The sequence below is a fragment of the Orbicella franksi genome, chromosome 15 (assembly GCF_964199315.1).
Source record: "Orbicella franksi chromosome 15, jaOrbFran1.1, whole genome shotgun sequence".
In the NCBI taxonomy this organism is placed as follows: Eukaryota; Metazoa; Cnidaria; class Anthozoa; order Scleractinia; family Merulinidae; genus Orbicella; species Orbicella franksi.
The window spans coordinates 17,253,952-17,538,325 of NC_138159.1; the positions used below are offsets into that span (position 1 = coordinate 17,253,952).

General features: G+C 39.6%; 20 protein-coding genes and 3 long non-coding RNA genes across 29 annotated transcripts in view; 14 read left to right on the forward strand and 9 right to left on the reverse strand.

Annotated features, from left to right (window-relative positions):
• The first annotated feature begins 13,140 nt into the window (after positions 1–13,140).
• On the forward strand, positions 13,141–22,852 carry LOC145469114 (uncharacterized). The gene is made up of 3 exons (XM_081452791.1): positions 13,141–14,161; positions 16,230–16,759; positions 18,187–22,852. Exons 2-3 carry the CDS (start codon positions 16,265–16,267, stop codon positions 19,531–19,533), a joined length of 1,842 nt encoding a protein of 613 aa, XP_081308917.1. The 5' UTR covers positions 13,141–14,161; positions 16,230–16,264; the 3' UTR covers positions 19,534–22,852.
• Positions 22,853–24,629: 1,777 nt separating this feature from the next.
• Positions 24,630–27,613, forward strand: LOC145469139 (signal recognition particle subunit SRP54-like). Its single transcript, XM_081452817.1, has 3 exons — positions 24,630–24,759; positions 25,364–25,459; positions 26,113–27,613. The coding sequence occupies exons 1-3, from the start codon at positions 24,720–24,722 to the stop codon at positions 26,190–26,192; spliced, it is 216 nt and encodes a 71-aa protein (XP_081308943.1). The 5' UTR covers positions 24,630–24,719; the 3' UTR covers positions 26,193–27,613.
• Positions 27,614–31,781: 4,168 nt separating this feature from the next.
• On the forward strand, positions 31,782–37,589 carry LOC145469135 (large ribosomal subunit protein uL5-like). Its single transcript, XM_081452812.1, has 5 exons — positions 31,782–31,853; positions 33,087–33,240; positions 34,491–34,597; positions 36,595–36,837; positions 37,455–37,589. The coding sequence occupies exons 1-5, from the start codon at positions 31,797–31,799 to the stop codon at positions 37,491–37,493; spliced, it is 600 nt and encodes a 199-aa protein (XP_081308938.1). The 5' UTR covers positions 31,782–31,796; the 3' UTR covers positions 37,494–37,589.
• A 7,561-nt stretch (positions 37,590–45,150) lies between these two features.
• On the forward strand, positions 45,151–59,049 carry LOC145470743 (uncharacterized). Of its 2 annotated transcripts, XM_081454569.1 has the most exons (13): positions 45,151–45,921; positions 46,053–46,103; positions 50,801–51,028; positions 51,112–51,212; positions 52,036–52,115; positions 52,232–52,329; positions 53,052–53,142; positions 54,140–54,203; positions 54,860–54,992; positions 55,452–55,552; positions 55,884–57,176; positions 57,645–57,761; positions 57,892–59,049. In XM_081454569.1, the coding sequence occupies exons 1-13, from the start codon at positions 45,810–45,812 to the stop codon at positions 58,090–58,092; spliced, it is 2,670 nt and encodes an 889-aa protein (XP_081310695.1). In that variant the 5' UTR covers positions 45,151–45,809; the 3' UTR covers positions 58,093–59,049. The 2 variants fall into 2 exon arrangements, with proteins under 2 accessions (XP_081310695.1, XP_081310696.1); XM_081454570.1 differs by lacking the exons at positions 45,151–45,921; positions 46,053–46,103 and adding an exon at positions 46,113–48,561.
• A 2,226-nt stretch (positions 59,050–61,275) lies between these two features.
• Positions 61,276–67,311, reverse strand: LOC145470744 (pre-mRNA-splicing factor CWC25 homolog). The gene is made up of 10 exons (XM_081454571.1): positions 67,215–67,311; positions 66,937–67,109; positions 66,115–66,238; positions 64,651–65,207; positions 63,764–63,838; positions 63,103–63,360; positions 62,847–62,903; positions 62,196–62,238; positions 61,921–61,985; positions 61,276–61,804 (listed from the first exon to the last, which is right to left on the reverse strand). Exons 1-10 carry the CDS (start codon positions 67,230–67,232, stop codon positions 61,684–61,686), a joined length of 1,491 nt encoding a protein of 496 aa, XP_081310697.1. The 5' UTR covers positions 67,233–67,311; the 3' UTR covers positions 61,276–61,683.
• Positions 67,312–67,362: 51 nt separating this feature from the next.
• LOC145470742 (uncharacterized) lies at positions 67,363–85,284 on the forward strand. The gene is made up of 19 exons (XM_081454568.1): positions 67,363–67,695; positions 69,362–69,425; positions 70,468–70,542; positions 71,122–71,171; positions 71,251–71,313; positions 71,824–71,877; positions 72,220–72,290; positions 72,716–72,755; positions 73,445–73,604; positions 73,965–74,026; positions 74,607–74,781; positions 75,343–75,540; positions 75,700–75,930; positions 77,337–77,469; positions 78,195–78,398; positions 78,917–78,968; positions 79,389–79,618; positions 80,962–82,004; positions 82,788–85,284. Exons 1-19 carry the CDS (start codon positions 67,678–67,680, stop codon positions 82,820–82,822), a joined length of 2,958 nt encoding a protein of 985 aa, XP_081310694.1. The 5' UTR covers positions 67,363–67,677; the 3' UTR covers positions 82,823–85,284.
• Positions 85,285–85,806: 522 nt separating this feature from the next.
• On the reverse strand, positions 85,807–87,924 carry LOC145470332 (uncharacterized). The gene has a single exon (XM_081454173.1). It carries the CDS (start codon positions 87,543–87,545, stop codon positions 86,265–86,267), a length of 1,281 nt encoding a protein of 426 aa, XP_081310299.1. The 5' UTR covers positions 87,546–87,924; the 3' UTR covers positions 85,807–86,264.
• Positions 87,925–89,757: 1,833 nt separating this feature from the next.
• On the reverse strand, positions 89,758–92,037 carry LOC145470166 (uncharacterized). Its single transcript, XM_081453998.1, has one exon. The coding sequence runs from the start codon at positions 91,832–91,834 to the stop codon at positions 90,893–90,895; it is 942 nt and encodes a 313-aa protein (XP_081310124.1). The 5' UTR covers positions 91,835–92,037; the 3' UTR covers positions 89,758–90,892.
• A 3,459-nt stretch (positions 92,038–95,496) lies between these two features.
• LOC145469132 (dynein axonemal assembly factor 19-like) lies at positions 95,497–98,383 on the forward strand. The gene is made up of 2 exons (XM_081452811.1): positions 95,497–96,004; positions 96,740–98,383. Exons 1-2 carry the CDS (start codon positions 95,809–95,811, stop codon positions 97,258–97,260), a joined length of 717 nt encoding a protein of 238 aa, XP_081308937.1. The 5' UTR covers positions 95,497–95,808; the 3' UTR covers positions 97,261–98,383.
• Positions 98,384–98,611: 228 nt separating this feature from the next.
• Positions 98,612–105,934, reverse strand: LOC145469118 (uncharacterized). Its single transcript, XM_081452796.1, has 3 exons — positions 105,275–105,934; positions 101,742–102,461; positions 98,612–100,698 (listed from the first exon to the last, which is right to left on the reverse strand). The coding sequence occupies exons 1-3, from the start codon at positions 105,765–105,767 to the stop codon at positions 100,442–100,444; spliced, it is 1,470 nt and encodes a 489-aa protein (XP_081308922.1). The 5' UTR covers positions 105,768–105,934; the 3' UTR covers positions 98,612–100,441.
• Positions 105,935–107,680: 1,746 nt separating this feature from the next.
• On the forward strand, positions 107,681–109,780 carry LOC145469125 (xaa-Arg dipeptidase-like). Of its 2 annotated transcripts, XM_081452804.1 has the most exons (3): positions 107,681–108,082; positions 108,509–109,397; positions 109,718–109,780. In XM_081452804.1, the coding sequence occupies exons 1-2, from the start codon at positions 107,755–107,757 to the stop codon at positions 109,387–109,389; spliced, it is 1,209 nt and encodes a 402-aa protein (XP_081308930.1). In that variant the 5' UTR covers positions 107,681–107,754; the 3' UTR covers positions 109,390–109,397; positions 109,718–109,780. The 2 variants fall into 2 exon arrangements, with proteins under 2 accessions (XP_081308930.1, XP_081308929.1); XM_081452803.1 differs by having other exon boundaries at positions 108,509–109,747.
• Positions 109,781–109,903: 123 nt separating this feature from the next.
• Positions 109,904–121,404, reverse strand: LOC145469122 (kynurenine 3-monooxygenase-like). Its single transcript, XM_081452801.1, has 18 exons — positions 121,330–121,404; positions 118,298–118,367; positions 117,716–117,813; positions 117,216–117,305; positions 116,972–117,020; positions 116,758–116,845; positions 116,555–116,656; positions 115,640–115,712; positions 115,109–115,180; positions 114,286–114,348; positions 113,997–114,055; positions 113,816–113,873; positions 113,177–113,266; positions 112,301–112,358; positions 112,049–112,131; positions 111,248–111,349; positions 110,960–111,019; positions 109,904–110,247 (listed from the first exon to the last, which is right to left on the reverse strand). Exons 1-18 carry the CDS (start codon positions 121,402–121,404, stop codon positions 110,149–110,151), a joined length of 1,389 nt encoding a protein of 462 aa, XP_081308927.1. The 3' UTR covers positions 109,904–110,148.
• Positions 121,405–121,424: 20 nt separating this feature from the next.
• Positions 121,425–138,560, forward strand: LOC145469124 (kynurenine 3-monooxygenase-like). The gene is made up of 17 exons (XM_081452802.1): positions 121,425–121,518; positions 124,008–124,077; positions 124,612–124,709; positions 126,516–126,605; positions 127,160–127,211; positions 128,932–129,019; positions 130,298–130,393; positions 130,915–131,059; positions 132,150–132,212; positions 132,332–132,390; positions 133,009–133,066; positions 133,933–134,022; positions 135,149–135,206; positions 135,618–135,700; positions 136,374–136,475; positions 137,907–137,966; positions 138,471–138,560. The coding sequence occupies exons 1-17, from the start codon at positions 121,453–121,455 to the stop codon at positions 138,558–138,560; spliced, it is 1,368 nt and encodes a 455-aa protein (XP_081308928.1). The 5' UTR covers positions 121,425–121,452.
• A 2,458-nt stretch (positions 138,561–141,018) lies between these two features.
• LOC145469120 (atrial natriuretic peptide receptor 3-like) lies at positions 141,019–147,478 on the forward strand. Of its 2 annotated transcripts, XM_081452799.1 has the most exons (6): positions 141,019–141,739; positions 143,684–143,985; positions 144,433–144,568; positions 145,712–145,843; positions 146,999–147,087; positions 147,400–147,478. In XM_081452799.1, exons 1-5 carry the CDS (start codon positions 141,019–141,021, stop codon positions 147,061–147,063), a joined length of 1,356 nt encoding a protein of 451 aa, XP_081308925.1. In that variant the 3' UTR covers positions 147,064–147,087; positions 147,400–147,478. The 2 variants fall into 2 exon arrangements, with proteins under 2 accessions (XP_081308925.1, XP_081308924.1); XM_081452798.1 differs by lacking the exons at positions 146,999–147,087; positions 147,400–147,478 and having other exon boundaries at positions 145,712–146,991.
• On the forward strand, positions 147,342–151,854 carry LOC145469131 (atrial natriuretic peptide receptor 2-like). Its single transcript, XM_081452810.1, has 5 exons — positions 147,342–147,481; positions 148,180–148,336; positions 149,322–149,441; positions 150,164–150,241; positions 151,319–151,854. The coding sequence occupies exons 1-5, from the start codon at positions 147,342–147,344 to the stop codon at positions 151,646–151,648; spliced, it is 825 nt and encodes a 274-aa protein (XP_081308936.1). The 3' UTR covers positions 151,649–151,854.
• LOC145469127 (atrial natriuretic peptide receptor 1-like) lies at positions 151,356–186,459 on the forward strand. The gene is made up of 9 exons (XM_081452806.1): positions 151,356–151,422; positions 170,234–170,305; positions 170,848–171,013; positions 171,871–172,023; positions 183,129–183,300; positions 183,864–184,004; positions 184,583–184,706; positions 185,064–185,132; positions 186,197–186,459. The coding sequence occupies exons 2-9, from the start codon at positions 170,285–170,287 to the stop codon at positions 186,377–186,379; spliced, it is 1,029 nt and encodes a 342-aa protein (XP_081308932.1). The 5' UTR covers positions 151,356–151,422; positions 170,234–170,284; the 3' UTR covers positions 186,380–186,459.
• LOC145469267 (uncharacterized) lies at positions 154,913–233,834 on the reverse strand. The gene is made up of 7 exons (XM_081452949.1): positions 233,810–233,834; positions 232,796–233,679; positions 230,749–232,675; positions 223,301–223,906; positions 222,771–223,186; positions 156,955–160,977; positions 154,913–156,594 (listed from the first exon to the last, which is right to left on the reverse strand). Exons 1-7 carry the CDS (start codon positions 233,832–233,834, stop codon positions 155,077–155,079), a joined length of 9,399 nt encoding a protein of 3,132 aa, XP_081309075.1. The 3' UTR covers positions 154,913–155,076.
• Positions 173,418–176,819, forward strand: LOC145469143 (uncharacterized). The gene is made up of 3 exons (XR_014042285.1): positions 173,418–173,902; positions 174,849–174,907; positions 176,208–176,819. It is a non-coding gene; the product is annotated as an uncharacterized LOC145469143 (long non-coding RNA).
• Positions 176,821–181,500, reverse strand: LOC145469141 (uncharacterized). Its single transcript, XR_014042283.1, has 3 exons — positions 181,391–181,500; positions 180,910–180,994; positions 176,821–178,119 (listed from the first exon to the last, which is right to left on the reverse strand). It is a non-coding gene; the product is annotated as an uncharacterized LOC145469141 (long non-coding RNA).
• Positions 192,255–193,283, reverse strand: LOC145469142 (uncharacterized). The gene is made up of 3 exons (XR_014042284.1): positions 193,194–193,283; positions 192,706–192,759; positions 192,255–192,360 (listed from the first exon to the last, which is right to left on the reverse strand). It is a non-coding gene; the product is annotated as an uncharacterized LOC145469142 (long non-coding RNA).
• On the forward strand, positions 196,058–199,501 carry LOC145469136 (retinal guanylyl cyclase 1-like). Its single transcript, XM_081452813.1, has 5 exons — positions 196,058–196,176; positions 196,673–196,796; positions 197,152–197,220; positions 198,499–198,673; positions 199,226–199,501. The coding sequence occupies exons 1-5, from the start codon at positions 196,058–196,060 to the stop codon at positions 199,387–199,389; spliced, it is 651 nt and encodes a 216-aa protein (XP_081308939.1). The 3' UTR covers positions 199,390–199,501.
• Positions 233,835–264,133: 30,299 nt separating the features above from the next.
• On the forward strand, positions 264,134–269,927 carry LOC145469130 (retinal guanylyl cyclase 1-like). Its single transcript, XM_081452809.1, has 8 exons — positions 264,134–264,688; positions 265,253–265,393; positions 265,972–266,095; positions 266,429–266,497; positions 267,525–267,699; positions 268,609–268,707; positions 268,920–269,011; positions 269,669–269,927. The coding sequence occupies exons 1-8, from the start codon at positions 264,606–264,608 to the stop codon at positions 269,792–269,794; spliced, it is 909 nt and encodes a 302-aa protein (XP_081308935.1). The 5' UTR covers positions 264,134–264,605; the 3' UTR covers positions 269,795–269,927.
• A 2-nt stretch (positions 269,928–269,929) lies between these two features.
• Positions 269,930–284,374, reverse strand: part of LOC145469110 (1-phosphatidylinositol 3-phosphate 5-kinase-like) — a 42,069-nt gene continuing 27,624 nt past the window's right edge. Inside the window, exons 25-40 of one of the 4 annotated variants that reach the window (XM_081452772.1) lie at positions 283,933–283,989; positions 283,394–283,450; positions 282,628–282,675; positions 281,831–281,921; positions 281,068–281,163; positions 280,246–280,338; positions 279,408–279,517; positions 277,737–278,009; positions 277,309–277,374; positions 276,850–276,946; positions 275,767–275,846; positions 275,188–275,291; positions 274,503–274,631; positions 273,248–273,338; positions 272,525–272,686; positions 269,930–271,855 (exon numbers count right to left, since the gene is read on the reverse strand). In XM_081452772.1, coding sequence (XP_081308898.1) covers positions 271,662–271,855; positions 272,525–272,686; positions 273,248–273,338; positions 274,503–274,631; positions 275,188–275,291; positions 275,767–275,846; positions 276,850–276,946; positions 277,309–277,374; positions 277,737–278,009; positions 279,408–279,517; positions 280,246–280,338; positions 281,068–281,163; positions 281,831–281,921; positions 282,628–282,675; positions 283,394–283,450; positions 283,933–283,989 — 1,748 coding nt within the window. In that variant the 3' untranslated portion in view covers positions 269,930–271,661. Of the gene's footprint in view, positions 271,856–272,524; positions 272,687–273,247; positions 273,339–274,502; positions 274,632–275,187; positions 275,292–275,766; positions 275,847–276,849; positions 276,947–277,308; positions 277,375–277,736; positions 278,010–279,407; positions 279,518–280,245; positions 280,339–281,067; positions 281,164–281,830; positions 281,922–282,627; positions 282,679–283,393; positions 283,451–283,932; positions 283,990–284,374 lie in introns of all 4 variants that reach the window. The other 3 variants (XM_081452771.1, XM_081452774.1, XM_081452773.1) reach the window with 3 other exon arrangements.

Sequence of the window (284,374 nt, forward strand, 5' to 3'; positions counted from 1 at the left end):
TCAAAATTTAATGGATACATTTAAACCCATAAGTAATGAAGCTGGTTACGATATTGTAGAAGCAAGTTACGACAAAATAATACCAGTTTCTGAATTGACAGACGATAATCAAAAGCTTGTGATTTTTGGTGATTTTGTTTGTGAGAAAAATCAGAAACCATTGATTGATTATTTCATAAGATGTCGACATAAGAATTGTAGTGTTATTTATTTGAGTTAAAGATACTATAAAACACCGAAAGACATTTGTTTAAACTGCTCACATTTTTGTGTATATGAATTCCCTATTTCAAATGAAAAATCACTCATATGCCGTCAAAACAATACTCCGAAAGAACTGTATGAAAAAGCAACTAATGACCCATATAGCTTCATATATATAGACAAACCACGGAAATTCATTAAGAAAAATTTCAATGAATCAATAATGTAATTGCGTTCGTAGAACGCAGTCCTAATGCAGACTTGAGTCGAGTTTCATGGGACGGTGGACCTTCGTCCGAAGTTGCGACACCGATTTGGCCGCCCCGCCGCAGGGGCGAAACGAATGACATCATCGCCAAACCATGTGCTGTACATTTCTTTCGAGTACGAGTCTTTGTTTCGTTCAAGTGCGGGTTTTTGTGGACATTTACACTGTAATTTGGAAGCTGTAAGTATTCAATTGTGCTCTCAGCGTTGGATTTAGGTGAATTTAAACTCCTCGACGGTGGCATTTATCGAAATCTGATGGAATTGTCCTTGTTTAATTATTTGTTTTGAAACGAACACGACTTTGAAGCGGCTTGGCTTTCCGGATGTTAACCGTGGGAAAAGCTATATTTTGATTGCATTAGTTGATTATTTCCAGTCGCGACTGACACGTAGATAGCTCAGTCCTTATCCGGTTGAATATTGTTTGGAATCGGTGGAAAAGTACTCTGAACGCAAGATCCATAAGAGTGAGCCTGAACCAAGGAACGGCAAATTATTTAAATACTGTCCACCTTATTCATCAGGGGAACATGATACGCGAATTAGTCGCACGGAGTTTGTTTACGCTGACGATAAACGAGCACACGATTGCAAATGTTTGCTTACATTTGTGCTTCCAGTTTTTACAAATTAGCTTTTACGTTCAAACATTATCAGTTAATGTGAGAATATTTAGCACGAAATTTGAAGGCTATAAATGTAAATATTTTCGTTCTATTAAACTTGTGAGTCTACGGAAACTTGCGCTGTCACGCAACGTGTCAACAAATGGTGGACTTTGACACTATGATAAATCTGTCTGTATAAAAACCCCGGTTGTCTATGAAAAACGTTGATTTTAGCAATAGACAGAGGTTAAAAGTCAGCCAGTGAAATCATTTATATATATTTAATTAAGTGACGGCGTCGAACGCACTCTCATAATCTTTGATTACTTCTAGTCATATTATATAAATGTCTTATTCTAACGGAATTTTAGGCTTTGATGGTGAATCGACTTCAGCTAAAGGTTTAAAAGGAGACCCTGGAATACCTGGTATAGGTTTTAAGCTTAAGGCGCACCCAACGGATCGTTTCGGTAAATTATCTGTTCGGAAGGCCTTTAATCTTCTTTGATTTTCTTAAGAGAATTGTCACCTCGAACTTTCCTGATATGAGAAATTTAATGACTGTTGTTTTGGGATTATTAAAAATGTCGTTTTGAGTACTGAAAAAAGGTCAACTATCATTTTCGGAAAGGCGATAAGACCTAAGGTTTTCGGGAAATGGACAAAAAAGCCCTAATAAATTCGAGAATATTCAAGTTCCCCTAGAATTACCGAACAGATAAATTTTTTAGCGCAACCTAAAGTTAACCTACAGAGCTTTAAAAGTACTCCAGATAGCCTAAAACAGCGTTTAAAAGCATTCGAGAGAAAACGGTCGTTGGGTGCCCCTGAAGCTTACTCAAAGTGGTGATTATGATTTGGATAACAAAAGAATTTATAATCTTGACACTCCAGATGATCACAAAATAGATGATGATTACAACACTAAGGTTAAAGATCTCACGAGTGCTGTTAATAAAGGGTATTTGAATGATAAATTCCTCAAGAAAACTGCAAGTGGAAATTTCAACATGTGGAAGTTTCAACATGTATAAACTCCCCAAGGGTGAGTATACTTTGGTGATCGAATTTTTGAGTTGTTTTTTTGTAAAAAAAAATACCTCTTAGTCGGCGCGTCGGGTATGTTATGGACGGGTCAATGCGTGAGTGAGTGAGTGAGTGAGTGAGTGAGTGAGTGAGTGAGTGAGTGAGTGGGAGATGTATGTATGTCACACCAATCAGATTGGATCTACTATGAACAGCCAATCAAATTTCTTGTTGTAAAGGTAAATGGTACGTGAGAAACACAAGGTATGTATAAACACAAGGACTTTGGTAATTGAAAAATGAAGAGTGACGTGTATGTTGCCGGTTTGTGATTTTTAGTCCGGTTTGGAGGGGAGTGTGACAGTTACATACGTAAATTGGGTTGTTTTAGAGTGCATAATTTTCAGTGTAATGGTGGCTAGTTATGAACGAGATGAGTCTTGAGTTTTGAAGCAGTTCATGAGTTAGTAGTAGGCAAATGGCACGAGATATTTTTATTTTTAATTACAAAGGGTAACTTGATACTTTTGTTTTTCACAAGGAGTTAATTCAATTAGAGGTCACGAATCGTCGGTTCTAGTTTTTAGGACATGTTTTAGAGGAGACGAGACTATTTAGATTTGAAGCAGTTCTAACGTTTACAATAGTAAGTGCAGGTAACGATTGTTTTGTTCTTATTGCATGCAAATATAACAAGATATTTTTATTTTTTAGTTACAATGGGTAATTTGACACTCTTGTTTTTCACAAGGTAGTAAATTCAATTAGAGCTGACGAATCGTCGCGACTTGTTCCCACGAGATGTTTGCTATTTTTAGTCACAAATGGTAACTCGACACTTTTGTTTTTCATATGGGAGTAAATTCAATTAGAGCTTACATGTTATCGGCTATTGTTCCCAGGATATTAAACAAAAAAGAAGCTTTCCTTTCTAGAGTGTTTTTACGTCTCTACAGAAGCAGTTTAATATTTTTATTTGATGGGCATTTTATGGCATTCTTTTCAGTCCGATATTTTTAAAGGTAAAAAGTATGAAAACTGTTCAAATGTTCTTTGAAGACTGTGTGGCACCAAGTTAAAGTGCAATTTAATTAAATCAGACTTTCAACGTGTCAGAGAGGTTTTTTCCTCTTTCTTTAAATTTTCGATGAAGTAGTGTTGTTGCGTTGTGTTGTGTAAAAAGGGTAATCTTACTACTCGTATAAAATGCGAAAAGTTCTCTTAACTTGAGTATTTTTGAGCAAAAATTCCCCCTGGGGGCTGGAAGGGCTCCCGAGGGGGTACTCCCAGAAAAATTGGTTGGGGGTGTGCGGTCCGCTTCCCAAAACCCTTACTCTGTTTATGACCAACATCTGCAATATTCCTTACCCTATTTATGACCTGACCAAAAATTCGAAACCCTATTTACGACCTGACCCTCAAATCAAAACCCTGTTAAATTACCGTAAACATATAAATTTGTGAAGGGCTTTTGTTGATTTTCTTTTCCATAATGATGAAAAAGTGGTTCCTTCTTAAAGCATACCCATATCAAGGCTAGAGTGCAAAAACCGTACCCTATTTATGATCAAAACGGCTGAAAAACCATACCCTTCGGGGCCGCACAGACCTATATAGCCCATATAAGGGAGTCCCCCCCCCCCGGGGGAAGGGCTACGTGATCGGTGAGTGAGGGAGTTATGCATGCGCGTGTGTCAGACCAATCACAGTGTGGGTTGTATCAAAGAACGAATAAAATTGCCTGTTAGAAAATAGGATGGTATCTACATTAATCTGGAGACGTGTCACATTACTGTAGTTTGTTCAGTCAAACATTTTATGGCTTACTATTTAGTTATCTTACCATGACCGATGTAACATCGTATGTACATCATAAACTCCCAGTTTCTTTCTTGCTGTACATCGCAACCAAAAAAACTTGTCAAATCAACCAAATCATTACTGTAAACAGTTCCATGAATGCTCCTATAGTTCACAAAAAAATAGCTCTTGTACGCCTTGCGTGCCTATGTTTTCCACCAGCTATGGATTGGGTGACATTGTCCGTTGTTTCCGATTCACTGAATATTAGTCAAAAATCAACCAAACTGTTTTCAAAATACAGTCGATCTATCATTCACACGCATAAGTGGGATACTCCACCCGAACGTATCTACGTTGACATGAGATGTCAGGGCATTGCAAGCAGTCCCGCCCAGGGACGCGGCCATTTAATTCTTTATGGAATTGTGGGAAGACAGAATGATATTGACTCTGCTGTTTATGATAATCCATATGATTTCAAGAACAATAAAATGACCTTCCACACAGACATTGAATTCGAACATGGTATTGATGTGAAAAATATTAAGATCGGAGGTGTTTTGGAAGGTACTGATGATGATAATGCCTCCCAAAGCGTCGGCGGGGACTGACTCAGAACGATTGTGTTAGGGCTGCACCAGAACCCCCCTTAGACATGTGTGTGAGCACCGTAGAATGAAAGTGCCCCAAAATTATTTACTATTGAAGAAATATGTTATATTATAAAAGAATGGCTGCATCAAGGTTTTCATCTGACGCGTTGTAGATGTTCTACGGACCGATCTCGCACGAGGAGAACCAAAGACTTAGGCCTCCTATCAGACCCAGGAGGGAGTTTGATTTCAGAATAGTTAGGAACAATTTCAATGAATGGCTTCGTGTTTGGAAAATGACCGTTCCAGGGGGCTATGGATACAAAGCCGACCTCCTGAGATTTGCTCAAAACACGAAAAACAGATTTATAGATGTGTGTGAATATGAATTTAGAGGACCGAGGAGCATCAAAACACAATTCGGGCTTATTGTAAAGTTTTCAATGACACGAAACGAAGAAACACAACAAATGGAACATTATTTTAATCGGATGCAGTCTGTAATCATTAACCGAAACAATATAGAAACATTAGATGACGTATTCAACCGCTTTATTGATAGAGTGAGAGGCGAGATAGAGGCATGGTCACAAAGAGGATCAGGCTGGGTGTTGGAAAGAATTTTGGAAGCATTTATTAACGTCACAAAATATCAGCCATTTCGGAGAGGAAGCTGCATGCCTCTACCAGAAAAGCTGCAAAACAAGAAAGCGATTATATACGTACAAAACAGAGATAACCAATGCCTAAGATGGGCTCTTCGTGCAGCTCTATTTCCACCACAACGAGGTGTAAAAGTTACAAGAACCAGAAGCTATCCGGCAGAAGACGTTCTTGATTTTACGGGTATTGACTCCCCGGCACCGGTTTCACAGATAAATAAACTCGAGAAACAAAACTCAAATCTCGCTATAAACGTGTTTAGCTGGGAAAAAGGCCAAGTTATCGTTCACAGAATCAGTGAATAAGCCGGCACCATCCCGCGGATAAACCTGATGCTGACGCACGACAAAGAAAAAATCGCACTACAGCTATGTGAAAAGGCTGACAGCCCTCTTGTATGACCGAAACCGACATAACGAGAGCAAACATTTCTGTGAACGCTGTTTGCATGGCTACCAAAGAAAAGAACTGCTAGAAAGGCACAAACCCGAATGCAAAGGGCTGTTGAAAGAACGGAGCTGCCGAAAGAGGGAGAGAACAAGGTGTCTTTCGAAGGCTACCACAAGCAGATGAAGGCGCCGTTTGTGATATAAGCCGACTTCGAGTGTCTGCTGAAAAAGATCCAAGGCTGTGAACCGCCAGGAGGAAGCTATACCTTAAAACGGAAAAGCACGAGCCCCGTGGGTTTGCTTACACAATCGTCAGAAGTGATGGCGAAACGTTCGGCCCCTGTGTTTACAGAGGGGGAGAAGCCGCCTATGTGTTTCTTAGCGACATATTGCAAAAAGAAAAATGGTTACGAGAGCTGATGGCTGACAAAAAGCCGCTAGTGATGATGCACGAAAATTGGCAAAAACACATAGCCGCGGCCGACTGCCACATCTGCAACAAAAGTCTAGTCAAAGATCTTTTCTTGGACTCAATGCCGGTACACGACAACGACACAGGCAGATACTGCGGCCAAAGCCACAGAAAATGCTACTACGAGGCCATGAAAAAAAATAACTTCATTGGCCCACAAAGGCAAAGGGAAGATGAAATAGACCAACGGATTGCAAAAAACCAGGAGACATGCCTGTTCTGCGCAGAGTCTTTGCTGGTAAAAAACCACAAAGACTCGGTGAAAGACCACTGCCACATAACAGCAAAGTACCGCGGGGCCGCGCATAATGAATGCAACTTCAAGCTCAAACTAAACCCAAAAACGGTGCCGATCCCGGTCGTATTCCATAACTTGAAAAACTACGACGGCCATCTCACAATGCAGGCAATGTCAAGAGTACAGGGCGCAATAAAATGCATCCCAATGAACACAGAAAAATACATATCATTCTCACTAGGGAATCTAAGATTCATCGACAGCATGAATTTCATGCAGAGCAGTCTGGATTCACTGGTAAAAGGCAGTGACTCTCAGAGTTTTAAAATAACAGAGAAAACGTTCAAAGACAACGTTGCTCTTGAAGAAAGGGATTTACCCATACGAACACATGGACTCTTTTGAAAGGTTCAGCGAGACAAATCCTCCTGCAAAGGAGGCGTTTTACTCAAAGCTGAATGACAAGGAAATCACAGAAGAAAAAATCAGCATGCGCAGAAAGTCTGGGAAGCGTTCGGATGCAAAACCCTCGGCGACTACCACAACCTGTACGTGGTTACAGATGTGCTGCTGCTCGCGGATGTCTTCGAAAACTTCAGGAAAGTGTGCCTGGACAAATACGGGCTGGATCCGGCGCATTACTACAGCTCGCCGGGCTTTAGCTGGGATGCACCCCTGAAAAAGACGGGCGTGGAGCTCGAGCTGCTGGCAGATCAAGACATGCACCTTTTCATCGAGAGAGGAATTAGAGGCGGCATCTCGATGGTGAGCTAGCGCTACGCGAAGGCAAACAAAGCAAGCCGAAAAACTACATAACCTACTTAGACGCGAACAACCTTTACGGCTGGGCGATGAGCCTGCCATTGCCAAAAAGCGGCTTCGAGTGGAAGCGCGCGATGCCCACAGAAGAGCAAATAATGAAGATGAAAGAAAGCTCCAAGAAAGGGTGGATACTGGAGGTAGACCTCGAGTATCCAGAAGAGCTGCATGAGGAGAACAACAGCTACCCGCTCGCGCCAGAGAAAAAGGCGATAACCCCCAAGCAGATGTCGGAATACCAAAAGCGGCTGATGGCGGAACTAAATCTAGACCCTCTAACTGGTGCTGACGTTGGAAGACAAAGAAAAGTACGTGCTCCACTACAGAAACCTGCAGTTCTACCTCAGACAGGGCATGCGCCTGAAAAAGGTGCACAGGGCGATCGAGTTCGACCAAGAGCCCTGGATGGAGCCGTACATCCTGATGAACACAGAGTTCCAGAAGCAGGCGAAAAGCGACTTCGAGACCAACTTTTACAAGCTGATGAACAACTCCGTGTTCAGCAAAACGATAGAAAACCTGAGGAACCGCGTGGATGTGAAAATCGTGCGGAGCTGGGAGACAGACAAGATACGAAAATTGGTAGCCGCCCCTTTATTTGCCGGGTATGACATCTTTGGAAACGACCTGGCAGGAATCCACCACTCCACATACACAAAAGCATGCTGGTCTTGAACAAATCCGTGTACACAGGCATGACAACCCTCGACAACAGCAAGATCTTGATGTATAACTTCTTTTATAATATTTTGAAACCCAAGTACGGCCCGAAGTGCGAGCTAATCTACACCGACACAGACAGCGTGCTCTTGGACATCCAGACGGGAGACGTGTACAAAGACATGGCACAAGACATTGGCTTGTTTGACACGAGTAACTACCCCAAAGACCACCCGCTGTACAGTGTCCAAAGCAAAAAGGTTCTGGGCAAGATGAAAGACGAGTGTGAGGTAAGGGTGATTGAGGAAACAGTTGCCACAAGACCAAAAATGTATTCAGTCATGGAACAAAAAAATATCAAGAAAGCCAAGGGCGTGAAAAAGAACTTGGTAGAAATAGAGATCAGGCACGAGAAGTACAAAGAAGCGCTCTTCGAGAAAAAGCAATTCTGGCACGGGATGAACATTCTTCGCAGCGGGGACCACAAGATATACAGCATGCGTTTGAATAAGGTTTCACTTTCACCATTTGATAAAAAGCGCTGGATTGCCGAAGACGGCGTGAACACGCTGGCATATGGGCACAAAGACATCATGAATCAGTAGGCGGAAGCTATGTGTTTGGCGGCACAACCAACAGCTCTTCACGAATAAAGCCGCGCTTAGCCCCGTCAGCCAAATAGATGACAGGCTCATTCGGTTTGGCTACAGCTCTTTGTATATTGTATTGTATTCAGTCATGGAACAAAAAAATATCAAGAAAGCCAAGGGCGTGAAAAAGAACTTGGTAGAAATAGAGATCAGGCACGAGCAGTGCAAAGAAGCGCTCTTCGAGAAAAAGCAATTCTGGCACGGGATGAACATTCTTCGCAGCGGGGACCACAAGATATACAGCATGCGTTTGAATAAGGTTTCACTTTCACCATTTGATAAAAAGCGCTGGATTGCCGAAGACGGCGTGAACACGCTGGCATATGGGCACAAAGACATCATGAATCAGTAGGCGGAAGCTATGTGTTTGGCGGCACAACCAACAGCTCTTCACGAATAAAGCCGCGCTTAGCCCCGTCAGCCAAATAGATGACAGGCTCATTCGGTTTGGCTACAGCTCTTTGTATATTGTAAACATTTAAAGACCAGATTGGGTCTGTGGCTCTTCCCCCCCCCCCCCCCCTTCAAGTTCACCGGGCTGATACAAATATCTTACATTGATAGTAGGGGGGAGCTTTTTTCTTTCAACAGGCCTGGAATACTTAGTGGAGGGTTTAGAGGTGACAGTCTTCTCTTTGATAGCGGCAGCTGGTTTTTCCCCGATAAGACTAGTCACTCATTGTTCAGAGCGGCAACAACGTCGGGAAGCCTTTTGACCCACGCAGTCGACCCCTGGCCCGCAGGTAGGAGTATTTCCACAGTATACTGATGGCCGAACAAGCGCTCGGCAAGCGTGCGGTTCAAACGCTCAACGATGGCTTGGTCTCTATGAATTTCAGTGCGTCCGCGGCGAATATAGGTTTTGTGATTTTCCATTTCTTTGGACACACTCCCCATAAACTCGCGGCCAGGGTCAACCTGCAGCATATTCGGCCAAGTCAAAGGGCTGCACTTTTAAATATACTGAAAGGCCTTCGCAACTTCAGCAGAGTCTTTCGAGGTCAGAGGCTCAGCTTCTTTATAACGGCTGGCGACGTCAACAACAGTCAGCGCGTATTTATAGACTTTGCGGCCACGCGGAAGCCTGTCGTGTCGTAAAAAAAGAAGGCCTGCTTGATGGACCGAGTTAAGCGACGAGACGTCGAATTTTTGACGGGGAGTGTAGCGTGGCGCAGGGAGATAGATCTGCCAGAGAGCTTGTTTGATTAGCCACTGCTTGGCCGTTTTTTCGGGAACTTTCGCGGCTTCTGCTAATTTTTTGATGGCAGAGATCCCTTCCCAGTAGCCCTGAGGGCTGTAGTAGACTTTGGAGAGCTTGGTGTCCATTATTTTACACCCGCGAAAGTTTAAAGAAAACGAAACGCGGCATAGCCGAGCGCGAGCGCGCTGACGCCAACAAAGAGCAACTCGCCCTGTTTCTGCAGCTCACTTGGCTGATAGAAGTCAGAGAACTGGGGTTCATTGGGAGCCGTGATTCGCTGGTCCGGGTACGCCTTGTTGTAGAGTTTGAACGCGTAATCGGTGTTCGTGAAGTTCTGCTTCGCCTGTTCTTTGATTTCTCTGTTGGTTTCGATCCAGTCAAGAAGCTTGGTGCGGTCGCGCGTGTATTTGGCTTGAGCGGCCTGATAAGCTTCAAGTATTTAGCGAGATAGTTGCCGCCAGTGAAAGCAGCGGCGTTAAGAATTGCGCCTCCGAGCATCATTGCAATGCTGGCCATTGTATAGCAACAAGCTTACTTTTTTCAATTCGTCGGAAGAATCTTCTGGTCTTCGAGATGCTGTTTCAGCGCGACGCTGCCCGCCATGACAGCGGTGAATTTACATAGCTCGTGACGTTGCTGCTGGGGTCAGCGGTCATGTTTTCTCTAACCACCTTTTTAGCAATCCAGCCGATGCCGGCGGCCAAGCCGGTCAGAGTTGCGGCATCCATGATCGTTTTAACGAGCTTGTTGTCAGACATACCTATAAGACACGTTTTTTTTTTTAATTAAAAAAATTAATCTATCGGATCCTGACAGACCATACATTCTTCTTCTTTCAAATCAGAATTGTCGCCTGAGCAATATTCAAAACAATCCTCGCACAATCGTCTTTCTTCTGAGACAGGCTCTTTCCAGGTGACGCGCTTTTCTTCGGCGAACGGCGTAGAAATGAGATGGTGGACCGTTGTGAAAACCTTTTTGTTGAAATTGAACCAAGGCACCCCTATTCCAAAAAGGGCAGCGGTGCTGATGAAAACTTGCTGGACGTCAAAGTTGGGTTTCATTGTTGTATATATTGTCTGAAAATTCAAAAATGAAATTGGTTTATTCATCACCTTCTGAAACTTCATCATACACAGCGCAATAATCGCAAAGGTTATTGTATGATGAGCATTCTTAACAACTACAAATCTTGCACATATTTGTCCCCCAACCAGCAAAAAAGTATAAGAAAGATGTTCGGCTGCATTGTTTTGCGTATATATCAAAGATGAGAAAAAAGTTTAATCTATTAGTGCGGATTCCTTTTCTTTGACGGGGTATATCATCCACAGGCTGAGGCGGCGGAGTCTCCACAGGTGGAGTCTGCGGCGTGAAAACTCTTTTTATCTCTTCGCGTTTGTAGTAGATTTCGATAATTGAAACGAAAATGCTGATGACACTCAGCCATTGTGTGGTGGTGAGAACATTTCTTGTTTCTTCGCGTGGATCAGCCACAGGTTTTGTTTCCGCTTTGTCAGTTTCAATTATGACAGTGGCTTCAGCTGCAGCTTTTTTCTGCGCCTCGCGAGCAATTCTTGTTCTCTCAGCGACAGCCTTGCCAGCAGCCACTCGTTTTGGGTTTTTTGCTGGTTTAGTGGTCGGAATTTTTGAAGTCACCTGTTGCGTTTCTTGAGTCGAAGAGTCGGTAGGCGTTTGCGTGTCTGTAGCACCCGACATTGCGCATATTTACTGAACAAAAATATTTAATTCACCAATTGCTCATCAATGCTAACCAATTGCTCAGCTTCGGCTTGCTTAGCACTGAAATCGATATGTTTCATTGTGATCAGTGCTGTATCAGCTACAGCTAGCAGCCGCCCACATCTCAACGCAAGACTTCCGACAAAGGTAGACAACTCTTTGGTAATGACGTAATCTTTTTTGAGATCATTCTGCAGAGCTTCAACGTCTTTAATCGACAATGGCTTGAGGCCATCGTGTGAAAGCTCGCCGGCGTAGTCTTCAAAGATAGAGGGTTCCCAATAGGTCTGGTGGGATGCGGGATTTGGCTTTTTTTCGCCGTGATATTTGGGATTTGAGCTGAAAACAGAGGCGGGAAGCGGGAATTACAATTACGAGCGGGAGCGGGATTTCATGTTTTTATGGGGTTGGGATGCGGGATTTGCGAGGGGAACAGAGCGGGATACGGGATTTCAATTCTTACGTGACCTCATAAATTAATTGTTATTGACCAGTGGAAAAACCACAAACTGGCAGAAACGACCCGTATAGCTGTGTCAGGTTTCAAGTAATGAATAGCAGCCGCTCTGTACCCTGTCAGGTTCTGTCAAACGTATCGTCCATTTCCATCATTTTCGATGCTTGCGTCTGTAATCTTGACATCCTGATCCTTTCTAGTTTTTCTAGTCTTTCGACCTTTTCCAAAGCGCTTGGCTTGTTTTGGCCAGGATGGCCACACCGTATGGCTGTGATAGTGATTTACCGAACGAAGTATGCGACATTACAAATTGCGTCACCATATATTAGACCCTAATACGAAAAGGATGTGCGAGCAGGAATGCCTTCATTCGGAAAGAAAAGCTCTGAGCCCAGATTTTAAGTAAAGTGAAGACGCTGAAAGCTTTGAAAGAAACTGTCAAGTGTGTTTACGGGCCATCTCTTGAATACGGGAATGAACAATCTTTTTCTTTCACTGATACGTGGACAAAAGGAAACAAAACAGTAAACCGTTTACAGAAAGAAACGTTATAATCATTTGTGCTTACTTATCTACTACCCATTGAATTCTTTTGTGATCTTGCATGCAATATCTTGTTTTAAAAAGTTTGTGTGAATAATTAAATAAATTATTAATTTAAAAAATTAATAATTAACGCAGAAACGTCCTTGAAAAGCAGGCGGGAGCGGGATTTCCAGGCAAAAAAGGGCGGGATGGTGGGATTAACAGGAAAAAATGGACGGGAAAGCGGGATCTGAGAACCCTCTTGTGGACCCTCAAGATAGCCTTCGTGGTCTTCGTCGACGGAGTGTAAAACAGCACGATCGCCGCCACATTCTCTCGGAAAGGCTTCGCGATGCTGGAGAGCTGCTGGGTCAGCACCCACACACTGATGCCGGCGTGGTGAGCGGAAAAGCCGAGCTTGACCAGCTCACCGGTCCGCCCTTTCACGTCTTTCGAGGCCGTACAGTCATCAAGGACTATAAGAGCGTTGGCGCCTTCTAAAAACATAACCACTTTCAACCAAAATTCAACCATGTGCTGCTCGCAGATGATGACAAACAACCGCGGGTCTCTCTGAGCGAAGCGGAAAAAGGTCTCATTGAAAGCGAATGTCGGGCAGATGAGCGCGACGTAATCGAATTTGCCGCAGAAAGGGCCGCAGAGCTGGTTCACGAGAAACTGCGTCTTGTCCGAGTTGGTCGGCTCCACGATTAGTGCGTTGAACGGAATATTGCGAAGGTCCATGTTTTAATATTGATTGCACAGATTCTAGCTGTCTGCCCATTATGTTGAACTGAGAGTCGGAGATCACCAAGGCCTCGCAGTTGACATTGCCCGAGCCGGTGGCGGACCGCTCGAGCTCCAGCTGGACGCCGTCTGTGGCGTTTACCAGGCGCGTGCCGCTGTCGTACATGGTCCGGTCCGCCATGGACCGCAGATCGATCAGCAGCTCGAACCTGTCCCCAGCGAGGAAAAGCTTCAGATTCAGGTGCTCGGTTTTGTTTTTTTCTTTTGTTCGACGACTCTGAAGTTGACTACGACAAAATATTAAGCGGAGACGACGATTTATTTTTTTCAGCGTAGCTAGTTGTTATATGCGAAGAAATTTAAATCGAGTTTGCGAGTACTTTAAAAGTACGATACCACTGTATTTTCAAGACGAATTCAAGAGTCATTTTCGAACGACGAGAGAAACTTGCGAGCTGTTTACCCGCGAGGTCATGCCAACAGGAAGAATACCACTTGGTAACGGATCTGTGCGAGCTGCGATCTCACCTACAAAACAAGTCTTAGCCTTCCTGTGGAGTATGGCTAACCAAGAGCCCACTCGAGCAGTGGAAGCCATGTTGACCGCATGCCAATTCAGGCCTCGGAGAAACTGGGCTCGAGCATTCCTACTTTTCGAAATATTGGGACAACGTCGCGAGGTACACACAAAATTCCGAAATGAGATTCCGGAAAATCTCCTTTCCATTCGCTCACCACCCGGAATTTCCGGAATTTTTGGTCGACTGGAAAGCGGCCCCTGCGTGCTACACGACTCTGGCACAACAGCAATTCAAACGTCGTGCTTCTGTCGCGCCAAAATAAATTAATAAATTATGTTAATATACTTTGGCGAGATTGCGTTCCCTCGGGGAGTTAGGAGGAGAATTGTAACGCGACTTCAGTAAACCCTGAATTTGATTCGACTCTGGCACGACGTCTGAATCAGAGTTGATTTCCTGCCTACTACAGTCGAACCAAATTGCGATTTAGTTCAGCAAGGCAGAAGCACGACGTCTGATCTGGGCCGAAGAGTTTCATGAAACGAGCGACTTCTCAGTGAGGCAGTGTTGAGGTAAGCTGCCAACTAATCTAATGAACGAGATTGGAGAACTTCCACTAACAATCAGTATGTGTCCATAACACTGGTACATGGCTTAAAAGCGAGTGGACTGAACGTTACAGAGGCGGAAGTATGCGACTCGCTTAACTTCCTAGCATCCACAGTACTCTCTTCAGTATTTTATTCTTAACATCTGTAACACAGCAAATTAGAGATTAGTAATGACGTTAACATTTCATAAGATTCCCTAGTCACATGTCAACCATGTTCAACTACGTTACAACAAACTCAGTCGCCACCGGTGGCAATTTGACTTAAGCGTTATGTTTAGCCTCTCGTATGAAACTAATCCATCAAATGAAAGCTTAGTTGTAGTAAGTGTATTGTAGTGAGTAGCTATTCATTGTTGTTACACCAGACAATGCAATTTCTTTTACTTATTCCCTTGCAGAACAAATATCAAACAGTTTGCATTGTTTCCAAGGGCCCAAATTTTTCAATTCTCTAAATATAGAAATCCAAAATGTTGGCCCACTTTCCCTGTTTCAGTCTCAATTGAGAACATAACTTCAAAGTTGACTCCCTTCTGATTCTTTTTTTTCTCACTTTTCTCATGCGGCTTAGGTATATGTCTGTTTGAGTGCTTGCTATATTTTGAACCTTAACCATGCTATATAAGTCATACTCCACTTTTGTAAAATACAAGAAACCTGTATAGTTTGCGTAAGTCTCTTGGTTTCTCTATGGGTTTCCTTGCCACATGTTAAATTTTCAGTTATATTAATGTATGTATAATATGTTTAATTTATACTGATGTGTTATAATTACAATGTACAACCTAGCAGTATGCAGGATGCCTGTCAAATATGAACTCAGTTAAATGACCTTGCTCTCCATGAGTTCTTGTAGCTCAGTGGATAGAGTGCCTGCCCGGTGTTTGGGAGGTCATGGGTTCGATTCCTGTCGGGGAGTCAGAATTTTTTCTTTGTCCCACGCTTGTGTCATGTTGATAAATTCACCTTTCACAATTACAAAATAGTTAAAATAACCAAATAAATAAAACAAATAGAATTACAAATTATGTAAAAATCAAATTATTAGTCAGGAGAAGTTTGAGCAGAATAGAGAGTATTATCAACTGAAGGTAGTTTTAGTAAAATCAAGTGCTAGGTCCAAGATAACTCTTAATGACCAAGGCTGATAGGAAAAATATTTTTAATTTGTTCAATGCTCTTAAGGAATATTTTATTGCAGCTGTTTATGTTTTAACAATTAGGCCCTGTTTGCACTGCACCGAAAAATTTAATTTGGTATTTGCAAAAAAACTGAAAATTTTGTAACAACGAATATTTTGTTATTGTAATAACGGCTGCACTTGAGACATGCGAATTATTTGTGTAACCACAAATGTCGATCAATCAAAATAGATACCAAGATTTTGTGACGGTGCATTTCCTTTTTTGTTGTTTCTGGTCGAGGACTGATCGCAAAGCGAAATGCCCCCGTGAAATGTTTTACTCGCCGTTCTTTGCTGTTTGCTTACCATGCAAAACCTGATTGTGGCCAGTCAACAATTACTTCAAGGATTCAGCTTTTATGGATCATGGAGACTTTAACTCAGCTTTGAAATTGTAACTTCCCTGAAGCCTTTTTCTGTAGACATTTGAGAATGGGGAGAGAGTCATTTGAAAACTTACTAATGCTACGTTCAATTACGAAATATGATGACCAGTTGAAGGGTATCTGTCAAGGAACAATAGATTTTCTTGCCCGACAAAAAATTGTAAGCCTTCAAAGCTAGTTGATGGCATCTTTGAAGTTTGGTGGCACTTGTGAAAATTTTGGTGGGTCTGAAAAATCGTTTGCACTGAAAATGGTTTGGTGTTGACAGATTTTTTTGCAAAACAAACAAAATTTTGTGTAGTGCAAACAGGCCCTAAATTACTTTGTTTAAACAATATTGTCAGTATTTTAACTGCCCAGAGGATTTGTTTTTGGTATAAGATTTAGCATATGGCTTTCACACATATTTTTCTTTGCTAATGATGGTCAATCATTTTATTCTCTTTTTCTTTTGCAGAGAAGTGCAACTACAAAGGAAAGCAGTAAGGATCAATGTATGACAGGATGGTACATGCCCACATGGCCTGTCCATTGAAGTTCACGCTTCTCTTTGTTATCAAATTCTGCATTTTTGGTGGTCTGGAATGTGCCAACAACACAGATGTTATCAGCCATTGCATTGATAACCATCCATGTATTGGTACTTATAAAGAGATTTATAATGACTTAGAGTACAACAGCTTTAACATTCGATCAGCATTGTATCCAGTAATGAGGCCTTCATCTGTACGTGTGTTTGTGAATGTGTTTGTGAATGTGTATGGACCTGATGGAACACAAAATCCTAGATCAAATGCAGTCAAATACACTTGGAGTACAAACTGCCTGTTTGTTGCATTACCTGCAGCAGTTCTGCAGGTCATGTCCCTTGGTTCAATATTAGTGGATCCTCGTACACAGCATCTAAATATAACCCTACGATCCTTTTTTTGCTGTAAAGTTTCTGAGGACAGAAGAGAAAAGATGATTAAGAATGTTATAGCTGAGGTGAGTTTAAATCTGCCAATGGATGTGAGTTTCCTTGCTTTATCTGAGAACTCTACAGTTAAGGTATAAGAACTCCTGGTTTGTATATTTGACTATAATTATGACTCAAAGAGTTTCTGAGTAAATGAATTTTTAAATGAACAGAAAAGGTCACTTAAAAGAAAAGACACATCCTTACACAGAACAATATAGAGCCTTGACAAGCCTTAAAGTGGACCTGCAGATGTTATTTCTGAAGTTTAATCCTTGTGAAATGGGGTGCACACTTGGATTAGTAGATTGGAACTTCTTTTGTGTAAATTTATTTGAAACCATTCGAAAAGACATCTCAACAATAACCAGCACACAGCATTGAATGGGCCAAAATGCAAGTGAGTACATTACTTAAATTAAAACGTTCAGCTGCTATAAATTATAACACTGCTAAAAACATAGACACCCTACACTTGCAAGAGTTATTTTTTTGGATGGGCAAGTTGAAAATGGACACTTCGTAACTGATGTTTGCATTTTTGTAAAAGAAAACTTGAGAATCTACGTTCGAAAGATTTCAGTGGAAATAAAATCAGATGGAGAACACAAAGAACAATTTATCTGAGACAAATTCAGACTCACTTATTTTATGGTTTATTGCCACTGGTGTCTGGTGCCACGCTTCCTGTAATCTCCTTCACAGCTGAGACCAAACAAGAGCCTTACTTTGGTTCCCTCGTCAGAGACAAAATCAAAATCATTCAGTTACAGCTACTTGCCTCAAAAGTATTCTTCCACATAATTTTGCAGTGACAAGCAAATCAAAACTCTAAATTTATCTCCAATAGCCTCCAACCAAAACAATTTATGGTCTCTGTACTTCAACTAAGTGACCATGTATTGGACAACAAGAAAACTATCATATTTCAATGACTTTCACGTGGGTATAACGTGGGCTCCTTATTTGGTAGTTGTCTATCTGGACTTTGCCCAGTGTGTGCGGAATAACTGAAAAAGAACTGTAATGCTGCAGACTTCAAATGCAATAGATCAGCTTTTCAACATGTGATTTGTGTGATGCAGAACATAGCAATAGATAGAGCACCTTACATGTACCACAGGCTTCCTCCGAATGTGTAGACCATTGGAATATCAGAAAAAATCACTTTGTGTGATTTTCATTTTTGAGAATATTCAAGCAGCTTTTCGACAAAACTGTTAATCCTTAAACCCCCAGAAGTGATTAACATGTAACTTCTCCCTATAATATCCATACATTATCCAGCAAACAGGTAATGAGAACACTCAAACTTATCAAGTGGTTTTTATCTTGATCTAACACCAAATTCTCATAACTAAGGAAAATGTATAGCTGTTAGAAGGGAGAAAGAGTTAACAGACTTGTGTACATTGCACTCATTATGATATTCCTATGTATGTTGTCTAATTTATAGCTTGAAGACTTGGCGGTGAGTCCAACAATACCAGATCCAAGGCTGAACACAGCTGAATGTGTCATAGAGGGTCATGAGTCAAACATACAGGATACAGGACGCAGTGGTTTTATTTATGCAATGTTAATCTGCACTTTTATTTCTGTCATACTACTTGGTCCATTACTAGCCTTCTTCATCTTGGGGTTTTTGACAAATTATGAAAATCGTTGTCTTCAGAACGCAAAGCCTATAGTTCATGCAACAGATGTCATTGCTGTTGTCATGCTGTTGATAGATTTTGTAATTATTCCCTACTATTTTAGTAAAAGTTGTGAAACAGGGCTACCTATGATATTTATTGTAGTAATAATTCTGGAGGGTCCTCTAATTATCTTAGTTATAAATTTATACAAGTACATCCAAGGTAAACTGGATAACCAAGGCACTCAGGGAGGTAATAGGGGTAACCAGGGTACTCAGGGAGGCAGCAGAGGTAACCAGGGCACTGAGGGAGGCAACGGGGGTAACCAGGGCACTGAGGGAGGCAATGGGGGTAACCAGGGTACTCAGGGAGGCAACAGGGGTAACCAGGGCTCTAAGGGAGGCTATGGAGGTAACCAGGGCACTGAGGGAGGTAACGGGAGTAACCAGGGCACTGAAGGAGGCAAAGGGGGTAAACAGGGTACTCAGGGAGGCAATAGGGATAACCAGGGTACTCAGGGAGGCAACAGAGGTAACCAGGGCACTGAGGGAGGCAACGGGGGTAAACAGGGCACTCAGGGTTGCAAACAAGCAACAAGAAAAAGGATCGTGGCAGAGGTCAGGAGATCAATCTATTTCATATGGGTACATTTAGTCCTAAACCATCTTTTCTGGCTCGTAATAGGCATAATGATAACCCCAACCTGGGGCTTAACTGTTTTACTGGTAATATGTGTATTTATCATTGTCTCTTTTTTTGTGGTGTACCGTGTTTTCAAAGTAATTCATGCCGGTGGTCAGCGTCTTCAAGCGGGTCTATTCTCTGGGGTTTGTTTTGTTGGCTTTTGTTGCGCTGTTGTTGTTCCAGTAATAGCAGGCAACTCATTCTATGGAAGGGAAACTGCAGATAGTGTCCTAAAGGTAGTGCTTTTGTATATTATCACTGGCTTGGTTCCAAAGATAATACAGTTTTATGATTCCCAATCCTCTAACGAGGGTGGAACTCCTGTGCAAAATGTCCCAACTACCCAAAATTCTTCCGCTTCCACTGCCTCTGCCTCAGGGTCCACCTGTTACAGAGAAGCTGATAATGATTTAGAGCTCCACGAAATAGAAACACAAGGAGAAGAGCGAAGCCGTTTGCTCATGAACACGTCAAGATAGACGTAGGCTTGATCACTACCGCTGCTTTTAGGGAAATGAGCCTGCCTTCCTTCCTTGGGAGGATTGAAGGCCAAACCCGAGATAACCGTGGACAGAAATCAAGGTCGGGATAGACTAAGCTTCAACTATACATGCGCATCTTACAGAAAAAGATGCTTTTCTTCCTCAGCCGTGTAATAGCTAGCTAAGTTAGCTTAGGTTAACCACTGCTACTGAGAATCATCTGAATGTTATGAATTAGGCAAACTGAAGATTTCTGAGAGCTGAAAACAAATCAGCTACGCAGAAAATATCAATTGATGTAATCTGAGCCAACTGTAAGCTACCTACAGTGGGTTAATCTTGGCCAACTGTATGATCACCTAGTCTACTCACAGTTCTGCTGTAGTGATCAGGCTGTTATGGTAAAACCTTGAATTAGTGCCAACAACATTGAATTGAAACTCGGGCATGTATGGTTATTTTTTCTTGTAAAACAGTATTTGAAAATAAATAAGAACTTGATAGGCTATGTAAGTTATGTTAGAGTTGTAAAGTACATACTGTAAGTAACAGCAGTTTTTAGAGTGATGTAAGTAAGCTACTTATTAAGTAATATGATAGTTGAACTATAGCAAATTACAACCCACCATTAATTCTCATGCGATTCTATAGCCTACTTTACATCACGTGGTGCAAAATCACCGGACAGTTATCATAGATCTGAACTGCGGTTAAAGAAATAGGTATCAGAGCGATCTTCGCAGTAATGAACACTACTTAAGCAGTCAGGGCCGTAGCTAGTAACAGACAAACCGAGGCACTTGCCTCAGTCGTTTCTTGCGTTTTCGGTGTTTATAGTCATCATTAACACCCTAAATGTACTTAGGAAGGTAATCTAACCACGGACATTGCGGCATTCATAATTTTGCGTTGACATTGCCACGGTCATTTTTTTTTCTGGCTACGGCCCTGGCAGTAGTGAATATAAGGCCTAAAAAAATTCAGGCCTGTACGGTATTCGAACCCGTATATTCACAAACGTTGACCCGTCACCTCACGGGTTTATTACGAACCAACATAATGACCAGCTCCCAGTTGGCTTGTTAGCTCAGCTGGTAGAGCACTGCACCGGTATCGCAGAGGTCATGGGTTCGAATCTCGTACAGGCCTGAATTTTTTTCAGGCCTTATATTCACTACTGTTTAAGTAGTGTTCATTTATACTGCGAAGATCGCTGTCATACTTAAAATGCAGGTTGTTTACACGGAATTGATACGTAATGGGGTTAAGTCCAACGTAGCTAAAAGCGAATTTGATTGGTAGAAGACGTCAAAGCAGGTGGGAATTGCGTGGAAAATTGGCAAATTTCTAGCATGTAGTTCCATGTGGAATTTTTGGATTATGTCGTTAAATTTAGGTTGTTTACTAGAAAATGTCATTTAATCGGAGAAAGTCCAATCAATAATGACAAGTTAACTCGTAATTATAGCGGGAAAACACCCTTCAAACACGAGATGTAATTCACGGAGAACTTTAAGAGTCAAAGAAACGGATATTCAACATGGCATTCGACGGGGAAAATAACTACAACTTGCTGATCCTTTCAACTTTAGCCAAACGAAAAACCATGCACAAGGTAAAAAGAAGATTATCGATCAAGTATGTTTTGATGCAAATGCCTTGTGCAAATTTTACCGAATTAAGCAAAACTAGCCCTTCCAAAAGAAATGATCCAGTGATAATCTAACTTGCGGCATGTGGGTTGCAAGTGAAGGAGCGGTAAACAAACCACTTTTTTAAGCTATCAAATGGTAAAAAAGTTCCCTACCTACCTTTCTAGTCCCGACAGAAAATGACGACGAGGTTCTCACGAAGTACATGGACCATTTAACTGGTCAAATGAGATCACAGTTCTTTGTGTGTTATTCTTTGTATGCGTAAATGTTGGGTTGATTCCATTGCAGCATTTTTTGACCTTAAAAATATTTGTTTTACCCAGTGCTGCGATCTTACTGGTGCGAGCTACAAACCGCAAATATTTGTTTTACTCCAATGTGGCGATCTAATTGGTGCGAGCAACACACCACTTGCACTATTTTCACTTTTTTTATTTATAATATTAAAAAATAACTCAAAAATGTACTTTAAAGCAGCCTTTGACGAAAAAATCCCTTGTGAATCAAAATTCTTTCGTAAAAAAAGAACACAGGTGCAACGAAGGGGGAAAAATAATAATACCTTGGAGCAGGAGCTCCTGCTTGGAGTCAAGACAACCTAAATTCACAGTTAGTAGCGTTAATTTCGTGTGGATAAGGGGATAAACTAAGAACTCTAAGAATAAAGCCAGGATCCGAGCCAGGATCTGAGCCCGGATACGAGCTAGGATCCGTGCTAGGATTCACCCTTCCCGGACCCTTTCCGCGCCTTTAGTTTTTCCGGCCATTTTGATCACGTGATCAGAACCCAAAATATAGAACCAACGTGTTCGCTACCGACTTGCAAGTAGAATTAAAAGCAATTCGGCTTCCCCACGTCAATTTTGACACAGGGCACAGGCACAGTGTCGAATTTGTAAAGCCCGCGAGTGTATACATTTTTTTTTTTTTATTTAGATAAATGAAAAATAGTTTCAGGCGAGTGAAAATCTTCGTTTGAATAAAAAACCATTTTATGTCAACATCCACGACCATCCAGGAACACTGAAAGTTTTTTTGATTAACTTAGTAGACTTACTAGTCAATTTCTTTTTCATAATTGTAAGGCCCGGTTCTTTCATCGCATTTCTGCCGTGTCGAATTCAATTCAATTAAGTGTGAACTTAACATTTACACCAAATGGAGGTTCAACTTCTTTATCATGTGGCAAACACGCAAGATGGAATCAATCTTCAAGCACACACCCGTCACACCTCATTTACAAAGGCAAGTGTACTTGTGGACAAACATACATTGGCGAAACAGCACGCAAGCTCAGAGATTCGTGTCAATGAACATTCAGATGTTAATAAGCAGTCAGAGCCAGCCAAGCACATCAGAAAACACCCTAACCACAAGTTCACGTGGGAAGTTTTAACCACTGGCCATTCATGGCTAAAAAGGAGAATAAAAGAAGCGTTCTACATCGCACGCTTCCGTCCAGAACTAAACGAACAAGTGCAATCACTAGACCTCACCTTGCTCCCCATGGGAACAGGTAGTACATAACTGGCGTTACCTGAACTAAAAGAACACTGAGCGTATGCAGATTGTTTCACTCTGATGATGATCAAACAGATCGAAAACGTTTAGACTCATAATTTTAACAGCTTTTTACCTTAAAGTTTTATATTTTACTTTTATCGGCGAAATGTATATAAAATGATCATAATTTTTAATATAATCGAAATAATAAAAAGTGGGATTTTTTTAAAACTTTTTTTTTTATATTCGACCTCGGTAGGTGAGTTATCGCATGAATTTCTTGTCAGAAGAAGGTAATCCATTGTCATTAGAAGTTCGCGGTTTACGAAGACTGATTGGGTAGCAGCCAGCTAACTGAATAAATTTGTTTTGATTCCTTCGATATGAATATGATTTTGGGAAAACAAATAAATATACCTACTGATAACTCATCTTTGTCATCAAAGTTTTAAGCCCTGGCCAAACGGACCAGCAAGTAGTCGAAAGTGGCCGCAAGTTGAACTTGCGTTAAGACTCGCGTTGGGTAGCCAAACGGACTCGCAAGATTCCTCGCTAGTACACGCAAACCGCACTGATAAAAATAAAAACATCTCAAGGCAGACATTCTGTATTTCATTGGCTAATAATAGGGTAATGAACGTCACTGAACATGCGTTGACTGCCGCGTTGACTTGGGTTGGGTTAGCCTGCGAAAACAGCCGTCCTTCTTTGCTCCCGGCCCAAGTGGCGCCACTCGGGCCGGTTGCGAAGAAGGACGGCTGTTTTCGCAGGCTAGGGTTGGGTGGCTAAACGGTGAAAACCTGGGGTCGACTTGCGTGCAATTGTTTTTTTTGTTTTTTTGTTTCTGCGACATGCGTGTACTAGCGAGGAATCTCTACCTAAATCAAGTCTAGGCCCCAAGGGCCGAGTAGGAGAGAAGACTGGGAACGAGCTTGTAAGAAGATTCTCCCAAATCGTAAACACTCTCTTTCCTTGGCCATCGTAGCTTTAGAAGAAACAAAACACAAACCGCGGTGATAAACATGGAACCAAAACGCGTGTTAAACAAAGTTAATTTCCTTGACGTTTCGTATGTACAACATACATCTTCAGAAGTGACCGTTAACTAGATTAAAATCGAAATTTAAACGCGAAGAAAAAAGAAAAATACTGGTATCTAATAATATGTAACAAGACTAATAGTTAATAACAAACAGATGAGTCTGCGGGAGAAAAAAAAAAAAATTACCATAATAATAATAACAATACAAAATGTTAGTAAAGAAAAAGTTTTTCACTGCCAACATTTTCATTCAAGGCTGGCTTTAAATCACGAATTAACAATGTTTCCTTAATTTTACAATGTATATCTGACCTACCAGTTGCTAAGATATCAAAATTGTCCCATTTAATATTATGACCCGTGGAAGTAACGTGATCCGCAATGGCTGAGGTGTGACCGCTTTTAGCAAGGGCCTTAAAATGTTCAGTTTTTCTATCGTGTAGTCGACGCTTTGTTTTTCCTATATAAAAATCATCACAGTCCCAGCAGCTTGCCTTGTAAACCACCTTAGACATCTGAGAACGGCTGAACCTGTCCTTGTACGGGAAAAAAGACTTAATTCGGCGGGTGTTTCGGAAATACCCCAGGGCTGTCACCATAAACCAGAGTGCGTTGCAGGCAAGCTCGCCATTGGCCAAATTTTTTTCATTACAGAAAATAATGAATTGAAATAGTGGTGAAAAATAGTGATGGCGCAGTGGTGAGAACGCTCTCTTCCCACTAATGTGTCCCTTGCTCAATTCTGGCCCAGTGCCAGCCATATGTGGGTTGAGTTTGTTGTTTGTGTTCTCCGGTTTTCCTCCTGCCACAAAAACTAACCTGTAGAAATGCAAATATTCTACTAATTCTTAGAGCTTGACAGTCCTAATGGTGCAAAGCTGTTTTCTCGCTAACCTGGTCGTTCCACACGTGTAGCACGTGGCTGTGGCGTGTCGGTCCGAGAGGTTCAAGAGCTGCTGTCACAATATACCAAGTTTGCAGCAATGGTGAAGAAGATGGGAGGAATAAAAGGACTTTTTAAAGGTATACCCTTTGTTTTTATACAGTTTTGCCATTTGTGCTTCTTGCCTTTAATAATTCGGCAGTACTGTCTGTCTGTGGTGCATATAGGTCAAATTTCTTGTTACATGTACACCAAAGTTTACTTCCTTTATGTGTCAAAAATCAATTTTCCACACTGGGAAGAAAAGCATTTAAGAACTTTTGAATCTGGGTGCTTCTTGCCCACTAAGTATACGAAATTGAAATTTAGAAGTGTTGGCTTTTGTGAAGGAAAGATAAGCTGAGAAATCTCAGAAGAAGAACTTTAAAACAAGTAGAGAACCATCCTTAAGTCCCCGGGGCAGGTGAAAGGGAAACTTGCAGATTTGCCACAGTGCCAGAAAATAACTTTTTGTCTGTCTGTCTGTCTGTCTGTCTGTGTCTGTCTGTCTGTCTGCATGGCACTAGTTTTTGATCCTGTGAATGACTGACATCCCTCCCCTGTCTGAAATGGAAACTTGAGGATTTGCCACAGTGCCAGAAAGTAACTTTCTGTCTGTCTGTCTGTCTGGCACTAGTTTTTGATCCAGTGAATGACTAATGTCCCCCCCCCCCCTCCCCCTTGTCCTGTTTTGTTGCGCTTCAGGTGGTGACATGAGCAAGAACGTGAATCCATCACAGATGGCCAAACTCAATCAACAGATGGCTAAGATGATGGACCGAAGGGTGCTTCAACAAATGGGTAAGTACACAGAGCGATCCATGACTGATTTCTCCCTACAAGTTTAATGCACTGTCAAGCAATCAGGTGATGAGAATAAACAAAACCATGAACAATGAAATATTGTCCTGATGTTTCACAAGATTCTCAGAACTGATTTTTCACAAAAACGTAAAATCCCCCTTCCGCTTGAAAATGGCCACTGCCGAATAAAAAAGGTTGTTATTCAAACTTTCACCGGCTGGCAAGTTTGAAATGCCAACAAAAAGGTGCTAATAAGCTGCTGGTGTGATTTTGTGTTCCTTGATTACCTATGAAGTTTGGAAAACGAAAAGAAAAAGAGTAAAAAGTTGCAAGTGCAGCTCTTGATTCTGATTGGCTGAAAAGTTCATAAAAACCAACTGTTTCCCTAGCCAACATAGGAAAAATAAAATCCAAATTACAGTCAAACCTCTATTAAGCAGTAACCCCCTGTTAAGCGGCCACTGTACCTGGCTATTTCCAGAGGGTGACCGCTTAATAGAGGTCTGACTGTGGTTTGTGTGGAAGGTAAGATTAGTTTAACCAGATTTGTCATGAATTCTTTTGTTGATGTATCATAATATAACTTAACTTTTCGTTGTTGCGTTGGAATGTGAAGACTGCATCGGATGACATCGTCATTATTCTTTCAGGTGGAACCCAGGGCCTGCAGTCCATGATGCGTCAGTTTCAACAAGGCGCGGCCGCTCATGCGCCCGGGGCAAGAAAATAACCAAGTTACGCAGTTACTCAAACAGCAATAATAGTATAAAAATAACAATATTTTTGAAATAAAGAAAGTTGTCATGAGCGATCGCGCCAGAGTATTCACATCATGCAACCAAGCTATTTTTAACCTACCACAGCAACACCAAAAACAACGATCCCTTGAATATTAGCGATAAAATGCTACGGTTGTTAGGAAATTCCGAAATTAGCGATCCTCTGAGAGATATGATCACAAACGCTACTTGATGTGTTAGGAAAAACGGTGGAAACAAACTACAACAAGCTGCATCAAAATGATTTAATATTTGTTTTGAGTTTCTCGTAGTCTGTTTTGAAGTATTTATAAATTCTCTTCAACGAGATTTATCCTTTTCCTCTCTCCATGTATTAAAAAAAAAAAAACACTTACATTTTATGAAATCGGTCCGCATTCTAGCTACGCGAAAGAAGGGACCCGTCCAAAGTAGCGATAGCCATAAATTGTTAATTTCTTGATTTTGCGATCATCAACCAACCGTAAGCGTTGAGAAACAAAATACGATAGACTTAGTGCATTTTATGGCTATTTTACATCTTTTGAACAAACATGAGAGACAACTTTATGGAAACCACAAATGATAAGACCATGAAATTAATTTATAAGACTACCATTTTTAGGGCACTAGATGTAGGTTAAGAAAGTTAAAAAATTTGTAAGGATTTGTGTTTTTTTTTTCTTTGCGCCACAAGTTTTGCATCGCAGAATCTTTTTCGGATCACTCCTGTTCAATGTTTCAATTCTCCACCAAACACTGAATCCAACTTTTAAAAGTCAGCGACTTGAAATTGGCAGTGCTCAATCTATGTCTGGTACTCATAAAGTGATATTCCATAATTTTTGAGTTAAAGAAGGTAACAAGATCACAAGCCGTCATTTACTACTAGCAGTTCCCATTTACTAATCGATGATGGTTTCAAGAATGGATCCTGTATTTACTTTGCGTAAGGAGATAGATTGACATTTATGTACAATGTATCATAAGATATCAAACTGAACATGAATAAAACCGTGGAAACCATATGTCTGATACTGGAATCATAGTCCAATTCTCCCGGGGAGGAGGGGGTACCCCCATATCTGGCCTGTATAGCTTATAGGTGTAGTATTGTGTAGGCTTTACTGAGAATCTTATTTTGTGCAACCGTTAACTCCTACCCGTAAAATTCCGAAAGTAACGGGGGCCGTTGCTTTCGGATTTAGCCGGCAAAAGGGGCCGCTACTTTCGGGTAGCCGTTACTCTGGGATGGTTATAAAACGTTTCCATGTTTTACACAAAGCGGACGCGTAACGCGAAAATTAAAAGTTCCGTTTATGCATGTTACCAACTATTCCCACATAAACAAAGCAGACCGTAGACTGTGTAATGGTCGTATTATATCACAGTGTTACTAATAACACTATCATTTGAACCTGCTGCTAGACAAGTACAGTTTAGAAATCATAGTTTCAAGATAGATTCAGATGAGTTCGACATAAAACCACGAATAAATAACTCTAAGTTGTTCAGTCCTGCAGTCAGGCTGATCCATCTGCATTGCGCTTGGGATCAGAGTTTCTCTGTTAGTGACTTCTTCAAAGGGCCATTACTTTTGGATGACCGTTACTTTCGGGGGGATCGTTACTTGGGAAGGTAAAAATTAATTTAACGTTTCTTTCGGGGAGCCGTTATTTTCGGGAGGGGGGGAGCGTTACTTTCGGAATTCTACTGTAATTTCTTTATTTTTCTAGGATAACTCATTACAGCTGGTTAGATTGTTGCGCGTTCTCACCTCTGGGAGTCTCAAGTCCCCGGGAGGGGAACTCCCATATAAAAATGACCGGGGTGCTCGTCGTACCTTTCAGGGGTCAAAAACGAGGTTTTGTTACCTCTTCGGGTACTTACTTCAAAAGGTCCCGAGCGGGGGCTTTGGCGTATCTTTTAGGATATAGCTGGTTTTCACATGACGTCACTAAAATTCGAACTACAAAACTATTGATCTTCCTGAGATTTTACTTAAATGATGTATAAGAGCAGCTGAAAACTAATACTCAAACAAATGGGTTTTTGGTTTTGTGATACACTACGCTTGAATTTCTAAGCTTTTACGTGACGCGGCATTTACGTGACGGCCTAGAGAGCTGTCATGATGGTTAAAAAAGTTACTTATTTCGGGGAACTTGGCTATCTGAACAGTTCATATCTTAGAAAAAGTATTATCTTAATGTTTTAGAGTTTCTCGAGGGACAAATGCACGGTTTTGTAGCAGAACTCAGTTATAGATGTTACTGTTGGTTCCCGGCCGCCATGATGGTGCCCATACGGATGGGCACCAACATGGCGTCTCCATACAAATCTCTATAAATTTGGGTAAAACATTTCTCCGCATATCTCGCATAAGAAAAATTTCTGTGACCAGAATTTTGGCGAGAGTCTTTGCATATTTACTTTCTTTCATTTCCCAGATTCTGGACTTTATCTATTGACCGGTTTTGATTTTGATTTTGATCTATTCTGAATTGCGTGACACTGAAAACCAGCAATTGAGCCGAAAACATAGGACAGGAGCAAGAGAAAATGAGAGGACAGGAGATATGTGTTATGTAAGAATTGGTACCTATTAGGGGAGGAATAAAATTAAAGCCAAGCCCACGTGCACAAAACCGGATCTTGGTGCCTCTTAGGGGTTCTTTTCAAAATTTCCGACGAGCACCCCTGTCTTTTTTACTTGGGAGTCCTCCTACCCGGCCTGAGGGGTACTTCCATATATACTTCGTACCTTTTAGGGGTTACAAAAGCGGTTTTGTTACCTCTTAGGGTGTTCAGCCTCAAAAGGTCCTCAGTAGGAGCTTTGCAGTACCTTTAAGGGTATTGAGCCGAAAAAATAACACAGGAGATAATGTGTCGTTTTAGAATTGGTACCTCTTAGGGGTGGAAAAACTTTCAAGTCACGTCCAGGATCTTGCATTGGTACCTCTTAGGGGATCTTTTCAAAATGTCTGACGAGCACCCCGGCCTCTTTATTTGGGAGTCCCCCTTGGACCTTTCCTTAACCCTTGCTCACAGCGTAGTCTCCTCCGCGGTCGTTTTTTTTTTTTTTTTGCGATATCACGCAACGGGAGCGTGGCCTGAACCACTCTCAGCGCCGCAAAAAATAAAAAGCTTCAGACCGTGGTCACACTTCTCTCAACATGTTACTACTGCCGCGAGGCCACTCTGTCACCTTCGGGAGAACAATGGCTGCCTTGAAAATAGGGTTAAATAAAATTACCATATAATGTGTACCAAGTGTTTTGGAAACCTCTAAATGCCTTTAAAATACGAAGAAAGGTCACTTGCACGAAGGTTACATAATCCGCTAAGGTCTGTTCAGGAGATCACTTATATATTACGATTTATAGGAAAATCACTGAATATTATTTACCTTCATGTTCCAGTTACACTCCGTGGGTCGGCAGAATGTTAGGGGATGACTGTTAAGTCCAGCATGCTCCTTGGGACACAGCATACGGAGGAACAAAGGACTATAAGTATGGTCTACAATGCCTGCGCTTGTTTCTACAGACCGCCACGTTCGAACCCACAAGAGATGACGTTATTATCTTCAATTTCGGTCTGCATGACATAAACTATACTGGCAACTGGTCAAGAGAATTCACCGACACCAGCTGAGTATGCTTAAAACTTAGTTAATAGTTTAATTACGTTATTTTTTTCTCACTTTTTGCCGTAATTTTCTTTTCTGTGGAAAACAAAAGATATATATTATCAAATAAATAGAATTGCATGAAAATGAAGTACGATCTCCATGATCCACAGACTAAATTTCCTCAACTAGAGGGCTTTTCAAAGGTTTTCTACTGGTTGATTTTTCCCTTCTGGTCAAGTGAAGCGAAAAAAAGCAAATCAACACGAAATGTTAACCAGTTTTGAGGGGGACATGGGGATTTGCGGTGTTGCGATGTTGATGTGTTTTTTAATGCGGTGATGCGGTGAATAAAATCTCAACTTGCGGTGTTGCGGTGATCTCAAACCCTACGGTGTGCGATGCTTGTGTTTTTCAGGCTGCGGTGTTCGGTGAAATGAAATTGTTTGCGGTGCTGGGTTTTTTTGATCTACCTTTCTCAAACCTAAATTTGACTTAAATTTAGCAAGTAAACCTCGTTAATCGATGCTAATTTATGACAAACACGTACCATTGAGGTGAATAATTTGTAAAAAAATTCAGACCATCACTTTTTAGTCAATCTTCAATATGCTTCGGCTGCCAATCCGAAGCTGTTTTCATTTATACGTAACTTGACAAGTAACTCAACCTCTGCCACCCGGAGTTCAATGTTCGGTAGACACGTGGACGAACGAGGACAGAAACAATGTGTTTATTTTGTGGAAAATTGTTGAGGTATAAAAGTATTATTTAAAATGTACATGAAAGAATCACGGCGCTAAAAATACGTGTTGCGGTGACGGTGTTTCGTTGACTTTTCTTGCGGTGATGCGGTGTTCGTTAGTTTTTTTTACGGTGTTACGGTGTTTAGAACTCCCCGATGTTCCCCTCAGTTTTTACACAGGTAAATTTGACAGTGAAAAAACAACCACCTCAGTTACAACACAGTATGCTACCCCTTTGTTTCGTTACCTGTTCAACTTCTTTATAGTTCTCTTTACACCTTGTACATGATATTCAAGACAGTTCAAATGGATCCCTTTTCCAATGGAAGATATCGAAAATGTTTTATCAACCTAAAATGCAGAAAGAAGAATGAGTTACAGTTTCCTTCGCTTTCGAATTTCTCTGCTGGGTACCATTTTGGTGTAACGGCTTATCGGATTTTTCTCATTTTTCATCTTCTATGTGATTGTTATGGTTCCTGTCAGTTCAGAGATGAGCAATATTAATGCTGAGTGTACTGTTCTATGATGCCAGCTGAACGAATCTACAAACCAGACCCGGGCACAAAAATCAGGTGAACCAGTGACTGAACCTGATGAACCAGCAAGTGAGCAAAGTGGACCAGAAGTGAGCAAAGTAAGCCAGAAAGGGAACCAAGTTTTCAAGTAATTGAATTGATTTAGAATTCGATTTCCCGTAATTGTTTTCGGCTGATGAGAGACTGGAACTGGAAATTTAAGCAAACTGAATGGTAAACAAAATTTCCGCCGTTCCGTTCCGATCGGAACGGATAAGGAGGACAAGGAAGACTACAATTTCCGAACGGATTTTCCGGAAAATTACACTGTTCCATTTGACTTTCAACCAAAATTTCCGGATTTCCTGGCTAAGTGGTAAGCATCCATTATCAAAGAGGAGACAGGCTCCCAGCACGCGTAAACGCCCCGGCCCGATCGCTTCGCTCTGTAAATTCTTCAGTTCAGTGCGCTCGTCGGCTCGCCGAATTTTTTGTCCACCTTCGACTCGCCGGGAGCTAGCCTCCCACGCAGACGCTCACGTTTGTGGAGAAGGAACGCGCGACGAGTCCTAAGAGCGACTGCTTAGCTAGGATCTAAGCAAAAAAGATTCCCCCCAGACTCAGGGAAGGGCGCTTATACGTTTTTCCGCCCTGCCCCAGGCCTTCGGTTCCGTCCGCGAAATGACGTCACCTCCCGTGATCCTTAGAGCGCCCTCTTCTACTCTGGGAAATATGGCGGTAGGTCCCGCACTTCACGTGGCCAAATAAAACTGTATTCTTTTTCCTTTCTGTAGTCATTTTTGTAACCCATTTCCCTGATATTTCTTGTCTTTGATTCTTCAAAAAAAAACCAATTTTTTTTAAAGCAGTTTACACAGCTTAGGATGTCTAAATCGTGATCTTCAAGAGAAATCGATTCCGGTTAATTTGCGATTGCTAGGCTTAATTTTCACTCTTCCACGAAGCCTGTTGCTGTTTATAGGCGCGATCTTGATCACACTCTGAGCATCTTTTTATCATAAATGCTTTTCCATTAAAACTAAAACATTATGGATGGAGAGAAAGAATGACAATTATTCACTTAAACTGGCCATTTCCTTGTCAAAATAGCGAATATTTTCAAGCTGCAACCGGCGAATTCTGTTGACGATCTGAAATATGCAAGAAGTTCTACCCATCATTGCTGATTTAGATCTTAAGATAATCGATGCACATGGCTTGAATGAGCCAAAATAAAGTGTCTATTTGCATGAAAGCGTGGAAATGTTTGTCCCTACCCTTGGTGTAATGCATTTACCGGTATTCTTAGTATGTAATGTTGTGACTTGTACATTGTAAGTGCAAAAGAAGAACTAAGGAATATAGTTAAGATTAAATTGCGATTTCAATAACTTTTAAGATTTAATTGCCATTCATTCTGTCCGTTTTTGTACTAGCACCACAAAAATACACTTAAGGTTTACAGATTGTGTTGTTGACTTGAGGTTGTTTTATGAAGAAGTAGACTTTTCTATTAAAACTGGGACATACAAAAAGTCATCCATGTATTAAAATTCAGGACAGTAGCTGCATGTAGATCATACCACATTTCTCTATTACTCTTTTGACAACTACTACTTTGTGTTTTACTAGTAAGAACATTTTTTGTCATGTGTTTATGAAATTTACAGACAGTGTTCAAGAAGGTAATACAGATAAATCTGTTTATACCTGTTTAAGTACTAGCACAGGGGTGTACGTAACTGTGTCTTATTGGGGCTTTGTTACTTGTGGACTGCAGATGGTATATATGCTGCGTGATCCAAGTACAGCAAGCCCCAGATAATGTTGAAATACCAACCCTAACAACAGGCCTAACGTCGAATAACTAACACATTGTTTAACCCTAGATCTCTGACATCTAACAAATTGAAACCACTGCTTCACTCAGACCATGTAAGGTAACAGAAGCTATTATTTGGTGTCTTTCAGTCGGGGGAGAAATCCCAGAAACAAAATGTTATGCGGGAGCTCCGCATCAGAAAGTTGTGTTTGAACATCTGTGTTGGGGAGAGTGGTGACCGACTTACAAGAGCTGCTAAAGTGCTGGAACAACTGACTGGGCAGCAACCAGTTTATTCTAAAGGTATGTTGGTTCTAATCTGGAAGCACACAATTTGGTAAGATACTGAGAGTATGTCGGCCCCTGAAAATAACCCCTCCTTCGTGGGTTTATGTGTGGTTATAGCTCTTGAAGAAGGATCACTTATCACTTCTTCCTGTTGCAGAGTTTTTGTGAAACAATTTTTTTGTCATTTAAGTATGCTTAGCGATGTACAGTACAATGTTCATTTGCAGACTATGGGACCAGTTTTGGGTTCTATATCATTATGTTCTACCTTGCGATGTTCTGGTATGAACCTACAAATTGTCAAATGCAGTTTGCTGCAAATACATGTTAAAGTCATGGTAGAGTCTGCTGAATTCTACTTGTTGGGATAAGCCTTTGTTAATATGGCAAGATATGGTGACCTAAAAATTACCGCATTGGACTCCAGATCGAGTAGTCTAGGTTCAAGCCCTGGCTGGGGTCATTGTGTTGTGTTTTGGGGCGAGACACTTTGCTATCACAGTGCCTCTCTCCACCCAGGTGTATGAATGATTACCTATGTAATTTAATACTGGGGTTAACCCTGCGATGGACTAGCATTCCATTTTATAGGCCAAGGCTGATTTGAAATTACGAGCACAATTTCTTCCTGAATTAAACAATACGAGGTCCAATTACTACTTAATCGTATCTATAACAAATTTTGGACTTTAACAATGTCTTTTGAGAGCTTCTTTTAATGATTCGTCCATAGTGCTTTTCGTAAGTTTTGAAAACTGAAGGAAACGTTGTGAAGGAAGCCATTAAAGCACAGGTAATTGACATGCGAATCACGTGCGTATCCAATTACAGACCCTGAATCCAATTGCACAATGTTCAAATTGGATACCTGTAATTGGACACTTGTGTGATCGTGTGCTGATTACGTGACAAATCGACACGTGGAGAACCCCTCAGGATTGTGAATTTTGTTATAGATATGATTATGAGCTATATCAGGTCAGTGACTTGACATCGCAGGATGTTAGGACAGCAGACACAGCTTCAGATTTGCCAATTGTGAATTTGGGTGCAGTAAATCATGAAAGATTTGTGTAGTGCAAATTCAACATAAGTTTTCAAATGTGCCTTACAAACAGATAGAAAAAAATAAAATAAAAAGTAAATAAAGTATGTTTTTCCAGTTGCCCAAAGGCAAAAGTTAGTTGCCTGTGGTGCTTCTAGAGCACAGCCCTGGAATGATAGATTGTGCATTATTGATACTCTGTTATTGCTGTCTCTCCTAGCCCGATACACTGTGCGTTCATTTGGCATCCGTCGTAATGAAAAGATTGCTGTGCATTGCACTGTGCGAGGCGCTAAAGCTGAAGAAATCCTGGAGAAGGGTTTGAAGGTAAGTGTTCACCTTCAAATGTGATCAACATTTAATTTACAATACAATATGATACAGTGTAAGAATTAAAATTTGTTGTCACTGACTAAAAAAACTTTTTGTGTGGATGTTTCAGTTAAAATGCTATAACCCTCTTCAGCATAAATGGCTTAGGAATGCAAATGAGTGCTATAAAAGAGCCGCAGAAACGTCACTTGGGATTACCAAGGGCCTTGTAGATGTCAGGAATGTAAAGGTGTTCGTTAATGGCATTCGGTTCGTGAATTGAGTGCCACGCTTCTAAAAATAATCTTTTTGACCATTGGGAACAGCGGTCAATAATCTTGATGTCTTTAGAGCAGCGACCACGTGTTGTTCTTCGGATAATTCGTGTGCGTCAGTAGAAGGGATGTTCTTTGCTCTGTTCTTTGCTCTGTAGAGAAGGGTCCTTTTCAACAGGAGTGATTTCAACAGGAGTGATCAATTGTAAAGAATACTACTTGTGTAATATGGTACAGTGAACAAAATTACACTGTACGTTATCTTCAATAATTCAAAAACTGACTTTGTTTCAATCATGACTTGTTTTTCGAATAGAGGTCTTCTACAGCTCATTAAAGTTGTAAAATTGCTAATCCCTTTTTTGCTGTTTACTGGCTAAATCTATTAATTTTTTCTAACAGTTTACTGACTAAATAGATTTTTTTTAGCTGTTTACCGACTAGAGATATACCCCATTGACACCCTCATAATCCCATTTAAGATGAATGTGAGACAAATTCCTAAGAGATGGAAAACTGTATGATTAAGGGGTCCTTCTTAACTTCCAATTCGTCATGAATTTGTCGCTATGGAATGTTTGAAAACCAGACCTCCATTGAAGACTTCTGCAAAAGTTCAAATCATGGCCATGCTTGACCAGTCATGTGACCAGAGTAGAAAAACCCTAAAACTTAAAAGTCATCTAAATCCAAAAATTTGAATTGGTGTCAACAGATTAAGAAAGTCTAGGTGTTTAATGCTACATACATGTACGTGTTTTATGAAACTCGCATTATTGTGAAAGTTATGACGTAATAAACACCCGTATTAACAGACTTTCTACAGTAGCTTTCCTCTGTTACATGTAAACAGTAATTCCTTACGTACGGCTAAGTTATTTCTGATTCATAAGAAAAATCGGAACTCTTCCTCTTTTCTTCCAAGTTTTAGGGATTTAAAATTCTAACATGCGGTTTTGGACTGGTACTCGTTATGCACACAAAATCATATTTTTTTTTTATAGTAAACATACCTTCCTATAAAATTCACCATTTAGCACTGCAAAACACGCCAAATTAACTTTCCTGTAAATATCACCTTTGGCAATCCCTTAGCAAGTGCTCTAAATCTGTAGTTAAGAAGGACTCTCCTTAAACTGAATACAATGTAGCTTATAAAGTAAAAACCCACATTTAAGAACCTACATGTTTTGAAGTATGGCAAAATAGGAACTTGTATTTTGGGGTACTTATCAGCAATTTAAGGGTAAGTAGGTTCTTATTAGGTTCTTAATTTAACTGAAGAAGATTTAGTTCTTGATAAGATTACTTGGGTTTCGTCCTCAAATATACAGTATTCATTGTCAACGTTACTGTATTATGATAAACCTAACACAACTGATTACAGGATGAATATTATGTAGTGTTGTCTCTGTAGCAAGAGGTCATAATTTAACTGTAATCCACATGTAAGAACCTGCATCATCTTGCTTGGCCAAACAGGTTCTTATATTTTTAAAATGGTAAATTTCTGCCAGCAGGTTCTTACATGAGGGTTTTTACTGTATAATGAAAGTTTTAGTCATTTTCTCATTAATTTAGTATAATGGGGTGTTGGTTATAACAAACATTTGGTATAGGCTACAACAATGGTATTTTTGTTGCCAAACTCTTTGCGCTTCAGTACTTTGTCGTCCTGCTGTGGTTCTATAGCAAGTTAAATTATACTGGGTTTATAGCATGTTCTATGATTGGCAGGTTCGTGAATACGAGCTGACAAAGGAAAACTTCTCACGCACTGGGAACTTTGGCTTTGGAATCCAAGAGCATATTGATCTTGGAATCAAATACGACCCCAGCATTGGGATTTATGGCATGGATTTCTATGTGGTGTTGGGACGTCCTGGTTTCAACGTTGCCGAACGAAAAAGGAAACGAAGCCGTGTCGGCTTTAAGCATCTGATCACGAAGGAAGAATCCATGAAGTGGTTCCAACAGAAGGTAAGGACTGGTTCTGATAAACATACGATCAAACCTATCACAAACAGGATAAGAAACAGCTTGCTTGTTTGATATTGGCAATTAAATTTGCAGGAGATTCCATGACAATGGCCTTGATTGCATGCTTGAGGCAGAGACAATATTGCACGCAATTTTCACCGCAATTTGCAGCAATGAGCACACAAAATCGCCCACTCATATATCCCTGGTTTTATGAAAGTCTGTGCGCAACAGTGGGGCATTTTCCTTCAATGTTGTGTTATGTTTCCTAAATTTGATCATTTAGTGGGCTTTAGATGAAGCTCACAGATGTCAAAAGTATCAAATACATCTGCAGTAACCTTTACAAGGGTAGCCAGTGGCAAATCCTTTTGCCTTGAAATTTAGTGATATTGTTAAATTTACTGAGACCCTTTCTCCCAAATAACAGTGTTAACAGGATCAATAGGCAGTTGGGTGGGTGAAAATCAACAGTGCATTGGGGTTTGAGGGGGTGGGGGTGCAGTGGGAAATGACAGCTGCCTCCGATGTCCCAAGACTTTGGTGAATTATAATTATTATTGTTAACTTTTGGACAGGACAGGTTTCTGAATTCTTTTGTTTATTCTTGTTTTTAGTATGATGGCATTTTGCTGTCTTCCAAGAAGAAGAAGTGATGGTGCTTTTTCCTTGTCTTTTTGTAAATTCTTTGCCTTGAAATATGCCCAATTAAATGCTGGATCAATACCACCAACATGGTGTTATTTCTGTTTTGACTTCGTTATTCTGGGCGCAGTTACTCATAAAATATATAGAATATTCCTAAGAGCAAGGCTATTTACAATAACATTACTACTTTCAATTACTATATTCGCTACGATAAAAACAGAATTAACCAGCCTTTATGAAAACCAGCCTTCATGATATATTGAAGGATAGACCTATAGATGACGTCATTAACAGTCTTTTTTGTTGTAGACTGTCAAGTAGATTTCATGTTGCCATGCGTCTATTCGGTAATAGATCACAGAAGATGTTAAAAAAAAAATGTTTAAGAACAACAAACATGTCTCCAGACCCAGATTTTCCTTGCGCAATTATATCATGGAAACTACAAAAAGCCAAAGAATGTTGCAATTAACTTAACTACGTGGAGCTACGAAACATTTAATGGTAAAGGCTCAGTTTAAATGTGTAACAAAAGCTACTAAATGAAGAAAAGAAGAGGAAAAATATTAAACCACTTCCAGATCTAAGAACGGAAAAAATTTCATGGAGAAAGTAAAAACATTTTCAGTATAAACCTAAGCTTAGCACTTCAGTTAACTTTGTTACCTTACATTTGGGTCTCGTCCTTATATCCTTTCGTGAACTTGATCTTGATGACAACCATGCGAACTGCTTCATTTGACTTGCACAAGACGAGAAATTTTCAGCAACGCTGTTATTTCGAATCTTCCCTGGAAACGTTTCTCGTTTGTCGCATTTTCAAGGCATGATAGACGAATTTAGAGGAGATTCTTCGAGGAATATATTTGAAAAACAAACTGTCTCGCCCGCTTTCAACACGTGTTTCATTCAACGAGAAAAGTGAACGCCGCGCCACAAATTTTCCCGCCTTTTCTCACGTTCCGTCATTTAAATCGAACTGAGATGTCCACATCAACCAGTCGATTGAAGAAGTTAAAAAAACAATTATTCCATTCGCACTTTAGATGATTATTTAAAAGTCTCCGGCAAACTAAAATCTTTTTATTCCCTGTGACAGGCTATTTTGCCCTCATATTGTATCCCTTCACCCCTAATGCGAGCGGTTAAACATGACGTCACAAGGTTAATAACATAGTCGGCGTTTTAGATGTCTAAACTTTAGTCAGCATGTGTCGCAACATTAACAAAAAAAGTTCCAATTATGATGCGACGTTTGTCAGCGACGAGTCCTGGTACAATACTTATCGCAGGGCTAATCGGGCGTTAAGTATTGTCGGCAATATTAAATCAATCACTGGTAGACAAAATAATGCGTATGTTACCTGTGTGCGAAACTTTGGCGTTTGACAGGTTCAGTTATGTTAACAACTTTGTTGGTTTCGCGGATAAGGTTGTAGTAAACAGAACGAAGCCATGGCTAGCAAGACGGATATGGGCTGCAAAAAAGCAAGTAGGTTTATTTTCTTATGGTTTTAATGCTGTTACCCTCCATAGCCTACTATGAAGGCTTTCAATTTTGCTTTCCTTTTGTTAATAGTGCATGATTTCTGTCATGTTAAAAAATGCCTTTTGTAACGACGAAGATTCATCAGTGACTCAAAGAACACACTGTTTGAGATTACCTAACGAAAGATGCAAAATTGTTGAATGTCATGTTTAGTTAGCACGATCAAGCTGACCCATCTAAGATCAGTTCAAGAGTTTTGATTTGCATGATCCAAACATTACTAACTGAAATAACTTGAATGAATAACAAGGTATGTGATCACCAGGCGAACGCGGAAACTAACAGATTTTACTTTTTACAACTTGTAGCGTAAAACGTAAGTGTTTTTGATGATTTCAGTGTAAGCCAACGAAGTTTCCCGAGCGAAGGTGGTTTGCAGCAAATGCACAGTGTGTTTAACGAATAATTCGGGTTTCATTTCAATCCACGTGGGGTGTAACAAAAACATTGCATAAATTCGATGCTCAGCTACACCTAACAAACTTTCCCTGTCGCTGTATTTTAACAATGCTCTTGTAGAAGAGGTTGCAAAAAACTTTTCCTGAAGTAATCGCACATCGTCAGGCATCTCTCAACACGGGTATATTTTAGCACTGGAGAAGCAGTGGTTTAGATAGATTGTCACCTTAAGACAATTCAAAAGATCAGTCACTTTAATATTGCTATGTCCAATGGTCCATTGCAATCTGAAAACAGTTTTGTCGGGAAAGGCTAGCCTGCCGATGAAACAATGTTTAACGTGAGAGGTTTTCTTAGCTCCCAGCATGTTTCGGCCGGCCTCATCATACGCTGGACATGATGTTTTAGTTAAATTAACTATGCGTCTAACCACATATGTTACTTCGAGCGTACAGAGTACAGTGTAATCAAACATGTATGCATTGATTCATTGCTCGTTTGATACAAAACATTTTGATTTAGTTAGGCACTGTGTTGCTTTCGGTGTGCTAACCATAGTTCCTTGTTACAACAGATTTTCTGTTACCGAGTGTAAGCCTGAAAGCAAAGACAAGCAACGATTATCTAGTCGGAAATATACTTAGCCCATTTCAACAAGTTTTCACGAGACCCTTCGCGGTTTTAACTAGCATTTTCGCTTCGCCGAGAATTTAAGTACTTTTAGGCCTGACTATAATAGAAATTAGTGAGGCTATATGGTATTGTGTTATTAGCTTGTTCTAAACACCGCTCGGTGAAGCTAAGGAAATCAAGCTAGAGTGACAAGTCACCACGAAGACGTCAACTCAAACACAGACTATTAAACGGTGTTGTGCAGCATAATAAACACTAACAAGTTGATAGAACTACCTTGAGCAGCATGATAAACAGTGTTCAATGCTCAATAGCTTTTATTTGAATGCATGGTCACACTCTAGGATTTTATCCACAGTATTATAAATAGTACCACATAACAGCTCAATAATGAACTTCCATTTCATGGTTACACACTAGGGTTTCATCCCTAGAAGTTAGAACCACCTTGTACAGCATATAAACAGCACCACGTGAACGAAATGCTCAGTAGCTTTTCATTTGAATGGTCACTGACACGTTAGGGTTTTATCCACAGATATAGAAGTTAGAGGTATGCACTTTCAGGTGTACAGCATAATCATGAAACAGTACCACATGAAAGTGCTGATCAGATTAATAATTTTTAACTATACCTCTTAAGGGTAGTGAGTTGTGAGTGACCAATAGCGTTTAGTCAATTCTATCGAAGCAAATAATTTAATATTTACATTACAAATTCTAATGTTGAGTCGAGAGGTTTAATTTTAACTTTCAAGGGTCTATAGGATTTATTTATAAAACAAACAACAGATAACTCAGCCAAGCATGTTGGGTGAGTAAGCATTCCTAACCATTACCTATGATGGAGTAATTTGTGATATTGAGAACTTACAACATGACAAAATACCTTGTTTTCTAGCAGAAAATCCGAAAATTGGCAATTTTCCAGTGCACTCTAGGGAAGCTATCCGGATCTCTCATGACTGAACGAAGGCTAACTTGTGTGATTTGGTTCAGTAATACATTCAACATTGATACCGAGATTAAGATGTCTAACATGCAATATATCTGTTTAATACCTTCGGATATCGAATTTATCTGACTTCTTGATGACCGTGCTAAAATTTTAATTGTCCCCAAAAGACTATCACCTACGTTTCCCTAAAATCGACAAAAATACAGTTTTTTTTTCTTTGTCGAGCTCGATCGAAATTGAAAATTATCCCAAAATGTTTTCCTATTCTTTGAAGCTACCAGTAACACTTTTTGAAGGCATATTTTTCACACACCATCCACACTACGCCCGAGTAATTTAAAAACGAAACACTCACCGGCGATTTAATTTGATCTGTGTTGGAGGAAAGCTCAGTCAGGGATATCACGTGACTATCGTGACGCAATCGTTTTCGGAAAGCTCCGTTTTCAAAATGCTTTCAGTCCACACTAAAATGAAAAGCTGGCGTTTTCAAAATTCTTTCGGTTTGACGAGCATTTTCGAAAAGCTCCGTTTTCGTGACGGATTACAGTGGACGGTAGACCTAACCGTAGAAGCAAAGCTGCGTTTTTAAATTTCTCCGGCGTAGTGAGGACGCCGCCTTATCCTTGCATACGCTTAAAATATACGAATAATAAGATATCAGATCTTCCTAAATGCTGCAAATTGCCAATCTGTAAGCGAGCTTCGTGCATTTGTAAACGATTTCGCTGAATCGGATTTTTCAGTCCACAAATGTAAGAGCTCAGATTGTAGACGAATGTCAATAAGGTAGTTATGTGCCATTATATTACACCAATTTACAAACCGGTCTGAGCCGATTGACCTCAAAACAATGCTTATCGCATGGGTGGTCGTGCGTTTCTGCAATATTAAATCACTGGCAGATACAACACGAATCAACAGTTAACCTGCAGTGCGTTGAGCTCAATAAGCCAGCTTAAATCATTAGTGTTTTAATGTTACAAGAGTTACAAGGTTTTTTAAATTATTGACTGTTATGCTGGGACGTGGATGGTTTTAACAGCAATCCATGGCTTCTGCAACGAATGAAGAGCAGGGTTGCACGAAAACAGGTATTTTTATAGTATTGAGTAGTAGCTCCAACAGCGTTTTTATACAACAAGGAAACTTTAACACTGGCAATAAAGAGCAGTGTTTCGTTTTATCAGTATGTTACTATTAGATGCTACCTCAGATTTCTGAGTTGTTTCGTGTTCTAATATGCAGTGAGAGTCTAAATAGAAAATTCTGTTTGCAATGCTACAGCTGGGGAGGGATTCTAAGCACACCGCTTTGTTATCTGTGGTAGCAATATTCAGCAAACTTGCCGCAATCTGCTCAGTGTTCGCTCAAGCTTGAGTGTAGGGTTTACACTGCACACCTGTGACATAAATAAAGAAGATGTGGTACCCTTTGATTTCACAAAAGATTGGTTAACACACTGCTCTCAAGGAGGGTTTTTAAGCATGTGCCGTTGTGTGTTGATCGAACCAATTTTTGTTGGGTCTCTTTGTGATCAGTGATATTAACACACCCTGTTTAGGGTTTCTTCTATTCGAGGGCTGTAAATATAACACTGTATCATTGCAATGTTATCATTTCTGCAAATTGAAGGTCATCTGCACTGCTGATAAGTATGGAAATGAATTTCGTTTTAGCTTATAATTCAAACATTCTGACATTTCAATGCTTCATTGACATTCACTGAAATGCGAGCGAAACCGGCTTTTAGGAGACATTGAATTGGTAAACTGCAAGAGGTGAAGATTTAAACTATGATAGTGATACCACTTTTGCCACCGGGAATGTAACTGTGGAACCCTTGTTTGTAGGCATATAATGAGTTTTAAATAAGTTTGGAAAGACAATTCATAGCAGCAACTAACAAAGAAATAACTTAGTAAATCTGTCGATGAAACATAAATACTTGCATTGTGATGTTTTCAATGCTTTCCGAGTGCCTTTCCGAATATAGATCGCCAAGTAAGCATATGCTTTAGCTAGTTATTAACCGTTATGTACTTAAGCTCAGTCTGATTTGGCAGTTCTCTACAAAGGTATAATTGTGAATTCTTTATTCAGTTCTTTAAGAGCAAAGCATTGCACGGATAACCTTGACGTGCTATTCCGCACCTGATGAGTTCATTTTAACTGGATCAAACAGAAACGTCCTGTTACGATCGTGCTAAAAACGTTCTTTGGTAATTGACGTGTCATTGCTTTCCAAATTAAGAACCGTATTAAAACGATAGAGCTGAGTTTTAAGGAGGCCAATTAAACTTTAAAGGATTTTGCCTTCAAAAGTTGATATATCAGCGAAAACCCATCAAAAACCACTGCGTGCGTTTTCAAACGAAAATTGCTCTCCCTGAGTGTCAACTGATCCCACCTGATCAAAGACGTATTGAAATCTTTTTCTTTTCTCTTTCAAACGTCGAAAATTGATTTAAGTTTCATAATTTAATTAATGGCGTGCTGAGTCATAAAACAGGTGACGTAAAAGCTCCGGGCGATTAGTATTACTTTAATTAGCGCGTGGGTAGGCACGTGACTTGTTAACTTGATTTATCTTTTTATGATAAAGGCTACCCGCAGTTGCAAACGTAGTTTCATATATAATATGCTTGATTGCATTTTTGTTTTGCCATCCTCGCCGAAACAAGAAATGCAGAGCCCAACGAATGCTGGAGCCCGACGAAAAATTAACGGACGGGTTCAGTCTCCGGGGGTGACTGAGGTCCTTGTCGTACCTTTTAGGGGTTAAAAAGCGGTTTGGTATCTCTTAGGGTGCTCAGCGTCAAAATGGCAGGAGACAGGCGATTATGTGCTGTTTTAGAACTGGTATCTCTTAGGTGTGACAAATATTTGTTACATTTCAAGCCCACAAAGCAGGATCTTGGTACCTCTTAGGGTTTCTTTCAAAATTTCCGACGAGCACCCCCGCCCTTTTTATGTGGCAGTCCCCCCCGGGGTCAGATCTAGTCAGCGCCATTGTGTTGTGTTCTTGGACAAGACAGTTTCCCTCGCAGTGTCTATTTTTTCTGAAGAGTTTTCATTTCGATGATCTATAACTTCGATCAAAGTCGAAATTCCCAAAACAAAATGAATATCGATATAATAGAGTAAGGCATACTTGAGTTTTAACGTCACTTCTGTCGATGCAATAGTAGTATGTGACCATTCAAATGAAAGCTATTGAGCAGTACTTTCATGTGGTACTGTTTATTATGCTGTACAAGTTCTAACTTTTAAAGTCTGTGGATGAAACCCTATTGTGTGACCATTCAAATGAAAGCTATTGAGCAGTATTTTCATGTGGTACTGTTTATTTTGCTGTAAAATGTTGTGCTAACTTTTAAGTGTGTGGATAATTAATGCCTCAGTGTACATCGTTGGTATACTTGTTACAATTCAAAAGAAAGCAAATGAACTTTCGTCGGCTGCTGTTTATTATGCTGTAAAATGTGGTTCTAACTTTTAAGTCTATGGATAAAACCCTAGTGTGTGACCATTCAAATGAAAGCTACTAGGCAGTATTTTAATTTTTGGACTTTATTCAGTTGAACTTAGTAATACCTACTTGCGTCGCGTTTCTGGGGCGTTTTAAAATAGTTTTAATTGGTATAAATCGTCCTTGCAATTCAGTTCCTAATTGTAGCAACATTTGCATACTGTAGTAATAATGCACTAAACTAAACTGCCCTAAACGTTCGATAACGCTAATGAGTTGGAGATGGCGAAGTAATTATGTGATACATACATATAAACGGAAAACTCGAAGATTGTTAAATTTTACTTCATTATTTCATTACTTTCTCTATTTCGAATTATTTCCCTCTCTTGAGTTTATCCAATGACAACAGTATCATAAGCAAAGAAGATTGTTTTTCAATGTTCTCAGTCTCAATGCGGATAATCTGGAAAATGTGAAGAATTTTAATTGAAAGAACATATTATTGTTTCCATGGGTGCTTGCTACGTTGTACAGCTGGCCCATCGGTGACATTGCCTTAGAAGTTATCATGTTATCTCGAGTTGTTCTCGATTTGTTGTTAATTGAAATCTTGATTAGGGTAGATAAGGAACTTATTGCCTGATACGGGTGACTATAGTGCCGTCATCGCGTGACGTCAAAGTTTTGAGGGCGAAGGTTAAGAGCCTGAATAAAAAGATACATAGACGAGACGAGAAAACTCACTATCATTTGTTTGTATACTGTTAAAGAGAGCCCGGATAACAAGAAAAGCGTTTTAAAAGAACCAAATTCCTTTGAAAAAATCTTTAAAAAAACCGTGACTTCTAGCGTCTTAAAAAACGTTATGGTTCACTTGACCCGACCGCATTGTAAAACAACAAAGCACACTATCTTAATATGCGGTCCACATTTAGTTTACCCGAGGCAATCACAAACACGATAGATCAACAAATACACGGATGTATTCTCTTTAGTAATTAACAAAAGCTTTTGTTCTTTTGTTCAAACCTGCCGAGTCGATTAACGCGCTATTCAGAATTCGGATTGTGAATTTTTTATTGAGTCAAATAACATTGGTGGATTAGAAGTGATTAGCTTTTTGATAACGCATTGAACAAAGTTACCGATCTCGTGAAAGGAACAGCCGCGACATTCTTTTGCATGAGCCGAGACACGCTACTGTATAAAAGAAACCCGTGACTAGTGGCTTGAGCAAAGTACACTAGGTCTTGTGGAACAAGCTTCAAGGGTTGCCGAGTCGAGGCCTAAATGAGCGAGCTCTAGAAGAGATGTTCTCGCAGAAAGGCTTACAGAGGCACCCGGTTAACTTGTGGAACGAGAGAGAAGTTTGGCGATGGCTAAAGCAGAAAGGTCTAGGGAAACTTTGGCGAAATTTTCATGGTAGGCAGGGATTCAGTTATGCTATTTCGTGCGCTCGCCTCGCCTCAGTAAACTTCGAACAAACAACCTAAGCAAAATATTTCAACAGCGTTGAAATATTGAACTATTTCTTTTTCTACTTCTTCTCGAAGGTAAAAAAGTTGACGGTAAAGGTTTACTTCAAATCACAAGCCAATATATTGGTGAGTATCTCTTACAATGAAAAGTTTGGCACAACTATTCACTTAAATAGATGATCCATCTTATTCAACTTAATTCTATTTTAATTCTAAAACATCACTGCCCATTTTAACAGCAGATGGTTTTGGTACTGAAGTTTCAAAACTTCAACAGGTCTATATCCGTTCAATATTGTTCGTTGTCAATCGCTGTTAAAGACCTCATACTGGCTATTAAATGATCGTTGGGAAGTCTCGTTAATTATTCATACCGCAATTTGTGTTCTTTCACAAATACCGAACGTGGGTTAATATTTTGTTTACTTGACTGATTTTCACGCGATACAAAGACAGTATATGTTATTTGTCGATCACGCTAATACTGATGTAAATAAAACAACTGTCAATTTCGTCTTATTTTGGACGAATATTTTTAGATCGTGCTCTTTCACAAATACTTGGATTAGTATTTTGTTTACTTGAATGATTTTCACGCGATACAAAGTCAGTAGATGTTATTTGTCGATCACGCAAACACTGCTGTGAATAACTTTAACGACTATCAATTTCGTCTAATTTTGGAAGAACATCTTTAGAAGTCACTTTTTTGCAATACGAACAGCGTGCCAAGTCACGCGAAGCGTATCAATGAATGTAGCATCGTACTTAAGATACATATAACGTTTTCACATGGTAAATGTTCATTTAAACGACCTGCTTTCTCTTTATAAAGCTTTCTTATGCGATATTGAGTACTTTTTCAATTAATTTCAAAAACATTTTGCGTGTGGTGTTTTGTTTATTTACATTGTCAGCTTTGGGGTCACGTAAGTTCAGTTTGAAAATATTTGGATAGAAAATTATACAAGGAAACTACGCATCATAAATGCAAACAAACGTACAGAACTTGATCACGTTACCCAAGTGACTCACGCAAGGCAGAATTAAAACACGTAGACCTTTTTTTCACAAAAACCGAACAACGGTTTCCCGCATGGCTTCAAAATGTTCTTTTTCTTGCGGTGAAACTGAAGGATTTAAAGCTACACAGAAATTTGTTCAATCGCTTTGTAAATGGTTCAGAATTAATAGTACGTGCCTCAACCAATCAGAGGAAGCAAGATCATTGTTCAACAAATCACGCGCAAAATCAAAAGAAATACGTGACTTGCATTTTCCCGCGGTTGGCGCCGGTTGCATGTTTGAGCTCTGAGCGCAGATTGGTGACTGGCGCTATTTACGCTTGTTGTGATTGGCCAGATGTGCTTACTCAGGTTTTGGTTCTAAATTCCGCTCAAATCCATGTTTTTTCACACTGATTTGCTCTCTTCTGCACTTGAAAAGCCTTGTAATAGCTTTTGTTGAGAGTTTATACAAGTTTTGATCAATTTTGTTTTACCACAATTATATTTTTGTGTTTGCCTTTAGGCGAAAACTTGATTAAACTAAGCTGCCGCTCTTAAATCCTTTAGTGTAACTATTTTTTTTATCATATTCTTTCTTAACAGTCGGCACTCAAATAAGCTGTAAATTATTCATTGATGTCCAATTAAATTTGGATTCCCTATATTAAACGCAGTTCAAACCTACCTAGTCAGGATGTAAAGAGAAATACTATCTTTATACCAATATAACTGTATTCCTTATCTCAGAAATTTTCATTTAAAGAACCCAATTAATTCCCTTTCCCCAACGCAAAAACGTCATTGTTTTCGTCATTATATGCCATTATTCAACTTCATTATTCGTGCTTCGGTCTCTTAAAATGCCGCGAAGTACGTAAGGAAATTGTTAGTGAAAAGGTCAGTACCGCTCCTTCACTCATTTAACCACTAATCCTTAATCCGGCCTCAGACGATAGCGTGATCTCGTGACTTACTAACTTCTACATGCACACACCTCACTGTTGCATGTGAGTTAGAAACAAGAACCCAGTTGAAACAATACAAGCACAGTACGTTGTCTTAAAGAAAGGAAGTGAGTTGAGCACAATCTTAAACTGAACAAACACATCTGAGAAACGTGACAGCATTTTCCATTGTTAGTTGAGCATTTGGATTAACCTGTTAGTCGCCAAAGGGGCCGCTAAACGATTTATGAAAGGTGCTTCTTCCAGTCTATCTAAATATTTGGCGCGTTGGACGGAAGCCATTAGTGTGTCTGGTGTGGTATTAAAAGGGTGCTCTGAAAACAACCCGAATTTCAAAAAGTTTAAACCCAGACGAAATTGCGACCTTTTTAAGTCGCTTACAGTGTAATTCTTACCCTGATACGAACGGTGGTCTCGTCACATTCCTTTGGAATCAAATATCTCGAAGAAAGATTAACAAGCCTCTTGAGTGCAATCTCGACCGGCGGATCGATTACAAATATTTGTACTATTTTAGCAGCGAAAGGGTCTGCGGATTCGTCACCTGTTTAACACGATCTGTTCTCGTTAAAACTATGAGTGTTTTCTTCTCTGACTGTGGAATAACGAAAGGTAGGAACTTCTGGGTTTAAAATATTGCTAAGTCTCAAGATTTTACGGTTATTTTTGAAAACGCAATTAAGTGATTTCCGCTTCAATTTCAAGATGTATTTTGTTCGCTATGACAAAACCATATCTTTCACTGTTTTTGTTTCTACTTGTCCGTTGTGTATACTAACCATTAGTTATTTTTGCCATAAAATGTCACTGGGTATAGTAATTCATCTTGCAATGATATATAATTTGCTTTCACGAATGGTAAGTTTAGTTTACTTGCCGGTCTAGTCGCAACTAGACCGAAGGATATATGATTTCAAATGATCACTGAATACAATGCGCGCGATTCCTTTGATTGTGTTAACTGCGATTTTGCCGTGCGCAAATAGTATGTACAAGCGAGGTAATGGTTTTAGACAGTAAATGGGGGAATTGTTTGTTGTAATTCTTTCCAACTCGGAAATCTCAGTTGTGCAATCATGTCACAAAGACATGGGAAATTTCATCGACTTACTGAGTGATTTGAGGACGGAGCGTCGTTGTATCGAGTTGTGTCTCAGAAAAAAAGCATTTTAAGAGTGCCTCCTCTCTCTACGAAGAGTATACTGAATATCCATGTCCTACTAAACCTCGAGCCATTTTTATTCAGGTTTATTGTTTTGTTGTAGAATAGAGCTTTTTATAGGGACTGTTTTAGAGTCGAATTCAATTGAAATGAGCAAAGCATGGATAGTAAAGAGACTGCTTCTACTATCCATGAGCAAAGTAAGCGCGGATTAAAACGACTTTTCAGAGGTAATGTAAAAGTCCACAAAGGAAAACGAACGTTTTAAAATAAAGTTACGTAAAACACAACCATTACAACCGCTGTTAACATCTTTCAAACGTTTCAGTGCAAATATAGGCTCCACGAAGTTATGTTTGAAGTTCTAATTTTGAAATAACGGAGGACAGAGGTTTAACTGTGACTTAAGAACAAACTCCGGATACTGTGTAGACATCGCGTCAGCAGTTTCTGTCAATTTGCGAAGGAGTCTTTATTTACAAATTTACGGTATCTTTTTCATAAGAGCATTAATATCGCACAGATCAGATATGTGACGCCATTATCCTACGTACAGGTCAACGTTGGTATTCCATCAAGGCTGTGCTCTTCCCCTCCCCTCCCCTCACCCCCCGGGGGAAAAGTTGTGTCGCTAGTGTTCGTTGACTGCGAAAAATTTTACTTGTATGAAGTTGAAACTGAATCGGATTTTTGTATCACTCAGGGAGTTTTGCACATTATGTTACCTCTTGCGGTAGGTTCATCCGCGAATCGACAATAACTTATTACCATGAAATGATTCTTACTTGAGACATCGATTTGTATCTGAGTTTCCGACGGGTTAGATGGGTGTTTTCCTTGGGGTAAATGCAACAGGAAAAATTCTTGCTCCCTGAACTTGCCTTACAGTTGAAGTATAAAGATATGTGTGTAACGTAACCGTGTTTTCACCAAGCTGTAGATGTCTTTATGCTTTTGAGAACTCTTTGGGCATTTTAGTAGCCTTAGCACAAACTATAGCACTTAGCAATTTACGAAAACATTTCTTGTCATCTCTAAACCTTCGTATTCTCGGTATTAGGCTGATTTAGCAAGAGAACGGAAACGTCACTTGACGACGGCGCGGGCAGTACAAGTACCCAAATATGGTCAAATCAGAACAGAATCCAGGGGTGCTTACCATTTACAGAAACCATCCGGTTGGAAATTTCAGGCAAAAACATTAAACAGTTGAATGCCACGTTGCGAGAGAAGGAATCACTATAAAGTATATCCACATCAGTTCGAGAGACTTAAAAGAGCAGAAAAATAGCATCACCACAAATCACAGTCCATATTTTCAGAAGCTTCCCAAACGGAATGGCGCAAACCATTTGATTTTCCAACTGGAATTTCCGGTTTTCCCATGTAAATGGTAAGTACCCCATGTTATTCCGCGCGCCCTGCAGTCGTCATCTGACCATATTTGGGTATTTGTACTGCGCGCGCTGTCGTCAAGTGACGTTCCCGTTCTCTTGCTAAATCAGCCTATTAGACTGCACCTACCTTGCAAGGGAGGCTCATGTGGGAAAATATCATTAAAAAAAGATTAATGTCATTTGCATTTGTGAAGACTCCTCGCATTAACCTCAATTACATGCAAGCTATAGCTAGTTCCAGTCCATAACCGAGAAATCTCTATGACCTAATTAGTACCTCGTCTGGTTTCAGATCACCTCGGTGTCTCAAACCCAACGTCACGTGACAAACTTCTTGCCGCTGTTCATGAACTGAAGTTGTTCGGTGGACCAGTACCGGATGAGAGGCAGTTTCGCCCGGGTGTCCCTGGCACAAATGACAGGGGGGCCCGTCAACGACCAAACAGAAGGTCCCTTCCTGCCAGGCCCGCTAGTATGCAAGTGCTGGTAAAAGGAATCTTACCAGACTCTACAGAGAGCGGTAACTTACTTTTGTAATCTTGACTAAACAATGCCGGTAGCAAATTTAAATTTCTAACTTTTGTCAATTTATTCTGCGTCTAGCAAATTCTCAGTCCTTGAATAGCCTGGATGTTGTGGATCGAAAAACTCCACAAGAAGTTCTTCAAGAGCAGGCTGAGGAAATGATGTCGGAAATAGAAAAGGTGAAAATACTGTACGAAAGTATATTGTAACTTGTGTAAAACCAACTAGCTTTAGGCTCATTCAAATAACGTTAACCAGGGGAGTTGTCTAGTTGGCTGCGAATATGTTTTGTATACCTTAATATTAACAAACGTTTTCTCGAAAAAAATTTTCCAGAAAACAAGAGAAGGACGCCGAATTTAATGGGTTTATCGTCCAGCAAGTTGCTCTCTTATCTAAGCTTTAAGGAGCGACGTCACGTTTGCGCATCTTGAAACGTTTAGTCTAAATTTTTCAAGTTCGTCGTTTGTAACCCGTGTCAGTTTTCTCCATCCTAACCATCCTTGTTTCTTTATGATTTATTATTACCCCTTTTGTATTTTTCTATCTTAGTAAACTATTATTCTCAGGTTTTCTTCAATTTAAAGGTTAAGTGTTGAGACGTGGGCAATACTCGCTCAACGTTCCCTACATACCTCAAGACAAAAAGTTGTTCAATTTTCCTTATATTCCACTGTGACAATCATTGCATGATTGGATTTGAAAGATATTAGAATTTTTCTGAATACTGTGTCTCACTTTTAAAACGATTGCACCGTCTATCCATCGAGTGTTCAGCATTTCCGGTTTTTCGTTATAGAATACACTTTGACACTGAATGCTCGGGAAGGGATGTCCGTGTGATTTACCCCCAAATTCTCACAAAGATCATTAAAAGAAATGTAATGCAGTCTAAGTAAGGAGAAGTAATACGTCCAACTTAGAATTGAACGTTTAAGTATACACTGCTTTCAGTTGGTCTCTGTTGTGTTATATTTACAAGGATTTTGTGTCTACGTTTAGGGCAAAGTTCTAGTGCAGACAACGATCTTAAACCCTGAAACAGAATACACAAGTATTGAAATAACAAACCAGACAACAAGGTATGCTTTATTTCTTCCACGTCGCTATTTATTATGATCAAGTATTCTATTTAGCATTGTTATTAAAACGAGGTTTCATTCTGACTGATTCTGTATTATTTCATATTTTCTTTCAGTAAGGACCTTATCAGTCTGCTTCTAGAACGGTCTGATGCGCTTTCCAAGGATCATAATCTATTTTACGTGGCAGTGGAAATTGGAATTCAAAAGAAAGGTATTCTCGATTTAGAACGGTTGAATGTGACTTACGGACTGACTGACTGACTGACTGACTGGCTGACTGGCTGACTGGCTGACTGGCTGACTGGCTGACTGGCTGACTGACTGACTGACTGGCTGGCTGGCTGACTGACTGACTGACTGACTGACTGGCTGGCTGGCTGACTGACTGACTGACTGGCTGACTGACTGACTGACTGGCTGACTGACTGACTGACTGACTGACTGACTGGCTGGCTGGCTGACTGACTGACTGACTGGCTGACTGACTGACTGACTGGCTGACTGACTGACTGGCTGACTGGCTGACTGACTGACTGACTGACTGGCTGACTGGCTGACTGACTGACTGGCTGACTGGCTGACTGACTGACTGACTGACTGACTGGCTGACTGGCTGACTGGCTGACTGGCTGACTGACTGGCTGACTGACTGGCTGACTGACTGGCTGACTGACTGGCTGACTGGCTGACTGATTGCCTGACTAGAGACTGACTGACTGACTCGAGACTGACTGACTGACTTGAGAATGACTGACTGACAGACTGGCGGACGGACGGACGGACAGACTGACCGAGTGACGGATTGATCATTTATGGATAATCGTGAATCACGCTGATCATCCAGATTTCCAAGACTTCGCTTCTCGTAACCTTCTTTTCCTTTCCATTTAACCATCTTTGGTAAACGCTAAAACTGACCATTCACCTGACTAGATTCTGGCCTGCCCATATCTCATATGATGGTACTGGCGGATGATGCCCGACCTTTGGAGATTCAGACCCGTCAAGCAACGGGAGAAGCGAAGTAAGTTGATAAAGTTAAACCGATACTCTAAGTTCTGGTCCGCCATTTTGGATTAAAACATCCTAAAGGCCCTGGGAACTTAGCTGGCAACCTGGCCTGCAATAATTGACAAACATTTATAAAACACTGCAAAAATTGGGGAGAATTACTTTTCATTTGGCCGCTCGCTCAACACAACAGACACTTTAGAGACCAGCTCTCTCATCAATTTGTACCGCACATTGAAAAGTATAACAATGCATGCCTTATCAAACAAAAAAAAATCTGAGATCGTTTTAGTGCGTGGTCAATGTTGCACTTAAGAATACTTAGGGATCCATATATAGCCGGATATAGATCTTGTCTGTCGCGGTGGTTTAGACCAGACACCATCTTTGATTTCAAAAACCGGAAAGATCCTTGCAGTGAAGTTCGTAAAAAAAAGAAACAGACCAGTTTCAAACCCCCAAATTTAAAACGTCAACTACATTGCGTGCCAGTAAAGCGTGGTATTGAAGTTAAAACATGGGGTCGTGCGGACTTGCACGATCGAGTCACGCAAGACTAATCACCTGTGACTTCCTTTGAACGCAGTCACGCAACATAACCGCTTGGCTGATTTTCTTATTCATACAAAATGAGGGTTTTTTTGCCAACTTGTTTAAGAATGCGGCAATTAACTACATCTGATTTATTTCAGTCGTGCCGATTACGTTCGTGACCACGTTTATATTGCCGCAGTTGTTGTTTCTTTTACAACTGGATTAAAAGCACGCAGTGGAACGTGGATAAGATGCAGCCAAGAGACTATGATGCGGCGGTTCAGTGATATGCGTCATATACACCGACTGGGCATAGAATAATAGCGGTATTCTTTTCGTGTTGTGTAAAAATAAGGGCAAGCCACGGGAAATTTACTAACGTTACGTGAGCCGCATTAATAAATGTTCTTGTGAACAAGTGAAGTGAAGGGAAGAGTTCGTCGAGAGTCATTAAAAGAAAATTTACATTATTTTAGGTTCCATCTAAAGATGAGGAGTGGTGGACTTCTACGTGTCCAAGCAGGAATTCTGAGTCCTGGGGTAAGTTTGTATTAAACATATGAAGTCTCTTCTGAAGGGCGACGCTAATGATTCCCGGGTATTGATCCCAGAAAGGCTCCCGTTCGATAAGAGAGTTGCGCATGAAGTCCCCAGTGTTTAACTCCGAGGCCGAGGGTCTCTTTTGTAGGGGACGTTTATGATCCCACATCACTGTTCAATAAAAATAGGGCTACAAGTCCCCAGTGTTTTGTTCTCGGTATAAAGTCCTACTTTGAAGAGGAATTTAATGATGCCACACGCCATATTACTGTTAAATGAGAGTAGGGCGAAGTCTACAATGTTTGGGGGCCTGACTTTGAACGGTCTTGGGCATAAGCGGTGGGAGTAGTCATTTACAAGAGGGCTCCTGCAATTGCTAGGGATAACCTCTGGATTCTCCTCCAGATTTTTATTATATAAAGTGCTGTGAGATCCTTACCGAATGCCCGATTTCCATTCACAACTTAAGCTCAAGAAAATGACTTGAGGTCAATGATTAGATTGTCGTTCACTCCACTCGCCTAATTACTTTAACAATGTATTGATATCATTAAGGGACTAGATTCCATATTAGACATATAACTCATGTTATTTTAAACTTGGCCAAACATGGATTCTTGTGTCCAATGTTCTTACTTCTTTTGTCTATCTCTTAGGCCACCTACAAGTGTGTGCAGATATCTCGTCAAACCAGAGCTGATGAAGTAGTAAAGATGATTTTGTCCAGTTATGGCAGTGATGAGCCGCCTGAGAAATTTGTTCTGGTAGAAAGCCTGTCAGATTCCGAAGGTAAAAGAATGTTCGAGCAAAATAGCTATGTTTTCCCCCTCGCTTTGCTTTGGAGTTTCCTAGCTCTCTTATTGGTTAGAATTTGTTACACAACATCTTCTAACCAATCAAAGTAAACATGATGTTGTTTTATAAACCAATCAGAAACGATTAACGATTACCTTATTAAACAATCACGATTCTCAATTGACTGGTCGCGCCCTTTCCCCCGCTTGTAGCCGGCGGCATGTTTTCCCGCGCTTTTTCCTTGGCACCAATACTTGTAACGTTGGCCACAAAATAAGGAGTCTCTCGCACTTACAATTACAATTGTCAGTAAACCGTTTTGGTACCGAATTAAAGCCGGTTTGGTTAATCGGTAGTTACACCCTTTAGTTTTCAGATTTCTTTACCATGTCTTTGCATGGTCGCCGGGAGTATATTAGTTAGTGAGGTCTGATTATGTGTATTCTTCTTTAGTTGGTCGTATTCTGGAAGCGGACGAGTGTCCTCTTGAAGTGCAGTCTCGATGGAAGACTGGAGATCAGGGAACGTTTACTTTGACGCAAGCAGAGTTCGAGGTAAAAATCGTTATTAATAAGCTTGATAAGGTTAACAATAAGTTTAAGGGAACTCAGTCACGGTATTTTGAGTTATTTTGGCCACGCACGTTATTTTCAAGGCGAGGGTTTAATTATCAGTGGCATGACAGGAATATCACTACTCCCTTACTCCCTCCCTCCTCTCTCCCTCCCGCTCTTCCGCCCCTCCACCCTTCCGCCCTTCCGCCCTCACGCACTCCCCTAGTGTCTTGATCAAGAACATAAAATAACTCCGCCCCCGGCTGCAGTGCCTTAACCATTGGTCCACTTCCTCTAGACCAAAGGCTAATTCTCTCATTTATGATTTCAGGGTGTTCTCCAGAGTGACGAGAAGACTCGACCAAACAGACAAGAATCTCTGAGTGATAACGAAAAGCACAACTACAATGATGATCAACAAACAAGTCCATCCACCTCAGAGACGGAAGACAAAGAAACTTTAGAGCAAGTTCGCAAGCGACGAACTTCAATTGATGCATTAGACCTACACATAGACTTAACCACTGTGAGCTCGAATCAAGTCAAACGAAAAGTATCACAGATTGACAATTTAAGACATAAGTTCCATCAGTACCACAGGAAACCCAGCGCCGCGGTTTCGAGCGATGGCGGAGATGTTGAAGGACCGAAGAAGCGTAAAGTTTCGCAGATCGATGTATTTAGAAGTAAATTTCTTGCGTATTACGGCGGGAAAACGGAAGGACCTGGTGCTCTTGATTCGTTAAGTGAAAATGTGACAACTAACGAAAGTGATAGCAAAAATAACAGGACAAAGAAATCGCCGCCGTTGCGAACCCCTTCATTTGAACATTCTGACAGCGAGGAGCTTCCTCGCTTCTCGTCTTCTCCGCCTACTTTTCTGCGCGATAATAACAACAACAAGGGCAAATCTTCACAACAAAGCATAAAAAATCAACACAAAGGAAGTGATTTAGTTCCAAAGCCATCCCAAACATCTCGCCTTAGTTTAGCTAGTGTTCTTCAACATTCCAAGCTTTTCACAGTGACTCTGAACAGGAAGCCGGGAGAAGGTTGGGGTATAGAGCTCGTTCATGTAACCAAAACAGGCTCCTCGATGAGCCAGGACGAAAGTAGCGCGAGCGAAGATGAAAAAGTAGTTTACGTCCAACACAATGGGAATGGACAGAACTCGATTATGGACACATCTTGCGCCAGAGATATCAGCAGCGAGTTGATGACGCCGTCTGGGACAAGCACGCCGCATTCTGGCAGTTCCACGGGCTCAAGCGAACACGAGATAACGGCCATTCTCGGAACAAATGCTCACTCAAGCGCTGACAACGATAAACCCAATGATGATATGCGACATATCGTACACAAAAAGAATCTTCGGAGGAAAATGGGATCTATTACGAATATTCACTTGGCCCCTGAAGGAATTCCCATTTCAACCGAAAGATCTGGCTCAGCGACGAATTTAAGACCAATTAACCCCTTGCCGCAGAGGCCCTCTTCTGCGCTTGCGCAATGGAGAAAGGAGGGAAGTCCTCAGCACCGGCCTGGGGTGCGTATAGTTGCACTGACTGAGGGAGGATTGGCGGAAAGTAGCAAAGAACTTGCTTTGGATGACTTGATTGTCGAGGTAAGGAAAATAAAACCGTGTAATTCCGAAAGCCACGATGTTCAATCCAACCTCGTGCCCAGAGTCTTCGTTCCCCTTGACCAGCAGTCTGGAAACGAAAGACCCTGGAAAGTTCTGAAGTCGGAAAAGATCGGACATCCGATTCAATTGCGCATGCCTAACTGACGAACACGTGGCTCAATCTGGTCGCTGATGTTTTACTTCCGCTCTTTTCCATTGTTTTTTAAAACCAGTCAAGATTGAGCCTGTAACGGAACTCTCGCTTTCGTTAAGCTTGCACAGTGAGGAACGCATTAGACTCCAGGGACCAGACATTTCCGTCCCCAGTGCTACTCGTTTTAAAATGTTGTCACGAAAATGGGGACGAGATTACCTCCGATCTCAATCGACAATGGGGAAGTAGGGAATGACCGTGTATCAGCACCAACTTTTAAAACAGCTAACTAAATTGATGTTATTTCTTCACAGATTAATGGACAGTTCGTGCTAAACTCTCCTCTCGAACCTGTCATCGCTGCGATGAAAGAAGCTGACACAGTGACTGTTGTGGTGGCTAGAACCCAGTCTCCTGAGCCAAAACCAGAAGTAAGTACATAGCATATCGCTAAGTGAGTGCTTTCATATTCATTACCTGCGCTTAATTTACTCTACCTGCACTTTAGTTCTAATATTTTTTAGTTAACAGTTTTTATTCTCGTGTTTTCCTACTTTGCAGGAGAAAGAGAACAAAACAGATTACAAAGATGACATCAAAGCCTTGACGCTACAGATTCAAAATCTCGTGACGAAGGTCAGCGAAATGCAGAGTGACTTGAAAAAGAAAGATGACAAAATAAAAACCCTGAAGAAAATGGTCAAGAAAAGTGGCTTGGACAGCAAGGGGAAAATTTACCAGTCTGTTCAAGTCCTTGTATAACCTTACCATTAAACTTTCACATCAATACTTCATGTGGCCTCCACTCACGAAGGAGCGAAGAGGATGAGTGAGTGATCAATACTTCATATGAAGTCTATCCCAGGCTCTTCATTACGGACCTCTGCAAAGCGCGGCCTTCGAATGACGTAAGGCCAACTCTAGCCAATCACTAAACTCTTAAACATCCTAACCAACCAATTAGAACAGCGGAAAATCAGTGCCAAATTTGCGGGGAAAAACGCATGGTTTGGTTTTCACAGCTATACCTGATTGGTCGAAACAAAAATAGGTTTACCGTGACAGACTGAGCTTCTAGGGTTAGTTCTAGGCTCTCTCTTCCTGTAGAACTGACATTCTCGCTTTATACGTGCTATATGAATACGCTCTTTCAAAGAATTTGCAAAAAACTGGTATTTAATCTAAATTTCATTTGTAATGAAATATTCAAAACGAAATAGCCCAAACACATACCAAATGGTTAGGGTGAAATAGTCAAATTTACTTTTATTCTCTCGAAATCTGACAGGGCTTATGAGGCGAGACGCTTTAGATGAGTAGGGACTGGAACGAGACATTTGGCACTCGCTCTCGTTTCGCCCCAACCTCTCCTCGTCGATACCGCCATTTTACGTTCAAACCATTGTGAGGCCCAGACCTAAGCGAAAAGGCCGGCAGCCGACAGTCTTAGAAAATTTTTTCAATAATGGAACATGGAAAGCCGTCTTCCTCTTAGTGAACACAGTAATTCAGTAATCTGCTATAGTTAACAAAGTCCAAGAAAGGACTTAAGTCAATATTAGGATCCCAATATGGATACTTTATACAAAAATTACTATACATTTCAGACAGGAAGAAAAGTTGTACAACGTTTTAAGTGTAACTGAAACCATGTTACAATGAATGTAGTTTTAAAAGATGTAAAATCGCATTATTCGCATATATATAATTGTATAGATTAATTATTTTAAAAAATATAGTGTCAGTAAGATAAATCTAAAACAAAGGAAAATTACCCATATAACATAAAACCGAGAATTTGTAAAATTAGATAAGATTGCCCATAAAGGTATATACGGTTTTTTATTAAAAACTGGATCATTGGATAATGCAGTTCAAGAGTTCTCATTGGCTTAGCTATCATGGTATACATACCTTTTACTTACCAAGTTCGAGGTCCGTACTGTAAGTTACGGCCGAGTTTTTTCTCCTTCGTTTTCCCCTTCTTCTACTGGGTGTCTGACTTTGATTTATGGTCCAAGCGCGAAGCGCGCGGTCCATAAATCGACAGGAAAAAAAACGAGGATCCGTAACTCACAGTACGAACCGAGAAGACGAGGTCAGTAAAATATTTATTATATCTCTACTGTGTGTCTGACTGGTTCGGAAACAATTTCTATTCACGCGGGAAGGCTTCAAAATTTCTGACGCACGTCAAAAACGAGTCAATTTGAAATCGTTAAGTCGTTAGCACGTTTTAATACACAATCGACTAAAAGAAAGCGTTAAACTTTTACTTGTTATAAAAGTTAGGAACACTTGGCGATAAAACACGAAACATTTTGGCTACAAAAACAGCTTTAAATTTTAGCCGGCCGCACAATAGAGCACGGCCCTCTGAATTGACCAATCACAGGGCGCGTTGTAACTGAGAGGTATAATGAATTATTACATCTTTCAGCTATCAATAACATTAGTTTACAAGCAGTCAGTGCTACCGCCCTATCCCAAAACAGTTCTGGTTTTTCTTACTTGAATGAGAAATAATAATCCCTCGCCCATTGTTCGGGTATAAACCAACAAGGGCGAAGACTATATATTGTTTGTAGCCGATACAACGCCTTTGTTCGTAGCCGATACAACGCACGCTCTGATTGGCCAATTCTAGGACATTGTTCTCCCGTAATGCTCATGGGCCGATTACGGGCCTACAAAACAGAAGCAAAAAGCCATATAATAAACAACTTATTACCCTCGAACGCTCGGTCTTCACGTAAAAACCTACTTTCCGGGGAAGACCTCACTCTCAGTAAATAAGTAGCTGAATATGTATATTAAAATAGGGGTTATCATTTTTTATTAGAAAACAGCCCTAAGAAAATACGCGCGCTGATTGGTTCAAAATCGTGTGTCTATTAAACAATTAGATTATGAGCTCGAGATTTGTATCGCGCGATTGTTGACGAGGGCGCAGCCCAAGTCAACTACACACGATAGAAGTCGAGAGCGAATAATCCTATTGTTTTAGTATAAATCTACTAGTCGTTCAAAACTTTATCTAAATCCTCTTCACAGACACTTCGAAAACGCCAAGAAGCAGCCGTCATTTTGTTAACAAGGGCACACTCCTGTGCAATACTATAGCTACTCATTATCCATCACAGAATAGATAGTGAGTAGCGTAGCCAATCAGAGAACGGCATTCGTCATAGAACTCTAGTAGATTTGTACTAAAACTCGATAGAAACAGAACTAGCACGAGAAGTTGACGCAATGATGGCGCGTGCAGAGAGAACTTATACTTTGATGATCAAAGTAAACAAGTTGTTTTCCTTTTTTTTGTTCGCGGTGTTTTCTAAAAGAAATAGAAAACATGTTCTCCGTGTTTCTATCGAGTTATAGAAACACTCGTGGAAGTTTGGGAGAACTCGAAAAGCTATGGAAACACTCGCCTGCGGCTCGTGTTCCCACAGCATTTTCCGTTCTCCCAAACTTCCACTCGTGTTTCTATTAAACAATTAGATTATGAGCTCGAGATTTCTATCGCGTGATAGCTGACGAGAGCGCAGCCCGAGTCAACTATCACGCATAGAAATCGAGAGCGAATAATTAAATTGTTTTAGTATAAATCTACTAGTCGTTCAAAACTTTCATCTAAATCCTCTTCACAGACACAAAGAAGCGGCCCCCAGCGCTCACTCCTACGCTACTCACTATCTATCACAGAATAGAACGTGAGTAGCGTAGCCAATCAGAGGACAGCATTCGTGATAGAACGCTAGTAGATTTATACTAAAACTCGGTAGAAACACGGTACGTGTTTTCTATTTCTTAAAAAGAAAAAGTAAAAACGTAACAGAAGCAAAATACGACTATTATATCATAAAAAAAGTCAGTTATTATTATACAAGAAGATCTTATGTTTCTAAACAAACATTTAAATAAGATAAATACAAAGTACAGTTTACAAGGAAAGAACCTGTTTGTTACTACTGTTTAATTTACTGGCTTGATCGTCAGTGTTCACATTTGTTGTCAACGCTGGGCCCAGTCTTGTACTCCCAGGCGGTCTACCAATCTGCTTCCAGCCCCCCGCTTGCCTCCTTCACGTGCGGCCAATTCTTAATGCCGAGCTCGGAGGACTGATTATCGACGAGAGTTGGCGCGAGTTGTTTCCAGTCCTCCAGTTTCACCGAGGTACCAGACGAGCAACACCAATAACTGCCCTCCTTTATCCAATCTGCGAAACAATTTTGTCAGTCTTCGGAACTCGGCACACCCTTTTCGTCACTCTTCGGAACTCGGCACAACCCTTTCGTCAGTCTTCGGAACTCGGCACACCCCTGTCGTCCATCTTTGGAATCGGAATCGTAGTTATTTCCCCAAAAACGACTCCAGTGCGGCGGGTGTCCGCTGTACGGAGTTGATGTTTCGTCGAATACGATCACTAACAGAGGAGGTCGCCTTCGATGAAAACGATTGAATCTTCATGTCGCTGTTGAAAACAAAAATATGTGACACAATCAGGCAGGGTTTTGGTAAACGAGAGGCGACGAAGGATAGAACGGAAATCAAGAAAAGTATGATTAGAGTTTTAGTAACTTAACGTACTTTATAAACGTGGCACTTTTATCTTTATTCAAAGCTTCGTTGGCCTCTAATCTCGCATCTTCCTCCTGAAAATCATGTAAATGTAAATAATGTAAACGTAAATCTTATATTTTTAAAAATAAACCGTTTCATTGACGAAATGATCCTTTAGCACGAGCTTATGACACTCTCCCTTACGTTACCTCTTACGTTTGCGTTAATTAATTATCGTCACATGTCACGCAAACCTCACAATTTAAGTCACTGTGTATTATTCTCAGAAAATCATTACTTACCTTGTATCGTTTGACATTCTTTCCTCGCTGCTCATCTCGCCATCTAGAAAAGGCAAGAACGAATAAATAAACTCAACCAACTCCTACACGAAGTAAAAATTGAATGAACACAATCACCAAGTTCAGTATTTGCCTAGTCCCTGACTAAACATGGCACATAGCTTTTCTTAAAGGTAGTTCTTGCCGGGTGAACAGACGTCTTTGTTCGAAAGACGTATTCAACCTCGTTTCCAGGTCCTATCTCTTTCCCACCCTGAGGAAGAGATTGGACTCTGAGAATGAGGATGAAGAGCTATCCATACTGACGACGTAGGGCTGCAGTGATCCTTTTAGCGTATGTTACTTCGCGCATTAACTAATTTTGACAGTGGTAAATGCGGGAAAATGTGTAACCAGCGCTTAAAGCGCGAGAAAACGTGTATCTGATATGAATAACCACGTGTCACAACGCAGGAAAACTTTAAACAGTCGCAACTGGAAGGGCTGAAAGTATGTTAAAAAGGCGGGAAAAGTGACGTCAACAAATCAATGGTGGGTTTTGTACGTGAGGCGCAGTAAATTTCACAGAAATGTATTCGCTCGGTTTAGATACAATATCTAATCAAACTCAGCAAATGGAAGTCAAATGAAACACGCTGAATAAAGTCTTACTTGGCATTTTCCATCATTGCTGCAAGTCTTTTCTCTTTCTCAGCGTCATCCATGTGTCTGTTACATAGATATAAAAACAAATATGGCTAGGGTTTATTTCATTCAAGACACAAAAAATAATTCCCTAGAGGAGAAGAAATGATACAGTCATCCGGGAGAAGACTTCACTGATAAAATTTGTCAAGTGTAGATTAGCTCGGAAGTACAAATGGCGTTCTTAGTCTTAGTCACTTACAAATTCAGCCAGTAAACTTACTTAGTGACCGCAGACCCCCCTTTCTGCCATGCTTTTTCTCTAACAGGAGAAGGAGATTTGCGTGACTTCCTGGGGGGTGAGTGTACAGGCGAACGACTTCTTCTTTTCCATGGAGATCGGGATCCGTGTCTCCTGTCCTTTGAAGGTGAAGACGATGAGTTATGTCTGTGTCTTCTGTCGTCCTTCTTACCACTCTCTCTCCTTGTCGTTAGTGATCTTGAACGTGATCGTCTTTGAGGCCTTCTTTTCTCAGGATACCTAAAGAAGTAGAGCATCCACAGTTGCTCAAAATACAAATTCTCACAGTCTTCCATACGGGTCACCAAGCTCCCAGACAATACAAATGAAAGCGCTTAAAATATTTTTCGGACATTTTGGATGATTTTTGGCATTTTTGGGGGAAAATATTTTGGATATTTGATGCATTTTTGCAGTTTAATTAGCAGAACTTTTCTTTGAACAACTCTTTTTATGGTCAAAAACCTAAAATTGGTGATCTCCTGGATTTTGATATTTCTAGGTTGGCCTCTCTGAGATTGGACATAGCCAAACTACCTGCCCATTGTCTTATGAAAGCCTTTGGAGTTTCATACATTTGTTACCTTCACTTAGACAACGTGAAAATATGAACATTATTTTCCTTTACATCAGTTATTCCTACCTGTGTCTACTAGTGTGATGGCTTCCATTTCTGTAATGGCTTCCTCTTCCTTCAACCTCTTCATCAACTCTACTTCTTTACAGAGTAAGAGAAACATCAAAATTATTTTTTTACCACAATTGCTACTAATCTCACAATCTGATTGGCTAATTTGCCGTTGTTGATAAGAGTCCAGACAATGCTGCTCGAGTCAATGTGTCATGCAATGCCTTTTTCAGCTCGCGCTCTGAAAAAACCATTTTCTTTTGACGTTGATATTGTCGTAAAAAAACAAAATCCAAATGTGGTTTAGCGCGGTCTGAACTCGTATCAACAATGATACGCGTCATCATTGTGGACTCATGAGGTGCAGCTGAGTGAGTCCACAACAAATTTTGACCACTGTGATGATGCATATCATTGTCCATAAGAGTACAGACCATGCTACACCACATTCGATTTCTTAAGTAGACTAAGAATTCTCTAGTAAATCCCATCTGGAACTTCTATTTGGGATTTTTGTTCACCATTTAACCAAACTTTGAACCAACCAGTTTCCCCATGAAAATGATCAACAATGTTTAACTTAGTTTCTTTCTGCAGGAACATTTTGGCATCTTGGTGGGATTAGATCACTGGAATCCCACAACAAAATGTATTGAGACCTGCAAGATAATTTAGCAAGGCACTACATCACCTTAACCTCAAACAGAGTACCCCAAGAAATAAATAAGTACTTAATTTTGTGAATAAAAATCCCTCCCTTCAAATTTAGTATTTAAGTCCTCATATATAATATTTAACGTAACTACAGCCCCACCTCTGCCTTTCCACAGATCTCTTCTTTCTCTCTATCTAGTTCAAGGCTAAAGAAAAATATGCAATAAAAGTCAAAGGGTAAAAGTTACCTCTCCATTTCTCGATGATGATTCCTTTGAGTCCCATTCATTATTTCTCCCCTTTCTTCTTCATGTCTCTTTTGCTTGTTTTCTCTTGTTCTTTCCCTTGCATCTTCTTCTGACTCACTGTCACTCCCCCTGTGCCTCCTATTCCTCCTTTTCTTGTTTTCTTTTGCCATTTTGTACATTTCCTTTTCTGAATCACCCCTTCTCTTTCTGTGACTCTCATTTCTTATTTTTCCATTTTGGTTGGCCACTTCCCTTGTCTCTTCTTCAGATTCATCACTTCTCTCCGCATGTCTCTCCTTCCTCTTTGTTTTCCCTTCTTTCTCTCTCTTACTCTTCTTTTTCTTGTCCTTTTTCTTCTTCTTTGACTTCTCCAAGTTAGCTTGAAGCATCTGTTTCAACTGCTTCATCTTCACTGGATTGTGAAGCAGTTCCTTCCTCTTCTCTTCCTCTTTCTTCTTGATGAGGAACAGAGGATCATCGCGCACCTTGGCTGCCAGGTCGTTCACAGAGTTGGCTCCAGTGTCATTCATGAAGGATGCCCCTGGCACGGTAGAGTCCTTAATAAGAATGATTTCCATTACTTGTGTTAATTTAACCAACCATTCCCTCAATGTCCCCTATTCCTACCTTTTCAGCACCTCTGCTAAACAGTATGTTCTGCTGTCCCAAGATGTGTACCAAGAATAATTATCAAGTTTAAAAGATCAATTTAACATGACAAAAGAAGTGGGAGGCACGGTAAACTTACAGTGAGCATGCTGGTCTCTAGAATAAGTTGAATGAGCAGTCCAAGTTTGAGCCCTGGACCCATTTCTTGAAAGTCTCTGTAGTTATTGGTTCCAAAAAACTGGTTTTTGTTTGCTGTGTTTACATTCAAGATTGAGATATTAATAATAGTTTTGAAATTCAAACAAATTATAAAAATGTAAGGAAACTAAACCGAATTAACTGGTTTTTGAGCTAAAACTCGCCCTACTATTCCTTATATTTTGATCTTAAAATATGGCTTTGGGTCCATAAAGTTACCAGAGATTTTTGAGAAAGGGGCCCCTGGTCAGGGTTGTTACTATAGTTTGTTTTCAGGCATGGGCATAACCTGGGACAGACAGTAAGAATCAGAAGAATCATATCCAGAGGAAGTGAAGTATGGTTAGCATGCTGCTAGTTAGCACATTGAGTGGTCTGCACCCCTAGGCGGAAAAGGGATCTATCCCTACGAGCAGATTACATGACTGCATATCCAGGGCTGTCATTAAGACCATAAACCATAACATGAGTATGCTTGATAGTCCCTTGATGTTACAAGTGTACATGCCTGTTGGTGATACAATTCACCCAAGTAACAATTCACCCAAAGTAACAAGTTTGTTACAGGTGTTAAGATCAAGGCTGTAGGTGACTCAAAAATTAATGACAGCCTCTCTAACTAACTAGTCATATAGACCTTATTGAATTTAAACCCACCTCTTCATTCTCTTGAGCCATGGGATCTACTGCTTTATCAATAGGTTTTCCCAGCAGGTACATTTCATGATCCACTTGACCTGCGGCAGCAGCATACATCCAGTCGAGCCGCTCACCTTTTTTTCTTAATGCACAAATATAAGAGAAAAAAACATAATCACAAGGCATAAACTGAGTGGCAATCCTGTTCCCAGAGGGAATTGAGAGAAGGTACTGCAGTTACTTATTAAATGAGCCCCACTATTCAATAGCTGTGACGCATACTTGAGCAAATAATCATTTTGACATCTGACATAACATGATCATAACAAGGTTTACATTTTTAACACCCTGTGTTAACACCACAGGACATCAAATCAATCAATCAATCAATCAAAAACTTTAGGTTATTGATGTGTCAAAGTTTAGAGTCATGTTGCAGCTATCGTAAGGTCTTACATGAATGGCTTGAGCCCTTTGAGAGGGCAATAGAACAAACAATAAAACAATGCCCCTAGCCCCAAAACAATGACAGCTGATGCAATGACGACCAATAGAAGTCTAAAGGTTAGCTATCCGAGGGAAAATACCTCTTTCCTAATTGGGGACACTCGATAAGTGATAGAAGCCTTCTAGCTATTAACTCATGGGAGTGCAGTTAAAAAACCCATGATCTTGAAATTATACATATCGATTAACCATCAAAACCTTAGCTTAAAAAAACGCTTAGAAAATCTAATGAAAACAAAAACAATTATTCGGATGAGTTACAATAAAGAATCCAATTTGAGAAGTTGTCGCCATGCGCCACACTCATAACTATTTCTTCCTCTCCACACTCACTTGGCTATTCCTTGCTGCACAGCATGTCTCTGCATCTCTTCCCGAGCTCTCTCTTCCTCCAATTCTTTTCGCAGCTGTTCGATTTTCTTCGACTCTGCCTCGGCTTTCTGCTCCGCTTTCCATACTTTCTCCACATTTCGTAACGTCTGTGGATGCCAGCTCTTCTTTAAATTCTGTTTGAAACAAAGCAAACAATCAAATGATTATCCAACACTTCTTATTTGTTCTTAAACTGTCTCAAAGGTGAACGTTTTTGTAAAATTTGGCGAAAATCGTACCAAATCGCCTCCCCCCATCTTCGAAATTTCGTTTACTATGCGTCAGTCACTGTTTACAGGAAGCGGAAGCATTACCTGAAGCATGCGCTGAAAGAACCGGATGTTGGAGAATTGTCGTACCCATACTCCCCGGGCTACTGCCTGATGATTTTCTTCTGTCAACAATATACACTATCTACCACTGGTGTACGATTAAAACCTCTCAGAAAGCTGTTTACAACGAAATTTGTCATCTATACGAATCCATAAATATTTCACGGACTTATTATGGTGTTTTCCTTGACGTCTTTGTTGCCATGGCGTGAAATCTGGTCGCAATTAATACTAATTTCGTAGTCTTGTTTGACCTTGGTACAACAACAAGATGCTGTTAACGATATGTTCTGTCCGTGCTCTCTTCGGCGAGCGGTAAATTGTGTATAGAGGAAAAGAATATACCCGTGGATTAATTGAAACAACAGCAATGACTTCAAGTGAAAGTGTGAGTATGATAATGAACAGCATTTTGATGCTTTTGCGAGTGATAACTTGTTCATTTCACGACGTGTCAGTTACGGTGCGTGAAATGTTGGGATATTGTAGTGCTGAGTTTCATGTGCTTGTTGTCGTGAATCACATGTGAATAAACTGTTGATTCCAATTATATCTTCACTGAGCGAGGATCTCAACTGAAGCAGAGAATTCTGAATGAAAACGACTGTCCAAATGAATCAACAGCCAGATTTTAAGCATGATTTTTTTAAACATTTGTAGCAAGCTTAATTAAGCTTATGTTGTGAGTAAGCTTAATTTCCATATCCGATCTGGATTTGTTCGATTTTTTTTCTCCAAAGACTGAATGTTTCGAAAATTACTCCGACCCGTAGAAAATTAGACATATATATTTTTTTAAGTTCTGTGTTTAATTTTAAACATGACTAACATATTCATGGTGACATTCTTTATATTGGCATGTCTGTGCTGGTAACAAAGTGTTCAGTTTAAAATTCATAAAATTCTCCTCCTCTCGGTAGAATTTGCCATAAAATCAAACATTTACACAAGATGTTCTGCATTAAATTTAGTATTTCAATACTGCCTTCAGTACCAAACCAGAAAATTTGCTATACAATGCATCACATGCCAAAAAAATTATTGTAGTCAATATATGGTTTGAAACAGAGTACATTTAATTTCCTCTCAGTCTTTTAGTGATTCGTATTTAAATCTACTTGTCAATATGGGTACATCTGGTTTCTTTGTGTTTACCTGCTTCTTTTTCAAAGTTTATTGTGTTTGCATGACATTGATTGTCTTCATCAAAATAATACTCAATTTGACACCCTTGTACATTAATGAAAATTCATATACTGTGTGACTCAAAAAGGTTTTGGGCTCTAATTTTTGCAATATCTGTATTTTCGTTTAGTTATCCTCCAAAAAAGTCTCATAAGAGAATATTTATGAACAAAAAAAACTACAAAATTTACTCCACTTGCCTAAAGACACAAACAATAACTATGAGCCTGAAATTGACTGCAGCATTTGTGATAAAGCGCACAAGGATTTACAGACATGTGTCATCCAAATATTCACAATAAAAGTAGATCAGTTACAATGTACAGCTCCAGAAAATATTCATACCCACCCCAAGGAAGGTTCACTGAAATTGCAAGGGGGGAAGCCAAAATTTATAAAGGAAAGTATAAAGCTAAACCAAAAATACCCAGGGAGGTGAGAAGGGGGGGAGGGGGGGGGGGGTTCAAACTAGAAAATGACTAAAGTTATTTGGTGATGTGAGCCCCAAATCAGACAACACAACACTGTGCTTTAATTCTATGCTACAATAATTTTACATGGCTTGCTGGACCCAGTCTTTTCAAATCCCTAAAATTACATGTAGGTTCTGCGAAAGACAAAATATCACTAAATTATCCATAAAAAAAGTCATCAATCCTTAAAATTTAGTGCTTCACAGAAGATGATGCCATACTAATTTGATTATTTTGAATAGTTGATACACAATCAGTCAGTGAGATAAAAAGATCTGAAAAATATGTCTGTACACAGCATATTGTTTTTTCTGCAAACTCATCTGACCAATAACTGTTTTTAGTACATTTAAAACAGTGCTGTTGATCATCATTTGGTTTTAAAAATTGTTTCAGGATGAAGAAAACAGTTCATGGGAAAACCTTGAGGATCATTTGGAATCTGGTTCCTCACAAAATGGTAAATATACTTAGCTTAGCTTGCCTGTTGACTCAACCCTATTTACCAAACAATACTAAGAGGTAATGAATGGTAAATGTGAGACTTTGCAAGAAGGAGAGACTTAAGCATTTTCCTTTGTGAGCCCGAGACATTTTGACTTCTTCAATTGTGAGAGTCTAAGACTTCAAAGTGTTTTAAGTGTGAGCTTGAGACATTCTGGTTCTAAGATGTTAAAATGTCATTTATTGATTTAAGCTTACAAATATAGAAAAGCAAACAAATCAGTACAGCAAGACTTTCTTAGCCTGTGAGACAGCTTTGTGAAAAAAACGATACTGCAAGACACACATAACTGCATAAAAAATGAGACTGCAAGACTCATGAAATTCAACAAAAATTTTGTGAGACACATCGTTTATGAATGACCATTTACCACCCCTTAGGGAGTTAGAACAATTTTTTAGAGGAACACTCAAATGAAACAAAGGGCTGTTTTGTCGAAAAAATTGATCATTAATTTTGGTGTGTTATTAGTAACAATTCTTTTTACCTTTGAGTTAGAACATATACATATGCTTTGTTAGAGAAAGGAAGCAGACTGTGCCATTTATTTTCCTTTAGTTTAGTGTAAGGTTTGGCAGCTGCAGGTAAAATAAAAGTGAGAGCCAAGCTAGGTTTAGCTTGCAATAAAAAAGCCTATCATTTGGGACAATCAGATACTCTCTTCTTTCCCGTTTTTGTAGGTGATTCCATTGAATAACATTTGTTCATCGTTGAACGTGATTTCTTGCATTATTAACATGCACTTGAGTGTGTGCTAATATTTAAATGAGCTGGGTACCCACACTATGTAAGGCAAAATATTAAATGGCATACATGATCTTACATTGTAAGCTATTTTGGCTGAGAACAAATTGAAATCATGAAGCAACTTAAATTTACTTCATGTGCACATAAACAGCATTGCCTCAATGCATGTTCATAAAAGTTATATCATAGAGCAGAATTTGGAATGAAAAAAGATCAATTACATGTACTTTTAATTTTAATTTGATTCTAGGTGTTTTACCAACTCCTTTACATGCTGCTGCTGTGAATGGAAACAAACCACTTCTTCAAAGATTGTTACATGAAGGTAATACTTATTTTTATATGTGCAAATAATTTTAATGAACGTCAAAAAAAAAACTACAGGAGAGTGCTGATCATGCTTTGAATGGCTTAATTGCCAGCATGGTTATTTTCAGTTGGCAAACCTGAGGATAACGATGATTTGGTGTGGTACTATATAAGTGTTATCTTCTACTGGCTGAGTAAAAGGAAAATCTTTTTCTCACACTCACGCTGGGGCCTGGAGCTAATAAAAGGTCATGTGATTTGTAAGGCAGGCAGTTGTTCTTGTTACTTTCAGCCATAGTCTGACTTCCCCACCCACCCACCCCTCAGAACTTTTAGTCTTTTTCAGCACTTCTTTAGAGATTGTGCTGTATGATTGTGCATTAGTTCTTGACTGTCTTTTTCACTTGTGACTGTGTATGCGTTATGGAGTTGTTTTGTGATTAAAGTTTAGACTTGCTGTGGTCAGCTTGACATGACTCATAGTGGTGTGTAAGAATTATAATGATTTTGTAGTATGTTTGATGGTACATGCAGTGCCAGTGATGATGTTATTGTAAGCTAACAACAGATTCTCTTTCTTTCCGTGACATCGTAGATGAGATAGGCCTGGTAAACAGAGGAGATCAGTTTGGTCGCACTCCATTGGTAAGAGTCCTAGGCTTCAAACTCCTCAGTTGTAATTGATTAATTGGAGTTGCTGATTGTCTTTTGTCTTTTGTCTCAGGTATACAGTGTTTTAGGAGACAGACTTGACTGTGCAGAGCTTCTGCTGAAAGCTGGAGCCAATGTAAGATTATAGAGAACTGTCTTGATTTAATTACATTCTTCCAGAGTAGGAAATTACTTAGACTAGGAGTAGACACTCGTTCGCTTTGTCTGTAAGCTTCAAGTTGAAAAATGTGTGATAAGAAAAATGGCTGTGCAAATCCTGGGGGCGAAAAGCATGTTTTTTCAATTTTTTTTTTTTTTTGCATCATGCTCAACGGACTTAGCAAAAGAGGGACTAATTGTAGTCTAGATATTATTCCCAGGTGTGATCACAAATCTGAAATATCACCGTAACATGAAAGTGATATTAGCAAAAAAACAGTGGTTAAAGCCCCCATTAATCACTGTAAGTGAGTTTAACACCCCTCATGTCTTACCTTGTGTACTTCTGTGTACCTGTAGCTGTATAAAATTATAAACTACAAATGAAATTAAATAATTTCTTATAATAATGAGTGGATAACTTCACGTAGTCGTAATAATTTATTATCAGGTATATTAAATTATAATAATTTATTATGTGAAACAGGTCAGTGCTTGTGATGTGGATGGTAGGACTCCTCTCCACTGGGCAACATATCAGGTATGAGATAAGTCGTGGTATTATTTTGTTTATTGTAAGTTGTAATTATCAAACCTTGGGTTTGACGCATTTGTCAGTACTGGGTATTTTGTTATGTGTTGCCTCAGAATTACTGTATTCCACCCCTCCCATGGAAGGTTTTTTTGGGGGGGGGCAGGGGTATGAACTCCGCTCCACCCCTCTGGAAATTGCAGTTTAACTTACCAACTCCCCCATCTTTGGAATTAGCATTGACCTTCTGTAACTGTTGGGTGTGTAACCGGATATTTTCTGGTGTTGCACAATAATACTGTAAATAAAATACCTGACACGATTTTGTTCTACTGTTGTTTGCTTACTCAGGGAAACCTAAAATGTGTGAAACTGCTGTTAGCAAAAGGAGCAAACTGGAAGGCAAAGGATAACAAAGGCAGGTATGTGTCATACTCGGAAAACTAAATTTGACAATGTGTTAGTAATGTTTTGATTCCTAACATTGAAACTTTTACAAGGCACACACTGATTGGATGTGACAAGTGGTTTTGTATAAGGCTTTTAAACTCAATGGGATGGGTTTGGAAGCAAATCCAGAAAAAAAAAATTATTAGTGAGAGATATACATTGGAGTAATATCAAGATGCAAACACTCACGTATCTTCTTTACATATGTTCGAAAATAAGATAGAAGTGACAATTCAGCGTGGCTTGTGAAAAAAGATCTTGTGTTCATTATGAATGTTTGTTACAAGTTTATTGTAAACATGCTGCCATGTCTTTGTTTCTTTTCTATGAATTCTTTCTTGCAGTAAAACATTTGTTGTGAATGACTTGTTTAACTATAAACATGCTTATTTTTCAGAACCCCTCTTCACTTTGCCACAAGCCATCAGTCCTCTAAGGTTTGTTTAGCTGTCCTTTTATTGATTGTTTTCTTGCTGGCTGACAGGCTTGGGCCATGGGTGTTCACATTTTCCTCTCTACATGTGAATTCCAATTTACACTGGGATTTCAGGGCAAGACTGTGCCTTTCAGTTGCCAACAAACTCTGAAGTTCAGAAGTCAACTAAGTGACATTTGCAAAATACACTTCTGTCAGTCATGATATCATTGCAAACGTCACAAATAACAAAAGCATTCACTTTTGTGAGTTCAAGAGGTCATATTTTGGGTTATGATTAATGGATTGCAATCCATTTTGTTTGTTCATTTTTTTTCCTGTTGCCAATAGGCCTTTTCTGTGTTGCCTTTTTCCTCTGTGTCTAGTAAACAAGTCTTCATGTGAAACCACTGATATGAAACTATGCTTCACTTGTATGTTCATTCTCATGTAGATAAATCTCATTTTCATTTGAAAGGTTTTGTTTGAGAACTCGCTTTAAAACAGAGGCACAAGGCACAAGCTTAACAAAGAGTTTATTTATTTAGTGGTGGTATTTTTTTTTATCAGGGGGGGGGCTTTAAAACAGTATACGGTCAAACCTTTTGCTCGTTGTTGATGAAGTGCAAGTAATTTGATGCCCTTTAATTACCACAAGCGAGTCATGAATGACACTGATAGCAACACCTTTTGTTCCATTTGGTATTACAGTGCTTGAGTATGTTATTAAAGCGAGTGCCCAAAGGTGAAGCCGATGAGCGTGATAATGACCAGATGACCCCCCTGCACTGGAGTGCGTCATATGGAAATGCTGAGCATATCAAGTTATTGCTGAAAGCTGTTAGCGCTGTCACACTAATTGACAAGCAAAGTATGTAGAGTTTTACATGTACTTTTATGAGTCCTCTTATCTGATGGGTTAGGGTACTTACAGGTGAAGTGATAACCGTAAGATGTGAATAAGGTCAAATCATCAGAGCCAAATACGAGGCTAAAACCTGTCCCCAAAAAGTCCAATAGCCACTTGTGACTCACATGCATACATTTGCCCGCGCTTCGCGTCAGATAAACGTAATTGCCTGGAGTTTTGATTGGTTCAGTGGGTTGTCTACATCCTTTGTGATTGGCTAGAGTGATTACGAGGATTTGGTTGTACAATACTCAGTTGAAAGCCTCTCTATGCTAAAAAAGTTTTGACTTACACCTGTCTTGTACTAACTTCTATTACCAGAGAGAACGCCCCTGCACTGGGCAGTTACGAATCCAGATCCAGGCGTTGTGAAACTAATTTTGGTAAATCAATTTCTTGTTTATGCATTGTACTTTTTTTACAATACTTCAAAACCGAGTTCAGGTACATTTATCTTTCACTGCTCTCTTAATCACGATGAATTGGGATAAAAGTCACAATGTAACATCCCTTTAGAAGACTTAGAAGTACCACCCGCTTGTTTCCATTTCAGTGGTGATACTGTAGGGCCAAACGTTAAAGTTAGAACCACCTTGTACACCTTGTACCACATGAAAGTACTGCTCAATAGCTTTCATATGAATGGTCACACACTAGGGTTTCAGCCACAGACTTAAAAGTTAGAACCACCTTGCACAGCATAATAAACAGTACCACGTGAAAGTACTGCTCAATAGCTTTCATTTGAATGGTCACACACTAGGGTTTCATCCACAGACTTAAAAGTTAGAACTTGTACAGCATAATAAACATGCAGTACCACATGAAAGTACTGCTCAATAGCTTTCATTTGAATGGTCACGCACTAGGGTTTCATACACAGACTTAAAAGCTAGAACCACCTTGTTCAACATTAAATACAGTGTCAAATGAAAACACTACTGTTGATTTTGTATTTTCAAGGACGCAAACTCTGATATAATCAACGAACCAGACAGTGAAGGAAGAACTGCCCTGCATCTTGCTGTAGCTCATCAGAATGAAGCCGCCGTCAAAGTGTTGCTTTCTCTTGACAAGTGCAAAGTGTCAGCACAAGATAACATGAACCGTTCTCCTCTCCACTGGGCTGCAGTTTTAGGTTTGTTAAATTTTAAACTTCGAAGTATAATTGGAAAAACCATTATTTTGGCATTCTACAAGACGGTGTGCACCTTCGTCTTTGGGCTCGCCACATCATCCCAAAGAGCGTGTGCCTCGTAAGACCCCGTCTACACTACGTCGGAGAAATTTGAAAACGGCGGTTTCACTCTGAAAACACAACAAATGTCTTCCGTCCGCACTGCGCCGGAGGAATTTGAAAACGCAACAATCACCAGGTATAAAATTACCTTTACACTGAAGGACACCTGAAAATGATAATTTCTGAGGTAGAAAAAACACCAAAGAGATAATGGTATGCCATAAAGGATCAAGGATGGTTCAGGATGCAGAAGATTGTTGCGGATTACAAACGACGAACTTGAAAAATTTAGTCTTCATTGACCACGTAACTGCCGGACTGACAGCGTTATTTTAACTTTCGTATCTTTTCTAAGGGACTTTCAATCTTGGCGAATCGTTATCTGCGAATCGTATTTCGGGCGAAGCAGTCTCAATAAATCCCTGTTAATTTATGTTCTCTTAAATTTGTGTTCTGCAGGTAACCCTCAGTTAGTGAAAATGCTGCTTGAAAAGAATGCTGACTTCACTGCGGCCGACGGCAATGGAGCGACAGCTCTGCATTACGTCGCACAAAGCAACTTTAGTGAAACAGTCGCTGTGTTCCTGTCTTTCGACAAAATTAAAGATATTCCCGATAAAGATGGGAGAACTGCTCTCATGTGGGCTGCTGGAAAAGGTTGGCGCAAACGTTCAACAAGTTGTTTTAGTTAGAAATGCTTCGGATTTCGTTAGAGAAGACGCTAGCTACTTCTGGTATAATTTCCTTTATAAACTTCCGGTATAACTACGGTCTCTCCTTAGTGGTCAATAATGGTTTATCGTTAAATTTCACCAGGAAGTGAAAATGCGCTGAAGACGATGCTGGAGCGCAACCTTGATGTACACGCTACGGACAAAACAGGGGGAACCGCCCTACATTCTGCAGCTTACTCTGGTCACGTGAACTGTGTGAAGCTGCTGATTCAATTCGGAGCCTGCGTTGATGCACTGGACATGCTTGAGCACACACCAATCTACCGCGCATGCGAGATGGGACACACTGAAGTCGTCAACAGTTTGATTCTGAGTAAGTCGAGTTTCATGACCTGAATAAAACCAGAACGACATTTGGCTTGATTTCATGTTCTTACTTGCGTTTAACCGCACGTTGTCGAGCGTCCTCCCATAGATTTTAAATCTACTCAAATCCTTCCATGGAGGGTTAACAGGTGTTGAAGAAACATTTTTTCTAAACTGGTATCCCCCAACTTGTTTCGACCATGAATATCGTTTATTCCAACCAGTTCTGTTGCATACTGTTAAATTCCGAGAGTACGTTCTCTCGCCAGTAAGCCTCCTAAAGCTTGGATGCAAAAGCCGTGAGATAATTCCTTCTTTCCCTCTTCTTCGCCCCCTGAAAATAAGCGACCTCCCTTCCGAATATAAGTCTATGGACTCGTATGAAGATTTAGCTCTTGCTTTAAAAGGAAATGTAACTGTTCCAAATATTGTATGGCTCAGTGGTTTGCAATGTCACGCCATCAAAAATAAAAGTCGTAACCATTCAATAAATTAAGTCAAGAAGCTGAGATATGAAAGATGATTGATATATAAATAATCTCACCAAGTTTTAAGTCTGTACGGTTTTCCATCCGCGCGTTATTCGGAGAAGTGTTTCACTCGAAGTTATAGAGCTTTGTATGGTGTCGCCATGTTTGTGTCCCTCCGAGGGACACAAACATCTGTCATTGAGTTTTGCCATTGAAACGAAACGTTATTACTCTAGAGCTCCGATACATTGAAATTAATACTTTGCCTAGCGCAAGAACTGTTTAGTTAGTAAAAACTTGAGCAATAACTCATCTTTTGACTTACTCGACAGCCTTATCGAGCCGCCATTTTAATGTCACGCAACGCATAAACTTGGAAATTCCGACGTGCTCCATTACATAATGAGGAACCCTGTCGGGCTTAAACGTCGCAAAACGTCAAATTATTAGAGGGTCTTGCGTCTGATGAAACTAAAACTTCACAAGGATTGGTAATTTCTTATTTTGGAAATTGATGACCTCACATGAAAACCGGCAAGTGTAATGTAGTCGTTAGAGTATGCTCAGAGACGTGTTACGACTGAAGAATTTCAAAGAGTTTTACCGTGCGGTGCTCTGTTAGCTTATGCAGCAATTTTTTCTGCATTTTTGGCCGCGTGAAACGTTTTGTTCGTTAAAAATGCGGAAATGCTTCCAATCCTACCCACGCTAGTATCCTGTATGCAGCTTAAATTCTTCGAAAGCAAACTTCCTCCCAATGACAAGCTCCCCCCCCCCCCCACCCTCCAATCATGGTTATCTTCCCCCGCAAATATACCCACGACCCACCCACCCACCATCTCTTGAACAAAAGACTTTTAACCGGAATTCATAGGTATCTATCTTAATCTTTCTTCTATGACTATCTGTAGAATAACCTTAACAAGTGAATCTTTTGTTGCAGATGGTGCCACTGTGAACTTAGAAGACCAAGATGGCCGAACACTGCTTCACTGGGCAGCTCTTGGAGGTCATGCTCCTATCTGTGTCGCTTTGATAGAGCAGGGCTTGGCAGTGGACAGCAAGGACTCTCTGGGGTGAGTAATTCTGTCTTCTGCCCTCCCCCCACGGAACAAATGATCTCCTATCCATACATAACTCAGTCATGGCGATGCTTATGATTCATGCCTCGTCCTCACTACGTAGGAGAAATTTGAAAACACAGCTTTGTTTCTATGGTTAGTCCTACCGTCCACACTAATCCGTCACGAAAACCGAGCTTTTCGAAAGCACCCTTTAAACTGGAGGAATTTGAAAACGCCGGCTTTTAGTTTTCGTGTGGACGGAAAACATTTTGAAAACGGAGCTTTTTGAAAACGATAGCGTTGCAATAAATCATGTGATTTCCCTGACCAAATTTTCCTCAAACACAAATCCAAGATTGCCGGTGGTTGTTGCGTTTTCACATTTCTCCGCCGTAATGTGGACGGAAGACATTTGATGCGTTTACAGAGTGAAAACGCTGTTTTCAAATTTCTCCAGAGTAGTGTGGACCGGGCTAACGCGAGTGATTCTGTCGCGCTTGGTCGCAGTAGTGTTAACTATTTTGTAACGGAAAGTCACGCTTACGTAGACTAGTCTGTCACGAAAGGTCGCTTTGTTGTAAGCACTTCTGTGTTGAGCAAAAGAAACCTGGCCAGGCTAGTACCCAGACTTCCAACAGTTGGGCAGGGCTAGTACCCAGACTCCCATCAACTGACCATGGCGTGTCTCAGGTAACGCTTGATGTATTGTTTATTTTTTTTTCTTTGCTCGTTTGTAGCCGTACGCCACTGCAGTGCGCTGCTCATGGTGGGTTTGTCAAGTTCATGACGGTGTTGATTGAACATGGCGCGGAGATGGATCATCAAGACAAGGACGGTATCACCGCGCTGCACTGGAGCTGTGCATCCGGGCATTTGGAGGCTGTGAAGCTGTTGATAAGGAACAGAGCCTTCCCTAACTTTACCGAATTGGACACTGATAGGTAGGTTTAGAGCGGTTATCAGTTGCGTGTTGAAAGTTAACAGGTAATTACTTTGGTTTTGGTTTAAATTGGCGGAGTAATCTAATTGGTAAGTGTTTGGTTTGGTTTTGGTCTTACGACACTCAATTTAAAACCGTTCTAAGGGCTGCAAGTAAACGTCGGCTAAGTCTTACTTTCGAACTTAGTGGCTCATTAAGCCAGCGCTTATCTCCGGTTTCTGTAGCATGAAGCGACTAGGAGTATTTCTACTCCCCCTGGATGGAATACTGGTCCATTTCAGGGTTACCTCTGCATTAAATTCGTCAGTGCCCAAGTGTCTTGCCCAAGAACACAACATAATGGCCGCCTTGGGCTGGGAACCCAGGTCACCGTGTCTTTTAAAACTTTTGTTCTTGAAATGTAATAGTTTCACTCTGGATTGTGATTTAAGATAACTCTCGGTCTCAGAGACAAAGGGAATAGCGGTGGTGAAACATAATAATAATATAGCGACCTTAGTTGATTCTATTTCATTTCAGACTGACTCCTCTTGATTACGCGATCATTGGTGACCACCAGGACGTTGCCCAGGTAACAGGGAATCTTTCTTCTTTCTTCTTCTTACAAGCATTACCTCCGTATTAGACAACGAAAGTGTATTTTTTTTCAAGATTTCCAGCTTGGGATAATGGAAGAATTATGTACATTACATGAATGTACTGTTCAGTAGCGTTCATTTAAATGGTCACACATTACGATTTACTCGTCAAACGTAGAACCAGTTGGAAGTTAATTAAAACCATCTTGTACAGCAGTAGCATATGAAAGTACTGCTCAATAGCTTTCATTTGAATGATCACACGCTAAGGATTTTTGTCGATGGACTGCTTATGTATTGTGAGTTTTGACTTAAGAAGTAATGGAGCAGTGGCTTGCCAGGAATAACAGAGGAGATGCATACATTTTTTCGGAAAATAATTGTGAGCTCTCTGAATTTGTTTTGACGTCCAGTATATGATCGAACAAGGAGCGCTGACTATTAATGGCATCCAGGACATCGCGGCCACAACCATTCAGAAGTGTTGGCGCGGTTACAACGTGCGCAAGGAATTTGAAGATCGGAAACCGTTGTTAGTAAGACACAACAGAACGTTACATGGGAAAAAACGAGCAAGTGCAGCTGAACAAAAAAGATCTCTGGACTTGCCTGGGATCCAGTCTCCACGCATTGTATCCCCCAGGTAATTTAAATTGTTTGATATAGTTCCACTACGTGTTGTTTTGAGTGTTCCGGTGCGCGTGCCTCTGCGAGGTCTTATACGTGTTCGTGTTCCAGTGCGTTTATCTGTACGTGTTCCAGTGCGATTTCCTGTGCGTGTCCCAGTTTTTCTTTTATTACGTGTTCTTCTGCGTGTTTCAGTGCGAGTTCTTGTATGTGTGTGTGTGTGTGTGTGCGTATTTCAGTGCGAGTTCTTGTGCGTGTGCGTGTTTCAGTGCGAGTTCTTGTGCGTGTGCGTGTTTCAGTGCGTGGTCTGGTGCGTGTCTGGTGCGTGTTCCAGTGCGAGTTCTTGTGCGTGTGCGTGTTTCAGTGCGAGTTCTTGTGCGTGTCCCAGTGGGTGTTTCAGTGCGTGGTCTGGTGCGTGTCTGGTGCGTGTTTCAGTGCGAGTTCTTGCGCGTGTCCCAGTACGTGTTTCAGTGCGTGGTCTGGTGCGTGTCTGGTGCGTGTTCCAGTGCGAGTTCTTGCACGTGTCCCAGTGGGTGTTTCAGTGTGTGGTGTGGTACGTGTCTGGTGCGTGTTTCAGTGCGAGTTCTTGTGCGCGTCCCAGTGGGTGTTTCAGTGCGTGGTCTGGTGTGTTTCAGTGCGAGTTCTTGCGCATGTCCCAGTGCGTGTTTCAGTGCGTGGTCTGGTGTGTGTCTGGTGCGTGTTTCAGTGCGAGTTCTTGCGCGTGTCCCAGTGGGTGTTTCAGTGCGTGTTATATTGCGCGTGCTTATACAGGATTATGTATCGAGAGGAATGGGGCAAAAAACGTTTAGGAAAGAAAACTGGAGAGAAGACGAGAGATCATCTTTCCATTTATTTTCTCAGTTTCAGCATAGTTAATAGAGGTAAATGGTTAGGAAAACCGGTAAACATCAAAGAAGCAAACAAACAGGCTAAGATTTATGTTGGAAGGTCCTTGACCCTGCATATCTTTGTGTTATGCTCAGAGACTTTATTACATAAGCGCAACGCTTCTGTTGGTTAGTTGTATGAGCAAACATAACCACCTTTGGTACCTTTTGTATCTTGCCAGGTTTTGTGCAGGGTAAACCCCCAAAACAGCAAACAAAAACATACGACAAAGAACTTTGCCAGGTTTCTTAACCATCTCCCTCTATTAACTATGACCTCGGCATTTGTACCCTATTGTTGTGACAATCTCTTTGCAATAATAGATTTCTCGCAGTACAGTTAGTTCAGTTTAGATTTGCGAAGTCGTTGCATGTAAGTGATAGGTAATTAATCACTGATCAGCCAGCTGTGTCATTCCTAGCTACATGCAGGGATTTTGTCAAACCATTGACTCTTTCCATACTTCTATAGCATCAGAGAGGAATCGCATTGTAGCGTTTACGATAGCGGAATAAGCCTTGAGGCCAGCACAACGGACGAAAATCAAGACAAACCGTGTTCAACTTCCAGTGATGAACGAAGGCGTGCGCAAAATGACAGTACTGCTGACGAAATGTTTTTGTCAGGCGACACCGCTCAGGAAAACGCAACAGAAAGACTTGTGGCTAATTTGTTACACAGTTCAAGCGAGGAACAACGTTCTTCTTCGGTAAATTCTTCTCCAAGGCAAGGATCGGAAAATAATTTTCAAAATAACTCGGACTTGATGAGGATTATTTCTTCAGTGTTATTAGAAGAAAACGTGGAACTCGAGGAAGGGTTATTATTTCATGATGATAAAAACTTCCGGAGGTATAGTGACCCAAAGAGGGATTTGCCTGAGAAGGTACCAGCGAACAAATTGCACAGCGTTACTTCGAAATCGGAAGTGGCTCGAAGGGAGCGCGAACGACTTCATTTAATACGCACGAAAGTGAACGCGGCTGTTTTGATTCAACGCTGGTACAGGAAGTGGACTTCGATAAGGCGAGAACATATTGAACGCGATTTGATGTTTTCAGAAGTGAAAAATGAACAGGAGGAACTCAATAGAGAAGTCGCTGCGCTTACAATTCAGCTGGCCTGGAGAAAACACGTGCGACTAAAGATTGAGAAGAATTCCACGAGAACTAAACATCCAAAACCAAAGAAACCGCCACAATCGACTCCTGCGTCGTGTAGACCTAAACAAAATGGCATTCACATTTACGGACGTTCCATTGAAAAAGGTCCGCCGATAGGCTATGCGAATTCTCGCTCCGCAAGCAAACGACGGCCAGGTTACATGAAGTATGAACCTTCGCCAGCCGCTATGTCTTACAACATGGCGATAGATTTGTATCACCCCATGGGATCGAGGCAAGGTAACAGCCGCGCTGCCATGGTAACTGGTAGTGCCAGAGTGAGGCCAGGAAGCATGAAGCGGACTGTGAGTGGATGGAGTCATGATGTTGGGTTTTTGACGAAAATGAATGGTAAGGTATAGTAGCTTGTTTGTCGGAAATGAAAGTTAGCCTGGCAAACGTTGAGACTAAATATGGCATAAATACGAGAAGAGAATCAATGGTGTATCCTCTTTTACAAAGTGATAAATGTGTAAACATTTTGGAAACGGGGTGGCAGTTTTTGCTACACAGCTATAAAAATGTGTGAGGGGTTAAGCATCACGTTTACGGTAAACGGCGTACGGAAAAATTACCTCTGATTTTGCGGTCTTTTCTTCTAACCATTAAACGTCTCCTACTTTTCAATGCAAATATAATTTTTTTCATTCTACTTTACAAACATCTGAAGACAGACGGCAAAAGTTTACCGCCGTTTGCCGTAAACAGTAAACGTCGTACTTTAACCTCTCGTAATGTTGTAATTTTGTTAGCTACGTCACGGTTTGCGCATTTCAAAAAGTTTAGCCTAAATCTTTCAAGTTCGTCGCTTGTAATCCGCGTTGATCTTCTCCATCCTTCACCATGCTTGTTCCTTTATGGTTTATTACTATCTCTTTGGTGTTCTTCCATATTAGTAAACTTTTATTTTCAGGTTTCTGTCAATTTCAAGGTAATTTTTTACTCAGCCAAAATACCTCAAAATACCGTGACTGAGCTCCTTTAACGCCTCGCTGAATGTTAAGTAGGTTTCAACCTCATTTCTTTCAAACTTCGCATGATAGCTGAATTGAATATGCTTTGGTTGGTTGTTTCTCTGGTGAATTTTAATATCTTGACGCATCAGGTGATAAATATAGCGATTATCTTTTCCAGGTCAGAGGACAGGAACCAGGAACCCCAGAACTTAGAAAGTTATCGTTGCAAATGCTGTTCGGTCACCGCTATTGTTTTCCTGTTTCACCTGGCTCACTGTTCAATGTACTGTAGGAGTTCGCCTTCGTGCTTGCGTTCTCATTTTGCCGATTATTATCAAAGCGACTGTTATTTTCTCGATATCGGTTTCAGCTATGACGGAGGACTTTTTTTAAAAAAACAACAACAACAAGATTGTTACATCAGTAAATTAATAGTTTTACGGTCAATCCCTAGCAAAATAAATGCCAAGGTCGTCATGACGTTGTCATTGACGTGTTTGTATGTTTGGTTTTATTCAACTTTCCCAAACTGGACCACACGGAAAAAAAGTAATGTAAAGGTTCATCAAAATAAACCATTGAATGACGTTAGTTGATTCTTGTCGTCTCTGTGTACGCATGCGCGTCTTAAGACGCCCTCGGGTCGCTTTGTGTCTTTGATTTTCCCGCACGCAATGGCCAATTTCCTCTGAGACACGCTTGCACGGAATCACGGTAGTTGTATTCATCAAAACAATATCCAGTCCAAGATGATGAATAAAACTACCATGATTTCCTGCAGTCGTGTCGTATAGAGGGAGTTCAGTGATAGCCTTCTAGGAGCATTTTGGTGTATCTGCGCTAAAGAGAAAATTTCAATTTGAACGTTAAGCCATCTCCACAGACATTGTGGGGTGGTTTGCTGTTCTGCGCGGCACTTTTGAAAATAAATGACTACGTCCATAATAGGACATTTCCGAATTTAATTTTGCCTCATTTTCATATCAAAAGTCTCAATCGAGGACTCGTTTTGAAAATGAGGCAGACGGCAGCTCGGCAATGACCTGTTGACAGTCTCGATTCTTTCAGTTATTTTTTCTGAGGTGCAAATTACTTTCAGATTGAATGCAATCACAAGATATATATTTGTTCTGTAAGGTAGAAAAACATCAAAGTAGTAATAATAAACAAAATAAACAAGATTGGTTACGAATTAGGAAGATTAAAACGAATTTAGAACGTTTAAAAATTGGCCAACAGACACACTAAAGAGAGGTCGCGATTTCTTATTGTAGCCGAAAAAAATCATGTTAGTCCTATTGATTCAGGTTAAGTTTTAAAGTTTGGCAATTCTTCTCTGTGGATCTCTGTGTCTATATCTTGTGTTAGTTTTATGTTTCGAACGAAAGAGGAGAGTCTGAGAAATGGCTAACGCTCGATACATCTTAATTCTCCTTACAATACCAGTGCATTGTTAAGGAAGCGGTAGTGAGAATGACGAAAAACATCAGCTGGAGGGAAATTGTCTTGGTGTGCCACAAGAATCACAAAACTCTTATTACACTGATTAAAGTGAAGGGGTTACTTGGAGTTGTAAGAAAAAATGTTTTCACGTCAGTGATCGCAACAGTCTATAATTCAAAGAGGGAGAACTCGTAGCTTTTACAACAACTAAAGCAGTCATGAATAAGAAAACCTTGAAAAAGCCTGAAAAATATTAAACTTTGAGGACTTGAAACTAAAATTAAAGGTGTATTTAAAAAGTCATATCGTTACCATGGTAACTTTTATAGTGTCAAGAAAGTGGACGCAACCTGTTCAGTGATGTTTCGGCGTTTGGTTGATGTCATCATTGTAGCAAGAGTTGAATAAAAAGGTAATATTGATGTAATTGAAGCTGAAGTGCTGGAAAATGCCGGAAACTGTAGACAAAAAAATGTTAAATGTTGAATGTGTATAGTGGTCGATGAACTTAGCTACAACTAGCCACCTTAAAAGAGCTCAGTCATGGTTTGCACATTTTGAAAAGTTTAGCCTAAAGTTTTCAAATTCGCCGTTTGCAATCCCTGTCAATCTTCGCCATCCTTGACCATCCTTGTTCCTTTATGGTTTATTATTATCTCTTTGATGTCTTTCTATCTTAGTAAACTATTATTTTCAGGTTTCCTTCCATTTAAAGGAGATTTTGTACGTGGCCAAAAAAAAAGACAAAACACCGTGACTAAGCTCCTTTAATTTCTGTTACTTTTCACTGGCATTTCCTGGCTCATGCATTGACCAGTTTTCATTAAGTAACAGAGCTTTTCCCAACTAGTAACCAGTTTAAAACCAGTCTCTGTAATCAATGAAAATAGACATGAACCATTAAAACAACACTATGCACACGTGTTGACTGTTGTTTATTTTCTAGCGACCTGCACACGTTGAATCAAAGCTAATTGCTGTTATAGCTGTTTTAGTCGACTAACCATCACCAAAATATACCACCTACATCATTTTCCCATTGAAATGCGTTATAAGTGATATTGCGGGCTTTGGTGGTCAAGAGGAGAAAATGAAAACGACATAAGAATACCCTACCGTCTTCTCAAAGATACCGAATTGTTTTACAGAGATTAAATTTAAAAGCGCGTTAAGTTGTAAGTCTTGGAAGAATCTCTTTTTCTTTACAATTTTCTTTGTTGGAAATTCCGAGTTTGGCCGATAAATTTAAACAGCGTGGCTGTGATTTACTTTAAAATTTGGATTGTTTAAGAGATTCCTTTGTATGGAGAACAGAACAGTGTAAATTGCTAATGGTAATTATTGTGATAAGGGAAATCAACAAAGCAAGTCAATGTAAACGGAGCCAACTCTAATTAGCGTACTTTTTTGAGTGTTTCTGGAGGGAAAAGACGAGCATCGAGTAGATGACATTTGCTTTGCACACAAGAGAGAATTACACCTGTTTTGTCGGTTTGAGCCTTTGAATGCAAGGTATAAAGTGCTATTTCGTAGTAAAAAACGTGTGTAAATTTTGCCATTGTTCGTAGCTCGTAATATTTAATTAACAGCTAGCTTGAAATTGGTTCTTATAGAGAACAAGTAGGTGATAGAACCTACACTTGCTTTAGAGATTAACTTTTTAAGAATTTTCAAGTTATTTTCAGGGGAATTGTGTGTTTGGAAAACATTTGACACTTTGCCTGACAAACTTGAACAAAGCTTTGGGGCAGATAGGCTTTTTAGAATTGGTTCAATCATCTAAGCATTGTTCTTTCGACAGCTTAAATAAATACGACAAACAAACAACGCAGGCAAATAAACAACTTACTATAAAGTTTGACACTGACCGCTGTGTATCTTTACAATGACCTTCTTGTTGCAAGTGAAACCTTTAACAAACCTTTGACCTTCGAAATTTTACCTGCTAACTTCTCGTTTTGCCTGGACTTCAATCGCAGAGTCATCGCACAGCTCACTAACTAAAGTAAATAGTAGCAACTCTCTAATTGTGATGTCTTTTATTAGCAAAATTATATTTACTTTACAATCTCAAACTGTTTATCAGCCATATACTTTTTGCCAAGTGCTGTTGACCTTTTGTACAGCTGAATGAGTTCGGTGTTCGCTGAAGAAATTAAGAAACGAACGCTTAGATTTCCGCAACAGCACGAAAAACTATGTTTATCTTATATTACACACAGGTTTCTCTATCGGGGTCGAACACAGGTTCAAACACTTCTTGTTTGCAGTAACGTAGTTTGTTTTTATCTCCGTCGCTATTTGTTACAATCATAGCTCGACCAATTGCTGAGAGCATTCGGTCAGTTTTTACCATGTCCAATACAGTCATGAAGTCGTCCGTTTCAGCGCTTAGATCGGCGCCAGCGTTTATTAAAACCAGTGCGCAACTCACATGTTCGTGAAAAACAGCATCGTGCAGTGGTGTCCAACCTAATACACTCCGAGCGTTTATATTTGCTCCTAGATCGACCAAAAGTTGAAGGCATTCGTAACTACCCTCGATCGCCGCGCGATGGAGCGGTGTGAGACCATTACACCCGACGCGATTAAAATCGACTTTTCTTGACTTAATCAGGTGACACGTTTCGACGAAATCGTCACTCTTGATCGCTACGTCCAACATAATGTCAGCTGGGAATGTAACGCGTCTTCTTAGCGCGGGGCGAGGAAACGTGCTGGTGCTTTTGCTGCTGATATTCCAAGTTGACGATCGCTTGATTGTCCGTTTTGGCGGCGGTTCTGACACGGCGCGGTTTCGGCGCAGCATGAACGGAGAACGGTTCAGCGCGGCAAACTCTTGTTTCGTCAGCGCCGTCGTCGCGCGCCTGTTGAAAGACTCTGGGGAAAGTTCATCGACTGACACGAAACCACTTGAAACGGATTCGTTCGTTTGAACAGACTCCATAGAAGTACTGTCGGATGATTTGTCCATTTCCGAGAAACCAGACTCGCTTTCGCTGCACCTGCTACTGTCAGAAACGTTAGAGAGGCTCGAAAGTCGCGAAACAGCGTCTTTTATTCCAAAAAGGTTTGCGAAGGTTCGTTTGTTCAAGAACTGAGATGAGAGTACTGGAGATTTCTTTCTTGTTGTTTTCACGTCCAATGCCTTTGCGACTGTCTGCCTGGCTTTTTCAGATAATTCTTCAAATTGTAATCTATCTTTAGCTAGTTCAGCTTTGCCTGTCCGTGACATCATTTGAACAAGCATCAAGGTCATTTCATCATCTCGACTGCAGTCTAACGGAATACTCCCGCGAGAGCACACGGAACAGGTATCTGCCCCCCGCTGAAATAACAACTCCGCCAGCAATTTGTCGCCTGTCTCCGAGGCGATATGAAGTGGAGTCCGTCCTTGTTTGTCCTTTGCATTTACGTTCAGACCTCTCTCCAGCAAAATGGACACCAAAATTAAATTGCCCTCTTGACATGCTCTATGTAAGGCCCACATCATGTGACAATCTGTATCAATGACACTATTTATCACCTTAGTCTTTCTTTTCTGTCTGTGTTTTGATCAGCTGTGACGGTTAATAATTCCGTGTACGCCTACAATCTCGCCTGAGGGAACGAAAACTCCAAAGATCATTGACTTTGCGCTCAAATGTATTTGGCTACCATGCGGGTCTAAAGACCTTATATAACCGACCGACCGGTGGATATTTTGTTTGTCAAACAAACACCAAGACTACATTGTTATGGTATTAAAGTATTGACGTAATTCCCTTGAGCAACCACTAATCAGTAGTTCACTTTAAAAGTTCCTGGCGAGATTGCATGCCGCTAAATCAAAGGCTATTGATCACGAAATGTTTGAACGCCGAATTGTTCAAACGTAGCTATCGAACAATCTTGCTTTGTCATTCTTCTCTGAATTTGTTCGCCCACTTGAAATTTGTTCGAGAATAGAGTAGAACTCCACCTTTTTATGAAAAATGAATTAAGAAGTTTGCCTTTCAGTGTACGACGTATTGTGTTAAGAAAGACAAAAGTGTACAGACAATTTCTTTTTTCATCTTCTTTCGTAAATGAACATTAACTGCTCAAGGTGACGCCAAAAGACAGACTTGTACGAAATTCTTGCGTCCAAATTGCATTAAAATTGCGAAACAAATGAGAAAAAGGTACATGTTATACATAATCGCCACTTTCATGCAAATTTGTTAAATCTTTTAAAGAAAACTTTTGTTCAACTCCACAACATGGTCATTGTAAGTTTTGTTTTAACTTGCCGACTTTCTTTCAGAGAAAACCGTGGCTTTTAAAATACTCCTTCGACATCTCTTTGAGGTTTCCGCTGTTTTCAAATCAACAGCTTTACTTGAATGAATGGCCTTCGAATCTTCCCGCGTTAACTAGTGCCATTTCCTTTCCAACCGCCTTTTCGCCCCCCTGTTCCTTTTTCAGTGCGTTTTCTTTTCACAGATATCGCCGCCTATTCTCTGGAGTCGAGATGGCGAGCTCGTGGGCCTTTTAAGCTCCACCTTTATACAAATCAAGGTACAAAAGTACACAGACGAATTTGTTCACCTTAATTGAGATGATATGTTTTAGATTTAAGCTTGATCGTGCAGTGACAAGTCAAAATTTCAAATCTCATTAAAGCCCAGAAATTTATGTCTGTTTTTGTAATTTTTTTTAAGGCGTCTTTCACTGTAACCCAGTTTCATGAAAAACGTAAACAACTGCAAATGTTATTGTCACTTTTTTTTTCAATTTTGAACCTTTGTGAGTTACATAGTTTTGCAAAGATTATGGTCACTTTTTTTCAATTTTGAACCTTTGTGAATTACATATTTTTCCAAAAACCAATTTACGCGGCATAGGTTCAAAAGACAAGGGTTGACGGGATGCTCTGGAAAATTTGATTGACAGGCCGGGATTCTGGTACCTTTCAGAGAATGCTTCTAAATTTTCTGACAATCACCTCGGCAGCTTTTCTTTTACAAGGGATTCTTCCGTGGGGTGAGGGGTGGGCGGTGGTTGTTGAGGTCCTTCTGATTACACTGACATGCAAATGTTAAAACAAGCTATCTGCTCTAATCATTTCCTGTCGATAATAACATTGTAATGCTGATAAACTTTCCAGGCTTGCGGTTTACTGTTAAGACTTAACGGCCCGGCACACTCTAATACACACTAGCAGACATGTTACAGGGACGTGAAGCAGGGACAAGCCCCTTGGCGTGGACGCAAAGGGGCTTGTGGCAGGAACAGTTCGCAAGCTGGGACACACGAAGCGGATTGAGACGTACAAATGTGTCGTGGTGGGCCGAACAGTTTGCAAGAGTTGCACACGATGCGGCATTGAAAATTGCGGTCATTTTGTCCCTACTTCATGATGCATGATGAATTTCATGCAAAATGTTGCGGGGACAAACTTTTGTCCCCGCAAAAGAACTTTCCGCAAAAACGGGCATGTCACACAAGGAAAACTGTCGCTGCAGAATGTCCACGCCCTAAGTGTGTGCGGAGAGCCGCTGTTAAAGACCGTTTACATTCTGCCTGACGACAACTTCCAAGTTACATAACAACTTATGTCAGTTTTTTGTTCGAATGCACGTGAGCACGCTTGTGTCCTTTGTTCTAGTACCATTAAAGGTATATTAAATATTAATTTGGTTCATTAGCCACTAATTGTTAATTATTTAGCACCCGATTGACAATGTCAAGCTAAGAGACCAGATAAGAAAAATGGCTTTTCAAGTAATTTCCTACTTCTTTAGGAGATTAGCAAGTTGTCTAGACAGCAAGGAAATTCACGATTCATCGTTCATATATGAAACTTTCTTTACTGTCACACAAACAAAGATTTTGCTGTAATTATACGTGCTCAGACCATTTTCGCCCATACGCATTAAGTTTCGCAAGGGTTCGTTAATTACATATCATTGGCCTAACAACAAGAAGACATTTTGTTTAGACGTAACACAAATTTCTTTTATTGTTCTAATCAAACAGACTCCTATAAATCCGTCTTTCTGTACGCCCATTCGCCTTGCATACGGCTCGCTCGCCTGAAATTTGAATCGACCAATCGGGATTCAGCAGGCCGGAAAAACTTTACTGTCCTGACGTCAATGTAAGTTAAAAGGAATAGCATTGAAATCAGGCAAATTTTCTTACTGCAGATAGCATTAAATATTCACGAAAAGGGATTTACAATTCCAAAAGCCATATCAGATTGTAAAAAGTAAAAAATATGAAACATTTTCAGTCTCCAAGCTTCCAATTTGCCGCCAAAAATGGGTCGCCAGCGTCCGGCAGCACAACTCGCTCGCAGTTCGTCGAGTGTCGCGAGATAGGGTAGTAGTTGTGTCATTTTGAACAAAATATGCTGTTCCTCGTCAAAATAAGCCCGGAATTGTCAAGTTAACTATTAGAAGAGGCCAAAGCAACTTTAGCATTGTCTTTATTTTTGTCAGCTTCGAAGAAAAAAGATATTATTCTATCGTTTGGGTAGGACAGCTCAGTTTTGACTGCCGCTCGTACTGCGGGCGCAGCAGCCGTATGCAAGGGCTTAGCGGTAGGCAGAAATTTCCTCACTGTCCCTTGATAACACAGGCTGAGCACCTCAGGTATGGGATGGAGTATGATTTGAAGGGGCGCGCGAGGAAAGAGTAGGCCTCGCGCGTTGTCTGGCGTGTTTCCAAAGTGGCCAAGCTAAAAACATATCTTCAAATTCCCTCAACTTCACGACCGTAAAGAAAGGTAAACGTTGATAGCTTCAAATTGTTCTTAGTATTTTCAGTTACTGCATTCTTAAAATAAGACACCCATTAGGTAGGTATTATCTTGATTTTAAACCAGAGTTTCTTTATCATAATTTGGATTTTGTCCAGTCTTATTCAATGCCATAGATCTGCCTACCACTAAAATCATTTCCTCGTCTTCCGCCATTTCTATTGGTTTAAGGAAGTCCTTTGTCTCTGCCTCCACGTCAGCGCCCGAGATAAGAAGAATAACCGCACAGCGGATATGCCCATGGAACACTGAGTCGTGGAGTGGAGTCCAGCCTTCAAAATCCGTCACGTCCACATTAGCGCCTCGAGAGAGAAGAAAATTGAGACAGCGGTAACTTCCATCGATGGCTGCGCGGTGAAGCAGTGTGATGCCGACTTCATCCGGGGCATTTAGATCCGGGTTCTCACTGTCAATAAGGTCGCTAAGCTCCACGGCGTCATCACGTGATATTGCTGAATGCAAGAGAGACTGATTTGAAAAGGAAACTGCTCGACTGTGAAGTCTCTGGTCTTGCTTGATCCCTTCATCTTTGTTCCAAAATTGCAGTCTTTCTAAAACACTTTGTATTGGCTCCGTCGAAGGCAAATTGATAGGGTAGCCTCGTGCGTTAGAAAATTTGGCCTCTTTCCTGTCTTTAACAGAAGAGAAGACCATAGAACCGCTTCCACTACGAGACCTATTAATGGTGCAGTCTTCAGCTGTACTCTCTAAATTTGCATTTCCAGCGCATTTGCCATCACTCAACACGCGGCCCGAACTGGAACGCAACCTGAGTCGCGAGACCGGAGGACTGTTTCTCGCCATCTTGCCTTTAATTTCCTTCCCTTCGGTTTTGTCCTTTTTAGTCTGAACCAACGAAAACGTGGCTATGTCGCCACCATTTCTTCCTCGGACGAGGAACTGTGGTGTAGGCAGTGATGTAATGCTTTCGTCTTCGCCCAAGCTTCTTGAATCAGCCACTGAATACAGTCGTTTCACTTTGATATGCTCCTTGTCCATTCTACAGTTCACTTCGCAAGTGGAGCGCTAGGCTTGCTCTTTCAGTTTGCCAATGTTCCGATTCAATTAGTTTCCATCTAAGCCCTGGCTTACACTTAAAGAAACTTGGTGGATTAAGCTTGCACAAGGTTTAGCAGTATTACCCAAGATAACGCTTCCTCCAAGCAGACGTTCTAACTTAGCAACGTTTTATCGCTTCGCCTCAGTATACAAACTTTATAAAATCATAAAAGAAAACAACCCAGAAACATAAACGCCGAAGTATTCAATAAAACAATTGTTTATCTTGAGCTGTCCAATGATAGATTGCTTATTGTTCCGTTAATTACATGGCTTTACCCTTAAGCTTTCAACAGTTGACTACTTTTTTTTTGCTATACTCGCCTCACTAAGAACGAGTTCCGAAATCCAAAGTTACGTTTCTCTTCGACACAGAAAGAAGACGTTTTTCTCTGAGGATAATTTCAAACCTGTTTCTTCACAACGGGAACATTTTCGTAAAGGGATTGGTTTAATTACTCTTGAAAATACACTCAGGACCTGGTAACCATAGAATTGTTAATTTTTTGTAATTATTTAGACGCGCATTGTTAGTTATTTGTTTGCTCAATGATCAAACATCGACCTTCAAGTGGGGTCCTCTATTCTCAGGCCGTCAAACAAGAACAGACCAGCTCAATTAATGGATTATCAACGAATCTTTGAGGAAAGAATATAATTTGGAGATCTTACTAGCCACACGAGGGTCGACCTTTCTGATCTTACTTTAAACAATATCAGCCTTTGTTCAATTGTTCAAAAGGAGTGCCCGTGACAAGAAATGACACTTGGAAACTCAATAAAACGCCGATTATTAATGTTCAAGGCACGTATCACAACTTAGCCGACAAACTGGGCAGAAAAGGCCTTTAGTTTAATAAGTCTCTTTTTCGGGTGAATTTTGACACGGACAAGACAATTTCTTTGCAAGTAAACCATACCGATGAAAGATCACATATTTGAACAGCGGAGAACTGAGATGTAAGGACATGAATGCTCGTCGCAGTTGTGAACACAACTAAGGGCCTCTTCATATGAGCCCGGTCGATCCTGGCTGGCTCGGTTTCCGAGATCTCGCCTAGCCACTCTTTTCTTCGTAAAAATTTCGATGTGTGCATATGAGAAGCCGGGCTGGCCCGGTTACCGAGATCTCGATTTTTGCGACCGAGATCTCGGTAACCGGGATGAAAATTTTTCCATATGAACACTCCAGCCCTGGTGACCGGGACGAAACATTAATTTTTGACAAAATAGCTTCGCTTTCGCAACATAGCGGCCAAAATGGCATAATTTCTGTCTTGTATACATGTAACTACACTTCTGAAGTATGCGAATATTTACCTTTATCAGTTAAACTACAAGAGTCCACAAAGCTACAATAGTCGCGAACGATACAAGTTTTATCCCAACATTATGGTTTTGTCCCTTGAATTTCATCTTGGTCGACCGAGGTGAAATTTCCCACATGAACCGGACATCAAAATTCGTCCCGGTAACCGAGCCAGCCCGGTTACCGGGATCATATAAAGAGCCCTTTAGGTAGGAGGAAACGTCCGCATTGAAAATATCAAACTTTAGGAGGGTGAAGAAAAAAACCCAAACCACATCTGGAAAATCGCCGACATTCTTTTTGAGGGTGATGTGTGAGAAAACATTTCCGATGATAGTCGCGCCGCTCCGATAATTCACGAGATAATTTACGCGCGGAGGCAAAGCAGTGTTTCTGGGTATCTCTTTTAATATTACTACGACAATAACTTTTTAGAAAATTTCAAAGATATGATTGTATTCTATAACTATTAAACTTTCAGAAAATGTTTAGGTTGATGAGGTTTTCTTTTAAAGCGCCAGCGTAAGAGCGCGATTTCCAAACACTGTCAATCCGCCTACCATGATACCTTAAGTGGCTGTGGAATTAAAGCGGAGTATAGTACATGATCATAATTATATGCACGCTTTTTCAGTCTTCCCATAATTCTACGAAGTTGTACAGTTTATGGTTCATACTTTCGTTTGGACAACGTTTTTCCAATCAGGTGTATAATCTTAATATCAATGAACTAAGAGAGATCGCGTTGACGACAAAAGTAGTTGCTATGACAATGGTTAACCAGTAATTTTGTAACTACCTTTGGACATTGCCATGGTAACTAATCTAGACATCAGGCGATGGCATTTTAGGATCCTAAGCAAATTCTTCTTTCTTGCCTCCGCCAAGATATCTTCAGCTGTTACCTCGACGAATGCTCTCGCGCAAGGACCGCCAGCGATCACCAACGTTGTATGGAGAGACGACCGAGATTACTGAACCATATCTGCTTCTTTTCCTTGTCCCGCGCTTGCTCAATTCCAGGGGGCGGAAGGAGGTTCGGAGCAAAATGCCTGACTTGGACGGCAATACCATTTACTCAATGAGATGTTCCTACGCTAGAAAGATTATCATCCAGTCTATCAATATTATCTCATGCAAGCGTTACCTGAAGATTTTCAGGCCAAGGAACCTCATTAGCAGGCGTCAAGGCCATTTTGTGTGGGTAAAGTGCACTGAGTGTTTTTTCCTCAATTTGCGAAAACGCAATCCCATGCCCACATCGGCTTAGCATCTGTATAAGTTCAACATCGTTGGCAAAGTTTTTACTGCGTACGGTAGTAGCAGTTGCTTGGGGGATTTCTGTCCTTCCCCAGTTACCCCGCATAAAATGTTTTGCGCATGCCCGAAAGAGTTGCCGACAAGGTGCAGGACGCGATCCTGGGGGTACTCCCAGGTGGGGGTGTGCGGCCCGCTTCCCAAAACCCTTACCCTATTTGTGACAAAAACCTCCGATTCTACCTACCCTTTTTATGACCTGACCAAAAATTTGATATCCTGTTTTTGACCGTTGCAGCTGGCGCAGTTGCCCTAAATATAATTTTCTAGAAAGGGCTTTTGTTGATGGTGTTATCGATAATGATTAAAAAGTAGCTTCTTCTAAAAAACATATCCAGTTCAAGACAAGAGTGCAAAAACCATACCCTATTTATGACCAAAATGACCACAATCGATACCCTATTTATGACCCTTTGGGGCCGCACATACATATATATCCCATATAAGGGAGTAGCCCCCCCCCCCCCGCCACAGGGGACTCGATGAGGATATTCTGTTGGGATTTCTGAGTTGCCAGCTAGGAGAGTGTATAGAAAAGTGTCCAGTTCTGCCAGGAGATTGACTGCGCTCTCACATAAATCAGAAGATTTCGGTGGCCATGGCACTTCACTATTATTTGAAAGAACTGCATCATAGATGGGCAGTCCTGCAACTTGCTGTATTTCCTTGATTTTAGATGGAGTTAGCCCTGTTGTCGAATTGCTGAGATAACGTTACCATCCCTTTGGCCAGTTGAACCTTTGAAAGAAGTTTTTGAATGTTTGTAAGTATTCTATTCAGCGAGGATAAAAAAATGCTCGAAAGCGGTTGTGCGTTTCTCTATGTTATTTCGAGTTTGAGCTGCACGGTTTCATTTATGTTTTCTTTTTCAAATCAATTAATTAAGTTAAGCATTTAACCAAAAATGCTTAGGAAAGCTGTTTACCGTAAAATGTAGCTAGTAATTTATTAATATTATGAATAAAGACCGCGTATTTAAAATAATTGTTCAGTTTAACGTGAGCTTCGTTTCCATGTCACAGCAATATTTTTGACAAAAAAAGAAGTCCACAAAAAATTGAAAGCTACTCTTTCACGATCGCTATCAAGTAAATTTGAAGAGAACCCGCCCTGGGCCCTAACCGGAGTGGAGAGGTTTCTATCTCCACCCGACAGTAGGACTGGAAACGAACAAACTCTTCTTTGGAACCCAGTCTCCGCGCTGATATTGGTTAGTTACTGTGTGTGCCGAACGAAAACAAGCACTTTGTCGTCAGCCACAGTCAAGTTCTCCCTTACGTTTAGAATTATGAATGACGATGAAGGAATTGACTTTCGTAAACTTGAAAAGGAGCTTGCTTTAGCTGTTGAAGCGGACGCTAAGTATGTTCGGGAGAACGACGCGAAATTTCGCGCTGTGGAACAGCGAGTAGCAAGCTATGAGGAATTTCGGGATATTGTCAGCGCGGCTCACTTGAAACCTCTGGAACGAAAAGATATCACCGGTGAGTGAAAAAAACGAACGAGAAAACTAAGTATAGAACACTGTCAAGCTATCGATCTCGCTATAAAGAACATTTGGTGGAAAAGAAGCTTTCTACTGACAACATTTATATACACCAGACTCTGTTAGCTGATTGGTTCTTGGAAAATGATTGGCCTTAATGGCAGGGTCAGGTGGCTTTCGTGATTTGGTCAAAATTCTGGAAATTTTGGTTTGAAACGGAATGAAATGAACTCGATTGTTCATATTTTTTCTGAAAGAGTCAGTTGGGATGACATTTGAATCATGGCAACTGAAGTGTTTTTCCAAAACTCAGCAAACCAACTGAAGGAGATGAGATTTGCCATTATCATTTATGATTCTGTTTTTGGTTACTTTTTTAAACTTTAGGCTAAAAATGAGATAAACGAAGAGAACAAATGGTACAGAAATTTCCATTGGTCCTTAGAAATTATTTAGCCATGAAAGGACTACTTCAAACAATAGGTTCTTTTCCAAATTTTACTTAAAATTGCTGGAAACATTAAATTCTGTCATCATGATGTTATCTGAACACAACTTTGTGGAGTAGTCCACTTGTAAGTAGCTAAAGCTTAAACTTCTTGAGGAAATGAAACTTGTGCAGCAGTGGTCCCGTTTTCCCACTGGGCCATCCAGAATCACAATTTCATTTTTATGTACTCTTTTGCAAAGTTTGACAAATTTTGATCAATTTATATTATTATTTTCTTAACAGGTGAAAAGTCTTGCAAACAACCTTGGAATCCTCATGCCCATAGTAAATCACAGACAACGTCAACAAACTCTAATTTACCACTGCTCTCTGTCTCAAAAATGCCTCAGACTACCCATGAGTTTACCAAGGTTTGGAAACGTCAGTGTAAAACAGAATTAGAAAAATATCAACTTTTGCTTGGAATTGGTGGCCAGGGACTAAGAACTATTTTCAAAGCAGAGATAAGCATGGGACATTTGGGAGAATTTCTTGTTATTCTTCACAACTGCTTGGATGAAAAAGACACAAACAAAGTTTTTGACATTCTCCAGCAACTCTCAAGAACAAATAGGTTTGACCTTTCTCTAAAGTTTCTTGGCAAGGAAGAGAAAGTTGTGGCATCAAAGCTTTTCAAACAACTGGAGGCTAATATCTGTGGATCAGAATCAGAAGACAGAGAAAGTGAAGGAGAAAGAAAAGTTAATGTGGAGTTAATTCAGGAACTGGGGAGAACTTATGGTGTGACAGGTCGACCAGACTAGCTGATTTCCTAGTCTTGTTGGGACAATGATATACTGTTTGTACACTATAGTTGAAGCATCTAGTTACTCTTTCTGGGAGGTGTGGTTGGCCTCATGGTTGGTGTGCTCACCTCTGGATTGAGTGGTCCAGGTTCAAACCCTGCCCAGGGACAGTGCCTGTCTCCACCTATGTGTACAGGTATAAATGGGTACCAGGGAATTTTATGCTGGAAGATAACCCTGGGATGGACTATCACTATCACCCCATCCAGGAGGGAGTAGAAATACCCCTAGTAACTTAATGCTGCAGAAACTGGAGATAAGTGCCATTGGCTCTTATGCAGACTTAACGCAGTAGTATGCTGTACCCTACCTTTATTCTTTCTCCAGTCTTAAATCACCTTTTAATTCAAGATCTTCATCAACAAACATTAGGTAATGCTACAGCAGTACAATACATTTATCAAATAGTGCATAGTTTTATTGTTCATTAATACCTCAATCAGAATATTTGAGTGGTTGCCCAAGGCTTGAACGCACAGTGCAACATTGCAGGCAATTTGCTTCCAAGGGCTAGTCTAAATCGTTCACGATGGAAATTGTTCGCCTTACTATTGCTGTCTTAACCAGTGGACAATAATCCACAAAATATTGCACAAAATGCTGCACCATGTGTCAGGGCCGAGGGAAAGATCAGTTTGTCATTCCCAAATGTGGTTGTGGTCTCTTATGAGTGTGTGCAAACGTATAACAGATTTGGAGTGTAATTCAAATGGGGATTTCACAGTGGTTGTCATAGGTTGAGCTGGTCACTTACAAGAGTGATTGCAAGGAGAGTTTCAACTGTATATCTTATAAACCAAGTGAAGATGCCATATTGGAAAGATAATAGCCCCAAATTTTGACAGTACATATCGAGGGGAATAAGAGCTGCAGAAAAGACCAAGGACTGATGTTGTCCCACTCACTAGTATGGTCCCAAACAAGCCTGGTTAATAAGAGATTTATTACCACATCTTGAAATGCAATAAAGAGTTCACCTATTAGAGTAGGTTGGAAAAATCTCAGAAGCCACACATCTCTTTAGAACCTGTAATTTCATTTGCCCCTTGTTTCACGCCGCTGTTGTTGTAAGAGTCAGGTTCATTGTTTCTGTTGCTTGTTCGATTGTTTTATCAGCCAATCCTGTTAAATCTTCTGAAACATGTGTTTCACTTCAGCCATTGGACGTGCAAAGCTAAAGTACTCTGAATGGCTGACATTCGTTGAAGGTCTTCTCTGACTGTCACTAGAGTTATCCCATCATCTAAAGAGGTCTCTTTCATGATGTCTTACGATGTCATTATAGAAAACAAATTCAAATACATGTAAATTACTACAGCACCTTTTAATTCACAGTTCTCCCATACCAAAATGCACAATGAATATGTAACTAAAGTTGTCTAATGTTATGACTAGTCTAACAAGTGAGAATTATTATTAACACTGTTACATGTAATTCTCATTTGTTATTACAATACATAAATGGAAACCTCTTTCTTTAGGACATTAATAACTAACAAATAACACTGAATTCTACCAAGAAAGTAAATCACAGAAATCACAATTTACAGTGACGTATGACTATATTTACATCTTAACCTGATTTTTTAAAAACCCAGCGGTTAGAATTTCTAAGTTATTTGCACATACCATTTGATAAGTCACGAGATTGAAGTGCTGGATCAGATTATTTTGCCAAGAAAGTATTCATTTTACTTAAAGCAAAATTTCCAACATGGATAATTTATTTTACATTCAAAGAATGGACATTTGCAACAACAATATTTTGTGCATTCATCTTTTATTTCCTTGCTTATGCTCCAACTTTGTCACATGCCAAAAAAAAAACACATTACTTTCTTCACTCAGAAAAGGTCACTGAAATGTTCAGTCTGAACAGAACTAGTCTTGTGTTATTTGACATGTTCATTTCAGCATCAAAGACAATGACTAGAACTGAGGACTTTGAATTTTTAACAAGAATCAGTTTTTATACAATAAAAGGAATTGACAACCACTTGTGAAAAAATAGTTTGTGGCAAGTCTGATACTGTGTTTTTATAGTGAATTTGAAAAGAGAAGGCTCTTGCTAACTTTTCATTTCTCTGAAACAGAATCCAAAAATGCTTAAATTATGAAGACGGTTCTCACAACAAAGCTCAGAGCATTAGCATTCCCTACTGAAGTTAAGTGCTGAACACTCCTCAAAATATTTCAACAGCCCTGTCAGTATTTCAGCAATAGTATTACTACATTGGCATAATAATTATTAAACATCCTAAATAACTTGGACTGCAAGAGTACTTTTCTAGGCATTGCTTACATCAATCTTGTGGGTAATTTGCTTTATCATTAATTTTTAAACTTGTTGCAAACTACTGCTTTAACTTAAGATTATGCACTCCAACCTTAAATAACTAATGTTATCCTCAGGTGGAACATTTTAAATGAATTATGTTAAATTAACTAACATGAGAAGGTAGGTAAATTAAGGGTGCTTAAATGAGGTGATAAGTCTAAATTTCTTCAACTTCTCAATCCGTCTTTCTTTGAAAAGTTGAAGAAAAAATTGATAGTAATATACTGTAGTTGAATCACTATGCATGCAATTTATATATGAAGTTGTGTAATCTCCCAAAAAGGAACCTTTATGAACAGGTTAAAAATAAAACCTTGCAAATTCCTGACACCATGGCCTGATAGTGATCAAACATTGTAAGTTTTAAAGGAGCTACCACACAGTTTGCACATCTTGAAAAGTTTGGCCTAAATTGTTCAAGTTCATTATCTGTAAACCACATCAATCTTCTCCATCCTTACTATGTGGCAAAAATACTGTTACTGAGCTCCTTCAAGGTCCCATTCATCTGACAGATGAACTATAAGTGGCAAAGTAGTCAACTCAGCCATTAGCACTGATGGAAACCAACTAGTAAAAGTCTTGTTTAACTGAATGTATAACAAGCCATAACTAGTTGTTTCTTAAAAGCAATCAAATGCCAAATGTGTTTTATATGGTCAGATGATCATTAATGAAATACAGAGAGGTGTAATTGTGTGGACAAGTTAAATATTCTGATACCCAAGTTTAAACTCTGCTAGTTCACAGAGGACTAACTTATTCATAATTTAAAGCTTGTACAGTGAGTCACTATGGGTGTTACAAGTACATCCCATTGATGAGGTAATCAGCATCATCCGTAGCAAATGGCCGTCTCTTTAACTTGCTCTTCACAATTCGGAGCCGCAGCGCCACAACAAACAAAAGTAGAATAGCTAGTACAAGGAATATGGCAAGAGGAAGGACAGCCTTGTTCTCTATTATCTTCAGTCTGTGAGTTTCAATGACAACCACATCTGAAATGTTCTTGCTCTGTATTGGGACTTCCAGCATTGGAAGCTTGCTATTTGGTGCTTCTGAAAAAACAAAACAACAAAACAGACAATACAGAGAGTTACTTTACCCATTAGTTAAAGGAGGTCAGTCATGGTATTTTGAGTTATTTTGGCCACATACAAAATTATCTTTAAATGGTAGGAAACCTCAAAATAACAGTTCAATAAGATAGAAAAACACCAAAGAGATAATGATAAACCATAAAGGAACAAGGATGGCTAAGGATGGAGAAGATTACCATGGATTAAAAAAGTGAATTTGAAAAATTGAGACTAAACTTATCAATATGCGCAAACTGTGACTGAGCTCCTTTATATTTTAATAGGAGGTTTTGGGGCAATTTGATATGGGGGCTTGTTTAAAACATGAGATGACAAAATGGCACTACAGTAAGAGTCAATGACAGTGGGATATGGGTGTCTGTAAGGGTTAACATTTACTATTATTGAGAGCAAACTGTTGTCTGACAAGTCAGTGATATTTAGGCTAACCTGAGCACTGTATAGGCTAACTGGAACGCTACATGCATTTAGGCTTACTGCAGTGCCATTTTGTGTTTTAAACAGAATCCAAATTTTTCTTTTAGAATGCTTTTTTACATGTAATAGAGATACATATACTAAAACAAGAGAAACCCTTTTGGCCATATAGACACTTGAAGGAATGGAATAAAGCCCTAGATAAGTGACTTTTGGAACATGTTGGGGTAACCAGCATTGAAATAACTTCCAGCAATTTTCACAGTTCACTCTAGTTTTAGTTATTGTCTAAAAGGAACTTGTAATTACTACTAGTTCTTTATAGACAATATTAAAGACAAGAGTAAACTGTGAAAATTGCTGGAAGTTATTTCAACGCTAGTTACCTCAAAATTTTCTAAAAGTCACTTAGGGCTTCATTCCGCGCACCCCGTCACTTAACCTACTATGGTAATTTTGTTAGAAACTGTGCTTGTGTTCATACAATTCATCTCTGATACGAAAAATGGGAATGAAGAAGAGAGAGAACAAAAAAAATAGCATAGAGTTGGGGTAAAATTTGAAAAGACTATTTTGCAGCATACCATGAATCATTGGTTTCTGTGTCGCTGGTGTCTTTGTCGTTGGCTTCTCAGTTATCTTGGGCGGTTCTGTTCTAACTGGTTGTTTCATTGTTGTCATTTTTGTTGTGGTTCTACGTTGTGTACTTGGCTTATGCCATTTCTTTGTTGTTGGTTTTACAGTTGTTTCCTTGACCTCCATCGGAATCGTATAAGGAAAATCAGGGTTGTTGTCCACAAATTGTCTCCAGTGATGAAATGTGGTTGGTTTTTTGGTGGGCATCACTTTCACGGCATGCCCAACTGGTTCTTGATGGTGATTGTTTGATGGTGTAAGTTCCTCAAGCTTTCGTTCCAGATCAGCATCTGATTTATCTAGATCTTCTTGTCTGGGCTTTGGAACTGTCTGTTTATGCGTGACTTTTTGTACATGTACCGTAATTGGTTGTTTGGTCTTAACTTGCACATATTCTGTGGACATTTCAAGATGCTCCTTAAACATTTCTTGGTAGGATGGTTTTTCAGATTCTTTAGACTTTTCTGAAAATTTTTCTTCCTCCACAGTCTTTGAAGGTTCTCCAAACTCTTTAACTGCCTTTGAATGCTCGGCATTTTCTTCTTCGTGTCTAGATTTCCAAGAACTACTTAAATCTTTGTCTTCTTGATTATGTTCCTGTTCCTTAACATGTTGTCTGAAGGATGGTTTGTCAGGTTTAACTCCAATATCTTTTTCTTCATCATCGCCTGGTAGGTATGCAAATATAGCCAAGGGTTACAATCAGTTTAATTACTTTTCTGATGCAATTGTGGCTGTGAGGCCTTCAGTGGCCTACCTCACAAAAAAGCATTCAACCTCCTCACATCAATTCTTTGAACAGAACATGGCACTGTACAGTATCTTGTCTAATGATGTCACTCAATTATGCTTCAGGCTTTATTCTATACGGTATCTTAAAGTGCACCTAACCCCCCCCCCAAATTTTTTTCACTAAAACGAATCTACTTGTTATTTGAAATAGTTCTGCGAAAAAATTTTTGGATTCCGTTAAATCCTCGATTTTCTGTGCCCCGACGAAATCTCGAAAATAGCTCCAAAACACCACCATTTTGTTTCACGACCGAGTTTGAGGAGAATGGGTCCAGCGGCTCTTATGACGTCTACCCAGGAAGGTTGGATATCTCATGTCCTCTCATTTCCTTCAGGATGGTGCAATACACATTCGAAAAGTGCACAGAAACGCTTTCCAGAGGTGCTATCGGCTGTTGCAGCAATATTCCAGATTTAAAGAAAGATATACTGTACAATTTACTGACGATGATCGGCTAATGGTGCAATAAAGACATAAACGATGGTTGATTTTGTCGAACCGAAACAAGCGAACTGAATCTGTGAGAAACATTGAAGAACTCACTGGAATTTGTTCTGCAGACTTTCGAACACTATTTTCATAAATTTTCTGCTTAAAGCTAACCAGCAATTTGTAGAAATACTACCGACAACCTATATCTTCCAATCGCGCAGTATTTATAACATAACCAGCAAAGTTGTGTAATCCGATCATGATCAAGAAGCGTTATACTGATATGTAAATAGATCGCAACTGTACGCCGCTAACCAACACTTATTTCTCTTTTGATTTAGATGAAAGTCGAAGATTAATCCTTTAGAATTACATGATAACAAAACTGTTAGACTCACAGAGTTTTTCGAAGGTTTGGAAATCAGCAGTGCGACAAAGATTCTGTGCAATAGCGTCGAAAATATGACCGCGTAACATTATCTCCGGACCGCTTAGGGAACACATCCTATTCGCTTATCTGACGAATTTCACTGCAAACTTTGAAAACAATTTACATTGGTTATTTGGAGTTACGACTTAAAACATGTGACAATGTAAAATCGGTAATTGTATGAAATGTTTCCTTCCGCCTTGCTTCCCGCAGCTTCAAAAATAAAGGTCCAAACAATACGATTTTCAATCAATCGAAGCCAATGTTTTGGAGGTCATCAAGTCTCGAAAACTGCAACACATACGTCGCTCTCATAAACATGAAGCATTCAACTGAAAGTAAAACACAAACTGGATTTAACAGAACAATCACACCTTGACAAAATACATTCTCGCTAAGGACAAATGTAAACGGGCTATAAACACATGTGGGAATCTTATGTTTAGTTGACGAAATTACCATCCAAAGCAGTCCTTGAGTTTTCTTTCCTGCTTTTCGTTTGCCTGCTCCTCCACTTCGTATCTAGATTTCCATTCCTAATATACAAGCAGCTCGTCCGCAAAGAAGTCTTCCCCTTCGTCGCTTGAAATATTGTAAATTGCCCTCAAAGCTCTAAGCAGTGAGTTCACAGTTGTCGAACATGCTTGATCAGAGTTTATTTCAGAGTCTTCTGAATTGAAACTTAACTCTGACTCCAGTGACGAAAAAGAAATGATTCTGAGACAAAACTTGGACGTTTTAGTCCCAAAATACATCAGAACGATTAGTTTGGCATTCCATTTTCTCAAGCAAATACTGAGAGTTGACTGAGGCGCTATTGTGTTTGGTTCCTGGGTAGACGTCATCAGGTACCGCCGCCCCAGACTACCTAAAATGCGGTCGTGAAACACTTCAAGCGCGACTTTGAAAGGGCATAGAAAATCGAGGATTCAACCAAATTCAAAAATTTCTTCGCCCAAATGCTTCAAATAAAGTATAGATTCGTTTTAGCGAAAAAAAATTTGGGGGTTAGGTGCACGTTAAGGTCTGGAGGTTGGTGGGGGGGGGGGGGGGGGGGCATCGTAAAAAGGTTATTTATAGTTTAGTTTTAACTATTAATTTGAAAGAGTGGCCAGCATCCTCAATATGGAGGACTTGGCTGGTAAGCAAATTTGTACTTTATATATTATATTTTATTATTCATCAGGCCTAAATAAGTTTTGTGCCAAAGCTAAATTAAATTTAAAGTTGTCCTTATGAAATTCAACTATCTTATGCAAGGCAAAAATCAGAACTTAGGAATAATGATCTCTTAGCTAACCATACTATTCAATGTTAATATTTTGCTCCTCTGAAATTCAAAATTTGATTTAAAATGATCTCTCGCCATTGTAACTTAGGAGGATTTAAAAAATTACGAAGATTGTGTAAACAACAATTTTGGAAACTTTGTCTTATTTGAATATTCGTTGACTTACATCGCCTGAAGGGTGTGTAATATGATAGTATTTTGACGAAGGATAAATCAGAGTGTGGTATATCAATTTAATTGGAACGAGGAAGTTTCCCAAAGAAATCGTTAGAAAGGAAATATGTGTTCACTTGTCACTGGTCAGAATGTCCTTTTGGAACAAACGATCGCTAAATTGTATAAGACGTTCGGTTCAAAAAGAGATTTATAGCGTTACGATATACTTGCAATGCTTGTGATCACCTTCATTGTATAAACTCAGTGGAATAGATTTTTTTTTTACCAGTTTCTTCACGCTAACATACAATATGAGGATTTAAATATATATTTAAAAAGAGAAATAAGCCTTTTGCGTTTTAATTTATACGGTTCTTACCTTCGGTAACAGACGGTTTGTATTGCGACTCCTTAGCCGAATTCCATTTTGCTTTGCCAACTTTCACTGACGGAGTCTCGTACTGATTGGTGTCTAAATGCGTCAATTCTTCATCTGGTCTGTCATAAGCTATCGTGGCGTAGTGATCGTGTTCTCCAAAATGACATTTACTTGGTTTGCCGCAGTGAAACATGTAACAAATTTTCTCTATTTGCGGGAAGAAGCCAACCGTAGAATTCTTGTATTGCATTTGCGCCAGGTCGCAGTTTTTCCGCTCGCAACACAACTTGTAACATTCTTTAGCGTCTTTAACATATGAATGTTTCAGGAACTTTGCACCGTTACTCACAGATTCCCTTGCCTTGATAATCTGTCCTTTATTCACGTGAATACTGTACGGACATGTGTATTCCTCCTCCGCGGTGGAAACGCACCAGAAGAAAGCCACTAAAATGCTGAGTAAACAGATTCGATGGAAGCCTTTCGAACGCATCTCGTGCCAGCACTGAGAAGGTTTCCTAACGCAAACAACTCAATCTTGTTTTCTTCCACAACTGGGACTTTCAGTTCCAACTGTTTTTTTTTTCCTTCTAGACTACCATAACTTGGCAATAACACAACAATATGGACGCCCGTGATAGAAAATTCGGATTTTCTACGTCATTTGAGCACCTAGTGACAGCGCATGCGTCCTTGGAATGCCGGTGTCACAGTGATATGTGTATCCCCGTGATATGTGTATCCCCGCACACATATCACTAGTGATATGTGTATCCCCTGTGGGGATACACATATCACTAGTGATATGTGTATCCCCTGTGGGGATACACAAAACACTGATACGCGCCTGGGCATTCAACGAACAAAATGGCGACTCGATTGCGAGGTTCCGACGAGCGCTGTAAAGAGTAGAAGAAACCAGAAATGAATTCGCGCCCAACGGAGCAGATTAGGATTTCTTGAGTTTGGTTGAGTTCCAACCGACTCGATTGTATATCTGACTAAAACTTCGAACAGCGGATACGCTTATCACTAATTATTTCATGGCGCAGTGATCTCAGTGTGTATCCCCTAAACACAGCCGTTAGATTGGCTATCTACCTGATCGAAGAAAATGGCCAATTATTACCGAAACGTGCTGGCTGCTTACTCGCTACGACGTTTATACCCAGGTTGAGGTTTGCGGAGTTTGCAACTCGAATATCTAAATATCTAAACTGAAATCGCGTGCAGGGGATACACATATCACTAATTATTTCATGGCGCAGTGATATGTGTATCCCCAGAAACACAACTGTTATAATATAGCGCATCAACCTTGTCAAAACTGCAGGCAATATTAGCACCCGACGTTTTTACACGGCTTGGGTTCACTGAAGTTTGAAACTCGATAATTCCACTAAACACGCGTGCACGCGTGCACGGGATAATAAGGGATACACATATCACTGATTATTTCATGAACTAGTGATATGTGTATCCCCATGGACACAGCTGTTATATTGGCTTTCTACCCAAGAAGAAAAATGCCCATAACATTTGCATTGTCAAAACTGGCTTGCTAGAAATATTCACACCCGGCATTTATTCATAGCTTGGGATTTCTGGAGTTTCACTGACCTAGGTTGTACACCGTCGCCGACCGCATGCAGGGGATACACATATCACTAATTATTACATGGCGCAGTGATATGTGTATCCCCTGAAGACAGCCGTAATCTAGGCTAACTGCCGAAGAATAAACCTCGAATATTATGAAACGTGCTAGCAATATTCGCAGTATAGAAATGTTAATACAGCTTGAGACTTAACATATCTTACAAAAAGTCGAACTGAAAAGCGGGTGCAGGGGATACACGAGTGCCACTAATCATTTTATGGCGATCGGGTCGAAGCCGTGATATGTGTTTCACTCCACGAATAATTCAGATGCAAACAAGGCGATGAACAGTGGAGAATATGCGTTACTCGCGGGGTGAGAATGCACCGCGTCGAACCGCGCAATTAATATCGTCCTAGAAATCCGGTGCCGTGAAACTCAAATTGAAATATATCTAGATCCATTTGCTGTTCAACTTTAAATTCATTATATCCTGCTCGCAGAAAACCAGTTAGGATCAAGAACACAATTCCAGCAGCAGATACGTAAACTTTTTCAACTACAAAAATTGAGATTTGTGTTTTAAGCCTGTTTGGGTTAGTCGTTCGTCCAGTAAGCGACCGGACGACGAGAGCGCTTTCAAGGAGGATATTGCTTTTTAAAGTAGAGGGGAGGGGGGTGGGGGATACACATATCACTGGTCGCCATTTTGGAGGGGATACACATATCACTAGTGATATGTGTGCGGGGATACACATATCACGGGGATACACATATCACTGTGACACCGGGAGTTGTCACTCGACCTCAGTCACTAATGGGGAACGAAGACTGGAACGAGATTGCCCCAGTCACACTCGATATCGACTGAATTTTCAAAATGTCGGCCGCACCGTGTCATCAATTAGAGACTTTCATTTCCCTTGCTTCACCCAAAATCGACGAGAAAGCAAATGATCTTCAAAAATTGAGTTTAAAGATCTGGGAGCGACCCGAGTTAGGATACGAAGAGCATTTTGCACACAGTATTCTCAGCGACTTTTTCGAGGAGCAAGGATTTGAAGTCACAAGGGAATACAATTTGCCAACAGCTTTTCGTGCGGTGTTTGGGGGAGAGAAGGCGGAACCTACAGTGGCTGTGCTCTGTGAATACGATGCATTACCTGGGATTGGTCATGGATGCGGTCATAACTTGATAGCAGTGGCAGGTAATTTTTTATTTCCTTCGATTCAGAACCAGCTCTACTCTCGGGGTTGGGGGGGGGGGGGGAGGAGGAGGAAGGGGTACTCCCTATAATAGTGTCGGTACGGGGAGGTTCCCCCAGATAGGAGTACCTTTTAAAGACCCCAGGTATATAAAAGGGTAGGGTTTTCAAAAGTTGAGGTATTTGAAAGGGTAGGAAAATCTGTAATTTTGGTACAACGTGAACGTGAACTGCATTTTAAAATAATACTTGTTTTTTGGTTAATATCTTGATGTTCTCCCCTAATGATGGTTATTAATTTCATTATAAGGGTTAAGAAAAAGCGTAATCCCCAAGCTTTTGTTGAGTCTACCTCCAGATGTTTCATCCTCAGGGATTGGTAAGTCTGGTTCATTCACTATTCCCTCACAAAAAAGTATTTATCTACAGGGGTAGGAGCAGCACTGGGGATAAAGCAAGCTATTGAGGGAGGACTCAATGCCAAGGTTGTTGCCATGGGAACCCCTGCTGAGGAAGGAGGAGGTGGGAAAATCCAGATGATCAACGGTGGTTGCTTTAAAGATGTTGATTTTTGTATAATGGTGCACCCGGCCCCATTCAATGCCTCATTTTATGTGAGCCAAGCCCTGGAAAAAGTGGAAGTGGTTTACAAAGGTCATGCAGCACATGCTGCAGCTTTCCCATGGGAAGGGCAGAATGCTCTTGATGCTGCTGTATTGGCATACAGCTCAATAAGCATGTTGAGACAACAAATGAAACCAACTTGGCGAGTTCATGGAATCATAAGTGATGGCGGAGTTAAGCCGAACATAATTCCCGAGCAGTCCAAGTTGGAGTATTGGGTGCGAACTGTTAAAAACAAAGAGTGTGCAGTCCTCAGGTCCAAGGTACACAGCTGTTTTGAAGCTGCGGCGAAAGCTACAGATTGCACAGTTGATATAAAGTGGGATCCCACCCCTCATGCACGCATGCTAACCAATAGCAAACTGGCACTTTTGTATCAGAAGTATGCAGAACAGATGGGTGTGGTGTTCCCATCGCGAGAAGAGCAGGAGAGTATTGTGGATGGTTCAACTGATATGGGAAATGTATCAATGGCGCTCCCAGGTCTTCACGCCCTTTACTGTATTGATAGTTCAGTTCCTTATCACTCGCATGCCTTCCGAGTGGCTTCAGGCACACAGTATGCCCATGATCAGACCATTATTGCCGCCAAATCTCTTTGTTTTACTGCTATCGAGGTGTTAAAGGATGCTGCTGTACTAGCTCAAGTAAAAGAAGAATTTTTACAAACAGTTCAAGATGCTTAGACTTTTAGGTAAAAAAAAATCAGCTGCAATGTTTTGGGTAAAAAACCTAAACTGAATGTTATTAGAGTAGTTACAGTACTTTTTAAGGTGTTTGACCAACAAATAGTTGGTGTCAGCTGTATTGGCTCAAGTAAAGGAAGAATTTTTACAAACAGCTCAAGATGCATACACTCTTAGGGGAAAAAAATCATCTGCAATGTTTTGGGTAAAAAACCTAAACTGAATGTCATTAGAGTAGTTACAGTACTTTTCAGGGTGTTGGACCAACAAATAGTTGGTGTCAGTTGAATTGAATCATGTTCAAAATCAAGGTTTTGGTATCTTCTAGGGGCTCTTTTCAAAATGTTTTAGACAAGCACCTTGGTCATGTTTTAAGGGAGTCTTTCCCAGGCCCTCGTCACTTCAGAACCTGTAAGTTTTGTCATTCATTTTACAAGAAAATCAAATGTTTTTAAAAACACTTTATTTCTGTGTTAGCATTACACGGACCACAAACAGAAAAAGCCTGTAAAGATACTACTCAATTATAAACACCTTTATTAACATCTGGTAAAAAAAAAATCCCTTATTTAAATATTAAATATCCCAGTGTGGGTGCAAACAAACAAATTGTCATGAGTGATTCTATCACTTTTATAAAAAAAAAATATTGTTCAATCCAGCATACTTTATAATAATTGACCATGTATGCATAATGAAAACTGGTCAGCTATTCTCTCATTAAAATTTCTTGGACATAATAAAAAGACAAAAGACTTCTCAAAAGAGTTTCACATCTCTCTTCAATACTCTCAGCAGAGTGAGGGCTCCTCCTAACCCAGCCATTAAAAATGACACAACAACAGCTCTTTTTACAACCTGAAACCACAAAAAAGTAACCTTTTTTCAGTGTCCTGTACTCAAGATCCTGTGTCTGATACATTTCACACAATGTCATTCCACTATAAATGAACATCTGAAAATGGATTGGATGTTTTCTACTACTGATACATGTTGAGTCAACAGGTTTTTCACCCTCTATCTCAGGCTCTCTCCCCTTTACCTCCACTGCTGTGGAAGACAAGAGAGGCACAGGGAAGAAAGCCAGGGAATGAGGTTGGGGACCAGCCCACATCAATGCAACCAGCCTTACACACATACCAGAAACTGTACAGTTTTCTATCTGTTTTAAATGTGTCAATGGTGCCCATCAGAGAATGGCACAATTTATGCCAATAGACCATTTTACAGGTCTGTGAAATATAACCTAGCGTCTGCATGGAATCAAGGTTTGGGTTGACCTTGTGATGCTAGTTAGCATGATACTGGAATAATTTACATTTGAAAAGTCAATTTAGTGTTTATATCATAACAAAGTCAATTGTAGCCTCCGTTCTATTCAAGGGCCTGACCAAAAAAGCACAGAACTGTAAAATGGGCTATTATTGAAGATGTGAATGTAATGGAACCGTAATAATTTCTATTCAGGACCAGAAAGAAGAGACTATATTCCAAGTAAGTATTCAACATTTAATATGTTTGTCGTGATAATGTAGCAACAAATTAAACGACTTGGAATTTGAGGGCAAACCTTTTCTTGCCACTGTGATCTTTCAATCACTGTCTTGTATGGTATCTGAGAAAATGACACCTAGGGATACAAATTTATTAAAACAAAGAACATTAAACAACCAAAATTCACAAAATTCCAATATTGTTATAAGCCCCTTACAAACAAAAAGTAAACACTCTCAAAAATAAGTGCCCCCAACTTTTAACTTTTGCCTTTTTCCATAATTAGTTTTTACTGAACATTCTTTAATTCTGTGATTACCACATACCCATCCCCTCTCCCATTAGTATACTGTAGTTAACTTACCATGGTATACAGGGGGATAAATGTCTTGGGCATGAGCCAGTGTAGGAAGTTGAACAGTTTCTTTTTCATGAGGAAAACTGGAGAGGTAACCAGGGATCTCATCTATAAGAAACAACAACAGAGCAAATTTCTTCAGACCTTGAACTTAGTCTAGTAAAAAAGGCAAAGTCTGCACATGAACCAAGTGACCCATAAAGCCAGCGCTTATCACTGGTTTCTTTAGCACGAAGTAACTAGGAGTATTTCTACTCCCCCCTGGATAGGATACTAGTCCATTGCAGAGTTACTCCCCCCCCCCCAGCAAAAAAAATAAACAATCAAGACAGTGTTTTTGTTGTGTTTGAAACATGGGGGGTTCATTGTTAAGCCAAGCGCATCCCTCTACTCATATTTTCCAAAATGTCTTTTGTGTTGTTCTTTTGCACAAACAAACTTCTTTGCGATGTCTACAGTGTTCAATGTGTCAGTAATAAACTTATGACAATGCGGGAGGCAGTTGTTTAGACGATCCTGCTTCATGATTCTTCTAAGATAGGTTTTCAGTCTTTGTAGGGCAGAAAATGTGCACTTGGAAGTCACCAATGCCACAGGTAATGCCAAATACAATCTTAACAGTTTGTGGACCTCTCCTAGCAGCTGCACTAGTGATATTTTCAGTACTGAAACTTGGGGGGGGGGGGGGGGGAGGGCTGAGCTCCCCTACAAAGTTTTGTTTGGGAGAGGGGACTACAGCCCCCCTGCCCCCTGTTACGCCACCTATTTATCATCTTGCTACTTTTAGTGAGGAATGACTTCAGTTACCACAATATAATTGTACATTGCCAAGTCGCACATTGCTTCTGCATCTTTGTTGCGTATTCTGGAGTATTCTGGTAGTGCAATGCCTGTCATGTAGAGAAACAAGATCAGAATTCTGTCATTCCAATTTCAATATTCTGAAATTTTATTTTGTTTTCTATGCCACACACAGATTATAAGTGACAAGCAACAAAGTCACCATATTGTAAAAATAACAGCATATTATCACTCAACTAAAAACAATTCTATACAAACCAAAGTCATTGTTGTGTTTCTCAAGTAGACCATCAAGAACCAGACAGTCCTCAAATGCCTGAGAAAGATAAACAAGTCACTCTTACTTGGTAGAATCCCCAGAACAAAATCGCACAAGTCTGCAATTCTCTAAAACAGCTTTCAACAACAATTTAATTTAAAGAACTGGTGTTAAGAACCCCCCACGCCCATATATTACAGTTGCGAATTTAGGACTGAGTGAAACAGAAGTCAGGGTAGAGTTGTAAACAAGAGCACCAAAGACCCCACAAGCCAAAGGTTGTGATTGATAGGTGTCAGCTCAGGCCTAATGAGTTAGCCTGCAGTGCAGGTGGTTTTGGTGGTGAGTTACGCAAAACATGGAGAATTGGGACACGTCAATTCCCTTGGCAATTTTTCCCTCACCCCACCCCCTCCACTGTTTGCCTTATCCAAGATGCAGCCTTACTACTCAATACTGGAATTTATGATATGGCTAGCTCTGTGAGTGGGCAAGATGAACTGAATCCTGTGCTGTGATTGGCTACCTGAGTGGGCAAGATGGTGCTATCTTGCCCACTTGGGATTACCCACTGTGTCCTGCAAGAAAATAGTGTTCTTTCCAATACAATAAGTCCTTTATTGACCCAGCTTGGTCAGTCAAGATAGCTGGATATTGGCCTCATTCTTTTTTTGCGTGTTTATGGACCTTGACTCTCCAGCCATCTTGACCTAACACTTGGTCAATAACCCATATATATATACAATCACTCACCCAGAATAGTCTACACTGCAGGGTACTAACGAGTAAAAGCAATACACTGTGCAATCAGCTGACTGATGAAAACTTAAACTTACTTAACCCTGATAATAGAAAGAAAGTTGAAAATTTTTTACACAATTTGTTCCTTGTCCATAGAATGGAACCATGGCATGAGCTGCATCACCGATGATCACCAGTTTGTCCAAAACATGATAGGGTTTACACTGAAAACAATATAGGAAAACAGAAGTCAGTTTAAATTATCAGTTGTTGATGACTAATGAATAAACAGAGTCAACGTTAAGCACTTAATGACTGGCCCCAAGGGAAACAATGAGTTTTGTTTCCCTGAGACCGTAAACTGAGCGAGGGCAAACAAAAGTTACTGTTTCCTGTGTCATTTGGATACCTCCCAACTCAAAGAAAGAAACTGCAAAAAAATTACTTGCTTGACACCTGCAGCTGGGACACAAATTTGCTGCAGTTTCAAGGTGCACAACCTGATCACTTGCAAGCCGAAAGTTCAAGTTGTTGTTTCCTTAGGGAGTTAGTGAGTTTTGACCCAAGACACATGACATGTTCTCCTCCAGCTATTTTATTTGGGAGGTGTAACAACATAATAATTATTTATCTAGACTTCCAAACTGCATACCACCCTTTTTTGTGTGTTTGTGGCAGTAGTCCATAAAAAATTTTGGCCCTCTGAATAGGATATAGAGAAAATTAGCACTCTATGGACCGAGACTAAAACTTAATGTCTGGTTCAATTTTACCTTAATGGATACCATAGGGCCAGTTGGATTCCTGAAAAATTCTTCCACAAGCTTTTCTCTGAAGAAAGCAAATTAAACAAACAAAACCAAAACAAAACAAGGTAAGTGCATCACTCTTGGAAATAGTCATTGAATGCAAAACTAAATTTTGTGATTCCTAAATGGGTATTATATAACTTACTCTCCCATTAAGAAAAGGAAATCTGGAAATTCTGCTTGAAAGAAGTTCAGCACATCTTCCTACAAAAAGAGAGAAACAACCAACAATCATAATATATATATAAAATAAATAAACAAGTGACATTCATTATGGGATGATATTAAAAATATTATAATAATTATTATTAAAATTATTGCATGTCTTGAGGTATGGGGCAAGTATTAGACTTAGAACTAAATAATACATAGGAAAATCAATGCTAATATTGATTTCTACTTGTCTTAATTTTTAGCATTCCGTGCTACCTTACCTTCGTTTTCAAATTGTCAAATTGGTCGAAAGGCAGAAACAAGGTACAGGTAAATGACCTATCCTTTGAGGACAAGAAAGGAGAATAATAATAATAATTATTATTAATATAATTATGGATTAAATATAATTATAACTCACAGTACTTATATGTAGCTGGGTATCTGGGGGTGAGGTTCTGATGACATCCATTCAAGGTTTGGTAGTTACCTGCCATTGCTTGACCTGAACTTCCCCGACCAACTGGCCTTTATAAGTGCCCATTAGCTGTTCTTTTATAACGTTTTTGAAGTTGAATATATGCAAGAAAAGATTTTTTCTGCTTCATTTTTTCATTCGCTAGCAGAAAACCACCCTTGAACTCAAAAGTTAGTCCTAAACTTTTAACTAGACAGTGACTCTCTACCATAGTCACTTCGCCACAATGGCAACCACCAATAAAATGCGTCACAACTGCCAAAATAACCTCTCAACAATGGCCAGTAAAATTGACGACTGATAAATGCAGTATACAAAACCCTATTTTTTATTGTAAAAGGTCACAAAACCTGATCTGTGCCATATGTCGTTGGTCTCTGTTTCTCTTTGGTTTCTGTTTTATTGATATACTTTGCTTGTGATGCAGAACAAGAAGCATTTTTTTTAAACAAAACTGTTGCCCTCACCCCCCGCCCCCCTCAAAAAAACAGGTGTCATAATACATTCCTACATTGCACCTCCCCATTACAGCTATGTCTCTACAATGGTCACCTCCCTTTTTCCCCAAGGTGGCCATTGCGGAGAGCCTTGATGGTAAATTGATTTTGTTACATGTACATACTTACCTGATTTGGTAGAGCTATTAACATGAACGTTTGTCTTGGCCATATGTGTAAATGATTCACTGCCATGGCAAACTACAAAATATTAATGATTAGAAGTAATAAAGTAAGGTTAAAAAAGGTTAAAGTCTGCATACGAGCCAAGTAGCCCATCAGGCTAGCACTTATCTCCAGTTTCTACATAGCATGAAGTGACTAGGAGTATTTCTATTCCCTGCTGAATGAGATGTTAGTCCATTGCAGAGTTACCCCCAGCATTTATTTTGCTGGTACCCATTTGTACACCTGGGTAAAGAGAGGCAATGTAAGGGTAAAGTATCTTGCCCAAGAACACAACACAGTGTCCCCAGTCAGGGCTCCAACCCGAACTGTTTAATCCAGAGTCAAGTGCACTAACCATGAGGCCACTGTACCTCTCACTTGAACGTTAAGGTTCAGTATAACAAGTTGTATGTATATTATGCATAGAAACAACTCAGTCACATTACCTTACATGCAGCTTATTCCATACATTCAAGTAAAACAAGCACAAACCTCTCCATCTGGGGTTGGAGCCAGACAAAGCTCTTTATAACCATGAGGAATATATTCTTGACTAAAATCAAACCTTCAAACAAGTAGAGATCAGTAATCAACAAATGTCGATGACTCGGAAGAAAAAAACAACCTCCCTCCTCCACCCCTATGTTCTGCCACCCAAACCCTCCTTTCTACTACTTCCTCCATGAATCTCTCTCCTCTGTCATAGGCTGCACTTGCAATCCACTTCTCTCCTCACCCCTCTTTCTCTAGGGACCTCTTACAGGCCCCTCCCTTCTGCCATTTCCCTTACCTTACCCATAAACCACCTTCTTTTGGTAATATTCTCCAAGGCAAACCTCTCAACTGCTTCTTCTCTCATCTGCTTCACTTGGGGGAACATGTATACTAAAGCCATCCGTAGTTGAGTGTCAATCAATACCCTTGATCAATACCCTCGATCAACACCTTGATTGGTACTCAATCAACATCCTGATTGATACTTGGTCAACACTCAATCAGCACTTGATCAACAGTTGGTTGATAGTCATCCAAGTGTCGACCGCTTCATATGCATCTTTCGATAATTAGTTGACAGTTGACTGAGATGTTGATGAAGTGTGGATGGAGTGTCAACCGAGTCATTGATGATGAGTCAATTGAGTATCGATCAAGTGTTGATTGGGGGTATCGATCGACACTTGACCAAGGATGTTCTTAGTGCACATGATCCCACTTGGGTCACTTGGTTCCCCTAGTTCACCTGGTTCAATCGCTTTACTTGGTTCACCCACCTTTGACAGCCTCCAACACAACTCTCCCTTTTGCAAATTACACCAATGTTCACCTTTAGTCACTTCTCCCGTACCCCTTACAACCCTATCCTGTTACAACAATTATTAATAAATGAACAGTTTTGTAGTGTGTTACCTTGGTCTTTTCATGAGTTCTCTCCTTAGAGCTGAGTAAGCTCCATCACAACCTAAGACAAGGTCAGCATCCACTTCTAACTTTTGATCATCACTTCTGTTGCTGTAAACAAAGAGTTGACAGTCGTGGATTAATAAACCTGCACAAAACCTCTTTCACAAAGTGTCTGAAAAACACCATTGACTAAACTACGCTACAATTACCATTTGAAAGTAAGATGGCCCTTCTCTAAATCAGCAGCAATTAGTTTGTGCTCAAAGTGTAAACCAACGCCAGGCAAACTTTCTGCAACTAAAGGACAGCAGCTCTCAGAGTAAAAATATTCCTCATGTTAAGAAAAAGAAAAGACCATGATTTATCCAGAGTTTAGAGAGAAAATTGTCAAAGAAAAAGATGGCACAACTAAGATTTTCTTACCAGAAAGAAGATCTTTGTTCAGTTTCTGTCTCTCAACTGATAACAGGTGCTGTACGTTAACATAAATAGGACTGATTTTAATTTTTCAAGTAAATTTTGTAATTACCAACAGTAATTTCTTCTCATTTCTAGAACTGACTAGTGCTGAATTAACTGTTTATTTAAAATAAGGTTACAAATATTTCCCCAAAATTTCAGATTTGCATAAATTTAAAGGACAATAGTACAGTCTTACTGTCTATACCTGTCCTTTTTTCCCATATGGGATGGGCGTGGTCCTTCCGCTATGAGAATGAATCATACGGGCGTGCATTGGAATGCCAAGTGAAATAACCTGTGAAGTATAATATAAACAACATGCAAAGTTTATTAATAGAGTACTTATGAATCTGGTTTACCATCACTATACATGTAAATGTGAATTACTGCTACTGACAACAAAATTTTTAGACTGCCCCTACTCAGATTTATAGTAAATCACATGCTTAATATTACTTTGTGTAGTTATTCATTTCATTTCAGGGCAATCCTTATTTATTCCTTAGTGATCTTTAAAATCCAACATTAAATAAATTAATTTGAATTGATAGCAACTGCAGCATTTCAGTAGGCAGTTGCGGCCTGTACATGTATGAAAAGACAACCTCGAATAAAAAATTATTAAACATTGGGCACGCTGCAGGATATTTTGAGGTGAAAATAGACATAAGAAGATTGTCCTTTAGAGATGCAGCAATGCTTTACCGGTCCCTCTGCCCCAACAGCTCGCAGCGATTCTATTCCCCTGACTGACAGGGCAAGATTAACACTTCTTCCTCTCTGTTCTACTTCTTTACGAGGATCTGAAGATAAATCAAAACAATAAACATACTATACATTTGTCTACAAACCTCTGGTTAAAAGAGTTAAATGTAAGTTAAGATCTCTCTATAAGTCTGAATGCTTTATCCCCAGTTTACACCATAATGTCCCTGCACATTTCCCCTTAAGGCCTCTACATGTACTTGCAGCCATTTTGACTTCTACAAAGGGGTACCTCCCATATAAAATGGGACTGCTAGGCTTGGTGCAGGAGATGGAGGTTCATGGGCTCCTAGAGAGGCATATATTTCTCATATGGGTATAATGGAATGATTATGAACTCAAAGCTATATTCATACTTCTCTTTATTTTATGGGTGAAACCCTCCCCCTTCCTGGAACTAAGACTATTCATGACATCAACAACATTGATGAAGAAATATTAATACCTATTTTACAAGAAATATTAATAACTATTTTTTATTAAACCAGTTTCAGGGAAAGGTCTATTACACTGGGAAATTACCTTTCCGAGCTTCATAAACGTCGACTTTGAATCCACGTTTTGCAAGGTAGACAGCAATTAAAGCTCCAGCCTGGAAGATTTGATTGACTTTTTATTACTTTATAGAAATTATTTGACATCAATTTCTTCACTGTTTAAAATGGGAGACAAAATTGGAAGGACTTAAAATTAAAAATAATTGTATACATGTACACTCTGATACAGACAGACTAGTAATCATTATAACCCATCAAACATTTTCACTTGCACTTTTTTGGTCTAAATGCAGCACGTGACTGAATATGCCCCCAGCTAAAACTGGGGAATATCTGTGAGTGATGTTCCCCAATTGCGTGTCACAAAAAATATCTGAAGGACAAGTCATAACTAAATAGCCTCCATTTGGCATGAGAATTGGTATGCTTGCATATTAATTTTGTCCTTGGACATCATCTGTTCCTCAAAGCTCACAGTTTTTCTCCAGAAATCCTTTCGCAAATCTGTTTGCTTCTCAGAACAGATAATGTCCACGGACAAATATCCAAGTATATTTTATGGCCAAATGGAGGCTATTGTTTATTGATCCCACACAAACATGCACAAGATTATCTGTTAATTTTTGTCCAAATCAGTTTTTAATTGAAGGGTTTCGTGCAAAAAGGGCGTATGTGACATTTTGGGTCGATTTTTATTTTTTGCAGGATCGAGCTAATTTTTGGCAGACTGACTTGTTTTGACATGAAAAGCATCGTTGCATAATTGTTTTTGTTGTTTGCGCTTCGTTTTCGAGAAATAACGCATGCAAAAAGCTCAGTTGTCCAAGAGTATCTTTTGGACATCTTTTGTTGAACGAAAAACAAAAGAAACCTTTGTTTTGCTAAATGATGAAGTCACCGATGCGTGGTATTTGCTGCTAGTTTTATTATTCCTATAATTATGCAGTTCTCCTACTGTTGCTTCGTTAGCGCAAGCAAATAAGGCGCTAAACTGGCCGGATGCGAGTTTGTTTTGTCGTGACACCGGTTCAATATGAGGTCAGTCAATTTTTTTTTTTTTGGTCTATTTCTCTACTTCTTTCAAAAATCAAAACATCTATTTAAAAAAAACCATGCTGTCACAGCTGCTAAAAGCAACCGTTTAAGTTTGCGCCGTGTCAAAATCCACCTTGGAAGGATTCGCTCCAAAAGATGCTGCTCAGAAAACTAAGTTTTCAATTGTCAAAACAAGTCAGTCTGCCAAAAATTAGCTCGATCCTGCAAAAAATAAAAATCGGCCCAAAATGTCACATACGCCCTTTTTGCATGAAACCCTTCAATTACAATAGGTGTCTACATTTTTTAAAGTTATTTAGCAGTTCATTGCAAAGTACAACTAACAGTACTCCTAATTATACTATCCTAGTCCAACTTGGAAATAATTTCAAGAATTAAAAAAAATTCCTTGGATTACTAAGGAGTTGGCCTGTAGCCTTGACCAACTTTTGCAGTACTCAAATCTAATCTTTTTCATCCCATTATTTCTAAACTGGGCAACATGTAGTCTCTGGGGGAATACTCAGGTATAATTGATGGGAAGGTCCAAATGAGGACAAATTTTCAGAACCCCAAAAGGTCCTACTAAAACAAGTCCAATGACATACCCAAAACACAACCAACAAATTATACGTCATTTTTCTCTGCATACAATCAATCGAAAGCAAAACATCAAGAGAACTTCCCTAAAACTGGATGTCTCCTTGTCATCTACCTGAAGTTTACATCTGGGCTGGACAATTATTGTAATTGAAACTGATAGAACTGTTTGTTCAGATCCCAAATTTCACGCCCAAAAAAAGGTCTGCACACCTCCCCTTCATTGTTAAAGAGTTTTAATAGCAAACCACGATGGCAACACCAATGAGAACATCACCAAACAAAAGGTTTAATGAGCAGAACAATGGTTCTGCACATGCATTTTGAATTTTTGTACATTTCTTTGCTGTACTCGGCAAAACAACAATGTAAAATGTCAAAGCCATACTTATTTTGGAGAATGTGCACCTCCATGGCAAATTTATCATATCTCCCTTAAAATTGGAATTGACTGCTGTCATTACATATTTAGCCCGAGCAAGTTTTTAGACTGATAGGAGAACTGAACAGATCCACACAGTTGCAACATTTGAGGGTAAAATATAAATACTTTTTTTACGAGGTGACGTCCTTGGCATTGCTGTCATCATTGCTAAAACTCCCTATTATATCTGAGCATAGTTAACAGAGGAGACTGGTTATGAAGCCCAGTAAACATCAAAGGAACAAACAAAGATGCCAAGATTTATGTTGGAAGGTCCATGACCATGCACAATCTTTTGTTTTGCACTCATACACTATGCATGAATTACGTAACCAACACGTTTCTATTGGTTAGTTTTTCAATACGGAGTAAACAACTATTGTGTATTGTGCACGGTCAATGCCAAAAAAGTGAGCAAAAACATAAAACAAAACTTTGTGGGGTTTCATAACCGTTCCCCTCTATTAACTATGATCCGAGCATCCCCCTTCCCCTTCCTGGACAGGTAGTCAATCTATTACATGTTAAGTACTTTTGAAACTCTTGCACATTTCAGCTTGAGTGAAATGTAATGACTTGACAAGCACAAGGCGATTTCAGCGTTTTGGCCCCGTCCACACTAGGCCAGAGAAATTTGAAAACGCAACAGTCAATGGTTATTTTGATTTATGTTTGGAGAAAACTCAGATAGAAACTCGTGCAGTGGGAAATCACACGATTATAATTAGTGAGATCGTCGTTTTCGAAAAGCTTTGTTTTGAAAATAAATTTCTTCCGCACTAAAACGCATAGCCGTCGGTTTGAAAAACGCAAAGCTCCGTTTTCGTGATGGATTAGTGTAAACGGTAGGTTTGGGTCAATTTTCGGACTGAACGCGTGCAAACAATGCAAGCTAATCACAGCTCGCAAAAGTTTGAATAAGATCTTCCATGCAAGCACGACAGTGTTATCAAGAGTAAAAATTGAATCCTTCCAAGAACTTAAACAGAAAATCTTACCAAGCCACCACCAACCACAACAACTTTCTTTGCAGTCTGTTCGTCCTGGACAACTTTTGCCGCCATGTCGGCCATTTCTATCAACTGACCGAGCAACTGAGAAGGAGAGTGAGTACGAGTAACATGGCGACAGAATCAACAGCAGATGAAGCAAGTTCCAAAAAGATTGTTATTGTTGGCGGTGGTTTGGTAATATAAATTTATTTATTATTTATCGTTTGCTTTGATTCCGAATTTTTAATTTCGTTTAGTTTCTCTTGTTGTTTTTCAGCGTTGCTTCTAATATTTCATATGTCCTAAGCCATTGTTATGTCATCCTGACCATCGTTTTAAGGTCGACTCAAAAATTTCACATAGGGACGCTGAGAAATGAAAAGAGAGTATCCTTCTTTTATTCCACATTAAGAAACTGAAATCATTTACTATTAATTAATAATTAAAGTTTTAAACTTAGCAGAAAATTATGTTAATAATTATTGCCGGGGGGATACTCCCTTATATGGGCTATATAGGTATGTGCGTCCCCAAAGGGTAGGGTTTTTCAGTCGTTTTGGTTATCAATAGGGTATCGAGTTTGGCCATTTTGGTCTCAAACAGGGTATGGTTTTAGCTCTCTAGTCTTAAATTGTGTGGATCCAGAAAATATCCATACCCCCCACGTAGGGTTTTTTCCAGTATGACCCCCCACCCCCCAGGATTTTCCATTCCAGGGGGCTTCTCGGTACTCCCCCCACCCCCTGGAATTTCCATGATTTTTCTACCTGGACCCCCCTAGCCCTTGGAAATTCTGTATCCATAAATAACAAGACTTAACTCATTAATTGTAATAAAATTTAGCTGCAGCTGTTTATAGTTACATGGTAGACGAAGACGTCCTTTTTCACAGTAGACTGCAGACGTGGCATGTTCCTTCATGTCATGTTAAAATGTTTGAACCGGTGTTTAAACTAATAAACAACTGACTTGGAAGCTCTTCACACCCAAATGGCATAGCAGCTGACTTTTTCTTCATTAAAAGATGTTTTCATACTGTCAAGAAACTCGAAACGTACATAACCCAGTTGAAGTTTTAATTTATGGATGGTCAAAACAACATCAAATTACTTTACACACATGGTAAAGTCGTCACGCAACATTTTTTTTCAAAACAGCTGTTTCTCAAATGTTGCTTTATTGTTCTGTTCACCAAAGGAATACATCAGTTAAGTCATACGCTTTGTCTCTGTAGTTTGTAAATGATAGTAAAATCATTTTATGCCTTATTTTTTTTTTAATTTGTCATACATTTCATACGGGAAACACGCATTGTTCAGTTGCTCTGTAAATGACTGAATGAAATCTCGGCTACCGCTCCAACGCTCCTTACTGTCCACGGTTACATATAGTTCAAGACAAATGGCTTTCAATCGACTTTGCTCACTTAGCAAACTATTAACTACATGGATAACGATGAAAATATGTGATAACCTAGTTATGGCAAGTCCGAAACGGGGAATAATTTTGTATGAGTATCAAACAAAATAAACAAAGAACGGCCCAAAGAATGAATCTCATTTAATTGACAGCATGATTAATGCTGGAAAAAGCATCTGAGCTGCGTTTAAGCTAAATACAGCACGGTCTTCAAAGTATAAAATATCATCATTGTCCATGTATTGCTGCACCTCTTCGTCGGCATTTTGTTCAACTTCACGTCTAACAAACATGATGCTCAGGATTCCCGTCTGTCGTACAATGTTGGAAGAAAAATGGAAAATATATGACAAAGAATTGCTTAAGAAAAGCTTATTTCAACAGATAGAACAGTTCTCTTGGTTTGGTTACCTGAATCGATTGGGAAAGTACAATTATAGTGTTCATTCAATCGCATTTCACACCCACTGGAAAGAAAACTCTTTGAGTAGCCCCCTCCCCTTTGGAAATTTACCTATGTCAGACACCCCTACCCCTTGGAATTTCCGTAACCCTCCGTGCGGGGGGCGGGGGGTGGGGTATGGATATTTTCTGGAAGCACACATTGGGAATGTTTCTTAGAAGAAGCGGATCATGTGTACTTAAGGCATCTGTCGGCCGAGTGTCAGTTGATATGTCAACTGACACTCAGCTGACATATCTACTCCCCTCTGGATGGGATGCTAGTCCATCGTAGGGTTACCCCTAGCATTAAATTTGCCGATACCCATTTATACACCTGGCTGCATGGAGAGAGGCACCGTGAGAGTTAAGTGTCTTGCCCAAGAACACAACACAATGTCCCCAGCCAGGGCTTGAACCCAGACCATTCGATGCTGAGACGAGTGCACTAACCATGAGGCCACCACGCCTCCCACAGACCATAGACCCAACTGTAGAAATAAAGCTACATTTCTCCAGGGTAGTGTGAACAGGGTCTTAGTTTACCTAGTGTTTTTTTTTTTAAATATTCTTGTTGAGTCCAAGTAAGTTATAGGCATGGATTGTGTTTTCTACAAAATATTCATACCCCTTCTGTGAGAGCTCTTTGGTATGACCTCCCACCCCTTCCTCGGTAATTCCAGTCTTTCTTCATGCTTCCTTGGGGTTTGAATCTCCCCTCTCTGTCAGGATTCCCAATGATCATTTTCTTGGGGTGGGTATGGATTTTTCCTGGAATTTTACATTGAAATATTCGCTCCTCTTCTCAATCTTGTCACATGTAGGTTGGATCATTATGTGCAGTTTTCTTTGTTAAACGAGGATTCAAAATTGATCTCTACGAAGCACGGAAAGGTAAATTTCATTTACTTGTAAAAATCAGACAATAAACTTCTAATCAATCTCACTTAAGCTCACAAAAAATTATTACCAGCACGATAAATTACTTTAGATTAAATCAATACTAGCAATAATTTCAACTCTTGCATAACTTCTATAATTCATATGATTAGTTCCTCAAAACTACAGGTGAACCTCCCACCTTCAGGAGGTTGCTTACGGGAGGTGGTCACTTGCAAGAGCCTAGAGCATCGTGGATCAAAATTTTGCCTCATTAGCATATTGTAAAGGCAGAGACTTACCCCATGTTTTAAACATTTTATTCATGTAAAAAGTCCGTTTTCCCATTAAAATATATCTATCTTTTGTACTACCCACCATGAACTTTCCTAGGCAAATTTACCACAAGAGTCATTTGCATCCTTCCGTTTGTTTTATAAACAATGAAATTGATTGGTTAATGCTCTAGCTTGCACATGATGTGAACCAGGGAAACATTCCCACTCAAAGATTTACAATAATTCCTGTATGACCATTGTGTTTTTTCAGATCCTCGTTCATTGGAGTTTGTCCGTGGTCGTAGTACCAATCTTGCACTGTCCACCAGAGGCATTGAGGCTTTAACAGAAGCTGGAGTCTTAGAATCAGTATGTTTAAATTCTTCAAAGAATTTTACTAGCTAGCACGCTACTGTATCCTGGTCTTTGTTTTAGTTCATGAGGTGTTGGAATGTCTGTCTTACTCTGTAGGCAGTATCAGAGGCTTTGTATAGTAATAGGAGAAAACTCCATGCAAGTGGAAGGGGAAATAAATAAAAGTTATTTTTTATTGTGAGGAATCATAAACCTATTATGTCTACAATAGGTTTTATAAAATATTGAAAATAATAGGTGCGCTTTCACTGGTCAATAAGCGTAGCGCATGTGTTTAGATGAGAGTATGTAAACATTGGTGACAAGAAGTAATATTGGATCATGTGTACTAACGCTATCCACGTTCGAGTATCGATCGGTACACTCCATTGATACCATCAATCGACCCTCAATCAATACTCTGTGGACACCTCGGTTGACACTCAATCGACACACCATTGACATCTCATTCGACAGTCAGTCAGCAGTCCCCTACTTTTTAATTGATGCGTATGGGTCAGTCGACACTGGGCCAACTATTCTCCTAACCCCCCCCCCCCCCCCTCATGTTTAGATGATGCTATATAAAAGTCCTCTGTTGCTTTAATATAACATATTCTCTGCGCACCATTACGGGCCTATGGTGCTATATAATGAAAAATTATTAATTATGAAATTGAAAACATGCTCTGTGTTTCTTTCAAGTTATAGAAACATGAGTGGGAGTTTGGGAGAAAGAGAAATGCTGTGGGAACACAAGCCGACAGGCAAGTGTTTCTTCAGCTTTTTCAATTTCACCCAGACTTCCACGAGTGTTTCTGTTAAACAATTAGATTATGAGCTCGAGATTTCTATCGCGTGATAGTTGACTTGGACTGTGCCCTTGTTAACTATCATGCATAGAAATCAAGAGCGAATAATCTTATATTGTTATAAATCTACTAGTCGTTCAAAAGTTTATCTAAATCCTCTTTGCTGACACTTTGGAGATGCCAAGAAGCAGCCGTCATTTTGTCTTTTGTTAACAAGGGCTCACTGCTACACTACTCAGTATCTATCACAGAATAGATAGACAGTGAGCAGCGTAGCCAATCAGAGAACGGCATTCCTGATAGAATGCTAGTAGATTTATACTAAAACTTGATAGAAACATGGAGAAATGGTGTTTTCTATTTCTTTTAGGAAATTCTATGACGATAAAAAGAAAACAACTTGATTATATTGATCATCAAAATGTATTTATCATCTTTGCCTGTGCCATCATTATGCCAACAGCTCATGCTAGTCCAGTCTGTGTTTCTATCAAGGTATAGAAACATGATTTTAAACCAATCAGACCATCATTTGGTTTTTTGTTAACAAGGGCTCACTGCTACACTAATCAGTATCTATCACAGAATAGATAGACTGTGAGTAGCGTAGCCAATCAGAGAACGGCATTCATGATAGAACGCTAGTAGATTTATACTAAAACTTGATAGAAACATGGATAAATGATGTTTTCTATTTCTTTTAGGAAATTCCACAACGATAAAAAGAAAACAACTTGATTATCTTGATCATCAAAACGTATTTATTATCTTTGCCCGCACCATCATTAAGTCAACAGCTCATGTTAGTTCTGTGTTTCTATCTAGTTATAGGAACATGATTTTAAACCAATCAGTGTGCATATTTTCTTTACTATAGGCTATTTTTTTAAAAATTAATTATAATAGTTATTATATTTATTTAATTATAAACAGGCAAGGAAGAGTAGAACTCCTGCTATGTCTAGTTTGTGAATGCAAGCAAACAACATTCAATTGGTTTTCACAACAGATTTTGCCTCTGGGCGTGGCCAAGTTTGGCCGTATGTTGCATTCCATCAGTGGGATCAGGACACCTCTTTACTATGACCAGGAAGGACCAGTAAGATTTTAGATCTAACAAGAATATTGTATGTAGTGGTATTGCATAACGCTGGCTGCAGATCCAGTGACTGGTGAAAAGCCTGCCTTAGCCTGCGAGCAGGCCCTCCTGTGCTGAGCATGTTTAAGGGGCAGTTTCTTAAAGTTTTCAAGTGATTTTAAACAAAAGACAGGGTACAAAATACTTACTCCATTCCAAAACAAAATTTTTCCTAATGTTAGTGGTGAGAGCTCTTGCCTCTTACCAATGGGCTCTGGGTCTGATTCCGGTCTGCTGCCATTTGTGGGTTAAGTTTGTTGTTGGTTCTCGCGTCGCTCCAAAGGTTTTTCTCCAGATTTTCCAGTTTTCTTCTCTCACAAAAACCAACATCTCCAAATTCCAATTCCATCAGGATAGAGGACCTGCATGAGCCATTGTGACATCTTTCCCCTTGAATTATATCATTCTATCACATATTATTTGGCATATGGTTTCCTCTTCATTGTCAGTCTCTTCTTTACTACTTTGTTTCCAATGCATACATGTTAAATTTACTTATTTCTCTTTCTTAATAGTATCCTTTGTTGGCAATGGAAAGGAGAAAAGTGAATGAAAAACTTCTTTCTGGTATGTATTTTATGGCAAAGGACTAGCCAGTTTGCAGTTTACTGCCATAAACAAAAAGCAGTGAATGCAGCTACAATAAATGATGAAACTGGTTCACAACAAAATATGACTAATATTAAACTAGGTAATGAGAATCTAAGAAAATATGGAAAACTGGTGAAGTCTAGGAAAATATTATATTAAGTGACTATCAAGTCATAACCGCTTTTAGGTTAAGAGTTTGATGTCCAAGTTTTTAAAACAAATCAGAGAGTATTATAGTATTAAGGTAAAGGTAAGTCTGCATATGAGCCAAGTGGCCCATCAGGCAAGTGCTTATTCCCCTTTTCTGTAGCATGAAGCAGCCAGGAGTATTTCTACTTCTTTGAATGGGATACAGAGCTACCCCCAGCACTAAATTCACCAGTACCCATTTATACACCTGGTTGGAGAGAGAAGCACTGTGACAGTAAAGTGTCTTGCCCAATGTGTTGAACACAATGCCCCTGGCTAGGGCTGGAGCCTGGACCATGGAGCATCCACAGTCTAATGTGCTAACGATTAGGCCACTCAGTGCCTCCCTGGTATATAGTATAATTTAAGCCATGCTTCTGTTTAAGCAAATAAACCTTTAAAGCATCTAAATTGCTTTTGACACTCAGTTGAAACTACTCTAACTAATAGCTTGATAGTATTAGTAATTACATTATTATGAATTTTTATTAATACTAAATACAGTAGAACCCCAGTAACTCGAACTCGGATAACTCAAATTCCCCACTAACTCGAAGCAAGTCCCATTTCCCTTGGATTTGACCCCACTTTTCAGTCATTTTAACTTGGTTATCTTGAACTTGGATAACTCAAATTCCCCACTAACTCGAAGCAAGTCCCATTTCCCTTGGATTTGACCCCACTTTTCAGTCATTTTGACTTGGTTATCTTGAACTCGCATAACTCAAATTCCCCACTAACTCGAAGCAAGTCCCATTTCCCTTGGATTTGACCCCACTTTTCAGTCATTTTAACTTGGTTATCTTGAACTCGGATAGCTCAAATTCCCCCACTAACTCGAAGCAAGTCCCATTTCCCTTGGATTTGACCCCACTTTTCAGTCATTTTAACTTGGTTATCTTGAACTCGGATAACTCGAATACCCCACTAACTCGAACTAAATTTTGTTTCCCTTGATAAAAATTTACCCCAATAACTTGAATTCTGGCTCATGTAACTCACCGGGGATGTCATCCCATTGGCTTTTCTTGTCATGTAATCGGTAAAAACACTCAAAACTAACACCACACCAATTATAACACCAATTATAATCTTGTAAATTCTTTTAGTTGTTTACAGTAGTAGAAATAAATAAACTGTTGTTACTGTTGTTACCACAGCAATTTGATTTTAATTAGTGCAACCAACCACTCACATATTTGACAGTCATTTCCCGATGTTATGAGTCATACTGGATGTGGTGCCTAAATTTAGCCGTCATTGTATACTGAAGTGCAGAAAAATCAGTAAACTATCAATTATTAACATGGCAAGTTGGATATTCAATCGACCCTGATAACTCGAACCCCCCGCTAACTTGAACTGTTTTTCGTTTCCTTTCAGAGTTCCAGTTACTGGGGTTCTACAGTAGTTTTTGTCTGTGTAAATTTGTAATAATTTTTCACCTTTTTTATCTGTGGTTCCTATTTCCTATTTGATAATACTTTTAAAATGACTCCTTCAATAGCTGTGGAGACCTTCTCTAATGTGAAGTTGTACTTTGAGCACAAGCTGCTATCTGCAGACCTGGAGAAAGGCCATCTTACATTCTTATGGTGAGTGAAGTTATTAGTCAAGAAATCAGTTTGGTCAAGTAGACTGTTTAATTCATGCTATGAAACTTCTTCTCAACCTCACATCTTTGAACCCATCAACATGCTCTTGACAGGTGAAAACTAGCCAGTGAATGCTTCATGATACATGTTGCTTGGATGCACCAGAAACCAACAAGATCAACTAGTTAATTGACAGATTAATTAAGAATTCTTTTGAATATTTCTTGAAGTTTTGACCCGTTGCAATATTTCTGCATTCATATTTGGTGCTTTGCCTTTAAAGTCTTCAACCATGTGGGTTGACATAGTCCTTTACATTGGGATTAGCAATAATCCCAGTCACTTTGAGCTAAAGTGATATTACTCAAAAGTGTGGCCCATGAAGTTCTTACTCACATATATGTCTTCAGGGGCCCATTTCTTGAAAGCCCCAGAAATTTTTAGGGCCTGCAAATCCATTTTTAGATAATCTGTATGTAAAAGCAGAGAGGTGTATATGCCTGAAACTCCTTGTATGAAGAGAACGTCTGTTGATATTAAGAATGATTTAATATGTAAACAAAACAGCTCTGTATAATCATAAGGTTTGAGATATTGCTATGGCTTTCCGAATGCAAAAACTTTTCGGGACCTTCGAGAAATGGGCCCCTGATCCTATGGCATAAGGCAACTAGTGGTGTATTTGTTACTCTTAGATGGGATGCTAGTCTATTGCAGAGTAACCTGCCAAGAATTTAATTTGCCATTACCAAGAATGGAACTATGAGATTAAATCATCTTAAGGCTGGAAACTGGAGCACTCAATTCAGGGTCCAGTGTGTGCTTTCCACAATCAGGCTGAAAAGAACAGAGTTAGTTACCAGCACATCAGCCATTGCAGCACTTTGGCCTGATGGCCTAATGGTTAATGAGCTTGACTACGTATCAAGCAGTTGGGGACATTGTGTTGTGTTCTTGGAAATACACAGTAATCTTACAGTGCCTCACTCCACCCAGGTGTATAGCAGTACTGGCAAATTTAATACTGGGGGTAACCCTGCAATGGATTAGCATCCCATCCAGGGGGGAGTAGAAATACTCCTAGTTGCTTCATGCTTCTGAAACTGGACATAAGCACCAGCCTAATGAGCCACTTGGCTTGTATGCAGACTTTACCTTTTTACATCACATACAAACCATGTAGCTCCAACAATATCTAGTATGGGAACATAGAGCCAGCTAATAAGATACCTTTTGCTGTGTTTATCATAAATGATTTCTTTTCATTGCTGTTGGCAGCTCTGATGGCAAAACTGTAGAAGTTGATGCTCAGTTGATTATTGGAGCTGATGGAGCTCGTTCGGCAATCAGAAATGAGATGATGAGAAGACCAAGGTACCGTTAGTTATCAAGTATCATTCCCACACAATCTGCCCACGGGGCTATGAAACTTTGATATAACCAAGTCACTAACAATCAGGTAAAAATGCAATCCAATCAGCCACTTCATAGCTCTCTAACTATCTTTAGACTCAGGGTTCCAGGTACGTTTTCAAGGCAGGGAGTCTATTAGGAATTCTGTTGGGTCAATTCCCACTGCTCCCACCAAATCATCATAAATTTGCTATTAGTTTGTTGGTTCATGCAGTTGGCCTTGTCAGGTTTTTCACCTGAGACCCCTCACTTATCTGAAACACTGAGACTACACCAGGAGCTGGTTTCAATTCTCCAATTTTGTGAAGTCCACGAAATAAGACTGATTAGCAGATACTTTTTGTTTTTCTATCAACTTTGATAAGGATGCATTTTTCAGGGTTGAAATGGGAAGGAAATTAGCATGGATGTAGCTGACTGTGTTAAAACTTTACTGAATTCTTGTTACAGAAAACTAATGCCATACTTGATTTCCATGTCAGGTTTGACTTCAGCCAAGAATATATCCCACATGGGTACAAAGAGTTTCAGCTTTTACCAACTCAAAGTGGAGAGTATGCTATTGAAGAAAATTATCTACATGTTTGGCCCAGAGACTCCTTTATGCTCATTGCGATACCAAACAAGGTATGTACTTTCAAATAAATTGTCTACATTCCCCCCGCAAGGATGGAAAATATTTTGTTTCAACAGCATTTGAGTGAGGGGGCCTATCTCAACTTAACAGAGATGAAGGGCTTACTGGTAATACAAATGGGGCCTATTTATCTGAGTCTGAAGATTCTTCAAAAATTGTCTGAAGGCCACACTAAATTTCCAAACATTTTCCAAAAATTTCCGAAGATTTCTGAAGATAACCGAAGATTGCTAAAAACTTTCAAGGAAGATCCGAAGATGTTTAGATCATACACTGGTCAACAAATTTAAGTACAGTTCAAGGGTCAAACCCAATATTATAGAAGTCATCAATATCTGAAGTCACTAGTGAAGGTATGGAAAATATGCCACTGGAGTCCCGGATGTAGTTTCGTATGAATTTTATGAGTGGTGTATTTTCCAGTAAAACACTTGTGCTGTATAATAAACTATCTTTAGTTATTCATTTCTCTTTGAGTGCAAGTGTTATCCCCAAAAGCTCAAATTAGAATAGAAAGACAGCAATGACAGTTGTCCTTAAGTTTAAGTTTAATAATTCTTTGCCACATACAGTGGAATCCCGATTTCTCAAACCCTCAGTTTTTCAAACCTCCTAATAACTCAAACCAAAAGTAGTTTGCCTCTCCTCAGTTGAACACTGTAATTTGACCCCCGATTTCTCAAACTATCTGATTTTTTTAACCAATTTCTGTTCCCTTGGAGGTTTGAAAAATCGGGATTCTACTGTACGTTTAGAAAAAAAGGAAGCATTGAATTAGTGGCGGAATAGTAGCAGGGGAAAGCCTAATTCCCATTCTACAGCCAAACTCTCCTTTCATTAAAATGTATTAAGTTAATACCTAAGTCTTCATTTAACAAATAGAGAGAAAAACGATATTTCAGGAGAATGTAAAAGAAGGAGAATTTGATAAAAAACCAGCTTGTGTCAGCGAAGGAAAAGTGATGCTCTTTTTCTCTTTAACTAATCTTCTTCAGTTAGGCAGTGAATGCTTCCTGCCTTCAAAAAATAATTTTTCATTTTTCATTTTTCATCATTTATTGTTTGCGACTTTCTTTGCAGGAGCAGTCTTTTACATGTACACTCATCATGGGTTTTGAAAATTTTGATGCTTTGGAGACAAAGGTGAGCAGCAATTTTTTTATTATCATCTTTGGTTACAAGTTAGTTAGTGTTACTATTATATAACAAGGTTGATAGAATATTTTAAATTATTCTAATACATTTTTTTTTTGTCCAAACAGGAAGATATTATGAGTTTTTTTAATGCTACTTTTCCTGATTTTGTTCAAGTTATGGGAGAGTAAGTAGTCATTCCTATTTCTTTTGTGATTATTTTGAACTTTACTGTGTCAGTTCTCATTAACTATTAGATTATTCACTCTTAGTTTCTACGAGCACAGGTGGCCCATTAGCTCCAGCTGTGAGATGATCATCTTGTGTAACAACAGTTGGGGACTGCCTGTGCAATGAGGTGATAGTTGATGCAGTCTTCAGCCTCATCAACTACCACCACATAGACATTGGGAGTGTATACTCTAGATCTGTGTTTAGTAGAATTCCAACTAAATTTCCCTCAAATAAGAATTTCCAATCATTTCTCAACGTAGTGTTTCACTTTACGCTTTAGCAAAATCATGCAGTTTTGCACATGCATTCTTTGGCTCATTGAAAAATTTTGAGTTTCTAAAGTCTTAGTGGTCTGTTTCCTTACTCAAGTGTTCTTGTTGTGATATTTCTAAATCTTCCTTGAAACATTACAAACATCAGAAAATGTTGCCATTTATGTGGAGACCTCCAGCCACTGCACACTGATGGTTGATAGTATACGAGTAGCTCAACCAATCAGATTGCAGCACTTGTATGAGTCTACTTTTAAATATTGTAATGTTGATTTTTTGGGTATTTTTATGATTTGAAGGGAAAGGATTTTGGAGGATTTCTTCAAAAATCCTGTACTACCTATGGTATCGATTAAGGTAATGTATGTTTCAACACTGAACTGTATTGTCATACCATGGAAACATATAACACCTGATGAGAATTATTAAGAACTGTATGCATATTCTTAGATTATAGCATATGACGTTTCTATTTTCAAATGTATTTGGTGTCTGGATGGTGTTAAAGTACTTTTGGAGCTAGACTGCAGGCATTACTTAAGACTTGGTTCATGCTTAGCTTGCGTATATCGAGTTATGGATGCACGCGGAAAGTTTGGAGGGCACGAAAGAAGTGTAAGAGTTGCTCGAGGCGCAGTCGCATCCATAACTAGATATACGCACAGCTTAAAGCATGAACCAATTCTTTTATAACATAGCGACAACAACTTGAGGGCTACGACATGTTTTATTTGTGATTGACTACAAAGTTTTCACAATGCACGGCGAAGGAAAACAAAGGATTCTATTGACTGGTTAAAAACACGCCACAGTCAGTTGAGCGACGGTTGAACGAAACGCTTCATCTGGTTTCTAAAATTGTCAACGAAGAATTCGCTGCTTCGAATTATATGCAATGAAAATGTAAGTAATATACTCGATTTAAATGTAGACAAACAAAGTCAAAAATAATACTCAAGTTTTAGTAAACATCTTGGCTTGGCGAAAGTCAAAGGAAGTAGGGTTTGCATCAGTTTCCGAATGATGTTCACATTGCAGAAACTTTAACAAAAGGAAGTCGCAGTTAAACTCCACGGAAATTTTGCAGCTAAAATGAAACTGCACACGTCATGTTATATACGCACGGCCGTGCTTACATAGAGATTCCTACCATGATGGCTCAATAGGAATTAGCTAGGACCTGTTTTAACCTGCTGTTTTATCTCTCTGTGTTGTATCAACAGTGTAAACCGTACCACGTGTCAAATAAAGCGCTTATTATTGGTGACGCAGCCCATGCCATGGTCCCATTCTTTGCACAAGGAATGAACAGCGTTGGTTCCTTTTTTGTAGTCTTGCATTATAGTAATACCCCGGTGGGTGGGGGGTTGGGGGGGGGGGGCACTCCCATATGAAAAGGTCGTCGATGCTCGTCGTCTCCCTGAGAGGTATAAATCAAGGCGGATTCTGGTCTCACGTAGGGTGTTCATGACGAAACGCCACTATTTTTAGCTGTCAAAGTATCTTTTAGGCTGCACTCGAAGAAATTATAATAAAAAACGCTCTAATGTCCGTTTTTAGGCTCGATTTCCGTGAGTCTCTCGAGTCCAGTCTAGTAGCGCGGGCTCCTTTCCTTAACTTTGTTGAACGGTGGCTGGTTATCAAGCCTATTCCGTTTTTTAAATGGTATCTTTTAGGGGTCAAATAAAGCTTTTAAGCCACACCCAGATTGGTCGTCTTTAGGGTTTTAATTCAAATTTTCCGACGGGCGTCCCCGACCTTTTCATATGAGAGTCCCCCCCACCCCCAGCCCCCACCCCCGGAGTAATATGCACCATTGTGGAGAGGTTTTGACCTAATTTTAGATTTACCGCTAACTTAGATACAGAAATGTATTAATGATCATTTAGCTATTGATTCATGCTTTATCATGCATCTTCCCAAGTGCATCATAACTCAGTGATGCAAAGCTTAAAGCATGAATCAATTATTTGAAAACATTTTCCATGGATGGCGTTGCGAAGTTGACTTTGCTCTCGCGATGAGTGTGCATAATTGTTTTTACAAAATAACTGAGATACTACGCCTGCGCTCATTGGTCGATAGGTGTGTTTAGATGAGAGTATGTGAACACGGTTGTGACGCTTTACATTCGCGAATATTTTTGAGAACTATTTTATAACAGTAATAGAACACTTTTTCCGTGTTTACATAGCGTCATCTAAACAGTCAGGGGTTGGGAGAATTCTCGAATGTTATGCAACCATCAACTGCGTTTCGGGTTTGCATAACTGTCAAATTCTCCCAACACTCCTCGTGTTTAGATGAGGCTCTGTAAACACGGAAAAAGTCTTGTATGGCTTAAATCATACACGTTTACGTATATTGAGTTAAATAGCGCGACTTTGCTAGCTATGTTATGATAAGTAATTTTTTTTTTTTGACAATACTCTAATTTAGGGCTTTGAAGATTGTCTGATTCTAGACAGGCTCCTGGACAAGCATGATAACAACTTCGGTAAATATCAATCAATTACTCTGGCTAGCCAATCACAAAGGACAAAGACAATCCAACGAACCAATCAAAACTCAAAGCAATTACGTGTAGCCGACGCTAAGCGCGGGAAAACTTGCATAGGCGACTCGCTATTGGTCATGGTTCCAGTTTTGATTGCTTGGGAAAATGACGCGAGTTGTTTTTAACCAATCACTAAGCGTACTTATGCCAAAGAAAGGAAATGTGATTGTTGGCAACTTGATCCTGTTTATTACGTGTTGTTCTGGATGTCGCCATCGTCATTGCTTAAAGCCGAGCATGTTTTCCAGCCAAATGGAGGCTGTTGTTCATATAATCAGTGGGGATTTTATGACCGAGATTTTCCGTTATTTAATGTCAAAACTAACAAATTCTGTGGTGTGCATTTGACAGGAGCTGTCTTAGAGGAATACTCCAGAACGAGAAACAAGGATGCTGAGGCTATCTGTGATTTATCCATGTACAATTATTTAGAGGTATTTCTTAAATCAAATTAATTTTGGTCAACTATTAGTTTTTTTTGTCATGAAATAGAAGTGAGAAACCATGTAGTAGTAGTCTTGATTCACAACATGACAGGTTGGGTGGGGGTGGGGGGGGGGGGGGGAGGCTACTTCGTTAATTGGGAGTTTAAGAAAACCACGACGGCAACGGCAACGGGAACGTCGCTAAGCAAAAGGTTTAATGAGCAGAACAATGGCTGTGCACGTGCGCTATAATTCTTGGTACATTTCTTTGTCGTCCTCTGCAAAGCAACAATTTGAAATGACCAAATTCTGCGTTGTCCAGAAAACGTGAACCACGAAGGCTAATTTTTAAAATTTTTAATTCAAATGTTTCGCCCTGCCCCAGATTCAGTGTCGTGATAGTTTTGACACTAACAAACAAAGGAAAATGACTTTAGAGTATCGCGAGATTCGTAGGTAAAATATAAAATCATTTTTGTAATCGAAGTTGTCCTCGGCGTCGCGTCCTGGCTTTTTACACTCCTTAATTTGTAAGTGGTGGTGTGGTGGTATGTTGCCGGGATTTGATGTTTAGAACCCCATAAGACTACACAACAAAATTACCCAACCTATTTCAGACCTCAGTACGAAGCAGATTCTTGTAACAATTTCATGGAACGTGCGGTATGCTTTACATTTGCAGATGAGATCACTGGTTAATTCCTTGTCTTTCTTTCTGGAGAGAAAAATATTAAGTGTTTTGCACTGGCTGATGCCTAAGACATTTATCCCCCTTCATACCATGGTAAGATATGTTTTTTATCACACTTCTTAACAGTAGGTTGTAAAATATGTTATTTTACTGTACCCAGTTTTCTTGTATACTGCCCTGATATCCAGCCTAATAATATACATGAAAAAATTACTCTATTCTGATTGGCTGAGAGCAGTGCAGTTCAAGTGTCACACCAGTGTAAAAAGTGTAACACCACTGCAAATTACACATCGTAATTCTGAATTATGATAGGAAATCGTCAAAGCCAATGATATTACGTAAAATGATGACGAAAATTTTGTGCGGAAACGTTGAAAAAAGTTTTCTCGAATGAGAAAAAAATAGCTTCAAGAAAGGTCTTCCGGCACTCCCTCCATGCAAATTTTTTCATGTTTATATTATTAATAAGTAATCATACGGTTTTTCTCGTTCAGTTTGGAATTAATTTGTACGAGTGAGTTTTTCAAAAAGCTGAAATTGCACTCGCCGAAGCGGTTCGTGCAATTTCCGCTTTTTGAAAAACTCACTCGTGCAAACTAATTCCAAATTGAACTCGAAACCGCATGATTACCTATACATATCAAGTTACTGACCTGATATCACAGGAGCTGTTACCGAAACTGGGTGAGGTAAATACCTAACCGTGTTTTTTGGTTGGCTTCAGCGGCTGTGATATTGGGTTCGTTTGGGCTTGCTAAAATGCGAACCTCAGTTCGATCAAACTTTGAAAATGTTGGATCAGTGTATGTGTAGCTTTTTCTTTCTCATCCCAATCACTGCTACACTGACACGCAACTAATCCCGGTTGAACTTATCCACTCCTCACGTGATTCAATCGGAAAAGCCAGGGAGTCCATTGACCTACGTAGACCTGTTTTATCTTTACTTTATTTAGTTTGTTTTGTTCGAGTCATTTTCGCCACTCCTTTTAGTTTCGAAATATGTGTTACGATATCCACCTTTATATAATATTTTAATTTCATTTTTATAATTTAGTAACATCTAAACCTGAAGAAGGCTGGTCTGGCCAGCCAAAATATTGTTTTAAATATGCGACGTTGTGTCAGCCTTGCAGTAGTCTTTGACTTCTCATCGTTTTACTTTTCAAGTTTGGCTGATTAGATCTCCTGTGAGATCCAACGTTCAATCAAGCAGAATCTTCGTTCACGGCTTTTGCCGTTCATTTAGTTTGTGCATGCATACGTCGTACATCACGCACGTTTGCTCACTTTAATCCTATACTGAACTGAGCCTGTCACCTCGCCACCAATATTAATCACTCGTTTAATTAATATCGGACTAATGCTGTGCCTGTAGTCCAGTGATGTTGTGCCAATGTTGTTGGTCATGTTATGTCAAAGCATGAGATCAACACTATTGTTTATGTCTCCAACATTGGAACAATATATGCCATCATTGGGCCAACACTAGTAAAGTAAACTTAAGACTTTTCTGTTTTAGGTTACATTTACGCAAATACCTTACCAGGAAGTGGTTGAGAGAACTCAATGGCAAGAAAAGGTGAGCACATTTGTTTGTTTTCAACATGAAAGAGATATACTAAGCTAGCTGGGAACAGAGACGTTTGGGAATACGAGAAAACGCTGTGGGAATATGAGCCGCAGATGAGTGTTTCCACACTTTTTTCGAGCTCTACCAAGCTTTCACGACTGTTTCTATTCAACAATTAGATTATGAGCTTGAGAAAATCGAACTAGTGCGCATGCCCTGACGCAGCATTGTTGCACGAACCTCGCCAAACGACTACAACATCATGCAACATCCACAAATGTTGCATGAAAAATTTGACCATTTTCAAATTTGAGCCAATAACACCCAACATGTTGCAACATGTCGCAACACGTCGCAACAGCGTGGCCAAACGCGCGCAACATGCTGCGCCCAACAATGTTGCGATATGTTGCGTTGACATGTTGCTATCGTTTGGCCGGGGCTTACATGTAAATAGAGGAGCGGCTTTTAGCATGCGCTTTCTTACAGGGTTTTTCTAATTTGTGTTTTCAGACGGTGCGAAATTTACTCGTGTTGTGCACACTTAGTGGTTTAGCGGGACTTGTAGTGCTCTTCAGGACTTTCAGATCGCGACTAAGCTGAAAGGAAATATTCAGTTGTAAGGAAAAATAAACATCGAAAATCAGGCCAATTAGTTCCTTTACGAAAATACTGTACAAAGCCGTCTTTGTTACAATACAACAGTAGACAAAGGTTAAGGTTAAGGATAAACGTTGTTGCCTTATGCTAGACCCCGTCCACGCTACACCGGAGGAATTTGAAAACGCAGCTTTATTTCTACGGTTAGGCCTACCGTCCACACTAATCCGTCACGAAAACGGAGCTTTTCCAAAACGCTCTTCAAACCGGAGAAATTTCAAAACGCCGGCTTTGCGTTTTAGTGTTGACGAAAAACATTTTGAAAACGGAGCTTTTTCGAAAACGATGACGTTACGATATATAATCATGTGATTTCCCTCTCCGGGTTTTCTTCAAACACAGATCCAAAATCACCGGTGATTGTTGCGTTTTCAATTTTTGCGGCGTAGTGTGGACAAAAAAACGCTTGGTGCGTTTTCAGAGCGAAAACGCCGTTTTCAAATTCCTCCGGCGTAGTTGACGGGACTTTAGTTACGTTGCAGTAAGATGATTACACTGATTACAAAATAACATATAAATTATAACATCTCATTCCTATTTAGTTTGAACAATTTAAGTTATTACACCTATGTGCATGTATATCTGGATGACCAAGAGAGGATAAAATGCGAGAGAGCTGATCTCCCATACAGGCCTCATTCCCCAAGTAATCCATCTCCAGTTATTTTTAGATATGGTAACCAGTCCTCCCGTGGATAAATTTAACACGTGCGCGTTGCGTGTGTGTTCGTGGAGAATGAAAAAGCGTGCAAACGTGTGTGGATTTTCCGCGTGTTTGAAATTCGCGAAACAGGACTGGTTATTTCTAGGCCTTCCTAGGACCTTGGAGGCCCCGACCTCAAGCCTCTGGCCCTCAAACCTCTGGTGCTCTTCAAGCCTCTTCTTTTTTGTCCGCTCATTTCGCCTATCATGCACATCGCGTAAAACGCCCGAAAACGCTGATGAAAACGAAGGCTTTTGAAAACGGTATCAAAGGTGGAGCCATTCGAAAACGCATCGTTTTGAAAACGCTTCGTTTCTAGTGTTGATCGGTGAGAACGGAAGCTTTTGAAAACGGTGCCGAAAAAAGCGTTATATACTGTCGTTTCCATCGGCGTTTTCGGACGTTTCAGTGTGGACGATGGGCGAATTTAACGTGTCAAAAAGTATGCGTTTTCATACGAAAACGCATCAATGTGGACAGTTGAAAACAAACCGAAAACGATAGTGTGGGCGAAAATATTTTACTTCGTTTTCATTGAGACGAAAACGGATACTTTTAAAAACGCGTTAGTATGGGCCTGAAGCTTGGAGTGATCACGTCTAAAAATAACTTAAGGGTGATAAGCTTAGGAATAGGGACTCTCTCACTCTTTTTGCTCTCTTGTTGGTAACATATTTTAGAAAATGTAAGCACTTAGCCTGAAACAGCTTTGAACTAGTGATACTTCACAACTATGAAATCAGTTTAGTTCTTTAGGGAAAGAGAAGACAAATGTCCTTGTTGATTATTACAAAGTTAGCGGTCGTTTCAGAAAATAAAGAATGATAATCTTGTTTTCGTTGTTATTCCCGGTTAGGAATAATGTACCAAAGGAAATATGAAGTACAAGTGATCGTTGGAACAATTTTCAGGCCAGGAGCCCGTTTCTCGAAAGGCCCGGAAACTTTTCGGGCCCGGAAAGCCATTTTTAGTTCATCTGTACCTAAAAACGGAGAGGTGTATACGCCTGAAACTTCTTGTGTGAAAAGAACCTCTGTTCATATTAAGAATACGTGAATAAAACAGCTCTGCATTCATAAGCGTCGAGATTTTGTTATGGCTTTCCGGGTGCGAAAGCTTTTTCGGGACCTTCGAGAAACGAGCCCCAGGTGATATCGAGGAACGAGTAAGCCCGCGGTATTTTATGGCCAAAGTTGCTAAGCAACATGACGTCATACTTGCGAATTGTTTGCTGGCGATGTTATCTGACAAATACATGTATAAAGAATCGAAAACTTTTCGAGTACAGTTCGCCAAAGATTTGGCAGCAACAGAGCTTACCTGTCTTTACATGGCAATGTTGACGATAACTCTTAGAGTAAAGCCGACTCGGCCTAACCTCAACAGTTTTAGTTGTATGAAACATTGTGAAGTACACTTCACCGATTTGACAGACAAACTGCTGGAAGTTACAGAGCCGCAATTTTTGACGAAAAGTGAATGTTAAGAGACAATTCTAAAGGCGTAGGGCGTGGGGTCTATGAATTCATTTTTCGAAGCCTTTCCTGTTCACAGCCAAGCCGAAAAACCATGACGTCAACGGAGTCATGGTAACGAACTAAAACCACTGAACATTGCACTCTGTGTTTTACGTTTGTGACGAAAGCAAGCACAATCTGGTGAAGTTTTCAGTACTGATGTCCTTGGTCAAAGAGAATTATGAGTTTTGGCTGTAGTAGAAAAATTCCTTTTTTATTTGTCGCTCTGGGCTTTTTAATCTGCCTTTTCGTTGCAACATCGTCTGCACACGGCCATGGCTCCCATCAGTCCAGCAATGATAAGGAAGTAAAAATCGGTGTATTGCTTCCTATGACGGGCTACTGGCCGATCGGGAAGACTTCAGCATCGGCCATAACCATTGCCGTTGATCGGATAAACGAAGATCAAACGCTCCTGCCTGGCTACAACATGACTTTTCTGTGGAACGACTCCATGTGTTTGGCCGCGGGAGGGCTGAATCAAGCGGTAGAGTTTCGAATTTCGGGGTTGGATGCTATCATCGGCGATGGCTGCGACATCATTTGTGAGCCGGCCGCGATTTTAGCCGCCTCTTGGAACTTGCCGATGGTTTCGTGGGGCTGTGAGTCGTCTAAACTCTCCGAAAAAAGCATGTACCAAACATTTGCCCGCACCATGGGGTCGTTCTCGAAAATGGGCGATCTATTCTTGTCGGTGTTTCGCTATTTCAAGTGGAAAAGCATCGGTATTTTAGCATCAACAGAAAGTATATGGCAGCTGGCTATGACGAGTTTGATGAAAGTCTTTTTAGAGAATGACATTGATATTCGGTATCTACACACGCTCAGTCCGGGTCATGTACTGGTAACAGAACGAGAAGAATTTAAAAGTACGCTGTTGCTTGCCAAAGAAACCGCACGCAGTAAGTGATAATGATGTTTGATCATATATTGTGTACCGTGCTGATATCGATATTTGACCGTGTGAAAGAAATTTAGCTAAATTTGATAACGTTGCTCGCCAAAGAAACCGCACGCAGTAAGTTATATGGATGTTAAATATATTATGTACGGTGCTGATATCGATATTTATTAACCGGTTGAAGCTTAATCATTCTACTCTACCCCGTACAAAATGTTTTGCTTTGCGACCGTTAATTGCTTTAAAAGCTCTCGCTTGATTTATTAAAATACCGCTCTCAGCAGATTTTGGTCACTTCACGTACAGGTAATGTTTTTTTTTCTTCCAACTTTCTTTTCTTTGCTTTGACAACGTGGGGCGTGGCTAAACTTTAAGTCCGTCAAGGGCGACGCTTCGTCAAAAATGAAGTTATATTTTACCAGCGAAATTTGCGATTGTCTAGATCTTTTGGTACGCCGGTGGCTCTAAAAACGTGCTTGGGCTAAATCTGGAATGACAGCGTCCGGTTCCAAATGGAAATACGAAAAATTAGCCGTCGTCGTTCGGGTTCATCAGACCACGCAGAACTTGGTCATTTCACGTTGCTGTTTTGCAGAGGACGGCAAAGAAATGTACAAAGATTTATAACGCACGTGCACGGCCATTGTTTTGCTCATTAAACCTTTTGTTTGGTGGCGTTCTCGTTGCCGTCCTCAAATGACATAATAGGGAGTTTTAGCAAACCACGACGGCGACGGCGACGGCGACGGCGACGGCGACGAGACCGTCACCAAACAGAAGGTTTAATGAGCAGAACTATGGCTGTGCACGTGCGTTACAATTCTTGGTATATTTCGTTGCCGTCTTCTGCAAAACAACAGCGTGAAATGACCAAGTTCTACGTATTTTGGAAAACGTGAACCGCAATGGGTAATTTTTCGTATATTCTTTTGGAATTAAACGCTGTCGGTGCATGTTTAGCCTAAAAGATGACAATGATGAAGAGCCAGAAATTTCAGGTAAAAGAGAATTAAAAAATTTAGGACCTCGACAGAATACTGAGCTACAGCATAAAGGTGAATAGGTGATGTTACACGAGCCGATTTTAACGCCGATTTTTAATCCATGTTACTCGAGACTTGCACGAGATTTACTCGAGACTTTTGACCCAACTCTGTTGCGGCAACGGTTGGCAACGGTATGTTAAACGAGACAACTTTAACGCAATATGCAAAATTCGGGCAACAATGTTGCAGATTTTTGAATCGCTTTCAAAAACTTCCAACGTGTTTCCGAAACGAAATGTTGCGTTAAAAGTCGCCCTGTGCCCCATGCTACACGACGTCGATTTGTAACGCAACAATGTTGCGTTAAAAAATTGGCTCATGTAACATTATCTTAAGCCGAGTACAAGAGTCACTACTTGAAAACTTAATGCAACTGTGTCACGGATTTCGGCCAAATTTAGACATAAGTACATGGCCACTAAATTGAGTGAAATACAAAAATTAACTACTTGAAGCAGTGAAGGAATAATAACACAGCAGATACAGAAAAAGTACGGATGGACAGAAATTGAAAAAGATTAAAACTGAATTGCGATGTCGGTTTTTGAAAAACTGCCGGTTAGGCTGAACAGTTCTCAAAGTTATTCTTGTTTTGTTTGCCACGTTTAACTATAATACCCGGAAGACATTTATTTGTAATGAAGCTATGTTTTGTCATTTAGATCCGTAGACTTGATTTCTTCGCTACCAATTTAGTTTCATAACGAGTTTTTGGCAAAACTTATTGAAATAGACTAAACTCAGCCGCAACACAGTCCCTCTAACCAAAGCGATTTTAACTAGACTAGGTGGTATAAGCTGTCATCACGTGTCTTCCTGTCTTCCTATTACCTCAACCGAGTGTGAAAATGTTCTTACATGAAGACTTAACCTTTCCCCTTGTGCCTTCGATCATTTAGTCTTTGTCATGCTGTGTTACAGTGGCGACATGCGCGCGCTGATGTTGAACGCGCTCGATCTGGGCATGTTGAATGGCGACTTCGCGTTTCTCACAGTGAACCTGCTGCCGTCCGCCGCCGTCGGAAATAACACGTTTATGGGAAACGACGGGCGCGACGCCGAGGCCGCCTTGGCGTTTCGTGGAATTCTGAGCGTCCACGTGCGCGAACCGACCACACCTTTATGGCAATCATTCAAACAGAAAGTGCGGGAAAAGATGAATGCGTCCCCTTTCTATATACAGCTGGATAAAAGTGAACAGGTACGTAGCACGGGGCTATTCACCCCATTTCTTAAATGTATACAATCGAACCCCCACCTGTCTACAACGGCCACTCTTTCTTGTCCCGGCGGCCGTTCACTCTTATTTGGCCTCGCTATAACCGCAACGGCGACTAAAACTCGTTTCAACTGCCATAATAACCTCTCAACAATTAACAGCCAGTTAATCAATGACTGACGAACCGCGCGTCGTTGGTCTCTGTTTCTGTTAAGTTTCTGCCTTTTCGATACATTTTGATTTATATATGTTAAAATAAGCATAGGGAAATCTCTCTATCACAAGGAATTATTCGCAAACTGAATTTATGCCAAGCTGATAGCAAAATCAATAAAGACTTGGGCTCTGATAGCAGCGTTAGAAAGAATGACATCTAAGGAGATTAATGCAAATAATTAGGAAGGAAATCTCCGTACTGTTTACCAACAGGTTGAAGTTTATGCTGGTGCTATATACGATGCCATTTATCTGTACGCTAACGCGCTCAATGAAACTCTTGCCGGCGGGAGCAGTAAACGGGACGGCCGAGCGATTGTCAAGAGAATGTTGAACAGAGAGTTTGAAGGTAAGGCAAATGAAGAGCACGCCCTACGGAGGCTGAATAAGAACACGCCCTCCACAAGTACAATTCCAGCCGGGAGTCATATGCATATGCCGTAAATTTCCGAAATTATCGACCCTCGTTACTTTCGGAATTAGCAGCCCTCGGGTCTCGTTACTTTCGGGGGGGCTGCTACTTTCAGGGAATCGTTACTTTCGGGGAGCAAAAAAACCGTTATAAAGTTGGTGCGGTTGAGTGTTTTTTTTCGCAATAAGAAACGTAAATTCGTAAAACCAGCCCTGAAAACATGAGATGAATTTCTTCGTTCTAGTTTAAATTTATGTTGCTGCGACATGCATGAGGAGCTCTTTATGTGCAGATTGTGTTTTTGGTCGACAGGAAAGCTAGTAAGCGCACTGATACGTTTATCTGCTGTATCATTATCTCTGCGCGCTGGTCGAGTTTTCACTACTTCGCGACTGTTGAACATGGCGCAGACGTTTCAATTACCATTTGAACAAGTTTCCTGTAAGTACGTTCTGGTTGCTTGAGGAAAGTTTTACGGTTTTTGCTTGAAAATAGCGCAACATGAACGGATGAAGCACGAAGTGGCATTTTGCACTTCTTGGCATAATTAAGGGATACCTTCCCTTGTGGTCGAGTGCCGTAATTATAATTATCAACTGTACTACCGGACATAACTTTCCCTTGACTATTGATTAGACATGTAAATATCCTTTTGAACCTTTGTCACGTTATTTTAGGGGTTGGGGGTTGAGGTGGGCTTGCTACTTTTTTGGGCGGGGGTCGCTACCTTCGCGGGGGGGGGGGGGTCGTTACTTTCGGAAGTTTACGGTATGTAAATTAAAGAAACTCTGTCACGGCTTTTTGAGTTATTTTGCCCACGTTCAAAATTGACTTTAAATCGAAGGAAACTTAACAATAGTAGTTTCCTAAGATAGAAAAACGCATTAGAGCTAGTAATTAACCAAAGAGGAACCATGATGGTTAAGGATGGAGAAGATTGACACGGATTACAAACAATGAACTTGAAAATTTAAGCTTAACTTTTCAAGATGAACAAACCGTGATGTAGCTCATTTAAGGTGGTGTGAATGTAGATAGAAGTGACCTGCGTTGTTATAACTAGTGTCTTTTTCTTGCTAGGAGCTTCTGGTAAGGTGCGTATAGACAGCTCCGGGGACAGAGAACCTGACTATTCACTCAAGTATTACGTGAATGGCAGCTTTCAAAACATCGCTGATTACAGTCACTCAACCGGAGGCTTCAATCTAAGAGGTAGGTACACTTACATCACAAGCTCAGTCTTCAAATTCTCCTCACTCTCAGCACACATTTCCTATAACACTCTTGAGAGAATTTGTTTTTTAGTCCAAACTGTTTTCCCCAGTCCCATAACTTATAAACTATAAGAATGAATTCTGTTGTATAGGCCATTGTACAGTTGTGTGCTTAGTTGCCTGGCCCATGAATACAAGCGAGGCTGAAGGTGACCTATCTGCTCTTCTCATTCAATCCATTGCATCCTGAGCAGGCATATACACGTACTTATTGGTCGTGCTCTTTGTACCACTTGTGACGTCGTCAATTTAAATGTCACCAGATATTCTTGGTAAGCAGACAGTAGAGCTCGGATAGATCTATTCGCACAACAGTCGGTTTTGGATATCGACGGCATTCAGACGTAGCAAATTGAAAACCAAGGTTATCGGTTTTGGTGCAAAAATGGTTTTAAAATGGCCTGTTATACCTATAATTGATCAAGGTCCCATTTCCAGGTTTTGGCTATAAATTACACCCGGTCCAACTTTTTACGGCAGCCAGACAAAAGCTTTATTTGTATTCAGCTAGAGATTAAATGAACAAAACTAAGTTAAAACAAAAACAGTACATGGCTGCCCGAAATAACCTTAATGGGCTAATAAGACTGGGCAGCCATCCTTAGTGATTTAAAGCAATTATTCATTTGGGTCAAATAAGAAGAAAGAAAATGAAGCGCAAAAGGTAGCGAGAGTAACAACGGCCGAGAGAAAGGAAAGAAAAAGGGCAAGAAAAAACATTCGGAACAGGCAATCGCATGCACCAACTTAAAATATTGTACGTTTTTGTAACTTATCTTCGGGAAATTGATCTTTTTGGTAAGAAAATAGTAGTTTTTTCACCAAAACTAAGGCCCATTTAGTGTCATGGCAGCCAAAAACTGATTTCATGGTTAAAAACGGCATTTTTCTTGTGAAACTTTCGGTTTTAAAGGGTTAAATGCGAACTCGTTAGCATTAGAACAACTTGATTCACAAAACAAAAGCAGTGAGGCCTATCAAAACAAGGTCGCCTCCAGCCTCGTTGCCATTCAAAGGCCAGGTCACTGAGCGGACAACTCTAAAATGGTCTATTTCAACCGTAGACTTCTGTTTCATCTCATTTCCTTTGCAGATGCGAGCGTCATTTGGGCCGGGGGTCGTACCAGTCCACCCTCGGACAAACCTAGAGGTGGCTGAGATAAAGAACTGTGTTTGGAGGAGGTAAAGAAAAGTGAGATTGTGGCATTCACTCCAAAAGAAACTAAATTTTCTTCCTGTCACACTTTGCTGACGATACTGAGGCAAAGTGTTGTTGAAAACCTGGAACATGCTTCTTACGCTGCCATGGCAACTCATGTTGACGCTCAATACACGTCTTTTTGCTCGCTTGTAGAACCTATAAAAACTTACACTAAGTGTTATTCATCGTTATTGAATGAACAGAATGCAAACAAAGGAAGTGTTGTGACCCACAAATGCACATCACTATGTTCATGATCATGTGTTCTGATCAGTTGTTCTTTTGCTTTCCAGCCGCACGACTCGTTAACGTGGTTATAGGGGCCTCCGCCTCTGGCATTCTTGTGTTAGCTTTCTTGTTCCTCGTAATTATCAGGTACAGTATTAAAAAGTACTCACATTAAAGCGTGATTAAAAGGGCTAGGTCAGGCTATTTTAGGTAATTTTGTTTAGTTTTGTTAATTATGAGCTCTAAACGTCAAATTGGCGGAGTAAGAGTCTTTCATTTGCAAAATCACGGCCACATAACAACTGGGAATGATTTTCCAGCTGTGTAAATGACATTTTGTTATAAACTGATATAAATTTTAAAACAGCTGGGCCGACGTTTATCAAATTTACCCCCATGCAATGCATTTTAATCCTCTCCGGTTTTGTCTATCCATGTCCCTTCTTGGCTTTCCTGTGTTTTACTTGAGATCCTCTATAGTTTTCAGCCGTTTTTCTGATGTTTTAGTTAATTCTATGACCATTTGATCCGTGCTGAAATTGCCTAAAATTGTGTGACCTAGCCCCTTTAAACATTTTATCTGGAAAGGCAGTAGCAAAATGACACATTCTTGTAAGTATGTAAGTATACAAGTAAGATGACTTACTTTACGTTGCCTAGTAACATCACATATTTTACGTTGCCTAGGAACTTTATGGTAATCTTAAACTGAGGTACATTAACGTGGAAGCTCATAATTACTTTGACATCCTGAAGACGATTTTGAGAACGAGGGTTTCATCCCTGTCACCTAATCAAATGCAAATCTGTTTGATAACTGGCCCTTTTCCGATAACTTTTTTCAGAAAACTCCGTTATGAGACGGATCTGGCTGAAAACATGACGTGGAAGATCCGGTTTGAAGATATCAAAATGAAAGAACAAGCCAGACAAGAAGAGGATAGGCCACAGCAGCAGGGAATGCTTTCTTTTAAGTTTAACTATCTGATCGGACAGAATCTGGTAGGATAAACCAACTTTATTACATCTTGTTAACGTTGCTTTTGGATTTACCTTTTAAGTAATTTTGATTTCGCTTGAGGGCTTGAACGATCGTGCAACACTAATACTTCATCCATTATCTTTTCTCACGGTAAAGGCCATTAACTTGTTTCGCTAGTTTGTCACAAGAAGAACGTTTTGCCGCGCTTGGCGCAAGTTGAACCTTATTGCCGCGCTTGGCAGCGGTTGAATGTTTTTCCGCGCTTGGCACAGGTTTAACCTTTTCCCGCGCTCGGCACAAGTTTAACGTTTTCCCGCCTTCTGCATGGGCTTAAACCTTTCCCTTGCTTGGCACAGGTTTAACTTAAACTTTCTCGCGCTTAGGATAAGTTGAACCTTGTAGCCGCGCTTGGCAGCTCTTGAACGTTTTCTCGCCCTCGGTAAAGGTTTGACATTTTTCCGCCCTTGGCACGGAGTTAAAGTTCTTCCGCGCTCGGCACAGGATTAACGTTTTCCCGCGCTTGGCACAGGTTGAACGTTTTCCCGCCGTTGGCACAGGTTAAACGTTTTCCCGCCCTTGCCAAAGGTTTAACGTTTTCCCGCCCTTGGCACGGGGTTAAAGTTTTTCCGCGCTCGGCCCAGGTTTATCGTTTTTCCGCCCTTGCCACAGGTTGAACGTTTTCCCGCCCTTGGCACAGGTTGAACGTTTTCCCGCCTTTGGTACAGGTTGAGTGTTTTCCCGCTCTTGGCACAGGTTTAATGTTTTCCCGCCTTCGACACAGGTTGAACGTTTTCCCGCCCTTGGCACAGGTTGAACGTTACAGTTTAAGCGTTTTCCCACGCCTCCGTCATATTGATTCCTAATTGCCTACTCTTGTTTCAAGCCGACCACTTTAACGCGCGTTTTCTATGTTTGCCATTGGATAGAAATGACTATTTTTGTGCTTAACCTGCACGCCTAACCCATACATATAAAGAAGATGACTGTTTCTTGTTCCTTCCCCAGTCTGCAGGGACGTCAAATGCGCTTTTTAATCCCGTACGTCGAAGCGCTGGCATATCTTCAACCGCATCAGACCATGAGCACAACTCAGAGCACGTGTCTACTAACATCGGGGAGTATCATGTAGGTGTATAGCTAGTGTTTAACTATTTTGGGCCCGTATTTGGAAGACATTGGTTCATAAGAACTTCGCTTTTTTAAACTGAATTATTTTTTAACTCCCTGCTATCTCAAAATCAAATTATTTTCCCTAAAATAAACATTTTATTCAGTTACTATCGGCTTTCTCTAACTCTTGTTATCTCGAATTTCGAACGTTTTTTAATTTCCTTTGAGGGCTCGAGATAGTGGGATTCAAGTGTAGCTTTTATGGTCCGAGCCGAAGGCGAAGTTCATAGAAAAACTTACACAACAGAAACAAAACGAATCTTTCTTTTGCAGGTTCTGTTTTTGGCGTCAAACCAGCTATCTAACTGACATTACTCAAAAAAGTTTTTCTTGAATAGAAAGCAGTTTTCATTGAGTTTGTAAAGCGTGTCAAAAAAGCCAAATGGCAATGATCTTTAGAAGCTGCAAACAAATTTTCGGAGACGTTCGCATTACAACTAGACGATCTTTGTAAATCCTTAGAAACTTGCAGCAAATAATCCGAGACTTCATACTTGTTATTTGCTATGAAATAAACGAAATAGTATTTCTCCCTTCGAGTTCAACTCGAGTTAAATATTGGAATAATAATTTCAAATCTCCGCAGGTAGCCACTGTTGATCAAGTTGTTTGCATAGTCGTTTATGTTTGCATCCAAATAAACTGGTGAATTAATCGAAAAAGCTTTTTAATTTCAGGGGCAAGAAGTGGCCATAAGCCGCCTCAGGAAAAGAAGTGTTCAGCTAACGAGAGAGGTTCTTATAGAACTCAAACAGGTAATCTCCGTAGTAACGAATTAAGATAAGCTCAAAGACGGGGGGATAAAAGGAAAATGTGGCATTTTAGAGAGCAGGGACAGCTTGAACATCGACAAAAACGGCGTTCATGAAAAGGTACTCCTAAAAGTTTAAGCCTAATTTATGCGTCGCATTTCCAACGTGTCGAGTTTAATTCAGCTAAGTGCGGCAGAAATGCGACTGTTGATTCATACGTCGCAATTAATATTGTCGGGTATGTCGGTCAGCGGAAAATGTTTTAAACGTAGAGTATTCAATATGGCGGACGAAGAGACTAAGCTACGAAGGACTTAAATTTTGCGAAAAATTGTCCGCCAAGGAGAAAGAGAAGGCTAACAATGCAGCAGTATGTGTTGCAATATTTTTAGGTTAAAACTCCAATTTGTCCTTGCAATTGTAAAGAAGTCGTCTGAGCAGATGGCATTTAGCATATCAGCAACGAGAATATCGAGCCACTGCGCTTTCCTGATGCCAGGTAGTATTGGGACGAGAATGGACAAGTTTCTTCTTTTTCTTTGGGGGGATCAAATTTACGCATGCTCAATACATTAACATAACGTATCCAATCTCGTTCCCAGAGTCTTCGTTTCCCTTGACCAGCGGTCGGAAAACGACAGCTCTGGGAGCAACCATTTCGGGCGTGCGCCATAGATGCAGACTGCGCAGTCAAACCGGATGGGTAGAATTCGGTTATTTCAAAATGGTTGCTCCCAGAGCTCTCGTTTTCCAACCGCTGGTCAAGGGGAACGAAGACTCAGGGAACGAGATTGTAACGTATCATAATGTATGTATTAGATTCGACGCGGCGGTAATTCGACGTTTGAATCGGTGTCGCATTTCTGTCGGATAACGCGACAAAACCAGTCGAACGTGCAGCAGAAATGCGGCAGCCGATTCAGTCATCGAATTTCTGTCGAATTTAATTCGTTGAATTGAATTCTACACGGCAGAAATGCTACTAACCTGGCCTTAGCAGACAAAGGCATTACCACAACGTCAATTAAAATGAGTATTAATAAAACCTTGATTATATATATAAATAATTATTTTGCAAAGGTTCGGGATCTGAGCCACGAGAATCTCAACCCTTTCATTGGAGCGTGTATCGAGTCACTACACATTCTGCTCGTTGGTCTTACTGCAAAAAGAGAAGCCTCCAGGTTTGTAATCTCTATATGTGTTCGCACAAGATTTTTACCCATTACGCAGACGCTCTTTGGGCTCGTCACGCAATCCCCCTCCGTTCGTAAGGAAGGAGGATTGCGTGACGAGCCCATAGAGCTTCTGCGTAGGAGGTTAGTTATACTTTGTTTGTCTGTTAGCAAAAACGTGTTCCTTTTATACCAGCATGTATGTCCGCATGGGTTTGATGTAGACTACGAGTAGTCCATCTTTCGCTTAGTCCGTCGTGCGGGACGCGAAAGAAAACCGCGAGAAAAAAATGGCCGCGCGAGCTCCTAGAGACCAGAAGCACGCCCACTTGATTCCACGGGGCCATTTTTCCCCGCAGTTTATTTACGGTCTCGCTCGAAGGACTAAGCGAAAGAGGGACTACACGTTGTCTAGGTTTGATACCAATACGTATCTAAGTACAAGTTAATTACTCATGAATGTTACCTTAAGGTTTTGTTACCCTTATAAGCACTTGGTTTATAACCACTTACGTTGTTTTTGTGTGTATGTTGTTCGTTTATTCGTATGCTACCCTGTGATCAGGCTCATCGCGTGGCAACTGAAAAGAGAGGAAAGATTTCTTCCTTCATACTTTTTTTCCCACGAAGAGCCTGCTCGCAGCCTACGGTCAAGAACTGAAATAATGGCCCGAAATAAGGGGTTATATTGACCAGGCATGAGATGAGATGGCAGCAGATACTGCTCAAGTTCTTGTTTGGACGTTTATATGTCGCGGTCTAGAAATACGCAAAAAAGAGCGAGGCTAACATTCAACCTGCCTGACCGAACAAGCTTGACCCAAAAGGATTTATCATACGGCATTAAGAACATTATTTTCTTGCTGGAAAGAGGTCATTCCGAGAGGATTTGTTGGTTTCCTCTTACCCGCTCAGATAGCCAGTCACAGCACAGGCGGCCCAGATGTTGAATACAATTAATACGTGACATTATGCTGTTGGCGATTGCGTTACAATTTTAGCCGTTTATAAGACAATGTATGAGAATGCTACGAAAATTACTCTAAATGCTACGTGTAGAAAATAATTTGAATAAAATGGCTTGCCTTATGTTTGCATTGCGTTATTTTGATGTCTCTGGGTTCCTGGAGGTGGTCTAGAACCATTTAAGCGAGCTTCACTTTTCAACCAGAGACATCAAAACAACACAATGCAAACATAAGGTAAGCCATTTTATTCAAATTATTTTCTACACGTAGCATTTCGAGTAATTTTCGAAGCATTCTCATACATTGTCTTATAAACGGCTAAAATTGTAACGCAATCGCCAACAGCATAATGTCACGTATTAATCGTATTCAACGTCTGGGCCGCCTGTGGTCACAGCGCAGAGGGAAAATTTAATTTTTTTTCACCATTTCCGCGCTTCAATGCAAGCGCGCGAAATGAAATATATAGCAGCTTTTCTTCACCGTATCCAGGGGGAGAATAAATGAATATGGAGGTTGTAGTCAAATGCCAGTGAAGCAAAAAAATCAACTAAGGGTAAAAAAAGTCCAACGTGGAAAACTGTTGACGCTCAGTCTAAGCAATACAATCAATCAATCAATCAAACTTTATTTAGAGAGGGTTTACACTTAATATAATACAACTAATTAACTTGTGGGCCCCTTAGCTAACTACATCAACCTGAATTTGAAGAAAAAATAAATGAAGCTAAATGAGCCGCCTGAGCGAATTCGGAAAGTTGGCGTCTTGGGTGTTCGACCTTCCATCGTCAAGGCAAAACAGCCATAATAACTGGATCTTGCTACCATAAAGGAAGGGGCAACGCTCGAAGTTTCAACTTTATATAATGTTAGTATGTAGCTAGAGCAGTTACTTAACTTTCATCAATTTTTCTCCATATGCAAGCTTCAAGTACCACTTCATTACCCTATGTATATTTGATTAACAGGTCATCGTTTTCAGTCGAACTATTTACAAAACTAACTGTTAACCTTTACTGGTAAACAGCAAATTAGATTTAAAATTCCACTGGTCTTAATCTTACGCATGGTGTTCGACAAAAGTTTAAATATGCTGTTTATACTCTTTTCATTTCTTAGGTTAACTGGGCACACTTAATGTTAGATAAAATTTCAAATTGTAGCTATCTGTAAAGCTCTTTAACCTGGTGAAAAAGGTCTGATATATGAAAATACTAACCAAACCTAGATATCCTGTATAAAGTGTGTTCAGAACTGTAACAACGACGGAGAGAATGCATGTTGTTTCTTCAAAATCCTACTTTCTTCAGGTTACCTTAACAATTACTACTGAGTGTCAGTGTGTTTTGGTTTTGTTTTCTTTTTAAGTCTCCTTGGTAAAACACTAGGTTTTTCAGTCAAGTCTCAGTCTAGTATTACAGTGGTTATTTTTCCTCGCAGAGAAGATCCAGAACAGTTGCTATCAGCATCGAAAAGTGTGATACCAAAATAACATTGCGCACTAAGGTTTTCTGGTTTAAACAGTTATTCGAGTCCAATACTCATTTCCGATTAACTCTCAAATCTTCTTTTGCTAAAAAAAAAACTGGTAACCTCTAGACAAATGATTGGATACTTGCAAGGGAAGCAACGGCTTATTCTAAAAAGTGAATATTTAACAAAACTTATGGGACAGGTTGTTCGAAAGTCGGTTTACTGTAACCCAGGTTTAAAGGTTAACCGAAGTATTCATTTTTCTTTTATAAAAATGTTTTTCACTGCTTATGTTTCGTGTACTTTGAGATTATTCAAACTCAAAACTAAAGAACAAACAATATAAACAGAAAACCTCACCGAAAAGTTAAAAAATGACATCAAAATTCTCACTAATCCAGGGTTAGCTTAATCGGGCCTCGAACAACCCGGCCCAGCGTTTTGCGCTTAATAATTCTACCGAGGCCAAAAATTAAACGTCGATTTATTTTATTTCCAACTTAGCGCTAGGACAAAACTTCTCATGCGATCACTCGCTGCCTTCCTGGTCATTCTTGCCAGCACCTGATAGAGGAAATAAACAACAGCGGAAACATGTATAACCATTTGAATTTATTTTTCTAAAATAAAAAGCAATTTCCTTAATACAAAATAGATTTATTTTTAAAGATTCGCTGGAATCCGCGCGGGCTTTGATCACCTCAATACTGGGGTGTTATCTCATTGTTTTGAAAGCTTGTGAAGGAGGGTGGACCATACAAAACAGCGTGGTCTATTTGTCTTTTACAATAACATTATAAATTGGATTGGAGAATTAGCATGGCATAATTTCATTGCCAAATCCAGGTAAAAAAAAAAATCATCAAGCTTCATCATGATCAAAATGCTATTTCGAGCTATTGATACCCAATTTTGGACAAAATCGAGATGCCGAAACTTCATATTTTCAAATCTCCGCGGTTTTCGTGTAGTGCACTCCTGCAATAAAAACCGACACACGTTTTTTCCTTTCAAAAATTGCATTGCGTTACACGTTGGGTAATTTCATGGTCTACACTCTCATGATCGACAAAACTAGTAAAATAAATTAAATCAGCCGCACAAGATCAAACGACAAACGTTAAAATACAAAAATACATTTATAAACTTGAACGATAACATGTAAGGAAAATTTTCACTAAATACCAGAAACCCTTTGCCAGAAATAAGAAAGCACGTTTTTTCAACGAATCTTACCTTTTTTTCCAAAATCAAATGTCACGTTATCTCCAATCAGTATAAAAGGTGCCCACTGGCTCACGTCATAGCCATTACTTCCCATCCACTTCATGGCCTCATGTAGAGATTCACCAGCACTTTGCCCAGCAACAAGGTGATCGTAGAAATGAGTCATTAACTCCTCTGTTGATTTGTCATCCAGGGCCCACAGAGCCACCAATACTGAGCGTGCGCCAGATCCTAAGAACGCTCGAGCAATTCCAACAGCTCCCTCGGCTTTGGTCTGTCCACGAGCACTGTGGCAACAGCTAAGGACTACCAGTTTAGCTCGTAGTTGAATTCTTGAAATGTCAGTCATTGTTAATAAGTAGAGTCCTTCTTGAGGTATTCCATTAGGAATACGAAAAGATGGTGCGAGGGCAATTTCTCCTCTTTCAGCATCACCGTGTGCGGCGATATGAATCAGGGCCACTGATTTCATCGCTTGAAGAACTGCCTTCTTTGTCGCTTGCCGTCCTAGCAAAGGCTCCACACCCAGCTTTTCACCTACTATCCTCGCTTCGTTTTCTGCACAAGGTAATCGCGAAATTTTCGTGAGCCATCCTTTGAAATGCACCTCACCAACGTCAGGATTCCCCACTATCAATGCACCGGTTTGACAGTGATAGTCGGCTGGACTTTCATCAATGAGCTTGAGAGTTCTTAAAGAAGGAACAATGCGGATCCTGAAAGATTCCAATAAATACTTTCCGCTTTCATCAGTTAAGGCGGCAAATGGAATTTGGTATAAAGCTCGATCAGGAACAATGATGATTTCAGGGCCTTTAAGTAAGGCCGCCACAGGAGCGATGATAAGTTTGTAACAGATAGGGAGGTTCATTTTGGGTCCTTGGCTGGCTTTACTTTCATTTCCAAATCGCGAAACTTCATGGTTGTCTTCCTCGCTTGTTTTGGATTCTGGTTGAAAACTGTGTAAAGATCGGTCTTCGCAAAGCTCCTCTGGTAAAACGCCAAAACTTCTGAAATTGAAAAACTCATCCAAATGCTGACTTAATCCCTCCCGAGAAATAAGGTCATTTCCTTTTATCTCCTGGAAATGTGCGACTCTTCCTGCTTTAAGAATCCACAAATATATGCGACAACAAAAATATGAGACGTACAGACAGGTGCAGTTGCATTCCTTGGCTACGATGCCTTCAAGACCCGCCCACGTTCGACGATTAATGGAGATTTTATTCTCCAGAGAGTACTGAGCTGACATTAAATCTGCCAAAGCCCTGGCCCTCGAAAGCTCTGAAACATACAGAGCTTCAGTGGGATTCCCGATTTCACAAAGCAGCATACCAAGATCTCTTTGAGAAAGAATATGGCGGTCAGAGAAGGAGATCTTAAATTGATCGTTGTCGCGGAGGGAGCTGCGAAGTTCCTCCCATTTTTCAATACCGGAAAGGAAATACGAGATCGCCTCCTGAATCTTTCCTTCTTTCATTCTAATGTATGCTATCTCTGTTAGCGAGTGAAACTGGCCCTCAGTGTCTCCAATCTTCTCACTTAAGTTAAGTGCCTCCTTGATATATTCTTCTGCTCTATCGTACTTAGACTGGACGAAAAAGAAACGTCCAAGGGATAAGTAACCATTTACTTCTGTTTCCCTCTCTGCAATTTCTTTGCTTATCACAAGAGTGTTTTCATAATATTCTTTTGCCTTGTTAGAGGAACCTACAGCCAATTCCACATCTCCTTGGTTGCAGTAAAAGCTGGCCAACCCGTGTCTGTTTCCAGTGTCTTTGAAAATGGCAAAAGCTTTCTTATTATATTCATTAGCCATGCTATACTTTCCACGAGAGTAAAGTTCAGCTCCCAAGTTTAGGTAAGACACAGCTATGCTTTCTCTGTCATCAATATTTCCACTGATGGCCAATGATTTTTTATAGCACTGTGAAGCCTTCTCATATTCGCCAACTAATTTATACACATTTCCAAGGTTTGTGTAACAGGTAGCTTCTCCATTTCTGTCTCCAATTTCTTTACTGATCACAAGTGATTTCTCGTGATGTTCTCTAGCCTTCTCATATTGCCCAACTGATGTATACACAGTTCCAAGGTTTCCGTAACAGGAAGCTTCACCATTTCTGTCTCCAATTTCTTTGGTGATCACAAGTGATTTCTCGAGATGTTCTCTAGCCTTCTCATATTCGCCAACTGATGTATACACATTTCCAAGGTTTCCGTAACAGGCAGCTTCTCCATTTCTGTCTCCAATTTCTTTCTTGATCACAAGTGATTTCTCGTGATGTTCTCTAGCCTTCTCATATTCGCCAACTGATGTATACACATTTCCAAGGTTCGTGTAACAGGTAGCTTCTCCATTTCTGTCTCCAATTTCTTTACTGATCAGAAGTGATTTCTCGTGATGTTCTCTAGCCTTCTCATATTGCCCAACTGATGTATACACAGTTCCAAGGTTTCCGTAACAGGAAGCTTCACCATTTCTGTCTCCAATTTCTTTGGTGATCACAAGTGATTTCTCGTGATGTTCTCTAGCTTTCTCATATTCGCCAACTGATGTATACACATTTCCAAGGTTCGTGTAACAGGTAGCTTCTCCATTTCTGTCTCCAATTTCTTTCTTGATCACAAGTGATTTCTCGTGATGTTCTCTAGCCTTCTCATATTCGCCAACTGATGTATACACATTTCCAAGGTTCGTGTAACAGGTAGCTTCTCCATTTCTGTCTCCAATTTCTTTACTGATCAGAAGTGATTTCTCGTGATGTTCTCTAGCCTTCTCATATTGCCCAACTGATGTATACACAGTTCCAAGGTTTCCGTAACAGGAAGCTTCACCATTTCTGTCTCCAATTTCTTTGGTGATCACAAGTGATTTCTCGTGATGTTCTCTAGCTTTCTCATATTCGCCAACTGATGTATACACATTTCCAAGGTTCGTGTAACAGGTAGCTTCTCCATTTCTGTCTCCAATTTCTTTCTTGATCACAAGTGATTTCTCGTGATGTTCTCTAGCCTTCTCATATTGCCCAACTGATGTATACACAGTTCCAAGGTTTCCGTAACAGGAAGCTTCACCATTTCTGTCTCCAATTTCTTTGGTGATCACAAGTGATTTCTCGTGATGTTCTCTAGCTTTCTCATATTCGCCAACTGATGTATACACATTTCCAAGGTTCGTGTAACAGGTAGCTTCTCCATTTCTGTCTCCAATTTCTTTCTTGATCACAAGTGATTTCTCGTGATGTTCTCTAGCCTTCTCATATTCGCCAACTGATGTATACACATTTCCAAGGTTCGTGTAACAGGTAGCTTCTCCATTTCTGTCTCCAATTTCTTTACTGATCAGAAGTGATTTCTCGTGATGTTCTCTAGCCTTCTCATATTGCCCAACTGATGTATACACAGTTCCAAGGTTTCCGTAACAGGAAGCTTCACCATTTCTGTCTCCAATTTCTTTGGTGATCACAAGTGATTTCTCGTGATGTTCTCTAGCTTTCTCATATTCGCCAACTGATGTATACACATTTCCAAGGTTCGTGTAACAGGTAGCTTCTCCATTTCTGTCTCCAATTTCTTTCTTGATCACAAGTGATTTCTCGTGATGTTCTCTAGCCTTCTCATATTCGCCAACTGATGTATACACATTTCCAAGGTTCGTGTAACAGGTAGCTTCTCCATTTCTGTCTCCAATTTCTTTACTGATCAGAAGTGATTTCTCGTGATGTTCTCTAGCCTTCTCATATTGCCCAACTGATGTATACACAGTTCCAAGGTTTCCGTAACAGGAAGCTTCACCATTTCTGTCTCCAATTTCTTTGGTGATCACAAGTGATTTCTCGTGATGTTCTCTAGCCTTCTCATATTCGCCAACTGATGTATACACATTTCCAAGGTTCGTGTAACAGGTAGCTTCTCCATTTCTGTCTCCAATTTCTTTCTTGATCACAAGTGATTTCTCGTGATGTTCTCTAGCCTTCTCATATTCGCCAACTGATGTATACACATTTCCAAGGTTCGTGTAACAGGTAGCTTCTCCATTTCTGTCTCCAATTTCTTTACTGATCAGAAGTGATTTCTCGTGATGTTCTCTAGCCTTCTCATATTGCCCAACTGATGTATACACAGTTCCAAGGTTTCCGTAACAGGAAGCTTCACCATTTCTGTCTCCAATTTCTTTGGTGATCACAAGTGATTTCTCGTGATGTTCTCTAGCTTTCTCATATTCGCCAACTGATGTATACACATTTCCAAGGTTCGTGTAACAGGTAGCTTCTCCATTTCTGTCTCCAATTTCTTTCTTGATCACAAGTGATTTCTCGTGATGTTCTCTAGCCTTCTCATATTCGCCAACTGATGTATACACATTTCCAAGGTTCGTGTAACAGGTAGCTTCTCCATTTCTGTCTCCAATTTCTTTACTGATCAGAAGTGATTTCTCGTGATGTTCTCTAGCCTTCTCATATTGCCCAACTGATGTATACACAGTTCCAAGGTTTCCGTAACAGGAAGCTTCACCATTTCTGTCTCCAATTTCTTTGGTGATCACAAGTGATTTCTCGTGATGTTCTCTAGCTTTCTCATATTCGCCAACTGATGTATACACATTTCCAAGGTTCGTGTAACAGGTAGCTTCTCCATTTCTGTCTCCAATTTCTTTCTTGATCACAAGTGATTTCTCGTGATGTTCTCTAGCCTTCTCATATTGCCCAACTGATGTATACACAGTTCCAAGGTTTCCGTAACAGGAAGCTTCACCATTTCTGTCTCCAATTTCTTTGGTGATCACAAGTGATTTCTCGTGATGTTCTCTAGCTTTCTCATATTCGCCAACTGATGTATACACATTTCCAAGGTTCGTGTAACAGGTAGCTTCTCCATTTCTGTCTCCAATTTCTTTCTTGATCACAAGTGATTTCTCGTGATGTTCTCTAGCCTTCTCATATTCGCCAACTGATGTATACACATTTCCAAGGTTCGTGTAACAGGTAGCTTCTCCATTTCTGTCTCCAATTTCTTTACTGATCAGAAGTGATTTCTCGTGATGTTCTCTAGCCTTCTCATATTGCCCAACTGATGTATACACAGTTCCAAGGTTTCCGTAACAGGAAGCTTCACCATTTCTGTCTCCAATTTCTTTGGTGATCACAAGTGATTTCTCGTGATGTTCTCTAGCTTTCTCATATTCGCCAACTGATGTATACACATTTCCAAGGTTCGTGTAACAGGTAGCTTCTCCATTTCTGTCTCCAATTTCTTTCTTGATCACAAGTGATTTCTCGTGATGTTCTCTAGCCTTCTCATATTCGCCAACTGATGTATACACATTTCCAAGGTTCGTGTAACAGGTAGCTTCTCCATTTCTGTCTCCAATTTCTTTACTGATCAGAAGTGATTTCTCGTGATGTTCTCTAGCCTTCTCATATTCGCCAACTGATGTATACACATTTCCAAGGTTCGTGTAACAGGTAGCTTCTCCATTTCTGTCTCCAATTTCTTTCTTGACCACAAGTGATTTCTCGTGATGTTCTCTAGCCTTCTCATATTCGCCAACTGATGTATACACATTTCCAAGGTTCGTGTAACAGGTAGCTTCTCCATTTCTGTCTCCAATTTCTTTCTTGATCACAAGTGATTTCTCGTGATGTTCTCTAGCCTTCTCATATTCGCCAACTGATGTATACACATTTCCAAGGTTTCCGTAACAGGCAGCTTCTCCATTTCTGTCTCCAATTTCTTTACTGATCACAAGTGATTTCTCGAGATGTTCTCTAGCCTTCTCATATTCGCCAACTGATGTATACACATTTCCAAGGTTCCCGTAACAGGCAGCTTCTCCATTTCTGTCTCCAATTTCTTTGGTGATCACAAGTGATTTCTCGAGATGTTCTCTAGCCTTCTCATATGCGCCAACTGATTTATACACAGTTCCAAGGTTCATGTAACAGGCAGCTTCTCCATTTCTGTCTCCAATTTCTTTACTGATTAGGAGCACTTTTTCAGTGAGTTGCTTTGCTTGCGTGTATCTACTTTGATGGAAATACATCTCCCCAAGTGTTATGCTTAGCTTATATTCCTCAAGTCTTTCACCACTTTCATGGTAAATTTGGAGAAGTTTCTCTGCATATTTCATGGCGTTTGTATTATCGTTGATGCGATTACAAGCTTTCCACATTATACGATATATCCTCGTATAGAGTGATTTACTTAATTTCTGGTCTTTCAGAATGAGTAAGCATTCCTTGCATAATTCGATGGCTTTTAGAAATCGATTGGTGTTGAGAAGGAAGCTGGCAACAGTGAGGCCGATTGAGATGGCTTGTATAACTTCCTCTACGTTGTTCATGTCAAAAATTTCTGTGATAATATAACAGAATAAAAGTGGAAACAAATTTGGAACCAAGTTTAATTTGTTTGTCCTTTTGTTATCTGTTGTTGTTATAATTATAATATCAACATGTATTACTATTGCTTCCATTTTTCATACCGTTAACCTTGCGCAGAGAAGGCATCATGCGAGATACGATTTGACTTCAAACATTTATGAAGCTTGTGAAACTTATTAACTGGTGAAATGTTTGGCTCCTTGGTTGATATATTCAAGGAGAAATTGGGCGAAAAAAATGCGAAATCTCCGAGTGGCAAAAGCGCTAATAAGTTTGTGCGTTCTTTGTAATATTTTGAGTTTCACAAAAAGTATTCAATTCATCGGGTACAAACTTGCTCGGGGCAGTTATAACGTTTTATGCCCTCTCAATATTCGGAATTGATATTTTTTATAGCTTTATCATGATCAGAAACAAAATCCCTGATGCCAAATAAACAAACTGACTACCAAGATTACACTATACTATGACCTCTATTGAAAGCGTAGCGCTAAAGAAATATTGTAACGAGAGGAGTAATTGATTTATTTACATGTAGACTTTCTCAACGTTTGCAGCTGTGGCTTAATGTATCTGCTGAGATTAAAACGGAAATTTTTGAAAACGAAACACTTTTTATAAAAAATAACTATTCTGCCCTTCGCTTTGCAAAATCTGCTGTCTTCAAGAAATTCCGCTTTTGTCTTCTTATAGGTCCTGGCTTCGATTTTTTCGCTGTCCAAGGACTTTTCTCTACCTTTTTTAGTACGTTTTATGCCCTTACTAAGAAGTGACGAATGGAAGAACGAATTAATTCGAAAACACAACTGCGAAATATGTAGTGTATAAACAAAACAAAAGCTAATAAGGCCCTTGTAATAAGAGCTGCCGGAGGAGGCCGTTTCGCGCAAAAAGTCGACGGGCTGTGAGGACTATGACACCTAACTGTTTTATCGATTTTTACTAAAAAACAGTTTTTTCTGAATAACTGACTCGCGTTTCAATATTTTTTTTTATTTCGTGGGAAATGTTCGATTTAATAGCGACCTTTCGGTTTACTTAAAAAACAAATTCGACAAAAGTAGCTCTTTCAAGGTATTTTGGAGGGTGCAGCGTTTCTATGTTTTTCAGTGTGGACTTTGAGCGCGGTGTGTTTTGATCGGGTGAATAAAATCTGTGAATCGTGAAATTGTGAAAGTGTGGACGCCTTTCTTGTGTTTCCCACAGATAACCGTTTGAGTGGTTTTTGCCAGCTTGTTATATATTTTTTTTTTGGCTTCGTATCGATAAATTGTAAGATAAGCTAGAATCGATAAATTCGATATTTATCGATAACATCGATAACGCTAAGTGAAAAATCGATAATTATCTATTACTCACAAAGAATCCTGTTATCCATTTGTATCGATTTTCGATATGATTGACTGAGTTTTATCGATTGTTATCGAATATCATCGATTGTCAATTTGGTCGATTGACTACCCAGGAAGCGTGCTACTTTTAAGGTTGTACTATGACGAAAATCGCATCTTTCCTATCGCAGCCATTTTAAAACATAAACAAGTAGCCCGTGTGAGAAGAAAAATGCTGTTTACTGTTGTAAATAAGTTAGGGACTGGAGCTGGTTTGACCTGCGAGGTCTGAGTCGAGTCTCGTGATTGCCACTTGAAAAACGTTGGCAGAAAAGGAATCGGAGAGAACGGAAAGGAGTCTAGCGTGGACATTGATCTATCTCTGTATTACGGAAAATATCTATCGGAACACGGAATTAACTCTTAGAACAACATTGTCATATCTCGGAATCTATCAAAGGATCAAAATAAATAGTATGGATCGATACAACATTTACTATATTCAAATATCTCTCTTCGTTCCAGAGATATTCAAGTTTTCAAAATATGCAAATTAGCCCAGTGATGACGGAACTAATGTAGATATTTGCAAACGGTAAACTGCCTTTTTATTCTTTCATGGAATTCTATGTGATACACCTAAAACATCAAGGGGGGGAAATTTGATCATAGTACCACTTTAATGTTAAATTGTGGAAACTGAAATTCATCCTGAAATCCAAATTATTCTACATTCCACCCTACCCTGTAAACAACACGAGTTTGTTAATTTGAATGGAGTATTCTTAATACGCAATCACATTTTATAAATTTAATGCTACACGTGGAAAAAGACAAAAACATTGAATGCAGGCGTTTACAATATGCCTATCCTGACATGCGCACAATCGTGATTAAACATTCAACAATCTGTTACTGAATTTTAATTCCCGCTGGCTTCAAAAAGACCAATTGTTAGCGAAAGGTGAAACACGACTGTCATATTTTTGCTGTCAGATCTTGTTTTAATTAGCTACTTCGATGAATATTCCGTATAAAGTGTATATGACATGACAGATAATTTCTGCTTATCAGAAAGGCCTTTCAAAGTACAGAAGAATGGCGTTTTTCCTTTTGAAATATCTTTTTTTCGTTTTTGAGATATTGACTCTTTTCTATTATGCAAATTAGAGCAGTGATGACGTCATATTGTTTGCAACTAAATTATGGTAAAATACTGAATAAACAATATCTCTAGAAATACTGAAGCAGTGTTCTTGAAACTTGGCACCACAAATGTTCATGACAAAAGAAACAAAATGTCAGTTTTGTTCATTTTTGTTTGAAAAATAAATTAAGCAATAACTTATTTAACTATAAATAACAAAGTAAACTTACCAATTCCCGTTCATTCGGTTTCGAGAATGCAAATTGAAGCAACGTCGGTGCAGTACAGCCTCTCTTTTACAAGAGGACGGCTTTGTTTGTCTACAGGGTAACAGATAAAAAAACTATCACAAGTTTATTCAAGACGCGTATTTCTTTAATTAGTCCCTGTTTTGCCAGTAATTAAACTTCGCGGATATAGGAGCACAATTTTTAAATTCAGTAGAGATGGAAAATGAAAGTTACATGCAGACCAACATAAACAATTGTGCCTTAAAATTCACAAAGAAACATAAACAAGCACAACTGGAATTCTCGTCCAAGATTAGCTCAAGGAACTCCAAGCCTAAGATCTGAAGGAAAACGCAAAACTGATAGTTTTGATTACAGACATGTCAGACATAGGTAGACGCAAAACTTGCAATTCACAAAAAAATAGCACAGAAAACTGGAGATCACAGACCAAAGGTACAGTTAGAGGCTAAGACAGACGTGCAAAACTCACAGACAACAACAAAATGAACACAACACGGAAAAACCACAGACGAAGATCAGCGTCCATGAAACTGAAAGTCACCAAGGATTCCGGTCGGTCGTCCCTTCTAAAACACATTTGTCTGCACTGAACTTTGCAGCTATTCCCACATATATGTACATCCATATTTCTGCAATTTAAATTAATTTAAACCCTATACGTGTAGTCATAAAAACATGGCTTAAACTTACTATTCTAACCGTCACTTGAGATGTGCGGATCAGAACGAATCCAACTTCACCTACGTCATCAACAAAGCCCTTTCCCTAAAAAGAACAATGATACATTAGTATTTGATTTTGAGAAATATTTCAAAATATTTTTACCGTGATGTACAGTAAACATGTCAAACAAGGGCATCGAATAGACGATATCTTATATCTAGCTTCAATCAAACAATCAATCAATCAATCAAACAATCATTCCATCAATCAATCTTTATTTAAACACGATATCCTATCATAAAAATGGTTTTCCTAGGAGTCGTGTTAGCTTAAGTCTAATGTTTTTACCGTTACTTGAGGAGTCAAACTCAGAATGAAATCCAAATCAAGAATCATAGTCAGTAAGTTTCAGCAACAGTTCTGGCTTTTCTGTCATAACAAAAAACTCAAGTGCCGTTGTGATTGACACACGTCTAATAAATCCGACCACCTCTACCTTGAGAAACTCAATCTTTAGAAAGCGTGGGGAGGCTATAAGTTTTGATTTTTATTTACGGGAGCTTAAGCAAACCACCGCGATGACGGCAACGAGAACGTCACCAAACAAAAGGTTTAATGACAAAAGCAATACCCGTGTACGTGCGCTATAAATCTTTGTACATTTCAGGGGCGGATCCAGACCTTGAGCTAAGGGTCGGGGTGGGGGAGGTTTGCTTGCCCTGCCGGCTTTTCTTCCTTCCCTCTTTTTTCCTTTTTTACCCAAAATAAGGTGGGGGGGGGGGGGGGGGCGGGGCGGGCCTCCGGGCTTCTTCCCTAGATCCACCACTGCATTTCTTAGCCGTTCTCTGCAAAAACGTGAAATCACCAAGGTCTGCGTAGTCCGAGGAACGCGAACGACAACAGCTAATTTTTCGTATTTCCACAAGGAATTGAACGCTGTCATTGCATATTTAAACTGATCGAGCACGTTGTTAAAGCCATTAGCGTACTGAACAGAACTAGACAATTTGGAATTTCCCTGGTAAAATTTAAATTTATTTTTGACTAGGCGTCGTCCTCGGCGGTACTTAAGCTCGCTAATAATTTCCAGAAATTCCGCTAAGTCAACATAAGCATTCATCCTCGTTTGTATTAATTAATTCGTTGAAAATCGAGAAATTATACTTACTCTCCAGACTAGTGAAGAGTTTCAGGAGGTTTTTGTCTCTGAATCCTTCACTTAATCACTGTAAGAAAAGAATACAAAAGAGACAGTGTCAATTTACAGAAGGAACTTTGGCCGGGGAGGAGGGGCAGATGGTATTCTCCAAAATATATCGGGAGGGGTTACGTATTTGAAACCCTTGCCTTAGGTTTAGGCCAGGATATGCGATCTTCTTCAGTCTGTTTCAGAGCTAACCAACAATCGATACGCAAATTAAGACCTAAGTCAACCAACGAACTGCTTGAGTTTAAAAAATATATATATATATATATATATATTGCACAAGGGCTTCAAGTTCCTCAAATTCTAGGTGGGTTTTGACATCGCTTCATTTACTCACTTGGCAAAAGATGAGCAAAAACAATATGGATAGTTTCTTATAAGAATCATACCTAGTTGTTGACCAGAGTGCAAAAACTATACTCTATATCAGAATAAAATGGCCAAAATCTGTACCTAAATTCAGACGGAAACTGCTCAAAAAGCAAACCCTTTGAGGCTACACTTACCTATACAGCTCATAAAAGGGAGTGCCTCCCCCCCCGGACTACGACACTATATATTAAAATCGCAATCTGAATTCCCCACTTTATGTTTTAAGAGAGAAAGAAAACGGGTGGTTTGTAGTAGTTTTGCTTAATGAATAGAACAGAATGAATGTGCTGAGGTTCTAATTCTTATGCTACCAATTTCAACACAACTTTTTTGTATTACGTTGTATGGTTTAAACAATTGTATGATATAATGTTTAATCGACAAATACAGCTTTATATTCTGCTGTTTAGAATTGCTACTGGCCAGAAAACTTTCAGAGAACTAGCCTAGAAACGACTTTTAAACTGCGAATTGTTGACAAATTTTAAGAAGTGTATCTTTTTAATGGAAATCTACGAAGTAATCTTGTAAATATTTTTATCACTTTCAATTTCTTGTGATTAGCTATTGTAAAATTTTAAATTTCTTTTAAAAGTTCATTGTGCGTGAAAAGTCCCTCTATCTTGGGTGCTTCAATTAAGTGTGTATGTATGAAAAATAAAAGAAGATTGATATGTCAGGAAGTATGTTAGGGTATTTACCAAAGCAAGGTGAACACTGCTAGATGGAAGCTGAATCAAATCAAATGTTACTCACCACTATTTCCCTTTCGCAACGAGAAGAAAAATGATACAAAAGTCTGTAACAGCGCGTTGGATCACAACAAGGACTCTGTCTGCAAGATAACAGAAGAATCATCACGGCCTTGTTCATTATTCTATTCCATGCTTTGACTAGCTTTCTGATGAGAACGAGATCCAAATCCCTCATTTTTATTAAGACAAATTTTCCGTTTAGCACCCATCCAGGAGATAGGGCTATTACATTTCTGTTCCAGTACATCTACTGTGATTTTCCTCTAGTTTTATTTAATGTATGGCACATTTTACCATGCCTAACATCTCAATGCCTATTAGTCAGTTATCTTGACGAGTTTATACTTCTCAGTGGTCAATTGCAATTTATAAATGTCACTAATTTCTGTGTTCATGTCATGGTAAAGCTTATCTTAAATTTAAAACAGTTTTCGTCGGTTCCTTAGTTCAAAATACAATTATGGTATCCTTACTGTACTTACCTTTGGAAGAAGAAAGTCAAATCAGAATGACTCTAGCAGCTAAAACGGACTCTCTTTCAAAATGACGATGACGCGCAAGTTATCAGACTTTCGAACCATCCGATACGCTTTCGGTTTCCACTGGCTGCGGAGTCTTGTTTTATTTATATACAGGATATGTATCGAATTAAAGAGATGGCGCGAGTAGTTTATCTGACATTCGCGAACAGCGAGCACTTCGTAGCATGAATCTCTCTTTTATTAAAAGGAAACGTTATTTTGCGCCGAGTAATCTGGCTGACACCTCCAAAACAGGGCAATAGGCGCAATCGCGGTTCAACCAATCCCAGCAGCTTACAGCCAATTATGTCGTGTAGTTCCAAGTGATCTTCAGTGGCTGCACTGAGTGGACGCTCAAGGAGATCTCTAACCGGACATTGTGAACACACCACGAGAAGAAGCTAAAAGCTACCAGACTTTGAAGTGTTGTGACGTGGAAGGTTGTTTGGGTTATATAATGCTTGGGAAATGTAAACACCGTGACATTTAGTCTGACAAGCATTTCGAATTTTGGTTTCGATGATTTGACTACTGATTTCCCGCGAGATTCAACACAACGAAGCTTCATTTGGAAGATTTAAGAAGCCGTACAGATCTCATAAGCTCTGAAGGTGGAATAGTAATAGCAATATTCCTCATGTCTTCATGTCTCTAGATTACTTTCTACCTTAGTAACAGTAATATTCCTCATGTCTTCTTGTCTCTAGATTATTTTCTACCTTTGCGGGTGCCTTTCACGAAGAACACTTACGTGCGTCAGTTTCAATAAAACGCCAGCAAAGCGGGGACGCATGTTTCCAGAAACATCCAAAGCAGGTGCATGTTTCCCAATTTGCCATACGGGAATCGAGCACATTTTAACGAGAATCCGAGCATGTGAGCAGTTGCAAAATTTTCCGAGCACGACCAAACGAGCACTCATCAAATTTTTGCGAGCATTTCGTCCAAAGGCCAAATTTACCGAGCACTTTTAAATTTAAAGGGACCCTTCGATACCCCTCTTCCTCCTTCACATTCGAAGGGGTAAGTTTCTTCGAAAGGGGCCGGGCGCTTATTGGAAGGAGGGCACTAAATCGAATCATTACAGTAACTGAATGAAACACGTCGCTCGATACCGTCTAAAGAAGGAGCTTTCCCGTATTAAGTTAATAAGCAAGTTGCGTTTCATTTTGGTGATTAGGTAATAAACAAGAACGAAGGGTTTCCCCTGAATGAGCTTACGTCATCACCTATTCGTATCAGTTTCCCATGTTTCGTTTTGACCGATTACGAAGAGGGGCCCGAGAATAAATAATTTGCTCGCGTTCCTTCCAACTAATCTGGAAATTTTCAAGTTTTAACAGAACAAAATATGGATGGTTCGCGCAGCACGAGCCATTAGGGCAAAATTGTGTTCTTCCTACCACCTCGTGAATTTTGAATTCGCTTTGAAAATGTGTAGATCAGACGTGTTAGTCATTTCAAATATAATTTTCAGGTTAATCAATGACGAAGCTAAACGTGTGTGGATTTCACGAGATCAGGGTGTTAACATCGTATGCACCTGTGAATTTCGCTTAAGGTTTGGACTAAAGCTTAGCATTGAAGCTTCAATTGCCAAGATTCTTTCTACAAAACCATAGGTGGGGGAATTTCATTATTAAAGCATCCATACCTCGGTCCGCCTCGGTCTTCCTGCGAGCAGACTTTCTTGAATTTTCCGGCCCAGATTTTCTTCCTTTACCTATTTACTTTTGCATTAGCCATTCTAAGCCCTATCCTAGTATCGCCTACTGTGGCACAGATCGCGTGGACAATGTTTTCATAACCGAGGGCGCTGATTGACTGATTTTTGACACTCTCTCAGAGTTGCATCAGCTGGTTTCTTGAAGGCGTCATTCAGAATTCTAATCGATGCGGGCAGGCTCTTCTTCCTCTTCTCCCTTCATCCTTTTTTCCCCACGAGGAACCTGCTCGCAGGCTGTATTCGTATGCATAAGGTTGTTTCACGTACGTGGGAACAACACTACAAGACGGATAAATGCCATCGGCGGCTCTTGGTTGCTGACAGTCCTAGCATTTGAAAATCCAAATGCAAAGCCTTGAATGTACGTGAAAAGTACATTGGGTCCTTGGGAAACACTGAAATTTGAAGGAAAAGGAGCAAGTTGCCAAACGACTTGACAAAAAAAATTTCCTACGAAGTACGAGAACTTAAAAGGTATTTAGACTTGAACAAATCTTGCAGTTATTTTTAAAACTGAACATTTAGTGACACATTGTAATGCTATTTATCAAAAGATTGATAATCTCTCGGATTTATTTAGAGGATGGAGTCTCTGAAAAATTGAAATTTTATCCTGGAATGTCCCTGAAAAACCCATGAATTTGTAGTACAAGCCGTGTTCTCGGGAGCGTTTGACTCGAAGAGACAGTTGAAATACACGCTAATTAGTTCAAGCTAGTTGTTTTACATAAGCTAATACATTTAGTAAGGTGAATTTATGGTTAAAACTGTATGCGACTTTTGCTCGTAGGATGTGTTGGCAAATGACGAGAACAAGATAGATTATGCTTTCAAGCTGTCGATGTCAATCGACATAGCTGCGGTAAGCAACAATGATTCCCGGGGGAGTACTCCCTTATATGAGCTATATAGGTGCGTACGGCCCCAAAGGGTATGGTTGTTCAGCCCTTTTGGTCATAAATGGGGTATGGGTATGGGTATATATTTTAAGAATAAGCCACTTTTTCATCATTATCGAAAAGAAAATTAACAAAAGCCCTTCACAAATTATGTTTACGGTAATTTAACATTGGTCTGAACAAGGGAACTTATTATAACGCATGCAGGTCTGAAACAGGGTTTGATTTAATGGTCAGGTATCAAATAGAGCATCAAATTTTTGGTCCGGTCATAAAAAGGTAGGGAAAATGGCAGATTTTGGTCATAAATAGGGTAAGGGTTTTGGGAAGCGGACCGCACACCCCCATTCACCTTTTCTGGGAGTACCCCGCGGGAGTGATTCTCAGCCACTAGTAGCCGTTTTCTCCCATTGCAAACTTCCATAGTACAGGTCAAAAGCGTTTCTTTTTATATCAAGAATGCATTGTTAAAAAACGTTGAAACTTTCCTCACTTTTTTTTCCAGGGCATGAAATATCTGCACAACAGCCCTGTCAAACTGCATGGTAACGTGGCCTCTTCTCGCTGTATGATTGACAGTCACTGGGTGGTGAGCATAACAGACTGGGGACTGCACAATTTTAAGGCTGGACAGGAAAAGGTTGAGTGTGACGTCAACAAGATGTACGCAGGTAAACAGCTCCCCCGCCCCATCCCCTCAAGAACTAGGGCGTTTTCAGCTTGTTGTTTGGTGAGCCACCCTGGTTATGAAATGAAAGGCAGGGGGGGGGGGCACTTGTGTCCATCACCGTGAAAACGCTTGCTTGAAATATCTATATTTCGAAACATTCAACCTTACTTTTATATCGTTGACGCCAGCAAGGACTGCCCCACTAAGTCTACAAAACGTTTACTCAACCCGACACCACTTCCCTGCTCCAGGGACATAAAAATAATATTTCTTTTCGGTATCTGGTAACCAGCAAACTCCATTGCTACAGTGGTTGATGGCTACAACGGTAAACTTAAGAGCGAGAGGTAGAGAGATCTTGCACTCTTCTAGTGTTCTAGGGCGGGATAGGTCGCTCTCTTTGTGCTTCTTCACACCTAATTGAGTAAATGTGAAGATGAGAAGTTGATGAGAAGTCTAACATAATCCTTGGTTTATTCGCGATTGACTAACTTCCCATCAGGGGATGTTACAATACTGCAGAGTAAACTGCACGCACTCATGTTGGGGGGCGCGGTGCCCTTGTCTCTGTTGTGTTCTTGGGCAAGACACTTTACTCTCACAGTGCCTCTCTCCTCCCAGGTGTATAAATGGGTACGCCAAATTTCGATGCTCTGGGTGTAACCCTGCGATGGACTAGCATCTTATTCAGGGAGAGTAGAAATGCTCGACCTTTCCGCTTACTGCTACAAGAAAGCGGGATGCGTTCCGCCGGTATGGGACACTTGGAGCTTTGTTTTACTTTACCTTACCCTTGAAAAACCCTAACGAGAGAAAGGTACTAAAACTTGCTGCTTATGCTACCATTGTCACTGATAGATCTACTATGGACAGCTCCAGAGCATATCAACCTGAGTAAGGCGGAGCGGGAAGGATCGTCACAGAAAGCTGATGTCTACAGCTATGGAATCATCTTACAGGGAATTGCCACTCGGTCAAAACCCTTTCTTGACGGTCCTATGAGACGTCGAGGTAAAATAAATGCTGTAACTACACCCTTCATGTAAGCAGACTTAAGTAGTAGGCGTTGATAATGATGCCCCCGGGGACAAATTAAACCTCTAGAAACTCTTTTACAGTCTTTGTCAGGCGTTCGAGTTTCCGACCTGGTCTAACATTTGATATCCTTTCTCAGACCGGACCCTACCCGGGAACCGCGTCGGTTGGCGAAAACATTTAGAAAGGGCTCAGTTAAAATTCCCACCATCAGTGAAATCGCAGTTTACAGGAGATGAATAATAACAACGATAAAAGAAGTTTCGTTCAAGGATTGTACCTTGTTGCTGACGAGAATGAACAAAACATTCCCTACGTCAGACCAAAACAGCCATAATTTATACTCTATTTCAGACTAAAACGTTTAGAAAATCATACTCTTTGACGCCCCGAATACCTTTAAAGCTTATACCCGGTTGGGGGGGGGGGGTACTCCCTTATATGGGCTATATAGGTATGTGCGGGCTCAAAGGGTATGGTTTTCAGCCGCTTTGGTCATAAATAGGGTATCGATTTTGGCCATTTTGGTCTTAAACAGGGTATGATTTAGTACTTTAGTCTTGGATTGGGTATGTTTCTTAGAAGAAGCTACTTTTTATCATTATCAATAAGACCGTCAACAAAAGCCCTTCATAACTTATGTTTAGGGAAACTGTGCCAACTACAAAGGTCATAAATAGGGTATCGAAGTTTTGGCCAGGTCATCAATAGGGTAGCAAAAATCGCAGATTTTGGTCATAAATAGGGTAAGGGTTTTGGGAAGTGGGCTGCACACCCCTACTCAACTTTTCTGGGAGTACCCCCCGGAGCCTATATAGGGGAGTTTACGACAGTGTAGGTTGCACAAATTAAAATTCGCTTCTTTCTACTAAACAAACAAATCCATCCCAGCTGTTTTAGTTTCGACCTACTTCTCAGGAGACAACCTTTTCTTTTAACTTGCAACGCTTTTGTTAGAACCTTATGTAAGAAGTGAGATAAATCTTCTCCTCCCTCAGTTTACCAAAGTCTTTTTTTTTTTTTTCCATCATAGTGGCCGACATTTTGAAAATCCTTTTAAGCCTATCGACTGAGGACCCTAGCTCCTTTAAAGGAGCTATGTAACAGTTTGCGCATCTTCAAGAGCTTAGCCTAAATATTTCAAGTTCATCGTTTGTAATCCGTGTTAATCTTCTCAATCCTTAACCATCCTTGTCTCTTTATGGTTTATTAGCATCTCTTTGATGTTTTTCTATCTTAGTAAATTATTGGAGATGTTCTGAGCATGACGTTTACGGCAAACGGCAAAAATAAAATTTTTGCCGTCCGTCAGAGGTAATCTTTGCCGTTTGCCTTCTGCCGTAATCGTCGGGTTTCCTTTAATATTATAAGTAATTTGTTCCAAAATAACTCAAACTACCGTGAATGAGCTCCTTTACAAAATATGAGACAAGTTTGGAAATGCACCTGTTTAAATTTGGCGCGAAACTATTCTGGAACCCAGTGCTACTCGCTTTAAAAATCTCCCTTACAAATTTGAATTACAAATGATTCCAAGAGCGCGCGCTAAGGTAATTATTATTCATCGCAAGTTCAATTTGTCGCAGCCTTCGTCGGTTCTTGTTCCCTTTATATCTGAAAAGCAACAAAATTCCACCATTAAGCTGGTAAAACGGGTACATGAAGTTAATACAAGAGGGCGGACATAATCCTTTACGAGGCACTGAATTAGACGAAACCATGGCCGGGAGCAACCGTGTATTCGTCCAGAACTGATGGTTTGGTGGAGATGCAAGACACGTGCTGAATAATGGTGGCCAAGTCGAGCGTGTTCTTTCCGAATATCGCTGTTGCTTCTTCGTAGAATGTTTCTCAGGTTGGTAAAATTACAGAAATCACTATTAAATTAGTTCATATTTGTTCTTCTTTAGTTCTCAGTTGTTTAGTTTGTCTCTGCAATGTATATGCTTTCGCTATGGAAGTTGTTCATTTTGCTTAGTGAAGATCTGTACTACTCTTTAATTAGCATAGCCTGCAGGCGCAGAAAAGTTTAGGAGAAGAGCAATCGATAAACCAAAATCCTCACGAGTTAGACAGCTTCGTTCATTTTTTGAAAGAGAGGATAATTGAATCGCTTTGAAGACTTCTTAAGGTCCATAGTTAACATTTAAGTACGCAGCATCGCCTGCAATCGGTGTACAATCCGTTACACTTTTCATACAAGAATATTGTTTTTCCGACCCAGGCTGTACATTCTTGTTTTTCTGTCGATTTTAGGCTTAAAATATTCTTGTAAATATTCTTAGATTATGCTGCGTATGACAAGTGGCAATCACAAGTGTTTGGTGTTTAGATTCCGTTAAAATAAAGTGATTTTGGAACCAGACTGCAGGCAATTTAGCCTGATACTACACACACAGCGTCATGCAGAAATGTTGTTAGCTGTTTTTGTTGTTTTTGGCTAGTTTTGGCACGGTTTAGTTAAAAACCCATTATTGCATTTACAAATCTTTCACGCACAAAATTATATTCTTTTTAAAATTTCAGCCTCTATTTTCTTGAAAAAATATATTCCTATAAAAAAGAGTGTATTTTAGATTATGAACTCTGGAGAGCGTACATTTAGTGTTTATCATTTGAGATAAAAAGCACTGATTTATTACCCGTTCTACCTATCAATCGTCGACTTAAAGCTTGTAACTGTAACAAAAGGTACTTGGCATTTTACAACAAACCAATTGCCATGTGATCATATGTTGTTATAATAGGACTTGAAATAGTGTTGTTGACGACTTGAAATAACATTATATTTTATATTGTAGGATTGAAAAGTGAATGGCTTAAAGATGGGACTACATGACGAAACGTTACCAAACCAAAGGTGAGTATTTCGTCATTTATGATATCGACGAACTTTGAATAGTTCTTACTACAAAAAAAGCTGCTCTTTGTATATCTCTATGATTCCTGATTACCATTGTCGCATCACGTTGAGAAATTGTCGTGGCTTTTTGTTTTGAGGTCAGGGCCGAGGATTAAAAGTTAACCAAAGTATTCACTTTTCTTGAAAAAACAAAAGGATTGTCACTGCTTATGTTTTGTGTAGTTAAAGATTATTCAAATTCAGACTCAAACCTGACGGACAAAAAATATAAACAGAAAACCTCGCCGGCATGTTACAAAATTAAAATCAAAATTCTCGCTAATCCTGGGTTAGCTTAATTGGGCTTTGGACAATCCGGCCATCAGTGAATCAGTTTACAGATGTAAGATTGCTGTAGGTCTGTGAAAATTGTTTTCTGCTCAGTGACGAGTCGGGGAATTTCATTTTATCCATGAATGGAAATCATGTTGTCATGAGATCGTTTGATTAGGAGCATTGAAGAACAAGAATAAGAATTTTACAGAGAACAATTTGGAATAATTATTTGGAGTTCCTTTTGAAATTATTCGGTTACGTTAATGTGTGATGTGTCGCGTGACACATCGCCCTTATACATTTATTATTTTTTGTGTAAAAGGCTGATAAAAGATAGTTATTAGACAGACGTTATTTTGAAACAGATGAAAAGATGAAAATATAAGCTGAACATAGTGTTTGACGAGTCTGATTTTTCGATTTGCCTCAAGACCAAGACGGGAGTTTAGAATTTAGCCAAATTAAGAAAAAAAAGTCTTGAAAATTCGTATGCAGCTTTATCTAGGTTCTGTTTTAATTTCGCCCGAAAGTTGTTTTCGTTTTGCACATTTGCAACCGTTACCTTGGCCAAAATTACATATTATGTGACCTCCGCTTCAATAAAGTATTTACCTTTTACCAAATAGTTCAAAATTTATTTGGTTATTGATTGATGTACATGTCTGGTACGGTGTTCGGGGAGTATCACTGAAATAATTATTTGTTTTGACTCTTGTCTTGTCCGTTTGATTTCTAAAATAATTTTTTTGATTCCCAAAATGTTTCCAAAAAGACCGGAGTACCAAAATTTACCATGCTATAATTTGGACAAGATTTCAATCAGTGTTTATTTCTTGCAGCTTAAATAATTTACATGTAAAAATTTGTTTGGGGACAGAAACTGATATATCTGAGTTCGTAAATTACGGGATGAAGTTGAATATTTGTTGTTTAAGACATTTCTTCATTTGTAATACGTGTTTGTTTATTTTTCTTTGTACAGGAGCGAAGAAGTTATCCACGCCATTGATCGTGACTAAAGATGTTTCAATTAAGGACACAAAGTCTCTTAGCTGAGTTTTATCCATGCCGAATCCACGGAATATATTATTAATAAAGAACGTAAAAGTATTTTCGCTGGAAATGATACGCGCTTTTAAAAGGGGCCAAAAAAGTCGGAAAAAAACACTAAGTCTTTTGACAGCAATACTGTCTTGGATTAAAATATTTGCTCTTTCAAAGCGACCGGAAAAAAAGCAGTCGAAAAAAGAATTTAAGTCTTTTTGCGGGAAAAATGTTTCTTGGTTAACGATATTGCCCTTTTAAAGAGACCAAAAAAGTCGAAAAAGAAAAAAACTAAGTCTTTTGGCGGGAAAAATCTTGCACTGTGCAACAGATTTCTCTCATCAAAAGTCAAAGTATATGTTTGATTTCTGGCTAGACTCTGTTTAAAAGTGCAGAATTTTTTTGCTTTTTGGCAACCCTACATAGTCAAAAAATAGTAAAAGAGATAGCCTACATTTCGACTAGTTTCCAGGCCCCTTTTTAAAAGCGCATTATTTTTTTAAAATATACTCAGACAAAAAGACTCAATTGAGACTCATTTGTTACTTGCAACCGTTTGTTTATTTCAATTCTATTAAAATACTTAAAGATTACAAGTTGTAATATTAATTATTCACTGCACTTACAGGTTTGATAAAGTGTACAAAATAGCGGTGAACGGTATAAATAAAGATAATTAATACGTTATTACGAGAAATCGCCTTATCGAAATTAAGAAGAAAGACGCAGGTGATATTATCAAATATCTGTGTCACTAATGAAGACTACATTTTCTATTCGAGTAAAAGTTGTACGATGTTTTTACAAGTGGTATAAAACTGTCTACCAAAACCAATGATAAACGTCACTAGCAAATATCGTTTAACTAAGTCTACAGCTGCTGTTCGATTAAAATTTATCCCGGGTTTTTATAAGTAGTGGGAAACTGTCAATTAGAAAATTTAAAACTTGATGGTTGATTAACGGTCCAATTCAAGTACGAAATCTCTCCAGGTTTAGAATAATTCCTTGTTGACTTAAAAGTTCGCTCGCGAAAGATGTGCGACATATTTTCAGCGAATAAAACACAAGCGCGGACCAATTTTATTAAAAACTACAGAATCGCAAATTATGGTCAGAAGGCTGCGTTATAATGTTTCTGCCACAGAATGTTTCGCGAATGCCAAATTTAAGTGCCTGAATAGATTTGCCACATCGAAATTTACAACAACGCAAAGTTTCACAGAGATTTGATTCAAACTCGACAAAATATAAACATTCAAAAATTGCGATTTTCACAAAGAAATTTATCTGCCAGTCGTTGAAAGATTATAAGTCAGTTTTCCTCATGACTGTAGCTTTTCATTTAACACAATATATTTAGAAATGTCATGCCAAGTTTGAATTATGTAATTGCATGATTGTGCCGTCAAATAGCAAAGAAAACTATCCAACAAAATATAAATTGCGCTGTATGGTCGAGAAAAGAAATTCAATTGACCTTCAATTTGAATAACAAATGGTCCGCGTTTGTTTAACTCTTTCAATCTTGAGTTATAAATTCTCTTACTGATTGCCATACATTTCTCTTAAGTTAAGTTATAAGAATTTGATGGGAGATCAAGAATATATTGCCGGCCAGTTGAAGGTTGTCTAATCTCCTGTATAGATTTTCTTAGGAGAATTTGATTTTTACCACTCTTGGAAATGAAAGGCTTAAATGTTTGTAACGATATCAAGGTTTCTTCTTTACCTATTAAAGAACATACAACATAATCCAGGCAAACATCATTGAGAGTCTACTTCATGTAAGAAGGCATTTATCTTCCACCACAATCCAGTAGGTTCTGCGTGGATCCACGAGACCAGAGCTGAGAAAGAAAGAAAGAAAACACGTGCATGTCAATATTCTTGATTACCCGGATAAGAAAAAAATCAGTTAAGATGCGCTGTCTTAATTACATCCTTTCGGGATATCTTAAACACACTAAAATCACAAAATTGTTTCTCATCCCACGTAGAAAGATTAAGATAAAACTAAAGGCCGGTTTCCATATGATCGCAGACGATCGCGGATCGCGGATCGCAGATCGCAAAAAGTTCTGCGATCGTCTGCGATCCTGCGATCGTGATCGCAGACGATCGCAGACGATCGCAGAAGATAGAACCATGTTCTATCTTCTGCGATCGTCTGCGATCCTCTGCGATCGTCTGCGATCAATTGCGATCGTGCGATCATATGGAAACCAGAGTTCTGCGATCTGTGATCGAAAGGCATCCCATAATATTTTGAATTCTGACCCATGATTCAACGCTTCTTTGCAACAAAGCAACCGCTTATTTGTTGTAAACGTGGCGTTGAACAAGGTAACGTTAGTAACGAGAAATTTATGGAGGAAGTTGCGCGATATCATTGGGTTTACCACCGTAACAGTAAAGATTTCAAAGACAAAAACGAAAAGGTTAACTGCTGGGAAAAAATCGGTGAGAAATTTAATTTATCGGCGGCTGAGGCGGAGGTCAAATTCCGCAAAATAAGAACTGCGTATGGTCGTTATCTGAAGCGATTGAAAACGCTACCTTCTGGATCGGGGCGAGATGCAGTGCCAAGAGAATTTCAAAATAGGTTGACTAAAAGGAGAAATAAATTTGTTTGCAGCAAAATTTCCTCCTCGACGTCCGCCATATTGTTTGCTGCGATTTCCCGCCAGCACAACACGCGTGTAATTTTGACAGTTCCGCTGTCCGAAATGTATGCAACAGTCGGCTCTGCGATCGCTTGCGATCGTCTGCGATTATATGGAAACAACTCTCTTTGCGATCGTCTGCGATCTGCGATTTGCGATCCGCGATCGTCTGCGATCGTCTGCGATCATATGGAAACCAGCCTTAAGAGTGATTTATTGCCGTTGCGTGTTGCAAAATAATGTACATAAGAAGTAGAAAAAACACAATGCTTTATTTTATGCGTAACGGAGTTTGCTAAGACACGACATTTGACGCAAGTAAATCTTGCACACGATATTATGTTGACGGGAGGGGACATTGGGGGAACCCCAGAGAATTGGGGAACCCCCGGTCGGATACTGGACTCTTGAAAAGACGGAAACCAGAAGCAAAATTTCCAGAATTAAATTAGCTGTTGATTAGCGTGAGTAATTTTTACATAGTTTAGCTCGGATAGTGGGAAATTCAGAATTCCTGTCCCACAATTGTGGCGATATTAAAGAGAATGCAGACAATTTTAGAAATCTTTGGATTATAAGTTGTTCGCTTCCTAATATTAATAGAACGAGTAATTATTAAATTTGCCTTCCAAATTTAAAACCAATATGGCGGCAATGATCGCGTCCGACTTAAGGTCATTCAAGGTCAGGCGGAGAGGTGTGAAATAATTGAGTGAATCACCTCAATTAAAATATGAATTGAAGAATACAAATATATATCTTTTGGGGGAAAAATCTGCTCCCTGAAAACAGTAAGCTTAAGCTAGCCTTCTGAGTAACTAACTCGGGAAAAAATTGGTACATTATTAGAGAGCTTAAACAACCCACGACGGCAACGGCAAACAAAAGGCCACCAAACAAAAGGTTTAATGAACAGAACAATGGCTGTGCACGTGCGTTATAATTCTTGGTACATTTCTATGCCGTCCTCTGAAAAATAACAGCGTGAAATGACCAAATTCTGCGTTGTCTAGAGAACGTAACCACTTTTTTTCTTTTAAAAAACATTGTATTTCAAATTTATCGCTGTGTCCCAAATATAGTTTTTGTGATAGTTTTGATAGTTATAAACAAAGTAAATGACTCAAAAGTATCCGCGAGATTCGTAGGTAAAATATAAAGTCATTTTTAAATCGACGTTGTCCTCGACGTCAGCGTCGCCGTTGTGGTAACTTAAACTCCCTGCTGTCTTAGGCAATTGCACGATTCCAAAAATTCAGAGCTTTCCTTTATATTTGCTTGCGATTGGTCAAAATTGCAACGTGTGAATACAATCAATAGAAGACAATGATTCACGTCAACAAATACATCAAATAAATTTCAGAAATATAATCTCCTCGAGGGTTACTTTATATCCTGTCTCGAGAAATTGAGCAATATTCATTTGGCCTCTAGCATTTATCAATTTTTACCAACCGATCAATTCTACGTAAACTGCAAGATCGATTTATGTACAATAGAATGACTTCAACTAAATATGACGTATGAGCACTGGTATCGGTTAGAATAACATGATGTGGAGTGATATGTAGGCGAGTGTTCACCCTAGTCATTTTAAGGAGGTTCAATGTAGCTTTTTCTATTTAGCCTTAAGGTATGGGTTTTGAAAATAAAATTTCGGTCGAAAGTCTATCTTCGAGTTTTGCAAAGTTGTACCATAATAATCGCTTATAAATAAACAAATTGAAAGTTCCAAGAATTAATAGTACTCTGTTATGCTTCTTTAGATCATGCCAAATGGCATTCTAAGCTCTTTACAGCAGGTTAAGTCTTGATATGTAATCGCTTCGATTCAAACTGATTTCCTAATTCCTGCTGTAGGACTCTGATCTTTGAGCCTTGCGAATTTTGTTTTTAACTTGTTTTAAACTTTAGAATTTGGCCTTGCTGGTATAGTATGATTAATGAATAGTACTTTGAGAGCAATAAACTCACTACTTTCGTTTCCGAAGAACACGTTTCCTCACCGCGATTCATCAGGCTTTAGAATTACCACTCTACAGATCACAGCTACAACAGTCTACAAGAGGTAAATAAAACGGCATGAGTAATGGTACATTAATGAAGTTTTACGGGAAACAGAGAACACATTACGATATCCCAAATAAAAAAGGCAGCATCAATAACGTTCATTTTTTATATATATCAAAGAGGTTTCCCTTGAGGAGGAACTTGTTGTATGGCAGGAAGTAAATATTATAAACATGGAACTTCGCTTGCTTGAACTGGAGAACAAAATTATGAACCCTATATGATAAAGTTGTACTCGTAGATAATACGAGCAAATACAATCAACTAGAGGACACTGTCTTGATCTACTACCGAATTCTCAGAACTAGCATTGAAAGGAATATGTGGCAATCACTAAAGAGAATTGATATTTCAATCTTGGGATAACATAGAAGAGTTAAGTTACCGGAAGTAATCGTGTGTCGTCGGACGGATCTCAGTTTTTATGGCATTCTCGTCCCCAGTGCTACTGGTTTTTATGGTCACTTCTTACCTGAAAAGAGAATCAGATAAAAAGAGAATCAGATAAAAATAGCATTGAAATAACTTCTTTACGATTGTTTCTCATATTGTGGAGGCATGTAAACCTCGCCAACATTCTCCCTCCCCTCCCCACCCCTCTATTAATAGACGCGTTATATAAATGATGTACAGGGATTTTGGAAACAAAAATTGCTGGTTATAATGAAAATGATATTAAAGAAATTAAGTGAACTTTCGGCAAGTTAGGCGACAGAAATGGCAAATGACTGCTCAGATGTTCAAACGGAAAATGTGACCCACATAAATACACTTCGATTCAGTTAGCAAAGTGAATAGCTCAGTGCTTGGGAAAAACTGAAGTTGCGACTATTTCGAACAGTCCTAGACCGTTTTGCGAGAGAATAAGCTATATTAATAGTGCAAAATACAACATTACTTATTCCATGAGCAGTTCTTACCTCGTGGAGGATTTCAACAACTTCAACCGAGACCGTGTGTGAGGCTCGCTCAAAGTAAAGTTTCTGTTCAGGCAGGTTTGTTTGTTTTCTCTCAAGTCCAAACGTAAACATAATCCCAAACTGAACAGCAGAATGTTGAATTGCAAGCCGCAGAAATTTGTCAACGTGGTCGGTAACACACGACCGAAGAACGCAGCTCTACAGAACGTTTATCACATGCATAATTTGCAATTTAAATTTTCAACTGTTTGCGATCACGTGAAAATTTTTCTTTTCAGTGTAGTAATAGCTAGTGTTCTAATTAGAATTTTTAACGGGTTTTTTCATTTTTTAAAACAACTTTTCTCGAAGAATTCATTGTATTTCAGGAGGGAATAAATAAAATCTAAAGATGATACTCCAAATGTCTTGCCTCCTTGAATTTTTACATTTTACAGCTAGTACAACTAGACCTTTTGTAAAATTCGTGCGTGTCTATTCAATAATCTTGCAAAAAAAGCTCTGTTCTTAATAATTCAATTAAACTACTTCTCCGTCCCAGTATTTCAATATTTAATGACCGCCAAATTTCATCATTTGGTTGTCAAATCTGGAAATTCGCTATTTGAAGACAAGATCAAGGTGAACTCTTATCTTAATCTTCTCTTGGTTATTTTTGATCCCAGTTGGTGGTCGGCCTCTGAAAAGGTCAAGATAGATATTACGAATTTTGGCGGCTTATTTATAATTCTTTAATCAATTATGTAATATTTGCCCGAGAAATCTCGAAATTTTAGCATATCACTTGTCGAGAAACAGGCGTACAACAAGACTTTATAGAATACGTGAGATACTACGCCGCTACGCGCACTCTCACTGGTCGATAGATGTGTTTAGATGAGATCATGTGAACACAGTTGTGATGTTTTAGATTCGCGCGTAATTTTATAAATATTTTATAAAAGCAATAGGGGACTTTTTCCGTGTTTACATAGCCCCATCTAAACACTTGGGGGGTGGGGGCATTTCGGAGAATTCTAAAAAAAGTTGTGCAAACTCGAGAGGCAGTCGGGGGTTTGCATAACTGTCTCGAATTCTCCGAAATCCCCTCGTGTTTAAATGGGGCTATGTAAACACGGAAAAAGTGCTGTATTGTTAAATAGTCTATAGAATATGATTTTTTAAAGAAGTTTGAAGAAAATCAAGTTTTTTAATGTGTTTCAGAGATCATTCATCGCGTTGTAGCCCACGAAGAGCCGCCATTTCGCCCAGATCTCACGTGCGTGGAGGCAAAGCCTGAATTTGTCGATTTGATGGTGGACTGCTGGAACGATGAACCCGAGGAACGACCGCACTTCTTTCGCATTGTTGATCGACTCAAGAAGATTAGTGGCAGGTAAACAATTGGGGCAATTCTTTTTATGGATGTCTTAAACCTAAAGCCAAAAAAAAAATCACGTCTACATCTGTCCAATCACTTGAGGCAATAAAGCAAACAAAAGCTTGCAATCAGAGTACAGCGCGAGAAAAACTTGCAACTGGTGCTAAGCGCTGGAAAATGTGTTTGCCGGTCGCGTTGTGGCAAAACATGTAACCGATGCGAAGCGCGGGGAAAAAAGGTAACCGATCTTGAGCGCGGGAAAACATGTAACCAGCGGTAAAGACGGCGAAAAACCGGACCTAAACAATAAGGGGTGCAAAGCGCGGCCTAAGAGCGCGGGAAAACATGCAAACGGCAAGTTGCTGGAGAAACACATTTTGTTAAATTTTCATTTATACAGTTGTCATATTTTCAGCTAGTCGTGTATTGAAAGTTCGGTTAAGTGATTGGTAGTCTTTTTTCTATTTACTTGTAGCTATTTGTTGACAATCATATTTCTCAGATAACAAACTTATGATAGAAAAAAAAAAGAGAAATGATTTGTGTTAAAGTGTTGAATTTGTTGCTTTTTACTGTAGGGGTTCAAACATCATTGAAAACATGGTATCCATGATGGAGAAGCACGCCAATCATTTAGAACAGCTCGTGGATGAACGAACAACGCAGTTGAACGAAGAGAAAGATCGAACGGATAAACTGCTTAATCGTCTGCTTCCTCCGTAAGTTGAACATTTTCATGAGATTGATATACTAATTCTCCTGGCTGATTTTCATACGTTTGTACTATTGCTAACTACATTATACTTATACAGTTTTTGTGTCATGTCGGACAAAAATTTCCGACAATTTGCTGAAATACAGTCAAGGTAAATTTACGCCTACAAAACATGAATTAGGCTGAAATAACATTTGTGAAAATGATGGTTTTACTGCACCCTCAAGGTTTTCAGATACATCGCCGAGAAAATAACACAAATTTTAGCATGCCATTACGTATCAGTGTCTCAAGCAGAGTTCGCGGCTCCATAAAAGGAAACTAAGAGTTTTGGAGCTACTTAAAAGTTTTCTACTGTACTGCATATATTTTGGACGCTTAGAAATTTCGGACAGTTTTATTTTCGGACACTTCTTTTGTCCGAAATTAAAATCATCCGAAATTTTTGAGAAGAAAGGTGGTTGTGCCAGCTGAAGACTGTCTTAATTCACAATTTATTGATGTTCTAAGAAAACTGCGATTAAAACACCAAATCTACAAGCTATTTCTAACCTTCGTAATAAAGATCTACTTTGTCCGCAGGTTGGTCGCAGAACAGTTAAAGATCCACAGTTCGGTACAAACTGAGGAATTTGAAGAAGTCACCATTTTGTTCAGTGATATCGTTGGATTCACCAAGCTGGCTTCTTCCAGTAAACCACTCGAGGTATTCACCAGTTTTTCTTAGCCTCTTGCAGGCGTTCATTTCGTTGCGGCATAGTGCGAAAAAAAAAAAAAAAAAAAAACAGCGGAGCAAAATATGCCCCAGCTAAAGCGTCGTTCATACCATGCCGGTGGAGTTTAAAAACGCATCAATCAACGGTCATTTTGGATTTCTGTTTGAAGGAAACTCAGTCAAGGAAATCAGATGATTATCGTGATTAGACTGATTACATCGTTTTGTAAGAGTTCCCTTTCAAAATGTGGCCGTCCACGCGAAAACGAAAAGCCGGAGTGATATTATGCAAGGACAAAATGAGTTCAATTCTTTTCCTAGCTAAATGATAAAATATTTTCTTTGCAGATTGTGGATTTACTAAACGATCTGAACGTTGCATTTGATGAAATCATCACACGGTTCGACGTCTATAAGGTACGCCCTAAGAAAATACGCGCACTGATTCGTTAAAAATCGTGTTTCTATTAAACAATTAGATTATGAGCTCTCGATTTCTATCGCGTGATAGTTGATAGAAATCGAGAGCGAATAATCTAATTGTTTTAGTATAAATCTACTAGTCGTTCAAAAATTTATCTAAATCTTCTTCACAGACACTTCGAAAACGCAAGGAAGCGACCGTCATTTTGTTAACAAACGCACACTGCTATGCTACTGAGTATCTATCACAGAATAGAGAGTGATTAGCATAGCCAATCAGAGAACGGCATTCGTGATAGAACGCTAGTAGATTTATACCCAAAAAAATAGAAGAGATTTCAATTTAGAAAGTAAAGAATTGGATTAAAACCCCTTTGCCAGCAGGTATTCCCCTATATTGGACAAGAGATAGACTGATAGATGAATGGAAGGTCCAAAGGAAAAGCAAAATAAATTAAACTCCCCCGTTTAAGTTGAGAATTAAACTCGTTCAATGCCGGAGGGAATGCACCGAGAATGCTTGGGGGAGGAGGTGGGTGTGTACAGGGAAGGGAGGGAAAGGCAACTAAAATTTTCTGTATGAAGAAACACAAATGGGAACACTAGTGGAACTCAGAGGAACGCAAATTATAACGCACTGGGAAATCTACCGGGAACGCATGCAGAACTGTAAAGGCACTTTTAATTTCACTTATCACAAGTGCAAGGATTAGAATCGTGACGTTACGTAACGCAACCTAACATGGGATGAAGGTAGTGATATATAGTTTTATGTCCATCGTTCCATTTTGTTCCTGCTTAGTCACTGCTGGTTAAAAAAAATACGAAGAGTTTTATAACGCGTTTCTTGCCAGTTATGTCACGCAATGTTACTCCCAGTCGTTTCTTGATCTTTAATGGAAACCTCGTTCCCAAGGTCTCTTTCTAGAAAGAGACCCTGGGAACGAGGTTGCTTTATTGGCTCCACTATAGGAATGATACTCCCGCACCATTTTGACCGAGAACGTAAGAAGAAGCAAGGGTCAGGGAGAACCTTAACAGATCACATTGCCTTTTAGGTCGAGACTGTTGGTGATGCATACGTTGTGGTCAGCGGTTGTCCTAAGCTGAATGGCATCAAACACGCGGGAGAGATCGCGAGCATGGCTCTGGAATTTCTAAGTCACATGTTCTTTTTCAGAGTGCGTCATTTGCCAGATTATCAGCTGCAGGTCAGGATTGGAATCCACACAGGTATCTGAGTGGTCCCAGGGCGTTTCGCCTTTGCTTCCCTACGCGAAACCTGGCTCAACTCGACTCCTTACCAATACTTTCGCGGCTCTTCTTCGAGGTTCTTCGCCGCTCGCTTACATGGCTTCGGCACAAGCTGGCCGACCTTAAAAGAGCTACGTCACGGCTCGCACATCTTGAAAAGTTGAGCCTAAAGTTTTCAAGTTCGTTGTTTGTAATCCGTGCGAATCTTCTCCATCCTTAACCATCTTTGTTCCTTTATGGTGTATTATTATCTCTTTGGTGTTTTTTTTGTTTTGTTTTTTTAAATTTTATTCCTCCAATTCCTAGCTAATACATAGATATGTAAATATAACGTAAAGAAAGTAAATAGTAACCGATAGTGCTTTGTAAGGAGGAAAAAAACGCATAAAACAGATATTACATCACTTAAATTGAATTACATTGTATATTGGAAGGAGAGGAGAGGGGCACATCTAGATAAACTAATGTTGTGCCCCTAAAAGTTATGTATAACTTGAGATTATTAATAAAAAGAAAAAGAAAAAGAAAGAGAAAAAGTAGAGGAAGAGGAAGAGGAAAAATGACAAAATAGCTCAGAAAGTTATAAAGAGATAATCTTTTCATTAGTATTGAGCAAGGTACCAGCGTAAAAGTGCTTTGGTGTGTTTCTATCCAAGTAAACTATTATTTCCAGGTTTCCTTCAATTCAAATTTAAAGTTAATTTTGTACGTGGCCAAAATAACTCAAAATACCGTGACTGAGCTCCTTTAAAACAGACAATATAGAAAGCAACGGGATTACAGCTGAACGGTTTTGACGTGGAAAAAATTTTGCCTTTAACATGCGAGGGTTGGAAAGGGTTGAGCTTGTTCAGAAGATGAAGGTATTGTTTTCATCGTTGTTTTTTTCAGGCCCAGTTGTTGCTGGAGTGGTTGGTGTCACAATGCCTCGCTTCTGTCTGTACGGTCACACTGTCCACATCAAAAATGGAAAGTTGTGGTCTCCGTAAGTTATTCCACTACAATGTCACGCATCGTGTTGCGTTATTCCGCTACAATGTCACGCAGTAGGAACCATTACGTTTTCCGAACGCACCCAAGCCGAGCAAAATCAGTATCATCGGATACTGCTGGAAAATTGTAATAAATGAAAGAATCGATGCCTTAATGGCAGAGAGTCAATGCATTCTCATTTTTATTTCATCCGCTTTTTAACAGCTCATCGTATCCATGTGAGTCGAGAGGCCCGCTCCAGGTTGGTGGAACTTGGGGGATATCACCTCACAGAAAAAGGCCAAGTTCAGATCAAGGTTAGCACTTAATTTTAAGCGCTATTCTGAAGGCTTTTGAAAAAATTAATGAATAGGAAAAACCCTCAGACCAAAACATTCGCAAACGTTCCAAGCGAAACAAGGACATCGTGAAAAGAGCGGCAAAGCCAATCCACGATGGTTTTCGTTTTTCGCCTCATTGGCCAAAGAAAGCAACCTTCGTTCCGATTGGTTAGCCCAGCAAATGCAACAACTTCGACCCCACGTTCTCTCTTTTTATCCCCCTCCCCTTGACAAGAAGAGGCATGGATCGAGACGAGAAACGAAAAGCCAAAGGACACGAAATGATTTTGTCAATCATTCCTGGACATTTTTGGTAAATTAGCCAAATTAGGTTTCCAAACCTGAAACAAATACATTTAACACCAATTTAACAAACTTAGTTTTTCCAGGAATGTTACCAAACTGGACGTCAACCTCGTCCCCAGGGCCTTCTCGACGATTTTTAAATGGCAATCGGCATTTTGAACAGTGGAGAGGGCCTTGGGAACGAGGTTGAACTGTACGTCAACGTGTTCTTGTTGATGTAATTTACACGAACTATCCATTTGTGTGTATTCTGAAACTCTTCACACCCGCGCAATCTGGTTCTCAACTAACTTTTTGCTAATACGGATTTCCTTTCTGTCCTGAAGAGACTGGGTCTAGTGACCACCTATTGGCTGATAGGAAAGGAAGGCTTCGACAAGCCCCTACCCGACTCCCCACTGGAGACATCAGAGCCACTTTTTGAGACTCTTGACGTGTATTATGCAAGTTAACTGACAAAGGAACAAACTAGATATGCGATTCCTTCAAGATCTTTATTATGTTTTCGCACAGAAAGTAGAGAAGGCTAAGTTTATAAAATGTAACCAAGCACTGAAACGGAAGATGGGGTGCCGGCGGGAGGGGGGGCGGTGAGGCTAGGAGAGCTTGAAAGTTTAAAATTAATGGCAAGGTGCGAACAATTTTTCGAAGGTATGTAATTGGATAACATTGCAAATTGGAGAGGAGGGGGGGTGGTGGATGGGACCAGTTCCTAAAGAGGAACTTTAAATTTTTTTTTTTTTTTGGAGGGGGGAGGGTGTGCAATTTTCCATCTTTACTGGCATTCCCCATCCCGTTCTTTTTTCTCTTAGTAGTCCCCACCCCTCCCTCCAGGCATTGAAAGTCCATCGTACATTTATTTAGTGACAAATAAATAATGTATATTATTCATGTTTAAGTTGTATAAATAAGTCATCTCTCCTAAAACTCTTAGAAGGGGACTTCCCAAAGAAAACCGAACTTATTATCAGCGAACGAAACAATAAATGAAACGGCAAGAGTTGATGCAAACCGAGTTGACAAAAACCAACTTTTACAAAATGTTTCGTTTGAGGTAAAGATGAAGCAAAAACACAAATTAAAACAACCTGATAACTTTCACACGGGTACCGAATCTAACAATTTACTTAAATTAACGACCAAGGAATGAATATTTTTTCAAATGAATTCTTCAAAGCAAACCCGATGTTATTAAAATTAATGTTGCCGAAAGCACAAAGTCACAAGCTTGTAAAATTCATTTTCGTTCGGAAGGGAAACCCCTTAACTATTTCTCCTTTTAACTCATGAAATGGGAAAGCAAGTTTTGAGTTGCAGTGTGTGGTCAGATTACTTTTTCGCTACGAATTGTTTTCTACAAACCCTTATATCTGTAAAGGAAACGTTTTCGACCTAGTTTTCCCCTATTTGTCAGTACACAATTAATGAAAAAAGGGAAAATCACTCACAGCCTGTCCATCGACAGCTTTCAAAACTTTGATAGGTGTGAAAATAAATTATTGCTTTCGACTATTATTTTATTACTGCGAGTTGTGAACAAAACATATAACTTTATCTTTTGATTTGAATATCATTTACATTCTCTTTAATTTTATGTACAAGGCTGGGATTCAATAAATTTACATGTACGCATACAAGATCCTGATTTTGTTACAATAAATTATCACCGCGAACAACTAGAAAACTACTAAAAACTTATTCTGTCCCTTAGAAAAATTTACAATTCTTACTAATTTAAACACATACAGAACTGCACTGTTAGTGGAAACATGAACCTCCAGCATTTATTAATTCCTAATATTCTCCTTAGATTCTTTATAATTTTTTTTTTTTTTTTTTTTTTTTTTTTGCTTTTTTTACAATTTCAATTTCACATTCTTGATTGAAAAACTAAATTCTCGCGGGCAATTCTAGAAAACGTATACAATAAAGTGAAGAATTTTGATCATAAGCCCTTATAACAAAACACTCGGAGTAAATTGAATTGGAAAGCAGATAGCTTATTTAAGGTCATTCCCAAGCCTGGTCCATCAGGGACCATAAAGAAGTACCTGTGCAAAGCCTCGTTGCATTATGTCCTGTATATCTAAGAGGACACCACAGTGGTTCTAGTCGAGGTCATTCCCAGGACCGGTCCATTTGTCCGGGACCATAAGGAAGAACCTATGCATGGCCTCAGTTAACAGTGTCTTGTAGAGCTAAGAGGACACCATACTTGTCCCTTAGTCGAGGTCATTCCCAAGCCCGGTCCATTTGTCCGGGACCATAAGGAAGTACCTGTGCATGGCCTCGGTGAATCGTGTCCTGTACAGCTCTGGGGACACAACAGTGGGCATTCTTCCTTGGCCTCCCAGAATACCACTCGTTTTCACGTATATTTCTAGCTTCTTATCCGTCGTAAATGTTCGGATAAAATCTATAAGGAAAAAAATTACACAGCGAGAGTCAACATCTCCTTGGATTGTCACACAACACTTCACCCAGACAGGCTGCCTGACGATCCTAATAAACAGTTGTGAACACAGTTGAATCAATCGAGAAATAAATCGAGAAGTTATAAACTGATGCAGCGCCTTATTAAATGGTTGAATATAGTTAATGCATGATTTAGTCAGCGTCCACTCTACGTGGGAAATCAATTATTTGAAAACGCAGCTTTATTTCTATGATTAGGCCTACAGTGCACACTAATCCGTCACGAAAACGGAGCTTTTCGAAAACGCTCTTCAAACCGGAGGAATTTTAAAACACCGGCTTTGCGTTTTCGTGTGGACAAAAAAACATGTTTAAAAGTCTTCTTAACGGACCTTTTGGGAAACCCTCTTTAAGCCGGAGGAATTTGAGAACGCTGGCTTTTCGTTTTCATGTGGACGGAAAACATTTTGAAAAAGGAGCCTTTCGAAAACGATTGCGTCACGATAATCATGTGATTCAGTTCCCTGTCCGAGTTTTCCTCAAACACAAATCCAAAATGACCAGTGATTGTTGAGTTTTCGAATTCTTCCGACGTAGTGTGGACGGAAAACATTTGATGCGTTTTCAGAGTGAAAACTCTGTTTTCAAACTCCTCCGTCTTAGTGTGACACAAAGGGAACCAACATGGCAGTCGAACGAGAAAGACAGCTATAAGGGTTGAGTGCCTCACCTATGATTCCTGTAACGAGTTCAGACCTGGCCGCATCTATGCCGACAAGGTTTAATGAACAGAACAATGGCTGTGTACGTGCGTGATAATTCTTGGTACATTTCTATGCCGTCCTCTGAAAAATAACAGCGTGAAATGACCAAATTCTGCGTTGTCTAGAGAACGTAACCACTTTTTTTTTTTAAAAAACATTGTATTTCAAATTTATCGCTGTGTCCCAAATATAGTTTTTGTGATAGTTTTGACAGTTATAAACAAAGTAAATGACTCAAAAGTATCCGCGAGATTCGTAGGTAAAATATAAAGTCATTTTTAAATCGACGTTGTCCTCGGCGTCAGCGTCGCCGTTGTGGTAACTTAAACTCCCTGCTGTCTTAGGCAATTGCACGATTCCAAAAATTCAGAGCTTTCCTTTATATTTGCTTGCGATTGGTCAAAATTGCAACGTGTGAATACAATCAATAGAAGACAATGATTCACGTCAACAAATACATCAAATAAATTTCAGAAATATAATCTCCTCGAGGGCTACTTTATATCCTGTCTCGAGAAATTGAGCAATATTCATTTGGCCTCTAGCATTTATCAATTTTTACCAACCGATCAATTCTACGTAGACTGCAAGATCGATTTATGTACAATAGAATGACTTCAACTAAATATGACGTATGAGGACTGGTATCGGTTAGAATAACATGATGTGGAGTGATATGTAGGCGAGTGTTCACCCTAGTCATTTTAAGGAGGTTCAATGTAGCTTTTTCTATTTAGCTTTAAGGTATGGGTTTTGAAAATAAAATTTCGGTCGAAAGTCTATCTTCGAGTTTTGCAAAGTTGTACCATAATAATCACTTATAAACAAACAAATTGAAAGTTCCAAGAATTAATAGTACTCTGTTATGCTTCTTTAGATCATGCCAAATGGCATTCTAAGCTCTTTACAGCAGGTTAAGTCTTGATATGTAATCGCTTCAATTCAAACTGATTTGCTAATTCCTGCTGTAGGATTGTGATCTTTGAGCCTTGCGAATTTTGTTTTTAACTTGTTTTAAACTTTAGAATTTGGCCTTGCTGGTATAGTATGATTAATGAATAGTACTTTGAGAGCAATAAACTCACTACTTTCGTTTCCGAAGAAGACGTTTCCTCACCGCGATTCATCAGGCTTTAGAATTACCACTCTACAGATCACAGCTACAACAGTCTACAAGAGGTAAATAAAACGGCATGTGTAATGGTACATTAATGAAGTTTTACGGGAAACATTTTTTATATATATCAAAGAGGTTTCCCTTGAGGAGGAACTTGTTGTATGGCAGGAAGTAAATATTATAAAAATGGAACTTCGCTTGCTTGAACTGGAGAACAAAATTATGAACCCCATATGATAAAGTTGTACTCGTAGATAATACGAGCAAATACAATCAACTAGAGGACACTGTCTTGATCTACTACCGAATTCTCAGAACTAGCATTGAAAGGAATATGTGGCAATCACTAAAGAGAATTGATATTTCAATCTTGGGATAACATAGAAGAGTTAAGTTACCTGAAGTAATCGTGGGTCGTCGGATGGATCTCAGTTTCTATGGTCACTTCTTTCCTGAAAAGAGAATCAGATAAAAATAGCATTGAAATAACTTCTTTATGATTGTTTCTCGTATTGTCGAGGCATGCAAACTTCGCCAACAGTCTCCCTCCCCTCCCCTCCCCTCTATTAATATACGCGTTATATAAATGATATACATGGATTTTGGAAACAAAAATTGCTGGTCATAATGAAAATGATATTAAAGAAATTTAGTGAACTTTTTCGGCAAGTTGGGCGACAGAAATGGCAAATGAATGCTCAGTTGTTCAAACGAAAAATGTAACCCACATAAATACACTTCGATTCAGTTAGCAAAGTGAATAGCTCAGTGCTTGGGAAAAACTGAAGTTGCGACTATTTCGAACAGTCCTAGACCGTTTTGCGAGAGAATAAGCTATATCAATAGTGCTAAATACAACATTACCTATTCCATGAGCAGTTCTTACCTCGTGGAGGATTTCAACAACTTCTACCGCGAACGCGTGTGAGGCTCGCTCAAAGTAAAGTTTCTGTTCAGGTAGGTCTTTACGTTTTCTCTCAAGTCCAAACGTAAACATAATCCCAAACTGAACGGCAGAATTTTGAATTGCAAGCCGCAGAAATTTGTCAACGTGGTCAGTAACACACGACCGAAGAACGCAGCTCTACAAAACGTTTATCACATGCATAATTTGCAATTTAAATTTTCAACCGTTTGCGATCACGTGAAAAATGTTTTTTTTTTTTTTCAGTGTAATAATAGCTAGTGTTCTAATTAGAATTTTTAACGGGTTTTTTCATTTTTTAAAACAACTTTTCTCGAAGAATTCATTGTATTTCAGGATGGAATAAATAAAATCTAAAGATTATAATTAATTGACTCCAAATGTCTTGCCTCCTTTAATTTTTACATTTCACAGCTAGTACAACTACGCTTTTTGTAAAATTCGTGCTGTCTATTCAATAATGTTGCAAAAAAAAGCTCTGGTCTTAAAGTGCCTATGAAGTAAAAAATAATTGCTGCTGATTGGAAAGGCTTTTCAAAGTAAAGAAGAATGGCGTTTTCCGTTTTGGAATATCTTTTTTTGTTTTAGAGATATTCACGCTTTTGTATTATAAGTGATGACGTCATAGGTGGTTCTACTAAAGCAGTTCAACACTCAATCAAGAATATCTCTCGAAATATTAAAGCAGTGTTCTTTAAACTTGGCACCAGAAATGTACATCACAAAAGAAACAAAATGACACCCGTCGTGCCGTCGCCATGACAACAGTTATGCCGCTGGTCCTGTTTTAATTAAAACTAACATTACCAGATTTTATCTTAAACAAGGATCATCCACTCCCAACAATCTAATGGGGAGAGTTAAGACAATATGGGAATCGTGTGTGTTCCCAGCAAAACCCTCTGTCCCTTTTCGAAGGGTTGCAAATTGGCATATTTGGTTTTTCACAGAAAGAGACTGGAGCCAAAAGTGTTGCCATGGCAACAACACAGAAGGTGTCATTCTGTTTCTTTTGTGATGCACATTTGTGGTGCCAAGTTTGAAGAACACTGCTACAATATTTCTAGAGATATTCTTGATTCAGTGTTTTACTGTTCAAGTGGAACCACCTATGACATCATCACTTTCCTCATTTGCATAATACAAAACCGTAAATATCTCTAGAACGAAAAAAGATATCCTAAAAAGGGAAACGCCATTCTTCTTTACTTTGATAAGCCTTTCAAAGAAGCAGCAATTATTTTTTACTTCATAGGCACTTTAATAATTCAATTAAACTACTTCTCCGTCCCAGTATTTTTACTTTATTTGTCTTAAGTGTTTTTAATATTTCTAACTGTAAAGCGCTTTTGAACTTTTAGGATATTGGCGCTATATAAATATTTTATTATTATTATTATTATTATTATTAGTAGTAGTAGTAGTATTTCAATATTTGGTGGCCGAGAAATTTCATCATTTGGTTGTCAAATCTGGAAATTAGTTATTTCAAGACAGGATCAAGGTGAACTCTTATCTTAATCCTCTCTTGGTTATTTTCAGTTTAATCTCAGTTGGTGTCGAATCTAGAAAGGTCTGGATAGATATTACGAATTTTGGCGGCTTATTTATCATTAATTAATTAATTAATATTTGGCCGACAAATCTCGAAATTTTAGCATATCACTTATCGAGAAACAGCCGTACAACAAGACTTTATAGAATACGTGAGATACTACGCGCACTCTCATTGGTCGATAGATGTGTTTAGATGAGATTATGTAAACACAGTTGTGATGTTTTAGATTCGCGCGTAATTTTTATAAATATTTTATAAAAGCAATAGAGGACTTTTTCCGTGTTTACATAGCCCCGTCTAAACACTTGGGGGAGGGGCATTTCGGAGAATTCTAAAAAAAGTTGTGCAAACTCGAGACGCAGTCGGGAGTTTCCATAAGTGTCTCGGATTCTCCGAAATCCCCTCGTGTTTAAATGGGGCTATGTAAACACGGAAAAAGTGCTGTATTGCTTAAATAGTCTTTAGAATATGATTTTTTCAAAGAAGTTGAAGAAAGCAAGTTTTTAAATGTTTTTCAGAGATCATTCATCGCGTTGTGGCCCACGAAGAGCCGCCATTTCGCCCAGATCTCACGTGCGTGGAAGTAAAGCCAGAATTTGTCGATTTGATGGTGGACTGCTGGAAGGATGAACCCGAGGAACGACCGCACTTCTTTCGCATTGTTGATCGACTCAAGAAGATTAGCGGGAGGTAAACAACTGGGGCAATTTTTTTTTTAATGTCGTAAAACTAAAGCCAAAACAATCACGTCTACGTCTGTCCAATCACTTGAAACAATCAAACAAACAAAAACTTGCAATCAGAGTACAGCGCGAGAAAAATTTGCAACTGGTGCTAAGCGCTGGAAAATGTGTTTTCCGGTGATGTTGCGGCAAAATATGTGACCGTTGCGTAGCACGGGAAAAAGGTAACCGTTCTTGAGCGCGGGAAAACATGTAACCAGCGCTAAGGACGAAACACCGGACCTAAACAACAAGGGGTGCAAAGCGCGGCCTAAGAGCGCGGGAAAACATGGAAACGGCAAGTTGCTGGAGAAACACATTTTGTTAAATTTTCATTGATACAGTTGTCATTTTTTCAGCTAGTCGTGTATTAAAAGTTCGGTTACGTAGTTGGTAGTCTTCTTTTTCTTTTTACTTGTAGATATTTGTTTACAATCATAGTTCTCAGATAACAAACTTATGATAGAAAAAGAAAAGAGAAATGATTTGTGTTAACGTGTTGAATTTGTTGTTTTTACCGTAGGGGTTCAAACATCATTGAAAACATGGTGTCCATAATGGAGAAGCACGCCAATCATTTAGAACAGCTCGTGGATGAACGAACAACGCAACTGAACGAAGAGAAAGATCGAACGGATAAACTGCTTAATCGTCTGCTTCCTCCGTAAGTCGAACATTTTCATAAGATTAATATACTAATTCAAAAATTTCGGGCACTTTGCTAAAACACAGTTAAGGAAAATTTAAGCCTACAAAACACGAATTAGACTGAAATAAAATAGTGAAAATGATAGTTTTACTGCACCCTCATGATCAAGGTTTTTAGATACACCGCCGAGAAAATAACACAAGCTTTAGCAAGCCATTGCGTATCTTAAGCAGTGTATCAAGCAGAGTTCGCTCCATAAAAGGAAAGTAAGAGTTTTGGAGCTACTTAAAAGTTTTCTACAGTACTGTATATATTTCGGACGCTTAAAAATTTCGGACTCTTCTTTTGTCCGAAATTAAAATCATCCGAAATTTTTGAGAAGTAAGGTAGTTGTGCCAGCTGAAGACTGTTTTAATTCACAATTTATTGATGTTCTAAGAAAACTGCGATTAAAACGCCAAATCTGCAAGCTATTTCTAACCTTCGTAATAAAGATCTACTTTGTCCGCAGGTTGGTCGCTGAACAGTTAAAGATCCACAGCTCCGTACAAGCTGAGGAATTTGAAGAAGTCACCATTTTCTTCAGTGACATCGTTGGATTCACCAAGCTGGCTTCTTCCAGTAAACCACTCGAGGTATTCACCAGTTTTTCTTAGCCTCTTGCAGGCGTTCACTAAGTTGCGACATAGTGCGAAAACAAAACAAAACAAAAAAAAAAACCAGCAGAGCAAAAAATGCCCCAGCTAAGGCCCCGTCCACACTCAGCAGGAGGAATTGGAAAACGCATCAATCAATGGTCATTTTGGATTTCTGTTTGAAGGAAACTCAGTCAAGGAAATCAGATTATTATCGTGATTACATCGTTTTCGAAAAGCTCCATTCAAAATGTGTTTCTTCTACGCGAAAATTAAAAGCCGGAGTGATATTATACAACGACAAAATGAATTCAATTCTTTACCTAGCTAAATGATAAAAACATTTTCTTTGCAGATTGTGGATTTACTGAACGATCTGAACGTTGCATTTGATGAAATCATCACACGGTTTGACGTCTATAAGGTGCGCCTGTATAAATAAAATAGAGGAGATTTCAATTTAGAAAGTAAAGAATTGGATTAAAACCCCTTTGCCAGCAGGTATTCGCCTATATTGGACAAGAGATCAGACTGATAGATAAATGGAAGGTCCAAAGGAAAGGCAAAATAAACCTGGAATGCATCGGGAATGCTTGGGGGGAGGGTTTGGGTGTGTACAGGGAAGGGAGGGAAAGGCAACTAAAACTTTCTGCATGAAGAAACACAAATGGGAACACGAGTGGAACTCAGAGGAACGCAAAATATAACGCACTGGGAAATCTACCGGGAACGCATGCAGAACTGTAAAGGCACTTTTAATTTCACTTATCACAAGTGCAAAGAATCGTGACGTTACGTAACGCAACCTAACATGTGATGAAGGCAGTGATATGTAGTTTTATGTCCATCGTTCCATTTTGTTCCTGCTTAGTCACCGCTGGTAAAAACAAAATACAAAGAGTTTTATAACGCGTTTCTTGCCAGTCATGTCACGCAATGTTATTCCCAGACGTTTCTTGATCCTTAATGGCAACCTCAACGAGGTTGCTTTACTGGCTCCATTATAGGAACGATACTCCCGCATCATTTTGACCCAGAACGTAAGAAGGAGCAAGGGCCAGGGTGAACCTTAACCCTTTGAGCCCCAATTACACACATACGCGTAATTAATGGTCGTGCTCTTTGTGCCACTTGTGACGTCATCAATTTAAATGTCATCAGATATTCTACATAAGCAGATAGTAGTACTAGGCTAGGCCTTTCCGTACAATGGTCAGGTTTAGATATCGACGACATTCCGACGTCGCAAATCGAAAAACAACGTTATCAGTTTTGGTGCAAAAACGGTGGTAAAATGGTCCACTACGCCTATGATTTACCAAGGTCCATTTCAAGGCTTCGCCCGTAATTAACATCCAACTTTTCTCGGCAGCCAGGAAGAACATGCAACGCAAAAGGTAGCCGGAGTAAAAGGGTCGAGAGAAAAAAGAAAGGAAAGGAGCAACAAACAAACTTGAGAACGGTTAATAGCAAAAAAAGTCCAAATTCTGGCTTATGCGCATGCCCGGAATTGAAATATTGCTCAATTTTGTACCTAATCCTCGAAAAATCTCTCATTTTGGTGAAAAAGAAAGCTTTCTTAGCAAAACTGAGGCTAATTTAGCGTCATGGCAGCCAAAAAACCTAACTTAACGGTTAAAAACGGTATTTTTTTCGCGAAAGTTTGGCATTCAAATGGTTAACAGATCACATTGCCTTTTAGGTCGAGACTGTTGGTGATGCATACGTTGTGGTCAGCGGTTGTCCTAAGCTGAATGGCGTCAAACACGCGGGAGAGATCGCGAGCATGGCTCTGGAATTGCTAAGTCACATGTTCTTTTTCAGAGTGCGTCATTTGCCAGATCATCAACTGCAGCTCACGATTGGAATCCACACAGGTATCTGAGTGGTGCCAAGGCGTTTCGTCTTTGCTTTTCCAGCGCGAAACCTGGGTAGAATACTTGGAAGTTCAACTCGACTCCTTACCAATACCCTCAGGGCTCTTCCTCGAGGTTCTTCGCCGCTCGCTTTCCTGACTTCGACACAAGCCGGCGGACCTTAAAGGAGATACGTCACGGTTCGCACATCTTGAAAAGTTGAGCCTAAAGTTTCCAAGTTCGTTGTTTGTAATCCGTGCGAATCTTCTCCATCCTTAACCATCCTTGTTCCTTTATGGTGTATTATTATCTCTTTGGTGTTTTTCTATCCGAGTAAACTATTATTTCCAGGTTTCCTTCAATTCAAATTTAAAGTTAATTTTGTACGCGGCCAAAATAACTCGATCGGAATACCGTTACTGGGCTCCTTTAAAACAGACAATATAGAAAGCAACGGGATTACAGCTGAAGGGTTTTGATGTGGAAAAAATTTTGCCTTTAACATGCGAGGGTAGGAGGGGTTGAGCTGTGTTTAGAAGATGACGGTATTGTTTTCATCGTTGTTTTTTTCAGGCCCAGTTGTTGCTGGAGTGGTTGGTGTCACAATGCCTCGCTTCTGTTTGTATGGTCACACTGTTCACATCGCATCCAAAATGGAAAGCTGTGGCCTCCGTAAGTTATTCCACTACAATGTCACGCATCGTGTTGCGTTATTCCGCTACAATGTCACGCAGTAGGAACCATTACATTTTCCGAACGCACCCAAGCCGAGCAAAATCAATATCATCAGATACTGCTGGAAAATTGTCATAAATGAAAGAATCGATGCCTTAATGGCAGAGAGTCAATGCATTCTCATTTTTATTTCATCTGGTTTGGAGAGGGCCCTGGGAACGAGGTTGAACTGTACGTCAACGTGTTCTTGTTGATGTAATTTACACGAACTATCCATTTGTGTGTATTCTGAAACTCTTCGTATCCGAGTAATCTGGTTCTCAACTAACTTTTTGTTAACGCGGATTTCCTTTCTGTCCTGCAGAGACTGGGTCTAGTGACCACCTGTTGGCTGATAGGAAAGGAAGGCTTCGACAAGCCCCTACCTGACCCCCCACTGGAGACATCAAAGCCACTTTTCGAGACTCTTGACGTGTATTATGCAAGTTAACTGACAAAGGAACAAACTAGATATGCGATTCCTTCAAGATCTTTATTATGTTTTCGTACAGAAAGTAGAGAAAGCTAAGTTTATAAAATGTAACCGAGCACTGAAACGGAAGGTGGGGTGCCGGGGGGGGGGGGGCTTGAGGCTAGGAGAGCTTGAAAGTTTAAAATTAATGGGAAGGTGCGAACAATTTTTCGAAGGTATCTAATTGGATAGCATTACAAATTTTCCTCGCTATTTTGTTTTTTTTTTTTTGGGGGGGGGTGGCGGTTGGGAAAGGTTCGGTACTGTAAGAGGTATCTTTTTAAGTCGGTCTTTTTCTGGGGAGAGCGGGGATTGTAATCTTCCATCTCGCACTCCCCCGTTCTTTTTGCTTCAGTAGTCCCAACCTCTTGCCCCACGCAATAAAAGTCAATCGTACATTTATGTACAGGCAAATAAATAATATATATTATTCATGTTTAAGTTGTATAAATATAATCATTTCTCCAAAAACTCTCATAGTACGGAGGTGCACTATAAAAGAGGACTTCCTAAAGAGAACCGAACCTATTAGTTAATCAGCAGCGAACGAAACAATAAATGAAATTACAAATGGGTCGTTGAAAACAGAGTTGACGAAAACCAAGTTTAACCAACTTAACACAATGTTTCGATGGAGGTTAAAGGAGCTACGTCGCGGTTTGTGCATCTTGAAAAGTTAAAGCTAAATTCGTCATTAGTAATCCGTGTTAATCTTCTCCATCCTTAACCATCCGAGTTCTTTTGTGGTTTATTAGTATCTCTTTAGTGTCTTTCTATCTTAGTAGACTATTAATTTAAGGTTTCCTTCAATTTAAAGATAATTTTGTACGTGGCCAAAATAACTCAAATACCGTGACTGAGCTTCTTTAAGAAGCAATCGAGCAAATAAAAACAACCTGGTAACTTTCACACGGGCACCGAATCTTACACTTTCGTCTAGTTAACCCTCGGTTTACTCTGATGTCGATATATTTCGTAGTGCGCCTCCGTTGTGTGGCCATGGAAAATTTTGACTACCTTATTGTTACTAATTTTCGCGGGACTTAATTTTCGCGATTTTAGCGATCTTCAAAACATCGCGAAATTTAATACCCGCGAAAAAAAGTTCTCGCGAAAATTAACCACGCGAAATTTAATACCCTGCTATATTATTCTTTAATCAACGTTAGCGTCAGTTTATTACACAGTTCTCTTGTCCATGTTCTCTATTTATGTTTCGGCGTTCGAACTCTCTTCGTCTGAATCAATATCATCTTCTTGCAGCAGTTCATGTAATAATAATAATAAATAATAATAATAAAATATTTATATAGCGCCAATATCCTAAAAGTTCAAAAGCGCTTTACAGTTAGAAATATTAAAAACACAAAAAAATGTCGCTAAAAAGTTATAAAAATGCTTTCTTAAAAAGGATCGTTTTTAGTTTATGTTTAAAAAGGGACACTGAGGAGCTGTTCTTGATGTCAGACGGAAGAGTGTTCCAGAGTGTAGGAGCTGCTACAGAGAAAGATCTTGCGCCATATGTTTTCAAATTGAAGTGCGGAATGGAAAGAAGTTCTTTAGAAGATGAACGTAGCTGACGAGACGGAGTAAAAGGAGTGAGAAGATCACGAACGTATGAAGGTGCCAGATCGTTTAGGGCCTTGTACGTGATGAGTAGAATTTTAAAGATGATACGATAGTTAACAGGAAGCCAGTGGAGATTAAACAAAATAGGTGTGATGTGTTCGTGTTTTCTAGAGAGGGTGATGAGACGAGCAGCGGCATTCTGGACGTGCTGTAACTTTTTTAAAAGACAGTTTGGTAAGCCATAGAGTAGAGAATTACAGTTATCCAATTTTGAAGAAACAAACGCACGAACAAGTATATAAGTGGTGGTCGATGACAGGTACTTCCTTATATTGCTGATATTACGGAGATGATAAAAAGATGATTTGCAAATACTTGCAATATGTTCATTAAAACGAAAATGATGGTCAAAAATGACACCGATGTTTCTTGCTTTCTGTGACGAGCAGATGGTTTCATCGACGACAGAGATTTCTTGAAGGGTTGGTCTCGGTAGATGTTTTGCGGAGATCACTAGAAGTTCAGTCTTATCCTTGTTAAGTTTAAGACGATTAATCAACATCCAGTGATCAATCTCACGTACACAGCGCTCGATGTTGGACACAGCTAAATCCTTATCACTGGATATAGTTGGCTGAAAGGACAGATAAAGTTGTGAATCGTCAGCATAAAAATGATAACTCAAGTTGAATTTTTTTACAATGTCTGAAAGGGGTGAAGTGTAAAGAACGTACAAAATGGGTCCCAACACTGATCCTTGTGGAACACCACATTGAAGAGCATGATCTGAGGAAGCTGCACCATCAACAGAGACATACTGCATGCGATTGGACAGATAAGATTTAAACCATAGTAACGGCTTGCCAGTAACTCCAAAGCGCTGTTGTAGACGGAAGAGGAGAATATCATGGTCAACAGTATCGAAAGCAGCAGAGAGGTCCAAAAGTAATAAAATTACCGTTCTACGTTTATCAATTGCTGTGAGGATGTCATTATGCACGCGAATGAGAGCCGTTTCTGTGCTATGATACTGTTTGTAGGCAGACTGTAATGGCTCATTCAGGTTGTTGTTGTTAACATAGGAGATCAGTTGGTTAGCAACCAACTTCTCAATTGCTTTGCTGAGAAAAGTAAGATTCGAAACAGGGCGATAATTTGAAAACTGCGTGTGATCCAGAGAAGGCTTCTTAAGAAGAGGACGTAGCTTAGCAACTTTTAATTGAGAGGGTATTTGGCCAGATTGCAACGAAGTATTTATAATCTTGGTGATAAATGGAAGCAGTGTGCTCAAAGCATTTCTTGTGACATAGCCAGGAAGAGGATCAAGATCACATGACTTGGAAGATAATTTCACAACACATTTGCGGACTTCGTCAACATCTACCAAACTGAACTCATCAAACGTATAAGGACAGACCCGGTTAACTTCAGGAACTTGATGGATGATGAGAGCTGCATTGTCTAAGTCGACCCGTATTTTGGTGATCTTATCAGAAAAGAACTCGACGAACTTATTTGCGAGATCCGAAGGCGAGTTGCAGGGCGGATATGGTATATCACACTTCCTATGTAATAGACTGTCAATTGTTTTGAAAAGAAGTTTATAGTCCGTCTGATTATCACTGATCAGCTTAGTGTAGTAAGTTCTCTTGGAAGAACAAATTAAAAAGTTGACTACACGGCATTGATCAATAAACAACTGGCGGTCGACTGGAAGTTTGGTCCTTCGCCAACGCCGCTCCAGTCTCCTGCGATCTTTCTTCAAATTGTTTATTTCTTCAGAATACCAAGGTGCAGCCGGACGCAGAGTTATTGTTTTGGTTTTTACAGGAGCGTGGATATCAAGTATGGAACTAAGAACGCCATTATACTCACTGATTAAGTCATCAAGGCACGGAAGCGGTGTGGAAAAGAGACTCGAAAGACTAGAATTCGTGACATCAGAACCAAAACTATCAAAGTCAATTGAACGAAGTTTTCTAACTGTGATAAGCTTCTTTTCCAACACTGGTTTTTTAAGCATCAGATGAAAATGAACGGCAGCGTGATCAGATATAACAAAAGGAGAATCAATTGACAAATTAGAAACAATGTCATCATCTGATCTAGTGATAACAAGATCCAAAGTGTGACCGTCTTTATGTGTAGATCCAATTGTGTGCTGATTAAGATTGAAAACATCCAACAACTGAAGGAATGCGGCTACGTGTTGAGAATCGCAAGTATCAACGTGAAAGTTGAAATCACCGACTGTTAATAAGCTGCCAGGAATAGTAACGTATTGTTCCAAGAACGTGAAGAATTCATCCAGGAACATAGCAGGTGTAAAACCATTAGTATTCGAAGGCGGTGGACGATAAACAATGACAATTCTTATACTTTTATCAACCGAGTTCAATAATAAGTCGATGTATTCGAACGAAATAAATTTCCTGTGTGGTAGAAGCTTGATATTAAAGCATGATCGAAACAACAAGCCCACTCCACCACCACGAACAGGGCCAGATCTTGGAACATGATGAAATGAATAGCCTGTAGGACATAAATCGCGAATGATAAATTCATTATCAGTTTCTGGTTGCAACCATGTTTCCGTTACAGCAAGTAGATCAATGCAATGTTCAGCAACAAAGTAAGACATCCTTGATGCAGTCGTCACTCTATCCATTTGTTATATTGTAGATCAGTGTCCTGGCAACTTTCGCGAAATTTAGTTCCTTTTAAGATATTTTTTCGGCCAAATCGCGAAAATTAAGTCCCGCGAAATATGCCCGTTCCATTTTCGTGAAATTAAGTACCCGCGAAAATAAGTAACAATAAGGTAAATTTCTCAATATTTTTCAAATTAATTCTTGAAAGTGAACGCGATGTTATCAAAATTAATGTTGCCGATAGCATAAAGTCAGAAGTTTATAAAATTAGTTTTCGTTTGGAAAGGAAACCCCTAAAGTATGTCTCTTTTTAACTGGAATGGTGAAAGCAAGTTTTGAGTTGCAGTGTGTGGTCAGATTACTTTTTCGCTACTAATTGTTTTCTACAAACTCTTATATCTGTAAAGAAAACGTTTTCGACCTATTTTTTCACCTACTTGTAATGGATGAATGATAAAAGGGGAAAAAGGGAAAATCTCTCACAGCCTGTCCATCGGCAGCTTTCCAAACTTTGATATGTGTGAGTTGCATTCGTAATGAGGGTAAGACGTATTTATAGAAGCTGCCTGCTCTTAGCCATTTTAGTGCTTTTAAGATGCTCGGTTACGGAATACAAGTACTTGGCAGATGGTCTAAACCAAAAAGGTCATGTGTGGGAAAGTTTCAAGACTCAAGACCATTTATCCACTCAGGAAATACGGAATTTTACTTCTGGACTACAAGCGACTTGGTGGTTTCAAGGTGACGGAATTTCGTACAAAGAAAATTTCCTTGATTTCGCTTTGTACTCAAGCAATGATGTATTGTTTACAACGCGCATACCACACGGCTGGATAGATAATTACGCAATCACTGATAATCTTCTACACAGGTATTTACCAAAGCGGCATAGGATGAAAAGACACAAAAGAGCATGTTTTTATTATCCCAACAGCTCCGCCGCTTTCAACATGGAATTAATTGGCGATCTGACATTCAAGCTAAATCCCGGGCCTTCTGTGAACAGAACAATACCGGTCATTGTTTCATCGCAAGCCAAACGCAGCCATGCATCACGGCCCACCACTGTGTCACACAACGTCACCCTTGGCTCCAAAAATTGCTGCTCCAGAGGAGTGAATTGGCACAATCTTACCAGCATAAGATGCTCAAACAAAAATCTGCAGAATAGTATTATACCAATCGACTTCTGTTTATTGAACACTAGATCGATCAACAAGAAGGAATTTGCGATAAAAGATTATGCAGTCGACAATAACGTGGATATTTTTGCAGTGACTGAGACATGGCTGCGCAATAATGAAAACTATAATTTTTCAATTGCTGAAGTTTGTCCAACCGGATACCGCTTCTACCATGTTCCACGGAAAAACTCACGAGGGGGAGGAGTTGGTCTCCTAATAAAGAAACAAATGAAAGTCACGAAACAAACCCAGACAAATTTCAGCTCCTTCGAATACCTGGACATTGTGACGACATGCTCCACTGGTTCTATAAGAATTGTAACTATCTACAGACCGCCTCCATCCAAGGGAAATCAATTAAATTGTTCTCTATTCTTTGAAGAATTTTGCACTCTCGCAGAACAGTTCGTTGTTTCCCCTGGCAACCTTCTAATAGTGGGTGACTTCAATTATCACATGGATAAAATCAGCAATTTGGAGACTGTAAAATTTAACAAGATCTTAGAATCGCTCAGTCTAGTCCAGCATGTAAATGGACCCACCCATAAGAAAGGCCACACCTTAGACCTGATCATAACTAGGGCCGAGGACGAGCTAGTTACTAGCGTTGAAATACGCGATCCAATGCTGTCCGATCACTCTGCTGTACACTGCAAGCTACGCCTAAAGAAACCACCTCTGGAACGAATGGAAATTAGTTATCGTAAACTGCGCTCGGTAAATATGGTCAGTTTTAATGACGACCTAAAGCAATCTGACCTTCTGACAACCAACGCCTTTGATCTTATGGATCTCACTGAAAAATACGAAAATACTCTGACGGAAATACTTCAAAGGCATGCACCTTTAAAACGACGCATGATAACTCTCCGTCCATCAGCACCATGGTACCATGAGGGTATTAGTAACGCCAAGAGAAAACGTCGAAGGCTGGAGCGCCGCTGGCGATCGTCGAGACTGTGCGTCGACAGACAGATGTTTGTCGACCAGTGATAAGAACGGAGCTATCCAAAGAAGTGACTTCTGGTACCCAGTCCTGCGAAGCATACAAACAGCCATGTCAAGCCGAATTCACAGAGTTCAGGGTGATGTCAGAAAGAGAGATTGAAAGTTTTGTGGACAAAATCGGTAAAAAATCCTGTGATCTTGACCCTATACCGGCTTCTATTCTTAAGGAATGTAAATCAACTATTCTACCCGTGTTAACTAACATCGTTAACATGTCTCTCCAATCAGCATCTATGCCCGCTGCACTGAAAGAAGCAATGATCAAACCGAAGCTGAAGAAGGACAACCTGGACTCTGAGGATTATTCAAACTTTAGACCTATCTCAAATCTGAAGGTTGTATCTAAGATAATTGAAAAGGCAGTATCTTGTCAATTGAGCGACTATCTACGCGATAATGATCTAGAGGAATCTTTTCAGTCAGCATATAAACGCTTTCACAGCACGGAGACTGCTCTCCTGAGGGTGCAAAATGACATTCTCTGTGAGATAGATAATCAGAAATGCGTTATCCTGCTACTGTTGGACATGTCTGCGGCGTTTGATACCGTCGACCATAAACTGCTACTAGAAAGAATGGAAAAACGCTACGGCGTGAAAGGAAATGCGCTAAAATGGTTTCGATCCTATCTTCAAGACCGAAAGCAGTTTGTGATGATTGACGGAACCAAGTCAGAGATGAAAGAACTTCGCTACGGTGTTCCCCAGGGATCCGTTTTAGGGCCAATCCTGTATTTGTTATACACATCGCCCATCGGGGACATCATCAAACGGCAAGGACCTAACTACCATCTATACGCTGATGACACCCAGCTCTACCTCTCATTTAAGCCCAACTACACCAAACAACCTGGTTCTATAGCTAAAATAGAAGCATGTGTTTCTGAGATCGACTCGTGGATGGTGTGCAATAAGCTGAAACTAAACAGAGGAAAGACGGAGCTTTTGATCTTGAGCGCACGACATCGTCCACCCCCATTAATAGACCACGTCGATGTGTCTGGTGAACAGATCGAGCCATCTACTTCTGCAAAGAACATTGGAGTCATCTTTGATGAGTACATGTCACTGGAAAAGCATGTTACCAGTACCTGCAAGGCCTGTTTCTTCCATCTTAGAAACATTAGCAGGATAAGAGTCTGTCTATCTCTAGCAGACACTGAAAAGTTAGTACATGCATTCATCACTTCCAAACTAGATAACGCCAACTCGTTTCTATATGGACTACCAAAATTTTTGATAGATCGTCTACAAAATGTCCAGAATGCTGCGGCTCGCGTTGTTACCAGAACAAGGAAATACGATCATATCAAGCCGGTTTTAAAGCAGCTACACTGGCTTCCAATCAGCCAGCGCATAATTATAAGATTTTACTTTTAACCTATAAAGCGCTCAACGGCCAGGCCCCTAATTACATTACTGAACTGCTAGAGCCTTATGTACCAAGCAGAAATCTTCGATCCTCCTCCAAAAACCTCTTGAATGTACCACCTGTCAAGTTAATAGGCTATGGTCATAGGTGTTTCTCTTTTGTAGCACCTAGCCTATGGAACTCTCTTCCGAACAATATAAGAGGGAGCGGCTGGCTATCAGATTTTAAGACTTGTATAAAGACATATCTTTTTAACAAATTTTATAACTAGACTTTTGGTTAGTTAGTTAATTAGTAGATTAGATAGTTTGGCTAGTTAGTTAGTCAGTCACTTAGTTAAGTTAGTCAGTTTTTATTTAAAGGTTTTAATGATTCCTAGTTTTACTTTCATTTTTACAACTTAGCTATTTTATTTGTTAGTGATTTTTTATCACTGATGTAAATTTTTAATGTAAATTTTATTTTTAATAACATTTTTTACTGTAAAGCGCCATGAGCCATGGATATGGCGCTATACAAATCTATTATTATTATTATTATTATTATTTATTATTATATAAATTCTTGAACAAAAAACTTTATCTTTTGATTTGAATATCATTTACATTCTCTTTAATTTTATGTACAAGGCTTGGATTCAATAAATTTACAGGTATGCATACAAGACCCTGATTTTGTTACAATAAATTATGACCGCGAACAACTAGAAAACTACTAGTACTACTACTACTACTACTAAAACTTATTCTGTCCCTTAGAAAAATTTACAATTCTTACTAATTTAAGCACATACAGTACTGCACTGTAAGTGGAAACATGAACCTCCAGCATTCATAAATTCGTAATATTCTTCTCAGATTCTTCATCATTTTTTTTTTTGCTTTTTATTACAATTTCAATTTCACATTCTTGATTGAAAAACTAAATTCTCACGGGCAATTCTAGAAAACGTATGCAAAAAAAGTGAAGTGAATTTTGATCATAAAATACTCGTAATAAATTGAATTGGAAAGCAGGTACCTTATTCAAGCTTATTCCTAAGCCTGGTCCATCAGGGACCATAAAGAAGTACCTGTGCAAAGCCTCGTTGCATTGTGCCCTGTATATCTAAGAGGACACCACAGTCGTTCCGTAGTCGAGGTCATTCCCAACCCCGGTCCATTTGTCCGGGACCATAAGGAAGTACCTGTGCATGGCCTCGGTAAACAGTGTCTTGTAGAGCTAAGAGGACACCATACTGGTTGTTTAGTCGAGGTAATTCCCAAGTCCGGTCCATTTGTCTGGGACCATAAGGAAGTACCTGTGCATGGCCTCGGTGAATCGTGTCCTGTACAGCTCTGAGGACACAACAGTGGGCATTCTTCCTTGGCCTCCCAGAATACCACTCGCTTTCACGTATATTTCTAGCTTCTTATCCGTCGTAAATGTCCGGATAAAATCTATAAGGAAAAAAATTACACAACGAGAGTCAACATCTCCTTGGATTGTCACACAACACTTCACCCAGACAGGCTGCCTGACGATCCTAATAAACAGTTGTGAACACAGTTGAATCAATCGAGAAATAAATCGAGAAGTTATAAACTGATGCAGCGCCTTATTAAACGGTTGAATATAGTTAATGCATGATTTAGTCAGCGTCCACACTACGCGGGAAATCAATTATTTGAAAACGCAGCTTTATTTCTATGATTAGGCCTACAGTGCACACTAATCCGTCACGAAAACGGAGCTTTTCGAAACGCTCTTCAAACCGGAGGAATTTTAAAACACCGGCTTTGCGTTTTCGTGTGGACAAAAAAACATGTTTAAAAGTCTTCTTAACGGACCTTTTGGGAAACCCTCTTTAAGCCGGAGGAATTTGAGAACGCTGGCTTTTCGTTTTCATGTGGACGGAAAACATTTTGAAAAAGGAGCCTTTCGAAAACGATTGCGTCACGATAATCATGTGATTCAGTTCCCTGTCCGAGTTTTCCTCAAACACAAATCCAAAATGACCAGTGATTGTTGAGTTTTCGAATTCTTCCGACGTAGTGTGGACGGAAAACATTTGATGCGTTTTCAGAGTGAAAACTCCGTTTTCAAACTCCTCCGTCTTAGTGTGACACAAAGGGAACCAACATGGCAGTCGAACGAGAAAGACAGCTATAAGGGTTGAGTGCCTCACCTATGATTCCTGTAACGAGTTCAGACCTGGCCTCATCTATGCCGACAAGGAGCGAGTAATCCATGACCATCTGCTGAGCGAGAAACTCGGTGTCGTTATGAATCGCACGGGAGAGAATCGCTTTAGAATGCGGACGGAAAAATATTGGACATTCACGAATCACTAGAAAAAGAGAAAAACGGTTTGAGAAAAAGAAGTGTTCAACCAATGGGAAGAGCGGGAAAATATGCAACCGATGGTAAGCGCGGGAAATCATGCAATCGATGGCAAACGCGGGAAAAATGTAACCAATGACAAGTGGGGGAAAACATGCAACCGATAGCAAATGTGGAAAACGTGTCAGAAAGCGCGGGAAAACTTGCGACAGCCAAATCAAGTTTTGCACTTGCTAAGCTGAAAGGAAAATAAGACAAGAGACTCCAAGTAACCTATACTCATGCGCAAGAGAATTCAAGTCATATAAAAAAGATACGCAATGCGTACATAATCAGACAAGCAATTTGAAATTGTTTGCCAACTGACAACTAGAAATGATACGGGAGAAATGCTAATTTGAAGAAAAGTGCATCATAGATCTAAGATATAGATAATTAAGATGCAGGAGAGAAGATAAATGCTGTAATGCAATATGCCATCTCTATTACAAGGATATCGTCAGGCGAATAACAAAGCAAGCCGAGTCAAAAAATTATAGATAGAGAATTAACAAACGATCAGAATTGCGAATTGGATGAAATATCTTTTTTCATAGCAATTCTGAACAAAATCTCGTTAGGCATTTTTTGTTCAAGAGTTAGACTTGTTTATGTTGGAATATATTCCAGTACTGCACCATCGTGACAAATATCAACATTGCCTTATTTATATTATATTTGTAATTTGATTTTAAAGAATACTTGAAACTTGATAAAATAACAGTACTCCTCAGTAGGTACCTGGTGTTTTTTGTAAGTTGTATCATGCAATGCCATATTTCCGAGAATTAAATTATTATAATATATATATCCTTACACATGTTGATAAAAATGTAATGTTTCAATAATTGATACAAAATACAAGGTGTACTAGACTAACCAAGAAGCAGAAAACGAAAAAGGAAAAAACTTAAACACACAAGTGTCTTATTACCTGACATTGTTCGTCACATTCTTCTTGACTCGAGCAATTTCAGTTTTTAATGGACACTGACCTTGTACTAGAATAACTTTAAGTATATTACAGTCCTTTTTGCATTTTCTAAAAGCTAAAGATATAAACAGTTGTCTGAAATAACACCAAAAACACTTTCTCATGGGAACTCGACCAAGTAAATTTCAAAGTTTAGAGGAATTGTCAGGTAAAACACAGGTAAAATTTCATTATCAGTTTCATTTCACCAGTACTTTCAAGTGTTTCATATATTACTTCAAAATTTATTTTCTACATTTGGTGTGGTAGAAATGACTTCTTTTGAGAAGATATTTAAAAGAGTCGCACAGAAGTTTCCAATAATTTCGGTGTAACGTTTTAGCCCACTTGTCACTCGAACTTTTGGTGGATTCCTTCTTAACACCTAAGCTAGTATATAACTATAACTGAACTGAACGACTTTAATCTGCATTTGATAATGGCGACAAGATAACGCCGAAACGTCAAGTTATAGCATTTATTTTTCTATTAAGATAATTTCTTTGTAACCGAGTATCTTTTAGGATTTGAGGGACAAAAGAAACTAGAAAATTTTGTCCTGAAATCCTCGGAGACATACTAGAATATTGATATACGGTATGTCGAACGTGGCCTATTACCTGCCCGTTTTGTTGAACACGTCCATTTACACGAACAGGAAGCCTTTTTTGACCAAAAGATTAAGTATACAGAGTACGTTCTTAGTAAATGATTCTTCCAATCCTTAACTCATGCATTCTTATGCGCCATACTGCGCATGAGTAATAACTTTTACTGGTTAGAGCAGGTTATAATCAAAAACAAAACTTATCACACTCCACAGCTAAAGACGAATAAAAGGAGCTCTTTAACGAGAGCAGAATATGATTATTACTCACTTTCAAGTAAATTTTCGTCCAACAGGACATCATTCTTCAGCCCAGAAGTCTGAACATAACGGTTCCGCATAGATCCTTTTAAATCAAAAGCCTGAAGAAAAAGATGTAAGAAATGTAATTCAGCTTTGAACTTCTGGTGGTATTAAAAAAGGTAGACATTGCCATAACTTCTGCATCGAGCATAACAGGGACTTAAAGAAACGGCTACGGCGAGCTACTACCACGGCTACTTTGGCCGTGAGGGACTAAGCTAACAACGCCGTTTTCTCCGTAAAACTCAAACGGATTAAGATTTCCCTGTACGGCAACAGGGTGTGCAGCTTCTACGTGTCTTTACAAAGATGGCCTCGTTCAGGGAAACCAGGGACTATTCTACTTTCATACGACATAGGCTTGATTAATGACAATGATTTTCCTTCTCCTGTATCCGTCTTACTTCTCCCGGAACGTAGATTTGCCTCACTCGGAACAGGCAATCACATGCACCAAACTAAAATATTGTACGTTTTTGTAACTTATCTTCGGGAAATCGATCTTTTTGGTACGAAAATAATAGCTTTTTCAGCAAAACTAAGGCCCATTTAGTGTCAATGCAGCCAAAAAACTGATTTCATGGTTAACAATGGCATTTTTTTTGTGAAACTTTCGGTTTTAAAGGGTTAAATGCGAACTCGTTAGCATTAGAACAACTTGATTCACAAAACAAAAGCAGTGAGGCCTATCAAAACAAGGTCGCCTCCAGCCTCGTTGCCATTCAAAGGCCAGGTCACTGAGCGGACAACTCTAAAATGGTCTTTTTCAACCGTAGACTTCTGTTTCATCTCATTTCCTTTGCAGATGTGAGCGTCATTTGGGCCGGGACTCGTACCAGTCAACCCTCGGACAAACGTAGATGTGGCTGGGATAAAGAACTGTGTTTGGAGGAGGAAAGAGAGGTGAGATTGTGGCATTCACTCCAAAAGAAACTAAATTTTCTTCCTGTTACACTTTGCTGACGATACTGAGGCAAAGTGTTGTTGAAAACCTAGAACATGTTTCTTACGTTGCTATGGCAACTCATTTTGACGATCAATACACGTCTTTTTGCTCGCTTGTAAAACCTATCTAAAATTTATGCTAAGTGTTATTCATCAACGCTATTGAATGAACAGAATGCAAACAGAGGAAGTGTTGTGACCCACAAATGCACATCACTATGTTCATGATCATGTGTTCTGAGCAGTTGTTCTTTTGCGTTCCAGTCGCACGGCTCGTTAACGTGGTTATAGGGGCCTCCACCTCTGGCGTTCTTGTGTTAGCTTTCTTGTTATTCGTAATTATCAGCTACAGTATTAAAAAGTACTCACATTAAAGCGTGATTAAAAGGGCTAGGTCAGGCTATTTTAGGTAATTTTGTTTAGTTTTGTTAATTATGAGCTCTAAACGTCAAATTGGCAGAGTAAGAGTCTTTCATTTGCAAAATCACGGCCACATAACAACTGAGAATGATTGTCCAGCTGTGTAAATGACATTTTGATAGAAACTGATATAAATTTTAATCCTCTTCAGTTTTGTCCATCCATGTCCTTTCTTGGCTTTCCTGTGTTTTGCTTGAGATCCTCTATAGTTTTGAGCCGTTTTTGTGATATTTTAGGTAATTCTTTGACCATTTGATTCGTGCTGAAATTGCCTAAAATTGTGTGACCTAGCCCCTTTAAACATTTTATCTGGAAAGGCAGTAGCAAAATGACACATTCTTGTAAGTTTGTAAGTATACAAGTAAGATGACTTATTTTACGTTGCCTAGGAACTTTATGGTAATCTTAAACTGTGGTACATTAACGTGGAAGTTCATAATTACTTTGACATTCTGAAGACGATTTTGAGAACGAGGGTTTCATCCGTGTCACCTAATCAAATGCAAATCTGTTTGATAACTGGCCCTTTTCCGATAACTTATTTCAGAAAACTCCGTTATGAGACGGATCTGGCTTAAAACATGACGTGGAAGATCCGGTTTGAAGATATCAAAATGAAAGAACAAGGCAGACAAGAAGAGGATAGGCCACAGCAACAGGGAATGCTTTCTTTTAAGTTTAACGGTCTGATCGGACAGAATCTGGTAAGATAAACCAACTTTATTACATCTTGTTAACGTTGCTTTTGGATTTACCTTTTAAGTAATTTTGATTTCGCTTGAGGGCTTGAACGATCGTGCAACACTGATACTTCATCCATTATCTTTTCTCACGGTAAAGGCCATTAACTTGTTGCGCTAGTTTGTCACAAGAAGAACGTTTTGCCGCGCTTGGCGCAAGTTGAACCTTATTGCCGCGCTTGGCAGCGGTTGAATGTTTTCCCGCGCTTGGCACAGGTTTAACCTTTTCCCGCGCTCGGCACAAGTTTAACGTTTTCCCGCCCTCTGCATGGGCTTAAACCTTTCCCTCGCTTGGTACAGGTTTAACTTCAACTTTCTCGCGCTAAGGATAAGTTGAACCTTGTAGCCGCGCTTGGCAGCTCTTGAACGTTTTCTCGCCCTTGGTAAAGGTTTGACATTTTTCCGCCCTTGATTAACGTTTTCCCGCGCTTGGCACAGGTTGAACGTTTTCCCGCCGTTGGCACAGGTTAAACGTTTTCCCGCCCTTGCCAAAGGTTTAACGTTTTCCCGCCCTTGGCACGGGGTTAAAGTTTTTCCGCGCTCGGCCCAGGTTTATCGTTTTTCCGCCCTTGCCACAGGTTGAACGTTTTCCCGCCCTTGGCACAGGTTGAACGTTTTCCCGCCTTTGGTACAGGTTGAGTGTTTTCCCGCCCTTGGCACAGGTTTAATGTTTTCCCGCCTTCGACACAGGTTGAACGTTTTCCCGCCCTTGGCACAGGTTGAACGTTACAGTTTAAGCGTTTTCCCGCGCCTCCGTCATATTGATTCCTAATTGCCTACTCTTGTTTCAAGCCGACCACTTTAACGCCCGTTTTCTATGCTTGCCATTGGATAGAAATGACTATTTTTATGCTTAAACTGCACGCCTAACCCATACATATAAAGAAGATGACTGTTTCTTGTTCCTTCCCCAGTCTGCAGGGACGTCAAATGCGCTTTTTAATCCCGTACGTCGAAGCGCTGGCATATCTTCAACCACATCAGACCATGAGCACAACTCTGAGCACGTGTCTACTAACATCGGGGAGTATCATGTAGGTGTATAGCTAGTGTTTAACTATTTTGGGCCCGTATTTGGAAAACATTGGTTCAGAAGAACTTCGCTTTTTTAAACTGAATTATTTTTGAACTCCCTGCTATCTCAAAATCAAATTATTTTTCCTAAAATAAACATTTTATTCAGTTACTATCGGCTTTCTCTAACTCTTGTTATCTCGAATTTCCAACGTTTTTAAATTTCCTTTGAGGGCTCGAGATAGTGGGATTCAAGTGTAGCTTTTATGGTCCGAGCCGAAGGCGAAGTTCATAGAAAAACTTACACAACAGAAACAAAACCAATCTTTCTTTTGCACGTTCTGTTTTTGGCGTCAAACCAGCTATCTAATTGACATTACTCAAAAAAGTTTTTCTTAAACAGAAAGCAGTTTTCATTGAGTTTGTAAAGCGTGTCAAAAAAGCCAAATGGCAATGATCTTTAGAAGCTGCAAACAAATTTTCGGAGACTTTCGCATTACAATTAGACGATCTTTGTAAATCTTTAGAAACTTGCAGCAAATAATCCGAGACTTCATACTTGTTATTTGCTATGAAATAAACGAAATAGTATTTCTGCCTTCGTGTTCAACTCGAGTTAAATATTGGAGTAATAATTTCAAATCTCCGCAGGTAGCCACTGTTGATCAAGTTGTTTGCATAGTCGTTTATGTTTGCATCCAAATAAACTGGTGAATTAATCGAAAAAGCTTTTTAATTTCAGGGGCAAGAAGAAGTGGCAATAAGCCGCCTCAGGAAAAGGAGTGTTCAGCTAACGAGAGAGGTTCTTACAGAACTCAAACGGGTAATCTCCGTAGTAACGAATTAACATAAACTCAAAGAAGGGGGGTAGAAGGAAAATGTGGCATTTTAGAGAGCAGGGACAGCTTGAACATCGACAAAAACGGCGTTCATGAAAACGTCCTCCTAAAAGTTTAGGCCCGATTTATACGTCGCATGTCTAACGTGTGGAATTTAATTCAGTTAAGTGCGGCAGAAATGCGACTGTTGATTCATACGTCGCACTTAATATTGTCGGGTATGTCGGTCAACGGAAAATGTTTTAAACGAAGAGTATTCAAGATGGCGGACGAAGAGACTAAGCGACGAAGGACTTAAATTCTGCGAAAAATTGTCCGCCAAGGAGAAGAAGAAGGCTGACAATGCAGCAGTGTGTGTTGCAATATGTTCAGGTTAAAACTCAGGTTAAAACTCCAGTTTGTCCTTGCAATTGTAGAGAAATCGTCTGAGCAGATAGCATTTAGCATATCAGCAACGAGAATATCGAGCCACTGCGCTTTCCTGATGCCAGGTAGCATTGGGACGAGAATCGCCAAGTTTCTTCTTTTTCTTTGGGGGGATCAAATGTACACATGCTCAATACATTAACATAACGTATCCAATCTCGTTCCCAGAGTCTTCGTTTCCCTTGACCAGCGGTCGGAAAACGACAGCTCTGGGAGCAACCATTTCGGGCGTGCGCCATAGATGCAGACTGCGCAGTCAAACCGGATGGGTAGAATTCAGTTATTTCAAAATGTTTGCTCCCAGAGCTCTCGTTTTCCGATTGCTGGTCAAGGGGAACGAAGACTCAGGGAACGAGATTGTAACGTATCATAATGTATGTATTAGATTCGACGCGGCAGAAATTCGACAATTGAATCGGTGTCGCATTTCTATCGGATAATGCGACAAGACCAGTCGAACGTGCAGCAGAAATGCGGCAACCGATTCAGTCGTCGAATTTCTGTCGAATTTAATTCGTTGAATTGAATTCTATACGGCAGAAATGCGACTAACCTGGCCTTAGCAGACAAAGGCATTACCACAACGTCAATTAAAATGAACATTAATAAAACCTTGATTATGTAATTATTATTTTGCAAAGGTTCGGGATCTGAGCCACGAGAATCTCAACCCTTTCATTGGAGCGTGTATCGAGTCACCACACATTCTGCTCGTGTGGTCTTACTGCAAGAAGAGAAGCCTCCAGGTTTGTAATATCTATGTGTGTTCGCACAAAGTGGTTACCCATTACGCAGACGCTCTTTGGGCTCGTCACGCAATCTTCTTCCGTTCGTAAGGAGCGAGGATTGCATGACGAGCCCATAGAGCTTCTGCGTAGGAGGTTAGTTACTTTGTTTGTCTGTTAGCAAAAACGTGTTGCTTTTATACCAGCATGTAGGAACGCATGGGTTTGATGTAGACGACGAGTAGTCCCTCTTTCGCTTAGTCCGTCGCGCGGGACGCGAAAGAGAACCGCGAGAAAAAAGTGGCCGCGCGAGCTCCTAGAGACCAGAAGCACGCCCCCTTGATTCCACGTGGCCATTTTTTCCTCACAATTTATTTACGGTCTCGCTCGACGGACTAAGCGAAAGAGGTACTACACGTTGTCTAGGTTTGATACCAATACGTATATAGGTACAAGTTCATTATTCATCAATGTTACCTTAAGGTTTTGTTACCCTTATGCGCGCTTGGTTTATACCCACTTACGTTGTTTTGTGTTTATATTGTTCGTTTATTCGTATGCTACCCTGTGATCAGGCTCATCGCGTGGCAACTGAAAAGAGAGGAAAGGTTTCTCCCTTCATACTTTTTCCCCACGATGAGCCTGCTCGCAGACTACGGTCAAGAACTGAAATAATGGCCCAAAATAAGGAGTGGTATTGACCAGGCATGAGGTGAAGATGGCAGCGGATCCTGGCCAAGTTCTTTTTTGTACGTTTATGTATCGAGGTCGAGAAATACGCAAAAAAGAACGAGGCTAACATCCAACCTGCCTGACCGAACAAGCTTGACCCAAAAGGATTTATTATATGGCATTAAGAACATTATTTTCTTGCTCGAAAGAGGTCATTCCGAGTGGGTTTGTTGGTTTCCTCTTACCCACTCAGATAGCCAGTCACAGCGCAAGGGAGAAATTTAACGCATTGTTTTCGCCGTTTCCGCGCTTCAACGCTAGCGCGCGAAATGAAATATATAGTAGCTTTTCTTCAACGTATCCAGGTGGAGAATAAATGAATACGCAGGTTTTCATCCCTCCAACCCTACCTCTTGTAGTCAAATGCCAGTGAAGGAAAAAAATCAACTAAACTATTCAACGTGGAAAACTGTTGACACTCAGTCTAAGCAATACAATCAATCAATCAATCAATCAATCAAACTTTATTTAGAGAGGGTTTACACTTAATATAATACAACTAATAAACTTGTGGCGCTCTTAGCTAACTACATCAACCTGAATTTGAAGAAAAAATAAATAAAGCTAAATGAGCCGCCTGAGCGAATTCGGAAAGTTGGCGTCTTGGGCGTTCGCCCTTCCATCGTCAAGGCAAAACAGCCATAATAACTGGATCTTGCTACCATAAAGGAAGGGGCAACGCTCGAAGTTTCAACTTTATATAGTGTTAGTGTGTAGCTAGAGCAGTTAATATACTTTTATCAACTGTTCTCCACATGCAAGCTTCAAGTGCCACTTCATTACCTTATGTATATTTGATCAACAGGTCATCGTTTTCAGTCGAACTATTTACAAAACTAACGGTTAACCTTTACTGGTAAACAGCAAATCAGATTTAAAATTAAATTCCATTGGTCTTTATCTCATGCATAGTGTTGGACAAAAGTTTAAATATGCTGTTTATACTCTTTCCATTTCTTAGGTTAATTCGGCACACTTAATGTTTGATGAAATTTCAAATTGCAGCTATTTGTAAAGCTCTTTAACCTGGTAATAAAGCTCTGATATATGAAAATACTAACAAAACCTAGATATCCTGTATAAAGTTTGTTCAGAACTGTAACAACGACGGAGGGAATGCATGTTGTTTCTTAAAAATCCTACTTTCTTCAGGTTACCTTAAAAATTACTACTGAGTGTCAGCGTGTTTTGGTTTTGTTTTCTTTTTTCTCAAGAACGTTTTTTATAAATTTAACAAGTCTCCTTGGTAAAACACTAGGTTTTTCAGTCAAGCCTCAGTCTAGTATTACAGTGGTTATTTTTCCTCGCAGAGAAGATCCATAACAGTTGCTATCAGCATCGAAAAGTGCGATACCAAAATAACATTGCGCACTAAGGTTTTCTAGTTTAAACAGTTATTTGAGTCCAATACTCATTTCCGATTAACTCTCAAATCTTCTTTTGCTAAAAAAAAAAAAAAACTGGTAACCTCTAGACAAATGATTGGATACTTGCAAGGGAAGCAACGGCTTATTCTAAAAAAGTGAATATTTAACAAAACTTCAGGGCGAGGTTGTTCGAAAGTCGGTTTACTGTAACCCAGGTTTAAAGGTTAACCGAAGTATTCATTTTTCTTTTATAAAAATGTTTTTCACTGCTTATGTTTCGTGTAGATTGAGATTATTCAAACTCAAATCTGAAGAACAAGCAATACAAACAGAAAACCGCACCGAAAAATTAAAAAATGACATCAAAATTCTCACTAATACAGGATTAGTTTAATCGGGCTTCGAACAACCCGGCCCAGAGTTTTGCGCTTAAGGTCATTCCACTGAAATAGAACCTGCACTGAGATTTTTGTGAAACTTTGCCTATTGATTGTTTATATTATAGAAACTTAAATTTTGCAATAAAAATGAGGGGTCCCCATGTTCGTTTAGGAGCAACAGTACCTTGTTTATACCCATATAAATCCTTATAATAGCATCATGATTGTTGTCACGATTGCTTGCTAAATTCACGTTTCCGACGATTGCTTTTTATCCTACACTGAGAATTGGCCCATATTTATTTTACACAGAGAAATTTATTACTCAATTCAAAACAACAGAAAAAAATGATAGGTCACCATACTCGTTTGCGAGAAAATGACGATTTACCTCTATGGCGAGATCCAGCTGTAAACAAAAAGCCGCCATTTTTTAATGCGCGCGCGCTTATCACGCGTAAAATCATGCGCAGTAGGAATACGCAATGCAATACTGGGGAATGACCTTAACAATTCTACGGAGGCCAAAAATTAAACGTCGATTTATTTTATATACAACTTAGCGCTAGGACAAAGCTTCTCATGCGATCACTCGCTGCCTTCCTGGTCATTCTTGCCACCACCTGATAGAGGAAATAAACAAACAGCAAAAACATGTATAACCATTTAAATTTATTTTCCTAAAAGCAATTTCCTTAATACAAAATAGATTTATTTTTAAAGATTCGCTGGAATCTGCGCGCGCTCCGATTACCTCAATACTGGGGTGTTATCTCAATGTTGTGAAAGCTTGTGAAGAAGGGGGGGACCATACAAAACAGCGTGATCCATTTGTCTTTTACAATAACATTAAAAATTGGATTGGAGAATTAGCATGGCATAACTTCATTGCCAAATCCAGGTAAAAAAATATCAAGCGTCATCATGATCAAAATGCTATTTCGAGCTATTGATACTCAATTTAGGACAAAATCAAGATGCCAAAACTTCATATTTTCAAATCTCCGCGGTTTTCGTGTAGTGTACTCCTGCAATAAAAACCGGCACACGTTTTTTTCTTTCAAAAATTGCATTGCGTTACACGTTGGGTAACTTGATGGTCTACACTCTCATGATCGACAGAACTAGTAAAATAAATTAAATCAGCCGCACAAGATCAAACGACAAACGTTAAAAATACAAAAATATATTTATAAACTTGATTGATAACATGAAAGGAAAATTGTCATTAAACACCAGAAACCCTTTGCCAGAAATAAGAAGGCACGTGATTTTAACGAATCTTACCTTTTTTTCCAAATTCAAATGTCGCGTCATCTCCAATCAGTATAAAAGGTGCCCACTGGTTCACGTCATAGCCGTTACTTCTCATGTAGAGATTCACCAGCACTTTGCCCAGCAACAAGGTGATCGTAGAAATGAGTCATTAACTGCTCTGTTGATTTGTCATCCAGGGCCCACAGTGCCACCAATACTGAGCGTGCGCCAGATCCTAAGAACGCTCGAGCAATTCCAACAGCTCCCTCGGCCTTGGTCTGTCCACGAGCACTGTGGCAACAGCTAAGGACTACCAGTTTAGCTCGTAGTTGAATTCTTGAAATGTCAGTCATTGTCAATAAGTAGAGTCTTTCTTGAGGTATCCCGTTAGGAATACGAAAAGATGGTGCGAGGGCAATTTCTCCTCTTTCAGCATCACCGTGTGCGGCGATATGAATTAGGGCCACTGAATCCATCGCTTGAAGAACTGCCTCCTTAGTCGCTTGCTGTCCTAGCAAAGGCTCCACACCCAGCTTTTCACCTACTATCCTCGCTTCGTTTTCTGCACAAGGTAATCGAGAAATTTTCGTGAGCCGTCCTTTGAAATGAACCTCACCAACATCAGGATTCCCCACTACCAATGCACCGGTTTGACAGTGATAGTCGGCTGGACTTTCATCAATGAGCTTGAGAGTTGTTAAAGAAGGAACAATGCGGATCCTGAAAGATTGCAATAAATACTTTCCGCTTTCATCACTTAAGGCGGCAAATGGAATTTGGTATAAAGCTCGATCAGGAACAATGATGATTTCAGGGTCCTTAAGTAAGGCCGCCACAGGAGCGATGATAAGTTTGTAACAGATAGGGAGGTTCATTTTGGGTCCTTGGCTGGCTTTACTCTCATTTCCAAATCGCGAAACTTCATGGTTGTCCTCCTCGCTTGTTTTGGATTCTGGTTGAGAACTGTGTAAAGATCGGTCTTCGCAAAGCTCCTCTGGTAAAACGCCAAAACTCCTGAAATTGAAAAACTCATCCAAATGCTGACTTAATCCCTCCCGAGAAGTAACATCATTTCCTTTTATCTCCTGGAAATGTGCGACTCTGCCTGCTTTAAGAATCCACAAATATATGCGACAACAAAAATATGAGACGTACAGACAGGTGCGGTTACATTCTTTGGCTACGATGCCTTCAAGACTCGCCCATGTTCCACAATTAATGGAGATTTTATTCCCCAGAGAGTACTGAGCTGACATTAAATCTGCCAAAGCCCTGGCCCTCGAAAGCTCTGAAACATACGGAGCTTCAGTAGGATTCCCGATTTCACAAAGCAGCATGCTAAGATCTCTGTGAGAACGAATATGGCAGTCAGAGAAGGAGACCTTAAATTGATCGTTGTCGCAGAGAGAGCGGCGAATTTGCTCCCATTTTTCCATACCAGAAAGGAAATACGAGATCGCCTCCTCAATCTTTCCTTCTTTCATTCTAATGTGCGCTATTCTTGTTAGTGCGTGGAGCTGGCCCTCAGTATATCCAATCTTCTCACTTAAGGTAAGTGCCTCCTTGATATATTCTTCTGCTCTATCATACTTAGACTGCGCGAGAAAGAAACCTCCAAGGTGCAAGTAACCAGTTACTTGTATTTCCCTGTCTCCAATTTCTTTGCTAATCTTAAGAGAGTTTTCATAATATTCTTTTGCCTTGTTACAGCTTTTTACAGCCGACTCCACAGCTCCTTGAATGAGGTAAAATTTGGCCACCCCTTGTCTGTCCCCAATGTCTGTGAAGATGACAAAAGCTTTCTTATTATATTCATTGGCCATGCTATACTTTCCACGAGAGTATAGTTCAGCTCCCAAGTTTAGGTAAGAAGTAGCTATTTCATATCTGTCATCAATTTTTCTGCCCATGGCCAATGATTTTTCACAGCACTGTAAAGCCTTCTCAACTTCGCCAACTGATTGATACACAGTTCCAAGGTTTCCGTAACAGGTAGCTTCTCCATTTCTGTCTCCAATTTCTTTGTTGATCACCAGGGATTTCTCGAGATGTTTTCTAGCCTTCTCATATTCGCCAACTGATCGATACACATTTCCAAGGTTCGTGTAACAGGCAGCTTCTCCATTTCTGTCTCCAATTTCTTTACTGATCACAAGTGATTTCTCGAGGTGTTCTCTAGCCTTCTCATATTCGCCAACTGATCGATACACATTTCCAAGGTTCGTGTAACAGGCAGCTTCTCCATTTCTGTCTCCAATTTCTTTATTGATCACAAGTGATTTCTCGAGATGTTCTCTAGCCTTCTCATATTCGCCAACTGATCGATACACACTTCCAAGGTTCGTGTAACAGGCAGCTTCTCCATTTCTGTCTCCAATTTCTTTGTTGATCACAAGTGATTTCTCGAGATGTTCTCTAGCCTTCTCATATTCGCCAACTGATCGATACACATTTCCAAGGTTTCCGCAACAGGCAGCTCCTCCATTTCTATCTCCAATTTCTTTACTGATCACAAGTGATTTCTCGAGATGTTCTCTAGCCTTCTCAACTTCGCCAACTGATCCATAAACATTTCCAAGGTTCGTGTAACAGGCAGCTTCTCCATTTCTGTCTCCAATTTCTTTCTTGATCACAAGTGATTTCTCGAGATGTTCTCTAGCCTTCTCATATTCGCCAACTGATCCATACACATTTCCAAGGTTTCCGTAACAGGTAGCTTCTCCATTTCTGTCTCCAATTTCTTTCTTGATCACAAGTGATTTCTCGAGGTGTTCTCCAGCCTTCTCATATTCGCCAACTGATCGATACACAGTTCCAAGGTTCGTGTAACAGGTAGCTTCTCCATTTCTGTCTCCAAGTTCTTTGTTGATCACAAGTGATTTCTCGTAATGTTCTCTAGCCTTCTCATATTCGCTAACTGATCGATACACAGTTCCAAGGTTCGTGTAACAGGTAGCTTCGCCATTTCTGTCTCCATTTTCTTTACTGATCACAAGGGATTTCTTGAGATGTTCTCTAGTCTTGTCATATGCTCCAATTGATTCATAAACAGTTCCAAGGTTCGTGTAACAGGCAGCTTCTCCATTTCTGTCTCCAATTTCTTTGTTGATCACAAGTGATTTCTCGAGATGTTCTCTAGCCTTCTCATATTCGCCAACTGATCCATACACAGTTCCAAGGTTTCCGTAACAGGTAGCTTCTCCATTTCTGTCATGGTAATCTCCGTAGTAACGAATTAAGATAAGCTCAAAGACGGGGGGATAACAGGAAAATGTGGCATTTTAGAGAGCAGGGACAGCTTGAACATCGACAAAAACGGCGTTCATGAAAACGTACTCCTAAAAGTTTAAGCCCGATTTATGCGTCGCATTTCCAACGTGTCGAGTTTAATTCAGTTAAGTGTCGGTTATGTCGGTCAGCGGAAAATGTTTTAAACGTAGAGTATTCAATATGGCGGACGAAGAAAATAAGCTACGAAGGACTTAAATTTTGCGAAAAATTGTCCGTCAAGGAGAAGGAGAAGGCTAACAATGCAGCAGTATGTGTTGCAATATTTTCAGGTTAAAACTCAGGTTAAAACTCCAATTTGTCCTTGCAATTGTAAAGACGTCGTCTGAGGAGATGGCATTTAGCATATCAGCAACGAGAATATCGAGCCACTGCGCTTTCCTGATGCCAGGTAGCATTGGGACGAGAATCGCCAAGTTTCTTCTTTTTCTTTGGGGGGATCAAATGTACACATGCTCAATACATTAACATAACGTATCCAATCTCGTTCCCAGAGTCTTCGTTCCCCTTGACCAACGGTCGGAAAACGACAGCTCTGGGAGCAACCATTTCGGGCGTGCGCCATAGATGCAGACTGCGCAGTCAAACCGGATGGGTAGAATTCGGTTATTTCAAAATGGTTGCTGCCAGAGCTCTCGTTTTCCGATTGCTGGTCAAGGAGAACGACGACTCAGGGAACGAGATTGTAACGTATCATAATGTATGTATTAGATTCGACGCGGCAGAAATTCGACAATTGAATCGGTGTCGCATTTCTATCGGATAATGCGACAAGACCAGTCGAACGTGCGGCAGAAATGCGGCAACCGATTCAGTCGTCGAATTTCTGTCGAATTTAATTCGTTGAATTGAATTCTATACGGCAGAAATGCGACTAACCTGGCCTTAGCAGACAAAGGCATTACTGCAACGTCAATTAAAATGAATATTAATAAGACCTTGATTATATAATTATTATTTTGCAAAGGTTCGGGATCTGAGCCACGAGAATCTCAACCCTTTCATTGGAGCGTGTATCGAGTCACCACACATTCTGCTCGTGTGGTCTTACTGCAAGAAGAGAAGCCTCCAGGTTTGTAATCTCTATGTGTGTTCGCACAAGCTGGTTACCCATTTCGCCGACGTTCTTTGGGCTCATCACGCAATCCTCCTTCGTTCGTAAGGAGCGAGGATTGCATGACGAGCCCATAGAGCTTCTGCGTAGGAATTTAGTTACTTTGTTTGTCTGTCAGCAAAAACCTGTTCCTTTTATACCAGCATATATGTCCGCATGGGTTTGATGTAGACTACGAGTAGTCCCTCTTTCGCTTAGTCCGTCGTGCGGGACGCGAAAGAAAACCGCGAGAAAAAAATGGCCGCGCGAGCTCCTAGAGACCAGAAGCACGCCCACTTGATTCCACGGGGCCATGTTTTCCTCGCAGTTTATTTACCGTCTCGCTCCACAGACTAAGCGAAAGAAGGACTACACGTTGTCTAGGTTTGATACCAATACGTATCTAAGTACAAGTTCATTGCTCATGAATGTTACCTTAAGGTTTTGTTACCCTTATGCGCGCTTGGTTTATACCCACTTACGTTGTTTTGTGTTTATATTGTTCGCTTATACGTATGCTACCCTGTGATCAGGCTCATCGCGTGGCAACTGAAAAGAGAGGAAAGAAATCTCCCTTCATACTTTTTTCCCCACGATGAGCCTGCTCGCAGACTACGGTCAAGAACTGAAATAATGGCCCAAAATAAGGGGTTGTATTTACCAGGCATGAGGTAAAGATGGCAGCGGATCCTGGCCAAGTTCTTTTTTGTACGTTTATGTGTTGAGGTCGAGAAATACGCAAAACATAGCGAGGCTAACATCCAACCTGCCTGACCGAACAAGCTTGACCCAAAAGGATTTATCATATGGCATTAAGAACATTATTTTCTTGCTCGAAAGAGGTCATTCTGAGTGGGTTTGTTGGTTTCCTCTTACCCGCTCAGATAGCCAGTCACAGCGAAGGGGGAAAATTTAACGCACTTTTTTCTGCATTTCCGCGCTTCAACGCTAGCGCGCGAAATGAAATATATAGTAGCTTTTGTTCACCGTATTCAGGTGAAGAATAAATAGATACGCAGGTTTTCATCCCTCCAACCCTACCTCTTGTAGTCAAATGCCAGTGAAGGAAAAAAATCAACTAAACTATTCAACGTGGAAAACTGTTGACACTCAGTCTAAGAAATACAATCAATCAATCAATCAATCAAACTTTATTTAGAGGGGGTTTACATTTAATATAATATAACTAATTAACTTGTGGCCCCCTTAGCTAACTACATCAACCTGAATTTGAAGAAAAAATAAATGAAGCTAAATAGCCGCCTGAGCGAATTCGGAAAGTTGGCGTCTTGGGCGTTCGCCCTTCCATCGTCAAGGCAAAACAGCCATAATAACTGGATCTTGCTACCATAAAGGAAGGGGCAACGCTCGAAGTTTCAACTTTATATAGTGTTAGTATGTAGCCAGCGCAGTTACTTAACTTTCATCAACTGTTCTCCATATGCAAGCTTCAAGTACCACTTTAATTTAGTCGAACTATTTACAAAGCTAACTGTTAACCTTTACTGGTAAACAGCAAATTAAATTTTAAATTCCACTGGTCTTGATCTTACGCATGGTGTTCGACAAAGATTTAAATATGCTGTTTATACTCTTTCCATTTCTTAGGTTAATTCGGCACACTTAATGTTTGATAAAATTTCAAATTGCAGCTATTTGTAAAGCTCTTTAACCTGGTAAAAAAGCTCTGATATATGAAAATACTAACAAAACCTAGATATCCTGTATAAAGTTTGTTCAGAACTGTAACAACGACGGAGGGAATGCATGTTGTTTCTTAAAAATCCTACTTTCTTCAGGTTACCTTAAAAATTACTACTGAGTGTCAGCGTGTTTTGGTTTTGTTTTCTTTTTTCTCAAGAACGTTTTTTATAAATTTAACAAGTCTCCTTGGTAAAACACTAGGTTTTTCAGTCAAGCCTCAGTCTAGTATTACAGTGGTTATTTTTCCTCGCAGAGAAGATCCATAACAGTTGCTATCAGCATCGAAAAGTGCGATACCAAAATAACATTGCGCACTAAGGTTTTCTAGTTTAAACAGTTATTTGAGTCCAATACTCATTTCCGATTAACTCTCAAATCTTCTTTTGCTAAAAAAAAAAAAAACTGGTAACCTCTAGACAAATGATTGGATACTTGCAAGGGAAGCAACGGCTTATTCTAAAAAAGTGAATATTTAACAAAACTTCAGGGCGAGGTTGTTCGAAAGCCGGTTTACTGTAACCCAGGTTTAAAGGTTAACCGAAGTATTCATTTTTCTTTTATAAAAATGTTTTTCACTGCTTATGTTTCGTGTAGATTGAGATTATTCAAACTCAAATCTGAAGAACAAGCAATACAAACAGAAAACCGCACCGAAAAATTAAAAAATGACATCAAAATTCTCACTAATACAGGATTAGTTTAATCGGGCTTCGAACAACCCGGCCCAGAGTTTTGCGCTTAAGGTCATTCCACTGAAATAGAACCTGCACTGAGATTTTTGTGAAACTTTGCCTATTGATTGTTTATATTATAGAAACTTAAATTTTGCAATAAAAATGAGGGGTCCCCATGTTCGTTTAGGAGCAACAGTACCTTGTTTATACCCATATAAATCCTTATAATAGCATCATGATTGTTGTCACGATTGCTTGCTAAATTCACGTTTCCGACGATTGCTTTTTATCCTACACTGAGAATTGGCCCATATTTATTTTACACAGAGAAATTTATTACTCAATTCAAAACAACAGAAAAAAATGATAGGTCACCATACTCGTTTGCGAGAAAATGACGATTTACCTCTATGGCGAGATCCAGCTGTAAACAAAAAGCCGCCATTTTTTAATGCGCGCGCGCTTATCACGCGTAAAATCATGCGCAGTAGGAATACGCAATGCAATACTGGGGAATGACCTTAACAATTCTACGGAGGCCAAAAATTAAACGCCGATTTATTTTATATACAACTTAGCGCTAGGACAAAGCTTCTCATGCGATCACTCGCTGCCTTCCTGGTCATTCTTGCCACCACCTGATAGAGGAAATAAACAAACAGCAAAAACATGTATAGCCATTTAAATTTATTTTCCTAAAAGCAATTTCCTTAATACAAAATAGATTTATTTTTAAAGATTCGCTGGAATCTGCGCGCGCTCTGATTACCTCAATACTGGGGTGTTATCTCAATGTTGTGAAAGCTTGTGAAGAAGGGGGGGACCATACAAAACAGCGTGATCCATTTGTCTTTTACAATAACATTAAAAATTGGATTGGAGAATTAGCATGGCATAACTTCATTGCCAAATCCAGGTAAAAAAATATCAAGCGTCATCATGATCAAAATGCTATTTCGAGCTATTGATACTCAATTTAGGACAAAATCAAGATGCCAAAACTTCATATTTTCAAATCTCCGCGGTTTTCGTGTAGTGTACTCCTGCAATAAAAACCGGCACACGTTTTTTTCTTTCAAAAATTGCATTGCGTTACACGTTGGGTAACTTGATGGTCTACACTCTCATGATCGACAGAACTAGTAAAATAAATTAAATCAGCCGCACAAGATCAAACGACAAACGTTAAAAATACAAAAATATATTTATAAACTTGATTGATAACATGAAAGGAAAATTGTCATTAAACACCAGAAACCCTTTGCCAGAAATAAGAAGGCACGTGATTTTAACGAATCTTACCTTTTTTTCCAAATTCAAATGTCACGTCATCTCCAATCAGTATAAAAGGTGCCCACTGGTTCACGTCATAGCCGTTACTTCTCATCCACTTCATGGCCTCATGTAGAGATTCACCAGCACTTTGCCCAGCAACAAGGTGATCGTAGAAATGAGTCATTAACTGCTCTGTTGATTTGTCATCCAGGGCCCACAGTGCCACCAATACTGAGCGTGCGCCAGATCCTAAGAACGCTCGAGCAATTCCAACAGCTCCCTCGGCCTTGGTCTGTCCACGAGCACTGTGGCAACAGCTAAGGACTACCAGTTTAGCTCGTAGTTGAATTCTTGAAATGTCAGTCATTGTCAATAAGTAGAGTCCTTCTTGAGGTATCCCGTTAGGAATACGAAAAGATGGTGCGAGGGCAATTTCTCCTCTTTCAGCATCACCGTGTGCGGCGATATGAATTAGGGCCACTGAATCCATCGCTTGAAGAACTGCCTCCTTAGTCGCTTGCTGTCCTAGCAAAGGCTCCACACCCAGCTTTTCACCTACTATCCTCGCTTCGTTTTCTGCACAAGGTAATCGAGAAATTTTCGTGAGCCGTCCTTTGAAATGAACCTCACCAACATCAGGATTCCCCACTACCAATGCACCGGTTTGACAGTGATAGTCGGCTGGACTTTCATCAATGAGCTTGAGAGTTGTTAAAGAAGGAACAATGCGGATCCTGAAAGATTGCAATAAATACTTTCCGCTTTCATCACTTAAGGCGGCAAATGGAATTTGGTATAAAGCTCGATCAGGAACAATGATGATTTCAGGGTCCTTAAGTAAGGCCGCCACAGGAGCGATGATAAGTTTGTAACAGATAGGGAGGTTCATTTTGGGTCCTTGGCTGGCTTTACTCTCATTTCCAAATCGCGAAACTTCATGGTTGTCTTCCTCGCTTGTTTCGGATTCTGGTTGAAAACTGTGTAAAGATCGGTCTTCGCAAAGCTCCTCTGGTAAAACGCCAAAACTTCTGAAATTGAAAAACTCATCCAAATGCTGACTTAATCCCTCCCGAGAAGTAACATCATTTCCTTTTATCTCCTGGAAATGTGCGACTCTGCCTGCTTTAAGAATCCACAAATATATGCGACAACAAAAATATGAGACGTACAGACAGGTGCGGTTACATTCTTTGGCTACGATGCCTTCAAGACTCGCCCATGTTCCACAATTAATGGAGATTTTATTCTCCAGAGAGTACTGAGCTGACATTAAATCTGCCAAAGCCCTGGCCCTCGAAAGCTCTGAAACATACAGAGCTTCAGTAGGATTCCCGATTTCACAAAGCAGCATGCTAAGATCTCTGTGAGAACGAATATGGCAGTCAGAGAAGGAGACCTTAAATTGATCGTTGTCGTAGAGGGAGCGGCGAATTTGCTCCCATTTTTCCATACCAGAAAGGAAATACGAGATCGCCTCCTCAATCTTTCCTTCTTTCATTCTAATGTGCGCTATTCTTGTTAGTGCGTGGAGCTGGCCCTCAGTATATCCAATCTTCTCACTTAAGGTAAGTGCCTCCTTGGTATATTCTTCTGCTCTATCACACTTAGACTGCGCGAGAAAGAAACGTCCAAGGTGCAAGTAACCAGTTACTTCTGTTTCCCTGTCTCCAATTTCTTTGCTAATCTTAAGAGAGTTTTCATAATATTCTTTTGCCTTGTTACAGCGTTTTACAGCCAACTCCACAGCTCCTTGAATGAGGTAATATCTGGCCACCCCTTGTCTGTTTCCAATGTCTGTGAAGATGACAAAAGCTTTCTTATTATATTCATTGGCCATGCTATACTTTCCACGAGAGTAAAGTTCAGTTCCAAAGTTTAGGTAAGAAACAGCTATTTCATATCTGTCATCAATTTTTCTGCCCATGGCTAATGATTTTTCACAGCACTGTAAAGCCTTCTCAACTTCGCCAACTGATTGATACACAGTTCCAAGGTTCGTGTAACAGGTAGCTTCTCCATTTCTGTCTCCAATTTCTTTGTTGATCACAAGTGATTTCTCGAGATGTTCTCTAGCCTTCTCATATTCGGCAACTGATTGATACACATTTCCAAGGTTCGTGTAACAGGCAGCTTCTCCATTTCTGTCTCCAATTTCTTTCTTGATCACAAGTGATTTCTCGAGATGTTCTCTAGCCTTCTGATATTCGCCAACTGATTGATACACAGTTCCAAGGTTCGTGTAACAGGTAGCTTCTCCATTTCTGTCTCCAATTTCTTTGTTGATCACAAGTGATTTCTCGAGATGTTCTCTAGCCTTCTCATATTCGCCAACTGATCGATACACATTTCCAAGGTTCGTGTAACAGGCAGCTTCTCCATTTCTGTCTCCAATTTCTTTGTTGATCACAAGTGATTTCTCGAGATGTTCTCTAGCCTTCTCATATTCGCCAACTGATTGATACACAGTTCCAAGGTTCGTGTAACAGGCAGCTTCTCCTTTTCTGTCTCCAATTTCTTTATTGATCACAAGTGATTTCTGGAGATGTTCTCTAGCCTTCTCACATTCGCCAACTGATTGATACACATTTCCAAGGCTCGTGTAAGAGGCAGCTTCTCCATTTCTGTCTCCAATTTCTTTAATGATCACAAGTGATTTCTCGAGATGTTCTCTAGCATTCTCATATTCGCCAACTGATTGATAGACATTTCCAAGGTTCGTGTAACAGGCAGCTTCTCCATTTCTGTCTCCAATTTCTTTCTCTATCACAAGTGATTTCTCGAGATGTTCTCTAGCCTTCTCATATTCGCCAACTGATTGATACACAGTTCCAAGGTTCGTGTAACAGGCAGCTTCTCCTTTTCTGTCTCCAATTTCTTTATTGATCACAAGTGATTTCTGGAGATGTTCTCTAGCCTTCTCACATTCGCCAACTGATCGATACACATTTCCAAGGTTTCCGTAACAGGATGCCTCTGTATTTCTGTCTCCAATTTGTTTACTGATCACAAGTGATTTCTCGAGATGTTCTCTAGCCTTCTCATATTCGCCAACTGATTGATACACATTTCCAAGGTTTCCGTAACAGGATGCCTCTGTATTTCTGTCTCCAATTTGTTTACTGATCACAAGTGATTTCTCGAGATGTTCTCTAGCCTTCTCATATTCGCCAACTGATTGATACACAGTTCCAAGGTTCGTGTAACAGGCAGCTTCTCCTTTTCTGTCTCCAATTTCTTTCTTGATCACAAGTGATTTCTGGAGATGTTCTCTAGCCTTCTCATATTCGCCAACTGATTGATACACATTTCCAAGGTTTCCGTAACAGGATGCCTCTGTATTTCTGTCTCCAATTTGTTTACTGATCACAAGTGATTTCTCGAGATGTTCTCTAGCCTTCTCATATTCGCCAACTGATCGATACACAGTTCCAAGGTTCGTGTAACAGGCAGCTTCTCCATTTCTGTCTCCAATTTCTTTCTTGATCACAAGTGATTTCTCGAGATGTTCTCTAGCCTTCTCATATTCGCCAACTGATTGATACACATTTCCAAGGTTTCCGTAACAGGATGCCTCTGTATTTCTGTCTCCAATTTCTTTAATGATCACAAGTGATTTCTCGAGATGTTCTCTAGCCTTCTCATATTCGCCAACTGATTGATACACAGTTCCAAGGTTCGTGTAACAGGCAGCTTCTCCTTTTCTGTCTCCAATTTCTTTCTTGATCACAAGTGATTTCTGGAGATGTTCTCTAGCCTTCTCATATTCGCCAACTGATCGATACACAGTTCCAAGGTTCGTGTAACAGGCAGCTTCTCCTTTTCTGTCTCCAATTTCTTTATTGATCACAAGTGATTTCTGGAGATGTTCTCTAGCCTTCTCATATTCGCCAACTGATTGATACACATTTCCAAGGTTTCCGTAACAGGATGCCTCTGTATTTCTGTCTCCAATTTGTTTACTGATCACAAGTGATTTCTCGTAATGTTCTCCAGCCTTCTCATATTCGGCAACTGATACATACACATTTCCAAGGTTCGTGTAACAGGCAGCTTCTCCATTTCTGTCTCCAATTTCTTTCTTGATCACAAGTGATTTCTCGAAATGTTCTCTAGCCTTCTCATATTCGCCAACTGAATGATAGACATTTCCAAGGTTCGTGTAACAGGTAGCTTCTCCTTTTCTGTCTCCAATTTCTTTCTTGATCACAAGTGATTTCTGGAGATGTTCTCTAGCCTTCTCATATTCGGCAACTGATTGATACACATTTCCAAGGTTCGTGTAACAGGCAGCTTCTCCTTTTCTGTCTCCAATTTCTTTCTTGATAACAAGTGATTTCTCGAGATGTTCTCTAGCCTTCTCATATTCGCCAACTGATCCATACACAGTTCCAAGGTTCGTGTAACAGGCAGCTTCTCCATTTCTGTCTCCAATTTCTTTACTGATCACAAGTGATTTCTCGAGATGTTCTCTAGCCTTCTCATATTCGCCAATTGATTCATACACAGTTCCAAGGTTCATATAACATGCAGCTTCTCCATTTCTGTCTCCAATTTCTTTACTGATTAGGAGCACTTTTTCAGTGAGTTGTTTTGCTTGCGTGTATCTACTTTGATGGAAATACATCTCCCCAAGTGTTATGCTTAGCTTATATTCCTCAAGTCTTTCACCACTTTCATGGTAAATTTGGAGAAGCTTCTCGGCATATTTCATGGCGTTTGTATTATCGTTGATGCGATTACAAGCTTTCCACATTATACGATATATCCTCGTATAGAGTGATTTACTTAATTTCTGGTCTTTCAGAATGAGTAAGCATTCCTTGCATAATTCGATGGCTTTTAGAAATCGATTGGTGTTGAGAAGGAAGCTGGCAACAATGAGGCCGATTGAGATGGCTTGTATAACTTCCTCTACGTTGTTCATGTCAAAAATTTCTGTGATAATATAACAGAATAAAAGTGGAAACAAATTTGGAACCAATTTTAATTTGTTTGTCCTTTTGTTATCTGTTGTTGTTATAATTATAATATCAACATGTATTACTATTGCTTCCATTTTTCATACCGCTAACCTTGCGCAGAGAAGGCATCATGCAGATACGAATTGACTTCAAACATTTATGAAGCTTGTGAAACTTATTAACTGGTGAAATGTTTGGCTCCTTGGTTGATATATTCAAAGAGAAATTGGGCGAAAAAAATGCGAAATCTCCGAGTGACAAAAGCGCTAATAAGTTTGGGCGTTCTTTGTAATATTTTAAGTTTCACAAAAAGTATTCAATACATCGGCTACAAACTTGCTTGGGGCAGTTATAACGTTTTATGCCCTCTCAATATTCGGAATTGATATTTTTTATAGCTTTATCATGATCAGAAACAAAATCCCTGATGCTAAATAAACAAACTGACTACAAAGATTACACTATACTATGACCTCCATTGATAGCGTAGCGCTACAGAAATATTGTAACGAGAGGAGTAATTGATTTATTTACATGTAGACTTTCTCAACGTTTGCAGCTGTGGCTTAAGTGTCTGCTGAGATTAAAACGGAAATTTTTGAAAACGAAACACTTTTTATAAAAAATAACTATTCTGCCCTTCGCTTTGCAAAATATGCTGTCTTCAAGAAATTCCGCTTTTGTCTTCTTATAGGTCCTGGCTTCGATTTTTTCGCTGTCCAAGGACTTTTCTCTACCTTTTTTAGTACGTTTTATGCCCTTACTAAGAAGTGAAGAATGGAAGAACGAATTAATTCGAGAACACAACTGCGAAATATGTAGTGTATAAACAAAACAAAAGCTAATAAGGCCCTTGTAATAAGAGCTGCCGGAGCAGGATGTTTCGCGCAAAAAGTCGACGGGCTATGAGGACTATGACACCTAACTGTTTTATCGATTTTTACTAAAAAAAGCAGTTTTTTTCTGAATAAGTGACTCGCGTTTTAATATTTTTCTTTTATTTCGTGGGAAATGATCGATTTAATAGCGACCTTTTGGTTTACTTAAAAAACAAATTCGAAAAAAGTAGCGCTTTCAAGGTATTGTGTAACCAGTAAATTTGCGAGTCACAGTTCTACATGTTCGAGTCCAGGATTTCACTCTCAGGGGGAAAGTAAATTTCTGAGAGGCCACATTATGTTTGTAGCGGAGCTCCTGAAGTTAAGTTACTGTGCCGCCGACAATTAACTGGTTTTCCGATTGGATCGCGGGCTCAAGTCAGGTTATTTCTCTAGGTGAGAACGAAGGAGTACTCGCAAAGGCAAAATTTCGGCGCAGATTAACCCCTTGCGCGTTGTTGACTTTTCCTCTGACATATTCCTTGCACAATCGTCTCTTGGAAAGTCCCTGACATATTGCGTACGTAATTTCTACAATCGTGGTTAGGCTAATTGGGCATAGTTTGTTAAAATTTAACTGGAAAAATAGCAAAACCACACGCTGAACAATTACATGCTCACAATTGATCATTGTTTTCAATTTCTGATCCAAGAAAAAATAATTCTCGTTTTCCTTTATGATCGGTTATTGCAATCATGAGCTCCGCTTTTAGGCTTGGCTAAATTTGTATATTATGCAATTTTGTTCATGATCTCATTTCAATACAAAACTTTCGATAACTGAACGCCGTGTCATGTGCCTCTCGCCTGCAACATTCCTCTTCAAGTTTTAGAGTTGGTTTTGAAACCAAGTTTTATCTTTGAACTAACCGAATTTTCAAACCAATTCTTGTTTCTCTTGGAGGTTCGATAAAACGGGATTCCACTGTATAAACGGGATAACAGTGATTAAATATCATCACCGTTCTCTGTATATTGAATTTTTATCATTATTCAACAACCTTGTTTTGCGAGACTTTTTACGAGAAGAGTCTTAGCAAATTTTATTGATATGTCAGAAACTGCGCAAAGCATTAGTGATTGTTGATTGATAGTGATCGTTGATTGATTATTGTAATGCGGACTGTTTATCTCAACCAGACAACAATAGCTTCTTTTTTTAGGGTTTTTTTGGGGGGTGCAGGGTTTCTATGTTTTTCAGTGTGGACTTTGAGCGCGGTGTGTTTTGATCGGGTGAATAAAATCTGTGAATCGTGAAATTGTGAAAGTGTGGACGCCTTTCTTGTGTTTCCCACAGATAACCGTTTAAGTGGTTTTTGCCAGCTTGTTATATATTAGTTTTTTGGCTTCGTATCGATAAATTGTAAGATAAGCTAGAATCCATAAATTCGATATTTATCGATAACATCGATAACGCTAAGTGAAAAATCGATAATTATCGATTACTCACAAAGAATCCTGTTATCCATTTTTATCGCTTTTCGATATCATTGACTGAGTTTTATCGATTGTTATCGAATATCATCGATTGTCAATTTGGTCGATTGACTACCCAGGAAGCGTGCTACTTTTAAGGTTGTACTATAACGAAAATCGCATCTTTCCTATCGCAGCCATTTTAAAACATAAACAAGTTGCCTATGTGAGAAGAAAAATGCTGTTTACTATATTCAAATATCTCTTTTCGTTCCAGAGATATTCAAGTTTTTAAAATATGCAAATTAGCCCAGTGATGACGGAACTAATGTAGATATTTGCAAACGGTAAACTGCCTTTTCATTCTTTCATGGAATTCTATGTGATACACCTAAAACATCAAGGGGGGAAATTTGATCATAGTACCACTTTAATGTTAAATTGTGGAAACTGAAAGTCATCCTGAAATCCAAATTATCCTAGATTCCACCCTACCCTGTAAACAACACGAGTTTGTTAATTTGAATGGAGTATTCTTGATACGCAATCACATTTTATAAATTTAATGTTACACGTGGAAAAAGACAAAAACATTGAATGCAGGCGTTTACAATATGCCTATCCTGACATGCGCACAATCGTGATTAAACATTCAACAATCTGTTACTGAATTTTAATTCCCCCTGGCTTCAAAAAGACCAATTGTTAGCGAAAGGTGAAACACGACTGTCATATTTTTGCTGTCAGATCTTGTTTTAATTAGCTACTTCGATGAATATTTCGTATAAAGTGTATATGACATGACAGATAATATCTGCTTATCAGAAAGGCCTTTCAAATACAGAAGAATGGCGTTTTTCTTTTTGAAATATCTTTTTTTCGTTTTTGAGATATTGACGCTTTTCTATTATGCAAATTAGAGCAGTGATGACGTCATATTGTTTGCAACTAAAAAATGATAAAATACTGAATAAACGATATCTCTAGAAATACTGAAGCAGTGTTCTTGAAACTTGGCACCACAATTGTGTATGACAAAAGAAACGAAATGTCAGTTTTGTTCATTTTTGCTTGAAAAATAAATTAACCAATAACTTATTTAACTATAAATAACAAAGTAAACTTACCAATTTCCGTTCACTCGGTTTCGAGAATGCAAATTGAAGCAACGATAGTGCAGTACAGTCTCTCTTTTACAAGAGGACGGCTTTGTTTGTCTACAGGGTAACAGATAAAAAAACTATCACAAGTTTATTCAAGACGCGTATTTCTTTAATTAGTCCCTGTTTTCCCAGTAATTAAACCTCGCGGATATAGGAGCACAATTTTTAAATTCAGTAGAGATGGAAAATGAAAGTTACATGCAGACCAACATAAACAATCGTGCCTTAAAATTCACAAAGAAACATAAACAAGCACAACTGGAATTCTCGTCCAAGATTAGCTCAAGGAACTGAAAGCCTAAGATCTGAAGGAAAACGCAAAACTGATAGTTTTGATTACAGACATGTCAGACATAGGTAGACGTAAAACTTGCAATTCACAAAAAAATAGCACGGAAAACTGGAGATCATAGACCAAACGTACAGTTAGAGGCTAAGACAGACGTGCAAAACTGACAGTCAACAACAAAATGAACACAAGACGGAAAAACCACAGACGAAGATCAGCGTCCATGAAACTGAAAGTCACCAAGGACTCCGGTCGGTCGATCCTTCTAAAACACATTTTTCTGCACTGAACTTTGCAGCTATTCCCACATATATGTACATCCATATTTCTGCAATTTAAATTAATTTAAACCCTATACGTGTAGTCATAAAAACATGGCTTAAACTTACTTTTCTAACCGTCACTTGAGATGTGCGGATCAGAACGAAATCCAACTTCACCTACGTCATCAACAAAGCCCTTTCCCTAAAAAGAACAATAATACATTAGTACTTGATTTTGAGAAATATTTCAAAATATTTTTACCGTGATGTACAGTAAACATGTCAAACAAGGGCGTCGAATAGACGATATCTTACATCTAGCTTCAATCAAACAATCAATCAATCATTCCATCAATCAATCTTTATTTAAACACGATATCCTATCAGAAAAATGGTTTTCCTAGGAGTCGTGTTAGCTTAAGTCTAATGTTTTTACCGTTACTTGAGAAGTCAAAATCAGAATGAAATCCAAATCAATAATCATAGTAAGTTTCAGCAACAGTTTTGGCTTTTCTGTCATAACAAAAAAGTCAAGTGCCGTTGTGATTGACACACGTCTAATAAATCCGACCCCTCTACCTTGAGAAACTGAATCTTTAGAAAGCGTGGGGAGGCTATAAGTTTTGATTTTTATTTAAGGGAGCTTAAGCAAACCACCGCGACGACGGCAACGAGAACGTCACCAAACAAAAGGTTTAATGACAAAAGCAATAGCTGTGTACGTGCGCTATAAATCTTTGTACATTTCAGTGGCGGATCCAGACCTTGTGCTAAGGGTGGGGGTGGGGGAGGTTTGCTTGCCCTGCTGGCTTTTCTTCCTTCCCTCTTTTTTTCTTTTTTACCCAAAAGAAGGGGGGGCGGGCCGCCGAGCTCCTTCCCTAGATCCGCCACTGCATTTCTTAGCCGTTCTCTGCAAAAACGTGAAATGACCAAGGTCTGCGTAGTCTGAGGAACGCGAACGACAACAGCTAATTTTTCGTATTTCCACTTGGAATTGAACGCTGTCATTGCATATTTAAACTGGTCGAGCGCGTTGTTAGAGCCATTAGCGTACTGAACAGAACTAGACAATTTGGAATTTCCCTGGTAAAATTTAAATTTATTTTTGACTAGGCGTCGTCCTCGGCGGTACTTAAGCTCGCTAATAATTTCCAGAAATTCCGCTAAGTCAACATAAGCATTGATCCTCGTTTGTATTAATTAATTCGTTGAAAATCGAGAAATTATACTTACTCTCTAGACTAGTAAAGAGTTTCAGGAGTTTTTTGTCTTTGAATCCTTCACTTAATCACTGTAAGAAAAGAATACAAAAGAGGCAGTGTCAATTTACAGAAGGAACTTTGGCCGGGGAGGAGGGGCAGATGGTATTCTCCAAAATATATCGGGAGGGGTTACGTATTTGAAACCCTTGCCTTAGGCTTAGGCCAGGATATGCGATCTTCTTCAGTCTGTTTCAGAGCTAACCAACAATCGATACGCAAATTAAAACCTAAGCCAACCAACGAACTGCTTGAGTTTAAAAAATATATATATATTGCACAAGGGCTTCAAGTTCCTCAAATTCTAGGTGGGTTTTTACATCGCTTCATTTACTCACTTGGCAAAAGATGAGCAAAAACAATATGGATAGTTTCTTATAAGAATCATACCTGGTTGTTGACCAGAGTGCGAAAACCATACTCTATATCAGACTAAAATGGCCAAAATCTGTACCTTAACTCAGACTGAGACTGCTCAAAAAGCAAACCCTTTGAGGCTACACTTACCTATACAGCTCATAAAAGGGAGTGCCCCCCCGGACTACCACACTATATATTAAAATCGCAGTCGGAATTCCCCACTTTATGTTTTAAGAGAGAAAGAAAACAGGTGGTTTGTAGTAGTTTGGCTTAATGAATAGAACAGAATGAATGTGCTGAGGTTCTAATTCTTATGCTACCAATTTCAACACAACTTCTTTGTATAATGTTGTATGGTGTAAACAATTGTATGATACAACGTTTATTCAACAAATACAGCTTTCTATTCTCCTGTTTAGAATTACTACTGGCCAGAAAACGTTCTCAGAACTAACCTAGACAGGAGTTTTAAACTGCGAATTGTTGACAAATTTTACGAAATGTATCTTTTTACTATAATTCTACGAAGTAATCTTGTAAATATTTTTATCACTTTCAATGTCTTGTAATAAACTATTGTAAAAGTTCAAATTTCTTTTAAAAGTTCACTGTTTGTGAAAAGTCCCTCTATCTTGGGTGGTTCAATTAAGTGTGTATGTATGAAAAATAAAAGAAGATTGATATGTGAGAAAGTATGTGAGGATATTTACCAAAGCAAGGTGAACGCTGCTAGATGGAAGCTGAATCAAATCAAATGTTTACTCACCACTATTTCCCTTTTCGCAAGGAGAAGAAAAATGATATAAAAGTCTGTAACAGCGCGTTGGATCACAACAAGGCCTTTGTCTGCAAGATAACAGAAGAATCATCACGGCCTTGTTCATTATTCTATTCCATGCTTTAAATAACTCCAAGATACTGAACTATAAAACGGCTAGCTTTCTGATGAGAACGAGATCCAAATCCCTCATTTTTATTAAGACAAATTTTCCGTTTAGCACCCATCCAGGAGATAAGGCTATTACATGTCTCTTCCAGTACATCTACTGTGATTTTCCTCTAGTTTTATTTAATGTACGGCACATTTTACCATGCCTAACATCTCAATGCCTATTAGTCAGTTAACTTGACGAGTTTATTCTTCTCAGTGGTCAATTGCAATTTATAATTCTCACTAATTTCTGTGTTCATGTCATGGTAAAGTTTATCTTAAATTTAAAACAGTTTTCGTCGGTTTCTTAGTTCAAAATAAAATTATGGTATCCTTACTGTACTTACCTATGGCATAAGAAATTCAAATCAGAATGACGTTCAAATTTCTAGACTCTAGCAGCTAAAACGGACTCTCTTTCAAAATGACAATGACGCGCAAGTTATCAGACTTTCGAACCATGCGATACGCTTTCGGTTTCCACCGACTGCGGAGTCTTGTTTTATTTATATACAGGATATGTATCGAATTAAAGAGATGGCGCGAGTAATTTATCTAATATTCGCAGCTCGCGGCAGCTATACTGACATCTGCAATTCTCTTTAGCCTATCTAGCCACATCACCTATTTTGTGGCTTTTGGCACAGTCTTAGTTTGGCTTATAATGATAGCATCTGTCACTGCTGCACAATAGGCACGTTTCATTTTTTTCCTCGCGTTTCGGTTTCATTCGCAATTTACGTCCCAAGTACGCAGTTTAGGTACATGTTTGTTTTTTTTAATATATACTGTACATAAATGCACGACTCTATGTGTTAAATTATAATAACATCCTTGTGTGTATGTTGCTGAAAGCTAAGGAAATCTGCGGTTAGGTGCTGTCATGTATGCGTCATCGTTTATCACCTTATCCGCTTGTAAAGTTCAAAGGCATAATGGGAAATAAAAAAGCACGAGGTTGTGACAACTTGGCGTAGTGTCTGTCGTGTACATAACAGATGCATGCCGACTGAAAAAACACGGAGTTCTACTCTAAGTATTAGTGGCGACTTTCAAACAAACCCTATTCCGTTAAAAATCTCTTCTCCAGGGAAAGTTGTGCTGGCTGGGCAACATACCCTTAACATGCAAAATGAGTTTTCTGCAGGGATTAATTGATGGCTGAGTTCGATTCCCTCAATTGCAAAAGCTATTGACAGGTAACCGGCTCTGTGAATTAACCCTGCCCTACCAATCCTGAAGGCGTGATTGATGCCCAACGACCACACCCAGCTGCTCAAATGGTCAGTGTAGAGTGTGGTGTGTGTTAAACACCAGACACGTATAATTTTAGTCTCGGTTACCCACGGGAGAGCGAACGACACATGACATGCAAGGTCGCACTTACTACACAATTTAAAGCTAAACAATGACGAGGGTGACACACAGCACAATGCCTTGTAAAAGTTGAATTTACATTTTACTTGACTGTTAAGAGGCGCGTCTACTGGTTTAAGAACTAGGTCCAGCTGAATATGCAAAGACAGCGTTTAACTTCAAATAGAAACAGAAACAAAGGCCAACGTGGTTCATTTTCTAACTGCAAAATACCCTGAATTTGGTCTGAATTTCACATTTTTGTGTCTTGCGAGCAGCGATCACGTATAAAGTATATGTACCGCCTAGTAAGAAAAGGTTCTGCTTGCAGGTTGCGATCACCTTAGAAAATACAGATCGAGAGCGGCGAGCACTTCGTAGCATGAATCTCTCTTTTATTGAAAGGAAACGTTATTTTGCGCCAATTAATCTGGCTGACACCTCCAAAACAGGGCAATAGGCGCAATCGTGGTTCAACCAATCCCAGCAGCTTACAGCCAATTATGCCTTATTTGATTTCATCGTACGTCATGTAGTTCCACGTGAGCTTCAGTGGCTACACTGCGTGGACGCTCAAGGAGATCTCTAACCCGACATTGTGAACACACGACGAGAAGAAGCTAAAAGCTATCAGACTTTGAAGTGTTGTGACATGGAAGGTTTTGGGGTTATATAATTCTTAGGAAATGCAAACACCGTGACATTTAGTCTGACAAGCATTTTGAATTTCGGTTTCGATGATTTGACTACTGATTTCCCGCGAGATTCAACGCAATGAAGCTTCATTTGGAGGATGTAAGAAGCCGTACAGATCTCATAAGTTCTGAAGGAGGAATAGTAATAGTAATATTCCTCATGTCTTCAGATTACTTCCTACCTTTGCTGGTGCCTTTGACGAAGAATTCTTACGCGCGTCAGTTTCAATAAAACGCCAGCAAAGCGGGGACGATAAAATCTGTGAATCGTGAAATTGTGAAAGTGTGGACACCTTTCTTGTGTTTTTGCCAGCTTGTTATATCTTTTTTTTGGCTTCGCATTGATGAATTGTAAGATAAGCTAGAATTGATAAATTCGATATTTATCGATAACATCGATAACGCTGACTTAAAAAATCGATAATTATCGATTACTCACAAAGAATCCTGTTATCGATTTTCGATATCATTGACTAAGTTTTATCGATTGTTATCGAATATCATCGATTGTCAATTTTGTCGATTGACTACCCGGGAAGCGTGCTACTTTTAAGGTTGTACTATAACGAAAATCGCATCTTTCCTATCGCAGCCATTTTAAAACATAAACAAGTAGCCTGTGTGAGAAGAAAAATGCTGTTTACAATATGCAAATATATAATTAATATCTCTTTTCGTTCCAGAGATATTCAAGTTTTTAAAATATGCAAATTAGCCCAGTGATGACGGAACTAAAGCAGATATTTGCAAACGGTAAACTGCCTTTTTATTCTTTCATGGAATTCTATGTGATACTCCTAAAAAATCAAAGGGGGAAAATTTGATCATAGCACCACTTTAATGTTAAATTGTGGAAACTGAAAGTCATCCTGAAATCCAAATTATTCTAGATTCCACCCTGCTCTGTATAGAACACGAGTTCGTTAATTTTAATGGAGTATTCGTAATACGCAATCACATTTTATAAATTTAATGCTACACGTGGAAAAAGACAAAAACATTGAATGAAGGCGTTTACAATATGCCTATCCTGACATGCGCACAATCGTGATTAACCATTCAATAATCTGTTACCGAATTTTAATTCCCACTGCCTTCAAAAGGACGAATTGTTAGCGAAAGGTGAAACACGACTGTCATATTTTTGCTGTCAGATCTTGTTTTAGTTAGCTACTTCAATGAATATTTTGTATAAATTGTATATGACATGACATATAATTTCTGCTTACCAGAAAGACCTTTCAAAATACATGGCGATTTCTTTTTGAAATATCTCTTTTTCGTTTTTGAGATATTGATGTTTTTCTATTATGCAAATAGGGGCAGTGATGACGTCATATTGTTTGCAACTAAAAAGTGGTGAAACACTGAATGAACAATATCTCTCGAAATATTGAAGCAGCGTTCTTGAAACTTGGCACCACAAATGTGCATCACAAAAGAAACAAAATGTCATTTTTGTTCATTTTTGTTTGAAAAAGAAATTAACCAATAACTTATTTAACTGTAAATAACAAAGTAAACTTACCAATTCCCGTTCTCTCGGTTTCGAGAATGCAAATTAAAGCGACCACAGTGCAGTACAATTTATCTTTTACAAGAGGACAGCTTTGTTTGTCTACAGGGTAACAGAAAAAAAAAACTATCACACGTTTATTCAAGACGCGTATTTCTTAAATTAGTCCCTTTGGCCAGTAATTAAACTTCGCGGATATAGGAGCACAATTTTTAAATTCAGTAGAGATGGAAAATGAAAGTTACATGCAGACCAACATAAACAATCGTGCCTTAAAATTCACAAAGAAACATAAACAAGCAAAACTGGAATCCTCGTCCAAGATTAACTCAAGAAACTGAAAGCCTAAGATCTGAAGGAAAACGCAAAACTGATAGTTTTGATTACAGACATGTCAGACATAGGTAGACGTAAAACTTGCAATTTCCCAAAAACAATAGCACGGAAAACTGGAGATCACAGACCAAACGTACAGTTAGAGGCTAAGACAGGCGTGCAAAACTGACAGTCAACAACAAAATGAACACAAGACGGAAAAACCACAGACGAAGATCAGCGTCCATGAAACTGAAAGTCACCAAGGATTCCGGTCGGTCGTCCCCTCTAAAACAAATTTTTCTGCGCTGAATTTTGCAGCTATTCCCACATATATGTACATCCACATTTCTACAATTTAAATTAATTTAAACCCTATACGTGTAGTCATAAAAACATGGCTTAAACTTACTCTTGTAACCGTCACTTGAGATGTGTGGATCTGAACGAAATCCAACTTCACCTACGTTATCAACAAGGCCCTTTCCCTAAAAAGAACAATAATACATTATATATATATATATTCAAATATATTTACCGTGATGTACAGTAAACATGTCAAACAAGGGCGTCGAATAGACGATATCTTACATCTAGCTTCAATCAAATAATCAATCAATCAATCAATCATTCAATCATTCAATCTTCATTTAAACACGATATCCTGTCATAAAAATTGTCTTCCTAGAAGTCGTGTTAGCTTAAGTCTAATGTTCTTACCGTTACTTGAGGAGTCAACATCAGAATGAAATCCAATTCAAAAATCATAGTCAGTAAGTTTTAGCAACAGTTTTGGCTTTTCTGTCATAACAAAAAAGTCAAGTGCCGTTGTGATTGACACACGTCTAATAAATCCGACCCCTCTACCTTGAGAAACTGAATCTTTAGAAAGCGTGGGGAGGCTATAAGTTTTGATTTTTATTTAAGGGAGCTTATGCAAACCACCACCACGACGGCATCGAGAACGTCACCAAACAAAAGGTTTTAATGAGAAAACCAAAAGCTGTGCACGTGCGTTATAAATCTTTGTACATTTCAGTGGCGGATCCAGACCTTGAGCTAAAGGTGGGGGTGAGGGAGGTTTGCTTGCCCTGCTGGCTTTTCTTCTTTCCCTCTCTCTTCTTTTTTTACCCAAAATAAGGGGGGCGGGCTTCCCGGCCCTCTTCCCTAGATCCGCCACTGCATTTCTTTACCGTCCTCTGCAAAACAACAACGTGAAATGACCAAGTTCTGCGTAGTCTGAGGAATGCGAACGAGGACAGCTAATTTTTCCTATTTCCACTTGGAATTGAACGCTGTCGTTGCATATTTAACCTGATCGAGCACGTTTTTAGAGCCATTGGCGTATTGAACAGAACTAGACAATTTGGAATTTCGCTGTAAAATATAAATTCATTTTTGACTAGGCGTCGTCCTCGGCGTTACTTAAGCTCGCTAATAATTTCCAGAAATTTCCCTGAGTCAACATAAGCATTGATCCTCGTTTGTATTAATTAATTCGTTGAAAATCGAGAAATTATACTTACTCTCTAGACTAGTGAAGAGTTTCAGGAGTTTTTTGTCTTTGAATCCTTCACTTAATCACTGTAAGAAAAGAATACAAAAGAGAAAGTGTCAATTTACAGAAGGAACTTTGGCTGGGGAGGAGGGGCAGATGGTATTCTCCAAAATATATCGGGAGAGGTACGTATTTGAAACCCTTGCCTTAGGTTTAGGCCAGGATATGCGATCTTCTTTAGTCTGTTTCAGAACTAACCAACAATCGATACGCAAATTAAGACCTAAGCCAACCAACGAACTGCTTCTTGAGTTTAAAAAAAAGAAAACATTGCACAAGGGCTTCAAGTTCCTCAAATTCCAGGTGGGTTTTTACATCGCTTCATTTACTCACTTCGCAAAAGATGAGCAAAAACAATATGGACAGTTTCTTATGAGAATCATACCTAATTGTTGACCAGAGTGCGAAAACCATACTCTATATCAGACTAAAATGGCCAAAATCTGTACCTAAATTCAGACTGAAACTGCTCAGAAAGCAAACCCTTTGAGGCTGCACTTACCTATACAGCTCATAAAAGAGAGTGCCCCCCCCCCCCGGCCTACCACACTATATATTAAAATCGCAATCTGAATTCCCCACTTTATGTTTTAAGAGAGAAAGAAAACAGGTGGTTTGTTGTAGTTTTGCTTAATGAATAGAACAGAATGAATGTGCTGAGGTTCTAATTCTTATGCTACCAATTTCAACACAACTTTTTTGTATTACATTGAATGGTGTAAACAATTGTATGATACAACGTTTATTCAACAAATACAGCTTTCCATTCTCCTGTTTAGAATTGCTACTGGCCAGAAAACGTTCTCAGAACTAATCTAGACAGGAGTTTTAAACTGCGAATTGTTGACAAATTTTACGAAATGTATCTTTTTACTATAAATCTACGTATTGTAAATATTTTTATCACTTTCAATGTCTTGTAATAAGCTATTGTAAAAGTTCAAATTTCTTTTAAAAGTTCACTGTTTGTGAAAAGTCCCTCTATCTTGGGTGGTTCAATTAAGCGTGTATGTATGAAAAATAAGAGAAGATTGATATGTGAGAAAGTATGTGAGGATATTTACCAAAGCAAGGTGAACGCTGCTAGATGGAAGCTGAATCAAATCAAATGTTTACTCACCACTATTTCCCTTTCGCAAGGAGAAGAAAAATGATACAAAAGTCTGTAACAGCGCGATGGATCACAACAAGGACTTTGTCTGCAAGATAACAGAAGAATCATCACGGCCTTGTTCATTATTCTATTCCATGCTTTAAATAACTCCAAGATACTGAACTATAAAACGGCTAGCTTTCTGATGAGAACGAGATCCAAATCCCTCATTTTTATTAAGACAAATTTTTCGTTTAGCACCCATCCAGGAGTTAAGGCTATTACATGTCTCTTCCAGTACATCTACTGTGATTTTCCTCTAGTTTTATTTAATGTACGGCACATTTTACCATGCCTAACATCTCAATGCCTATTAGTCAGTTAACTTGACGAGTTTATACTTCTCAGTGGTCAATTGCAATTTATAAATGTCACTAATTTCTGTGTTCATGTCATGGTAAAGTTTATCTTAAATTTAAACAGTTTTCGTCGGTTCCTTAGTTCAAAATAAAATTATGGTATCCTTACTGTACTTACCTTTGGAATAAGAAATTCAAATCAGAATGACGTTCAAATTTCTAGACTCTAGCAGCTAAAACGGACTCCCTTTCAAAATGACAATGACGCGCAAGTTATCAGACTTTCGAACCATGCGAAACGCTTTCGGTTTCCACAGGCTGCGGGGTCTTGTTTTATTTATATACAGGATATGTATCGAATTAAAGAGATGGCGCGAGTAATTTATCTAACATTCGCAGCTCGCGGCATCTATACTGACATCTACAATTCTCTTTAGCCTATCCAGCCATATCACCTATTTTGTGGCTTTTTCCGCAGTCTTAGTTTGGCTTATAATAGCATCTGTCACTGCTGCACAATAGGCACGTTTCATTTTTTTTCCTCGTGTTTCGGTTTCATTCGCAATTTACGTCCCAAGTACGCAGTTTAGGTACATGTTTGTTTGTTTGTTTGTTTTTTTAATATATACTGTACATAAATGCATGACTCTATGTGTTAAATTATAATAACATCCTTGTGTGTATGTTGCTGAAAGCTAAGGAAATCTGCGGTTAGATGCTGTCATGTATGCGTCATCGTTTATCACCTTATCCGCTTGTAAAGTCCAAAGGCATGATGGAAAATAAAAAAGCACGAGATTGAGACAACTTGGCGTAGTGTCTGTCGTGTACATAACAGATGCATGCCGACTGAAAAAACACGGAGTTCTACTCTAAGTATTAGTGGCGACTTTCAAACAAACCCTATTCCGTTATAAATCTCTTCTCCAGGGAAAGTTGTGCTGGCTGGGCAACATAACCTTAACCTGCAAAATGGGTTTTCTGCAGGGATTAATTGATGGCTGAATTCGATTCCCTCAACTGCAAAAGCTATTGACAGGTAACCGGCTCTGTGAATTAACCCTGCCCTACCAATCCTGAAGGCGTGAATGATGCCCAACGACCATACCCAGCCGCTCAAATGGTCAGTGTAGAGTGTTGTGTGTGTTAATCATCAGACAAGAATAATTTTATTCTCGGTTACCCACGGGAGAACGAATGACACATGACATGCAAGGTTGCACTTACTACACAATTTACAGCTAAACAATGACGAGAGTGACGCAGAGGACAACGCCTAGTAAAAGTTGAATTTACATTTTATTTAAGAAGTGCCTCTACTGGTTCAAGAACTAGGTCCAGCTGAATATGCAAAGACAGGGTTTAACTCCAAATAGAAACAGAAACAAAGGCCAACGTGGCTCATTTTCTAACTGCAAAATACCCTGAATTTGGTCTGAATTTCACGTTGTTGTGTCTTGTGAGCAGCGATCACGTATAAAGTATATATACCGCCAAGTAAGAAAAGGCTCTGCTTGCAGGGTGCGATCACTTTAGAGAATATAGATGGCGAGCAGCGAGCACTTCGTAGCATAAATCTCTCTTTTATTAAAAGGAAACGTTATTTTGCGCCAAGTAATCTGGCTGACACCTCCAAAACAGGGCAATAGGCGCAATCGCGGTTCAACTAATCCCAGCAGCTTACAGCCAATTATGTCATTTAGTGCCACGTGATCTTCAGTGGCTGCACTGCGTGGACGCTCAAGGAGATCTCTAACCTGACATTGTGAACACACCACGAGAAGCAGCTAAAAGCTACCAGACTTTGAAGTGTTGTGACGTGGAAGGTTTTTTGGGTTATATAATTCTTAGGAAGTGTAAACACCGTGACATTTAGTCTGACAAGCATTTCGAATTTCGGTTTCGATGATTTGACTACTAATTTCCCGCGAGATTCAATGCAATGAAGCTTCATTTGGAGGATGTAAGAAGCCGCACAGATGTCATAAGCTCTGAAGGTGGAATAGTAATAGTAATATTCCTCATGTCTTCATGTCTCTAGATTACTTTCTACCTTTGCGGGTACCTTTCACGAAGAATTCTTACGTGCGGCAGTTTCAATAAAACGCCAGCAAGGCGGGCACGCATGTTTCCAGAAACATTGAAAGCGCGTGCATGTTTCCCAATTTGCCATACGGGAATCGAGCACATTTTTACGAGAATCCGAGTATGTGAGCAGTTGCAAAAATTTTCCGAGCACGATCAAGCGAGCACTCATCAAATTTTTGCGAGCAATTCGACCAAAGGCCAAATTTACCGAGCACTTTTAAATTGAAAGGGACCATTCGATACCCCTCTTCCCCCTTCACATTCGAAGGGATAAGTTTCTTCGAAAGGAGGCCCTTATTGGAAGGAGGGCGCTAAATCGAATCATTACAGTAACTGAATGAAATACGTCGCTCGATACCGTCTACAGAAGGAGTTCTCCCGAATTAAATTAATAAGCAAGCTGCGTTTCATTTTTGGTGATTAGGTAATAAACAAGAATGAGCTTACGTCATCACCTATTCGTATCAGTTTCCCATGTTTCGTTTTGACCGATTACGAAGAGGGGCTCGAGAATAAATAATTTGCTCGCGTCCTTCCAACTAATCCGGAAATTTTCAAGTTTTAACAAAACAAAATATGGATGGCTCGCGCAGCACGAGCCATAAGGGCAAAAGTGTGTTCTTCCTACCACCTCGTGAATTTTGAATTTGCTTCGAAAATGTGCAGACGTTTTAGTCATTTCAAATATAAATTTCAGGTTAATCAATGACGAAGCTAAACGTGTGTGGATTTCACGAGATCAGGGCGTTTACATCGTTTGCAACTGTGAATTTCGCCTAAGGTTTGGGCTAAAGCTGAGCATTGAAGCTGCAATTGCCAAGATTCTTTCTACAAAACCATAAGTGGGGGAATTTCATTATTAAAGCATCCATACCTCGGTCCGCCTCGGTCTTCCTGCGAGCAGACTTTCTTGAATTTTCCGGCTCAGATTTTCTTCCTTTACATATTTACTTTTGCATTAGCCATTCTGAGCCCTATCCTAGTATCGTCTAGTGTGGCACATATCGCGTGGACAACGTTTTCATAATCGATGGGCGCTGATTGACTGATTTTTGACACTCTCTCAGAGTTGCATCAGCTGGTTTCTTGAAGGCGTCATTCAGAATTCTAATCGATGCGGGCAGGCTCTTCTTCCTCTTCTCCCTTCATCCTTTTTTCCCCACGAGGAACCTGCTCGCAGGCTGTATTCGTATGCATAAGGTTGTTTCACGAACATGGAAACAACACTACAAGACGGTTAAATGCCCTTGGCGGCTCTTTGTTGCTGACAGTCCTAGAATTTGAAAATCCAAATGCAAAGCCTTGAATGTACGTGAAAAGTACGTTGGGTCCTTGGGAAACATTGAAATTTGAAGGAAAATTAACAAGTTGCTAAAGGAATTGACGAAAAAAATTTCCCACGAAGTGCCAGAACTTAAAAGGTATTTAGACTTGAACAAATCTTGCAGTTATTTTTTAAAACTGAGCATTTAGTGACGCATTGTAATGGTATTTATCAAGAGATTGATAATCTCTTGGATTTATTTAGAGGATGGGGTCTCTGAAAAATTGGAATTTTATCCTGGAATGACCTTGAAAAATCCATGAATTTGTAGTACAAGCCGTGTTCTCGGGAGCGTTTAACTCGAAGAGACAACTGAAATACACGTTAATTAGTTCAAGCTAGTTGTTTTACATAAGCTAATACGTTTTGTAAGGTGAATTTATGGTTAAAACTGTATGCGACTTTTTCTCGTAGGATGTGTTGGCAAATGACGAGAACAAAATAGATTATGCTTTCAAGTTATCGATGTCAATCGACATAGCTGCGGTAAGCAACAATGATTCCCCGAGGGCGTTCTCCCTTATATGGGCTATATAGGTACGTGCGGCCCCAAAGGGTATGGTTTTTTAGCCGTTTTGGTCATAAATGGGGTATGGGTATGGGTATATATTTTAAGAAGCCCCTTTTTCATCATTATCGAAAAGAAAATTAACAAAAGTCCTTCTCAAATTATGTTTACGGTAATTTAACATTGGTCTGAACTAGGGAACTTATTATAATGCAGGTCTGAAACAGGGTTTTGATTTAATGGTCAGGTCATCAATATCAATAGCGTGTCAAATTTTTGGTCAGGTCGTAAAAAGGGTAGGGAAAATGGCAGATTTTGATCATAAATAGGGTAAGGGTTTTGGGAAGCTGGCCGCACATCCCCACTCAACTTTTCTGGGGATACACCCTCGGGAGTGATTCCCAGCTACAAGTAGCCGTTTTCTCCCATTGCAAACTTCCATAGTACAGGACAAAGGCGTTTCTTTTTGTATCAAGAATGTAGTGTTAAAAAACCTTAAAACGTTCCACACTTTTTTTTTCCAGGGCATGAAATATCTGCACAACAGCCCTGTCAAACTGCATGGTAACCTGGCCTCTTCTCGCTGTATGATTGACAGTCACTGGGTGATGAGCATAACGGACTGAGGACTGCACAATTTTAAGGCAGGACAGGAAAAGGTTGAGTGTGACATCAACAAGATGTACGCAGGTAAACAGCTTCCCCACCCCATCCCCTCAAGAACAAGGGCGTTTTCAGCTTGTTGTTTGGTGAAAAGATCTTATAACCACCCTGGTTATGAAATGAAAGGCAGGGGGAGGGCACTTGCGTCCATCACCGTGAAAACGCTTGCTTGAAATATCTATATTTCGAAACATTCAACCTTACTTTTGTATCGTTGACGCCAGCAAGGACTGCCCCGCTAAGTCTACAAAACGTTTACTCAACCCTGACACCACCCCCCTGCTCCAGGGACATAATAAATAATATTTCTTCTTGGTATCTGGTAACCAGCAAACTCCATTGCTATGGTGGCTGATGGCTGCAACGGTAGACTTAAGGTTACAGTATACCTTCAGGGGTGTCTCGCGCGCAAGCGATGTAGCGCGTGCAGTTTAAGCTGTAGATACCTAAACCCCTATATCAAATTAAAGCTTATGGAGCTGGCTATCAAACTATACCAAGAATTTTGAAAGAAAATGAATTGTCGAATTTTTCACGACCACTAAATGCGAGCGCCCGAATCACCTTTCGAAAGCTACAAGTCAAAGCGAATTTCGTTTTTCGCCAATTTAATTTTTTCCTCGGTTTCAGGGCCCAAAGCCCTTAAAAAACGTGTCTGCGTTTTGGCATATTCAATTGCAGTAAAAAGTTACAGAACATTTTCGAAATAGGATTAAAAAAATGTGGAGTGATCGTACAAAAATCGCTCTCGAAGAAAAAGTATCTCGAAATTAACAATTCCCAGATACGCTTGTGTAGTTTACATGTTAAACTAGCCACTGTCCAAATTTAAGAGCAATTGAACAAAATCCCTTTGAGTTATAACTCTTTAAAGTGTCTGCTTCAAGTGAAAAAACTTATTCGAGAAAACGGCGCTAAGAAAAATTTTATGCTTCGCAAACAAACTCCGCCCACAAACGCCTTCAACTGGGTTCTCAGATAACTAACCCAATCAGTGCAGGGAAAGTTTGTTACCGTTAACCTGCTGGTGAAATTTACGCGCGAATCTCTAAAAAACTCTTGTGTTTAGCAATGCGCTCAAGGAACCGAAGGCAGAGAGATAATTTTTCTGTAGCTCGGTTTTTCTTGAAGCTGGTCTGGCAAAATGGGGAAGACTAAAAAGGATACGAATGCTAGAGTGGCTGAGCGAAGGAAACAAACAAAAGAAAGCGCAGAGAGCAACTGTGTGTGGGCAACTGTGCATGGATAATATTTCAAATGGTCTCAATGAGTCCGACGATTCGGCGATATCGGACTCAGCATCCCTGTTACTGCTGTCAAGTTCCGAAATTTTTACAGAACCTTTCTTTTCTCTTACCACGAATATTTGCCCGCCTTATACGATAACTATAGCTTCATCCGCGTGGCGAACTATCGCTTCTTCACTCATTGATGTATTTTCATTCGTTCTTCGCTGTTTTCGCTTTTTCGAACTGGTCCATGGTTTAAACGTGGTCTATGTTTACTTTTAACTTAATAGAGACACGCCTAATACCAAAAATGCTGGGTAGTCAGAACAACAATGCTGATCAACTGAGTAGTCAATTCGTGACATCCATATAGGTAATTCCCGTGAAAATCGTCTCGGTTGATTGCATACGCGCCATAGGGCTGTCAATCAAGAGGTAAACTTTTACTTCCGGTGAAAACGTAAAACCGCCATTTCTCCGCCAATATTTAGCCTTTTTCAAATTTTTTTTTCAGAAATAAGAGATTATTCTTCGACCACTATTTTGACCCAAAAATCCAAATTTGAAGAAAATTGCCGACCCGAAGGTATACTGTAACTTTAAGAGAGAGAGGTAGAGGGATCTTGCACTCTTCTAGTGCTCTAGGGCGGGATACATCGCTCTCTTTGTACTTCTTCACACCCAATTGAGTAAATGGGAAAATGAGAAGTTGATGAGAAGCCTAACATAATCCTTGGTTTACCCGCGATTGACTAACTTCCCATTAGGGGAAGTTACAATACTGCAGAGTAAACTGCATGCACTCATGTTGGGGGGCGCGGTGCCCTGGTCTCTGTTGTGTCTCTTTACTCTCACAGTGCCTCTCTCCACCCAGGTGTATAAATGGGTGCGCCAAATTTGATGCTCTGGGGGTAACCCTGCGAAGGACTAGCATCTCATCCAGGGAGAGTAGAAATACTCGACCTTTTCGCTTATTGCTATAAAAAAGCGGGATACTTACCGCCGGTATGGGATACTTGGACCTTTGCCTTACTTTACCTTACCCTTGAAAAACCCTAACGAGAGAAAAGTACTAAAACTTGCTGCTTATGCTACCATTTTCACTGATAGATCTACTGTGGACAGCTCCAGAGCACATCAACCTGAGTAAAGTGGAGCGGGAAGGATCGTCACAGAAAGCTGATGTCTACAGCTATGGAATCATCTTACAGGAAATTGCCACTCGGTCAAAACCCTTTCTTGACGGTCCTATGAGACCTCGAGGTAAAATAAATGCTGTAACTACACCCTTCGCGTCGGTTGGCGTAAATATTTCGAAAAGGGCTTATGCAAAATTCCCAACATCAGTGAAATCGCAGTTTACATAGATTGTACCTTGTCGTTGACCAGAATGCACAAAATATTCCCTACGTCCGACCAAAACAGTCATAATTTATACTCTATTTCAGACTAAAACTTTAGAAAATCATACTCTTTGGCGACCCAAATACCTTTAAAGCTTATACCTGGGGGAGAAGGTACTCCCTTATATGGGCTATATAGGTATGTGCGGCTTCAAAGGGTAAGGTTTTTCAGCCGTTTTGGTCATAAATAGGGTATCGATTTTGGCCATTTTGGTCTTAAATAGGGTATGGTTTTAGCACTCTAGTCATGAATTGGTTATGTTTCTTAGAAGAAGCTGCTTTTTCATTATTATCAACAACACCGTCAAGAAAAGCCCTTCAAAACTTATGTTTAGGGCAACTGTGTCAGCTACAAAGGTCATAAATAGGGTATCGAATTTTTGGCTAGGTCATTATTAGGGTAGCAAAAATTGCAGATTTTGGTCACAAATAGGGTAAGGGTTTTGGGAAGTGGGCTGCACACCCCTACTCAACTTTTCTGAGAGTACCCCCCCTCCCTCGAGCTTATATAGGGGAGTTCAGGACAGTGGAGGTTGCACAGATTAAAATTCGCTTCTTTCTACTAAACAAGCAAATCTATCCCAGCTGTTTTTGTTTCGACCTACTTCTCAGGAGACAACCTTATTTTTTAAATTGCAACGTGTTTGTTAGAACGTTATGTTAGAGGTGAGATAAATCTTCTCCTCTATCAGTTTACCAAAGTCTTTTTTTCGCCATCATAGTGGCAGACATTTTGAAAATCCTTTTAAGGTTATCGACTGACGACCCCAGCTCCTTTAAAGGAGCTACGTCTCAGTTTGCACAACTTCAAAAGTTTAGCCTAAATTTTTCAAGTTTGTCGTTTGTAATCCGTGTTAATCTTCTCCATCCTTAACGATCCTTGTCCCTTTATGGTTTATTAGCATCTCTTTGGTGTTTTTCTATCTCAGTAAATTATTAGCGTGGCCAAGCATGACGTTTACGGCAAACGGCAAAAATGAAACTAGTGTGATTTATTTAAGGATTAGAAGAAAAGAATAAAGAATCAGAGGTAATCTTTACCGTTTGCCTTCTGCCGTAATCGTCAGGTTTCCTTTGATATAAAAAGTAATTTTGTTCCAAAATAACTCAAACTACCGTGATTGAGCTCCTTTACAAAATGTAAGAGAATTTTGGAAATGCGACTGTTTAAATTTGGCGCGAAACTATTCTAGAGTCCAGTGCTACTCGCTTTAAAAATCTCCGTTACAAATTTGCATTACAAGGGATTCCAAGAGCGCGCGCTAACGTAATTATTATTCATCGCAAGTTCAGTCTGTCGCAGCCTTCGTCGGTTCTCGTTCCCTTTATATCTGAAAAGCAAGAGCAAAATTCCACCATTAAGCTGGTAAAATAGGGGAATATGAAGTTAATACAAAAGGGCGGGCATAATCCTTTGCGAAGCACCGAATTAGACGAAACCATGGCCTGGAGCAACTGTGTATTCGTCCATAACTGATGGTTTAGTGGAGATGCAAGGCACGTGCTGAATAATGGTGGCCAAGTCGAGCGCGGTCTCTCTGAATATCGCCGTTGCTTCTCCGTAGAATGTTTCTCAGGTTGGCAAAAGTACAGAAATCACTATTAAATTAGTTCACAGTTTTTCTATTTTAGTTCTTAGTTTTTTAGTTTGTCCCTGCAATGTACGTTCATAATATTAATGTCCCGGTATGAATAGCTTTCGCTATGGAAGTTGCCAGTGAAGATCTGTACCACTCTTTAATTAGCATAGTCTACAGGTGAAGAAAAGTTTAGGAGAAGAGGAATCGATAAACCAAAATCCTTGCGAGTCAAACAGCGTCTTTCATTTTTGAAGGAGAGGATAATTGAATCGCTTCTTAAGGTCCATAGTTAACATTTAAGTGCGCAGCATCGCCTACAATCGCTGTACAATCCGCTACACTTTTCATATAAGAATATTGTTTTTTCGCTGATTTTAGGCTTAAAATATTCTTGTGAATATTCTTAGATTATGCTGCGTATAAAAAGTGACAATCACAAGTGTTTGGCGTTTAGATTCCGTTGAATTAAGGTGATTTTGGAACCAGACTGCGGGCAATTTAGCCTGATATGACACACGCAACGTCATACAGAAATGTTGTTAGTTGTTTTTGTTGTTTTTGGCTAGTTTTGGCACGGTTTTATTGAAAACCCATTATTGCATTTACAAGTCTTTCACGCACAAAATTATATTCTTTTAGAATTTCAGCCTCTATTTTCTTAAAAAATATATATTCCTATAAAAAAGAGTGTATTTTAGATTATGAACTCTGGAGAGCGTACATTTAGTATTTATCATTTGAGATAAAAAGCACTGGTTCATTACCCGTTCTAAGTATCAATTGTCGACCTAAAGCTTGTAACTGTAACAAAAGGTGCTTGGCATTTTACAACAAACCAATTGCCATGTGATCGTATGTTGTTATAATAGGATTTGAGATAGTCTTGTTGACGACTTGAAATAACATTATATTTTATATTGTAGGACTGAAAAGTGAATGGCTTAAAGATGGGACTACATGACGAAACGTTACCAAACCAAAGGTGAGTATTTCGTCATTTATGATATCAACGAACTTTGAATAGTTCTTACTACATAAAAGCTGCTGTTCGTATATCACTATGATTCCTGATCACCTTTGTCGCATCACGTTGAGAAATTGTCTTGTGTTTTTGTTTTGAGGTCAGGGCCGAGGGTTAAAAGTTAACCAAAGTATCCATTTTTCTTGATTTTCATTGCTTATGTTTTATGTAGTTTAAGATTATTCAAATTAAAACGCAAACCTGACGGACAACCTATATAAACAGAAAACCTCACCGAAAAGTTACAACATTAAAATCAAAATTTTCGCTAATCCTGGGTTAGCTTAATTGGGCTTTGAACAACCCGGCAATTAGGGAACTTTAAGGTTGCTGTAGATCTGTGAAAATTGTTTTCTGCTCAGTGACAGGTCGGGGAATTTTCATTTTCTCCATGGATAAAAATCAAGTTGTCATTAGATCGTTTGATAAGGAGCATTGAAGAACAAGAATAAGAATTTTACAGAGAACAATTTGGAATAATTATTTGGAGTTCCTTTTGAAATTGTTCGGTTACGTTAATGTGTGATGTGTCGCGTGACACTTCGCCCTTATACATTTATTACTTTTTGTGTCAAAGGCTGATAAAAGATAGTTATTAGACAGACGTTATTTTGAAACAGATGAAAAGATGAAAATATAAGCTGAACACAGTGTTTGACGAGTCTGATTTTTCGATTTGCCTCAAGACCAAGACGGGAGTTTAGAATTTAGCCAAATTAAGAAAAAAAAGTCTTGAAAATTCGTACGCAGCTTTATCTAGGTTCTGTTTTAATTTCGCCCGAAAGTTGTTTTCGTTTTGCACATTTGCAACCGTTACCTTGGCCAAAATTACATATTATGTGACCTCCGCTTCAATAAAGTATTTACCTTTTACCAAATAGTTCAAAATTTATTTGGTTATTGATTGATGTACCTGTCTGGTACGGTGTTCGGGGAGTATCACTGAAATAATTATTTGTTTTGACTCTTGTCTTGTCCGTTTGATTTCTAAAATAATTTTTTTGATTCCCAAAATGTTTCCAGGAAGACCGGAGTACCATAATTTACCATGCTATAATTTGGACAAGATTTCAATCAGTGTTTATTTCTTGCAGCTGAAATAATTTACATGTAAAAATTTCTTTGGGGACAGAAACTGATATATCTGAGTTCGTAAATTACGGGATGAAGTTGAATATTTGTTGTTTAAGACATTTCTTCATTTCTAATACGTGTTTGTTTATTCTTCTTTGTACAGGAGCGAAGAAGTTATCCACGCCATTGATCGTGACTAAAGATGTTTCAATTAAGGACAAAAAGTCTCTTAGCTGAATTTTATCCATGCCGAATCCACGGAATATATTATTAATAAAGAACGTAAAAGTATTTTCGCTCGAAATGATACGCGCTAAGGGGCCAAAAAAGTCGGAAAAAAAACTAAGTCTTTTGACAGCAATACTGTCTTGGATTAAAATATTTGCTCTTTCAAAGCGACCGGAAAAAAGCAGTCGAAAAAAGAATTTAAGTCTTTTTGCGGGAAAAATGTTTCTTGGTTAACGATATTGCCCTTTTAAAGAGACCAAAAAAGTCGAAAAAGAAAACAACTAAGTCTTGGCGTTAAAATTGTCCTTAGAAAAAAAAGTCTGCGGTTTTGAATGGTGTCTGGTTTTGAGTCAAAAATATACTAAGTCTTTTGGCGGGAAAAATCTTGCACTGTGCAACAGATTTCTCTCATCAAAAGTCAAAGTATAGGTTTGATTTCTGGCTAGACTCTGTTCAAAAGTGCAGAATTTTTTTTCTTTTTGGCAACCCTACATAGTCAAAAAATAGTAAAAGAGATAGCCTACATTTCGACTAGTTTCCAGGCCCCTTTTAAAAAAGCGCGTTATTTTTTTTAAATATCCTCAAAGACTCAATTAAGACTCGTTTGTTACAACTGTTTGTTTATTTCAATTCTATTAAAATACTTAAAGGTATACAAGTTGTAACATTAATTATTAACTGCAGTTACAATTTTGATTAAGTGTACAAAATAATGGCAATAAATGATATAAATAAAAAAAATTCACTTAATACATCATTACGAGAAATCGCCTTATCGACATTAAGAAGAAAGGCGCAGGTGATATTACCAAATACCTCTGTCACCAATGAAGACTACATTTTCTATTCGAGTAAAAGTTGTACGATGTTTTTACAAGCGGTATAAAACTGTCTACCAAAACCATAAACGTCAGTAGCAAAAATCGTTTAATTAAGTCTACAGCTGCTGTTCGAGTAAAATTTATCCCGGGTTTTTATAAGTGGTGGGAAACTGTCTATTAGAAAATTTATAACTTGATGGTTAATTTTCGGTCCAATTCGAGTACCAAATCTCTCCGAGTTTAGAATAATTCCTTGTTGACTTAAAAGTTCCCTCATGAAAGATGTGCGACATATTTTCAGCGAATAAAACACAAGCGCGGACCAATGTTATTAAAAACTACAGAATCGCAAATTATGGTCAGAATGCACCGTTATAATGTTCTGCGACAAAATGTTTCTCGAATACCAAATTTAAGCGGCAATAGATTTGCCACGTCGAATTTAACAACAACACAAAGTTTCGTAGAGACTTTGATTCAAACTCGACGAAATATAGACGTTCAAAAATTGCGATTTTCACGAAGAAATTTTTCTGCCAGTCGTTGAAAGATTATAAGTCAGTTCTTATGACTGTGGCTTTTTATTTAACACAACATATTTAGAAATGTCATGCCCAGTTTTGGTCGAGAAAAGAAATTTAATTGGCCTTCAATTTGAATAACAAATGGTCCGCGCTTGTTTAACTCTTTAAATCTTGAATTAAAAATTCTCTTACTGATTTCCATACATTTCTCTTTAGTCAAGTTATAAGAATTTGATGGTAGATCAGGAATATATTGCCGGCCAGTTGAAGGTTGTCTAATCTCCTGTATAGATTTTTTTTTAGGAGAATTTGATTCTTACCACTCTTGGAAATGAAAGGCTTAAATGTTTGTAACGATATAAAGGTTTCTTCTCTACCTATTGAAAAACATACAACATAGTCCAGGCAAACATCATTGAGAGTCTACTTCATGTAAGAAAGCATTTATCGCCCATCACAATCCAGTAGGTTCTGCGTGGATCCACGAGACCAGAGCTGAGAGAGAAAGAAAACACGTACATGTCAATATACTTAATTACCCGGATGAGAAAAAATCAGTTAAAATGCGATAACTTTATTACATCCTTTCGGGATATCTTAAACACACTCAAATCACAAAATTGTTTCTCATCCCATGTAGAAAGATTAAGATAAAACTAAGAGTGATTTATTGCCGTTGCGTGTTGCAAAATAATGCACATAAAGCCCCGGCCAAACGATCGCAACATTTCAACGCAACATATCGCAACATTGTTGGGCGCAACATGTTGCGTGCGTACGGCCACCGTGTTGCGACATGTTGCGACATGTTGGGTGTTGTTGGCTCAAGTTTGAAAATGGTCAAATTTGAGCCAACAACACCCAGCATGTCACAACATGTCGCAACAGGGTGGCCAAAAGCACGCAACATGTTGCGCCCAACAATGTTGCGATATGTTGCGTTGACATGTTGCGATCGTTTAGCCGGGGCTTAAGAAGTAGAAAAAACGGAATGCTTTATTTTATGCGTAACGGAGTTTGCTAAGACACGACATTTGACGCATGTAAATCTTGCACACGATATTATGTTGACGGGAGGGGACATTGGGGGAACCCCAGAGAACTGGGGAACCCGGTCGGATACTGGGCTCTTGAAAAGACGGGAACCAGAAGCAAAATTTCCAGAATTAAATTAGCTGTTGATAGGCGTGAGTAATTTTTACATAGTTTAACTCGGATAGTGGGAAATTCAGAATTCCTGTTCCACAAATGTGGCGATATTAAAAGGAGTGCAGACAATTTTAAAAACCTTTCGATTGTAAGTTGTTCGCTTGCTAATATTAATAAACCGAGTGATTATTAAATTTGCGTTCTAAAATTAAAACCAATATGGCGGCAATGGTCGCGGCCGACTTAAGGTCATTCAAGGTGAGGCCGAGAGGTGTGAAATAATTGAGTGAATCACCTCAATTAAAATATGAATTGAAGAATACAAGTATATATCTTTTGGGGGAAAAATCTGCTCCCTGAAAACAGTAAGCTTAAGCTAGCCTTCTGAGTAACTAACTCGGGAAAACATTGGTACATTTATTAGAGAGCTTAAGCAAGTCGCGACGGCAATGGCAACGGTAATAAAAACGTCTCCAAACAAAAGGTTTGATGAGCAGAACAATGGCTGTGCACGTGCGTTGTAATTCTTGGTACATTTCTATGCCGTCCTCTGAAAAATAACAACGTGAAATGACCAAATTCTGCGTTGTCTAGAGAACGTAAACCACTTTTTAAAAAAAAAATTATATTTCAAATTTATCGCTGTGTCCCAAATATAGTTTTGTGATAGTTTTGACAGCGATAAACAAAGTAAATGACTCAAAAGTATCCGCGAGATTCGTAGGTAAAATATAAAGTCAGTTTTTAATCGACGTTGTCCTCGGCGTCAGCGTCACCGTTGTGGTAACTTTAACTCCCTGCTGTCATAGGCAATTACACTATTCCAAAAATTCAGAGCTTTCTGTTATATTTGCTTGTGATTGGTCAAAATTGCAAAGTGTGAGTACAATCAATAGAGGACAATGATTCACGTCAACAAATATATCAAATAAATTTCAGAAATACACTCCTCGAGGGTTACTTTATATCCAATCTCGAGAAATTGAGCAATATTCATTTGGCCTCTAGCATTTATCAATTTTTACCAACCGATCAATTCTACGTAAACTACAAGATCGATTCATGTGCAACAGAATGTCTTCAACTAAATATGATGTTTGAGCTCTGATATCAGTTAGAGTAACATGATGTGGAGCGATATGTATGCAAAAGTTCACCCTAGTCATTTTAAGGAGGTTCAATGTCACTTTTTCTATTTAGCCTTAAGGTATGGGTTTTGAAAATAAAATTTCGGTCGAAAGTCCATCTTCGATTTTTGCAAAGTTATACCATAATAATCGCAAAGAAATAAACAAATTGAAAGTTCCAAGAATTAATAGTAATCTGTTATGCTTCTTTAGATCGTGCCAAATGGCATTCTAAGCTCTTTACAACAACCTAAGTCTTGATATGTAATCGCTTCGATTCAAACTGATTTCCTAATTCTTGCTGTAGGATTCTTTGAGCCTTGCGAATTTCGTTTTTAAGTTGTTTTAAACTTTAGATTCTAGTTCATCTTCCATCTTTGACTTTGCCGGTATAGTGCGATTAATGAATAGTAATTTGAGAGCAATTAACTCACAACTTTAATTTCGGTTCCGAAGATGATGTTTCCTCACCGCGACTCATCGGGCTTTAGAATTATCACTCTACAGATCACAGCTACACTAGTCTACAAGAGATAAACAAAACGGCATGAGTAATGATACATTAATGAAGTTTTACGGGAAACAGAGAACACATTACGATATCCCAAATTAAAAAGGCAGCATCAATAACGTTCATTTTTTATATATATCAAAGAGGTTTCCCTTGAGGAGGAACTTGTTGTGTGGCAGGAAGTAACTATTATAAACATGGAACTTCGCTGTTTAAACTGGAGAACAAAATTATGAACCCGATATGATAAAGTTGTACTCGTAGATAATACGAGCAAATACAATCAACTAGAGGACACTGTCTTGATCTGCCACCGAATTCTCAGAACTAGCATTGAAAGGAATATGTGGCAATCACTAAAGAGAATTGATATTTCAATCTTGGGATAACATAAAAGAGTTAAGTTACCTGAAGTAATCGTGGGTCGTCGGATGGATCTCAGTTTCTATGGTCACTTCTTTCCTGAAAAGAGAATCAGATAAAAATAGCATTGAAATAACTTCTTTATGATTGTTTCTCGTATTGTCGAGGCATGCAAACTTCGCCAACAGTCTCCCTCCCCTCCCCTCCCCTCTATTAATATACGCGTTATATAAATGATATACATGGATTTTGGAAACAAAAATTGCTGGTCATAATGAAAATGATATTAAAGAAATTTAGTGAACTTTTTCGGCAAGTTGGGCGACAGAAATGGCAAATGAATGCTCAGTTGTTCAAACGAAAAATGTAACCCACATAAATACACTTCGATTCAGTTAGCAAAGTGAATAGCTCAGTGCTTGGGAAAAACTGAAGTTGCGACTATTTCGAACAGTCCTAGACCGTTTTGCGAGAGAATAAGCCATCTTAATAGTGCAAAATACAACATTACTTATTCCATGAGCAGTTCTTACCTCGTTGACGATTTCAACAACTTCTACCGAGAACGCGTGTGAGGCTCGCTCAAAGTAAAGTTTCTGTTCAGGCAGGTTTTTACGTTTTCTCTCAAGTCCAAACGTAAACATAATCCCAAACTGAACGGCAGAATTTTGAATTGCAAGTCGCAGAAATTTGTCAACGTGGTCGGTAACACACGACCGAAGAACGCAGCTTTACAAAACGTTTATCACATGCATAATTTGCAATTTAGATTTTCAATCGTTTGCGATCACGTGAAAAATGTTTTTTTTTTTTCAGTGTAGCGATAGCTAGTGTTCTAATTAGAATTTTTAACGGGCTTTTTCATTTTTTTAAACAACTTTTCTCGAAGAATTCATTGTATTTCAGGAGGGAATAAATAATATCTAAAGATTATAATTACTTGACTCCAGTTGTCTTGCCTCCTTGAATTCTTACATTTTACAGCTAGTACAACTACACTTTTTGTAAAATTCGTGCGTGTCTATTCAATAATCTTGCAAAAAAAGCTCTGGTCGTAATAATTCAATAAAACTACTTCTCCGTCCCAGTATTTCAATATTTGGTGGCCGAGAAATTTCATCATTTGGTTGTCAAATCTGGAAGTTCGTTATTTGAAGACAAGATCAAGGTGAGCTCTTATCTTAATCTTCTCTTGGTTATTTTCAGTTTGATCCCAGTTGGTGGTCGAACTCTGAAAAGGTCTAGATAGATATTACGAATTTTGGCCGCTTATTTATAATTCTTTAATCAATTATGTAATATTTGCCCGAGAAATCTCAAAATTTTAGCATATCACTTGTCGAGAAACAGGCGTGCAACAAGACTTTATAGAATACGTGAGATACTACGCGCACTCTCACTGGTCGATAGATGTGTTTAGATGAGATCATGTGAACACGGTTGTGATGTTTTAGATTCGCGCGTAATTTTATAAATATTTTATCAAAGCAATAGAGGACTTTTTCCGTGTTTACATAGCCCCATCTAAACACTTGGGGGGTGGGGGCATTTCGGAGAATTCTAAAAAAAGTTGTGCAAACTCGAGAGGCAGTCGGGGGTTTGCATAACTGTCTCGAATTCTCCGAAATCCCCTCGTGTTTAAATGGGGCTATGTAAACACGGAAAAAGTGCTGTATTGTTAAATAGTCTATAGAATATGATTTTTTAAAGAAGTTTGAAGAAAATCAAGTTTTTTAATGTGTTTCAGAGATCATTCATCGCGTTGTAGCCCACGAAGAGCCGCCATTTCGCCCAGATCTCACGTGCGTGGAGGCAAAGCCTGAATTTGTCGATTTGATGGTGGACTGCTGGAACGATGAACCCGAGGAACGACCGCACTTCTTTCGCATTGTTGATCGACTCAAGAAGATTAGTGGCAGGTAAACAATTGGGGCAATTTTTTTTATGGATGTCTTAAACCTAAAGCCAAAAAAAAAATCACGTCTACATCTGTCCAATCACTTGAAGCAATCAAGCAAACAAAAGCTTGCAATCAGAGTACAGCGCGAGAAAAACTTGCAACTGGTGCTAAGCGCTGGAAAATGTGTTTGCCGGTCGCGTTGTGGCAAAACATGTAACCGATGCGAAGCGCGGGAAAAAAAAGGTAACCGATCTTGAGCGCGGGAAAACATGTAACCAGCGGTAAAGACGGCGAAAAACCGGACCTAAACAATAAGGGGTGCAAAGCGCGGCCTAAGAGCGCGGGAAAACATGCAAACGGCAAGTTGCTGGAGAAACACATTTTGTTAAATTTTCATTTATACAGTTGTCATATTTTCAGCTAGTCGTGTATTAAAAGTTCGGTTAAGTGATTGGTAGTCTTTTTTCTATTTACTTGTAGCTATTTGTTGATAATCATATTTCTCAGATAACAAACTTATGATAGAAAAAAAAAAGAGAAATGATTTGTGTTAAAGTGTTGAATTTGTTGCTTTTTACTGTAGGGGTTCAAACATCATTGAAAACATGGTATCCATGATGGAGAAGCACGCCAATCATTTAGAACAGCTCGTGGATGAACGAACAACGCAGTTGAACGAAGAGAGAGATCGAACGGATAAACTGCTTAATCGTCTGCTTCCTCCGTAAGTTGAACATTTTCATGAGATTGATATACTAATTCTCCAGGCTGATTTTCATACGTTTGTACTATTGCTAACTACATTATACTTATACAGTTTTTGTGTCATGTCGGACAAAAATTTCCGACAATTTGCTGAAATACAGTGAAGGTAAATTTACGCCTACAAAACATGAATTAGGCTGAAATAACATTTGTGAAAATGATGGTTTTACTGCACCCTCAAGGTTTTCAGATACATCGCCGAGAAAATAACACAAATTTTAGCATGCCATTACGTATCAGTGTCTCAAGCAGAGTTCGCGGCTCCATAAAAGGAAACTAAGAGTTTTGGAGCTACTTAAAAGTTTTCTACTGTACTGCATATATTTTGGACGCTTAGAAATTTCGGACAGTTTTATTTTCGGACACTTCTTTTGTCCGAAATTAAAATCATCCGAAATTTTTGAGAAGAAAGGTGGTTGTGCCAGCTGAAGACTGTCTTAATTCACAATTTATTGATGTTCTAAGAAAACTGCGATTAAAACACCAAATCTACAAGCTATTTCTAACCTTCGTAATAAAGATCTACTTTGTCCGCAGAATGGTCGCAGAACAGTTAAAGATCCACAGTTCGGTACAAACTGAGGAATTTGAAGAAGTCACCATTTTCTTCAGTGATATCGTTGGATTCACCAAGCTGGCTTCTTCCAGTAAACCACTCGAGGTATTCACCAGTTTTTCTTAGCCTCTTGCAGGCGTTCAGTTCGTTGCGGCATAGTGCGAAAAAAAAAAAAAAAAAAACAGCGGAGCAAAATATGCCCCAGCTAAAGCGCCGTTCGTACCATGCCGGTGGAGTTTGAAAACGCATCAATCAACGGTCATTTTGAATTTCTGTTTGAAGGAAACTCTGTCAGGGAAATCAGATGATTATCGTGATTAGACTGATTACATCGTTTTCTAAAAGCCACGCGAAAACGAAAAGCCGGAGTGATATTATACAACGACAAAATGAGTTCAATTCTTTTCCTAGCTAAATGATAAAATATTTTCTTTGCAGATTGTGGATTTACTAAACGATCTGAACGTTGCATTTGATGAAATCATCACACGGTTCGACGTCTATAAGGTACGCTCTAAGAAAATACGCGCACTGATTCGTTAGAAATCGTGTTTCTATTAAACAATTAGATTATGAGCTCTCGATTTCTATCGCGTGATAGTTGATAGAAATCGAGAGCGAATAATCTAATTGTTTTAGTATAAATCTACTAGTCGTTCAAAAATTTATCTAAATCTTCTTCACAGACACTTCGAAAACGCAAGGAAGCGACCGTCATTTTGTTAACAAACGCACACTGCTATGCTACTGAGTATCTATCACAGAATAGAGAGTGATTAGCATAGCCAATCAGAGAACGGCATTCGTGATAGAACGCTAGTAGATTTATACCCAAAAAAATAGAAGAGATTTCAATTTAGAAAGTAAAGAATTGGATTAAAACCCCTTTGCCAGCAGGTATTCCCCTATATTGGACAAGAGATTAGACTGATAGCCCCCCTGTTTTAGTTGAGAATTAAACTCGTTCAATGCCGGAGGGAATGCACCGAGAATGCTTGGGGAGGAGGTGGGTGTGTACAGGGAAGGGAGGGAAAGGCAACTAAAATTTTCTGCATGAAGAAACACAAATTGGAACACTAGTGGAACTCAGAGGAACGCAAATTATAACGCACTGGGAAATCTACCGGGAACGCATGCAGAACTGTAAAGGCACTTTTAATTTCACTTATCACAAGTGCAAGGATTAGAATCGTGACGTTACGTAACGCAACCTAACATGGGATGAAGGTAGTGATATATAGTTTTATGTCCATCGTTCCATTTTGTTCCTGCTTAGTCACTGCTGGTAAAAAAAATACGAAGAGTTTTATAACGCGTTTCTTGCCAGTCATGTCACGCAATGTTACTCCCAGACGTTTCTTGATCTTTCATGGAAACCTCGTTCCCAGGGTCTCTTTCTAGAAAGAGACCCTGGGAACGAGGTTGCTTTATTGGCTCCACTATAGGAACGATACTCTCGCACCATTTTGACCGAGAACGTAAGAAGAAGAAGCAAGGGTCAGGGAGAACCTTAACAGATCACATTGCCTTTTAGGTCGAGACTGTTGGTGATGCATACGTTGTGGTCAGCGGTTGTCCTAAGCTGAATGGCATCAAACACGCGGGAGAGATCGCGAGCATGGCTCTGGAATTGCTAAGTCACATGTTCTTTTTCAGAGTGCGTCATTTGCCAGATCATCAGCTGCAGCTCAGGATTGGAATCCACACAGGTATCTGAGTGGTCCCAGGGCGTTTCGCTTTTGCTTCCCTGCGCGAAACCTGGCTCAACTCGACTCCTTACCAATACTTTCGCGGCTCTTCTTCGAGGTTCTTCGCCGCTCGCTTACATGACTTCGACACAAGCCGGCAGACCTTACAGGAGCTACGTCACGGCTCGCACATCTTGAAAAGTTGAGCCTAAAGTTTTCAAGGTCGTTGTTTGTAATCCGTGCGAATCTTCTCCATCCTTAACCATCCTTGTTCCTTTATGGTGTATTATTATCTCTTTGGTGTTTTTTTTTTTTGTTTTTTTTTTAAATTTTATTCCTCCAATTCCTAGCTAATACATAGATATGTAAATGTAATGTAAAGAAAGTAAATAGTAACCGATAGTGCTTTGTAAGGAAGAAAAAAACGCATAAAACAGAAATTACATCACTTAAATTGAATTACATTGTATATTGGAAGGAGAGGGGAGGGGCACATCTAGATAAACTAATTTTGTGCCCCTAAAAGTTATGTATAACTTGAGATTATTAATAAAAAGAAAAAGAAAAAGAAAGAGAAAAAGAAAAGGAAGAGGAAAAATGACAAAATAGCTCAGAAAGTTATAAAGAGATAATCTTTTTATTAGTACTGAGCAAGGTACCAGCGTAAAAGTGCTTTGGTGTTTTTCTATCCAAGTAAACTATTATTTCCAGGTTTCCTTCAATTCAGATTTAAAGTTAATTCTGTACGTGGCCAAAATAACTCAAAATACCGTGACTGAGCTCCTTTAAAACAAACAATATAGAAAGCAACGGGATTACAGCTGAAGGGTTTTGACGTGGAAAAAAATTTGCCTTTAACATGCGAGGGTTGGAAGGGGTTGAGCTTGTTCAGAAGATGACGGTATTGTTTTCATCGTTTTTTTTTTTCAGGCCCAGTTGTTGCTGGAGGGGTTGGTGTCACAATGCCTCGCTTCTGTCTGTACGGTCACACTGTCCACATCCCATCCAAAATGGAAAGTTGTGGTCTCCGTAAGTTATTCCACTACAATGTCACGCATCGTGTTGCGTTATTCCGCTACAATGTCACACAGTAGGAACCATTACGTTTTCCGAACGCACCCAAGCCGAGCAAAATCAGTATCATCAGATACTGCTGGAAAATTGTAACAAATGAAAGAATCGATGCCTTAATGGCAGAGAGTCAATGCATTCTCATTTTTATTTCATCTGGTTTTTAACAGCTCACCGTATCTATGTGGGCCGAGAGGCCCGCTCCAGGTTGGTGGAACTTGGGGGATATCACGTCACAGAAAAAGGCCAAGTTCAGATCAAGGTTAGCACTTAATTTTAAGCGCTATTCTGAAGGTTTTTGAAAAAAAAAAATGAATAGGAAAAACCCTCAGACCAAAACATTCGCAAACGTTCCAAGCGAAACAAGGACATCGTGAAAAGAGCGGCAAAGCCAATCCACGATGGTTTTCGTTTTTCGCCTCATTGGCCAAAGAAAGCAAGCTTCGTTCCGATTGGTTAGCCCAGCAAATGCAACAACTTCGACCCCACGTTCTCTCTTTTTATCCCCCTCCCCTTGACAAGAAGAGGCACGGATCGAGACGAGAAACGCAAAGCCAAAGGACACGAAATGATTTTGTCAATCATTCCTGGACATTTTTGGTAAATTAGCCAAACTAGGTTTCCAAACCTGAAACAAATACATTTAACACCAATTTAACAAACTTAGTTTTTCCAGGAATGTTACCAAACTGGACGTCAACCTCGTCCCCAGGGCCTTCTCGACGATTTTTAAATGGCAATCGGCATTTTGAACAGTGGAGAAGGCCCTGGGGATCAGGTTGAACTGTACGTCAACGTGTTCTTGTTGATGTAATTTACACGAACTATCCATTTTTGTGTATTCTGAAACTCTTCGTATCCGAGCAATCTGGTTCTCAACTAACTTTTTGCTAATACGGATTTCCTTTCTGTCCTGAAGAGATTGGGTCTAGTGACCACCTATTGGCTGATAGGAAAGGAAGGCTTCGACAAGCCCCTACCCGACCCCCCACTGGAGACATCAGAGCCACTTTTTGAGACTCTTGACGTGTATTATGCAAGTTAACTGACAAAGAAACAAACTAGATATGCGATTCCTTCAAGATCTTTATTATGTTTTCGTACAGAAAGTAGAGAAAGCTAAGTTTATAAAATGTAACCGAGCAATGAAACGGAAGGTGGGGTGCTGGCGGGAGGGGGGGGGGGCGGTGAGGCTAGGAGAGCTTGAAAGTTTAAAATCAATGGAAAGGTGCGAACACTTTTTCGAATGTATGTAATTGGATAGCATTGCAAATTTTCCTTGCTATTTTTTTTGGAGGGGAGGGGGAGGGGGGTGGTGGATGGGATGAGTTCCTAAAGAACTTTTTAAATTGGTCTTTTTTTGGAGGGGGGAGGGTGTGGAATCTTCCATCTTTACTGGCATTCCCCCTCCCGTTCTTTTTTCTCTCAGTAGTCCCCACCCCTCCCGCCAGGCATCGAAAATCCATCGTACATTTATGTACTGACAAATAAATAATATATATTATTCATGTTTAAGTTGTATAAATAAATCATCTCTCCTAAAACTCTCAAAACACGGAGGTGCACTATAGAAGGGGACTTCCCAAAGAAAACCGAACTTATTATCAGCGAACGAAACAATAAATGAAACGGTCAGAGCTGATGCAAACCGAGTTGACAAAAAAACAAATTTAACCAACTTTTACAAAATGTTTCGTTTGAGGTAAAGACGAAGCAAGCACACAAATTAAAACAACCTGATAACTTTTACACGGGTACCGAATCTAACAATTTACTTAAATTAACGACCAAGGAATGGTTTCGTCTGTTATCGTTCGGCTCACTCTGAAGTCGATACACTTTATAGTGCGTCTCCATTGTGCAGCCTTGGATTTCTAAAGTAACAAAATTCTGACTTTTTCTCAATATTTTTCAAATGAATTCTTGAAAGCAAACCCGATGTTATTAAAATTAATGTTGCCGAGAGCACAAAGTCACAAGTTTGTAAAATTCATTTTCGTTTGGAAGGGAAACGCCCTGAACTATTTCTCTTTTTAACTCGTGAAATGGGAAAGCAAGTTTTGAGTTGCGGTGTGTGGTCAGAGTACTTTTTCGCTACTAATTGTTTTCTACAAACCCTTACATCTGTCTACTTGTCAGTACACAATGAATGAAAAAAGAGAAAATCACTCACAGCCTGTGAAAATACAATCTTGTTTTCCACTATTATTTTATTACTGCGAGTTGTGAACAAAAAATATAACTTTATCTTTTGATTTGAATATCATTTACATTCTCTTTAATTTTATGTACAAGGCTGGGATTCAATAAATTTACATGCACGCATACAAGACCCTGATTTTGTTACAATAAATTATCACCGCGAACAACTAGAAAACCACTAGAAACTTATTCTGTCCCTTAGAAAAATTTACAATTCTTACTAATTTAAACACATACAGAACTGCACTGTAAGTGGAAACATGAACCTCCAGCATTTATTAATTCCTAATATTCTCCTTAGATTCTTTATCATTTTCTTTTTTTTTTTTTTTTTTGCTTCCTTTACAATTTCAATTTCACATTCTTGATTGAAAAACTAAATTTTCACGGGCAATTCTAGAAAACGTATGCAAAAAAGTGAAGAATTTTGATCATAAGTCCTTATAACAAAACACTCGGAACAAATTGAATTGGAAAGCAGGTACCTTATTCAAGGTCATTCCCAAGCCTAGTCCACCAGGGACCATAAGGAAGTACCTGTGCAAAGCCTCGTTGCATTGTCTCCTGTATATCTAAGAGGACATAACAGTGGTTCCGTAGTCGAGGTCATCCTTAAGCCCGGTCCATTTGTCTGGGACCATAAGGACGTACCTATTTATGGCCCCGGCTAACAGTGTCTTGTAGAGCTAAGAGGACACCATACTGGTTCCTTAGTCAAGGTCACTCCCAAGCCCGGTCCATTTGTCCGGGACCATAAGGAAGTACCTGTGCATGGCCTCGGTGAATCGTGTCCTGTACAGCTCTGGGGACACAACAGTGGGCATTCTCCCTTGGCCTCCCAGAATACCACTCGCTTTCACGTACATTTCTAGCTTCTTATCCCACGTAAATGTTCGGATAAAATCTAGAAGGAAAAAAATTACACAACGAGAGTCAACGATTGTCACACAACACTTCACCCAGACAGGCTGCGTGACGATCCTAATAAACAGTTGTGAATACAGTTGAATCAATCGAGAAATAAATCGAGAAGTTACAAACTAGCGTCCACACTACGCCGGAAGTAAAATTATTTGGAAACGCAGCTTTATTTCTACGATTAGGCCTCAAGTGCACACTAATCCGTCACGAAAACGGAGCTTTTCGAAAACGCTCTTCAAACCGGAGGAATTTGAAGACACCGGCTTTGCGTTTTCGTGTGGACGAAAAACATTTTTAAAAGTCTTCTTAAACGTACCTTTTGGAAAACCCTCTTTAAACCGAAGGAATTTGAGAACGCTGGGTTTTCGTTTCCTGCGGAAGGAAACATTTTGAAAAAGGAGCTTTTCGAAAACGATGGCGTCACGATAATAATGTGATTCAGTTCCCTGACGGAGTTCTCCTCAAACACAAATCCAAAATGACCAGTGGTTGTTGAGTTTTCAAATCCCTCCGACATAGTGAGGACGGAAAACATTTGATGCGTTTTCAGAGTGAAAACTCCGTTTACAAATTCCTCCGTCTTAGTGTGACACAAAGCGAAGCAACATGGCAGTCGAACGAAAAAGACAGCTATAAGGGTTGAGTGCCTCACCTATGATTCCAGTAACGAGTTCAGATCTGGCTTCATCTATGCCGACAAGAAGCGAGTAATCCATGACCATCTGCTGAGCGAGAAACTCGGTGTCGTTATGAATCGCACGGGAGAGAATCGCTTTAGAATGCGGTCGGAAAAATATCGGACATTCACGGATCACTAGGAAAAGAGAAAAACGGTTTAAGAAAAAAAAGTATTCAACCAATGGGAAGAGCGGGAAAATATGCAACCGATGGTAAGCGCGGGAAATCATGCAATCGATAGCAAACGCGGGAAAAATTTAACCAATGACATCTGCGGGAAAACATGCAACCGATAGCAAATGTGGAAAACGTGTCAGAGAGCGCGGGAAAACTTGCGAAAGATAAATCACGTTCTGCACTTAATTAGGTAAAGTCTGCATACGAGCTAAGTGGCTCATCAGGCCGGAGCTTATCCCGGCTTCTGTAGCATGAAGCGACTAGGGTGGAGAGAGGCACTATGAGAGTAAAGTGTCTTGTCTAAGAACACAACACTATGTCCCGGCCAAGGCTCGAACCCGAACCGCTCGATCCGAAGTCGAGCACACTAACCATGAGGCACTTGATTAGCTGAAAGGAAAAGAAGATAACTTTTATTGGTTACAGCAGGTTATACTCAAAAACAAGGCTTATCACACTCCACAAGTGAAGACGAAAAAAGGCAGCTCTTTAACGAGAGCTGAATATGATTATTACTCACTTTCAAGTAAATTTTCGTCCAACAGGACATCATTCTTCAGCCCAGAAGTCTGAACATAACGGCTCCGCATAGATCCTTTTAAATCAAAAGTCTGAAGAAAAAGATGTAAGAAATGTAATTCAGCTTTGAATTTCTGGTGGTATTAAAAAAGGTAGACAGTGCCATAACTTCTGCATCGAGCATAATAGGGACTTAAAGAAACGCTACAACGAGCAACTACTACGGCTACTTTGGCTGATTTCGCTGTACGGCAACAGGGTGTGCAGCTTCTATGTGTCTTTGCAAAGATGGCCTCGTTCAGGGAAACCAGGGACTATTCTACTTTCATACGACATAGGCTTGATTAATGACCATGATTTCCTTCTCTAGTATCCGTCTTACTTCTCCCAGAACTTAGATTTGCCTCTCAGCTGCTTTTAGAACCGCCTGTACTATAACATAAAAAGCTCGATTTCTGCATGGGCAGGGTGTTCGTACAACGTGAAGAGCCAGAAAACACAAAACTGTCGATTCTAAAAAAAACACATTTTGAACAGCAATAAACAATTAGAGCTCAGCTTAGCGGATACGAAGTTTTGTTATCTGCAGTTGTTCGGCCTGGTACAAATATGACTGTCACTCACGGTAGATGTTTAAATCGTTCAAATTTTCTGTACAAATGACACAAACAATTATTTTCGAACGGAGTTTTATGATTGAGTACTTTATCTATTAACTGTTTGAACAACAGCGAAAAAAGCATTAAAATGAGAGGGAAACAACAAACTTATACTCACGTAGTGAAGAGTACGCGAAACCAGGCACTTTCCCATAATAGTAACCAAGGTTACGGCGGGAAAGCCGTACTGGAACGCGCCTCGTGACGTCACCTAAAGTGATCTTCACTATTTGCCACCGTACTACAGCCTAGCCGTACCATATCTTGAAGTCCCTAATGTGTTTCAAACGGTAGGGCGTTTCTCCCGCTTTCGATCACATCTAGAGACTAGGGGTAGTTCTACTCCCCCCTGGATTAGATGCTAGTCCATCACAGAGTTACCCCCCAGCATTAAACTTGCAGGTCCCAATTAATACATTTAGGAGGAGACATTACGTTGCGTTCTGTGGCAGAGCTCAAATCAGCACCGCTCGATCCGGGGTCCAGCCGGCTAACCATTAGGCTACAGTCCCTCCCACAGACAGTGCCATAGTCTGCCGCTGTTTTCACCCACCCCCCGTTTAATTGCGGGGTCGCCATGTTCAATGCATCAAATACCTTGTCGATTTTCCGGTCGTAAAACAAGTTCTCCATCACAAGCACATCTTGTCTCATCGTTGCGCTCGTCTGTGAGTTCTTGTAACCAATTCTGTATATACCCAAGATCTTCGCCAACAAGGTCGGTCGCTATAAAGGAACGAAATAACGGTACAAACTTAGGCCTGTTTTTCACTACGACATAACACGGTATGAGGACACGCAAAATACAAGCAAAAGCTAAAGCAAAGGCAGAAAAAAAAGTGTTTGTTCTTCTTGTGCTTGCTCTTATTCTTTTGTCTAGTGACAAGGCGCTGCTGTAAACATAAACATCGTCCGCCATCTTGTTTTACTGTATCGAAGAGGCATAGAACCGAAAATAAGACAATTATCCATTCTGCGCATGCCTCCGTGCTTATGCTTGTGTTGTAGGCGCCCTCTCTACCGTCATGATTGTGCTTGTGCTTATGTCGTAGTGAAAACAAAGCTTTACTTTAAATAAAAAAAAAGCGTAATAAATACGAAATCAAAATGCACAGCAGTCAACATTTTTCTTCTTCCCGATCGTCCAACCTATGAACATCTACAATTGGTTAATAATGGCCGGGCGCGAACTAGAGGTGCATCGGAAGAAAAAATTAAGGGGGTGGGGACTGGGATGGAGAAAAAGAGAGTGACGTCATCTTGTCATGTGACTACACTATACCTGTTCATCGAGAGCTTTATTGATGTAGCGGAAGTAATGAGGAGCAAACTCCAGAAAACACTGCAACTCCTGCCGGGACATCTGCTTCATAACAAACCGGTCATCTGCAACGGCAAGCCAAAAACGATATTCCTTTTGAGTTATTTTGGCTGCATACAAAATTGAAGGAAACCTGAAAATAATAGTTTACTAAGATAGAAAAACACCGAAGAGATAATAATAAACCACAAAGAAACAAGGATGGCTAAGGATGGAGAAAATTGACACGGATTACAAACGACGAACTTGAAAAATTTAGGCTAAACTTTTGCGAATGCGCAAACCATGAATTTGCTCCTTTTAATTATTCAGTATATTCTTGATTTACTTCGGGCAAGGCAAACGCGAATTACTTTGGACACTCAACTGAAAACTGCTCTAAGTAAAGGAAGTGCTGTGCATCACCAGTATTGTAGTTTTAGTTGCATTCAAACAAGAAAAAAAACCCATGAAGTTTAAGTTTCCTTCCATTTGCAGATAATTTGGCGTATGTCAAAAAATTGTATCTCCTTTAAATCATAAAGAAAGCCGACTACTCACCTAATGATTTGAAAAAAGCTGATCCCGACTTTCCGCCTTGAGCCCCCCACGCTACTGAATGCTGCAGAGATCGAATGTACCTACAAGAGACAAGTTATATACAATCACGTGTCTTTAATCAAAGTCTCCCTGTGTTTCTAGAGACGAGAGGCTGCGGGGAGATTTTCGTAGAGAAAGACAGCAAAGAACGCAAGCATAATAATCTGTGATAGTATATCCTATTAGGAAGAATTATATGACATTAATCTCTTTTTAATGAACTTTTTACCCCCCGACAAAAGTCCTGGGACAAATTTGCACTTTAGGCGCTTTTGCACACACAGCAGAAAAGAACAGAACTTCACCTACCTAGCCTCTCCCCTACACCCCACATACAATGTTGAAAACGAGTACCTGTAATTTCTCCTAAGTTTCAATAATCTATTGGGTGAGGAAGGGGCAAAAGCAACGCGTTGTTAAAGGGATAGAAGTGTTGTTAATTTTTCAGTTGAAAAACACAGATCATTCGTTGCATTACATCAGTGTACCAAGGTTGTCCATGATTACAGTTCCAGTCCAATTCTGCTGAGTAGGAATATGGTCTATTGCGCTACCGGCCATCGGTACATTCACAACCTCGTTGACTGCACAAGCAACATCTGTCATTGAGTTTCGAAACAAAAAGGGCGCATGCCGAAGCCCATAATCTCGAAACGCCCTGCTATAGCTGTCCCCAACCAATATCTTCATTGGTCCCAGTGACCTGGGGCCCGTTTCTCGAAAGCCCCAGAAAATTTCCAGGCGCGCAAAGCCATTTTTAGTTTATTTGTATCTAAAAACAGAGAGGTGTATACGCCTGAAACGTATAGTATGAAGGGAACTCCTGTTCATGTTAAGAATGTATGAACAAAACAGCGCTGTAATCAAAAGGTTGAAGATTTTGCTATGGCTTCCCGGGTGCGAAAATTCGAGAAATGAGCCCCTGGAGTAAAAATTCCAGAGTAGAGAAATGCATGTCTGTGGGTAGTACCGAGTATATCACTACAAGATCTGTAAGGGATGTGTGTGCCTTCTTACAAAAATACGAAAGTCTTCAATTCTTACTTCTCTTCGCCGTTAGGAAAGATTCTCTTTCTCAGAAGTCGAAACTGTTCAGCAAAATATATACTACAGTAGAACCGGCAGGTATTGTCAGCAAACTCTGGAATTACCAAAAGAAAAAAGAGACAGAACCTGTTAATCACCTCAAGCATTTTCGTAATTAAACTCATTCAACATCAGCAAATTAGATATTTATTTCACCTGTCACGCAATCTCCGCTTTGCTTGTCACAAAAAGTTACATGTATCACACAATCCACTGAGGAATACTTTGCTCGACGAGACCTGTCACGCAATCTCTACTTGGCCTCTCACACAAATAGATACATACGTCACACAATCAATTAAAACAACACTGCGTGACGAGACAAGAGAAGCCCCAAAGAGGGACGCTGTGTGAAACGGCATTGAAAATGACAAATATACAAGAAGTGCCACCAAAAAACGAAAAACATGCTCTTACGGTGTTTGAAGTGAAAATCCACCGCCGGATTAGCATCTTTTCTTTGGAAGCCAAACTGTACGAGATCTGAAAAAAGGAAAGATCGCATTATCCATATATGCACAGTAAAAAATTGAGAGCTTAAGCAATGACGACGGCAAACTAGGCCTGAGAACAACGCCTTGTAAAAAATGAATTTATATTTTACCTTCGAATTTCTCAATTTTCTAGATCCGTCCTACAGCAGCGCGCACGAATAACGCGTAAATTGTCCAATCAATAAATGCTACCATAAATAGGGCCTGTTGATAACCAATTAGATTCGAGAATTTTGTTACAGTTTTGATTAACGTGGGCGGACTGACAGGGATACAGTGAGTAGTTTTGTTTCATGCATATTTACTGTGCAGGAATGAGCATTTTCCTGCAAGATATGAACTGTTAATTACCAGTGTCATCTTGAGCTGAAGTATCTTGAGTTGGAATATTCTCCACCTTCTTGATGTCCTCTTTCTGAGCAGCAGTGTGTTTCACCTTGGAGTACACGACCCTTTCCGCTTTGCTGTGCTTTCTATGAGGTGATGATTGTGAGTCGGGCTCTACTCGATATTCCTGACTGTTGCTCATGAACTCTAACTTGTCCGAGACCACGCTTGCCGTGTCCCCGTCCTGTCCCGTCCCGCACTCCGTCTCGGGATTCACGATATCCAGATGTACATAACCTGCATGATACAAAAGTTACATATCTCTGTCACTCAAAAGTTCAAACATCAATTTCACTTTCCAACACCAATCACTTTAAAAATGAATATATGAATTACTCCGCACCAATAATACCGATATTACTTCATATTACCCAATTTTCAAAACTGCGCGCGTTGCGAAAAAGATTTAAAGAATAATAAACACAATAGCCACCATTTGGGACAAAAATATGCTCGGATATTTGTCCTTGGACATTATCTGGTCCTCGAAGCTCACAGTTTTCCTCGAGCTTTTCCTCGAACTTCCGAGAGCGTAGCTAGAGGAAAACTGTTCGCTTCTCGGAACAGATTATGACCGCGGACAATATCGTAGGATATTTTCGCGCCAAATGGAGGCTATTGTTTGTATGTTACTTCATATCAATCACTTTGTTTGAATGATAGTTCAAAAAACTTGGCTGTACATCCAAAAATATTCCCTGCTTCCATAGCTGCTCGGCTTAAGGACATCTTGACGTGATAGAATTTAGTCCCTCTTGGGAGTAACATAGTTTATCTTAGGTCTCGTCCACACTACGCCGGAAGAATTTGAAAACAGAGGTTTCACTCTGAAAATGATTCAAATGTTTTCCGTTCACACTCCGCCGGAGGAACGCAACAATCACCGCCTATTTTGGATTTGTGTTTGAAGAATATTCGGGCAGAGAAATTGACGCCATCGCTTGCGAAAAGCTCCGTTTTCCGTCCACACGGAAACGAAAAGCCGGCGTTTTTAAATTCCTCTAGTTTGAAGAGCGTTTTCGAAAAGTTCCGTTTTCGTGACGGATTAGTGTGGACAGTAGGCCTAACTGTAGAAATAAAGTTGCGTTTTCACGCTTCCTTATAAGCTGAATCATAGGGTTCCTTCGGTTGTACCACTACGAACTACGAAGAGGGGGGGGGGGGGAGGAGAAGAGGGAGGGGGATATGGAATGCTGGAAGCTTTGTCACAGATATATATTACAGGCATGGATCCATTTCGAGGTTACATTGTCTTAGTTGAAAATTTACTTCAGCTCACAGCTCAAAGTTACGTTTATAGGTTGTTACAAGTTTGAAAACCTGTTATATGAACTAAAATTGGGCAATGATCAGTCACTTATAACGAAAAGTCGGAATAGACCGGATTTCAATTGAGTGTCGTAAAAACCAAATCCAATTACTCACCAATTAGGCTACTCAGCCAATCTCAAACCGTGGTAAAACCAAAACCAAAACCAAAACCAAAACCAAAACCAAAGTAATTGCCTGATTACTTTCGACACACAATTGAAAAACCGCTCTAAGATATAAAAGCAATCAGAAAATACACAAAACAGGTTTTCATTTGTAACATTCTGTTGTTAGCCTGTAAGGATGAGACTCCTATTTATTCACCTTCATTCGCCTCTGTACTGGAATCAACTCTGATAATCTTGTCTGAACAATGCGGAATGTCCGCCTGCGGCTGTCCCTTCAGAGATACGTCAACAGACTTTCCGAAATCACTTAAAGAAAGCAAATGCCATAAGTTGCTAGACTACGAGTGGTCCCTCTTTCGATTAGTCCGTCGCGCGTGACGCGAAAGAAAACTGCGCGAAAAAAAAATGGCCGTGCGTATTCCTGGGGGCAAGGATTGCCACGCTTCTTGCCCCCAGGATTTCGCGCGGACATTTTTATCTCGCGGTTTTCTTTCGCGTCATGCACGACGGACTAAGCGAAAGAGGGACCACTCGTAGTCTATAAATTGCTAATGATCTTCACTTGTATAAAAAATCCTAACCAAAAGAAATAACACACTGAAACACTTGTAATTACAAATAACACGACACTTCTTTAACATGACTCAAAACAAACACATGTAGCCGCTGAACAAACACCTGAAAAACGTGAGACATGCTGTGGAGAGCTCTGACTAATGTGGAATAGCGCATAACTAGAACTAATGGAAAGCGTGGAAAAGTCCTCGCCCAAGGCTGGCTCCAATAAACAAGATTACAAGGGTTTCAAACCAATTGAGGCCATAATGACATAATCATTTCTTTAATCTTAAGAAAAGCACTGCATGAAGAAATCATACCCGGCAAACAATTGAAAAGTTGCGAAAGGTAATTACAGTAATTTTTAGAGCCTCCTATGTCTTTGTTCTTTGGCCTTATTACGCTTGTCATCTTAAGACTGTACGACGAGTCAGGCAGTCATGCGTGACTGCACATGTCACGAAAGCAGTTGTTACCTTTTACTTTGTAGAAATTCCCTGGTCGCTCCATTCATGATTTCTGACAGGGTCCGCTGAATGTCAAGCAGGCACTCGTTATATTCTTTAGTGCTGTAGAAAAAACAAGAGCCATTTGTTGATGTGTGTTCCAAAGACAAGTGCATGATGCAAATCTCATTTGAATTACTACCTTTAAGCTTTCTTTTCAAAATCTAGCTTCAAAGTTTCATTCATTAAACGAGCTACGGTTTTGCAACTTGAAAAGTTTAGCCTACATTTTTACATGTAAAGTTCATTATTTGTAATCCGTGTTAATCTTCTCCATCCTTAGCCAACCTTGTTCCTTTAGGTTATAATCTCGTTGGTGTTTTTCTATCTTAGTAAACTGTTATTTTCACGTTTACTTCAATATAAAAGGTAATTTTGTCTGTGACCAAAATAACTTAAAATACCGTGACCGATCTAGTGCTCGTCTTTGACTTTGTGTTCTCTTATAATATAGGCAAGTCTAGATACGTTCACCAAAATATTCCATGACATGGGAACTTCATCAGCACTATATTTCATAATGCCTTCAACATCCCAATGTGGAAATTGGATATGCACTTTGTCCAATCACAGCACGATGTAAACGTGATACTGCTTTTGTTTTTCAAATATTTAGTTTTTCTACCCGATGATAACTTTTCTTCATTATAATTATCACACAACTGTAATAACTCGAACCATGTAGCAAATTACACCCACAGGAGAAGAAATTGAGAAGGTATAAATTTAAAAAAAAAAATAGATAAATAAAAATCTCTCTGCACGCCAGACGTGCCTATGTGAGGTCCTTACCTCAGTGTGTAGGCAATAATAGAGCTTGTCTCCTTCTCACTCACAACTACAAGTACTTTCTCCCCAGGGGGGAGAAGGTGGTGTTCATGGATTGGGCTACAAACAAAGCACTTGACATGTTAATAAGGACGATATTAATTGTATTTACCAAACCATATCACAGAGCAAATACAGGACTATTTAAATTCTGTGTTAATATGATTAATAGCCTGTTCTAGGCTCTCGGTCTGTAGGGACGATCGAAAAAGCGGGCAGGCGACCGGCGGGGTCTGAGTCTTATTCTCTAACAGACCCCGCTTGTCCCTCACCCGCTTTTCCAATCGTCCCCACTGCCCGAGAGCCTGGAACAGGCTATATGATTAAGGCCCCTATCATCATGGTAATTGGTTTTAACCTTATGTATCATTAGTACTGTCTACTGGGATCGTCCCGCTTTTGTTTGAAGACCAATTTCGATATATTAAAATTCAGCCTAAAACAACAGATCTCAGTACGAGGCTCCGGGGAATAACTACAGAGTTTGTGGGGATTATTCCCCAGAGCCTCGTGCTGAGGTCTATTGTGTTAGGCTGAATTTTAATATATTGAAATTGGTCTATTGTGACCGATTATCGAATGGTTTTCCAGATTACAGACACTCCAGAGAATAACAACCTGATCATTGCAGGATAAAAAAATCTACAGAGACCTTAGTCACGAAAATGGTCACGAGAATTCAGATAGAGGACAAAAGATTACAAAACATGCAAGAAATATAACTTACAAGGTGGAGGCAACTGGTTGAAAAGCTGAGCTGGACATAAATGATGATATGATGTGTTTCACTTTACCACGCTTGCTCGTTCCGGTTAATCCTGCAAAACAGGTTTGTCTTGAATGTTTATCCATTATTCACAGACTAGAATGAAGCGCTTCCTTATCAATAATGGCCAGGTCTTTTTAGTCCGTTGGAAATTATGAAGCTTAAAGGAGCTCAATCACGGTATTTTAGCCACGTACAAAATTACCTTTAAATTGTAGGAAATCTGAAAATAGTAGTTTACTAAGATAGAAAAACATCAGAGAGATAATAATAAATCATAAAGGGATGAGGATGGTTACGAATGGAGAGGATTGACACGGATTGCAAACAACGAACTTGAAAAATTTTAAGAAGCACAAACCGTGTCGTAGCTTCTTTAAGCAATGAATTGCCTGGAATACAGGTCTTCAGTATACAGAAATATATGTTCTTGTTTTTGGCGTACTTTCACTTTCATTAGCCACCTGGAAACCTCTCGTTTCGGCGTTTACGACTTGAAATGTTTACAGAACAGACCTTCATATGTGTCGAAAAAAGAACGATTTTTCCTTGGGGAAAGTCACTAAAGGATGTACGTATGTATGTAACATTGTACGTATGGTCACCGACCGCGAATGAAACATTTGTTTAATCTTTTCTCTCTAAGTGAGGGTTAGATACGGAAAACAAAAGCTCGCAGGATTCTAGCTGCTGAAATTGAATGACGGCATAGTTCAGACCGGCTCTTGCTGGGAGAGTGGGCTTGGTCAGTGGCTTACCGTCAGAAGCAGGCGTAACATCCGGGTCTCCTCCTTCAGTACCGAGAGCTGTTGGAAAATGATAAATTCAATATAATCAAAAACAAGAAAATGCATTAACATCCTACGGCTAAAATACCCGGCTTAGGACAAGTCTTACAGAATATATCTTCAGTGGGTGCAGTGCTAAAATCATCTGAACCAATAAAAGGCTTTGTTGCTTTGACTGCAGCCAATGAGCTTTATGTGACGCTCCAGATAACGTCTAGCGCTCTGGTGGGCAATGCTCTCGCTTGAACTGTACACATCACAGCTTAAAATTTCTTTAAGTTTCATACGTTAGTAAAGGATAAGATTGATATTGGATGTTACTTTTCCTTTCTTGATCTATCTTAATCCCTCATGGGATCGCACACTACTGTAAACATTCACACATGACGAATTTGGGAAAGGAGCTGTCCAGCAGGACTTGCCAATCTTGGTCCAACTGATTGCATTAATCAAGGAGCCGTGTTTCAAAGAAATACCGCTGTCCAATCGGACCGTTTGATTTTCAAAGGAGTTTGCGGAATTCCAGGCGTAAACTGACGAAAAATACCTCTCAAAGGACTTTCCAACGGAGGAATGATTCCAAGAAAAAAATGAACATTATATTAAATAAAGAAGCACTGCAAGATTAACTTCACTGATTCTTAACTTCTTAAAAAAGGTCTTGTTTTTGAATATTGAAATAAATGCTATGAATACTCTGATAATTAATGTCCGAAAAATTTCGGTTCAGTCCTACCCTTTTTAGCTGTTGATTGCCACTGATTGACCGCCCAGGACTGGGAACGAGCGACACCTTTGAAATGAGAGCAAAGATAAAACGTGGTGAGCTTTTTAATCTCTCTCTCTCTGTCTTACTTTATCGTCAATGAGATGATAACAGCTTATGGTGCTGGGAGTAGTTATATATAGATTATAGCTTAGCTCTGGTAGAGAGCTAGTTTAAATACCAGAAGATCTAGGATTGAAATAATAGGGAAGCAAATCACTTGCCCTCTTGCTGTGATCAAACCACAATGTACAGTGGACTGGATTCATAGATCACTGTAGTTAACTAGACGGGACATTTCAGTGAGTCTTAAATACAGTTACCGGTTACTGACACGAGAAATTGACACCGATCAACTTTTCTCCATGAACAGACTGTGTTCTGTTCCATACAATGTGTAAAACATATAATAGCAGGTAAATTTGATCCTGATAAATACGGATGAGTGACGTATGACTGCAAAGAAACAGCGACTGGAGATCATTAACGTACACTCTCTCCAGCCCTACCCTTCTTTGTTGAGCGGTGCTGCAGTGTGCCCCCAACAGACTGGGTCCTAAAAAGACCTTGAATGCAAAAAAGTTCCAAAAACAACATTATGGTCAATTGAAAAATTTTGTGTTGAGGAATCCATAGAAAGAAACACGTATGCAGCTCGACAGAGAGACAGAGAACTATTATCCAAACTGGATAAGCCTTGCCGACAAATTATTGATTACTGGATTAAAATTATTAATCGCGACTGAAGTGTCAATGTTTTTTGGCTTATTTCAGGAGGAAGAAAATTAACGAAAGCAGAAGCGTTCAGAAATGAAACGAAAATTGACGTAAGAAATTGTTATTGTAACAAATGAATGTGTTTTCCTTTTCTCTTCGTCTATCAGCGTGTTAGAATCGACAAACAAGTTAAAATCTGTAGTCAATGTTATAGCGGCTGTTAATTAACACTGT

What these genes read in the sequence shown, in the direction of transcription:
- LOC145469114 (XM_081452791.1), top strand. Translation starts at nt 16,265, where the DNA reads ATGTATGACAGGATGGTACATGCCCACATGGCCTGTCCATTGAAGTTC. An exon ending in TTAAGAATGTTATAGCTGAG is followed by an intron (nt 16,760 to 18,186) that starts GTGAGTTTAAAT and finishes TCTAATTTATAG; the next exon opens with CTTGAAGACTTGGCGGTGAG.
- LOC145469139 (XM_081452817.1), top strand. Translation starts at nt 24,720, where the DNA reads ATGGTGAAGAAGATGGGAGGAATAAAAGGACTTTTTAAAG. An exon ending in AATAAAAGGACTTTTTAAAG is followed by an intron (nt 24,760 to 25,363) that starts GTATACCCTTTG and finishes GTTGCGCTTCAG; the next exon opens with GTGGTGACATGAGCAAGAAC. An exon ending in AAGGGTGCTTCAACAAATGG is followed by an intron (nt 25,460 to 26,112) that starts GTAAGTACACAG and finishes TTATTCTTTCAG; the next exon opens with GTGGAACCCAGGGCCTGCAG.
- LOC145469135 (XM_081452812.1), top strand. Translation starts at nt 31,797, where the DNA reads ATGACGTCACCTCCCGTGATCCTTAGAGCGCCCTCTTCTACTCTGGGA. An exon ending in CTACTCTGGGAAATATGGCG is followed by an intron (nt 31,854 to 33,086) that starts GTAGGTCCCGCA and finishes GGTGTCTTTCAG; the next exon opens with TCGGGGGAGAAATCCCAGAA. An exon ending in TGAAGTGGTTCCAACAGAAG is followed by an intron (nt 36,838 to 37,454) that starts GTAAGGACTGGT and finishes TCTTGTTTTTAG; the next exon opens with TATGATGGCATTTTGCTGTC.
- LOC145470743 (XM_081454569.1), top strand. Translation starts at nt 45,810, where the DNA reads ATGTTCTCGCAGAAAGGCTTACAGAGGCACCCGGTTAACTTGTGGAAC. An exon ending in AATCACAAGCCAATATATTG is followed by an intron (nt 46,104 to 50,800) that starts GTGAGTATCTCT and finishes GTCTGGTTTCAG; the next exon opens with ATCACCTCGGTGTCTCAAAC. An exon ending in CTCCTGAGCCAAAACCAGAA is followed by an intron (nt 57,762 to 57,891) that starts GTAAGTACATAG and finishes CCTACTTTGCAG; the next exon opens with GAGAAAGAGAACAAAACAGA.
- LOC145470744 (XM_081454571.1), bottom strand. An exon ending in GTGCAGCAAGGAATAGCCAA is followed by an intron (nt 66,239 to 66,936) that starts GTGAGTGTGGAG and finishes TTGTGCATTAAG; the next exon opens with AAAAAAAGGTGAGCGGCTCG. An exon ending in CATCACACTAGTAGACACAG is followed by an intron (nt 63,361 to 63,763) that starts GTAGGAATAACT and finishes CTACTTCTTTAG; the next exon opens with GTATCCTGAGAAAAGAAGGC.
- LOC145470742 (XM_081454568.1), top strand. An exon ending in AGTTTGGTCGCACTCCATTG is followed by an intron (nt 71,172 to 71,250) that starts GTAAGAGTCCTA and finishes CTTTTGTCTCAG; the next exon opens with GTATACAGTGTTTTAGGAGA. An exon ending in TCCACTGGGCAACATATCAG is followed by an intron (nt 71,878 to 72,219) that starts GTATGAGATAAG and finishes TTGCTTACTCAG; the next exon opens with GGAAACCTAAAATGTGTGAA.
- LOC145470332 (XM_081454173.1), bottom strand. Translation starts at nt 87,545, where the DNA reads ATGATGTGGGCCTTACATAGAGCATGTCAAGAGGGCAATTTAATTTTG.
- LOC145470166 (XM_081453998.1), bottom strand. Translation starts at nt 91,834, where the DNA reads ATGGACAAGGAGCATATCAAAGTGAAACGACTGTATTCAGTGGCTGAT.
- LOC145469132 (XM_081452811.1), top strand. Translation starts at nt 95,809, where the DNA reads ATGAATGACGATGAAGGAATTGACTTTCGTAAACTTGAAAAGGAGCTT. An exon ending in GGAACGAAAAGATATCACCG is followed by an intron (nt 96,005 to 96,739) that starts GTGAGTGAAAAA and finishes TTTTCTTAACAG; the next exon opens with GTGAAAAGTCTTGCAAACAA.
- LOC145469118 (XM_081452796.1), bottom strand. Translation starts at nt 105,767, where the DNA reads ATGCGTTCGAAAGGCTTCCATCGAATCTGTTTACTCAGCATTTTAGTG. An exon ending in CAAACCGTCTGTTACCGAAG is followed by an intron (nt 102,462 to 105,274) that starts GTAAGAACCGTA and finishes CATACCTACCAG; the next exon opens with GCGATGATGAAGAAAAAGAT. An exon ending in ACAGAAACCAATGATTCATG is followed by an intron (nt 100,699 to 101,741) that starts GTATGCTGCAAA and finishes TTGTTTTTTCAG; the next exon opens with AAGCACCAAATAGCAAGCTT.
- LOC145469125 (XM_081452804.1), top strand. Translation starts at nt 107,755, where the DNA reads ATGTCGGCCGCACCGTGTCATCAATTAGAGACTTTCATTTCCCTTGCT. An exon ending in TAACTTGATAGCAGTGGCAG is followed by an intron (nt 108,083 to 108,508) that starts GTAATTTTTTAT and finishes ATTTATCTACAG; the next exon opens with GGGTAGGAGCAGCACTGGGG.
- LOC145469122 (XM_081452801.1), bottom strand. Translation starts at nt 121,404, where the DNA reads ATGGCCGACATGGCGGCAAAAGTTGTCCAGGACGAACAGACTGCAAAG. An exon ending in TTGTGGTTGGTGGTGGCTTG is followed by an intron (nt 118,368 to 121,329) that starts GTAAGATTTTCT and finishes CAAATCTTCCAG; the next exon opens with GCTGGAGCTTTAATTGCTGT. An exon ending in TTATCCCCCTGTATACCATG is followed by an intron (nt 111,020 to 111,247) that starts GTAAGTTAACTA and finishes TTGTATCCCTAG; the next exon opens with GTGTCATTTTCTCAGATACC.
- LOC145469124 (XM_081452802.1), top strand. Translation starts at nt 121,453, where the DNA reads ATGGCGACAGAATCAACAGCAGATGAAGCAAGTTCCAAAAAGATTGTT. An exon ending in TCTCTACGAAGCACGGAAAG is followed by an intron (nt 124,078 to 124,611) that starts GTAAATTTCATT and finishes GTGTTTTTTCAG; the next exon opens with ATCCTCGTTCATTGGAGTTT. An exon ending in GAGATGATGAGAAGACCAAG is followed by an intron (nt 130,394 to 130,914) that starts GTACCGTTAGTT and finishes TTTCCATGTCAG; the next exon opens with GTTTGACTTCAGCCAAGAAT.
- LOC145469120 (XM_081452798.1), top strand. Translation starts at nt 141,019, where the DNA reads ATGAGTTTTGGCTGTAGTAGAAAAATTCCTTTTTTATTTGTCGCTCTG. An exon ending in TGCCAAAGAAACCGCACGCA is followed by an intron (nt 141,740 to 143,683) that starts GTAAGTGATAAT and finishes TCGATCATTTAG; the next exon opens with TCTTTGTCATGCTGTGTTAC. An exon ending in GTTGAACAGAGAGTTTGAAG is followed by an intron (nt 144,569 to 145,711) that starts GTAAGGCAAATG and finishes TTTTCTTGCTAG; the next exon opens with GAGCTTCTGGTAAGGTGCGT.
- LOC145469131 (XM_081452810.1), top strand. Translation starts at nt 147,342, where the DNA reads ATGCACATCACTATGTTCATGATCATGTGTTCTGATCAGTTGTTCTTT. An exon ending in TTGTTCCTCGTAATTATCAG is followed by an intron (nt 147,482 to 148,179) that starts GTACAGTATTAA and finishes AACTTTTTTCAG; the next exon opens with AAAACTCCGTTATGAGACGG. An exon ending in TTCTTATAGAACTCAAACAG is followed by an intron (nt 150,242 to 151,318) that starts GTAATCTCCGTA and finishes TATTTTGCAAAG; the next exon opens with GTTCGGGATCTGAGCCACGA.
- LOC145469127 (XM_081452806.1), top strand. Translation starts at nt 170,285, where the DNA reads ATGTCAATCGACATAGCTGCG. An exon ending in CGTCAACAAGATGTACGCAG is followed by an intron (nt 171,014 to 171,870) that starts GTAAACAGCTCC and finishes TGTCACTGATAG; the next exon opens with ATCTACTATGGACAGCTCCA. An exon ending in CACGGTTCGACGTCTATAAG is followed by an intron (nt 185,133 to 186,196) that starts GTACGCCCTAAG and finishes ATTGCCTTTTAG; the next exon opens with GTCGAGACTGTTGGTGATGC.
- LOC145469136 (XM_081452813.1), top strand. Translation starts at nt 196,058, where the DNA reads ATGGTGTCCATAATGGAGAAGCACGCCAATCATTTAGAACAGCTCGTG. An exon ending in CTTAATCGTCTGCTTCCTCC is followed by an intron (nt 196,177 to 196,672) that starts GTAAGTCGAACA and finishes CTTTGTCCGCAG; the next exon opens with GTTGGTCGCTGAACAGTTAA. An exon ending in CTTCCAGTAAACCACTCGAG is followed by an intron (nt 196,797 to 197,151) that starts GTATTCACCAGT and finishes TTTTCTTTGCAG; the next exon opens with ATTGTGGATTTACTGAACGA.
- LOC145469267 (XM_081452949.1), bottom strand. Translation starts at nt 233,834, where the DNA reads ATGCCTTCTCTGCGCAAGGTTAGCG. An exon ending in CAGAAATGGAGAAGCTACCT is followed by an intron (nt 223,907 to 230,748) that starts GTTACACGAACC and finishes GAAATGGAGAAG; the next exon opens with CTACCTGTTACGGAAACCTT. An exon ending in TTGATGACAGAGAAAGCATA is followed by an intron (nt 156,595 to 156,954) that starts GCTGTGTCTTAC and finishes ACTGAGGGCCAG; the next exon opens with TTTCACTCGCTAACAGAGAT.
- LOC145469130 (XM_081452809.1), top strand. Translation starts at nt 264,606, where the DNA reads ATGGTGGACTGCTGGAACGATGAACCCGAGGAACGACCGCACTTCTTT. An exon ending in CTTAATCGTCTGCTTCCTCC is followed by an intron (nt 265,394 to 265,971) that starts GTAAGTTGAACA and finishes CTTTGTCCGCAG; the next exon opens with AATGGTCGCAGAACAGTTAA. An exon ending in CACGGTTCGACGTCTATAAG is followed by an intron (nt 266,498 to 267,524) that starts GTACGCTCTAAG and finishes ATTGCCTTTTAG; the next exon opens with GTCGAGACTGTTGGTGATGC.